The sequence below is a fragment of the Ranitomeya variabilis genome, chromosome 4 (assembly GCF_051348905.1).
Source record: "Ranitomeya variabilis isolate aRanVar5 chromosome 4, aRanVar5.hap1, whole genome shotgun sequence".
Lineage (NCBI taxonomy): Eukaryota > Metazoa > Chordata > Amphibia > Anura > Dendrobatidae > Ranitomeya > Ranitomeya variabilis.
The window spans coordinates 540891674-541174714 of record NC_135235.1 but is presented as its reverse complement, the minus strand read 5'-3'; the positions used below and the strand labels follow the sequence as shown (position 1 = coordinate 541174714).

General features: G+C 47.7%; 1 protein-coding gene across 1 annotated transcript; it reads right to left on the bottom strand.

Moving 5' to 3' along the window:
• Positions 1-60445: 60445 nt before the first annotated feature.
• LOC143765634 (NXPE family member 2-like) lies at positions 60446-253835 on the bottom strand. The gene is made up of 5 exons (XM_077252482.1): positions 253748-253835; positions 252947-253662; positions 174228-174292; positions 136243-136461; positions 60446-61091 (listed from the first exon to the last, which is right to left on the bottom strand). The coding sequence occupies exons 1-5, from the start codon at positions 253808-253810 to the stop codon at positions 60556-60558; spliced, it is 1599 nt and encodes a 532-aa protein (XP_077108597.1). The 5' UTR covers positions 253811-253835; the 3' UTR covers positions 60446-60555.
• Positions 253836-283041: the final 29206 nt, after the last annotated feature.

The following is a 283041-nucleotide window of genomic DNA, read 5'->3' as shown; positions in this document are numbered from 1 at the left end:
GTTTGGCCTGCAGCATCAGGCTTTATCCAGGGGCACCACGAGGAGGAACGGACTCACCCCCATACACTGCTTAGTCTTCTTCTGCTTATAATTTACATAATATTTTTTGCTCTGATATTTTGTGTTATGCTTAATGTCCTTCTGCTCTTTGTTCTGCAGCCTCTTGTTCTTCTGCTTCTCGGTCTTCCAGGTCGTCGTCGTCTCCAGGGTCGTCGTCTCCGGGGTCGTCGTCATCGGGGTCGTCTCCGGGGTCGTCGTCATCGGGGTGGTCTTCAGGGTCATCGTCTCCAGGGTCGTCGTCATCACGGTGGTTGTCGTCTCTGGTGTCGTCGTCATCTTAGGGGTGGTCTTCCGGGTCATCGTGTTTAGTCTCTTGAACTTGGAAATGCAGCAGAAGGTACAAGAAGGCTGAGAGAATGCCGAGAACCAGCTGATGGAACTGGAGCTCAGATGGCTACCCGAAGGTCCAAGAGCCAATGGAACGACCGAGGACCAGCTGACGTTACTGGAACCCGGTTACTAAGCAGGAGGTACCCGTGCTGAAAGCACTACCAAGGACCACCTGACGTTGGTGGAACTCAGATACCCAGAGGGAGGCACCTAAGCCAAAGGCTCTGCCCGGAACCAGCTGACGGTACTGGAACCAGGATGGGGAGCAGAAGGTACAAGAGCAAAAGACACTGCCGAGAACCAGCTGACGGTGCTGGAACCCGGATGGGTAGCCGAAGGTCCAAGAGCCAATGGAACTACCGAGGACCAGCTGACGTTACTGGAACCCGGTTACTAAGCAGGAGGTACCCGTGCCTGAAAGCACTACCAAGGACCACCTGACGTTGGTGGAACTCGGATACCAAAGGGAGGCACCTAAGCCAAAGGCTCTGCCCGGAACCAGCTGACGGTACTGGAACCAGGATGGGGAGCAGAAGGTACAAGAGCAAGTGTCTGCGTGGCTTTTGCAGGACACGATGCCGGCTGCACAGCAGGGGAACAGCTGGCGGTGCTGAACCCCACTGACACATTGGCTGGTGTTTTTCTCTGTGCAGCTAGCACATCTGGGCCCCAACTGGCGGTGTGTTAGAGCCCAGGGACAGCAGGAGAAGGAGGAGGAGCAGGAGCAGGGGGAGGGGAGTGTAGGCCGAAGCTGCACTGGCGGCAGCTTTGGGTGTGTTGTGTCTGCGTGGCGGTCGCAGGACACGTGGCCGGCTACACAGCAGGGGAACAGCTGGCGGTGCTGGACCCACTGACACATTGGCGAGGTGTTTGGCTCTGTGCAGCCAGCACTTCCGGACAGCAACGAGCGGTGTTGTAGCCCGGGCTCTGCAGGGGGAGCAGAGTGTAGGCCGAAGCCTACTTGAACCAATTTCAAAGGTAACCTTTAACCCCCCCTCAGGGGTTAGAAAGTAGAAGAGCCACAGCTTATGCAGCAGTAGTGCTGCGCAAGTCAAAGGTTGCTCTTGTATTTTTTCTCCTTGCACACGCTGAATGGAACACGTATAACATTTAGCCCTTTATACAGTCAAACTGTGTAATGGAGGCGAGAGTTCCCTTTGTAATGAGACGCAGCACAGATGTCAAGAATCCCACCTTGGTGCTGGGTGCAGCCTCCTGAGCGTTGTTATTTGCTGTACAGGAGTCTGCGCTGTCGTGTTATCCCCTGGCCTAGCGCCGTTAGCGCTGCCCATCTTCTGACATCATTTAATGTCGGCCGTTGCGGTTCGCGATGACCATGAATCCCAGCCCCGCAGTGTCTTAACATTGTTAAAACACTGCGGGGCTGGGATTCAGGGCCTGGCGCAGCACATATGTTCGCCTCTCACACGCGGGTCCTTACACCCGCTTCAGACTGTGCGGCGTCATCTGATCCCTTATCGCATGCCACGGCCATGAAGCCGCACAGTCCGAAGAAGCGGAAGGAGAGGAGGGACAGGCGAACTGATGCACTGATCCTGCCCATCAATCACACCCTCGCAGTCCCAATAAATAAGACACCGAGGGGCGTTGTGTGGGTCAGGGCGGCCGCAGAGGCGCAGCCAGCCAAACAATGATGCCAGAAGACGGGCAGCGCTACCAAGGGGGTTGCAGCGTGTCATTACAAAGGAAAGTCACACCCCCGGGACGGTTAAATGGTCACACAGAGGACACATTTCAGACGTGTTTTCAGTTCCACATGTGCGAGGAGAATACGTTTATGAGCCACCTTGCACACATGCAGCATTACCGCTGTACAAGGTGGCTGGATAACGTAAAAACGCCTGGGGGAGGGGGGACAGGTTCCCTTCAATTTCAGTTCTTGTGTCTGCGTGGCTTTTGCAGGACACGTTGCCGGCTGCACAGCAGGGGAACAGCTGGCGGTGCTGGACCCCACTGACACATTGGCTGGTGTTTTTCTCTGTGCAGCTAGCACATCTGGGCAAAAACTGGCGGTGTGTTAGAGCCCAGGGACAGCAGGAGGAGGAGCAGGAGGAGGAGGAGCAGGGGGAGGGGAGTGTAGGCCGAAGCCTGCACAGGCGGCAGCTTTGGGTGTGTTGTGTCTGCGTGGCTTTTGCAGGACACGTTGCCGGCTACACAGCAGGGGAACAGCTGGCGGTGCTGGACCCCACTGACACATTGGCGAGGTGTTTGGCTCTGTGCAGCCAGCACTTCCGGACAGCAACTAGCGTTGTTGGAGCCCGGGCTCTGCAGGTGGAGCAGAGTGTAGGCCGAAGCCTAATTGAACCGATTTCAAAAGTCACCTTTAACCCCCCTCAGGGGTTAGAAAGTAGAAGAGCCACAGCTTATGCAGCAGTAGTGCTGCGCAAGTCAAAGGTTGCTCTTGTAATTTTTCTCCTTGCACACGCTGAATGGAACACGTATAACATTTAGCCCTTTATACAGTCAAACTGTGTAATGGAGGCGAGAGTTCCCTTTGTAATGAGACGCAGCACAGATGTCAAGAATCCCACCTTGGTGCTGGGTGCAGCCTCCTGAGCGTTGTTATTTGCTGTACAGGAGTCTGCGCTGTCGTGTTATCCCTGGCCTAGCGCCGTTAGCGCTGCCCATCTTCTGACATCATTTAATGTCGGCCGTTGCGGTTCGCGATGACCATGAATCCCAGCCCCGCAGTGTCTTAACATTGTTAAAACACTGCGGGGCTGGGATTCAGGGCCTGGCGCAGCACATATGTTCGCCTCTCACACGCGGGTCCTTACACCCGCTTCAGACTGTGCGGCGTCATCTGATCCCTTATCGCATGCCACGGCCATGAAGCCGCACAGTCCGAAGAAGGCGGAAGGAGAGGAGGGACAGGCGAACTGATGCACTGATCCTGCCCATCAATCACACCCTCGCAGTCCCAATAAATAAGACACCGAGGGGCGTTGTGTGGGTCAGGGCGGCCGCAGAGGCGCAGCCAGCCAAACAATGATGCCAGAAGACGGGCAGCGCTACCAAGGGGGTTGCAGCGTGTCATTACAAAGGAAAGTCACACCCCCGGGACGGTTAAATGGTCACACAGAGGACACATTTCAGACGTGTTTTCAGTTCCACATGTGCGAGGAGAATACGTTTATGAGCCACCTTGCACACATGCAGCATTACCGCTGTACAAGGTGGCTGGATAACGTAAAAACGCCTGGGGGAGGGGGGACAGGTTCCCTTCAATTTCAGTTCTTGTGTCTGCGTGGCTTTTGCAGGACACGTTGCCGGCTGCACAGCAGGGGAACAGCTGGCGGTGCTGGACCCCACTGACACATTGGCTGGTGTTTTTCTCTGTGCAGCTAGCACATCTGGGCAAAAACTGGCGGTGTGTTAGGAGCCCAGGGACAGCAGGAGGAGGAGCAGGAGGAGGAGGAGCAGGGGGAGGGGAGTGTAGGCCGAAGCCTGCACAGGCGGCAGCTTTGGGTGTGTTGTGTCTGCGTGGCTTTTGCAGGACACGTTGCCGGCTACACAGCAGGGGAACAGCTGGCGGTGCTGGACCCCACTGACACATTGGCGAGGTGTTTGGCTCTGTGCAGCCAGCACTTCCGGACAGCAACTAGCGTTGTTGGAGCCCGGGCTCTGCAGGTGGAGCAGAGTGTAGGCCGAAGCCTAATTGAACCGATTTCAAAAGTCACCTTTAACCCCCCCTCAGGGGTTAGAAAGTAGAAGAGCCACAGCTTATGCAGCAGTAGTGCTGCGCAAGTCAAAGGTTGCTCTTGTAATTTTTCTCCTTGCACACGCTGAATGGAACACGTATAACATTTAGCCCTTTATACAGTCAAACTGTGTAATGGAGGCGAGAGTTCCCTTTGTAATGAGACGCAGCACAGATGTCAAGAATCCCACCTTGGTGCTGGGTGCAGCCTCCTGAGCGTTGTTATTTGCTGTACAGGAGTCTGCGCTGTCGTGTTATCCCCTGGCCTAGCGCCGTTAGCGCTGCCCATCTTCTGACATCATTTAATGTCGGCCGTTGCGGTTCGCGATGACCATGAATCCCAGCCCCGCAGTGTCTTAACATTGTTAAAACACTGCGGGGCTGGGATTCAGGGCCTGGCGCAGCACATATGTTCGCCTCTCACACGCGGGTCCTTACACCCGCTTCAGACTGTGCGGCGTCATCTGATCCCTTATCGCATGCCACGGCCATGAAGCCGCACAGTCCGAAGAAGGCGGAAGGAGAGGAGGGACAGGCGAACTGATGCACTGATCCTGCCCATCAATCACACCCTCGCAGTCCCAATAAATAAGACACCGAGGGGCGTTGTGTGGGTCAGGGCGGCCGCAGAGGCGCAGCCAGCCAAACAATGATGCCAGAAGACGGGCAGCGCTACCAAGGGGGTTGCAGCGTGTCATTACAAAGGAAAGTCACACCCCCGGGACGGTTAAATGGTCACACAGAGGACACATTTCAGACGTGTTTTCAGTTCCACATGTGCGAGGAGAATACGTTTATGAGCCACCTTGCACACATGCAGCATTACCGCTGTACAAGGTGGCTGGATAACGTAAAAACGCCTGGGGGAGGGGGGACAGGTTCCCTTCAATTTCAGTTCTTGTGTCTGCGTGGCTTTTGCAGGACACGTTGCCGGCTGCACAGCAGGGGAACAGCTGGCGGTGCTGGACCCCACTGACACATTGGCTGGTGTTTTTCTCTGTGCAGCTAGCACATCTGGGCAAAAACTGGCGGTGTGTTAGAGCCCAGGGACAGCAGGAGGAGGAGCAGGAGGAGGAGGAGCAGGGGGAGGGGAGTGTAGGCCGAAGCCTGCACAGGCGGCAGCTTTGGGTGTGTTGTGTCTGCGTGGCTTTTGCAGGACACGTTGCCGGCTACACAGCAGGGGAACAGCCTGGCGGTGCTGGACCCCACTGACACATTGGCGAGGTGTTTGGCTCTGTGCAGCCAGCACTTCCGGACAGCAACTAGCGTTGTTGGAGCCCGGGCTCTGCAGGTGGAGCAGAGTGTAGGCCGAAGCCTAATTGAACCGATTTCAAAAGTCACCTTTAACCCCCCCTCAGGGGTTAGAAAGTAGAAGAGCCACAGCTTATGCAGCAGTAGTGCTGCGCAAGTCAAAGGTTGCTCTTGTAATTTTTCTCCTTGCACACGCTGAATGGAACACGTATAACATTTAGCCTTTATACAGTCAAACTGTGTAATGGAGGCGAGAGTTCCCTTTGTAATGAGACGCAGCACAGATGTCAAGAATCCCACCTTGGTGCTGGGTGCAGCCTCCTGAGCGTTGTTATTTGCTGTACAGGAGTCTGCGCTGTCGTGTTATCCCCTGGCCTAGCGCCGTTAGCGCTGCCCATCTTCTGACATCATTTAATGTCGGCCGTTGCGGTTCGCGATGACCATGAATCCCAGCCCCGCAGTGTCTTAACATTGTTAAAACACTGCGGGGCTGGGATTCAGGGCCTGGCGCAGCACATATGTTCGCCTCTCACACGCGGGTCCTTACACCCGCTTCAGACTGTGCGGCGTCATCTGATCCCTTATCGCATGCCACGGCCATGAAGCCGCCACAGTCCGAAGAAGGCGGAAGGAGAGGAGGGACAGGCGAACTGATGCACTGATCCTGCCCATCAATCACACCCTCGCAGTCCCAATAAATAAGACACCGAGGGGCGTTGTGTGGGTCAGGGCGGCCGCAGAGGCGCAGCCAGCCAAACAATGATGCCAGAAGACGGGCAGCGCTACCAAGGGGGTTGCAGCGTGTCATTACAAAGGAAAGTCACACCCCCCGGGACGGTTAAATGGTCACACAGAGGACACATTTCAGACGTGTTTTCAGTTCCACATGTGCGAGGAGAATACGTTTATGAGCCACCTTGCACACATGCAGCATTACCGCTGTACAAGGTGGCTGGATAACGTAAAAAACGCCTGGGGGAGGGGGGACAGGTTCCCTTCAATTTCAGTTCTTGTGTCTGCGTGGCTTTTGCAGGACACGTTGCCGGCTGCACAGCAGGGGAACAGCTGGCGGTGCTGGACCCCACTGACACATTGGCTGGTGTTTTTCTCTGTGCAGCTAGCACATCTGGGCAAAAACTGGCGGTGTGTTAGAGGCCCAGGGACAGCAGGAGGAGGAGCAGGAGGAGGAGGAGCAGGGGGAGGGGAGTGTAGGCCGAAGCCTGCACAGGCGGCAGCTTTGGGTGTGTTGTGTCTGCGTGGCTTTTGCAGGACACGTTGCCGGCTACACAGCAGGGGAACAGCTGGCGGTGCTGGACCCCACTGACACATTGGCGAGGTGTTTGGCTCTGTGCAGCCAGCACTTCCGGACAGCAACTAGCGTTGTTGGAGCCCGGGCTCTGCAGGTGGAGCAGAGTGTAGGCCGAAGCCTAATTGAACCGATTTCAAAAGTCACCTTTAACCCCCCCTCAGGGGTTAGAAAGTAGAAGAGCCACAGCTTATGCAGCAGTAGTGCTGCGCAAGTCAAAGGTTGCTCTTGTAATTTTTCTCCTTGCACACGCTGAATGGAACACGTATAACATTTAGCCCTTTATACAGTCAAACTGTGTAATGGAGGCGAGAGTTCCCTTTGTAATGAGACGCAGCACAGATGTCAAGAATCCCACCTTGGTGCTGGGTGCAGCCTCCTGAGCGTTGTTATTTGCTGTACAGGAGTCTGCGCTGTCGTGTTATCCCCTGGCCTAGCGCCGTTAGCGCTGCCCATCTTCTGACATCATTTAATGTCGGCCGTTGCGGTTCGCGATGACCATGAATCCCAGCCCCGCAGTGTCTTAACATTGTTAAAACACTGCGGGGCTGGGATTCAGGGCCTGGCGCAGCACATATGTTCGCCTCTCACACGCGGGTCCTTACACCCGCTTCAGACTGTGCGGCGTCATCTGATCCCTTATCGCATGCCACGGCCATGAAGCCGCACAGTCCGAAGAAGGCGGAAGGAGAGGAGGGACAGGCGAACTGATGCACTGATCCTGCCCATCAATCACACCCTCGCAGTCCCAATAAATAAGACACCGAGGGGCGTTGTGTGGGTCAGGGCGGCCGCAGAGGCGCAGCCAGCCAAACAATGATGCCAGAAGACGGGCAGCGCTACCAAGGGGGTTGCAGCGTGTCATTACAAAGGAAAGTCACACCCCCGGGACGGTTAAATGGTCACACAGAGGACACATTTCAGACGTGTTTTCAGTTCCACATGTGCGAGGAGAATACGTTTATGAGCCACCTTGCACACATGCAGCATTACCGCTGTACAAGGTGGCTGGATAACGTAAAAACGCCTGGGGGAGGGGGGACAGGTTCCCTTCAATTTCAGTTCTTGTGTCTGCGTGGCTTTTGCAGGACACGTTGCCGGCTGCACAGCAGGGGAACAGCTGGCGGTGCTGGACCCCACTGACACATTGGCTGGTGTTTTTCTCTGTGCAGCTAGCACATCTGGGCAAAAACTGGCGGTGTGTTAGAGCCCAGGGACAGCAGGAGGAGGAGCAGGAGGGAGGAGGAGCAGGGGGAGGGGAGTGTAGGCCGAAGCCTGCACAGGCGGCAGCTTTGGGTGTGTTGTGTCTGCGTGGCTTTTGCAGGACACGTTGCCGGCTACACAGCAGGGGAACAGCTGGCGGTGCTGGACCCCACTGACACATTGGCGAGGTGTTTGGCTCTGTGCAGCCAGCACTTCCGGACAGCAACTAGCGTTGTTGGAGCCCGGGCTCTGCAGGTGGAGCAGAGTGTAGGCCGAAGCCTAATTGAACCGATTTCAAAAGTCACCTTTAACCCCCCCTCAGGGGTTAGAAAGTAGAAGAGCCACAGCTTATGCAGCAGTAGTGCTGCGCAAGTCAAAGGTTGCTCTTGTAATTTTTCTCCTTGCACACGCTGAATGGAACACGTATAACATTTAGCCCTTTATACAGTCAAACTGTGTAATGGAGGCGAGAGTTCCCTTTGTAATGAGACGCAGCACAGATGTCAAGAATCCCACCTTGGTGCTGGGTGCAGCCTCCTGAGCGTTGTTATTTGCTGTACAGGAGTCTGCGCTGTCGTGTTATCCCCTGGCCTAGCGCCGTTAGCGCTGCCCATCTTCTGACATCATTTAATGTCGGCCGTTGCGGTTCGCGATGACCATGAATCCCAGCCCCGCAGTGTCTTAACATTGTTAAAACACTGCGGGGCTGGGATTCAGGGCCTGGCGCAGCACATATGTTCGCCTCTCACACGCGGGTCCTTACACCCGCTTCAGACTGTGCGGCGTCATCTGATCCCTTATCGCATGCCACGGCCATGAAGCCGCACAGTCCGAAGAAGGCGGAAGGAGAGGAGGGACAGGCGAACTGATGCACTGATCCTGCCCATCAATCACACCCTCGCAGTCCCAATAAATAAGACACCGAGGGGCGTTGTGTGGGTCAGGGCGGCCGCAGAGGCGCAGCCAGCCAAACAATGATGCCAGAAGACGGGCAGCGCTACCAAGGGGGTTGCAGCGTGTCATTACAAAGGAAAGTCACACCCCCGGGACGGTTAAATGGTCACACAGAGGACACATTTCAGACGTGTTTTCAGTTCCACATGTGCGAGGAGAATACGTTTATGAGCCACCTTGCACACATGCAGCATTACCGCTGTACAAGGTGGCTGGATAACGTAAAAACGCCTGGGGGAGGGGGGACAGGTTCCCTTCAATTTCAGTTCTTGTGTCTGCGTGGCTTTTGCAGGACACGTTGCCGGCTGCACAGCAGGGGAACAGCTGGCGGTGCTGGACCCCACTGACACATTGGCTGGTGTTTTTCTCTGTGCAGCTAGCACATCTGGGCAAAAACTGGCGGTGTGTTAGAGCCCAGGGACAGCAGGAGGAGGAGCAGGAGGAGGAGGAGCAGGGGGAGGGGAGTGTAGGCCGAAGCCTGCACAGGCGGCAGCTTTGGGTGTGTTGTGTCTGCGTGGCTTTTGCAGGACACGTTGCCGGCTACACAGCAGGGGAACAGCTGGCGGTGCTGGACCCCACTGACACATTGGCGAGGTGTTTGGCTCTGTGCAGCCAGCACTTCCGGACAGCAACTAGCGTTGTTGGAGCCCGGGCTCTGCAGGTGGAGCAGAGTGTAGGCCGAAGCCTAATTGAACCGATTTCAAAAGTCACCTTTAACCCCCCCTCAGGGGTTAGAAAGTAGAAGAGCCACAGCTTATGCAGCAGTAGTGCTGCGCAAGTCAAAGGTTGCTCTTGTAATTTTTCTCCTTGCACACGCTGAATGGAACACGTATAACATTTAGCCCTTTATACAGTCAAACTGTGTAATGGAGGCGAGAGTTCCCTTTGTAATGAGACGCAGCACAGATGTCAAGAATCCCACCTTGGTGCTGGGTGCAGCCTCCTGAGCGTTGTTATTTGCTGTACAGGAGTCTGCGCTGTCGTGTTATCCCCTGGCCTAGCGCCGTTAGCGCTGCCCATCTTCTGACATCATTTAATGTCGGCCGTTGCGGTTCGCGATGACCATGAATCCCAGCCCCGCAGTGTCTTAACATTGTTAAAACACTGCGGGGCTGGGATTCAGGGCCTGGCGCAGCACATATGTTCGCCTCTCACACGCGGGTCCTTACACCCGCTTCAGACTGTGCGGCGTCATCTGATCCCTTATCGCATGCCACGGCCATGAAGCCGCACAGTCCGAAGAAGGCGGAAGGAGAGGAGGGACAGGCGAACTGATGCACTGATCCTGCCCATCAATCACACCCTCGCAGTCCCAATAAATAAGACACCGAGGGGCGTTGTGTGGGTCAGGGCGGCCGCAGAGGCGCAGCCAGCCAAACAATGATGCCAGAAGACGGGCAGCGCTACCAAGGGGGTTGCAGCGTGTCATTACAAAGGAAAGTCACACCCCCGGGACGGTTAAATGGTCACACAGAGGACACATTTCAGACGTGTTTTCAGTTCCACATGTGCGAGGAGAATACGTTTATGAGCCACCTTGCACACATGCAGCATTACCGCTGTACAAGGTGGCTGGATAACGTAAAAACGCCTGGGGGAGGGGGGACAGGTTCCCTTCAATTTCAGTTCTTGTGTCTGCGTGGCTTTTGCAGGACACGTTGCCGGCTGCACAGCAGGGGAACAGCTGGCGGTGCTGGACCCCACTGACACATTGGCTGGTGTTTTTCTCTGTGCAGCTAGCACATCTGGGCAAAAACTGGCGGTGTGTTAGAGCCCAGGGACAGCAGGAGGAGGAGCAGGAGGAGGAGGAGCAGGGGGAGGGGAGTGTAGGCCGAAGCCTGCACAGGCGGCAGCTTTGGGTGTGTTGTGTCTGCGTGGCTTTTGCAGGACACGTTGCCGGCTACACAGCAGGGGAACAGCTGGCGGTGCTGGACCCCACTGACACATTGGCGAGGTGTTTGGCTCTGTGCAGCCAGCACTTCCGGACAGCAACTAGCGTTGTTGGAGCCCGGGCTCTGCAGGTGGAGCAGAGTGTAGGCCGAAGCCTAATTGAACCGATTTCAAAAGTCACCTTTAACCCCCCCTCAGGGGTTAGAAAGTAGAAGAGCCACAGCTTATGCAGCAGTAGTGCTGCGCAAGTCAAAGGTTGCTCTTGTAATTTTTCTCCTTGCACACGCTGAATGGAACACGTATAACATTTAGCCCTTTATACAGTCAAACTGTGTAATGGAGGCGAGAGTTCCCTTTGTAATGAGACGCAGCACAGATGTCAAGAATCCCACCTTGGTGCTGGGTGCAGCCTCCTGAGCGTTGTTATTTGCTGTACAGGAGTCTGCGCTGTCGTGTTATCCCCTGGCCTAGCGCCGTTAGCGCTGCCCATCTTCTGACATCATTTAATGTCGGCCGTTGCGGTTCGCGATGACCATGAATCCCAGCCCCGCAGTGTCTTAACATTGTTAAAACACTGCGGGGCTGGGATTCAGGGCCTGGCGCAGCACATATGTTCGCCTCTCACACGCGGGTCCTTACACCCGCTTCAGACTGTGCGGCGTCATCTGATCCCTTATCGCATGCCACGGCCATGAAGCCGCACAGTCCGAAGAAGGCGGAAGGAGAGGAGGGACAGGCGAACTGATGCACTGATCCTGCCCATCAATCACACCCTCGCAGTCCCAATAAATAAGACACCGAGGGGCGTTGTGTGGGTCAGGGCGGCCGCAGAGGCGCAGCCAGCCAAACAATGATGCCAGAAGACGGGCAGCGCTACCAAGGGGGTTGCAGCGTGTCATTACAAAGGAAAGTCACACCCCCGGGACGGTTAAATGGTCACACAGAGGACACATTTCAGACGTGTTTTCAGTTCCACATGTGCGAGGAGAATACGTTTATGAGCCACCTTGCACACATGCAGCATTACCGCTGTACAAGGTGGCTGGATAACGTAAAAACGCCTGGGGGAGGGGGGACAGGTTCCCTTCAATTTCAGTTCTTGTGTCTGCGTGGCTTTTGCAGGACACGTTGCCGGCTGCACAGCAGGGGAACAGCTGGCGGTGCTGGACCCCACTGACACATTGGCTGGTGTTTTTCTCTGTGCAGCTAGCACATCTGGGCAAAAACTGGCGGTGTGTTAGAGCCCAGGGACAGCAGGAGGAGGAGCAGGAGGAGGAGGAGCAGGGGGAGGGGAGTGTAGGCCGAAGCCTGCACAGGCGGCAGCTTTGGGTGTGTTGTGTCTGCGTGGCTTTTGCAGGACACGTTGCCGGCTACACAGCAGGGGAACAGCTGGCGGTGCTGGACCCCACTGACACATTGGCGAGGTGTTTGGCTCTGTGCAGCCAGCACTTCCGGACAGCAACTAGCGTTGTTGGAGCCCGGGCTCTGCAGGTGGAGCAGAGTGTAGGCCGAAGCCTAATTGAACCGATTTCAAAAGTCACCTTTAACCCCCCCTCAGGGGTTAGAAAGTAGAAGAGCCACAGCTTATGCAGCAGTAGTGCTGCGCAAGTCAAAGGTTGCTCTTGTAATTTTTCTCCTTGCACACGCTGAATGGAACACGTATAACATTTAGCCCTTTATACAGTCAAACTGTGTAATGGAGGCGAGAGTTCCCTTTGTAATGAGACGCAGCACAGATGTCAAGAATCCCACCTTGGTGCTGGGTGCAGCCTCCTGAGCGTTGTTATTTGCTGTACAGGAGTCTGCGCTGTCGTGTTATCCCCTGGCCTAGCGCCGTTAGCGCTGCCCATCTTCTGACATCATTTAATGTCGGCCGTTGCGGTTCGCGATGACCATGAATCCCAGCCCCGCAGTGTCTTAACATTGTTAAAACACTGCGGGGCTGGGATTCAGGGCCTGGCGCAGCACATATGTTCGCCTCTCACACGCGGGTCCTTACACCCGCTTCAGACTGTGCGGCGTCATCTGATCCCTTATCGCATGCCACGGCCATGAAGCCGCACAGTCCGAAGAAGGCGGAAGGAGAGGAGGGACAGGCGAACTGATGCACTGATCCTGCCCATCAATCACACCCTCGCAGTCCCAATAAATAAGACACCGAGGGGCGTTGTGTGGGTCAGGGCGGCCGCAGAGGCGCAGCCAGCCAAACAATGATGCCAGAAGACGGGCAGCGCTACCAAGGGGGTTGCAGCGTGTCATTACAAAGGAAAGTCACACCCCCGGGACGGTTAAATGGTCACACAGAGGACACATTTCAGACGTGTTTTCAGTTCCACATGTGCGAGGAGAATACGTTTATGAGCCACCTTGCACACATGCAGCATTACCGCTGTACAAGGTGGCTGGATAACGTAAAAACGCCTGGGGGAGGGGGGACAGGTTCCCTTCAATTTCAGTTCTTGTGTCTGCGTGGCTTTTGCAGGACACGTTGCCGGCTGCACAGCAGGGGAACAGCTGGCGGTGCTGGACCCCACTGACACATTGGCTGGTGTTTTTCTCTGTGCAGCTAGCACATCTGGGCAAAAACTGGCGGTGTGTTAGAGCCCAGGGACAGCAGGAGGAGGAGCAGGAGGAGGAGGAGCAGGGGGAGGGGAGTGTAGGCCGAAGCCTGCACAGGCGGCAGCTTTGGGTGTGTTGTGTCTGCGTGGCTTTTGCAGGACACGTTGCCGGCTACACAGCAGGGGAACAGCTGGCGGTGCTGGACCCCACTGACACATTGGCGAGGTGTTTGGCTCTGTGCAGCCAGCACTTCCGGACAGCAACTAGCGTTGTTGGAGCCCGGGCTCTGCAGGTGGAGCAGAGTGTAGGCCGAAGCCTAATTGAACCGATTTCAAAAGTCACCTTTAACCCCCCCTCAGGGGTTAGAAAGTAGAAGAGCCACAGCTTATGCAGCAGTAGTGCTGCGCAAGTCAAAGGTTGCTCTTGTAATTTTTCTCCTTGCACACGCTGAATGGAACACGTATAACATTTAGCCCTTTATACAGTCAAACTGTGTAATGGAGGCGAGAGTTCCCTTTGTAATGAGACGCAGCACAGATGTCAAGAATCCCACCTTGGTGCTGGGTGCAGCCTCCTGAGCGTTGTTATTTGCTGTACAGGAGTCTGCGCTGTCGTGTTATCCCCTGGCCTAGCGCCGTTAGCGCTGCCCATCTTCTGGCATCATGTAATGTCGGCCGGTGCGGTTCGCGATGCCCATGAATCCCAGCCCCGCAGTGTCTTAACATTGTTAAAACACTGCGGGGCTGGGATTCAGGGCCTGGCGCAGCACATATGTTGGCCTCTCACACTCGGGTCCTTACACCCGCTTCAGACTGTGCGGCGTCATCTGATCCCTTATCGCATGCCACGGCCATGAAGCCGCACAGTCCGAAGAAGGCGGAAGGAGAGGAGGGACAGGCGAACTGATGCACTGATCCTGCCCATCAATCACACCCTCGCAGTCCCAATAAATAAGACACCGAGGGGCGTTGTGTGGGTCAGGGCGGCCGCAGAGGCGCAGCCAGCCAAACAATGATGCCAGAAGACGGGCAGCGCTACCAAGGAGCTTGTTGCGTGTGTCAATACAAAGTCAAATCACACCTGAGGGACGTTTTAATGGTCACAGAGGACACATTTTAGACGTGTTCACTTCAACATGGGCAAGGAGAATAAGTTTCTGAGCCACCTTGAACACATGCAGCATTACTGCTGTTCAAGGTAGCTGTAAAACATAGAAACACCTGGGGGAGGGGGGACAGGTTCCCTTCAATTTCAGTTCTTGTGTCTGCGTGGCGGTCGCAGGACACGTTGCCGGCTACACAGCAGGGGAACAGCTGGCGGTGCTGAACCCCACTGACACATTGGCTGGTGTTTTTCTCTGTGCAGCTAGCACATCTGGGCAAAAACTGGCGGTGTTAGAGCCCAGGGTCAGCAGGAGGAGCAGGGGGAGCGGAGTGTAGGCCGAAGCCTGCACTCGAGCAAGTTGAAAGGAAACCTTTAACACCCCCCCCCCCAGGCGTTTGTAGCTGAAAGAGCCATTGTGTACAGCACTAATGCTGGAAAAGGTAAACTTAGCTCTTTTAATTATGGTCCTTGTACATGCGGAACCAAACATTTATGAAATGTGTCTCCTCACAGCGTTAAACCGTCCGGTAGGTGGAACTTTCCTTTGTCGTGTGACGCAGCACAGCCATCATTTTTACCCCCTTGGCGCCGTGCGCCCACTCCTCAGCGTTGTTTGAATCTGTCCCGGAGCCTGCGCTGTTAGGTTAGCCCTTGGCCATGCACACATGTTGCGCTGCCCGTCTTCTGACCTCATTTGGTGTCAGGCTGGCTGCGCCTGTGCGGGTGCGCTGGCCGAGATCCCGCCTCGCAGTGTCGTCTAATGTAATCCCACCGCGGGCCTGTGATCCGTGCCCGTGCGCAGTGCATATCCTGTCCTCTCACTCCCCTCCCTACGGCTTTTTCAGACTGTGCGTTGTCACGGCCGTGGCATGCTATTAGGGACCAGCTGACATCGCACAGTCTGAAGAAGCCGTAGGGAGGGGAGTGAGAGGAGAGGATATGCACTGCGCACGGGCACGGATCACAGGCCCGCGGTGGGATTACATTAGACGACACTGCGAGGCGGGATCTCGACCAGCGCACCCGCACAGGCGCAGCCAGCCTGACACCAAATGAGGTCAGAAGACGGGCAGCGCAACATGTGTGCATGGCCAAGGGCTAACCTAACAGCGCAGGCTCCGGGACAGATTCAAACAACGCTGAGGAGTGGGCGCACGGCGCCAAGGGGGTAAAAATGATGGCTGTGCTGCGTCACACGACAAAGGAAAGTTCCACCTACCGGACGGTTTAACGCTGTGTGGGGACACATTTCATAAGTGTTAGGTTCAGCATGTGCAAGGAGCATCACGAAAAGAGGCACTTTTTCCCTTTGCATTATTACTGCTGCACAAGGTGGCTCCTTCAGTAACAAACGCCTGGGGGGGGGGGGGGTCAGGTTCCCTTACATTTAACTTGTTGTGTCTGCGTGGCGGTCGCAGTACACGTTGCCGTATACACAGCAGGGGAACAGCTGGCGGTGCTGAACCCCACTAACACATTGGCGAGGTGTTTGGCTCTGTGCGTACAGCACTTCTGGACGGCAACTAGCGGTGTTGGAGCCCAGGGACAGGTGGAGGAGGAGGAGGTTGGAGGAGGTTGGAGGAGGTAGGAGGGATTGCCACACACACAGCAGGGGAACAGCTGACGTTACTGAACCCCAATAACAGAGGAGGGACTGTTGACTGTGCGTACAGCACTTCTGGACGGCAACTGGCGGTGTTGGAGCCCAGGGACAGGTGGAGGAGGAGGAGGTAGGAGGAGGTAGGAGGGATTGCCACACACACAGCAGGGGAACAGCTGACGTTACTGAACCCCAATAACAGAGGAGGGACTGTTGACTGTGCGTACAGCACTTCTGGACGGCAACTGGCGGTGTTGGAGCCCAGGGACAGGTGGAGGAGGTAGGAGGAGGTAGGAGGGATTGCCACACACACAGCAGGGGAACAGCTGACGTTACTGAACCCCAATAACAGAGGAGGGACTGTTGACTGTGCGTACAGCACTTCTGGACGGCAACTGGCGGTGTTGGAGCCCAGGGACAGGTGGAGGAGGAGGAGGTAGGAGGAGGTTGGAGGAGGTAGGAGGGATTGCCACACACACAGCAGGGGAACAGCTGACGTTACTGAACCCCAATAACAGAGGAGCGACTGTTGACTGTGCGTACAGCACTTCTGGACGGCAACTAGCGGTGTTGGAGCCCAGGGACAGGTGGAGGAGGAGGAGTTTGGATGAGGTTGGAGGAGGTTGGAGGGATTGCCACACACACAGCAGGGGAACAGCTGACGTTACTGAACCCCAATAACAGAGGAGGGACTGTTGACTGTGCGTACAGCACTTCTGGACGGCAACTGGCGGTGTTGGAGCCCAGGGACAGGTGGAGGAGGTAGGAGGAGGTAGGAGGGATTGCCACACACACAGCAGGGGAACAGCTGACGTTACTGAACCCCAATAACAGAGGAGGGACTGTTGACTGTGCGTACAGCACTTCTGGACGGCAACTGGCGGTGTTGGAGCCCAGGGACAGGTGGAGGAGGAGGAGGTAGGAGGAGGTTGGAGGAGGTAGGAGGGATTGCCACACACACAGCAGGGGAACAGCTGACGTTACTGAACCCCAATAACAGAGGAGCGACTGTTGACTGTGCGTACAGCACTTCTGGACGGCAACTAGCGGTGTTGGAGCCCAGGGACAGGTGGAGGAGGAGGAGGTTGGAGGAGGTTGGAGGAGGTAGGAGGGATTGCCACACACACAGCAGGGGAACAGCTGACGTTACTGAACCCCAATAACAGAGGAGGGACTGTTGACTGTGCGTACAGCACTTCTGGACGGCAACTGGCGGTGTTGGAGCCCAGGGACAGGTGGAGGAGGAAGGAGGAGGTAGGAGGGATTGCCACACACACAGCAGGGGAACAGCTGACGTTACTGAACCCCAATAACAGAGGAGGGACTGTTGACTGTGCGTACAGCACTTCTGGACGGCAACTGGCGGTGTTGGAGCCCAGGGACAGGTGGAGGAGGAGGAGGTAGGAGGAGGTAGGAGGGATTGCCACACACACAGCAGGGGAACAGCTGACGTTACTGAACCCCAATAACAGAGGAGGGACTGTTGACTGTGCGTACAGCACTTCTGGACGGCAACTGGCGGTGTTGGAGCCCAGGGACAGGTGGAGGAGGAGGAGGTAGGAGGAGGTTGGAGGAGGTAGGAGGGATTGCCACACACACAGCAGGGGAACAGCTGACGTTACTGAACCCCAATAACAGAGGAGCGACTGTTGACTGTGCGTACAGCACTTCTGGACGGCAACTAGCGGTGTTGGAGCCCAGGGACAGGTGGAGGAGGAGGAGGTTGGAGGAGGTTGGAGGAGGTAGGAGGGATTGCCACACACACAGCAGGGGAACAGCTGACGTTACTGAACCCCAATAACAGAGGAGGGACTGTTGACTGTGCGTACAGCACTTCTGGACGGCAACTGGCGGTGTTGGAGCCCAGGGACAGGTGGAGGAGGAAGGAGGAGGTAGGAGGGATTGCCACACACACAGCAGGGGAACAGCTGACGTTACTGAACCCCAATAACAGAGGAGGGACTGTTGACTGTGCGTACAGCACTTCTGGACGGCAACTGGCGGTGTTGGAGCCCAGGGACAGGTGGAGGAGGAGGTAGGAGGAGGTTGGAGGAGGTAGGAGGGATTGCCACACACACAGCAGGGGAACAGCTGACGTTACTGAACCCCAATAACAGAGGAGGGACTGTTGACTGTGCGTACAGCACTTCTGGACGGCAACTGGCGGTGTTGGAGCCCAGGGACAGGTGGAGGAGGTAGGAGGAGGTAGGAGGGATTGCCACACACACAGCAGGGGAACAGCTGACGTTACTGAACCCCAATAACAGAGGAGGGACTGTTGACTGTGCGTACAGCACTTCTGGACGGCAACTGGCGGTGTTGGAGCCCAGGGACAGGTGGAGGAGGAGGAGGTAGGAGGAGGTTGGAGGAGGTAGGAGGGATTGCCACACACACAGCAGGGGAACAGCTGACGTTACTGAACCCCAATAACAGAGGAGCGACTGTTGACTGTGCGTACAGCACTTCTGGACGGCAACTAGCGGTGTTGGAGCCCAGGGACAGGTGGAGGAGGAGGAGTTTGGATGAGGTTGGAGGAGGTTGGAGGGATTGCCACACACACAGCAGGGGAACAGCTGACGTTACTGAACCCCAATAACAGAGGAGGGACTGTTGACTGTGCGTACAGCACTTCTGGACGGCAACTGGCGGTGTTGGAGCCCAGGGACAGGTGGAGGAGGTAGGAGGAGGTAGGAGGGATTGCCACACACACAGCAGGGGAACAGCTGACGTTACTGAACCCCAATAACAGAGGAGGGACTGTTGACTGTGCGTACAGCACTTCTGGACGGCAACTGGCGGTGTTGGAGCCCAGGGACAGGTGGAGGAGGAGGAGGTAGGAGGAGGTTGGAGGAGGTAGGAGGGATTGCCACACACACAGCAGGGGAACAGCTGACGTTACTGAACCCCAATAACAGAGGAGCGACTGTTGACTGTGCGTACAGCACTTCTGGACGGCAACTAGCGGTGTTGGAGCCCAGGGACAGGTGGAGGAGGAGGAGGTTGGAGGAGGTTGGAGGAGGTAGGAGGGATTGCCACACACACAGCAGGGGAACAGCTGACGTTACTGAACCCCAATAACAGAGGAGGGACTGTTGACTGTGCGTACAGCACTTCTGGACGGCAACTGGCGGTGTTGGAGCCCAGGGACAGGTGGAGGAGGAAGGAGGAGGTAGGAGGGATTGCCACACACACAGCAGGGGAACAGCTGACGTTACTGAACCCCAATAACAGAGGAGGGACTGTTGACTGTGCGTACAGCACTTCTGGACGGCAACTGGCGGTGTTGGAGCCCAGGGACAGGTGGAGGAGGAGGAGGTAGGAGGAGGTAGGAGGGATTGCCACACACACAGCAGGGGAACAGCTGACGTTACTGAACCCCAATAACAGAGGAGGGACTGTTGACTGTGCGTACAGCACTTCTGGACGGCAACTGGCGGTGTTGGAGCCCAGGGACAGGTGGAGGAGGAGGAGGTAGGAGGAGGTTGGAGGAGGTAGGAGGGATTGCCACACACACAGCAGGGGAACAGCTGACGTTACTGAACCCCAATAACAGAGGAGCGACTGTTGACTGTGCGTACAGCACTTCTGGACGGCAACTAGCGGTGTTGGAGCCCAGGGACAGGTGGAGGAGGAGGAGGTTGGAGGAGGTTGGAGGAGGTAGGAGGGATTGCCACACACACAGCAGGGGAACAGCTGACGTTACTGAACCCCAATAACAGAGGAGGGACTGTTGACTGTGCGTACAGCACTTCTGGACGGCAACTGGCGGTGTTGGAGCCCAGGGACAGGTGGAGGAGGAAGGAGGAGGTAGGAGGGATTGCCACACACACAGCAGGGGAACAGCTGACGTTACTGAACCCCAATAACAGAGGAGGGACTGTTGACTGTGCGTACAGCACTTCTGGACGGCAACTGGCGGTGTTGGAGCCCAGGGACAGGTGGAGGAGGAGGTAGGAGGAGGTTGGAGGAGGTAGGAGGGATTGCCACACACACAGCAGGGGAACAGCTGACGTTACTGAACCCCAATAACAGAGGAGGGACTGTTGACTGTGCGTACAGCACTTCTGGACGGCAACTGGCGGTGTTGGAGCCCAGGGACAGGTGGAGGAGGAGGAGGTAGGAGGAGGTTGGAGGAGGTAGGAGGGATTGCCACACACACAGCAGGGGAACAGCTGACGTTACTGAACCCCAATAACAGAGGAGCGACTGTTGACTGTGCGTACAGCACTTCTGGACGGCAACTAGCGGTGTTGGAGCCCAGGGACAGGTGGAGGAGGAGGAGTTTGGATGAGGTTGGAGGAGGTTGGAGGGATTGCCACACACACAGCAGGGGAACAGCTGACGTTACTGAACCCCAATAACAGAGGAGCGACTGTTGACTGTGCGTACAGCACTACCAGGCAACAACTAGCGGTGTTGGAGCCCAGGGACAGCAGTAGAAGCAGAGGAACACAATGTAGGCCGAAGCCTGATTGGAGAAAGGGAACCTTTAACCCCCCCCCCCAAGGCATTTGTAGCTGAAAGAGCCAGCTTGTGCAGCTCAAAAGATGCAAAAGGAAAAGGTGGCTCTTTTAATTATGCTCCTTGCAAGCACAGAACTAAACACTTATAAAATGTGTCCCCTGAAACCGTGAAACTGTCCCGGAGGTGGGACTTTCCTTCGTAATATGACGCAGCACAGCTGTCATTCCTACCCCCTCGGCGCCGTGCCCCGGCTCCTCATCGTTGTTTGATTCCGTCCCGGAGCCTGCGCTGTTAGGTTATCCCTTGGCCAGGCACACTTAGCGCTGCCCATCTTCTGACATCATTTGGTGTCAGGCTGGCTGCGCTTGTGCGGCCGCGCTGTCCGAGAGCCCGCCTCGCAGTGTGGTCTAATGTAATCCCACCGCGGGCCTGGGATCAGTGGCCATGCGCAGTGCATATCCTCGCCTCTCGCTCCCCTCCCTACGGCTTTTTCAGACTGTGCGCTGCCACGGCCGTGGCATGCTATTACGGATCAGCTGGCACCGCACAGTCTGAAGAAGCCGTAGGGAGTGGAGCGAGAGGCGAGGATATGCACTGCGCATGGCCACTGATCCCAGGCCCGCGGTGGGATTACATTAGACCACACTGCGAGGCGGGCTCTCGGACAGCGCGGCCGCACAGGCGCAGCCAGCCTGACACCAAATGATGTCAGAAGATGGGCAGCGCTAAGTGTGCCTGGCCAAGGGATAACATAACAGCGCAGGCTCCGGGACGGAATCAAACAACGATGAGGAGCCGGGGCACGGCGCCGAGGGGGTAGGAATGACAGCTGTGCTGCGTCATATTACGAAGGAAAGTCCCACCTCCGGGACGGTTTTACGGTATCAGTGGACACATTTTATAAGTGTTAAGTTCTGCGTGTGCAAGGAGCATAATGAAAATAGCTACCTTTTCCTTGTGCAGCATTACTGCTGCACAAGGTGGCTCTTTCAGTAACAAACGCCTTGGGGGGGGGGGGGGACAGGTTCCCTTACATTTCAGTTGTGTCAGCGTGGCGGTCGCAGGACACATTGCCGGCTACACAGCTGGGGATCAGCTGACGTTACTGAAACCCAATAACACTGGGTCGTATGTTTTGACTGTGCAGATGGCACTTCTGAGCCTCAACTGGCGTTGTTGGAGCCCAGGAATGTAAGTTCAGGTGGTTGAAAGATGAACACAACAGGAGACCTGGATAACGTATACAGTGACCTAATTATTTAATCAGGAGGAGGAGTGGCAAATTCCTGCGAGATCCAGGCCTTGTTCATTTTCAGGAAAGTAAGCCGGTCAACGTTATCGGAGGATAGTCGCATGCGACGGTCAGTTAGTACACCACCTGCAGCACTAAAGACACGTTCCGATAATACACTGGCCGCAGGGCAAGACAGCACCTCCAATGCATACTGGCTTAGCTCTGGCCATGTATCCAGCTTTGAGACCCAAAACTTGAAAGGGGAAGAGCCGTCTGGGAGTACAGCAAGAGGGCAAGACATGTAGTCTGTCACCATCTGACGGAACCGTTGCCTCCTGCTGACTGGAGCCGTCTGTGATGGTGTAGACTTTTGTGGGGGGCACACAAAACTGTGCCACAGTTGGGCCATACTGGTCTTGCCTTGGGCAGAGGCACTGCTTCTGCTCCCTCTTTGTGCAGAGCCTCCACCACTGCCTGGACGCACTGAGCTGCTTTGGAATGCACTAGCAGCACTTCTCTCAGTTGGAATGGAGAAGATGATGGAACTGACCAGTGTGTCTTGGTACTCCCGCATTTTTCGCTCCCGGTTCAACGGTGTGATGAGGCTTTCTACGTTGTCCCGGTAGCGAGGATCGAGGAGGGTGAACACCCAGTAATCAGACATGTTGAGAATGTGGTCGATGCGGCGGTCGTTTCTCAGGCACTGCAGCATGTAATCCACCATGTGCTGCAGACTGCCAACTGCCCAAGAAACGCTGTCCCCAGCTGGAGGCGTGATCTCTGCCCGCTCGTCATCACCCCACCCTCGCTGTACACACTGAGTACTGGACAATTGTGTAACTCCCTCCTCTGGACGGATGTCTTCCTCCTCCATTGACTCCTCCTCATCCTCCTCACAAACTGTCCCCTGCCTACGCGTTTGTGAGGAACCACGTGGCGCTGACTGTCCAGAAGATGATGGAAGTGGTGAATCCTCATCCTCCACCTCTTCCACAACATCATCCCTTAGCGCTTGCAGTGATTTTTCAAGCAGGCAGATAAGGGGGACAGTCATGCTGACTAGTGCATCATCTGCACTCGCCATCCGCGTGGAATAATCGAAGGGACGCAAAACCTGGCAGACATCCTTCATAGTGGCCCACTCTGTGGTTGTGAAGTCTGTACGGCGCTGACTGCGACTTTTGTGCGCCTGATACAGCTGGTACTCCATTACAGCTTGCTGCTGCTCACACAACCGCTCCAACATATGTAACGTGGAATTCCACCTGGTAGGTAGGTCACATATGATGCGATGTTCCGGCAGGCGGTGTCGGCGCTGCAGAGCCGCAATGCGCGCTTTTGCCGTGCTGGAACGCCGCAAGTGAGCACACTCTAGGCGGACCTTGTGCAGCAGTGCATCAAGATCCGGATAGTCCCTCAAAAAACTCTGCACGACCAAATTGAGCACATGTGCCAGACATGGGATGTGAGTGAGGTTGCCGAGGCCCAGGGCTGCCACCAGATTTCGGCCATTATCACACACTACCATGCCTGGCTGGAGATTCGCTGGCTCAAACCACACATCGCTCTCCTGCTTGATGGCATTCCAGAGCTCCTGCGCTGTGTGGCTACGATTCCCCAAAAAAATTAATTTCAAGACGGCCTGTTGACGTTTGGCCACGGCTGTGCTCATGTCGGTCGTAACAGGTACACGTTCATCACGGGTCCATGTGGAGGTGGACTGTGACGGCTCCTGCAGCGATGATTCTGAGGAACTGGTGTAAGAGGAGGAGTCAATGCGTACAGAATGGATTCCTGCAATCCTTGGAGTGGGCAGGACACGTCCTGCGCCACTCGCACGGTCTGTACCCGGCTCAACTACATTAACCCAATGGGCAGTGAGGGAAAGGTATCGCCCCTGTCCATGTTGACTGGTCCACGCATCGGTGGTGAGGTGGACCTTGCTACTGACGGCGTTCAGTAGCGCGTGTTTTATGTGTCCCTCCACATGCTTGTGCAGGGCAGGGACGGCTTGCCTGCTGAAGTAAAAGCGGCTGGGCACACTGTACTGTGGGACTGCCAATGACATCAAGTCACGGAAGCTGTCAGTCTCCACCAGCCTGAATGACAGCATTTCCAGTGACAGAAGTTTGGCAATGCCTGCAGTCAGAGCCTGTGCTCGTGGGTGGTTTGACGAGAAAGGCCGCCTTTTCTCCCATGCCTGTACTACCGATGGCTGTAGACTGGGCTGGGAGTGTGTGGTTGACTGGGAAAGTGGTGCTGCGGGTGGAATTACAGCGGGTCTCTGGACAACAGGGCCAGAGGTTCTTCCACGGCGATCCTGGGAGGAAGCCGAACCAGCTGCGTGTGAGCTAGAGGAAGAGGCAACACGAGCTGAAGAGGTGGTAGCTGCCGCTGTTGGTTGGCCTAGCTCTTCAGTGTGTTTGTCTAACTCCGCCGGGTGCCTGTTGCGCACATGTTTCCACATGTTGGAGGTATTGAGGTTGGCGACTTTTTGACCTCTTTTGATTTTTTGATGACACACCTTGCATCTGACATAGCAAATGTCATCTGCAACTGTGTCAAAAAAGGACCAGGCACTGCAAGTCTTGGGAGCCCCCCTTTTGACTTTTGGAAGAGACATGCTCCTTACGGGTGCCAAAGCGGAGGCTGCAGGATCCGCAGTCTTCCCCCTCCCTCTCCCTCTTTGGACCGTACGGGGAATCTCTTCCTCAGAGCTGCTCCCACCACCTTCCTGTCCCTGACGCCAAGATGGGTCAAGGACCTCGTCATCCACACTACCCTCTGCCCCCAACTGCTCCTCCCGGGTAGTCTCAGCAGCAGAGCACGCACCAGTAAGTGGCACCTGAGTGTCATCATCAGCTGATGCGGCCTGCGATGTGGTGAACGGAGCCACTGGCCCACCCGCCTCTTCAGACTCAGAGAGAAAAAGCTGTTGGGCATCACTGCACCCTGCCTCTTCTTCCATTTCTCCAATGCTGCTTGGCTGGCCCCCTGTTTCCAAGCCAAGAGATTCAGAGAACAGAAGTAGAGACGGCTCCTGTCCTGGGCTCTCTGTCTGCCTGGGCAATTTGGCAGGTGGTGAAGAGACAGATGGCTGCTCTCCAGTGCTCTGTGTCTGAGAGGATGTGGCACTAATGGAAGTTGATGCATTAGCTGCCATCCATCCCACAACGGCTTCAATTTGGTCTTCACGCAGCAGCGGTGTACGGCGCTCGGCGACAAAGCTGCGCATGAACGACTGTTCCCTCGTGAAAGTGGGTGCTGATGAGTCACCGGTGCCCGCAGCGGGCACAGAATCCCCACGTCCCCTCCCTGCTCCGCGCCCACGCCCACGTGCCTTACTCACTGCCTTCTTCATCGTGGTTGACTGATAAAGAAAAGCAGAAAAGTACTAACGGCTTTGTGTGCTTATTCCTGAAAAACTCCTCCTAACAGGTATAAGAAACACTAATTAGCTAAAGTGTGGACTAGACTTTAATATGAGTTAATGTGGCCTACACAAATGTAAAGTGGTGTAACTGGTGTGTTTGGTGAACTTTATTATTTATTTCTTTTTTGGGGGCTGAACTGACAACGGATAGAGCTGCAGTCACACGGAGACCGTGCAGACAGACGTTAACGGCGCTGTAAGGCCCAAAAACCCTCCTCTACTTTATCCTATGTAGTGTTTTTCCACAAATTAGCTGGAGACGGGTGGAAAGACACTAATAGGATTTTTTTAAATTAATTAGCAGCAGACTACAGTACTTGAAAAAAAATTAAAATTGATTTGGCGGTATGACGCAGTTAACAACCCTGAGCTGGAGACAACCAAGCTACGGCTGCTCACAGACTACAGGGCGAGCTGCAGTCACACGGAGACCGTGCAGACAGCCGTAAACGGCGCTGCAAGGCCCAAAAACCCTCCTCTACTTTATCCTATGTAGTGTTTTTCCACAAATTAGCTGGAGACGGGTGGAAAGACACTAATAGGATTTTTTTAAATTAATTAGCAGCAGACTACAGTACTTGAAAAAAAATTAAAATTGATTTGGCGGTATGACGCAGTGAACAACCCTGAGCTGGAGACAACCAGGCTATAGCTGCTCACAGACTACAGGGCGAGCTGCAGTCACACGGAGACCGTGCAGACAGCCGTAAACGGCGCTGCAAGGCCCAAAAACCCTCCTCTACTTTATCCTATGTAGTGTTTTTCCACAAATTAGCTGGAGACGGGTGGAAAGACACTAATAGGATTTTTTTAAATTAATTAACAGCAGACTACAGTACTTGAAAAAAAATTAAAATTGATTTGGCGGTATGACGCAGTGAACAACCCTGAGCTGGAGACAACCAAGCTACGGCTGCTCACAGACTACAGGGCGAGCTGCAGTCACACGGAGACCGTGCAGACAGCCGTAAACGGCGCTGCAAGGCCCAAAAACCCTCCTCTACTTTATCCTATGTAGTGTTTTTCCACAAATTAGATGGAGACGGGTGGAAAGACACTAATAGGAATTATTTGAAAAAATGTGCAGCAGCCTGCACTACTTCAAAAAAAAAAAAAAAAAAGGACAGTATGAGGCAATGAACCACCCTCCCTGAACTGAATACAACCAGCTATGGATGGCCTATGTGGCTGCACTCAGACTAGAGAGTGGGCTGCACTCACACACACACACACAGAGAGACCTTGCAGATCGCTGTGAAAACAGCGCTACAAGGCAAAAGCAAGGTGAATAGTAGGTGAACACAGCGGTTGCTAAATTAGCCTTTGGAAAGCACAAAGAAGCAAATCGCTATCTCTAAACTGTCCCTCAGTCAGCAAACAGCGTCCTGTCACTAACTGAATTCACAGCAGAGTGATCGCAAAATGGCGCCAGCGACTTTTAAACTGCATCATGACATCATTTCAGCAGCCAATCACAGCCTTGCCAGTACTTTCATGCCCTCCATGCTAAACAGGATGTGCCCACACTTGGAATCTTTCTCATTGGCTGAATTTCTGAATTTTGAATCATGGAACTTCCGATTCCGGTATCCGATACGCGCCAAGTATCGGAATCCCGGTATCGGAATTCCGATACCGCTAGTATCGGCCGATACCCGATACTTGCGGTATCGGAATGCTCAACACTAGTTATGTGATATGTGTATGTAAATTAACTGTTTGTTTTGCAGAATTGTAAGAACATTGATGGGAACCTGATACCAATGGCAGACCTCTCGGATTTTCAAAGAGGCCAAATTGTTGGTGCTCGTATGGCAGGCGCTAGTGTAACAGAAAGTGCCCGAACGCTTGGCGTGTCAAGAGGTACTGTCTCCAAAGTAATGACTGCGTTTGAAAGAGAAGGAAAAATGTCCGCAGCAAAGCACAGGTCCGGCCGAAAGTCGAAGTTGACTGAGAGAGACCGTCGGACTCTAAAGCGAATTCTGAGAGAGGATCGCAAGACCACAGCTCCAAAAATCACTGCTGAGCTCAATGAAAACCTACAGAACCCAGTTTCCACGAAAACTGTTCATCGGGAGCTGCACAAATCTGGATTCCACGGAAGAGCTGCAATTAGAAAACCAATGCTCTCAATGACAAATGTTTCCAAGCGTTTAGAGTGGTGTAGAAACCTCCAGAATTGGTCCCTAGAGCAGTGGAAACATGTGATATTCTCAGACGAATCATCGTTTATCCTATTTCCAACCTCCAGCTTAGTGTATGTTTGGAGACAGCTGAAAGAAGCACTCCATCCAGACTGCCTTCTACCAACCGTAAAACATGGCGAAGGTTCTGTGATGATCTGGGGTGCTATTTCGTGGAGATCCGCCGGCTCAATGATATCCCTTCATGGAAGAATTAACAGTCGAGATTATTTAGGCATTTTGGGCGACCAAGTGCATCCAGTGGTTCAAGCACTGTTCCCGGAGGGGAATGCCATCTTTCAGGATGATAATGCACCAATTCATACAGCTAGAATCATTGAAGCATGGCACGAGGAACATTCTAATGAAGTTGAGCATCTCATCTGGCCCCGACAATCCCCAGACCTCAACATTATTGAGCATTTATGGTCGATTTTAGAGATTCAAGTTAGACGTCGATTTACGCCGCCATCGTTGCTCAAAGAACTGGAGAGTGTTTTAACTGCAGTGTAAGAGGGTGGTGCTGTTATGGATAATAAGAAACACGCTGTCACTTTAAGAGGCTGCATCCCCTTGTCTTATGTGATGGTATGTTCTGCTGTTCTCCCCTACTCTGGTTGCTGCTATGGACTGGTCGGGGCTGTGTGGAGGAGGTGGAGCTGAGCAATGAGGAAGAAGAAGTTTCGAGAGGGAACTGAGTGAACTGTGAGCTGTTCTGTCTGCAAGGAAGAGTCGTTGGTTGCAAGAAAGATTACACAGCTTGAGACAAACTGCGATTGTTAAATAGACTTTCCCGGTTGCAGCGAAGGGTGGCTGCTCTGTGCTGGTTTGTGGAGCCACGAAGATACGGAGAAGGGGACTTACGGTTTCCAGGAGCAAAGAGAAGGCCACGCTTTACAGAGCCGACAGGAATCCGTGCGCACCACCGTTCTGGACTTTGGGGGCCCCCTGGGACTGGACCTGTGTCCCCAACATCACCGTGAGTCTGTTCCTGTCTGGTGCACCAGTTAGGGCCTAGTGCAGGCTTCAGTAGTTATAACACGGTAGCCGTGTGGCCTGTGTGGTAAAGGCCAGGGAGATTATATGCAGAGTAGCAACGATATATGTTTTTATTGTGTAAAGTTGCTTGTGAGATAGATTCTGAGTTTTGCAATTGCTTAAGCACTGTGCTATTTTACAGACAAATTGACTCATGTGCATTACCTTTTGTTATTGTAAACCCCTGTTTGCATCTTCCTTGTCCTTTCCATTTTCTGTCTCCCAATAAATCTATCCCTTGTGGTTTGCACCTCATCTTGTGTACAGTAGTCTTCCTGCACCGTGGTGGTCCCCCGGCCATCGCTTCAAGTGGCGCTGCGAGCAGGGTACTGTCATCAAGATGGAGGCAGCAGACAACAATGGCGGGAATGTTAACATTATTGGGGATGCTGTGGGCATTGGTGGAACCCCGGCAAGGACACTCCCTATGGGCACCATATTTAGTGTGCTCCCAAAGTTTGACGGCAAGAATATGCCACTGTCCGACTGGGTGTCCCGGCTGCAATGCACCCTGAAGATTTATAACATAAGCCCAGACCTTGAAGTGGACATTGCTTTAACTGCCCTAGAGGGGGAAGCCCGCAGAAACGTCTGCCTACAACCAGAACTCACCCGCAGTACCCTGAAGGAGCTAGTGAAGTTCCTGGAAGAGATCTACGGCGAGACGGCTAGCGCGGGACATCTTCGCGCCAAATTTTTCTCTAGGCTGCAGCGGGAAGAAGAAGGAATCTCTCAGTATGCAACAGCACTGCAAGAAGTGTTCGAAGAGGTGCAGAGAAAGGAGGCGGATGGATTTGGCAGCATGGGCTCTAAAGACCGGATACTCCGGGAGCAATTCATTTTGGGACTACACAGCACATCCTTGAGGCAAGCACTGTCAGAACGGGTCCGGGCAGATCCAGCCCTTACGTTTCGTCAAGTCCTGGCGGAAACAGTGGCCCGAAGTAAAGAAGAAAGCTATGCGTCTGGAGTGATGCGTGTCCAGGGCACCAATTCCAGAGGGGACTCAAACCATCAAGAAGTGCTGGTTCAGGTAGTACAAGACTTGCAGCGGTCCCTTGTTAACGTGCAAGAGAAACTGACCCAGATGGAGCGGAGAGTGGGGGAACTACAAGAGACTGACCCACCATACTCATGCAACCATCCTTCGGCCCGATCGACAAGGGATCAGTGGGAACAAGCCCCCTCCCGTCAGGCACCGGCGGCACAAAGGACAGACTCGAAGTACTCCTCGGCGAGGAGGAGGCATTCAATGCTGGGAGTGTGGAGGACGGGGGCACCTTGCCAGAGATTGTCGGAACTATACTAAAGGCCAGTGGAAGCCGCCATTAAACTACCAACCCCCGCGGTAGTGTGGCACTCTGCGGGGGAGGCGAGAAGAGAGGCCACTCCATATCATAACGAACACTTGATTGCTGGGAGCCCCATCCTACGTGCTGAATTTGAAGGAGTTCTGGTGGATTGCCTGGTAGATACCAGGTCACAAGTGACAACGATGTCAGAAGCGTACTTCAAGCAGCATTTCCAGAACCTGGCTAAGCCAGAGAAAGAGACATTGATTCGCTTGTTTGCTGCCAACCAACAACCGATTCCGGTCACAGGGGTCGTGTGGATGAATATTCGAATTTGTGGACAAGCAGTTGGAAGAAAAGGGATCCTACTAGTCCCTGAACCTGTCAAGAAAGATGTGCCTGTAGTACTGGGAATGAATATCCTACGTGAACTCGATCAGATTATGTTTACCAAACGGGGACCTGGATATTGGAAGAAGGCTACCCCACATAAACCTACTCAAGAAGCCCTTCAACGACTGATCCGCGTCTGTGGGACGCAGAAGAGTGTGCCATCTTATCAGACGGTAGGGGTCATCCAGGCTCCTGGGAAAGAACCTGTAATCCTACCTCCCGAGCAAGAAACTATAGTGTACCTTCCAGTGGGGACTCACCGCAACCTTGATGGGTTGGAAGTGGTTGTTCAGCCTGTGGTAGGTGGAGGAGTGGATCAAGAAGTCATGATAGCTCGTACGATAGCTGTGGTCCAGCGAGGACATGTCCCCATCAGAGCTTTGAATGTGAGCCCCAGGGAGGTCGCCTTGCCACGAGGGACAGATCTGGCCCTGGTGTACCTACATAAGGGTGAAGTGGTGAGCCAGAAGGAGATGTCTTTATCACCGAAAGAAGGCGTGGGGTGGACCCTAGCAGTTGCTGCGGGAGACAAAGAGACACCATCCCCGGAGTGGAGAGGACGGGTCATCCTTGAGCAAATGGAAGTGGATGTGAAGGCTATGGGCCCTGAGCGTGCGCAAGCAATAGAAACTATGCTGTGGAAAAATCAGGCCGCATTCGCCCGTCACGCCGAAGATTTCGGCTGTACTGAAGCCATCACGCATGAGATCCCGACTGGGGAAGCTCGTCCAATTCGAGAACGATATCGGCAGATTCCGCCCAAAATGTACCAAGAGGTGAAAACATTACTGAGGCAGATGCTGGATTCAGGAGTGGTACAGAGTAGTCAGAGCCCTTGGGCAGCCCCGGTGGTGCTCGTCAAGAAAAAGGACGGGACCATCCGGTTCTGTGTAGATTACAGGAAACTCAATGCCTGCACTGTTCGAGACTCGTATCCGTTGCCCCGCATCGAGGAATCCTTGACAGCGTTGGGGAAAGCCAAGTACTTCTCCACCCTGGACCTAGCAAGCGGATATTGGCAAGTAGCCGTGGCAGAGAAAGACAGAGAAAAAACTGCCTTCATCCTCCCTATGGGACTGTTCGAGTTTAACCGGATGCCCTTCGGGCTCTCCAATGCTCCAGGCACCTTTCAACGGCTGATGGAAAAGTGTTTGGGAGATTTAAATTTCGAGGCTACCCTGATCTATCTGGATGACATCATTGTGTTCTCATCCTCTTTCGAAGACCACCTTGCCCGGCTTGGACAGGTACTCGGAAGATTGCGTGCTCATAACCTGAAGTTGAAGCCAAAGAAATGCCACCTCTTCAAGAGGGAGATCGAGTACCTAGGACACATAGTGTCACAAGATGGAGTTCTACCCTCGCCAGAAAAAGTGGCTGCTATCCAGAAGTGGCCAGTCCCTCAAACAGTGAGAGAACTCCAGGCCTTCCTGGGACTCGCGGGGTGCTACCGTCGATTCGTTAAAGACTTCGCGAAGATGGCCGGTCCTCTCAACGAGTTGCTGAGGGGGACCGCTGGAGTGCTGAAGACCCAGCACATCCCCTGGGCACAGGGACAACACGAGGCCTTCCAGGCTATTAAGGATGCCCTTACTTCGGCCCCGATTTTGGCCTACGCAGACTTCGATCAACCGTTCCTGTTGTACACCGATGGTAGCCTACATGGACTCGGTGCAGTACTTTCTCAGATACAGGATGGACATGAGAGAGTTATCGGGTATGCTAGCAGGTCCCTGCGAGACAGCGAAAGAAACCCTCACAATTACAGCTCCTTCCGGTTAGAGCTCCTGGCTCTGGTGTGGGCCATGACAGAAAAATTTGCAGGCTTCCTGACAGGTACAAAAATTCAAGTTCGAACAGACAATAATCCCCTGGCCCACCTTGAGAATGCTAAACTGGGGGCCTTAGAACAACGGTGGATGGCTCGCCTGGCCAAGTTCGACTTTACTATTCGCTATCGCTCTGCTACCGAAAACGCAAATGCGGATTGGCTGTCCAGAGTGCCTGTGGAGACTCCAGTGGGGGATCTTGATGAGCAACTCGAAGAGAAGGAAACCCCAGACTTTAATAAGTTCAAGCTCCCGATGGTCGTGGCCCAGTCAAGAAGGGAGGCCTGCACATTACCTCGGTCCCTGGGAAGAACCAATGAAGAATGGGGACACGTTCAGGATGAAGACGAAGGGCTGAGACAGATGAAAATGTGGGTAATGCAAAAGCAGAAGCCTGGCAAACAAGAGAGAGATGCTTTGGACTCTGAAACGAGGAGTGTGTTGCACCAGTGGGATAGACTGGAAGTGCGAGAGTCAGTACTATATCGTAAGAAGCAACAGCCAAAAGATATGGAAGTAAGGTGGCAAGTGGTCATCCCAGGAAGAATGGCTCAAGAAATAGCTAAAGAAGCCCATGAATTCGGAGCGCACTTTGGCTCCACAAAGACCTACCAATGGTTGCAGCGGCATGTCTATTGTCCTCGGTTGGAGCTTGTGGTGGAAGAGGTTTGCCGGCAGTGTCGAGTATGTGACCTCATTAAGAGTACTGAACAGAGAGCACCCATCCAGACCATACAAACTAAGGAGCCGTTAGAAGTCTTGATGATCGACTGGGACACTCAGCCCGGGGGCTGCAATATTGTTTGGTGATGACCGATCATTTTTCTAAATTTGCAATGGTAACTCCGACTAGAGACCAAACTGCGGAATCGGCGGCGCGAGCCATCTGTCAAGACTTCATCCGGGTGTATGGGTGCCCAAAGCGCATCCACTCCAACAAGGCGCGTGTTTTCAAGGCAAGGTGATGAAAGAATTGTATCGCATGTATGGCATCGAGCGGTCCCGGACCACCCCTTATCATCCTCAAGGCAATGGAGCTTGCGAACGCTTTAACAGAACCTTGCTTCAGATGCTGAGAACATTGGAGGAGGACAAGAAGGTGTGTTGGCCAGACTATCTGCCAGAATTGGTCTGGACCTACAACAATCGGGTCCACTCCACCACGGGTTATACCCCCTATCTACTGTTGTTTGGAAGAGCTGGATGAGAGATCATTGAGCTGAACCTGGAACAGCCAGAGGAGCTGATGGAGCGGAATGTCACCTCATGGGTGAAAGAGCATCGGCAACGTTTGCAAACGATACGGCGGTTGGCGGGTCAGCAACTGCAAGGAAAAGAACATACGGCCCGCAAACCGACTCAAGAGTTACCGCTTCAACCTGGAGACCGGGTATTGGTCAGAGAGAGACGCCCTAAGGGAAAACTAAGTGAGAGATGGGAAGTACAGCCGTACAAGGTTATCGAGCGAGTGTATGTTAACGGCCCTGTCTACAAGGTACAGATTGAAGATGGGGCATCCACCCCTAGAGTACTTCACAGAAATATGCTGCGGCCTTGCCGGTCTGAGGTCTGTTCTATGCCATTGTTGCCTGGAGGTGCCACTCCACTTCTTGAGGCTGCATCCCCTTGTCTTATGTGATGGTATGTTCTGCTGTTCTCCCCTACTCTGGTTGTTGCTATGGACTGGTCGGGGCTGTGTGGAGGAGGTGGAGCTGAGCAATGAGGAAGAAGAAGTTTCGAGAGGGAACTGAGTGAACTGTGAGCTGTTCTGTCTGCAAGGAAGAGTCGTTGGTTGCAAGAAAGATTACACAGTTGAGACAAACTGCGATTGTTAAATAGACTTTCCCGGTTGCAGCGAAGGGTGGCTGCTCTGTGCTGGTTTGTGGAGCCACGAAGATACGAAGAAGGGGACTTACGGTTTCCAGGAGCAAAGAGAAGGCCACGCTTTACAGAGCCGACAGGAATCCGTGCGCACCACCGTTCTGGACTTTGGGGGCCCCCTGGGACTGGACCTGTGTCCCCAACATCACCGTGAGTCTGTTCCTGTCTGGTGCACCAGTTAGGGCCTAGTGCAGGCTTCAGTAGTTATAACACGGTAGCCGTGTGGCCTGTGTAGTAAAGGCCAGGGAGATTATATGCAGAGTAGCAACGATATATGTTTTTATTGTGTAAAGTTGCTTGTGAGATAGATTCTGAGTTTTGCAATTGCTTAAGCACTGTGCTATTTTTAGGCTGGTTTCACACTTGCATTTTTGTAAGCTGCGTTTTAGCGCTAAAAAACGCAAAAAACGCATGCGTTTTCCCCCTATACTTAACATTAAAAACGCATGCGTTTTTTTCGCATGCGTTTTGACGCGTTTTCGGCAACGCATGCGTTTTTTGACGCGTGCGTTCATTTGCAGAAATGCTACCTGTAGTATGTTTTTGCGGCGTTTTTTTGCCGCGAAAAAACGCATGCGTTTTTTCGCGGCAAAAAATGCATTGCTGTCTATGTAAACGCATGCGTTTTTAAGCACATGCGTTTGTTTGCGTTAAAAACGCATGCGTTTTTATAGAAAAACACAAGGAAACACAAAAAAAAGAAAACCCTAACCCTACCCCTAACCTCACCCCTAACCGTTTAATGAACATTTTCTGAGTCATAGTGCCACGTATTTCAGTGCCACGTATTTAAGAGCCACGTACTATAAATACTATAACTACGTGGTTATACGTGGCACTGAAATATCGTGGCACGTAAATATGTGGCACTTAAATGTGTGCCACTGAAATACGTGGCACTGAAATATCGTGGCATTTACATGAAATACGTGGCACTTAAATACGTGGCACTTAAATACGTGGCACTTTAAATACGTGGCACTTATATATGTGGCACTTAAATACGTGGCACTTAAATACGTGGCACTTAAATATCATGGCATCTATGTGAAATACGTGGCACTTAAATACGTGGCACTTATATACGTGGCACTTAAATACGTTGCACTTAAATACGTGGCACTTAAATACGTGGCACTTAAATATCGTGGCATTTATGTGAAATACGTGGCACTTAAATACGTGGCACTTATATACGTGGCACTTAAATATGTGGCACTTAAATACGTGGCACTTAAATATCGTGGCATTTACGTGAAATACGTGGCACTTAAATGCGTGGCACTTATATACGTGGCACTTAAATACGTGGCACTGAAATACGTGGCACTTAAATATCGTGGCATTTACGTGAAATACGTGGCACTTAAATACATGGCACTTATATACGTGGCACTTAAATACGTGGCATGTAAATACGTGGCACTTAAATACGTGGGAATTAGATAAGTGGCACTTACATACGTGGCACTTACATACGTGGCACGTAAATACGTGGCACGTAAATACGTGGCACTTAAATACGTGGCCACTGAAATATCGTGGCACTTATATACGTATATAAACGTATTTCAGTGCCACGTATTTCAGGTTAGGGTTAGGGTTAGGGGTAGGGTTAGGGGTAGGGTTTGGATCCCTTTATCACCTTGATGGTGGGGGGTGGCTTAGGGGTAGGGGTAGGGTTAGGAGTAGGTTTAGGGGTAGGGTTAGGGGTAGGGTTAGGGTTAGGGGTAGGGTTAGGGTTTGGATCCCTTTATCACCTTGATGGTGGGGGGTGGCTTATCAGTGACCTGGTGACCAGGACATTCTAATAAAAAGCTACCCCTAACCCTAACCCTAGGGATCCTAACCCTAACCCTAACCCTAGCTAATTCTATTAATAGTGTGTTTTCTAGTTGATTTTGATGTTTGGCAGCTGTCACACACTTCTCAGCATGCGTTTCAAAAACGCAAACGCGGGAAAAAACACATGTAAACGCGGGAAAACGCCGCGTTTTGCCGCAAATTTTTTTGGGGCGCAAAAACGCATGCGTTAAAAAAACATGCGTTTTTTCACCACATGCATTTTTTAAAAAAACGCTGCAGATCAAAACGCAAGTGTGAAACCAGCCTTACAGACAAATTGACTCATGTGCATTACCTTTTGTTATTGTAAACCCCTGTTTGCACCTTCCTTGTCCTTTCCATTTTCTGTCTCCCAATAAATCTATCCCTTGTGGTTTGCACCTCATCTTGTGTACAGTAGTCTTCCTGCACCGTGGTGGTCCCCCGGCCATCGCTTCAACAGAATGGGCTAAAATTCATTTGGAAACAATTCACACCTTGTATGAATCCATACCTTGGAGAATTGAGGCTGTTATCATCGCAAAAGGTGGACCTACACCATATTAAACTAACTTTTGTTGATGTTTCCAGGTGTTTCCATTATTTGGTCCAACCCCTGTATATGAGGGGCTTCTGCTGGGCTGTATATATATGAGGGGCTGCTGCCACACTGTATATATCAGAGGCTGTTTACCTGTATATATCAGAGGCTGTTGCTGTGCTGGCTGTATATGTATAAGAGGCTTCTGCTGGGCTATACTGTATATGTATGAGAGGCTTCTGCTGGGCTTCATATATATGAGGGGCTTGTGCTGAGCTGTATATATATATACTGTATGAGGGGCTGCTTCTGGGCTGTATATACTAGAAGCTGCTGTTGGGCTGTATATATATGAGGGGCTGCTGCCGGGCTGTATATATCAGAGGCTGTTGCTGTGCTGCCGCGCTCCGTGGTGGAGAATCCTCTTCTTGCGCCGACATCGTGGCTCCACCTCCTTCCTCAAAAGCAGCTGAACAAACTCTCATCTGATCTAACCCGAGGAAGCGATCATATAGCTGAATAGGTAGCGCCTTGAAGCTTCTGTTGGGATCGGAGAAGGCTGCCGCATGCCATAAGCTAAGCATTAGGTACAGAGAGGGTGCTAAGGAAGTCTGGCTAGGCCAGCCAGGTTAGTGGATGCTGACGCAGGTCAGGTGCCATGACTCTGCCGATCTGCGCCAGCCACTGAGATGTAGGACGGTAGCCAGGTCCCTACACTTTCAATAGTTTCTCTTTTCTTAAATGTTCCTTATCATTAGAAATGGTTCACAGCAAAGAGACGTGTATTTTATATGTTTTGAGATATTTATCCCTATATTGGTGGGAGGCCCCCCTTGTTGGGTGGCCCAGGGCCAGGGCCCCTTGGGCCCACCCCTAAATCCAGGCCTGATTGCACCAAGTGGACTGACATGAATCATGGCTCCAACAGGAGTGATGTCAATTGAAACAAAGGAGAGGATTATCAGACTCTTAAAAGAGGATAGATCATCACGCAATGTTGCAAAAGATGTTGGTTGTTCAGTCAGCTCTGTCTAAAATATGGACCAAATACAAACAACATGGGAAGGTTGTTAAAGGCAAACATACTGGTAGACCAAGGAAGACATCAAAGCTTCAAGACTGGAAGCTTAAAGCAATATGTTTCCAAAACAGGAAATGCACAACCAAACAAATGAGGAACGAATGGGTGGAAACTGGAGTCAACGTCTGTGACCGAACTGTAAGAAACTGCCTAAAGGAAATGGGATTTACATACAGAAAAGCTAAATCAAAGCCATCATTAACACCTAAACAGAAAAAAACAAGGTTACAATGGGCTAAGGAAAACCAATCGTGGACTGTGGATGACTGGATGAAAGTCATACTCAGTGATGAATTGCGAATCTGCATTGGGCAAGGTGATGATGCTGGAACTTTTGTTTGGTGCTGTTCCAATGATATTTATAAAGATGACTGCCTGAAGAGAACATGCAAATTTCCACAGTCATTGATGATATGGGGCTGCATGTCAGGTAAAGGCACTGGGGAGATGGCTGTCATTACATCTTCAATAAATGCACAAGTTTATGTTGATATTTTGGACTTTTCTTATCCCATCAATTGAAAGGATGTTTGGGGATGATGAAATCATTTTTCAAAATGATAATGCATCCTGCCATATAGCAAAAACTGTGCAAACATTCCTTGAAAAAAGACACACAGGTTAATGTCATGGCCTGCAAATAGTCCGGATCTCAATCCAATTGAAAATCTTTGGTGGAAGTTGAAGAAAATGGTCCATGACAAGGCTCCAACCTGCAATGCTGATCTGGCAACAGCAATCAGAGAAAGTTGGAGCCAGACTGATGAAGAGTACTGTTTGACATTCATTAAGTCAATACTAGGGTTGAGCGACTTTCATTTTTTAAAGATCGAGTCGGGTTTTGTGAAACCCGACTTTGTCCAGAGTCGAGTCGAGTGCAGTCGGCCGATTATCGCTAAAAGTCGGGGATCGACCGAAACACGAAACCCAATGCAAGTCAATGGGGAAGCATAGTCGGCAGTGAGTGGAGGCCAGGAAAACACCTACAGTGCCCATTTTAATGCCAAAAACATCCATTATTGTTTCTGAAGCTTGTCAATCTTAATTAACTTTATAATAATAGTTGGGCATTGGAAATTGGGGGTCATTTGGCAAAAGTTGTGGGGGGTAGGGCTGGTTCAAGGTTTTAGTGGGCCCAGGAATCGTGGACTACGTGACGGCGGTGGAGCAGGGAGAGGTAAGTATTTCAACGTTGCAAGTGCTGTGATCCTGAGCAAGCAGGGGGGCACACTCGTTCGCATTGGCACTGGCCTCAAAGTACAGCGGTGTGTTTGCACGACGGGGGTGCCTCCCACCAGCAGCGACACTTTTGCGTACTCTGAGGGGCCCTGTGCCAGTGACGTCACCAACGAGTATGCCCCCCCACCTGATGAAGGAACCTGCACTTTCATCTGCACCTTCCTCTTTGTCCCTGTGTAAGGTGGTATAACATGCGGGAAGGGGAACCTTACTTTCAGCAGGGTCAGATTCTGGCTGTGTAGAGTGCAAGGGGAATGTAGTGGTCTAGGTCAAAGTACCAGCAGACTCATCTAGCAGTGGCTGGGCAATGGGCAGGATGAGGAGGAAACAGATATAGGGCCAAAGAATAAAGTAGGCTAAATGCAGTTCAAAATTGGTAACAGGACTAAACAGGCGGCATTGCTTTGTTCAGTGGAGTAGCAAACCCAGGAGCAGCAGACACTGTTTTAAGGGCCCAAACACACTAATAGGCCAAATGCAGTTTAATATCTGATACTTTAGGCCAAAAGCCTAAAGACTGAAGCTCAGCTTTATTCAGTTGAGGGCAAACACCAGGCAGGGGCAGACACCGTTAGTAGGCCGTAACCAAAGTTGAAGGCCAAATGCAGTTTAATATCTGATACTATAGGCCGAAAGCCAGAAGGTGGAAGCTCAGCTTTATTCAGTTGAGGGCAAACACCAGGGAGGGGCAGACACCGTTAGTAGGCCCTAACCACCAATTTTTAAAAACACAGCACTTAATGAGAGCCAGAAGGTTGAAGCTCAGCCTTATTCAGTTGAGGACAAACACCAGGGAGGGGCAGACACCGTTAGTAGGCCGTAACCAAAGTTGAAGGCCAAATGCAGTTTAATATCTGATACTATAGGCCGAAAGCCAGAAGGTGGAAGCTCAGCTTTATTCAGTTGAGGGCAAACACCAGGGAGGGGCAGACACCGTTAGTAGGCCCTAACCACCAATTTTTAAAAACACAGCACTTAATGAGAGCCAGAAGGTTGAAGCTCAGCTTTATTCAGTTGAGGGCAAACACCAGGCAGGGGCAGACACCGTTAGTAGGCCGTAACCAAAGTTGAAGGCCAAATGCAGTTTAATTTCTGATACTATAGGCCGAAAGCCAGAAGGTGGAAGCTCCGATTTAGACAGTAGAGGACAATTTGAATTAGGGACTGCAGACAGACTTAGTAGGCTGTCCCCTGTGGACCATGCATCCACCACATTAACCCATTGCGCCGTAATGGACACGTAATCTTCCGTGGCCATGCCTACAGGTCCATACGTCTGTTGTCAGGTGCACCTTTGTACTCACAGATTGCCAGAGTGCATGGACAATGCGGTCTTTTACATGCTGGTGGAGGGTTGGGATGGCTTTTCTCGCAAAAGAAGTGTCGACTGGTTAGCTTGTAGCGTGGTACAGCGTAGTCCATCATGGCCTTATTAATAGTAAATAAAATATATAACTAGGCTCTATGAACTTTTAAATAGGTTCCAGGGGTACACGGGCAGCATTGGTGTGGTCAGTGGAGGAGTATTGCAAGTAGGGGCCGCAGACAGGCTAACAAATGCCTAAAATAACAAACAATAGGCAGGCATGGCAGTTTTAAATCGGTTACATGGACACACAGGCAGGCAGCATTGTGGTCAGTGGAGGAGTATTGCAAGTAGGGGCCACAGACAGGCTATCAAAGGCCTAAAATAACAAACAATAGGCAGGCATGGCAGTTTTAAATCAGTTACATGGATACACAGGCAGGCACTCCAGGCAGCATTGTGGTCAGTGGAGGAGTATTGAAAGTAGGGGCCGCAGACAGGCTAACAAAGGCCTAAAATAACAAACAATAGGCAGGCATGGCAGTTTTAAATCGGTTACATGGATACACAGGCAGGCACTCCAGGCAGCATTGTGGTCAGTGGAGGAGTATTGCAAGTAGGGGCCGCAGACAGGCTATCAAAGGCCTAAAATAACAAATAATAGGCAGGCATGGCAGTTTTAAATCGGTTACATGGATACACAGGCAGGCAGCATTGTGGTCAGTGGAGGAGTATTGCAAGAAGTGTCTGACACAGTTAGTACTCCCAAAAAATAAATAGATGTTAATGTCTCGCAAAACAACTATAAATAAAAAAAAGGGTGGCATGCTTAGGTACAGGGGTGGGCTCATCTGCAGAGTTTATGACAAAGTAATTTGGCAGTAAATTAGTATTTACTGGTGTCAATATAGGACACTGACCCAGACTACTTTAACTAGCATCATAGATGTCAACAAATTAGTATTGTTTGTCAGTGCCAGGCATTGAATGATGTCAGCGCATAGACTAAACATTGGTGGAGCTGTGCGAGATAATTTTGCACGTGGTAGAGCACAGTTTGAGCTGGGGGGGGGAACTCTCTTGTGGCCGGCGGTACCGCCCCAGGGCCCCTCATGTTACAACGGTGTGTCTGACATTGGGTGCGCACCACCACCGCCAGAGACACTACATTGTACTATGAGAGACCCAGTGGCAGTGCCGTCGACCAAAAGCGAGCACACCCACCTCTTCTGACAAACAGCACTGTAACTAAGGGGTGCTTGCGCCAAGTGTCGAGAGTGAGACAACGGCCCCGTGGGGGGAGTTTTCCCATTGGGGGATGTGTAAACATGTCGTATGCTGGTCAAACAGCTGCTGCAAATTAAGAGATTTGAACACTCAGTAAGACCAGTCCACAAGCAAGACCTTTTTATAGGAAAGCTAGGTGTCAGCCGGGAAAGGTGGGGCAAAATAATTTGAAATCCAGGAGTGGTTCATTTTAATGAAGGTGAGATCATCCACATTTTGGGTAGCCAGACGAGTCCTTTTTTCGGTTAATATTGAACCAGCAGCACTGAATACTCTTTCTGATAGCACACTAGCTGCTGGGCAAGCAAGCTCCTGCAATGCATATTCTGCCAATTCAGGCCAGGTGTCTAATTTGGATGCCCAGTAATCAAATGGGAATGAAGCTTGAGGGAGAACATCGATAAGGGAGGAAAAGTAGTTAGTAACCATACTGGACAAATGTTGTCTCCTGTCACTTTGAATAGATGCTGCAGTACCTGTCCTGTCTGCGGTCATTGCAAAATCACTCCACAACCTGGTCAGAAAACCCCTCTGTCCAACGACACTTCTGATTTGTGCACCTCTAACACCTCTGCCCTGTAGCCCCCTGCAGCTCGTGTGAGAACCATCACCGGCGCTGTGTGCTGGGAATGCCTGAATCAAACGGTCTACAAGAGTAGCTTGTTTGGTTGCTAATATTTGTTCGAGGTTCTCATGTGGCATAATATTTTGCAATTTGCCTTTATAGCGAGGGTCAAGGATGCAGGCCAACCAGTAATCGTCATCGCTCATCATTTTAATAATGCGTGTGTCCTTTTTGAGGATACGTAAGGCATAATCCGCCATGTGGGCCAAAGTTCCAGTTGTCAAATCTGCGGTTGTGCTGGGTTGAGGGGCAGTTACAGGCAAATCTACGTCACTTGTCTCCCTTAAAAAAACAGAACCCGGCCTTGCAACGCCACTAATTTCTGTTGGCCCAGGAGAAGCTTCCTCATTAAAAAAGTACTCATCCCCATCATCCTCCTCGTCCTCCTCCTCCTCTTCGCCCGCTACCGCGTCCTCTACACGGCCCTGACCAGACAATGGCTGACTGTCATCAAGGCTTTCCTCTTCCTCGGCTGCAGACGCCTGCTCCTTTATGTGCGTCAAACTTTGCATCAGCAGACGCATTAGGGGGATGCTCATGCTTATTATGGCGTTGTCTGCACTAACCAGCCGTGTGCATTCCTCAAAACACTGAAGGACTTGACACAGGTCTTGTAGCTTCGACCACTGCACACCTGACAACTCCATGTCTGCCATCCAACTGCCTGCCCGTGTATCCTCCCACAAATACATAACAGCACGCCTCTGTTCGCACACTCTCTGAAGCATGTGCAGTGTGGAGTTCCACCTTGTTGCAACGTCGATGATTAGGCGATGCTGAGGAAGGTTCAAAGAACGCTGATAGTTCTGCATACGGCTGGAGTGTACAGGCGAACGGCGGATATGCGAGCAAAGTCTGCGCACTTTGAGGAGCAGGTCGGGTAACCCCGCATAACTTTTCAGGAAGCACTGCACCACCAGGTTTAAGGTGTGAGCCAGGCAAGGAAGGTGTTTAAGTTGGGAAAGGGCTATGGCAGCCATGAAATTCCTTCCGTTATCACTCACTACCTTGCCTGCCTCAAGATGTACAGTGCCCAGCCATGACTGAGTTTCATTCTGCAAGAACTCGGACAGAACTTCCGCGGTGTGTCTGTTGTCGCCCATACACTTTATTGCCAATACAGCCTGCTGACGCTTGCCACTAGCTGTCCCATAATGGCACACCTGGTGTGCAACAGTGGCAGCTGCGGATGGAGTGGATGTGCGACTGCGGTCTGTGGACGAGCTCTCACTTCTGCAGGAGAAGGAGGAGGAAGAGGAGGAGGGGGGGCGAACGCCTACAGCCAACTCTTTCCTTGACCGTGGGCTAGGCAGAACTGTCCCAATATTGCTGTCCCCTGTGGACCCTGCATCTACCACATTCACCCAGTGTGCCGTGATGGACACGTAACGTCCCTGGCCATGCCTACTGGTCCATGCATCTGTTGTCAGGTGCACCTTTGTAGTCACAGACTGCCTGAGTGCATGGACGATGCGGTCTTTAACATGCTGTTGGAGGGCTGGGATGGCTTTTCTAGAAAAGAAGTGCCGACTGGGTAGCTTGTAGCGTGGTACAGCGTAGTCCATCAGCGCTTTGAAAGCTTCGCTTTCAACTAACCGGTAGGGCATCATCTCTAATGAGATTAGTCTAACAATGTGGGCGTTCAAACCCTGTGTACGCGGATGCGAGGATGAGTACTTCCTTTTCCTAACAAGAGTCTCATGTAGGGTGAGCTGGACTGGAGAGCTGGAGATCGTGGAACTAGCGGTGGTGCCGGTGGACATGGGTGAGTGAGAGAGGGTTGGAGATGGTATTCTTGCCGGTGCCCTACATGCAGTGTTTCCTACTACTAACCTGGTGATTCCCTGACTGCTTTGGCCTGGCGACGAAAGCTGCACAGATACTGCAGGTGGCGCGGGAAATGGTGGGCTTACAGGGAGGGAAGGGATGTAGCGTTGCTGACTAGCTTCATTGGCCGAGGGTGCTGCAACCTTTAGGGACGTTTGGTAGTTAGTCCAGGCTTGCAAATGCATGGTGGATAAATGTCTATGCATGCAACTTGTATTTAGACTTTTAAGATTCTGACCTCTGCTTAAGGTAGTTGAACATTTTTGACAGATGACTTTGCGCTGATCATTTGGATGTTGTTTAAAAAAATGCCAGACTGCACTCTTTCTACTATCGGATACCTTTTCAGGCATTGCAGACTGAGCTTCTTTAACCGGATGGCCACGCTGTCCTCCAACTGGTTTTGTTTTTGCCACGCGTTTTTGGCCAGATACGGGCCCGGTAGATGGAACCTGTTGGGATGTTGATGCCTGCTGCGGCTCCTCCTCCTCCGCTTCAGAACTACTGCCGCCTGCACCCTGTTCCCCCAATGGCTGCCAATTGGGGTCCACAACTGGGTCATCTATGACCTCCTCTTCTATGTCGTGTGCAATTTCGTCTGTGTCACCGTGTAAGCCGGTGGTATAGCCTTCGTGACGGGGCACCATAGTCTCCGCTGGGTTTGATTCTGCCTCAGTACACTGCGAGGGCAATGTTCTGGTCTGAGTCAAAGGAACAGCATAGTAATCTGGCTGTGGCTGTGCATCTGTGCACTCCATGCCCGATTCAACTTCTAATGGGCATGGCCTGTTAACTGTTTCACTGTCTAACCCAGGAACGGTATGTGTAAAGAGCTCCATGGAGTAACCTGTTGTGTCGACTGACGCATCCTTAACTGTTGTTTTTAGTGAAGGACACAAGGAAGCGACTTGTTCCTGACCGCGAGCATCCACTGACGATGCACTGCTCTGACATTTGGCACTTTCCGAGGAGGAGGCGAAAGAGTTAGAGGCAGAGTCAGCAATGAAAGCCAATACTTGTTCCTCCTGCTCCGGCTTCAAAAGTGGTTTTCCTACTCCCAGAAAAGAGAGCGTCTGAGGCCTTGTGTAGCCAGACAACGAACCTGGCTCAACAACTCGAGACTTAGGTGCTGTACTGCTTTTACCACGACCACCTGATGCTCCACCACCACTACCATCATTACCAGCTGACAATGACCGCCCACGGCCACGACCTCTTCCACTAGACTTCCTCATTGTTTGCAAAACGTAACCAAAGTAACGCTATTTGTTACTGTAAAACAACTTATCAGGTGAACTCAAACTTCTGTAGGATTTATATATACCTTTATAGGTGCCTGACACTGAAAGGAAAATCAGGCCCAATGTTACACACTAGGTTTTCTGTGCCCCAATAATTTCAGACAGATGGCACACACAGGACCAGCACTCAAGCAGAAATGCCAATCTTAATCTCCCACTATTTTTTTTTTTTTTCTGGGAGAATTTACCCTAAAAAAAAAAAGAGGCCCAGTATTACACAGTGGTTTTCGGTGGCACACAATGAGAGACAGATGCCACACACAGCAATGGCACGGAGGCAGACTTGCCAATATTTATCTCCCACTAATTTTCTTTTTTTAAAAGGGAGAATTTACCAAAAAAAAAAAAGGCCAAGTATTACACAGTGTTTTCGGTGGCACACAATGAGAGACAGATGCCACACACAGCAATGGCACGGAGGCAGACTTGCCAATATTTATCTCCCACAAATTTTTTTTTTTTAAAAGGGAGAATTTACCCCCCCCCAAAAAAAGGCCAAGTATTACACAGTGTTTTCGGTGCCACACAATGAGAGACAGATGCCACACACAGCAATGGCACGGAGGCAGACTTGCCAATATTTATCTCCCACTAATTTTTTTTTGGGAAAAGGGAGAATGTACCCCAAAAAAAAAAAATGGCCAAGTATTACACAGTGTTTTCGGTGGCACACAATGAGAGACAGATACCACACACAGCAATGGCACGGAGGCAGACTTGCCAATATTTATCTCCCACTAATTTTTTTTTTGGAAAAGGGAGAATGTACCCCCAAAATTTTTTTTTAAAAATGGCCAAGTATTACACAGTGTTTTCGGTGCCACAAAATGAGAGACAGATGCCACACACAGCAATGGCACGGAGGCAGACTTGCCAATATTTATCTCCCACTAATTTTTTTTTTGGAAAAGGGAGAATGTACCCCCCCCCAAAAAAAATGGCCAAGTATTACACAGTGTTTTCGGTGCCACACAATGAGAGACAGATGCCACACACAGCAATGGCACGGAGGCAGACTTGCCAATATTTATCTCCCTGCAGTTATCTCAGAAAAGTATGGCAGGCAGCTATAAAAAGGACTGCTGCACCCAAAAGTGTGGACAAACACACAAGATAGCTGTGCAGAAAGGAAGGAAAAACAGGATTTGTGCTTTGAAAAAAGCAGTTGGTTTGCACAGCGGCGTACACACAAAGCAACGCAGCTATCAGGGAGCCTTCTAGGGTAGCCCAATGAGCTACAGCGCTGAGGAAAAAAAAATGTAGCTTCCACTGTCCCTGCAATCAAAAGGTGGTGTTGGACAGTGGAAATCGCTACAGCACAAGCGGTTTGTAGCTTTATGTACCCTGCCTATCACTATCCCTGCTTCCGAAGAAGCTGCAGCAACCTCTCCCTACGCTCAGATCAGCAGCAGTAAGATGGAGGTCGGCGGGAACGCCTCTTTATAACCCCTGTGACGCCGCAGAAAGCAAGCCAATCACTGCAATGCCCTTCTCTAAGATGGTGGGGACTGAGATCTATGTCATCACGCTGCCCACACTCTGCGTCCACCTTCATTGGCTGAGAAATGGCGCTTTTAGCGTCATTGAAACGCGACTTTGGCGCGAAATTCACGTACCGCATGGCAGACCCCACACAGGGATTGGCTCGGTTTCATGAGACGCCGACTTTGCCAAAAGTCGGCGACTTATGAAAATGAACGATCCGTTTCGCTCAACCCTAGTCAATACCTCAGAGACTGCAATCTGTTATAAAACCCAGAGGTGGTGCAACAAAATACTAGTGATGTGTTGGAGTGTTTTTTGTTTCTTTGTTTTTCATGATTCCATAATTTTTTCCTCAGAATTGAGTAACTCCATAATTTTTCCGCTATGCTTGGTTAAAAAAAGTAAACATTACTGGTTACCACATTTTTTGTTCTTGATTTCTATTAGTGTTTCTTAAAGCCAGAAAGTTGCCATTTGAAATGACTTGTGTGCCATGTCTGTGATCTGCTTCTTTTCTACAAAATTAAACAACTGAATGAACATCCTCCAAGGCCGGTGATTCTATAATTTTTGCCAGAGGTTGTATACACTGGCCCACCTCTATACTATAAACACAGCTCCACTCTACATTCTTTACCACAGTATATATTGTGTAGCTGTGTATACTTCTCCTGTCCTGTATACAAGGTGTAATTCTGAGTATCTGCTCTTAGTGTGTGTGTGTGTGTGTGTGTGTGTGTGTGTATATATCTAATATATAAAGCTGAATGTGTGTGTGTATGTGTGTGTGTATGTCCGGGATTGGCAACTGCACCGTCGCAGCTACAGCCACAAAATTTTGCACAGTCACACGTCTGGACCCAGAGAGCGTCATACGCTATGTTGTGAGGCGAAATTTTAACCTCGCGCGTTCCAATTCACCAAACAATTTTGCCCCTATCTACATAATGGGGAAAAGAGAAAGGAAAAGTGTTGGAGGCAAATTGACAGCCAGGAGGAGATGGCATACAGGTATATACTATATACAGGGGAGATGATATGCAGCTATATATTATATACAGGAGGAGATGACATACAGGTATATACTATATACAGGGGAGATGACATACATGTATATACTATATACAGGAGGAGATGACATGCATCTATATATTATATACAGGAGGAGATGACATACAGGTATATCCTATATACAGGGGAGATGACATACAGTTATATACTATATACAGGGGAGATGACATACAGGTATATACTATATACAGGGGAGATGACTTACAGGTATATCTAATATATAAAGCTGAATGTGTGTGTGTAAGTGTGTATGTGTGTATGTCCGGGATTGGCATCTGCACCGTCGCAGCTACAGCCACAAAATTTTGCACAGTCACACGTCTGGACCCTGAGAGCGTCATAGGCTATGTTGTGAGGCAAAATTTTAACCCTGCGCTTTCCAATTTACCAAACAATTTTGACCCTATCTACATAATGGGAAAAAGTGAAAGGAAAAGTGTTGGAGGCAAATTGACAGCTGCCAGATGTGAACAAGGGGGACTTAAAGAGTGAGAGCGATGGCGCCAAAGAGTATATACCGTACAGTTGCTAAGGTGGGTCCTCGACATGGGATACTCACCACACACGGGGATATGAAAACACACACAAAATGCGCCACACACTACCACGTGCTTGAACACATATCACCCTCAGCACACATTTCACCACACATATACCAACCTCGCCACATAAAAGTCGAAACGCAAAAGTCGCCACTCAAAACTCGCCACACGCAAAACTCGCCACATGAAAAACTAGGCTCACGAAAAACTCGCCACACGCAAAACTTGCACACGCGGAAAAAATGCCACATGCACAAAAGTTGCAACACATGCAAAAGTTGCCTCACACAAAACTTGCACATACTCAAAATGCACCCCACATAAAACTCGCCACGCGCAAAACTCGCCATGCACAAAACTTACTGCACACAACTTGCTACACTAACCTGTCACATGCAACTCGACACACAAAAAGTTGCTACACGCATGTCGCCACACAAAACTCATCTCACAAAAGTTGCTACATGCATGTCGCCACACGCAACTCAACATACACAACTTGGCACATGAAACTCGCCCTAAAACACACACAAGTCTGGTATTATCCTTCAAAGATAAAAATCTGATTAATAAGCAGACAAACTGCAAGAGCAACAAATGTACCATATAGGAAATACGGCAGCTGTCAGTCACAGGACCTGTCTATTATGTGTATGTGTGAGCTAATATATACTGCCAAGGGGGAGTGCTTCCTGTTGGCTGGGGATTTATCAGGCTGCCAATTTAGCTTACAAATATTGAGGTAAAAATACTGAGCAAATAACGTGTGAACGAGGTCTAATACAGGAGATGACACACATATATACTATATACAGGAGGAGATGACACAAAGGTATATACTATATACAGGGGAGATGACACACACATATATACTATATACAGGGGAGATGACACACAGGTATATACTATATACAGGAGGAGATGACATACAGGTATATACTATATACAGGAGGAGTTGACACACACATATATACTATATACAGGGGAGATGACACACAGGTATATACTATATACAGGAGGAGATGACATACAGGTACATACTATATACAGGGGAGATGACAAACAGGTATATACTATATACAGGGGAGATGACACACAAGTATATACTATAAACAGGGGAGATGACACACAGGTATATACTATATACAGGAGGAGATGACACACAGGTATATACTATATACAGGAGGAGATGACATACAGGTACATACTATATACAGGAGGAGATGACATACAGGTACATACTATATACAGGGGAGATGACAAACAGGTATATACTATATACAGGGGAGATGACACACAAGTATATACTATATACAGGGGAGATGACACACAGGTATATACTATATACAGGAGGAGATGACACACAGGTATATACTATATACAGGAGGAGATGACATACAGGTACATACTATATACAGGAGGAGATGACATACAGGTACATACTATATACAGGGGAGATGACACACAGATATATACTATATACAGGAGGAGATGACACAGGTATATACTATATACAGGAGGAGATGACACACAGGTATATACTATATACAGGAGGAGATGACACACAGGTATATACTATATACAGGAGGAGATGACATACAGGTACATACTATATACAGGAAGCAATGACACACAGGTATATACTATATACAGGAGCAGATGACACACAGGTATATACTATATACAGGAGGAGATGACTTACAGGTATATGCTATATACAGGAGGAGATGACACACGTTTATACTTTATATAGGGGAGATGACATCCAGGTATATACTATATAAAAGAGGAGATGACACATAGGTATATAGAGGAGGAGATAACATACAGCAGGTATATACTATATACAGGGGAGATGACATACAGGTATATACTATATACAGGAGATGACATACAGGTATATACTATATATAGGAGGAGATGACATACAGGTATATAGTATATACAGAAGAGATGACATACAGGTATACACTATATACAGGAGGAGATGACACAAGTATATACAATATACAGGAGGAGATGACATACAGCAGCTATATACTATTTACAGGGGAGATGACATACAGGTATATACTATATACAGGAGATGACATACAGGTGTATACTATATATAAGGGAGATGACAAACATGTATATACTGAGGGAAAATGAGAGGTGTGAGGTGAAAATGAGGGGTGTGAGGTAAAAATGAAAAGGTGTGAGTGCAAAATGAGAGGAGTGAGGGAAAATAGTGGAGTGATCGGAAAATGACAGATGTGAGGTCGAAATGACGAGTGTTAGGGGGGAATGAGAGGAGTGAGGGGGGAATGAGAGGAGTGAGGGGGAAAATAAGAGGAGTGAGGGGGAAAATGAGAGGTGTAAGGGAGAAAATGAGAGATGTCAGGGGGAAAATGAGAGGTGTGATGGGAAAATAAGAGAAGTGAGGTGCTATAACTAACCACAGATATTTACTATGCCCAGGCAACGCTGGGCTCTTCAGCTAGTATATATATATATATATATATATATATATATATATATATATATATATATATATATATATATATCAAACCAACAAGTCCTCAATTAGTAAGAATGCCCCAGGCGGGAGGTTGAGGTCCTGATAGCAACACACACAGCGGTCACTGAACTCTTCAGGTAATCATTACTTGCGGCATTCTATTCACCGATTACATCGGCCACATGTATCTTCTAGTTTGTAGGAGACAAGTTGGATTGATGTTTTACTAAGATGCATTTGATTTGGATTAGTTAGTTTGTCTGCAGATTTACATTTAAGAACGCTGTGATAGATGTGTTTTGCATAATTTTTGGCAGTAAACCTATTGTATCTTCTAATTATTTGAGTGATAGCACCACCTAGTCGCCATTTTTTATAGTTGTGGCATCAACTGACAAATATTGCTGTAGTTAACCCCTTATCCCCCAAGGGTGGTTTGCACGTTAATGACCGGGCCAATTTTTACAATTCTAACCACTGTCCCTTTATGAGGTTATAACTCTGGAACGCTTCAACGGATCCTGATGATTCTGACATTGTTTTCTCGAGATATATTGTACTTCATGATAGGCCGGCGTCACACTTGGCGTAAGACAATACGCCACGTATTATACGTCCGTACTACGGCCGTAATACGGAGAAATGTTCCCAAAATATTGATCCGTAGTCAGGGTGTGTCAGCGTATTTTGCGCATGGCATCCTCCGTATGTAATCCGTATGGCATCCGTACTGCGAGATTTTCGCGCAGGCTTGCAAAACCGACATCTAATGGATTTATGTGCTCAAATGTTCGGGAAAACATATATACAGTATATATATATATATATATATATGTCATTGAGACACATATATATATAGTCTGTATTTATATTTACTTCAGCGCGATATCTGTGAAAAGCCGGTAATTCAATTGCCGACTTTTCATTTCTCCTGCACAAACCCGACAGGATATGAGACATGGTTTACATACAGTAAACCATCTCATATCCCCATTTTTTTGCATATTCCACACTACTAATGTTAGTAGTGTGTATGTGCAAAATTTGGGTGCTGTAGCTGCTAAAATAAAGGGTTAAATCGCGGAAAAAATTGGCGTGGGCTCCCGCGCAATTTTCTCCGCCAGAATGGTAAAGCCAGTGACTGAGGGCAGATATTAATAGCCAGGAGAGGGTCCATGGTTATTGGACCCCCCGTGGCTAAAAACATCTGCCCCCAGCCACCCCAGAAAAGGCACATCTGGAAGATGCACCTATTCTGGCACTTGGCCACTCTCTTCCCACTCCCTGTAGCGGTGGGATATGGGGTAATGAAGGGTTAATGCCACCTTGCTATTGTAAGGTGACATTAAGCCAGATTAATAATGGAGAGGCGTCAATTATGACACCTATCCATTATTAATCCAATTGTTTGAAAGGGTTAAAAAACACACACACACATGATTTAAAAGTATTTTAATGAAATAAACACAGCGGTTGTTGTAATAATTTATTGCTCTCTCAATCCATTTCCAGGCCCTCGCTTGGCAAAATAATAAACGCACAAGATACATACCCTCAGCTGAACCGTCACGTCCCACGAAGTAATCCATCTGAAGGGGTTAAAATATTTTACAGGCAGGAGCCCTGCTAATGCAGCGGTGCGCTCGTGCTTGTAATTCCCCGGCGAATGAATGAAATGTAGGTCATTGACCTACATTTCCTTCAGTCGCGGTGATGCGCCCCCTGCTGGATGTCCTCATATGACCTGGAGGGTGGGAAAAAGTTCGTAGGCTGCAGTTCATGAGAACATCCACCAGGGGCGCATCACTGCGACTGAATGTAAGTACAGATCACTCTGCTTTCCTTTCAGCACCCGGGGGATTACAGGCACAAGCGAGTGGTTTATCGCAGCTCATGCCTGTAATATTAGTTAACCCCTTCAGATGGATTACATCGTGGGACGTGATCGGACAGCTGAGGGTATGTATCTTGTGTGTTTATTGTTTTGCCAAGCGAGGGCCTGGAAATGGATTGAGAGAGCAATAAATTATTAAAACAACCTGTGTGTTTATTTCATTAAAATAATTTTTAATAATGTGCGTGTGTGTTTTTTAACCCTTTCAAACAATTGGATTAATAATGGATAGGTGTCATAATTGACGCCTCTCCATTATTAATCTGGCTTAATGTCACCTTACAATAGCAAGGTGGCATTAACCCTTCATTACCCCATATCCCACCGCTACAGGGAGTGGGAAGAGAGTGGCCAAGTGCCAGAATAGGCGCATCTTCCAGATGTGCCTTTTCTGGGGTGGCTGGGGGCAGATGTTTTTAGCCACGGGGGGGCCAATAACCATGGACCCTCTCCTGGCTATTAATATCTGCCCTCAGTCACTGGCTTTACCATTCTGGCGGAGAAAATTGCGCGGGAGCCCACGCCAATTTTTTCCGCCATTTAACCCTTTATTTTAGCAGCTACAGCGCTGAAATTTTGCACATACACACTACTAACATTAGTAGTGTGGAATATGCCAAAAAAAAGGGGATATGAGATGGTTTACTGTATGTAAACCATGTCTCATATCCTGTCGGGTTTGTGCAGGAGAAATGAAAAGCCGGCAATTGAATTACTGACTTTTCACTAACACCGCTGTGTTTTTCTCGCAAGTCACACTGCTGGTCTGTGTGGAATCCGTATTTTTCTCACCCCCATAGACTTTCATTGGCGATTTTTTTGCGCAATACGCTGACAAACGCAGCATGCTGCGATTTTGTACGACCGTAGAACGCCGTATATTACGGATGCGTAATATACGGCTGATAGGAGCAGCCCCATTGAGAATAATTGTGCCGTTTATTTTGCGAGTTTTACGGACGTAATTTCTGCGCTCTTACAACCGTAAAACTCGCCAGTGTGACACCGGCCATAGTGGTAAAATTTATTTGATATTACCTCCGTTTATTTGTGAAAAAAATGGAAATTTGGCGAAAAATTTGAAAATTTTGCAATTTTCCATCTTTGAATTTTTATGCCCTTAATTCACAGAGATACGTCATACAAAATACTTAATAAGTAACATTTTCCACATGTCTACTTTACATCAGCACAATTTTGGGACCAACAATTTTTTTTGTCAGGGAGTTATAAGGGTTAAAAGTTGACCAGCAATTTCACATTTTTACACCATTATTTTAGGGATCACATCACATTTGAAGTCACTTTGAGGGCTCTATATGATAGAAAATACACAAGTGTGACACCATTCTAAAAACTGCACCCCTCAAGGTGCTCAAAACCATATTCAAGAAGTTTATTAACCTTTCAGGTGTTTCACAGGAATTGCTGAAATGTTTAAAAAAAAAATGAACATTTAGCTTTTTTTCACAAAAAATGTACTTCAGCTCCAATTTGTTTTAGTTTACCAAGGGTAACAGGATAAATTGGACCCCAAACATTGTTGTACAATTTGTCCTGAGTACGCTCATACCCCATATGTGGGGGTAAACCACTGTTTGGGTGCATGGCAGACCTCGGAAGGGAAGGAGCGCCATTTGACTTTTCAATGCAAAATTGACTGGAATTGAGATATGACGCCATGTCGCATTTGGAGAGCCCCTGATGTGCCTAAACATTGAAACCCCCCCCACAAGTGACACCATTTTGGAAAGTAGACCCCCCTAAGGAACTTATCTAGATGTGTGGTGAGCACTTTGACCCACCGAGTGCTTCACAGAAGTTTATAATGTAGAGCCGTAAAAGTAAAAAATCATATTTTTTTCACAAAAATGTTTTTTTCGCCCCCAATTTTTTATTTTCCCAAGGGTAACAGAGGAAATTGGACCCAAAAAGTTGTACTGCAATTTGTCCTGAGTACGCTGATACCCTATATGTGGGGGTAAACCACTGTTTGGGCGATGGCAGAGCTCGGAAGTGAAGGAGCGCCATTTGACTTTTCAATTCAAAATTGACTGGAATTGAGTTAGGATACCATGTTGCGTTTGGAGAGCCCCTGATGTACCTAAACATTGAAACCCCCACAAGTGACACAATTTTGGAAAGAAGACCCCCTAAGGAACTTATCTAGATGTGTTGTGAGAACTTTGAACCTCCAAGTGTTTCACTACAGTTCAAAACGCAGAGCCGTGAAAATAAAAATTCTTTTTTTTTCCACAAAATTATTTTTTAACCCCCAGTTTTGTATTTTCTCAAGGGTAACAGGAAAAATTGGACCCCAAAAGTTGTTGTGCAATTGGTCCTGAGTACGCTGATATCCCATATGTGGGGGGAACCACCGTTTGGGCGCATGGCAGAGCTCGGAAGGAAAGGAGCGCCGTTTGGAATGCAGACTTAGATGGATTGGTCTGCAGGCATCACGTTGCATTTGCAGAGCCCCTGATGTACCTAAACAGTAGAAACCCAGTTTAAACAAAAAGAAAGCATGTGGAGGGCACCATCTCCAATTCACTGAAGAAGTATGTAAACATATGTAGGGGAATCAAACTGGCGTCTGTCTAAAATAGGGACTAAGATTAAAGAGAAAAAGAGACAGACTATATTCCAGGGACCATCAACAAATACCACTAAATAACAAATTTTATTAGAGTCACAAAGCACAAACATTAAATCAATTAAAACAACAAAAACAAATACCCCATATAGGAATGAGTACCCCCTGGAATAACACATAAGAAGTATAGTTACTGTATGTTACAATGTCCAGTTATACACAAATGATTGCAGAAAATCTGGTCAAAGGTTGGATATAATAAATTTATAATAAATAATGGTATATACACAGGGACACTACAAACCAACCATGAGCAGGAAGGTATAAATGACAAGGTGTCAACAAAGCTCATATACTAATTACCCGCCATATAGTCCTCTGGGTGACCACACTGCATATTTGTGATTCCAAGACCACACATAAAAAAAAAAAAAAAACCCACAAGTGACCCCATATTAGAACCTAGACCCTCCAAGGAACTTATCTAGATTTGTTGTGAGAACTTTGAACCCCCAAGTGTTTCACTACAGTTTATAAAGCAGAGCTGTGAAAATAAAAAAATCCTTTTTTTTCCACAAAAATTATTTTTTAGCCCCCCGGTTTTGTATTTTTCCAAGAGTAACAGGAAAAATGGGACCCCAAAAGTTGTTCTCCAATTTGTTCTGAGTACGTTGCTACCCCAAATGTTGGGGTACACGCCTGTTTGGGCGCACGGGAGAGCTCGGAAGGGAAGGAGCACTGTTTTATTTTTTTAATGCAGAATTGGCTGATCGGACGCCATGTCGTGTTTGGAGAGCCGCTGATGTGCCTAAACAGTGGAAACCCCCCAATTCTAACTGAAACCCTAACCCAAACACACCCCTAACCCTAATCCCAACCCTAACCATTACCCTAACCACACCCCTAACCCGAACATGCCCCTGACCCTAATCCCAACCACACCCCTAATGCCAACACACCCCTAACTCCAAACACAACCCTAATCCCAACCCTAACCACACCTCTAACTCCAACACACCCCTAATCCCAACCCTAATCCCAACCGTAAATGTAATCCAAACCCTAACTTTAGCCCAAACCCTAACCCTAACTTTAGCCCCAACCCTAACCCTAACTTTAGCCCCAACCCTGACTGTAGCCCCAACCCTAACTGTAGCCCTATCCCTAACTTTAGCCACAACCCTATCCCTAACTTTAGCCCCAACGCTAACCCTAACTGTAGCACGAACCCTTCCTGTAGCCCCAACCCTAACTGTAGCCCTAACCCTAACTTTAGCCCCAACCCTAACCCTAACTTTAGCCCCAACCCTAACCCTAACTTTAGCCCCAATCCTATCCCTAACTTTAGCCCCAACCCTAACTGTAGCCCTATCCCTAACTTAGCCCCAATCCTAACCCAAACCATAACCCTAATGGGAAAGTAGAAATAAATACATTTTTTTAATTTTATTATTTTTCCCTAACTAAGGGGGTGATGAAGGAGGGTTTGATTTACTTTTATAGCGGGTTTGTAAACGGATTTTTATGATCGGCAGCCGTCACACACTAAAAGACGCTAATTATTGCAAAAATTAGTTTTTGCGTTTCCACATTTTGAGAGCTATAATTTTTCCATATTTTGGTCCACAGAGTCATGTGAGGTCTTGTTTTTTGCGGGACGAATTGTCGTTTTTATTGGTACCATTTTTGGGCACGTGACATTTTTTGATCGCTTTTTGTTCCATTTTTTGTGAGACAGAATGACCAAAAACCAGCTATTCATGAATTTCTTTTCGGAAGGGGGGGGGGCGTTTATACCGCTCCACGTTTGGTGAAATTGATAAAGCAGTTTTATTCTTCGGGTCAGTACGATTACAGTGATACCTCATTTAAATCTTTTTTATTGTTTTGGCGCTTTTCTACGATAAAAACTATTTTATATAAAAAATAATTATTTTTGCATCGCTTTATTCTGAGGACTATAACCAGAGGTGTATCTAGGGTTTCTGGCACCCGGGGCAAGAATTCATTTTGGTGCCCCCCCCAGGACATATGCGATTTGCACACTTAGTCATGTACCGACGAGCCTCTCTCCCTAATGCTCTCAATATTCAGTGAAAAACTGAGAGAAGCAGAAGAGAAGCTCGTTGTCACATGACCATAAGTATGAAAATCGTATATGAGTGAAGTGTCCATGTGACGACTACTGGAACCTGCAGAGCTGAATCCTAACATAGCAGGCTTCTGAATTCTCACATCTAATGCACTGCACAATTTTAGGATTCTCCCTTGCCGGTGGACAGTCATGTCAGCACAAGCATGTGTTTTGTACACTTCTGACCACATTCTGGCTAGATGTGCCCGGCCTCACTCAGTTCATTTTCATTGAGTGAGGCCACACATGTCTAGTCAGCACGTGACCACATGTATGTAAATCGCCAGCACGAGAGAATCCTGACAGCGTGCAGTGCGCACTCTGAGAAGTCAGAAGTCTGCAGTCACAAAGAATGACTGCAGACTCATTGCAAACCTGGACATCCCCTTTAATGCTCCTAACATAAATAAAAACATGACAGTTAGTTAGTATCACAAATAACATTTACATCCAGGTACCTTATACAGTAGATGACGTCGTCTCTGGAGCCGATCTCCTTCTTTTCTTCTTGTCCAGACCCCATGATGAGTTTTCTCATCCACAGCTCGTCGCTGCAGACTTCCATCTTCTCCGCTCTTTTGCAGAAAATCTCCATACGATACCCTTAAAGATATAAGTGTCATTATAATGCTCCTGAATAAAAAATTGCCCCTCACTATATTGTCTGCACAAAATATGACCCCCACACTGTCCCTCTTATGGTACATGCTCTTCACACTGACCTCTCCTTTCCATACCGGCCCCCTCTTCACACTGTCCTCTCACACTGTGTCCCCCTATAGGGCCCAGTATTTATACTGTACTCTCATCACACTCCCCTTGGTATTCTGTCCCCTCCTGGCTGTGCCCTTACACTGTCCCTCCGTGCTACGCCCCCACTACTCAGTTTCTATTCTGTGCCCAATCACTTTTCTCCCCCATACAATCTCCTCACACTATTCCCCTCCTTCCTCATACTGTCTCCTCTCACATCCCCCTGTTCAGCATACTGTCTCCTCATATATTTCCCCCTCACTTTCTACACTGCCTGCTCAACTGACACCCCATACTGTGTCTGCACACATCCCATCACCCTCACTCCCCGTACTCTGTCCACATACATTTTTCACATCGCTACTCATACTGTGTCCGCATACATTCCCCCGTTCGCTCCTCTTACTGTCTGCACCAATCCCGTATACTGTTTCCTCAGATATGCCCCCCATTCCCCAGTACTGTTTCCTCATACATGCCCCTTATTCCTCAGTACTGTTTCCTCATACATGCCCCCAATTCCCCCGTACTGTTTCCTCATACATGCCCCCCCATTCCCTGTACTGTTTCCTCATGCCCCCTATTCCCCAGTACTGTTTCCTTATACATGCCCCCCATTCTCCTGTACTATTTCCTCATGTATGCCCATTATTTTCCTCTACCCCACCCCATCATTGCTCTCTTCACCACCTCCATCTTTGCCTTCTCCACCACCACTATCATTGCTTTCTCCCCCACCACCCCATAATTTCCCATTCCACAACCTCCATCATTTCCTCTTTCCCCAGCACTCCCATAATTGCCCATTCCACCACCTCCATCATTTCCTCCTTTGCCTTTTCCACCACATCCATCATTTTCTCTTCCCCCACCATCCCCATCATTGCCCTTTCCACCACCATCACCATACTTGCCCATTCCACCACCTCCATCATTTTCTCCCCCTCCAATATCATCAGTGTGCTTTCCACACCACCATCCTTGTTCATTCTACCACCTCCATCATTGCCCTTTCCACCACCTCCATGATTTCCTCCTCCCACAACATTATTGCATTCTCCCCCCACCACCATCACTGCCCATTCCAATTTCCACCTCCTTCATTGCCTCCCCCCACCCCCATCATTGCCCATTCCACCTCCATCATTGCCCATTCCACCACATCCATCATTTCCTCCTCCCCCTCCATCCCAATTATTGCCTGCTCTGGGCCCTGGCACTTGCGATACTTACCTCTCTCGGTTCCAGCGCTGCAACATCTTCCATCCTCTGACTGTGACGTTCAGGTCAGAGGGCACGATGACGTCACCAGTGCGTGCCCTCTGCCTGAGCAGTCGCAGCACAGAGAGCAGGAAGACGCCGACAGTGAGGAGTCCAGAGTAGAGCAGCGTCAACCAAGGAGAGGTGAGTATTTCATTTTTTTCTTAAATATTTGGAGCATTATATGGGGACCATCAGAAGGGGCCCATATATGGAGCATTATATGGTGCTAATTCTAAATGGAGTATCTTATGGGGCCAATAATATAGGGAGCATCTTATGAAGCCAATTCTATAGGGAGCATTATATGGGGCCAATTTAATATGGAGCATCTTATGGGGCCAATTCAATATGGAGCAGTATATGGGGCCAATTACATATGGAGCAGTATATGGGGCCAATAGTATATGAAGCATCTTATGGGACTAATTATATATGGAGCAATTTATATGGCCAATTATATATGGAGCATTATATGGGGCCCATTATACATGGAGCATCTTATGGGGCCAATTATTTTTGAAGCATTATATGGGACCCATTCTGTAAGGAGTATTATATGGGACACAGTATACTGTATGGGGCCGATCATATACTGTATGGAGCATTATATGAGGCCCATTATATATGGAGCAATAGAGGGGGCCCATCATATAATGTATGGAGAATTATATGTGGCTCACTATACTGTATGGTGCATTATATGGGGTCAATTCCGTATGGAGCAATATATGCGGCTCATTCTGTATGGAGCACTCTGTGGTGCCCATTATACTGCATGGAGCATTATATGAGGCTCATTATTCTGTTTGGAGCAATATATGGGGCTAATTATTCTGTATAGAGGACAATGTGGTTCAAATTATACTGTATGGAGCACTATATGGGGCCACTATACTGTATGGGGCAATATATGGGGCTCATTATTCTGTTTGGAGCAATATATGGGGCTCATTATTCTGTATAGAGGACTATACTGTCTGGTTTCTGAGCTAATGTAGAATGTGCAATTGATATCACTCATGTAATGTAAGAAGTAAGCGAAATCTTTGGCATTGTACTATACCTTTATTTCTCTGCCGTATCGGTGCATTATGAATTGTGGTATGTGTTAAAGGGGCCCACTGGGACTCTTTCGCCCAGGGCCCATGAAAACCTGGAGCCGGCCCTGAGCCCCTGAGCAGTGGGAACTCAACACCTAACACTCATCACTATTTACAACCTCTAGTCATCATTTTGCAGATTGTCCAGTTATAATCTATATATATACAAATCTTTACATGGCAGGCCCTCCTCTAGTAGTTCTAGTAAGAAGAATGTCTGTCTAAAGATTTTTTTTATTATTGTTTATTTTTAGAGCACCATTGATTCCATGGTGCTGTACATAAGAAGGAGTGACATACAAAGGAGAAATATAAATTACAATGAACAAACAGACAGGTACAGAGAGGGGAGGGCTCTGCCCCTGTGGGCTTATTTCTGACAAAATCACAAAAAACAATTTGTCTCTTCTAGATGTTTGCTACATTGGCACAGAATAAAAATAATAATACATACAATAATATTATTAACAAATGTAAGAAAGAAACAGATTGACTTGATTTTTAATGACAATTTCTGGTGGGTGGATATCATATGATCCATAGGCTGTAGTCATGTCCCAAGCATCAATTATACCAATGTTAAGTCCCTTGAAGATATCCTTTACCAAGAGATATTGAATGTATCCATGAAAATCACTAAATCGTTCAACATCATTATTCATTTCTCTGGTGTTTTCTGACTTTACAATTACTTTTGTATCCGGACTTCTTAAAAATAAATGTTCAATGGATTTGCGAATATTAAGAACTCTTCTGATGAACAAGTCAAGAGGAAAAGGTCGGAAATGTTGTCCTACAGAAATTACTATTACAGTGTTGGCACCTCCACCAATTCGGTCAATTTCATTAGTGATATAGGCATGGTCTTTCATTGAAAAGAAGGTCTGAGTAACAAAGGGGTGTCCATGCTTCTTCCACTGGATGGAAATATGATTTGTCAAATCAAATTCTAAATGTGTCTTATGCCCGCCAGTTCCATGATTATTAAAAAACGTCAGTGCTGTAAATGAGAGGGAAAAAAATTACCGTAATTGCTTTTAAAGACAAAACTTATTAAACTAAATTTTTATATTAATTAAATAAAATGTAATGAAATTGTTCACAATATTCTTAACATAGTTAACTGAAATATTATAAATACAAGGTTCTTAAAGGGAACCTGTCACCCCCAAAATCGAAGATGAGCTAAGGCCACCGTCATCAGGGGCTTATCTACAACATTCTGTAATGCTGTAGATAAGCCCCCGATGTATCCTGAATGATGAGAAAAAGAGGTAATATTATACTCACCCAGGGGCGGTCCCGCTGCGGTCCGGGTCCGATGGGCATCGCAAGTCCAGTCCGGGGCCTCCCATCTTCTTACGATGACGTCCTCTTCTTGTCTTCATGTTGCGGCTCCGGCGCAGGCGTACTTTGTCTGTCCTGTTGAGGGCAGAGCAAAGTACTGCAGTGCGCAGGCGCCGGGAAAGGTCAGAGAGGCCTGGCGCCTGCGCACTGAAGTACTTTGCCCTGCCCTCAACAGGGCAGACAAAGTACGCCTGCGCTGGAGCTGCGGCGTGAAGACAAGAAGAGGACGTCATGGTAAGAAGATAGGAGGCCCCGGACTGGACCTGGGACGCCCATCTGACCGGACCGCAGCGGGACCGCCCCTGGGTGAGTATAAACTAACCTCTTTTTCTCATCTTTCAGGATACATCTGGGGCTTATCTACAGCATTATAGAATGCTGTAGATAAGCCCCTGATGACGGTGGGCTTAGCTCATCTTCGATTTTGGGGGTGACAGGTTCCATTTAAAAATAATCCACTGAATAACAGTTATACAACTTACTTTATTAACTTTATTAAATCTCTAACATATTATTCTTGCACCAATATAATCTTTTTTTATTTCACCACTGGAATAGTACTAATGTATGCTCCTCATTTGTAGTTGAATAATTACTAGCTATAATTACTAGCTGCCGTCTTCTGCTGTTCTCGGCACCCCTCCAGTAATCTTTTTCTAGTTGCTCCAGTGTTTGCTGGGTGGATAGGAAACCATAAATCTGTGCAAGCTTAATAAGACTTACATTGAGAGCTTGTGACCATTATCTCTGACTTGAGTCAGTCAGGAGCTGCAGTCAAAAGATGGTGGACCGGGAAAGGAACGGTGGCAGGAAGAGCAGAAGATAGGGGTTGGTAAATATTTTAGCAGCAGTGAACAGATATTAGTGATACTACTCTAGCAGTGACATATTGAAATTACTCTCAAGTGGTGCTTTAAATTCTTTACATACTTTATCAGGTTATATCTAGTGATGAGCGAATACATTTGGCACTATTTCTTACTCTGTGAATAATTTGGTATTTGCCTCGGTATATTTGCGTGACCTGCCCTGCATGTTTGGTGCTTTATTTGCGGCCAATGAAGATTCTGGGCTGGCATATCAATCACAGTAACGCCAGCACCATCTTCAGTGTGGCATTACTGTGATTGGCTGTCCTTCCAGCATCATAGGGACTATTTAAAGGCTGCCGGCGTGTCATGTCGGATGCTGTTCAGACCAGGTCGTTCGACAGACAGCGGTAATTCCGCTTTTGACCACTATTTGCTCATTGGCGTCGGCTAGGTTTCGTCCAGCTGTTCCAGGGTTAATTTACCTGATCCTCGGATTGGAAGCTGGGCCATGCCCATGGCCTTTAAATAGTTCTCCGGATCATTGGGCGTCGCCGATTATAGCTTCTGTCTTGCGTTGTTATCTCGGTCTGGAGTGGAGAGCTGGTTGTTGGAGAATCGTTGCTGGTGGTGTATTTTCCTTTGTCTTATTTACTCCTTCCTATATTTGTGTTTATTTTGCCCTGCACATTTATAGTGTATTCCTGAGTGACTGCGGCGTGGTGTATATTTTCCTTTGTCCTTGTCTGTGCTAACTGTGGGTATTGGTGTATTACATTCACTGCGTGGAGGGCGAAGGTTTTCAGCTTAGGGTTGTAACAGGAGGCAGGGTGAGGTTCGAGGCCTGGACATGCACACCATCAGTGTAAACTTCAGGTAGAGGGTCAGTCAGCATTTCCCTAGTCTGAGGGAAATTGCAGGGGCCCGGGTTATTAGCTCTCACCCACCTAGTCTCCCCGTGACATTATAATCGGCCCAACAACAACAACAAAAAAAAGGGGGGTTCTTTTTTTTTGTGTTTTGTCATGGATCCCATGACTTCCATAATCCGCCAGTTGGAGGTGCTGTCCCTACAGGTCACGGAGTTGAGGGGGGCAGTACAGCAACAGGGACTAGCAGTATCTAATGTGCAAGCTAGAGCGACAGAAAGAGTTGCTGAGCCTAAATTTCCTTTGCCTGAAAAGTTTGCTGGGGAACGCAGTAAATTTGTTTTCGTGAAGCTTGCAAACTATATTTCCATATGCGCCCGATCTCCTCGGGTAATGAGGCTCAGCGTGTGGGCCTGGTGTTGTCATTGTTAAGCGGGGATCCCCAAGCATGGGCGTTTTCTTTGCCATCTGATTCTGCTGCATTTGACTCTGTGGAGAGTTTTTTTTCTTCTCTTGGGAAAATCTATGATGAACCTGACAGAATGGCTCTGGCAGAATCTAAGATACGCTCCATTCGCCAGGGGGAGCGAGTAGCAGAGGATTACTGTTCTGAATTCCGCCGCTGGGCGATAGATACCCAATGGAATGATCCAGCATTGCGGAGTCAGTTTATTCATGGGGTTTTTGGAAGGGTTAAAAAAGCCCTTCTGATGTACGAGACTCCTGCTTCTCTAGATTCCGCTATGAGTCTGGTTGTCCGCATTGATCGCCGTCTGCGTCAGGGGGAGCATGAGACACCGCCTATGGGTGAAGGTTTAGGTTTACGTGAGGTTGCTGCAGGTGAGCCCACGGAGCCTATGCAAATCGCAGGGGTGTCACATGTAAAGCGTCGAGCCCCAGAGATCAGGAAGCAGGGAGCCTGTTTTTACTCTGGTAAAATTGGTCATTTTATTAACATCTGTCCTCTGCTGTCTAACAAAAACGCAACGGCGGAAAACTTCTAAGCTCAGATGGTGTGGAGGAGACCAATCTGAGCTTATGTATATCCTCCATGGTGGTTTCTCAATGCATGCTCCCTGCTAAGGTTTTTATCGCTGGCAGTGAGCTGCCAATTACTGTTTTTGTGGATAGTGGTTCAGCCACAAATCTCATTGATGAGGAGTTTGCGCGCACAGCAGGTTTTAGGATTGAAAAACTGTCTCATCCTATCCGTGTGGTCACCATCAATGCTGCTCCTCTCTCTCAGGGGGAGATTACTGAATTTGTGGCTGAGGTGAAACTCCATATTGGGGTTCTACATTCCGAGCGGGTTACATGTAAGGTGCTCAGGAATCTTCCTGCTCGGGTGGTTTTGGGTTTTCCTTGGTTTTCCATGCACAACCCGGTAATTGACTGGAAAACTCAGGACTAGTGTTGAGCATTCCGATACCGCAAGTATCGGGTATCGGCCGATACTAGCGGTATCGGAATTCCGATACCGGGATTCCGATACTTGGCGCGTATCGGATACCGGAATCGGAAGTTCAATGATTCAAAATTCAGAAATTCAGCCAATGAGAAAGATTCCAAGTGTGGGCACATCCTGTTTAGCATGGAGGGCATGAAACTACTGGCAAGGCTGTGATTGGCTGCTGAAATGATGTCATGATGCAGTTTAAAAGTCGCTGGCGCCATTTTGCGATCACTCTGCTGTGAATTCAGTTAGTGACAGGACGCTGTTTGCTGACTGAGGGACAGTTTAGAGATAGCGATTTGCTTCTTTGTGCTTTCCAAAGGCTAATTTAGCAACCGCTGTGTTCACCTACTATTCACCTTGCTTTTGCCTTGTAGCGCTGTTTTCACAGCGATCTGCAAGGTCTGTGTGTGTGTGTGTGTGTGAGTGCAGCCCACTCTCTAGTCTGAGTGCAGCCACATAGGCCATCCATAGCTGGTTGTATTCAGTTCAGGGAGGGTGGTTCATTGCCTCATACTGTCCTTTTTTTTTTTTTTTTTGAAGTAGTGCAGGCTGCTGCACATTTTTTCCAAAAATTCCTATTAGTGTCTTTCCACCCGTCTCCAGCTAATTTGTGGAAAAACACTACATAGGATAAAGTAGAGGAGGGTTTTTGGGCCTTGCAGCGCCGTTTACGGCTGTCTGCACGGTCTCCGTGTGACTGCAGCTCGCCCTGTAATCTGTGAGCAGCTATAGCCTGGTTGTCTCCAGCTCAGGGTTTTTCACTGCGTCATACCGCCAAATCAATTTTCTTTTTTTTCAAAGTAGTGTAGTCTGCTGCTAATTTATTTTAAAAAATCCTATTAGTGTCTTTCCACCCGTCTCCAGCTAATTTGTGGAAAAACACTACATAGGATAAAGTAGAGGAGGGTTTTTGGGCCTTGCAGCGCCGTTTACGGCTGTCTGCACGGTCTCCGTGTGACTGCAGCTCGCCCTGTAGTCTGTGAGCAGCCGTAGCCTGGTTGTCTGCAGCTCAGGGTTTTTCACTGCGTCATACCGCCAAATCAATTTTCTTTTTTTTCAAAGTAGTGTAGTCTGCTGCTAATTTATTTTAAAAAATCCTATTAGTGTCTTTCCACCCGTCTCCAGCTAATTTGTGGAAAAACACTACATAGGATAAAGTAGAGGAGGGTTTTTGGGCCTTGCAGCGCCGTTTACGGCTGTCTGCACGGTCTCCGTGTGACTGCAGCTCGCCCTGTAGTCTGTGAGCAGCCGTAGCCTGGTTGTCTGCAGCTCAGGGTTTTTCACTGCGTCATACCGCCAAATCAATTTTCTTTTTTTTCAAAGTAGTGTAGTCTGCTGCTAATTTATTTTAAAAAATCCTATTAGTGTCTTTCCACCCGTCTCCAGCTAATTTGTGGAAAAACACTACATAGGATAAAGTAGAGGAGGGTTTTTGGGCCTTGCAGCGCCGTTTACGGCTGTCTGCACGGTCTCCGTGTGATTGCAGCTCTATCCGTTGTCAGTTCAGCCCCAAAAAAATAAATAAATAATAAAGTTCACCAAACACACCAGTTACACCACTTTACATTTGTGTAGGCCACATTAGCTCATATTCAAGTCTAGTCCACACTTTAGAAAATTAGTGTGTCTTATACCTGTTAGGAGGAGTTGCTCAGGAATAAGCACACAAAGCCGTTAGTACTTTTCTGCTTATCTTTATCAGTCAACCAAGATGAAGAAGGCAGTGAGTAAGGCACGTGGGCGTGGGCGTGGGCGCGGAGCAGGGAGGGGACGTGGGGATTCTGTGCCTGCTGCGGGCACCGGTGAGTCATCAGCACCCACTTTCACAAGGGAACAGTCGTTCATGCGCAGCTTTGTCGCCGAGCGCCGTACACCGCTGCTGCGTGAAGACCAAATTGAAGCCGTTGTGGGATGGATGGCAGCTAATGCATCAACTTCCATTAGTGCCACATCCTCTCAGACACAGAGCACTGGAGAGCAGCCATCTGTCTCTTCACCACCTGCAAAATTGCCCAGGCAGACAGAGATCCCAGGACAGGAGCAGTCTCTACTTCTGTTCTCTGAATCATCTCTTGGCTTGGAAACAGGGGGCCAGCCAAGCAGCATTGGAGAAATGGAAGAAGAGGCAGGGTGCAGTGATGCCCAACAGCTTTTTCTGTCTTCCTCTGAAGAGGCGGGTGGGCCAGTGGCTCCGGTCACCACCTCGCAGGCCGCATCAGCTGATGATGACACTCAGGTGCCACTTACTGGTGCGTGCTCTGCTGCTGAGACTACCCAGGAGGAGCAGTTGGGGGCAGAGGGTAGTGTAGATGATGAGGTCCTTGACCCATCTTGGCGTCAGGGACAGGAAGGTGGTGGGAGCAGCTCTGAGGAAGAGATTCCCCGTACGGCCCAAAGAGGGAGAGGGAGGGGGAAGACTGCGGATCCTGCAGCCTCCGCTTTGGCACCCGTAAGGAGCATGTCTCTTCCAAAAGTCAAAAGGGGGGCTCCCAAGACTTGCAGTGCCTGGTCCTTTTTTGACACAGTTGCAGATGACATTTGCTATGTCAGATGCAAGGTGTGTCATCAAAAAATCAAAAGAGGTCAAAAAGTCGCCAACCTCAATACCTCCAACATGTGGAAACATGTGCGCAACAGGCACCCGGCGGAGTTAGACAAACACACTGAAGAGCTAGGCCAACCAACAGCGGCAGCTACCACCTCTTCAGCTCGTGTTGCCTCTTCCTCTAGCTCACACGCAGCTGGTTCGGCTTCCTCCCAGGATCGCCGTGGAAGAACCTCTGGCCCTGTTGTCCAGAGACCCGCTGTAATTCCACCCGCAGCACCACTTTCCCAGTCATCCACACACTCCCAGCCCAGTCTACAGCCATCGGTAGTACAGGCATGGGAGAAAAGGCGGCCTTTCTCGTCAAACCACCCACGAGCACAGGCTCTGACTGCAGGCATTGCCAAACTTCTGTCACTGGAAATGCTGTCATTCAGGCTGGTGGAGACTGACAGCTTCCGTGACTTGATGTCATTGGCAGTCCCACAGTACAATGTGCCTAGCCGCTTTTACTTCAGCAGGCAAGCCGTCCCTGCCCTGCACAAGCATGTGGAGGGACACATAAAACACGCGCTACTGAACGCCGTCAGTAGCAAGGTCCACCTCACCACCGATGCGTGGACCAGTCAACATGGACAGGGGCGATACCTTTCCCTCACTGCCCATTGGGTTAATGTAGTTGAGCCGGGTACAGACCGTGCGAGTGGCGCAGGACGTGTCCTGCCCACTCCAAGGATTGCAGGAATCCATTCTGTACGCATTGACTCCTCCTCTTACACCAGTTCCTCAGAATCATCGCTGCAGGAGCCGTCACAGTCCACCTCCACATGGACCCGTGATGAACGTGTACCTGTTACGACCGACATGAGCACAGCCGTGGCCAAACGTCAACAGGCCGTCTTGAAATTAATTTTTTTGGGGAATCGTAGCCACACAGCGCAGGAGCTCTGGAATGCCATCAAGCAGGAGAGCGATGTGTGGTTTGAGCCAGCGAATCTCCAGCCAGGCATGGTAGTGTGTGATAATGGCCGAAATCTGGTGGCAGCCCTGGGCCTCGGCAACCTCACTCACATCCCATGTCTGGCACATGTGCTCAATTTGGTCGTGCAGAGTTTTTTGAGGGACTATCCGGATCTTGATGCACTGCTGCACAAGGTCCGCCTAGAGTGTGCTCACTTGCGGCGTTCCAGCACGGCAAAAGCGCGCATTGCGGCTCTGCAGCGCCGACACCGCCTGCCGGAACATCGCATCATATGTGACCTACCTACCAGGTGGAATTCCACGTTACATATGTTGGAGCGGTTGTGTGAGCAGCAGCAAGCTGTAATGGAGTACCAGCTGTATCAGGCGCAAAAAAGTCGCAGTCAGCGCCGTACAGACTTCACAACCACAGAGTGGGCCACTATGAAGGATGTCTGCCAGGTTTTGCGTCCCTTTGATTATTCCACGCGGATGGCGAGTGCAGATGATGCACTAGTCAGCATGACTGTCCCCCTTATCTGCCTGCTTGAAAAATCACTGCAAGCGCTAAGGGATGATGTTGTGGAAGAGGTGGAGGATGAGGATTCACCACTTCCATCATCTTCTGGACAGTCAGCGCCACGTGGTTCCTCACAAACGCGTAGGCAGGGGACAGTTTGTGAGGAGGATGAGGAGGAGTCAATGGAGGAGGAAGACATCCGTCCAGAGGAGGGAGTTCCCGAATTGTCCAGTACTCAGTGTGTACAGCGAGGGTGGGGTGATGACGAGCGGGCAGAGATCACGCCTCCAGCTGGGGACAGCGTTTCTTGGGCAGTTGGCAGTCTGCAGCACATGGTGGATTACATGCTGCAGTGCCTGAGAAACGACCGCCGCATCGACCACATTCTCAACATGTCTGATTATTGGGTGTTCACCCTCCTCGATCCTCGCTACCGGGACAACGTAGAAAGCCTCATCACACCGTTGAACCGGGAGCGAAAAATGCGGGAGTACCAAGACACACTGGTCAGTTCCATCATCTTCTCCATTCCAACTGAGAGAAGTGCTGCTAGTGCATTCCAAAGCAGCTCAGTGCGTCCAGGCAGTGGTGGAGGCTCTGCACAAAGAGGGAGCAGAAGCAGTGCCTCTGCCCAAGGCAAGACCAGTATGGCCCAACTGTGGCACAGTTTTCTGTGCCCCCCACAAAAGTCTACACCATCACAGACGGCTCCAGTCAGCAGGAGGCAACGGTTCCGTCAGATGGTGACAGACTACATGTCTTGCCCTCTTGCTGTACTCCCAGACGGCTCTTCCCCTTTCAAGTTTTGGGTCTCAAAGCTGGATACATGGCCAGAGCTAAGCCAGTATGCATTGGAGGTGCTGTCTTGCCCTGCGGCCAGTGTATTATCGGAACGTGTCTTTAGTGCTGCAGGTGGTGTACTAACTGACCGTCGCATGCGACTATCCTCCGATAACGTTGACCGGCTTACTTTCCTGAAAATGAACAAGGCCTGGATCTCGCAGGAATTTGCCACTCCTCCTCCTGATTAAATAATTAGGTCACTGTATACGTTATCCAGGTCTCCTGTTGTGTTCATCTTTCTACCACCTGAACTTAAATTCCTGGGCTCCAACACCGCCAGTTGAGGCTCAGAAGTGCCGTCTGCACAGTCAAAACATACGACCCAGTGTTATTGGGTTTCAGTAACGTCAGCTGATCCCCAGCTGTGTAGCCGGCAATGTGTCATGCGACCGCCACGCTGACACAACAACTGAAATGTAAGGGAATCTGTCCCCCCCCCCCCAAGGCGTTTGTTACTGAAAGAGCCACCTTGTGCAGCAGTAATGCTGCACAAGGAAAAAGGTAGCTATTTTGGTTTTGCTCCTTGCACACGCAAAACTTAACACTTATAAAATGTGTCCACTGATACCGTAAAACCGTCCCGGAGGTGGGACTTTCCTTCGTAATATGACGCAGCACAGCCGTCATTCCTACCCCCCCGGCGCCGCGCCCCGGCTCCTCAGCGTTGTTTGATTCCGTCCCGGAGCCTGCGCTGTTATGTTATCCCGTGGCCAGGCACACTTAGCGCTGCCCGTCTTCTGGCATCATTTGGTGTCAGGCTGGCTGCGCCTGTGCGGCCACGCTGGCCGAGAGCCCGCCTCGCAGTGTCTTCTGATTTAATCCCACTGGGGGCCTGGGATCTATGGACATGCGCAGTGCATATCTGAACCTCCACCTCTCACTCATCTCCCTATGGCTTCTTCAGACTGTTCGGTGTCAGCTGGTCCCTAATAGCATGCCACGGCCGTGACACCGCACAGTCTGAAAAAGAAGCCGTAGGGAGGGGAGTGAGAGGCGAGGATATGCACTGCGCATGGCCATGGATCCCAGGCCCCCAGTGGGATTACATCAGAAGACACTGCGAGGCGGGCTCTCGGCCAGCGCGGCCGCACAGGCGCAGCCAGCCTGACACCAAATGATGTCAGAAGATGGGCAGCGCTAAGTGTGCCTGGCCACGGGATAACATAACAGCGCAGGCTCCGGGACGGAATCAAACAACGCTGAGGAGCCGGGGCACGGCGGCGGGGGGGTAGTAATGATGGCTGTGCTGCGTCATATTACGAAGGAAAGTCCCACCTCCGGGACGGTTTCACGGCTTCAGGGGACACATTTTAAAAGTGTTTAGTTCTGTGTTTGCAAGGAGCATGATGAAAAGAGCCACCTTTTCCTTTTGCATCTTTTGTGCTGCACAAGCTGGCTCTTTCAGCTACAAACGCCTTGGGGGGGGGGTTAAAGGTTCCCTTTCGACTTTCTCAGGCTTCGGCCTACATTGTGTTCCTCTGCTTTTCCACCTGCCCCTGGGCTCCAACACCGCTAGTTGCCGTCCAGAAGTGCTGTACGCACAGTCAACAGTCGCTCCTCTGTTATTGAGGTTCAGTAACGTCAGCTGTTCCCCTGCTGTGTGTGTGGCAATCCCTCCTACCTCCTCCAACCTCCTCCAACCTCCTCCTCCTCCACCTGTCCCTGGGCTCCAACACCGCCAGTTGCCGTCCAGAAGTGCTGTACGCACAGTCAACAGTCCCTCCTCTGTTATTGGGGTTCAGTAACGTCAGCTGTTCCCCTGCTGTGTGTGTGGCAATCCCTCCTACCTCCTCCAACCTCCTCCAACCTCCTCCTCCTCCACCTGTCCCTGGGCTCCAACACCGCCAGTTGCCGTCCAGAAGTGCTGTACACACAGTCAACAGTCCCTCCTCTGTTATTGGGGTTCAGTAACGTCAGCTGTTCCCCTGCTGTGTGTGTGGCAATCCCTCCTACCTCCTCCAACCTCCTCCAACCTCCTCCTCCTCCACCTGTCCCTGGGCTCCAACACCGCCAGTTGCCGTCCAGAAGTGCTGTACGCACAGTCAACAGTCCCTCCTCTGTTATTGGGGTTCAGTAACGTCAGCTGTTCCCCTGCTGTGTGTGTGGCAATCCCTCCAACCTCCTCCAACCTCCTCCTCCTCCACCTGTCCCTGGGCTCCAACACCGCCAGTTGCCGTCCAGAAGTGCTGTACGCACAGTCAACAGTCCCTCCTCTGTTATTGGGGTTCAGTAACGTCAGCTGTTCCCCTGCTGTGTGTGTGGCAATCCCTCCTACCTCCTCCAACCTCCTCCAACCTCCTCCTCCTCCACCTGTCCCTGGGCTCCAACACCGCCAGTTGCCGTCCAGAAGTGCTGTACGCACAGTCAACAGTCCCTCCTCTGTTATTGGGGTTCAGTAACGTCAGCTGTTCCCCTGCTGTGTGTGTGGCAATCCCTCCTACCTCCTCCAACCTCCTCCAACCTCCTCCTCCTCCACCTGTTCCTGGGCTCCAACACCGCCAGTTGCCGTCCAGAAGTGCTGTACGCACAGTCAACAGTCCCTCCTCTGTTATTGGGGTTCAGTAACGTCAGCTGTTCCCCTGCTGTGTGTGTGGCAATCCCTCCAACCTCCTCCAACCTCCTCCTCCTCCACCTGTCCCTGGGCTCCAACACCGCTAGTTGCCGTCCAGAAGTGCTGTACGCACAGTCAACAGTCCCTCCTCTGTTATTGGGGTTCAGTAACGTCAGCTGTTCCCCTGCTGTGTGTGTGGCAATCCCTCCTACCTCCTCCAACCTCCTCCAACCTCCTCCTCCTCCACCTGTCCCTGGGCTCCAACACCGCCAGTTGCCGTCCAGAAGTGCTGTACGCACAGTCAACAGTCCCTCCTCTGTTATTGGGGTTCAGTAACGTCAGCTGTTCCCCTGCTGTGTGTGTGGCAATCCCTCCAACCTCCTCCAACCTCCTCCTCCTCCACCTGTCCCTGGGCTCCAACACCGCCAGTTGCCGTCCAGAAGTGCTGTACGCACAGTCAACAGTCCCTCCTCTGTTATTGGGGTTCAGTAACGTCAGCTGTTCCCCTGCTGTGTGTGTGGCAATCCCTCCTACCTCCTCCAATCTCCTCCAACCTCCTCCTCCTCCACCTGTCCCTGGGCTCCAACACCGCCAGTTGCCGTCCAGAAGTGCTGTACGCACAGTCAACAGTCCCTCCTCTGTTATTGGGGTTCAGTAACGTCAGCTGTTCCCCTGCTGTGTGTGTGGCAATCCCTCCAACCTCCTCCAACCTCCTCCTCCTCCACCTGTCCCTGGGCTCCAACACCGCCAGTTGCCGTCCAGAAGTGCTGTACGCACAGTCAACAGTCCCTCCTCTGTTATTGGGGTTCAGTAACGTCAGCTGTTCCCCTGCTGTGTGTGTGGCAATCCCTCCAACCTCCTCCAACCTCCTCCTCCTCCACCTGTCCCTGGGCTCCAACACCGCCAGTTGCCGTCCAGAAGTGCTGTACGCACAGTCAACAGTCCCTCCTCTGTTATTGGGGTTCAGTAACGTCAGCTGTTCCCCTGCTGTGTGTGTGGCAATCCCTCCTACCTCCTCCAACCTCCTCCAACCTCCTCCTCCTCCACCTGTCCCTGGGCTCCAACACCGCCAGTTGCCGTCCAGAAGTGCTGTACGCACAGTCAACAGTCCCTCCTCTGTTATTGGGGTTCAGTAACGTCAGCTGTTCCCCTGCTGTGTGTGTGGCAATCCCTCCTACCTCCTCCAACCTCCTCCTCCTCCACCTGTCCCTGGGCTCCAACACCGCCAGTTGCCATCCAGAAGTGCTGTACGCACAGTCAACAGTCCCTCCTCTGTTATTGGGGTTCAGTAACGTCAGCTGTTCCCCTGCTGTGTGTGTGGCAATCCCTCCTACCTCCTCCAACCTCCTCCAACCTCCTCCTCCTCCACCTGTCCCTGGGCTCCAACACCGCCAGTTGCCGTCCAGAAGTGCTGTACGCACAGAGCCAAACACCTCGCCAATGTGTTAGTGGGGTTCAGCACCGCCAGCTGTTCCCCTGCTGTGTATACGGCAACGTGTACTGCGACCGCCACGCAGGCACAACAAGTTTAATGTAAGGGAACCTGACCCCCCCCCCCAGGCGTTTGTTACTGAAGGAGCCACCTTGTGCAGCAGTAATGATGCAAAGGGAAAAAGTGCCTCTTTTCGTGATGCTCCTTGCACATGCTGAACCAAACACTTATGAAATGTGTCCCCACACAGCGTTAAACCGTCCGGTAGGTGGAACTTTCCTTTGTCGTGTGACGCAGCACAGCCATCATTTTTACCCCCTTGGCGCCGTGCGCCCCCTCCTCAGCGTTGTTTGAATCTGTCCCGGAGCCTGCGCTGTTAGGTTAGCCCTTGGCCATGCACACATGTTGCGCTGCCCGTCTTCTGACCTCATTTGGTGTCAGGCTGGCTGCGCCTGTGCGGGTGCGCTGGCCGAGATCCCGCCTCGCAGTGTCGTCTAATGTAATCCCACCGCGGGCCTGTGATCCGTGCCCGTGCGCAGTGCATATCCTCTCCTCTCACTCCCCTCCCTACGGCTTCTTCAGACTGTGCGATGTCAGCTGGTCCCTAATAGCATGCCACGGCCGTGACACCGCACAGTCTGAAAAAGAAGCCGTAGGGAGGGGAGTGAGAGGAGAGGATATGCACTGCGCACGGGCACGGATCACAGGCCCGCGGTGGGATTACATTAGACGACACTGCGAGGCGGGATCTCGGCCAGCGCACCCGCACAGGCGCAGCCAGCCTGACACCAAATGAGGTCAGAAGACGGGCAGCGCAACATGTGTGCATGGCCAAGGGCTAACCTAACAGCGCAGGCTCCGGGACAGATTCAAACAACGCTGAGGAGGCGGCGCACGGCGCCAAGGGGGTAAAAATGATGGCTGTGCTGCGTCACACGACAAAGGAAAGTTCCACCTACCGGACGGTTTAACGCTGTGAGGAGACACATTTCATAAATGTTAGGTTCCGCATGTACAAGGACCATAATTAAAAGAGCTAAGTTTACCTTTTCCAGCATTAGTGCTGTACACAATGGCTCTTTCAGCTACAAACGCCTGGGGGGGGGGGGGGGGTTAAAGGTTTCCTTTCAACTTGCTCGAGTGCAGGCTTCGGCCTACACTCCGCTCCCCCTGCTCCTCCTGCTGTCCCTGGGCTCTAACACACCGCCAGTTGGGGCCCAGATGTGCTAGCTGCACAGAGAAAAACACCAGCCAATGTGTCAGTGGGGTCCAGCACCGCCAGCTGTTCCCCTGCTGTGCAGCCGGCAACGTGTCCTGCAAAAGCCACGCAGACACAAGAACTGAAATTGAAGGGAACCTGTCCCCCCTCCCCCAGGCGTTTTTACGTTATCCAGCCACCTTGTACAGCGGTAATGCTGCATGTGTGCAAGGTGGCTCAGAAACGTATTCTCCTCGCACATGTGGAACTGAAAACACGTCTGAAATGTGTCCTCTGTGTGACCATTTAACCGTCCCGGTGGTGTGACTTTCCTTTGTAATGACACGCTGCAACCCCCTTGGTAGCGCTGCCCGTCTTCTGGCATCATTGTTTGGCTGGCTGCGCCTCTGCGGCCGCCCTGACCCACACAACGCCCCTCGGTGTCTTATTTATTGGGACTGCGAGGGTGTGATTCATGGGCAGGATCAGTGCATCAGTTCGCCTGTCCCTCCTCTCCTTCCGCCTTGTTCGGACTGTGCGGCTTCATGGCCGTGGCATGCGATAAGAGATCAGATGACGCCGCACAGTCTGAAGCGGGTGTAAGGACCCGAGTGTGAGAGGCGAACATATGTGCTGCGCCAGGCCCTGAATCCCAGCCCCGCAGTGTTTTAACAATGTTAAGACACTGCGGGGCTGGGATTCCTGGGCATCGCGAACCGCACCGGCCGACATTACATGATGCCAGAAGATGGGCAGCGCTAACGGCGCTAGGCCAGGGGATAACACGACAGCGCAGACTCCTGTACAGCAAATAACAACGCTCGGGAGGCTGCACCCAGCACCAAGGTGGGATTCTTGACACCTGTGCTGCGTCTCATTACAAAGGGAACTCTCGCCTCCATTACACAGTTTGACTGTATAAAGGGCTAAATGTTATACGTGTTCCATTCAGCGTGTGCAAGGAGAAAAATTACAAGAGCAACCTTTGACTTGCGCAGCACTGCTGCTGCATAAGCTGTGGCTCTTCTACTTTGTAACCCCTGAGGGGGGGTTAAAGGTGACTTTTGAAATCGGTTCAATTAGGCTTCGGCCTACACTCTGCTCCACCTGCAGAGCCCGGGCTCCAACAACGCTAGTTGCTGTCCGGAAGTGCTGGCTGCACAGAGCCAAACACCTCGCCAATGTGTCAGTGGGGTCCAGCACCGCCAGCTGTTCCCCTGCTGTGTAGCCGGCAACGTGTCCTGCAAAAGCCACGCAGACACAACACACCCAAAGCTGCCGCCAGTGCAGGCTTCGGCCTACACTCCCCTCCCCCTGCTCCTCCTCCTCCTGCTCCTCCTCCTGCTGTCCCTGGGCTCTAACACACCGCCAGTTGGGGCCCAGATGTGCTAGCTGCACAGAGAAAAACACCAGCCAATGTGTCAGTGGGGTCCAGCACCGCCAGCTGTTCCCCTGCTGTGCAGCCGGCAACGTGTCCTGCAAAAGCCACGCAGACACAAGAACTGAAATTGAAGGGAACCTGTCCCCCCTCCCCCAGGCGTTTTTACGTTATCCAGCCACCTTGTACAGCGGTAATGCTGCATGTGTGCAAGGTGGCTCAGAAACGTATTCTCCTCGCACATGTGGAACTGAAAACACGTCTGAAATGTGTCCTCTGTGTGACCATTTAACCGTCCCGGTGGTGTGACTTTCCTTTGTAATGACACGCTGCAACCCCCTTGGTAGCGCTGCCCGTCTTCTGGCATCATTGTTTGGCTGGCTGCGCCTCTGCGGCCGCCCTGACCCACACAACGCCCCTCGGTGTCTTATTTATTGGGACTGCGAGGGTGTGATTCATGGGCAGGATCAGTGCATCAGTTCGCCTGTCCCTCCTCTCCTTCCGCCTTGTTCGGACTGTGCGGCTTCATGGCCGTGGCATGCGATAAGGGATCAGATGACGCCGCACAGTCTGAAGCGGGTGTAAGGACCCGAGTGTGAGAGGCGAACATATGTGCTGCGCCAGGCCCTGAATCCCAGCCCCGCAGTGTTTTAACAATGTTAAGACACTGCGGGGCTGGGATTCCTGGGCATCGCGAACCGCACCGGCCGACATTACATGATGCCAGAAGATGGGCAGCGCTAACGGCGCTAGGCCAGGGGATAACACGACAGCGCAGACTCCTGTACAGCAAATAACAACGCTCGGGAGGCTGCACCCAGCACCAAGGTGGGATTCTTGACACCTGTGCTGCGTCTCATTACAAAGGGAACTCTCGCCTCCATTACACAGTTTGACTGTATAAAGGGCTAAATGTTATACGTGTTCCATTCAGCGTGTGCAAGGAGAAAAATTACAAGAGCAACCTTTGACTTGCGCAGCACTGCTGCTGCATAAGCTGTGGCTCTTCTACTTTGTAACCCCTGAGGGGGGGTTAAAGGTGACTTTTGAAATCGGTTCAATTAGGCTTCGGCCTACACTCTGCTCCACCTGCAGAGCCCGGGCTCCAACAACGCTAGTTGCTGTCCGGAAGTGCTGGCTGCACAGAGCCAAACACCTCGCCAATGTGTCAGTGGGGTCCAGCACCGCCAGCTGTTCCCCTGCTGTGTAGCCGGCAACGTGTCCTGCAAAAGCCACGCAGACACAACACACCCAAAGCTGCCGCCAGTGCAGGCTTCGGCCTACACTCCCCTCCCCCTGCTCCTCCTCCTCCTGCTCCTCCTCCTGCTGTCCCTGGGCTCTAACACACCGCCAGTTGGGGCCCAGATGTGCTAGCTGCACAGAGAAAAACACCAGCCAATGTGTCAGTGGGGTCCAGCACCGCCAGCTGTTCCCCTGCTGTGCAGCCGGCAACGTGTCCTGCAAAAGCCACGCAGACACAAGAACTGAAATTGAAGGGAACCTGTCCCCCCTCCCCCAGGCGTTTTTACGTTATCCAGCCACCTTGTACAGCGGTAATGCTGCATGTGTGCAAGGTGGCTCAGAAACGTATTCTCCTCGCACATGTGGAACTGAAAACACGTCTGAAATGTGTCCTCTGTGTGACCATTTAACCGTCCCGGTGGTGTGACTTTCCTTTGTAATGACACGCTGCAACCCCCTTGGTAGCGCTGCCCGTCTTCTGGCATCATTGTTTGGCTGGCTGCGCCTCTGCGGCCGCCCTGACCCACACAACGCCCCTCGGTGTCTTATTTATTGGGACTGCGAGGGTGTGATTCATGGGCAGGATCAGTGCATCAGTTCGCCTGTCCCTCCTCTCCTTCCGCCTTGTTCGGACTGTGCGGCTTCATGGCCGTGGCATGCGATAAGGGATCAGATGACGCCGCACAGTCTGAAGCGGGTGTAAGGACCCGAGTGTGAGAGGCGAACATATGTGCTGCGCCAGGCCCTGAATCCCAGCCCCGCAGTGTTTTAACAATGTTAAGACACTGCGGGGCTGGGATTCCTGGGCATCGCGAACCGCACCGGCCGACATTACATGATGCCAGAAGATGGGCAGCGCTAACGGCGCTAGGCCAGGGGATAACACGACAGCGCAGACTCCTGTACAGCAAATAACAACGCTCGGGAGGCTGCACCCAGCACCAAGGTGGGATTCTTGACACCTGTGCTGCGTCTCATTACAAAGGGAACTCTCGCCTCCATTACACAGTTTGACTGTATAAAGGGCTAAATGTTATACGTGTTCCATTCAGCGTGTGCAAGGAGAAAAATTACAAGAGCAACCTTTGACTTGCGCAGCACTGCTGCTGCATAAGCTGTGGCTCTTCTACTTTGTAACCCCTGAGGGGGGGTTAAAGGTGACTTTTGAAATCGGTTCAATTAGGCTTCGGCCTACACTCTGCTCCACCTGCAGAGCCCGGGCTCCAACAACGCTAGTTGCTGTCCGGAAGTGCTGGCTGCACAGAGCCAAACACCTCGCCAATGTGTCAGTGGGGTCCAGCACCGCCAGCTGTTCCCCTGCTGTGTAGCCGGCAACGTGTCCTGCAAAAGCCACGCAGACACAACACACCCAAAGCTGCCGCCAGTGCAGGCTTCGGCCTACACTCCCCTCCCCCTGCTCCTCCTCCTCCTGCTCCTCCTCCTGCTGTCCCTGGGCTCTAACACACCGCCAGTTGGGGCCCAGATGTGCTAGCTGCACAGAGAAAAACACCAGCCAATGTGTCAGTGGGGTCCAGCACCGCCAGCTGTTCCCCTGCTGTGCAGCCGGCAACGTGTCCTGCAAAAGCCACGCAGACACAAGAACTGAAATTGAAGGGAACCTGTCCCCCCTCCCCCAGGCGTTTTTACGTTATCCAGCCACCTTGTACAGCGGTAATGCTGCATGTGTGCAAGGTGGCTCAGAAACGTATTCTCCTCGCACATGTGGAACTGAAAACACGTCTGAAATGTGTCCTCTGTGTGACCATTTAACCGTCCCGGTGGTGTGACTTTCCTTTGTAATGACACGCTGCAACCCCCTTGGTAGCGCTGCCCGTCTTCTGGCATCATTGTTTGGCTGGCTGCGCCTCTGCGGCCGCCCTGACCCACACAACGCCCCTCGGTGTCTTATTTATTGGGACTGCGAGGGTGTGATTCATGGGCAGGATCAGTGCATCAGTTCGCCTGTCCCTCCTCTCCTTCCGCCTTGTTCGGACTGTGCGGCTTCATGGCCGTGGCATGCGATAAGGGATCAGATGACGCCGCACAGTCTGAAGCGGGTGTAAGGACCCGAGTGTGAGAGGCGAACATATGTGCTGCGTCAGGCCCTGAATCCCAGCCCCGCAGTGTTTTAACAATGTTAAGACACTGCGGGGCTGGGATTCCTGGGCATCGCGAACCGCACCGGCCGACATTACATGATGCCAGAAGATGGGCAGCGCTAACGGCGCTAGGCCAGGGGATAACACGACAGCGCAGACTCCTGTACAGCAAATAACAACGCTCGGGAGGCTGCACCCAGCACCAAGGTGGGATTCTTGACACCTGTGCTGCGTCTCATTACAAAGGGAACTCTCGCCTCCATTACACAGTTTGACTGTATAAAGGGCTAAATGTTATACGTGTTCCATTCAGCGTGTGCAAGGAGAAAAATTACAAGAGCAACCTTTGACTTGCGCAGCACTGCTGCTGCATAAGCTGTGGCTCTTCTACTTTGTAACCCCTGAGGGGGGGTTAAAGGTGACTTTTGAAATCGGTTCAATTAGGCTTCGGCCTACACTCTGCTCCACCTGCAGAGCCCGGGCTCCAACAACGCTAGTTGCTGTCCGGAAGTGCTGGCTGCACAGAGCCAAACACCTCGCCAATGTGTCAGTGGGGTCCAGCACCGCCAGCTGTTCCCCTGCTGTGTAGCCGGCAACGTGTCCTGCAAAAGCCACGCAGACACAACACACCCAAAGCTGCCGCCAGTGCAGGCTTCGGCCTACACTCCCCTCCCCCTGCTCCTCCTCCTCCTGCTCCTCCTCCTGCTGTCCCTGGGCTCTAACACACCGCCAGTTGGGGCCCAGATGTGCTAGCTGCACAGAGAAAAACACCAGCCAATGTGTCAGTGGGGTCCAGCACCGCCAGCTGTTCCCCTGCTGTGCAGCCGGCAACGTGTCCTGCAAAAGCCACGCAGACACAAGAACTGAAATTGAAGGGAACCTGTCCCCCCTCCCCCAGGCGTTTTTACGTTATCCAGCCACCTTGTACAGCGGTAATGCTGCATGTGTGCAAGGTGGCTCAGAAACGTATTCTCCTCGCACATGTGGAACTGAAAACACGTCTGAAATGTGTCCTCTGTGTGACCATTTAACCGTCCCGGTGGTGTGACTTTCCTTTGTAATGACACGCTGCAACCCCCTTGGTAGCGCTGCCCGTCTTCTGGCATCATGGTTTGGCTGGCTGCGCCTCTGCGGCCGCCCTGACCCACACAACGCCCCTCGGTGTCTTATTTATTGGGACTGCGAGGGTGTGATTCATGGGCAGGATCAGTGCATCAGTTCGCCTGTCCCTCCTCTCCTTCCGCCTTGTTCGGACTGTGCGGCTTCATGGCCGTGGCATGCGATAAGGGATCAGATGACGCCGCACAGTCTGAAGCGGGTGTAAGGACCCGAGTGTGAGAGGCGAACATATGTGCTGCGCCAGGCCCTGAATCCCAGCCCCGCAGTGTTTTAACAATGTTAAGACACTGCGGGGCTGGGATTCCTGGGCATCGCGAACCGCACCGGCCGACATTACATGATGCCAGAAGATGGGCAGCGCTAACGGCGCTAGGCCAGGGGATAACACGACAGCGCAGACTCCTGTACAGCAAATAACAACGCTCGGGAGGCTGCACCCAGCACCAAGGTGGGATTCTTGACACCTGTGCTGCGTCTCATTACAAAGGGAACTCTCGCCTCCATTACACAGTTTGACTGTATAAAGGGCTAAATGTTATACGTGTTCCATTCAGCGTGTGCAAGGAGAAAAATTACAAGAGCAACCTTTGACTTGCGCAGCACTGCTGCTGCATAAGCTGTGGCTCTTCTACTTTGTAACCCCTGAGGGGGGGTTAAAGGTGACTTTTGAAATCGGTTCAATTAGGCTTCGGCCTACACTCTGCTCCACCTGCAGAGCCCGGGCTCCAACAACGCTAGTTGCTGTCCGGAAGTGCTGGCTGCACAGAGCCAAACACCTCGCCAATGTGTCAGTGGGGTCCAGCACCGCCAGCTGTTCCCCTGCTGTGTAGCCGGCAACGTGTCCTGCAAAAGCCACGCAGACACAACACACCCAAAGCTGCCGCCAGTGCAGGCTTCGGCCTACACTCCCCTCCCCCTGCTCCTCCTCCTCCTGCTCCTCCTCCTGCTGTCCCTGGGCTCTAACACACCGCCAGTTGGGGCCCAGATGTGCTAGCTGCACAGAGAAAAACACCAGCCAATGTGTCAGTGGGGTCCAGCACCGCCAGCTGTTCCCCTGCTGTGCAGCCGGCAACGTGTCCTGCAAAAGCCACGCAGACACAAGAACTGAAATTGAAGGGAACCTGTCCCCCCTCCCCCAGGCGTTTTTACGTTATCCAGCCACCTTGTACAGCGGTAATGCTGCATGTGTGCAAGGTGGCTCAGAAACGTATTCTCCTCGCACATGTGGAACTGAAAACACGTCTGAAATGTGTCCTCTGTGTGACCATTTAACCGTCCCGGTGGTGTGACTTTCCTTTGTAATGACACGCTGCAACCCCCTTGGTAGCGCTGCCCGTCTTCTGGCATCATTGTTTGGCTGGCTGCGCCTCTGCGGCCGCCCTGACCCACACAACGCCCCTCGGTGTCTTATTTATTGGGACTGCGAGGGTGTGATTCATGGGCAGGATCAGTGCATCAGTTCGCCTGTCCCTCCTCTCCTTCCGCCTTGTTCGGACTGTGCGGCTTCATGGCCGTGGCATGCGATAAGGGATCAGATGACGCCGCACAGTCTGAAGCGGGTGTAAGGACCCGAGTGTGAGAGGCGAACATATGTGCTGCGCCAGGCCCTGAATCCCAGCCCCGCAGTGTTTTAACAATGTTAAGACACTGCGGGGCTGGGATTCCTGGGCATCGCGAACCGCACCGGCCGACATTACATGATGCCAGAAGATGGGCAGCGCTAACGGCGCTAGGCCAGGGGATAACACGACAGCGCAGACTCCTGTACAGCAAATAACAACGCTCGGGAGGCTGCACCCAGCACCAAGGTGGGATTCTTGACACCTGTGCTGCGTCTCATTACAAAGGGAACTCTCGCCTCCATTACACAGTTTGACTGTATAAAGGGCTAAATGTTATACGTGTTCCATTCAGCGTGTGCAAGGAGAAAAATTACAAGAGCAACCTTTGACTTGCGCAGCACTGCTGCTGCATAAGCTGTGGCTCTTCTACTTTGTAACCCCTGAGGGGGGGTTAAAGGTGACTTTTGAAATCGGTTCAATTAGGCTTCGGCCTACACTCTGCTCCACCTGCAGAGCCCGGGCTCCAACAACGCTAGTTGCTGTCCGGAAGTGCTGGCTGCACAGAGCCAAACACCTCGCCAATGTGTCAGTGGGGTCCAGCACCGCCAGCTGTTCCCCTGCTGTGTAGCCGGCAACGTGTCCTGCAAAAGCCACGCAGACACAACACACCCAAAGCTGCCGCCAGTGCAGGCTTCGGCCTACACTCCCCTCCCCCTGCTCCTCCTCCTCCTGCTCCTCCTCCTGCTGTCCCTGGGCTCTAACACACCGCCAGTTGGGGCCCAGATGTGCTAGCTGCACAGAGAAAAACACCAGCCAATGTGTCAGTGGGGTCCAGCACCGCCAGCTGTTCCCCTGCTGTGCAGCCGGCAACGTGTCCTGCAAAAGCCACGCAGACACAAGAACTGAAATTGAAGGGAACCTGTCCCCCCTCCCCCAGGCGTTTTTACGTTATCCAGCCACCTTGTACAGCGGTAATGCTGCATGTGTGCAAGGTGGCTCAGAAACGTATTCTCCTCGCACATGTGGAACTGAAAACACGTCTGAAATGTGTCCTCTGTGTGACCATTTAACCGTCCCAGTGGTGTGACTTTCCTTTGTAATGACACGCTGCAACCCCCTTGGTAGCGCTGCCCGTCTTCTGGCATCATTGTTTGGCTGGCTGCGCCTCTGCGGCCGCCCTGACCCACACAACGCCCCTCGGTGTCTTATTTATTGGGACTGCGAGGGTGTGATTCATGGGCAGGATCAGTGCATCAGTTCGCCTGTCCCTCCTCTCCTTCCGCCTTGTTCGGACTGTGCGGCTTCATGGCCGTGGCATGCGATAAGGGATCAGATGACGCCGCACAGTCTGAAGCGGGTGTAAGGACCCGAGTGTGAGAGGCGAACATATGTGCTGCGCCAGGCCCTGAATCCCAGCCCCGCAGTGTTTTAACAATGTTAAGACACTGCGGGGCTGGGATTCCTGGGCATCGCGAACCGCACCGGCCGACATTACATGATGCCAGAAGATGGGCAGCGCTAACGGCGCTAGGCCAGGGGATAACACGACAGCGCAGACTCCTGTACAGCAAATAACAACGCTCGGGAGGCTGCACCCAGCACCAAGGTGGGATTCTTGACACCTGTGCTGCGTCTCATTACAAAGGGAACTCTCGCCTCCATTACACAGTTTGACTGTATAAAGGGCTAAATGTTATACGTGTTCCATTCAGCGTGTGCAAGGAGAAAAATTACAAGAGCAACCTTTGACTTGCGCAGCACTGCTGCTGCATAAGCTGTGGCTCTTCTACTTTGTAACCCCTGAGGGGGGGTTAAAGGTGACTTTTGAAATCGGTTCAATTAGGCTTCGGCCTACACTCTGCTCCACCTGCAGAGCCCGGGCTCCAACAACGCTAGTTGCTGTCCGGAAGTGCTGGCTGCACAGAGCCAAACACCTCGCCAATGTGTCAGTGGGGTCCAGCACCGCCAGCTGTTCCCCTGCTGTGTAGCCGGCAACGTGTCCTGCAAAAGCCACGCAGACACAACACACCCAAAGCTGCCGCCAGTGCAGGCTTCGGCCTACACTCCCCTCCCCCTGCTCCTCCTCCTCCTGCTCCTCCTCCTGCTGTCCCTGGGCTCTAACACACCGCCAGTTGGGGCCCAGATGTGCTAGCTGCACAGAGAAAAACACCAGCCAATGTGTCAGTGGGGTCCAGCACCGCCAGCTGTTCCCCTGCTGTGCAGCCGGCAACGTGTCCTGCAAAAGCCACGCAGACACAAGAACTGAAATTGAAGGGAACCTGTCCCCCCTCCCCCAGGCGTTTTTACGTTATCCAGCCACCTTGTACAGCGGTAATGCTGCATGTGTGCAAGGTGGCTCAGAAACGTATTCTCCTCGCACATGTGGAACTGAAAACACGTCTGAAATGTGTCCTCTGTGTGACCATTTAACCGTCCCGGTGGTGTGACTTTCCTTTGTAATGACACGCTGCAACCCCCTTGGTAGCGCTGCCCGTCTTCTGGCATCATTGTTTGGCTGGCTGCGCCTCTGCGGCCGCCCTGACCCACACAACGCCCCTCGGTGTCTTATTTATTGGGACTGCGAGGGTGTGATTCATGGGCAGGATCAGTGCATCAGTTCGCCTGTCCTTCCTCTCCTTCCGCCTTGTTCGGACTGTGCGGCTTCATGGCCGTGGCATGCGATAAGGGATCAGATGACGCCGCACAGTCTGAAGCGGGTGTAAGGACCCGAGTGTGAGAGGCGAACATATGTGCTGCGCCAGGCCCTGAATCCCAGCCCCGCAGTGTTTTAACAATGTTAAGACACTGCGGGGCTGGGATTCCTGGGCATCGCGAACCGCACCGGCCGACATTACATGATGCCAGAAGATGGGCAGCGCTAACGGCGCTAGGCCAGGGGATAACACGACAGCGCAGACTCCTGTACAGCAAATAACAACGCTCGGGAGGCTGCACCCAGCACCAAGGTGGGATTCTTGACACCTGTGCTGCGTCTCATTACAAAGGGAACTCTCGCCTCCATTACACAGTTTGACTGTATAAAGGGCTAAATGTTATACGTGTTCCATTCAGCGTGTGCAAGGAGAAAAATTACAAGAGCAACCTTTGACTTGCGCAGCACTGCTGCTGCATAAGCTGTGGCTCTTCTACTTTGTAACCCCTGAGGGGGGGTTAAAGGTGACTTTTGAAATCGGTTCAATTAGGCTTCGGCCTACACTCTGCTCCACCTGCAGAGCCCGGGCTCCAACAACGCTAGTTGCTGTCCGGAAGTGCTGGCTGCACAGAGCCAAACACCTCGCCAATGTGTCAGTGGGGTCCAGCACCGCCAGCTGTTCCCCTGCTGTGTAGCCGGCAACGTGTCCTGCAAAAGCCACGCAGACACAACACACCCAAAGCTGCCGCCAGTGCAGGCTTCGGCCTACACTCCCCTCCCCCTGCTCCTCCTCCTCCTGCTCCTCCTCCTGCTGTCCCTGGGCTCTAACACACCGCCAGTTGGGGCCCAGATGTGCTAGCTGCACAGAGAAAAACACCAGCCAATGTGTCAGTGGGGTCCAGCACCGCCAGCTGTTCCCCTGCTGTGCAGCCGGCAACGTGTCCTGCAAAAGCCACGCAGACACAAGAACTGAAATTGAAGGGAACCTGTCCCCCCTCCCCCAGGCGTTTTTACGTTATCCAGCCACCTTGTACAGCGGTAATGCTGCATGTGTGCAAGGTGGCTCAGAAACGTATTCTCCTCGCACATGTGGAACTGAAAACACGTCTGAAATGTGTCCTCTGTGTGACCATTTAACCGTCCCGGTGGTGTGACTTTCCTTTGTAATGACACGCTGCAACCCCCTTGGTAGCGCTGCCCGTCTTCTGGCATCATTGTTTGGCTGGCTGCGCCTCTGCGGCCGCCCTGACCCACACAACGCCCCTCGGTGTCTTATTTATTGGGACTGCGAGGGTGTGATTCATGGGCAGGATCAGTGCATCAGTTCGCCTGTCCCTCCTCTCCTTCCGCCTTGTTCGGACTGTGCGGCTTCATGGCCGTGGCATGCGATAAGGGATCAGATGACGCCGCACAGTCTGAAGCGGGTGTAAGGACCCGAGTGTGAGAGGCGAACATATGTGCTGCGCCAGGCCCTGAATCCCAGCCCCGCAGTGTTTTAACAATGTTAAGACACTGCGGGGCTGGGATTCCTGGGCATCGCGAACCGCACCGGCCGACATTACATGATGCCAGAAGATGGGCAGCGCTAACGGCGCTAGGCCAGGGGATAACACGACAGCGCAGACTCCTGTACAGCAAATAACAACGCTCGGGAGGCTGCACCCAGCACCAAGGTGGGATTCTTGACACCTGTGCTGCGTCTCATTACAAAGGGAACTCTCGCCTCCATTACACAGTTTGACTGTATAAAGGGCTAAATGTTATACGTGTTCCATTCAGCGTGTGCAAGGAGAAAAATTACAAGAGCAACCTTTGACTTGCGCAGCACTGCTGCTGCATAAGCTGTGGCTCTTCTACTTTGTAACCCCTGAGGGGGGGTTAAAGGTGACTTTTGAAATCGGTTCAATTAGGCTTCGGCCTACACTCTGCTCCACCTGCAGAGCCCGGGCTCCAACAACGCTAGTTGCTGTCCGGAAGTGCTGGCTGCACAGAGCCAAACACCTCGCCAATGTGTCAGTGGGGTCCAGCACCGCCAGCTGTTCCCCTGCTGTGTAGCCGGCAACGTGTCCTGCAAAAGCCACGCAGACACAACACACCCAAAGCTGCCGCCAGTGCAGGCTTCGGCCTACACTCCCCTCCCCCTGCTCCTCCTCCTCCTGCTCCTCCTCCTGCTGTCCCTGGGCTCTAACACACCGCCAGTTGGGGCCCAGATGTGCTAGCTGCACAGAGAAAAACACCAGCCAATGTGTCAGTGGGGTCCAGCACCGCCAGCTGTTCCCCTGCTGTGCAGCCGGCAACGTGTCCTGCAAAAGCCACGCAGACACAAGAACTGAAATTGAAGGGAACCTGTCCCCCCTCCCCCAGGCGTTTTTACGTTATCCAGCCACCTTGTACAGCGGTAATGCTGCATGTGTGCAAGGTGGCTCAGAAACGTATTCTCCTCGCACATGTGGAACTGAAAACACGTCTGAAATGTGTCCTCTGTGTGACCATTTAACCGTCCCGGTGGTGTGACTTTCCTTTGTAATGACACGCTGCAACCCCCTTGGTAGCGCTGCCCGTCTTCTGGCATCATTGTTTGGCTGGCTGCGCCTCTGCGGCCGCCCTGACCCACACAACGCCCCTCGGTGTCTTATTTATTGGGACTGCGAGGGTGTGATTCATGGGCAGGATCAGTGCATCAGTTCGCCTGTCCCTCCTCTCCTTCCGCCTTGTTCGGACTGTGCGGCTTCATGGCCGTGGCATGCGATAAGGGATCAGATGACGCCGCACAGTCTGAAGCGGGTGTAAGGACCCGAGTGTGAGAGGCGAACATATGTGCTGCGCCAGGCCCTGAATCCCAGCCCCGCAGTGTTTTAACAATGTTAAGACACTGCGGGGCTGGGATTCCTGGGCATCGCGAACCGCACCGGCCGACATTACATGATGCCAGAAGATGGGCAGCGCTAACGGCGCTAGGCCAGGGGATAACACGACAGCGCAGACTCCTGTACAGCAAATAACAACGCTCGGGAGGCTGCACCCAGCACCAAGGTGGGATTCTTGACACCTGTGCTGCGTCTCATTACAAAGGGAACTCTCGCCTCCATTACACAGTTTGACTGTATAAAGGGCTAAATGTTATACGTGTTCCATTCAGCGTGTGCAAGGAGAAAAATTACAAGAGCAACCTTTGACTTGCGCAGCACTGCTGCTGCATAAGCTGTGGCTCTTCTACTTTGTAACCCCTGAGGGGGGGTTAAAGGTGACTTTTGAAATCGGTTCAATTAGGCTTCGGCCTACACTCTGCTCCACCTGCAGAGCCCGGGCTCCAACAACGCTAGTTGCTGTCCGGAAGTGCTGGCTGCACAGAGCCAAACACCTCGCCAATGTGTCAGTGGGGTCCAGCACCGCCAGCTGTTCCCCTGCTGTGTAGCCGGCAACGTGTCCTGCAAAAGCCACGCAGACACAACACACCCAAAGCTGCCGCCAGTGCAGGCTTCGGCCTACACTCCCCTCCCCCTGCTCCTCCTCCTGCTGTCCCTGGGCTCTAACACACCGCCAGTTGGGGCCCTAGGAAGACAAGCTTGAATAGGTCCCCATCCGGGTTCCAGTACCGTCAGCTGGTTCTCGGCAGTGTCTTTTGCTCTTGTACCTTCTGCTCCCCATCCTGGTTCCAGTACCGTCAGCTGGTTCCGGGCAGAGCCTTTGGCTTAGGTGCCTCCCTCTGGGTATCCGAGTTCCACCAACGTCAGGTGGTCCTTGGTAGTGCTTTCAGGCACGGGTACCTCCTGCTTAGTAACCGGGTTCCAGTAACGTCAGCTGGTCCTCGGTAGTTCCATTGGCTCTTGGACCTTCGGCTACCCATCCGGGTTCCAGTACCGTCAGCTGGTTCTCGGCAGTGTCTTTTGCTCTTGTACCTTCTGCTCCCCATCCTGGTTCCAGTACCGTCAGCTGGTTCCGGGCAGAGCCTTTGGCTTAGGTGCCTCCCTCTGGGTATCCGAGTTCCACCAACGTCAGGTGGTCCTTGGTAGTGCTTTCAGGCACGGGTACCTCCTGCTTAGTAACCGGGTTCCAGTAACGTCAGCTGGTCCTCGGTAGTTCCATTGGCTCTTGGACCTTCGGGTAGCCATCCGAGTTCCAGTTCCATCAGCTGTTTCTCGGCATTTTCTCAGCCTTCTTGTACCTTCTGCTACATTTCCAAGTTCAAGACCCGAAAGACGATGACCCGCAAGACCACCCCTAAGATGATGACGACACCAGAGACGACAACCACCGAGATGACGACGACCCTGGAGACGATGACCCTGAAGACGACCCCGATGACGACGACCCCGATGACGACGACCCCGATGACGACGACCCTGGAGATGACGACCCTGGAGATGACGACGACAACCTGGAAGACCGAGAAGCAGAAGAACAAGAGGCTGCAGAACAAAGAGCAGAAGAACATTAAGCATAAGACTAAATATCAGAGCAAAAGATATTATCTAAATTATAAGCAGAAGAAGACTAAGCAGTGTATGGGGGTGAGTCCGTTCCTCCTCGTGGTGCCCCTGGATAAAGCCTGATGCTGCAGGCCAAACTGAACGCGGACAAATGTAACTGTTTTGTGACAGGCAGAACGGAAGGTGTAATCTTCAAACTTTTATAGATAACAACTACGGGAATGCCTGTCACAAATAAGAATATGATGAAGAAGTTGAATATAAAAAAGATAATAGTTAAATAAAAAGAATATGAACAATGTAAAAAAAAAAAAATATATATACGTAGAAAAGAAGAAGATGAATAAGGTGAAGAAGTTGATGTCACAGAAGCTGATGATGAGGATAATGAAGAAGAAAGTGTGGGAGAAGTAAAAAATAGGGTGAAGGGCGTGGAAGTAGTGAAACATCAATATCTGACAAAATAAATAAAAAATTAACATAGTCAATTTCTTTCTAACGCCGAACGTCATAAAAAAATTAAAAATACTGCTATTCTATTTGATTGGGATAAACCCCTGTGCCTTTAATGTCTCCGCCACCTCCCCCAATACATCCTACATTATTCTTAGTTGTTTTCCTTCATGTAGAATTAACCTACAAGGAAAGAAAGGGTTTATTTTAATTCCGATATTTTCGTCCCATTGACTTGCATTGGGATCGGGTATCGGTATCGGATTGGATTCCGATACTGTGACGGTATCGGCCGATACTTTCCGATACCGATACTTTCCAATATCGGAAAGTATCGCTCAACACTACTCAGGACATAATTCAGTGGAGTGAGTTCTGCCAGGAGAATTGCCTGGCTACATGTGTGGCTGCGGTGACTTCAAGCGTTCCGGAGTCACTTCTGGATTTTGTGGATGTGTTCTCTGAAAAGGGTTGCTCAGAGTTGCCGCCACATCGTCCCTATGACTGTTCTATCAGGTTTAAACCAGGGGCCAAGTTGCCTAAAGCAAGGATGTTTAACATCTCCGGTCCGGAGAGACAAGCGTTAAAAGATTATATTGCTGAAAGCTTGAGCAAACGGCACATCAGGCCGTCATCCTCGCCGGTGGCAGCAGGGTTCTTCTTCGTGAAGAAGAAAGATGGCAGATTACGCCCGTGTTTGGATTTCAGGGAGTTGAACCAGATTACGGTTCGTGATCCATACCCGATGCCACTGATACCAGATTTGTTCAACCAGGTGGCGGGTGCTAAGTGGTTTACCAAGCTTGACCTCAGGGGGGCGTACAACCTCATAAGAGTCCGTCAAGGTGATGAGTGGAAGACGGCTTTTAATACCCCTGAGGGTCATTTTGAAAATTTGGTGATGCCTTTTGGGTTGACTAACGCACCTGCAGTGTTCCAACATTTCATCAATGATGTGTTTTCGCATGTTTTGGGGAAATTCGTTATCGTGTACCTAGATGACATCCTCATATATTCTTGCGACCGTGATGCTCATTTAGATCCTGTCAGGCAGGTGTTACAACTTCTCATAGAGATTAAGCTGTATGCTAAACTTGAGAAATGTGTATTTTCTGTTCAAGAGTTGCCTTTCTTGGGTTATATTGTGTCTGCTTCTGGTTTTAAAATGGACGCCGCTAAGGTGCAAGCGGTGCTGCATTGGGAACGTCCTGATAACCTGAAAGCACTTAAGCGGTTCCTTGGGTTTTCTATCTACTATAGGAAATTTATCAAGGATTTTTCCATCATTGCTAAACCGCTAACTGACATGACTAAAAAGGGTACCAATTTCTCCGTTTGGCCTGAGGCTGCTGTGCGCGCATTTGAATTTCTTAACAAAAGTTTTGTTTCAGCCCCCATTCTTGTGCAGCCAGACGTGTCAAAGCCCTTTGTTGTGGAAGTCGATGCGTCTGAGGTTGGTGTGGGGGCGGTACTATCTCACGGCTCATCTTTGAGTGGTTTGCGTCCGTGCGCCTATTTCTCCAAGAAACTGTCGTCTGCCGAACGTAACTACGATATCGGCAACAGGGAGTTGTTGGCAATCAAGTTGGCCTTTGAGGAATGGCGACACTTCTTGGAGGGGTCGGTACATCAGGTTACTGTTATTACCGATCATAAGAATCTGCTGTATTTGGAGTCAGCCAAGCGTCTGCCCCCCAGGCAGGCTCGCTGGGCATTGTTTTTCACGCGGTTCAATTTTGTTGTCACTTACAGACCGGGGTCTAAAAACACTAAGGCGGATGCTCTGTCCAGGTGTTTTCCGGGGGGTGAACCTCGGGAGGATCCAGTACCCATCCTCCAAAAGGGTGTTGTGGTTTCGGCTCTCACTACCGAGGTTGAGGCTGAGATTGCTGAGTCTCAGGAGGAGGTACCATCTGAGCTTCCCATCAACAAATCTTTTGTACCGCTTCATCTCCACCTAAAGGTTTTGGCGGAGCATCATGATGCTGTCCTGGTTGGCCACCCAGGGGTTAGAGGTACCTTGGAGTTGGTGTCACGTCGGTTTTGGTGGCCCAAGATCCGACAGGATGTGGTCTCATATGTGTCAGCTTGTACCACGTGCACTAGGGCTAAGACGCCCCGCTCCCGTCCTGTTGGCATACTACTTCCTCTTGAAGTACCTAGTAAGCCATGGACGGAAATCTCCATGGATTTCATCACTGATTTGCCCTCATCAGCTGGGAACACGGTCATCTTGGTGATTGTTGATCGGTTTTCAAAAATGTCGCACTTTGTGCCTTTGCCTTCGTTGCCTAACGCTAAGACTCAAAATACCATCCCTTAAATTGGGTCCACGGTTTATTGGTCCATTTAGGGTCACCGCCGTCATTAACCCAGTAGCGTACCGATTGGAGCTCCCTACAGTGTATAAGATACACAACGTGTTCCACAGGTCTCTTCTAAAGAAGGTGGTGGGTTCTGTGGACGCGGCGCCTATGCCACCTCCAGTCTTGGTGGATGGTAATTTGGAGTTTGAAGTCTCCAAGGTGGTTGACTCTCGTGCAGTGCGTCTTACTTTACAGTACTTGGTACACTGGCATGGTTATGGGCCTGAGGAGAGGTCCTGGGTACCAGCCTCGGATATTCATGCGGATCGGCTGGTCAGGGTTTTTCATCGTCGCCTTCCAGACAAGCCGGGTCCTATAAGCCGTGAGGGCCCTGGGGTCCCTCGTAGAAGGCGGGGTACTGTCATATCGGACGCTGTTCAGACCAGGTCGTTCGACAGACAGCGGTAATTCCGCTTTTGACCACTATTTGCGCATTGGCATCGGCTAGGTTTCGTCCAGCTGTTCCAGGGTTAATTTACCTGATCCTCAGATTGGAAGCTGGGCCATGCCCATGGCCTTTAAATAGTTCTCCGGATCATTGGGCGTCGCCGATTATAGCTTCTGTCTTGCGTTGTTATCTCGGTCTGGAGTGGAGAGCTGGTTGTTGGAGAATCGTTGCTGGTGGTGTATTTTCCTTTGTCTTATTTACTCCTTCCTATATTTGTGTTTATTTTGCCCTGCACATTTATAGTGTATTCCTGAGTGACTGCGGCGTGGTGTATATTTTCCCTTATCCTTGTCTGTGCTAACTGTGGGTATTGGTGTATTACATTCACTGGGTGGAGCGCGGAGGTTTTCAGCTTAGGGTTGTAACAGGAGGCAGGGTGAGGTTCGAGGCCTGGACATGCACACCATCAGTGTAAACTTCAGGTAGAGGGTCAGTCAGCATTTCCCTAGTCTGAGGGAAATTGCAGGGGCCCGGGTTATTAGCTCTCACCCACCTAGTCTCCCCGTGACACGGCGCCATCTTGCACACATTGCAGTCTGAGACAGCATAGGGAGAGCATAGTTTGAGCCTAGGGAAAGTGAAAGTAGTGTAGGGAGAGTGATATGAGTTAATATTGAACGTTTATTACTGAGAGATTTAATAACAGGGAGGTAGGGAGGGTGGGTGAAAGGCAGGCACCTGGGTGTTCTGATTATTACAATTACATGCTGCAGCTCTCTGCTATTTTCCACTTAAAAAACCTAATATTTGTCTAGCAGTTGTGCAACTGGCGTAATACGGGTAGAGCTAATCATATGTGACAATTTAGCAGGGGCAATAATCTTCATTACTTCACATTAGCAGTGTAATAGCAAGCCGATTGATAAAAAAAATCTTAGTTTTCTATTGTTCTAAAAAATAGCGTATGTTTATCTACTAGTTGTGCGACTGGTGCAATACGGCTAGAGATAATCGTACCTGACAATTTAGCAGGGGCAATAATCTTCATTACTCCACATTTGCAGTGTTATAGCAAGCCGATTGTTGAAAAATCTTAGTTTTCTATGGTTCTAAAAAATATTGTATCTTTATCTACTAGTTGTGCAACTGGCGCAGTTAGAGATAATCGTACCTGACAATTTAGCAGGGGCAATAATCTTCATTAATCCGCATTTGGAGTGTGTCAGCAAGATGAGCTCCAAAAAATAGCCACACATTGTTAGATACAGTGAATTTGTACATAAGACCTTTGTAAGGGTACTTGTGAAAAATAAAGCCAGTGTTTTTGGTTTCATAAGCATAATGCATTCAAGAAGAAAAAGGGTGACGTTAAGAGATGTGGATGTGGTGATACCCGCCAAGGTCGTGTGACAGGTCTGAAGGTGACTGTAGCTCGTTCTAGCTTCCTATCAACATTTGGTCAGCACGCTATACCACTAACTAACCCAGACAGGATGTTGAGGGTTGGATGGCAGACAATGGCTCCAGTGTTTTGATAAGCAGGACCACGAAGTCTTCCACGCAGTCCAGTCTCAGTAGCCAAGAGGCTGGGCCTCTGAATCCTCAACCTGGTTCTTCTTCCTCCCCCACCATCAAGAGTCCCAGGAGACATATGACCCCAATGCTGGCCACTGTGAAGAACTGTTTATGTTCCCTTGTAATTTGTCAGTCCTCTCAATGTGCACCATTAAAGAGGGTCATGAAGAGGAGGAGTGCAGTGATGCCCAAACATTTGAGAACCCAGCCAGGAGAAAGGCACATTGGTTAAGGTCAACTGATGTCTGAAGAGGTGGAGGATAATCATGAGGCATGGTTGCTATCAGGTCAGCCTCAAATTGCAGCTCGGAAGGAAGATCAGATTGAGGAATGGGAAGCCGCCGTAGTTGATAATGAGGCCACTGATCCAACCTGGCACGGTGGTGCACCAAGCAAGCACAGCAGTGCAGAGAGGGATGGATTAAAACCAAGAAAACAGGCAAGAAGAGGTATTTGCTCAGAGGTAGAACTCAGTTAACTGTTCCGCAGAGCCCCCCCCCCTACTAGGCTAGATAACAGACCAAGGGTGCATTGTTCATCTGAATGGCAGTTTTTTCTGAAAGTCCTTCAGATAAAACAACTATAATTTGCAGCATCTGCCAAACCAAGCCAAGAAGAGGCTAGAACACTGCCTACCTGAGCACCACCAGCATGCAAAAGCACATGGCAGCCAAGCACCCTAGTAAGTGGATGAAATGCCTGGGTACCAAATCTGTGTCTGAGGGTCAAACCACTCACTGCCCCTCCCTCTGTGTTACAGCCATCCCAATCTATTGACCATGAAGTAGACACTCCTCCTGCCCACAATCAGCAGTTGCACACACATAACAGTCAGCAACCACGTCCACTTCATTGTCCCAGCACAGCGTTCAATTGTCACTGCCCCTGACATTTGCTAGAAAGCAGAAATATCCAGCCACCCACCCACAGCCCCAAACGGTAAAAACCCACATTGCGAGATTGCTAGCCTTGGAAATGTTGCTGTTTCGACTTGTATGAACTGAGTCTTTCCGTGTCCTCTTGGCGGTGGCAGCTCCTCAGTACTCGATTCCCAGCCGACACTATTTTTCCTGGTGTGCCTTCCCCACGTTACATAAGCACATGTTGCAAAATATCAGCCGGGCTCTGGCCACGCATTCAGAGGGAAGGTCTACCTAACCACAAACATGTGGACAAGTTCTTGTGAACAGGGAAGATACATTTTCCTGATGGCACACAGGGTAAACCTGGTGGAATCTGGGACAGAGTCAGAGGCTGGGACATCACATATCTTACCCACACCAAGAATAGCGGCCCAACTTCCATCAGGGTTTCAGTCAAGTCATATTCCACTTCCTGTCTCTCCTCCTCCTCATCCGCAGGGGAACTAGCTTCCCCATTGCTCCCCAACTGGGAAATCTTCAGCACTGCCTCGGCGAAGAGTCAGCACTCTCTGCTGAAGCTCATCTATTTAGGTGATAAAGCTCACAACACAGCCGAGCTGTTGAAATGGATAAAAGAACAGACCGATCAGTGGCTCTCCCCGCTGAACCTCCAACCAGGTCTGGTTGTGTGTGATAATGGGAGTAACTTGGTGGCGGCTTTAAAGCTCGGCAAGCTGGTACACATTCTATGCATGGCCTATGTGCTAAACTTTGTTGTACAGTGGTTTATAAAAACATACCTTGACTTGCCTGACCTACTTGTCAAGGTATGCCATGTCAACGCACATTTCCAAAAGTCATCTCATTTCTTTTGTCTTGCTGTACTGCAGCAGCGCTTTAATATGCCTCGTCACCAATTGGTTTGTGACGTGTCCACACATTCGACCTTCCATATGTTGGCAAGGCTTAGTGAGCAACAGAGGGCAGTCTGAATTCCAGCTTCTCAATGCATATCACAGTAACACTCAGCCCCCACACATAACAACTGCCAAGTGGGTGTGGAGTACTGACCTATGTGAGGTTCTTCAAAATATTGAGCACTGCACCAACATGGTGAGCGCTGATGACGCTATTATCAGCGGAACCATCCCACTGCTCTGTCTATTATAATGTTCGCTGCAGAATCTGAAAGAAGAAGCTTTGAATGTCAAACAGGTGGCTATGGAGCAATATTGTACAGTGGTTGATACCACACAGCCCAGCCTCACACAGTATTCTCAGGCCACATTGGGTGATAACGAGGAACAGGAGGAGGAGGAGCAGGATTTTTCCTATGCACTACAGGGGGTGCTCCTAAACCCAGCATCATGCCTGTCCAGCATGGATAATACAAAACCCGGCACTCAACTTAATGGTGTGAAGAAACAACAGATTTATTGTGTCCCAAATCCAACAAAAACGTTTCGGTCTCACAACGGGACCTTCATCAGTAACTGAAACAAGTGTATACATACGATCAAAAATTGGGAGAATACAAAACATATAAATAACAACAAAACCAAAGTATATACAACATATGCAATGCACATGACTATGGCAGTTTGCAGTGGTGAGTGAGGACTATTCGTGTAGAAGAGTGACCTCTATCGTGGCACAGTGGTAGTACAGTGATGGAAAAATACATACCGTAATTAGGGATGATGTTGGGAGAAAGTGCCTATATGACCTGTCTGGGAGTAGACATAGACCGGGGTGAGCGGACATAACTGAGAGTACCCCACAAAGGGATAAGAACATGATTTAGTACCTACCAGGAGAATAAGTCAATATAGTGCAGAATGCCGAATAAAGGGAGAGAGGTTTTAGCCTAAAAAAAGGGGGGAAAAAGGGGAAAAGGGAAACTTATAGCACTGACCCTGGAAAACTATTATGAGATAGAAGAAGGCATGAGTAATTACCTATATGCAGGCTGTCATCGCGGCGTCCACCGCTGTATGTTTGGTGTGAGGGGAGGGCACGGAGGCTCTATTTATAGTAGATACGCCAGGGGGGCGTAAATGGTAAGGGCTAGTGCAGCGCAATACCGCCCTGTGTGCGAGCGAGGATGGGCGGAAGTGACGCACCGGAAGGAGTAGGTCACATGAGTGGTGGCCTGAAATCGCCATCTTGGAGGTGGAAGAGCGGTGATAACTATTGTACTGCGCATGTCAGTAGGCGCAAGTGTGTGAGCTGAATGCATAGACTAAGTGCGCATGGCGGTTGTCATGGATTTTATATCCACTATTGAGAACGGCTCTGGTGCAAATAACTATAGCTATGCTATAGTGTGAGCGGATGTAATGTGCTCAACAAAGGAGGCCCTATATAATATAAAGGGTTATGTGTGCGTTAGCCACAAAGAAACATCTGACCCTACGTGGAGGGAGGATAGTTAGACAACCGCCCTATATGAGTTGATAAGGTGCGCGTAACCACCAAAAAAGCCCCAGACAGGTCAGTGACAATTAGTATGATTGGTGTGGATAATTTTATTATCTTGTTAACTGGGTATAACAGATAGTACTGTGATGCAATACACCAGAATTAAACAGATGGAATTAAATATGACGAGACAGGGGGACGTGACAATCCTGAGCAAGGTGATGGTAAGTGAGTGGAACGGTGCACGTGATCCATAGTGATGGCAAATTCAATAAAGACGACTCTGAAGGGTCAAAAGAGAGCGAATTAATAACAATGCATGACAATCAAGGTATCACTTATACAAATGCCATAAGTTCATAATCGCGGTTCAGGCCTCTGGGAGAGAGGGTTTCCAGAGTATGTATCCAGAAGGCCTCTTTCTTTTTAAGTAGAGTGACCCTGTCACCTCCTCGCCTAGGAAGTGGTACGTGATCTATGACCTGGTATTTTAATTGTGAGACAGAATGTCCCTGTGTGTGGAAATGGTATGGAATAGGAAGGAGTAGGTTACTGCAACGGATAGTGCTCTTGTGCTTCGAGATCCTATCCCTAACTGATTGTGTGGTTTCGCCAATGTAGAGTAGTCCACACGGACATTTGATGAGATATATGAGGTAAGAAGAGTCGCAGGTGAAAAAGTTCTTAATATGGAACATTTTACCAGATCTGGGGTGTTGAAAAGTGTTCCCCTTTTGGGTATTATTGCACTGTGCGCAATGTAGGCATGGATAGGTGCCGGTTTTGGGTCGTGAGAGGAAGGTCTGTCTATGAGGGTGCTTAGATCCAATATCCGCTCTGACCAGGTTGTCTCTCAGATTCGGGGGTCTCCTAAAGCATGGTAAAAAAGGCTCTCTGAATTCTGGTATGTCAGGATGGGCCGTGGACAAAAGATGCCAGTGTCTCCTAATGGTTTTGTGGAGAATGAAAGAGAAGGGGTGGTATGAGTGGACAAAGGGGATTCGTTTGTCTGAAGTCCTCCTAGTTGGTCGGGGAGGGGGGTCCCTAGATTCTGTCAAGAGGGTGGGGGGATAGCCCCTCCTCAAAAATTTAGTGGTCATGTCTTGGAGGCGTTCCTCACAGAGTGTTGCATCTGGGACTATTCGTTTAACTCTTTGATATTGTGACATGGGAATGGAACGTTTGGTAGAGGGTGGGTGAAAGCTCTGGTAGTGTAGCAGGCTGTTCCGATCAGTTGGCTTTGTGTAAAGATCGGTGGTTAGTAGGCCTGATGGATCCTTAACCACCATAGTGTCCAAAAAATTAATGGCGTTATGATCATGGCTCATAGTGAACTTAATGCCTGGCCAGGCGTCGTTGAGGAACAAAAAGAATTCCTGCAAGGACTCCAATGAGCCCCCCCACATGCAAAAAATATCATCTATATAACGTTTCCATAGTGTGACGTTATTGATGAACAATGGATGCTTATAGATGATAGATGTTTCGAAAAGTGCCATATATGTATTAGCGTAAGGGGGCGCTACATTGGAGCCCATTGCTGTGCCCCGTGTCTGTAAATAAAAGGATAACCATAAAAAAATTGCCGTGTGCACTACTGGAAGAGAAGGTGCTAAGGTTAGGTTCCCACACCTTCTTAAACCCTAATAAAAAAGAACCTAGCACTCAACTTGATGCTTTTGAGTGAATTTTATTGTAGTGGTACTCAAAACGTTTCGGTCCTACACCTGGACCTTCGTCAGTAACTACATGTGAGATATAATCAAGTGTGAAAAACAATACAGAAAAGGGTAAACCATAACAATTATACAAAGAAAGTATATACATAAATGCTGAGGAGAGAATATAGCATCGATATCAAAACATGGTCCAATGTATCTAGGACATATACGCTGAAGAGAAACTCCAAAATTCTGGCTGGTGAGCTACACCTTGTTATGACCCCAATGGCGAGGGTCTCAGAGGAACGTGGAAGTCTGCAGAATACAAAAATCCAGCTCATAGGGCAGTGGTAACTGGGTTGACCATATATCTAATCCTAACGCCAACACTAGAAGTAGCCGGGGATCATTCCTACGTTGATTCTAGATGACACGCGCCAGCCGGAGAATCTAGCTACCCCTAGTAGAGGAAAACAAAGACCTTTCTTGCCTCCAGAGAAGGGGACCCCAAAGCTGGATAGAAGCCCCCCACAAATAATGACGGTGAGGTAAGAGGAAATGACAAACACAGAAATGAATCAGGTTTAGCACAGAGAGGCCCGCTTACTGATAGCAGAATAAAGAAAGGAACTTATATGGTCAACAAAAACCCTATCAAAATCCACACTGGAAATTCAAGAACCCCCGAACCGTCTAACGGTCCGGGGGGAGAACACCAGCCCCCTAGAGCTTCCAGCAAAGGTCAGGATATAGATATGGAACAAGCTGGACAAAAATACAAAACCAAAACAAAAAGCAAAAAGCAAAAGGCAGACTTAGCTGATATAACTGGAACCAGGATAAGTAGACAAGAGCACAGCAGACTAGCTCTGATAACTACGTTGCCAGGCATTGAACTGAAGGTCCAGGGAGCTTATATAGCAACACCCCTAACTAACGACCCAGGTGCGGATAAAAGGAATGACAGAAAAACCAGAGTCAAAAAACTAGTAACCACTAGAGGGAGCAAAAAGCAAATTCACAACACACCTATGTTCAGAGGTGGGAACACCCCATAAATAGAAAGGACAGTAAGGGGTGAGATACATACCGTACAGCAGAGTATGAAAGGGGGGGACCAAAGGGTCAATAGACATACAGGAGCGGCGTCTGAAAGTGTGCAAACAAACCCCCAGAGGGTTGTGTGAGATATGCTTTACAATCGGTGGATGTGTAAGTGGACATAATGGGTGACTCATACCTTACACAAGAGCCAAGCAGGAGCGGTACTGTGGGTGTGCAAAAAGACAAGGAGGGGGTTGGTAACCTCCTAAAGGCAACAGGGAAGGGTACAATAGGCGCTGGTATGAGGATTACCTGTGGAGACCGTGGTAGATAGTAGCCGGAGCAGACGCGGATTCCACCGCTGGTCTGCCGGTGAGGAGTGACATCGCCGTTAAGAGGACGTGGGGTGGGACTTGCAGAGCCGAGAAACCAATCGGCGGTAAAGCCGCTGACCGGAAGTGACGTCGCGTGGGAATACCCCCACCGTGCAGTAACACGCCGAGATGGAATGTGTGGTGAGCGGAGGTGACGTCAGGTTGTCAGGGTAACCGGGCGATACACTATCCCAGGATACTGGTAACGAAGCGCTATTGCGCTACATAAATGAACACAGGTGGGGAGAACATAGGTACATTGCAGATGGTGGACCTAGAGCTGAGGTGCCCAGATAGAATATTCTGTAGAGGGTGAACGGACTCCTTGGTGGTGGTGATCCTACGTTCTATATTTTGCCATGTTACACGATGTGAGTAGTGGACTTGGTCCAACGTGACATGCGGAAGTGACACAGATCTCAATACAGGCGATTCTAATGGCAAAAGAGAAAAGGAGAGTTAGCTAACAGTAGATACATATTATAATAGTACATAAACAATAGATCACGAGATCACAGGTACGACCACCCCGTTGGTGATCAACATCTCCGATAGACTATTGGGAATTGCTGAATACAAAATCTTGCAGAAGGGCTTGTCCTTTTGCCCCTCTTACCAATGCCACACTTTTGACTTGGAGATGGACCTTCAGAGGTTCTTTAGATCCCTAAGATTGAAAGCCTTCTTCTCCACCTCCCCTGAATCACCCTCCATTCAGCCTCCTGCAGCCCCACCTGACAATCCTCTCTCATCACGAAGCCTAGGCCTTTATACTAAAAGCCATTTCAGACCATTACAGAATATTCTATCTGGGCACCTCAGCTCTAGGTCCACCCATCTGCAATGTACCTATGTTCTCCCCACCTGTGTTCATTTATGTAGCGCAATAGCGCTTCGTTACCAGTATCCTGGGATAGTGTATCGCCCGGTTACCCTGACAACCTGACGTCACCTCCGCTCACCACACATTCCATCTCGGCGTGTTACTGCACGGTGGGGGTATTCCCGCGCGACGTCATTTCCGGTCAGCGGCTTTACCGCCGATTGGTTTCTCGGCTCTGCAAGTCCCACCCCACGTCCTCTTAACGGCGATGTCACTCCTCACCGGCAGACCAGCGGTGGAATCCGCGTCTGCTCCGGCTACTATCTACCACGGTCTCCACAGGTAATCCTCATACCAGCGCCTATTGTACCCTTCCCTGTTGCCTTTAGGAGGTTACCAACCCCCTCCTTGTCTTTTTGCACACCCACAGTACCGCTCCTGCTTGGCTCTTGTGTAAGGTATGAGTCACCCATTATGTCCCCTTACACATCCACCGATTGTAAAGCATATCTCACACAACCCTCTGGGGGTTTGTTTGCACACTTTCAGACGCCGCTCCTGTATGTCTATTGACCCTTTGGTCCCCCCCTTTCATACTCTGCTGTACGGTATGTATCTCACCCCTTACTGTCCTTTCTATTTATGGGGTGTTCCCACCTCTGAACATAGGTGTAGCTCACCAGCCAGAATTTTGGAGTTTCTCTTCAGCGTATATGTCCTAGATACATTGGACCATGTTTTGATATCGATGCTATATTCTCTCCTCAGCATTTATGTATATACTTTCTTTGTATAATTGTTATGGTTTACCCTTTTCTGTATTGTTTTTCACACTTGATTATATCTCACATGTAGTTACTGACGAAGGTCCAGGTGTAGGACCGAAACGTTGTAAATAAAAGGAGTCCTGGAAAAGAAAATAGTTATTGTACAGTACCGTGGACAATAAGTCAATACAAAGATTAATTTGTTCGGTATCAAGTCCTGCGGCAGTGAGAGACTGATGTACTGCATTGATCCCATTCAGATGTGGGATGGATGTGTATAGGTCTTTAACATCAAGGGTAACCAGTAGAGTGTTGGGGGATACCCTGTGTAAATTCCTGATACAATGTAGAAAATCCCCCGTGTCCAAAATGAAGGATGCTGATTTTTGGGTAATTGGTGTAAGTATCTTTTCGAGCCTCTCTCCCTTTATTGGGCATTCTGCACTATATTGACTTATTCTCCTGGTAGGTACTAAATCATGTTCTTATCCCTTTGTGGGGTACTCTCAGTTATGTCCGCTCACCCCGGTCTATGTCTACTCCCAGACAGGTCATATAGGCACTTTCTCCCAACATCATCCCTAATTACGGTATGTATTTTTCCATCACTGTACTACCACTGTGCCACGATAGAGGTCACTCTTCTACACGAATAGTCCTCACTGACCACTGCAAACTGCCATAGTCATGTGCATTGCATATGTTGTATATACTTTGGTTTTGTTGTTATTTATATGTTTTGTATTCTCCCAATTTTTGATCGTATGTATACACTTGTTTCAGTTACTGATGAAGGTCCCGTTGTGAGACCGAAACGTTTTTGTTGGATTTGGGACACAATAAATCTGTTGTTTCTTCACACCATTAAGTTGAGTGCCGGGTTTTGTATTATTGATTGATTATGGTTTGGGAACCTACCCGTGCACCAAATTCGGTTGTGCACACGGTAATCTAACCATGTCCAGCATGGATGGCCTGAAGAGAAGAAGGGGGATATGTGTCGTGTGGATGATAGGATAGTTAGTGTTGTTCATGGTGATGACACTGAAAGTTTGACTCTTTGTAGTCTGCCACACATGGCAGAGTTCATGTCCAGATGCCTTTCCCAAGACCCTCATGTGAAAGACATTTTGTTACCCATGAAATACTTGCTCTACACCTTTCTTGGCCCATGCTACAAGGAGAAATTAGCTTGTCTAATATCGGAAGCAGACGTGCCATTTTCAGTGCATGCATGCCAGAGGGCTGAAGTGGAAGACTTGCTCAAAAGATTACCCACAGACAACACTTGTGGTACAAGCTCTTTTTACCCACAAGGAGTACAGGAGAGGGCCACAAACATCAGGTGCATGGACCGTCCTGTTGTGAATTAGACTTTTTTGGCTCCCTCTTGTGGTCACTAGTGATATGACTCTGGGATTGTCTTTCCTCAGTTTGGCACCCACCTGGGTCGTTAGTCCAGGGGTGTTGCTATATGAACTTCCTGAATTCTCAGTCTGGTGCCTGGCATCGTTGTAATCAGTCCTTTCTGTTTGCTCCTGTCTGCTGGCCCTGGTTCTTGCAAAATTAAGCTAAGTCCTGCTTCCTTGTTTTTTGGTTATTTGTATTGCTCTTATTTTTTGTCCAGCTTGTACTAAATGTGATTTCTGATTTTGCTGGAAGCTCTAGGGGGCTGGTATTCTCCCCCCGGGCTGTTAGACGGTTCGGGGGTTCTTGAATATCCAGCGTGGATATTTTTGATAGGGTTTTTGCTGACCGTATGTCATCTTACTATATTCTGCTATTAGTCAGTGGGCCTCTCTTTGCTAAATACCCAGTTCATTCTTACGTTTGTCTTTTCTTCTTACCTCACCGTTATTATTTGTTGGGGGCTTGTATCCAACTTTTGGGGTCTTTTCTCTGGAGGCAAGAAAGGTCTATCTTTTCCCTTCTAGGGTTAGTTAGTTCTCCGGCTGGCGCGAGACGTCTAGAACCAACGTAGGCACGTTCCCCGGCTGCTGCTATTTGTGGTGCTAGGATTAGATATACGGTCAGCCCAGTTACCACTGCCCTATGAGCTGGTTTTTTGTGTTTGCAGACTTGGTATTTATTTCTGAGACCCTCTGCCATTGGGGTCATAACACCGTCCCATGTGCAAGGGCTATCTGTGGGTGTAACTATGACAAGGAGGGAGAAGTTGGCCAAGATGGTGAAGGACTACTTAAGTGACCATACCAGCACCCTTCCAGATTCTTCAGTGTCCTTTAACCATTGGTTGTCCAAGCTGGACATTTGGCCAGACCTCTCATTGTATGCCTTGGAGGTGCTGCCATGATCTGCCACATCTGTGTTGTCTGAGCAGGTTTTTAGTTTGGCAGGTGCAATCATAACGGATAGGCGCACATGCCTGTCAACGGAAAATGCAGACAGGGTCACTCTTATAAAATTGAACAAGGGATGGATTTCCTCTGACTTTGTGAGACCTATGGATAACAGCAACGTTATGTAAATGTAGACTAAATATTTTTTTGGGAAGTTGTCTTATCGTCTATACAGTGGCGTATCTAGGGGGGCGCCATGGGGCCGCCTGATGCGCGGTCCAAGGAGAAGGCTCCCCATCAGTGGCATTCTGCCGCCCCCACACAGAAATTCTGCTGTTCTCTGAGCCGGCTGTCAAACTGACAGCCGGCTCAGAGAAAGTGCTGCGCGTCGGTTCCCAGGGATTTGTACTAGCGTCTTCAGATGCAAGTACACTTCCCTGACCGCCCCCGACACTTCCTGATAACGCCAGCAGCGTGATCAGGTCACATAATCATGCTGCTGACGTCACTCGCCGGGTCTTCAGAAGCGATAACACAGGGCACCCGGCACAGCGCTGCGGTTGGTGTTAAGTGCTCCAGACGGGGTAATGGAGCTGAAGACATCGAAGATTTTAGTGGTGGAAATTTAAGGACAGTATGGGGGGAGAAATGTGAGGACACTGCATGGGGGGATTAAATCTGAGGACAGTATGGGGGGATTAAATCTGAGGACACTGCATGGGGGGGATTAAATCTGAGGACAGTATGGGGGGATTAAATCTGAGGACAGTATGGGGGGATTAAATCTGAGGACAGTATGGGGGGATTAAATCTGAGGACACTGCATAAGGGGAGAAATCTGAGGACACTGCATGGGGGGGACAAATCTGAGGACACTGCATGGGGGGAGAAATCTGAGGACACTGCATGGGGGGGGAAAATCTGAGGACACTGCATGGGAGGAGAAATCTGAGGACACTGCATGGGGGGAGAAATCTGAGGACACTGCATGGGGGGAGAAATCTGAGGACAGTATGGGGGGATTAAAACTGAGGACAGTATGGGGGATTAAATCTGAGGACTGTATGGGGGAATTAAATCTGAGGACAGTATGGGGGGATTAAATCTGAGGACAGTATGGGGGGATTAAATCTGAGGACACTGCATAAGGGGAGAAATCTGAGGACACTGTATGGGTGGAGAAATCTGAGGACACTGCATGGGGGAGAAATCTGAGGACACTGCATGGGGGGAGAAATCTGAGGACACTGCATGGGGGAGAAATCTGAGGACACTGCATGGGAGGAGAAATCTGAGGACACTGCATGGGGGGAGAAATCTGAGGACACTGCATGGGGGGAGAAATCTGAGGACAGTATGGGGGGATTAAATCTGAGGACAGTATGGGGGATTAAATCTGAGGACTGTATGGGGGAATTAAATCTGAGGACAGTATGGGGGGGATTAAATCTGAGGACACTGCATGGGGGGAGAAATCTGAGGACAGTGCATGGGGGGAGAAATCTGAGGACACTGCATGGGGGGAGAAATCTGAGGACACTGCATGGGGGAGAAATCTGAGGACACTGCATGGGGAGACAAATCTGAGGACACTACATGGGGGAGAAATCTGAGGACACTGCATGGGGGGAGAAATCTGAGGACACTGCATGAAGGGACAAATCTGAGGACACTGCATTGGGGGAGAAATCTGAGGACACTGCATGGGAGGAGAAATCTGAGGACACTGCATGGGGGGAGAAATCTGAGGACACTGCTCATATATAGCTTTGTCGCCATAAAGGACCCCCTTCTTGCACAGGGGCCCCAAGCTGTCAAGTGGGGATGGGGGGATTTCTTGTGTGTGGGGAGAATTGGAGTGGAGATCGGGTTATCAATGGTGTGTGGGGAGATTTGTAGTGGGGATGGGGGGATTTAATGTTGTATAATTATTTTCTTTGTTTCTGACATTTTCTAAGTTCGTGCTAGGTTGTAACCCTAGTAACTTTAATGTAGGTGCAGCAAGGTCTTATTACACTCAGTCTTTGGCTTTTTAATTGCTTTTATGCCTGACTTTTTTGTCTTTATGTTACCAATAATCAAGAAGTATAATTTCAAGAAGTGACATGTCAAGCATGCGGAGATGAAAAGACTTAGGCTATGTGCACATGATGCGTTTTTTATGCGTTTTCACAGCGTTTTTTTCACTCGGAAATGGTCCAAAAATGCAATGGAATCCTTATACAAGGTAAGTTAATGACAATCTTGAAGTGTTGTGCACATGATCAGTAAATTTCCATGCATATTTGCAGTGAGTTTTTATCTGCAGCAAGTCAATTCTTTTTGAGTTTCTGCAGCGTTTCCACATCCATTGGCTTCAATTGAGTCAATCAAGTCTGCAGCAAAAATGCAGGTATAAAAATGTTTGCGTATTTGCAGAGTTTTTGTATTGCATTTTATCGTCTTTCTATGGTGTTTCCCACACTGTCATCTGTGTGACCGCATTGGAAACACTGGCGTGGTGGTTCTTATCGGCGGTAACGCTACCGCCAGTAAGACTGTTGATCAGAGAGCTGAGGGGTCATGCTGTCAGATGTCAGCGTGATCCCGCAGCTGTAACTATCTCTCACGGTAATGCTACAGCTGGTACTGTCGGTCCCAGCTCTGTGGGATCATGCTGTCAGATGTCAGCGTGATCCTGCAGCTGACTGTGGCCCACAGCGGTGACCTGCGGTAAAAGGCTGGCATGGGCTGATGAGACTGCTGCTCCCATCGGGATATGTCTGCTGTCACTGATAAAAGTGATAGCAGGTGCCGCTGATGGGAGAAGTAGTATAAACTGCCGGCACCTGTGCTCCCAGTTAAAAAGTAAAATAAAATAAAATTACATACTGTAACAAAACACTCCGGGATCGCCTTTGCTGGGGTCAAAGGTCACGTGGTTTGTGCATTGAACTCTGAGGCGACAGCAGGTTTCCAAGTTGACTGACCTCAGGTCAGGTTTATTAAAGTGAAAGCAAATACAGAAAACAAAACATAAAAATAAATCCTAGCCTGTCCGGCGCTAACTAAACAAATACGTTGCTATCTAACAACTGGGGGGGCTTCTCCCTCCCAGCTAACATTACACAGATCATGAGCACAGCTCTCACTCACGTTTGTCTCACACAGACAGGCATTCTGTGTGCCCCAGGCTGACGCTGAAAACCCCCAGCTGGTCATCCTTTATTCCTACACTTATTAACCCCTGAGTATCCTGAAAATACTGAGCGGCCTAATTCACATAGGACAAGTACCTGGGCGAGATATACCTGCCCCCGACTACCAGACCGACATGACTCTTACATATCCTCCCCCCCTGCTCAGACCACTCAGGTCGAGCAAGAATACTCTCGAAACAATGTACTCGGGACAGGGCATCAGCGTTCCCCATCTGCACCCCGGGGCGGTGCTCCACCGTGAAAGAGTAAGCCTGCAGGGCAAGGAACCACCGGGTTACCCGACTATTACGGTCCTTGTGGAGGTGCATCCACTTGAGAGGGGCATGGTCCGTGACCAGCCTAAACTTCCTACCTGCCAGGTAATATTTGAGGGAGTCGAGAGCCCATTTGATGGCTAGGCACTCTTTTTCAACCACGGCATACCTCTGCTCATGTACATTCAGTTTCCGACTGAGGTAGAGGACCGGGTGTTCGACTCCGTCCCTTACCTGGGAAAGTACAGCTCCGACACCAGTATCAGAAGCATCAGTTTGCACCACAAACTCGCTGCTGAAATCAGGAGTCACTAGTACGGGCTGAGAGCACAAAGCCCGTTTCAGACTGTGGAAGGCCTCTTCAGCCGCTGAGGTCCATTTTACCATGACGGAATCCCTCCCTTTGGTAAGATCCGTCAAGGGGGTAGCCATGGCCGCAAAGTTGGGTATGAACTGGCGATAATAGCCGGCAATGCCCAGGAAAGCTTGAACTTGTTTCTTGTTCACTGGTTGCGGCCAGTCCTGAATTGCCTGTATTTTGTCGATGTGGGGTTTAACCACTCCTCTGCCAATCACGTAGCCCAAGTATCGGGCTTCTTCAAGGCCGATGTGACATTTCTTGGGATTCGCCGTTAAGCCTGCGTCTCTCAGGTCATCAATCACCGCCTGTACCTTCCGGAGGTGAGCTTCCCAGTCCATGCTGTAAATTATGATGTCGTCTAGGTAGGCAGAAGCGTACTGCCTGTGGGGCCTCAAGACTCAGTCCATCAATCTCTGGAACGTTGCTGGGGCTCCGTGAAGTCCAAACGGCATGTAGATATACTGGAACAGCCCTTCCGGTGTAGCAAATGCCATCTTCTCTCTGGCCGCCTCGGCCAGAGGGATCTGCCAGTACCCCTTTGTTAGGTCCAGGGTCGTAATGTATCGGGCTTTACCAAGCCGGTCGATCAACTCATCGACCCGGGGCATAGGGTACGCATCAAATTTAGAAACTGCATTCAGTTTCCTAAAGTCATTGCAAAACCGTATAGAGCCATCCGGCTTAGGTATCAACACGATTGGACTGGACCAGGTGCTGTGCTAATGACTCCTAAGTCCAACATTGCCTTCACCTCCCGGGAGACGGCTTCACGGCGTGCTTCCGGAATCCGGTATGGCTTCACATGAACTGTGACACCAGGCTCTGTGACAATCTCATGTTTCACTAGCCTAGTCTGGCCAGGTTTTTCCGAGAAAAACTGTTGGTTCTGTAACAAAAACTGCTTAACCTCAGATTTTTGTCGTTCAGAGAGAGTCTCGGCAATCTGCACCTCCGGTACGGTCGGTGAGCAAACCGGACGGGGCAGATCCGCTGTTAGGGCAGCGCGGTCTTTCCAGGGTTTTATCAGATTCACATGATAAATCTGTTCTGGTTTTCTCTTACCAGGCTGGTGCACTTTATAGTTCACTTCACCAACTCGTTCCACGACCTCAAAGGGGCCCTGCCATTTCGCCAGAAATTTACTATCCACCGTAGGAATTAGGATCAACACCCTATCCCCGGGTGCAAACGTACGGACCTTGGCGCCTCTATCATAACTTTGCCTCTGGGCTCCCTGGGCCTGTAACATATGTTCCCTAACAAGGGGCATGACAGCAGCAATACGGTCCTGCATTTGCGTTACATGGTCTATCACCGTTTTAAAGGGAGTGACTTGACCTTCCCAGGTTTCTTTTGCGACGTCCAACAGTCCACGGGGACGACAGGCGTATAATAGCTCGAAAGGCGAGAATCCTGTGGAAGACTGGGGAACTTCCCTAATGGCAAACAGCAAATAGGGTAACAAGTAATCCCAGTTCTTCCCATCTTTGTCTATCGCCTTCCGGAGCATCTGTTTTAAGGTTTTATTGAACCGCTCAACCAGGCCATCTGTTTGAGGGTGATAGACAGACGTACGCAACTGGTCTATTTGCAAGAGTCTGCAGAGCTCCTTCATCACCCTTGACATAAAGGGAGTCCCCTGGTCGGTGAGTATCTGTTTTGGAATTCCCACCCGACTAAACACTTGTACCAACTCTTTGGCGATCGTTTTGGTAGCAGTGTTACGCAAAGGGATGGCTTCTGGGTAACGAGTGGCATAGTCCATGATGACGAGGATATGTTGGTGCCCACGTGCGGACCGGGGAAGGGGCCCAACCACATCCATCCCAATTCTCTCAAAAGGGACTCCAATGATAGGGAGGGGTACCAAAGGGCTACAGAACCGAGGTTTAGGTGCCGAGATTTGGCACTCTGGACAGGACTCACAATAGTTACGCACATCATTGTGTATTCCAGGCCACACAAAACAATGCAATATCCTTTCTGTGGTTTTTTGTACCCCCAGATGTCCCCCCATTATATGTCCGTGGGCCAGGTCCAGTACCTTCCGCCGATAAGGTTTGGGTACCACTAACTGTTGCACAGTGTCTTCCCCTTTTTTTTCTACCTGGTAGAGTAAATCATTTTCAAGAACCATGTACGGGTACGCTAGCCTAGTGTCAGGTTCCACGGGTACGCTATCTACCACTTTTACATTTTTCCTAGCCTGAGTCAGGGTAGGATCTTTCATTTGTTCGCTGTGGAAGTCATCCATCTGAACTCCCAAATCTGGCAGGCAGGGTGCTGGATGGCCGTCTGCCTCCGCCCCTCGCTGAGTTTCTTCAGTTTCTTCAGTTTCCTCCGTTTCCCCCGCCATAACGGAGAAGGGGTACTGAGGGTTGGGTTCAATAACCTCCCCAGCAACATCTTCCTGTGGGGTCTCGTCTAGGAACTCGGGACCTCCAGATGGCATGGGGGAAGGTTCACAGCTACCGTGAAGGAGCAACTGATTCTCCCATAACTGCCAGAAATGGGGGAAATCCCTACCCAGGATTATATCATGTAACAATGCGGGAACGAGTCCCACTTTGTGTTGCACAGACCCATAGGGAGTGGAAATCGGTATGACCGCTGTTAGGTACGAGCAGGTGTCACCATGCACACACGTTACAGAGAATTTGTCAGACGAACCAGACGGAGGTGCCACCAGACTAGCTTTCACCAGAGTCACCACACTTCCAGAGTCTAGTAACGCCACAACACTTTTCCCATCAACAGATAATTCACACAGGTGTTTTGCTATATCATTTTGACCCGTATTTGCAGCGCCCCAGAGTCCTGGTCGTTGCAGTACTGTGGCTCCGCCACTATGGGGAGCTATGGTACGTTCGGTGGCACTGAAGGAGTTCATCTGATCAGGTATCACAGACACCAATACATTTCACAGTCGGGCCTCCGGGGGGAGCTAAGGGTTCTATTCACTAGGCCACTCCCCACCATAGTGGGTAAACTGGGGGTCAGGCAGGAAGTTAGATCAGAAAGCTGACTGGGTTGGAACCAGGCAACACCTTGTGGCAGAGGGTGTTGCAGGGGAAGATACAGTAGGGTCTCTGTCAGGGGTGGGATCCTGACAGAGGCTTGTGTCATGAATCCCAATGGCTAGGGATAGCACAGGACAAGCAAAGTACAAATATATTACGGACGAGCTCTAGGGTGATGGAACCTGGGCTGACCGCTGCCCTATGCCTGACAAACGCAACTAGAGATAGCCAGGGAGCGTGCCTACGTTGGTTCTAGACGCCACGCACCAGCCTAAGAGCTAACTAGCACTGCAGAGAAAATAAAGACCTCACTTGCCTCCAGCGGAATGAACCCCAAAAGATATAGTTTCCCCCCACATGTATTGACGGTGAAATGAGAGGAAGGCACACACATAGAGATGATATATATAGTTTTAGCAAATTGAGGCCCGCTGTAAACTAGAAAGCAGAACGATACAAAAGGGGACTGAGCGGTCAGCAAAAAACCCTAATCAAAAAAACCATCCTGAGATTACAAGAACCCATGTGCCAACTCATGGCACATGGGGAGAACCTCAGTCCACTAGAGCTACCAGCTAGCATAGAGACATAATAAGCAAGCTGGACAAAAAAACCAAACAACTAAAAATCAGCACTTAGCTTATCCTGAAAGATCTGGGAGCAGGTAGGCAGGAACCAAACAGAGCACATCTGAATACATTGATAGCCGGCAAGGGAAATGACAGAAAGGCCAGGTAAAATAGGAAACACCCAGCCACTGATGGACAGGTGGAAACCAAAGGCCGCAACCCACCAAAGTCACCCAGTACCAGCAGTAACCACCAGAGGGAGCCCACAAACAGAATCCACAACAGTACCCCCCCCTTGAGGAGGGGTCACTGAACCCTCACGAGAACCCCCAGGGCGATCAGGGTGAGCTCTATGGAAGGCGCGGACCAAATCAGTCGCATGAACATCGGAGGCGACCACCCAGGAATTATCCTTCTGACCATAACCCTTCCACTTAACCAAATACTGGAGTTTGCATCTGGAAACACGAGAATCCAAGATCTTCTCAACAACATACTCCAATTCTCCCTCCACCAGCACCGGAGCAGGAGGCTCAACCGAAGGAACAACGGGCACCTCATACCTCCGCAACAACGACCGATGGAACACATTATGAATAGCAAACGATGCTGGGAGATCCAAACGAAAAGATACAGGGTTAAGAATCTCTGAGATCCTATAAGGACCGATGAACCGAGGCTTGAACTTAGGAGAAGAGACCTTCATAGGGACAAAACGAGAAGACAACCACACCAAATCCCCAACAAGAAGTCGGGGACCCACGCGGCGACGGCGATTAGCAAACTGCTGAGTCTTCTCCTGAGATAACTTCAAATTGTCCACCACCTGATTCCAAATCTGATGTAGCCTGTCCACCACCACGTCCACTCCAGGACAATCCAAAGGCTCCACCTGACCAGAGGAAAAACGAGGATGAAACCCTGAATTACAAAAAAAAGGAGAGACCAACGTGGCCGAACTAGCCCGATTATTAAGAGCAAATTCGGCCAGTGGCAAAAAAGCAACCCAGTCATCTTGATCAGCAGAAACAAAACACCTCAAATAAGTTTCCAAGGTCTGATTAGTTCGCTCCGTCTGGCCATTCGTCTGAGGATGGAATGCAGACGAGAAAGGCAAATCAATGCCCATCTTGGCACAAAACGTCCGCCAAAATCTAGACACAAACTGGGATCCCCTGTCAGAAACGATATTCTCCGGAATCCCATGCAAACGAACCACGTTCTGAAAAAATAAAGGGACCAACTCAGAGGAGGAAGGCAACTTAGGCAAGGGCACCAAATGAACCATCTTAGAAAAGCGGTCACACACAACCCAGATAACGGACATTTTCTGTGAAACCGGGAGATCAGAAATAAAATCCATGGAAATGTGCGTCCAAGGCCTCTTCGGGATGGGCAAGGATAACAACAACCCACTGGCCCGAGAACAGCAAGGCTTAGCTCGAGCACACACTTCACAAGACTGCACAAAGGTACGCACATCCCTAGACAAGGAAGGCCACCAAAAAGACCTGGCCACCAAGTCTCTAGTACCAAATATTCCAGGATGACCAGCCAACACAGAAGAATGGACCTCGGAGATGACTCTACTGGTCCAATCATCCAGAACAAACAGTCTTTCTGGTGGACAACGATCCGGTTTATCCACCTGAAACTCCTGCAATGCACGTCGCAAGTCTGGGGATACGGCGGACAATATTACCCCATCCCTAAGGATACCAGTAGGCCCAGAGTCTCCAGGACAGTCAGGCACAAAACTCCTGGAAAGAGCATCTGCCTTCACATTCTTTGAACCTGGCAGGTATGAAACCACGAAATTGAAACGGGAAAAAAACAACGACCAACGAGCCTGTCTAGGATTCAAACGCCTGGCAGACTCAAGGTAAATGAGATTCTTGTGATCAGTCAAGACCACCACACGATGTTTAGCACCCTCAAGCCAATGACGCCACTCCTCAAATGCCCACTTCATGGCCAAAAGCTCCCGATTACCCACATCATAATTGCGCTCGGCGGGCGAGAATTTTCTAGAGAAGAATGCACATGGCTTCATCACCGAGCCATTAGAACTTCTCTGTGACAAAACCGCCCCCGCTCCAATCTCGGAAGCATCAACCTCAACCTGAAAAGGAAGTGAAACATCTGGTTGACACAACACAGGAGCAGAAGAAAACCGGCGCTTAAGTTCCTGAAAGGCCTCCACGGCCGCAGGAGACCAATCAGCAACATCAGCACCCTTTTTAGTCAAATCAGTCAAAGGTTTAACAATACTGGAAAAATTAGCAATGAACCGACGATAAAAATTAGCAAACCCCAAGAACTTCTGAAGGCTCTTAACAGATGTAGGTTGTGTCCAGTCACAAATCGCCTGAACCTTGACGGGATCCATCTCAATAGTAGAAGGAGAAAAAATGTACCCCAAAAAAGAAATCTTCTGGACTCCGAAGAGACACTTTGAGCCCTTCACAAACAGAGAATTGGCCCGCAGAACCTGAAACACCTTCCTGACCTGTAGAACATGAGACTCCCAGTCATCAGAAAACACCAAAATATCATCCAAATACACAATCATAAACTTATCCAGATATTCACGGAAAATATTGTGCATAAAGGACTGAAAGACTGACGGAGCATTGGAGAGTCCAAAAGGCATTACCAAATACTCAAAATGGCCCTCAGGCGTATTAAATGCGGTTTTCCACTCATCACCCTGTTTTATCCGCACCAGATTATACGCACCGCGAAGATCTATCTTAGTGAACCACCTAGCCCCCTTAATGCGAGCAAACAAATCAGTCAATAATGGCAATGGATACTGATACTTGACTGTAATCTTATTCAGAAGGCGATAATCTATACAAGGCCTCAGGGAACCATCTTTTTTTGCCACAAAAAAAAAACCTGCTCCCAGAGGGGACGAAGATGGACGAATATGTCCCTTTTCCAAGGACTCCTTAATATAATTCCGCATAGCAGTATGCTCTGGCAGTGACAGATTAAATAAACGACCCTTAGGGAACTTACTGCCAGGAATCAATTCTATAGCACAGTCACAATCTCTATGCGGAGGGAGCGAATTGAGCTTAGGCTCCTCAAAAACATCCCTATAGTCAGACAAAAACGCAGGGATCTCAGAAGGAGTAGATGAAGCGATTGAAATCGGAGGTGCATCATCATGAACCCCCTGACATCCCCAGCTTAACACAGACATTGTTTTCCAGTCCAGGACAGGATTATGAGTTTGTAACCATGGCAGACCAAGCACTAGTACATCATGTAAATTATAAAGTACAAGGAAGCGAATCACCTCCTGATGAACGGGAGTCATGCGCATGGTCACTTGTGTCCAATACTGCGGTTTATTCATAGCCAATGGTGTAGAGTCAATTCCCTTCAGAGGAATAGGAACTTCCAGAGGTTCCAGACTAAAACCGCAGCGTTTAGCAAATGACCAATCCATAAGACTCAGGGCAGCGCCCGAATCCACATAGGCATCGACGGAAATGGAAGACAGTGAAAAAATCAGAGTCACAGACAAAATGAACTTAGGCTGCAGAGTACCAATGGCAAAAGATTTATCAACCCTTTTTGTGCGTTTAGAGCATGCTGATATAACATGAGCTGAATCACCACAATAGAAACACAATCCATTTTTCCGCCTATAATTTTGCCGTTCACTTCTGGACTGAATTCTATCACATTGCATAGTCTCAGGTGCCTGTTCAGAAGACACCGCCAACTGGTGCACGGGTTTGCGCTCCCGTAAACGCCGATCAATCTGAATGGCCATAGCCATAGACTCATTCAGAACTGTAGGCGTAGGGAACCCCACCATAATATCCTTAATGGCCTCAGAAAGACCATTTCTGAAGTTTGCAGCCAGGGCGCACTCATTCCACTGAGTAAGCACCGACCATTTCCGAAACTTCTGACAATATATCTCCGCTTCATCATGCCCCTGAGAGAGGGCTAATAAAGCCTTTTCAGCCTGAATCTCCAGGTTAGGTTCCTCATAGAGCAATCCCAATGCCAGAAAAAACGCATCCACACTGAGCAATGCAGGATCCCCTGGTGCCAATGCAAATGCCCAATTCTGAGGGTCGCCCCGCAGGAAAGATATTACAATCTTGACCTGTTGAGCAGGGTCTCCAGAGGAGCGAGATTTTAAAGAAAGAAACAATTTACAATTGTTCCTGAAATTCAGGAAGGTAGATCTATCTCCAGAAAAGAACTCTGGAATAGGAATTCTAGGTTCAGACATGGGGGTGTGAACAACAAAATCCTGTATGTTTTGAACTTTTGCCGCGAGATTACTCAGGCTGGAAGCCAAACTCTGGACATCCATGTTAAACAGCTAAAATCAGAGCCATTCAAGGGTTAAGAGGAGGTAAGAAGCAGCTAGACAGCAATTAAGGGCTAGGCAGCAAAACTCTGAAGGAAAAAAAAAAAAAAAAAATTTCCCTTAAACACTTCTCTTTCTCCTGCTTCAGCCCAAACAATTAACACTTTGTGGGCCGGCTATACTGTCATGAATCCCAATGGCTAGGGATAGCACAGGACAAGCAAAGTACAAATATATTACGGACGAGCTCTAGGGTGATGGAACCTGGGCTGACCGCTGCCCTACGCCTGACAAACGCAACTAGAGATAGCCAGGGAGCGTGCCTACGTTGGTTCTAGACGCCACGCACCAGCCTAAGCTAACTAGCACTGCAGAGAAAATAAAGACCTCACTTGCCTCCAGCAGAATGAACCCCAAAAGATATAGTTGCCCCCCACATGTATTGACGGTGAAATGAGAGGAAGGCACACACATAGAGATGATATATATAGTTTTAGCAAATTGAGGCCCGCTGTAAACTAGAAAGCAGAACGATACAAAAGGGGACTGAGCGGTCAGCAAAAAACCCTAATCAAAAAAACCATCCTGAGATTACAAGAACCCATGTGCCAACTCATGGCACATGGGGAGAACCTCAGTCCACTAGAGCTACCAGCTAGCATAGAGACATAATAAGCAAGCTGGACAAAAAAACCAAACAACTGAAAATCAGCACTTAGCTTATCCTGAAAGATCTGGGAGCAGGTAGGCAGGAACCAAACAGAGCACATCTGAATACATTGATAGCCGGCAAGGGAAATGACAGAAAGGCCAGGTAAAATAGGAAACACCCAGCCACTGATGGACAGGTGGAAACCAAAGGCCGCAACCCACCAAAGTCACCCAGTACCAGCAGTAACCACCAGAGGGAGCCCACAAACAGAATCCACAACAGGCTTGGCAACTTGAGCGAACGTAACGGGACCGTGCCTGCTCAGGATAGCGGCGGTGCCCAAGGAAGGATTAGAAGCGGGATAGATTGTGCTGAGTGAGAAACGAGATCAAGCAAAAGGAGAAACACCAGTAGGAGTCGTGCTGTAAGACCGAGGCAACATCCTACTGAGGCGCACTACCGGTGGCCGGAACGCCGAGGTAGTATTACAACATCCAGCTTCAAGCAATACTCTAAACAGTGGCAGGACAGTCAGTCTAAGGCGGGCTGTCTCACTTAAATCACCTATGCAGTCTTGGGGGGCAACTTGTGGAGAGGGGCGACTCTAGGGTCCCGGAATAGCTCCGAGCCTACCCGTCAAACGGGTGCCGTCCCAACCAGAACATCAGGGAGGGACGGAGGATTAGCAGAACATCATCTAATCGAGTTGTGAGGGAACTTAAGAAACAGACACAACAGTTGTGGGGACTTTCCGTAAGCACAGCAGGGAAGGACCACAACACATAGCGCTAGAAGGAAGGCACAGATTTCCACCTGCTAAGAGAACTCTGGAGGTGCCATTGGACCGGCCGGACTTGCGCAGCCTGGTGATCCGGATTCCGGACTGAGGACTCAGAGATCTTCAGTAAAGAGGTAAAGAGACTGCAAACCTGGTGTCCTCGTTATTTACTGCACTGCACCACCAACATCACCTATCCACATCTCTACACTGTGCGCCCCTCGGCAGGGTCACGGACCGGGGCCTAGCCACCGTGACAACCCCAGAGCAGAGACTCAGAGGCCCGGTACCGGGTACCCCTCGGCCCTGCGGCAGTGGGGGCGCTGCATATTCACATTCACCAGCCGTGTAACCAAAGACATGCGTTTCTTAGAGTCTATAACATCGCACTGCATGGGTTCAGTGGTAACAGGACAGTTCGCAGAAACATGGCCCTTCTCACGGCAACGGAAACACCTAACAGGCCCCCTACTGAGACCACCGTCCAATACTCTCGGTCTCGGAGTGCGAGCAGTCCCGGGTTCCTCCCCCACAGTTTTTGGCGATTTTCCTTCACCCGTAGTCGCTGGAACAGTTTTCCCGGTTCCACGAGGAGAAGGCACAGACCGGGTGCTAGCGGTTTCGTCGGGAAGTCCTCCTGCCACGGAATAACGCTCGACCAACTCCACAAGTTGATCCGCTGTCGTGGGATTTCCTTGGCTTACCCACCTTTTCAGCGCTGGAGGTAGCACTCTCAGATACTTGTCCAGGACAACCCGCTGAATTATTTCTGGGGTTGTCAGTACCTCGGGTTGCAGCCATTTCTTTGTCAAGTAGATCAGGTCGAACATCTGAGACCGCGGCGGTTTATCTGGCTGGTATGTCCAATGGTGTACCCTCTGCGCACGGACAGCCGTCGTCACACCTAGCCGGGCCAGGATCTCAACTTTCAGCTTCTCAAAGTCCTGAGCGACTTCCGGGTCTAAGTCATGGTAAGCTTTTTGGGCCTCGCCGGAGAGAAACGGAGCTATCAAATCGGCCCATCGTGCCTTCGGCCACTTCTCCCTCAACGCCGTCCGCTCAAACGTTGTCAGGTACGCCTCGACGTCATCTTCTGCAGTCAACTTTTGCCAGTATCGACTCACATGGATCCTTCTGGACTCTGCTTCTGGGTCCACCTCCGGCATGCTCACCAGGCGCTGCGCCACCTGTTGGAGAAGGTGGCGGTCTGCAGCCGTCATGTCCACTAACTCCTTCAGCTGTGCGGCCATCAAGCGATTAGCTTCATGCTGTTATGGCGGAAAAATGGATTGTGTTTTTATTGTGGTGATTCAGCTCATGTTATATCAGCATGCTCTGAACGCACAAAAAAGGTTGATAAATCTTTTGCCATTAGTACTCTGCAGTCTAAGTTCATTTTGTCTGTAACTCTGATTTGTTCACTGTCTTCCATTTCCGTCGATGCCTATGTGGATTCGGGCGCTGCCCTGAGTCTTATGGATTGGTCATTTGCCAAACGCTGCGGTTTTAGTCTGGAGCCTCTGGAAGTTCCTATTCCTTTGAAGGGAATTGACTCTACACCATTGGCTATGAATAAACCGCAGTACTGGACACAAGTGACCATGCGCATGACTCCCGTTCATCAGGAGGTGATTCGCTTCCTTGTACTGTATAATTTACATGATGTACTAGTGCTTGGTCTGCCATGGTTACAAACTCATAATCCTGTCCTGGATTGGAAAACAATGTCTGTGTTAAGCTGGGGATGTCAGGGGGTTCATGATGATGCACCTCTGATTTCAATCGCTTCATCTACTCCTTCTGAGGTCCCTGCGTTTTTGTCTGACTATCGGGACGTTTTTGAGGAGCCTAAGCTAAATTCGCTCCCTCCTCATAGGGATTGTGACTGTGCTATAGAATTAATTCCTGGCAGTAAGTTCCCTAAGGGTCGTTTATTTAATCTGTCAGTGCCAGAGCATACTGCTATGCGGAATTATATTAAGGAGTCCTTGGAAAAGGGACATATTCGTCCATCTTCGTCCCCTCTGGGAGCAGGTTTTTTTTTCGTGGCAAAAAAAGATGGTTCCCTGAGGCCTTGTATAGATTATCGCCTTCTGAATAAGATTACAGTCAAATATCAGTATCCATTGCCATTATTGACTGATTTGTTTGCTCGCATTAAGGGGGCTAGGTGGTTCACTAAGATAGATCTTCGCGGTGCGTATAATCTTGTGCGGATAAAACAGGGTGATGAGTGGAAAACCGCATTTAGTACGCCTGAGGGCCATTTTGAGTATTTGGTAATGCCTTTTGGACTTTCTAATGCTCCTTCAGTCTTTCAGTCCTTTATGCACAATATTTTCCGTGAATATCTGGATAAGTTTATGATTGTGTATTTGGATGATATTTTGGTGTTTTCTGATGACTGGGAGTCTCATGTTCTACAGGTCAGGAAGGTGTTTCAAGTCCTGTGGGCCAATTCTCTGTTTGTGAAGGGCTCAAAATGTCTCTTCGGAGTCCAGAAAATTTCTTTTTTGGGGTACATTTTTTCTCCTTCTACTATTGAGATGGATCCCGTCAAGGTTCAGGCGATTTGTGACTGGACACAACCTACATCTGTTAAGAGTCTTCAGAAGTTCTTGGGTTTTGCTAATTTTTATCGTCGGTTCATTACTAATTTTTCCAGTGTTGTTAAACCTTTGACTGATTTGACTAAAAAGGGTGCTGATGTTGCTAATTGGTCTCCTACGGCTGTGGAGGCCTTTCAGGAACTTAAGCGCTGGTTTTCTTCTGCTCCTGTGTTATGTCAACCAGATGTTTCACTTCCTTTTCAGGTTGAGGTTGATGCTTCCGAGATTGGAGCAGGGGCGGTTTTGTCACAGAGAAGTTCCAATGGCTCGGTGATGAAGCCATGTGCGTTCTTTTCTAGAAAATTCTCGCCCGCCGAGCGCAATTATGATGTGGGTAATCGGGAGCTTTTGGCCATGAAGTGGGCATTTGAGGAGTGGCGTCATTGGCTTGAGGGTGCTAGACATCGTGTGGTGGTCTTGACTGATCACAAAAATCTGATTTACCTTGAGTCTGCCAGGCGTCTGAATCCTAGACAGGCTCGTTGGTCGTTGTTTTTTTCTCGTTTCAATTTTGTGGTTTCATACCTGCCAGGTTCAAAGAATGTGAAGGCAGATGCTCTTTCCAGGAGTTTTGTGCCTGACTCTCCTGGAGACTCTGGGCCTACTGGTATCCTTAGGGATGGGGTAATATTGTCCGCCGTCTCCCCAGACTTGCAACGTGCATTGCAGGAGTTTCAGGTGGATAAACCTGATCGTTGTCCACCAGAAAGACTGTTTTTTCCGGATGATTGGACCAGTAGAGTCATCTCCGAGGTCCATTCTTCTGTGTTGGCTGGTCATCCTGGAATATTTGGTACTAGAGACTTGGTGGCCAGGTCTTTTTGGTGGCCTTCCTTGTCAAGGGATGTGTGCACCTTTGTGCAGTCTTGTGAAGTGTGTGCTCGGGCTAAGCCTTGCTGTTCTCGGGCCAGTGGGTTGTTGTTATCCTTGCCTATCCCGAAGAGGCCTTGGACGCACATTTCCATGGATTTTATTTCAGATCTCCTTGTCTCACAGAAAATGTCCGTTATCTGGGTTGTGTGTGACCGCTTTTCTAAGATGGTTCATTTGGTACCCTTGCCTAAGTTGCCTTCCTCCTCTGAGTTGGTCCCTTTATTTTTTCAGAACGTGGTTCGTTTGCATGGGATTCCGGAGAATATCATTTCTGACAGGGGATCCCAGTTTGTGTCTAGATTTTGGCGGACGTTTTGTGCTAAGATGGGCATTGATTTGTCTTTCTTGTCTGCATTCCATCCTCAGACGAATGGCCAGATGGAGCGAACTAATCAGACCTTGGAAACTTATTTAAGGTGTTTTGTTTCTGCTGATCAAGATGACTGGGTTGCCTTTTTGCCACTGGCCGAATTTGCCCTTAATAATCGGGCTAGTTCTGCTACTTTGGTCTCTCCTTTCTTTTGTAATTCGGGGTTTCATCCTCGTTTTTCCTCTGGTCAGGTGGAGCCTTCGGATTGTCCTGGAGTGGACGTGGTGGTGGACAGGCTACATCAGATTTGGAATCAGGTGGTGGACAATTTGAAGTTGTCTCAGGAGAAGACTCAGCAGTTTGCTAATCGCCGTCGCCGCGTGGGTCCCCGACTTCTTGTTGGGGACTTGGTGTGGTTGTCTTCTCGTTTTGTCCCTATGAAGGTCTCTTCTCCTAAGTTCAAGCCTCGGTTCATCGGTCCTTATAAGATCTTGGAGATTCTTAACCCTGTGTCTTTTCGTTTGGATCTCCCAGCATCGTTTGCTATTCATAATGTGTTCCATCGGTCGTTATTGCGGAGGTATGAGGTGCCCGTTGTTCCTTCGGTTGAGCCTCCTGCTCCGGTGCTGGTGGAGGGAGAATTGGAGTATGTTGTTGAGAAGATCTTGGATTCTCGTGTTTCCAGACGTAAACTCCAGTATTTGGTTAAGTGGAAGGGTTATGGTCAGGAGGATAATTCCTGGGTGGTCGCCTCTGATGTTCATGCGACTGATATGGTCCGCGCCTTCCATAGAGCTCATCCTGATCGCCCTGGGGGTTCTCGTGAGGGTTCGGTGACCCCTCCTCAAGGGGGGGGTACTGTTGTGGATTCTGTTTTTGGGCTCCCTCTGGTGGTTACGGCTGGTACTGGGTGACTTTGGTGGGTTGCGGTCTCTGGTTTCTACCTGTCCATCAGAGGCTGGGTGTTTCCTATTTAACCTGGCTTTCCTGTCATTCCCTTGCCGGCTATCAATGTACTCAGATGTGCTCAGTTTGGTTCCTGACTACCTGCTCCCAGATCTCTCAGGATAAGCTAAGTTTTGTTTTTCAGTTGTTTGGTTTTTTGTCCAGCTTGCTAATTATGACTCTATGCTAGCTGGTAGCTCTAGTGGGCTGAGGTTCTCCCCATGTGCCATGAGTTGGCACATGGGTTCTTGTAATCTCAGGATGGTTTTTGATTAGGGTTTTTTGCTGACCGCTCAGACCCCTTTTGTATCATTCTGCTTTCTAGTTATAGCGGGCCTCATTTTGCTAAATCTATTTTCATCTCTATGTGCGTGCCTTCCTCTCATTTCACCGTCAATACATGTGGGGGGCAACTATACCTTTTGGGGTTCATTCCTCTGGAGGCAAGCTAGGTCTTTATTTCCTCTGCAGTGCTAGTTAGCTCTTAGGCTGGCGAGAGGCGTCTGGAATCAACGTAGGCACGCTCCCTGGCTATTTCTAGTTGTGTTTGTCAGGAGTAGGGCAGCGGTCAGCCCAGGTTCCATCACCCTAGAGCTCGTCCGTTATTTATGTTATTTTGCTTGTCCAGTGCGATCCCCAGCCATTGGGATCCATGACAGAGATCCCCCTTCCCTGAGTATTTTATTGCTGTTGGCTCCTGGGCTTCTGCCTGTTTGCTTCTGGACTCCCTGCTGCTGCTCGTTACTCGATATTCTACCTATGTTTAGCTTCCTTCAGTCCTCTGTGTAACTCCTTGATCCTGACTGGGGTCACCTATTGTTCGGACTTCTAGTGTGGAGCTACTCACCTCTGGATCTACTGGGGTCAGTTATAAATCCTGACTTAATTATCTCTTCTCGGACTGTCTCTGTTGGGCTGCATTGTTGGACTTGAGCTGGACTTTTCAGCCTAAAGGTACATTTAGATACTTTTTCCTGTTTAGCTCCACCGGTGTATTACTGGATTTTCACTTATAACTGCTGTGCGCGCTTGTGATCATATTATTACTGGACTTCCACATTTAAGTGCTGTGTGCATTCTCACTCATATTATTGCTGGACTTCCATGTTTAAATGCTGTTGTGACCTCCTGTGTCATATTACTGCTGGACTGGTTCGTATTAGCGGTCGCGCCCAGCTATTCAGTTTCCATATTGTGCTGTGTACTTCATTACAATTGCAGGAAGATCTCTGTTAGTTTTTGTTCCACTTCTTACTTTGTTAAATTCACTTGTTTGCCTCAGCTTTGGTCTCTGATTCGTTTTATCCCACTCTATCAGATTCCACAGTACCCACATAATTGTTAAAGGATACTCAGGACGATTAAGGAATCTGCTGGGATAATGTCGACTGAGACTCAGTTGTTCTCTATGATCAACTCTTTACAAGGGGACCTAGAGGCTCTGCAAAACAAGGTTGCTAACTGGGAGGCCCATTTTGGGCAGACACTTCAGGATTTAAGTAATCAAATAACAGCACAGGTGCCTCCACCTCCGGTTTAATGGAGACTGCTGAAAATGTTGTGGGTTTATAAATCAATGCATTTTGTATTTTGATGTACACGCTGGTTACTTCCATACAGATCAATCTAAAGTCTTATGTATAAACATGTTACTTACCTCCTGATCTCTCGCGTGGGCGAATTCGCTAATTGTTACCTGCTGTAGAAGGGGGTCAAAGGTAATGGGACCTAGTCTCCTTTCATGCCTATGGATAAATGGTATATGTTCGTTAGTGTGGCTATAGAAAAAATAAAAAAAATAATGAGGGGTAAAAGGAAAAATAAAAAAATAAAAAAATATATACAAAAAATAAAAAATGAAAAACGAAAAATAAAAAATTAATAAAGAATGAATAAAGAGACAAATGAAACAAAACATTGAAAAAAATGAAAAGAAAAAGGGAAAAAAATGAAAAAAAATGGAAAAAAGGGGAAAGAATGTAAGTCTATTGAACTTAATAGGCTCCAAGGAAAGTATGCAAGTAAAAAAAGAGAAAAAAAAACTGTTTTGTTTCATTTGTCTCTTTATTCATTCTTTATTCATTTTTTATTTTTCATTTTTTATTTTTTGTATATATTTTTTAATTTTTTATTTTTCCTTTTACCCCTGATTAAGTTTTTTTTATTTTTTTCTATAGCCACACTAACGGACATATACCATTTATCCATAGGCATGAAAGGAGACTAGGTCCCATTACCTTTGACCCCCTTCTACAGCAGGTAACACTAGTTCTGTCGTGTTCTCGATGCTTTCCTGATATCAGGGGTCCACTGTTGCAACTTTTCCAATTTTCTGCTATTGTTTGCAGCTCATAATTACACATTATTGTATATTAATGTGCGGACATTCCAATTATTGTGGTTTACGCGTGGCATGGGATTAAATTTGGAGTCAGTACCGTAACTGACATATTCTTTAGTGTATAAGGTTATTTTCTTGGCGACAGGTACCTTCCTTAGTCATAACCACTGGCTGTACATAAATCGGTCTCCATTAACGATGTGTAATTAGCTCCATATGATTCATTCCTTCTTCTGTTAGTTGGTATGTTTTTTAACCCGTTGTAAACATATTTTAATTATTTGTACATATCTCCACACAGATTCAGCTTGAGAAAGGCATGTTCATGCCGAAACGTTGCGAATGTTAATTTGTCTTTCAAACGGGTCATCCTGTATTTTTCCTTTGCTGTATGGTGGTGGTATTTGCTTCATTGGTCTACATTGGACAATAAATTTTCATTTGAGTGCCCAAGCTTTTTTGTTTTTTATTGCTAACTAATACCTTGGAGCACCACCTCGTACGCACAGTGAGCAACCCCTATATTCTCTAAAGTTCTGGACTGTGGCCTGTCACCCACAAGTAAACCAGGTAAAGACTTATCACTTGTCTCCTCCATTTATTCACTGGCTACACCATCTACGCCACACACTATAGGACCCCTGGGGACCCCACTTCATCTGTAGGAAGTGTAACATCTGGGCTGCCGCAACAGCACCCAGGGGACCCCTTTAATGCAGCGTCGGTCCCCCCTATTGACCGAACCCCACAGGTGGTGTCACGACAAGCTTTGAACATTTAACCCTTCTTTAACGTTGATGCCCAGGGCCACGGACCGGGTCGCAACCACCGTGACATCACCCTTTGCAACCGAACCCGGTACTGAGTACCCCACTGCCCTGTGGGTGCTTCACTATCCTTTATGTTAATTTTTTCTCCACATTTACCTTTCATTTTAGGAATTCCCTGGCTGCATTCTCTGAATCCAATTATCAACTGGCAGACCAAGGAGATCACTTTTCCACCATGGGAGACACCAGTAACAAGTCAGGCAAGTTCTTGGTGATACAGAATGTACCACTGAGGTATCTTTGTTACCATCCATTTATAATGAATTCTCTGATATTTGTGAAAAGAAAATGGCAGATCGGCTTCCTCCTCATAGACCTTATGATTGCCCTATTGAACTACTTCCGGTCGCAGCTATTCCATTCAAAAATGTCTACTCACTGGCAGCTCCGGAGTTGCAAGCCTTGAAGGAATACATTGATGAGAATCTGGCTAAGCTGGATCTTCATGGAGTTTATATAAGCTGGATCTTCGTGGAGCTTATAATCTGATTCGGATCCTCTCTGGGGATGAATGGAAGACTGCATTTAGATGTCGTTATGGTCACTTTGAATACCTTGTGATGCATTTTTAGAGATCTGTTAGACAATTTTGTCGCAATCTATCTGGACGATATTTTGATTTTTTCTGATTCATTGCAGGAACATCAGGAGCATGCTAAAACTGTCTTGAGACGCCAGAAAGAGAATCATCGCTACATCAAGCCTAAGAAATGTGACTTCCATCACACAGAGATTCAATTCCTGGGGTATGTCATCTCGCCCCAGGGGCTTAACATGGAGGCAAGTAAGATCCAGGCTATTCTTGATTGGCCCGCACCTAAAAATGTCAAGGAGGTACAACGTTTCATCGGATTCGCAAACTTTTATAGACTGTTTATTTGTAATTTTTCAACCCATTACGCAACTAACCAAGAAGGAAAAGCCTTTCTTGTGGTCTACACAGGCTCAAGAGGCTTTTAATTGTCTTAAGACCAGGGGTGGGATTCAGCCGGTACGACCCGGTACGGGGCAGCCGTTTACTAAAATTTCTATCTGCCAGCGTTCCGGTAATCAGGGCCGCGGGAGGATGAGGGGGGGCGGCGCCTGAGCAAGGTGTGTTTTTTTTTTGTTTTGTTTTTTAATAATGCGGGGTAGCGCGGCGCCAGGCGCGGGGTGGCAAAGGGGCATGTGCCCCCCCGGGCCGGTCACTTAGCAGCGATTCGGGCTGCTGGTGGCCGGCGCTGTTCTCTATGTCCGGCCAGCTGCATCATCCCAGTGGAGCAGACACGCCTCCTGCTCCCTGTGTGCGGCCTCCTGAAGAGGGAACATGGCTGCATCTACCTGCAGGAGAGGAGCTGGTGGATGACTCAGACATCAGGGGGAGCTTCAGCTCTGTGTGCGGTGAGGAGATGGACGCTGCTGCTCACCTCCCGATAAGTCCAGGGCCGTGTGTGTCCCTGTATTGTATTAGCGGCCGCTCTGCTGATGCTCACAGATTTATTGCAGGAGTCTGAACTTTCAGGGTCACCCTGTCAGTGCCAGGTCATCGGCTCCAGGAAAGTTCAGTCTCCTGCAATAAATCTCCCTATACTGATAGTGAGCAGAGACTGCAGAATCCAGCACTGGAGTGATCACGCCTGAACCTGGTGACTGGACATCACATGCTGTATACATGGCCCTGTATATATACAGTGCATGTATGTCCTGGGCCAGGTGCAGGATTGATCCATCCAGTGTATATAATGTTGTGTATCTGTGCCCATAGTATACAACTATCAAGGGCCTGGAGCACTCTGAGCTACAAAATGGGTCGCCCGCCCCTCAAATCCTCTGCACAGGCCCTTGTGCGCACTCTCGGTGCCCACGCTGACCAAGGCCGTGGCAGCCCTCATTCGTGCTTGCGTATGTAGCTGCGGCCTTTGTCAGTGAGGGAAAACAGGAAAGCGCACGCACCTGGACCTGTGCAGAAGATTGAAAAGGCCGCCACTGCGTGCACAGACGCCCGAGCCTCACTGTGTCTGACCCTGGCCAGAACCAGTGTAAGAGAACAGCGCTCTCCTCACCAATCCCCGGCCGGCATCCGATCCATTATATAGGTGATACTGCAGCTGATGTGTATATACGTTATATAAGTGATACTGCTGTATATATATACTGGAACTATACACTGCAATCATAGTATCACCTATATATTGTATATGCAGCATTTGCAGTTTGACCTGTCTAATGTATATTGACTGTTGTATATACAGTATATAAGTGATACTGCCATTATATACCGCAGTAGCAGTATCACCTATATAATGTATGTACAGCAGTCTATATACATTATATAGGTGAAACTGCGACTATGGTATGTACGTTATATAGGTTATACCACTGTAATATACTGCGACCGCTGTGTATAGCCCATATAGGCCAGCCGCAGTGTGTGTGTGTGTATGCATATATACACACAGACACACACACACACACACTCTCTGTAGCTGCCCTATATGGGCTATACACAGCGGTCGCAGTATATTAGTGGTATAACCTATATAACGTACATACCATAGTCGCAGTTTCACCTATGTAATGTGTGTGTGAGTGTGTGTCTATGTGTGTGTGTGTATATTATACCCATACATACACAGACACACACCACTCTGATTAATCGTGAAAAAAGTGCGGACTCTTTATTGGCCCAAATGGCAATGTTTCGGATCAATAACAGAGCATTTCTCTGATATGGAACTGAAATGTTGCCACATGGGCCAATAAAGCGTCCACTGCTTTAAGGGATTGTCTCCCACTAGGACAACCTCTTCTTAAACTAAAGCCTATACTCACCTCCTTTGCCAGCGCCGTTCCCACAGTGGCTGTGATGTGTTGTGACACGTGATGCCCGGCACCAATCAGCGCTGGTGTCACTGTCTCTGCCTTCAGACAAACTGAACATGAAGAGGAAGTCCAGGATGAGCTGCTTGATCCTGGACGCTGGCACGGGAGGCAAGTGTAGGCTTTATAATTTTATCAGGGCCAAACATTTAGGGGTTGTCCTAGTAGCGGACAACCCCTTAAAGATTTGGTGCTGCTCAGTTATGATATATATATATTGCCTGCGTGGTGTAAATCTGAAAATCTAAGTATCTGTATATATACACTGCACAGTACCACTCCTCCTGTCCTGTAAATATACACTACACAGTACCACTCCTCCTGTCCTGTACATATACACTGCACAGTACCACTCCTCCTGTATATGTACACTGTACAATACTCCTCCTCCTGTCCTGTATATATACACTGCATAGTACCACTCCTCCTGTCCTGTATATATACACTGCACAGTACCACTCCTCCTGTATATATACACTGCACAGTACCACTCCTCCTGTCCTGTATATATACACTGCATAGTACCACTCCTCCTGTATATATACACTGCACAGTACCACTCCTCCTGTCCTGTATATATACACTGCACAGTACCACTCCTCCTGTATATATACACTGCACAGTACCACTCCTCCTGTCCTGTATATATACACTGCATAGTACCACTCCTCCTGTCCTGTGTATATACACTGCACAGTACCACTCCTCCTGTCCTGTATATATACACTGCACAGTACTGCTTCTCCTGTCCTGTATATATACACTGCACAGTACCACTCCTCCTGTCCTGTATATATACACTGCACAGTACCACTCCTCCTGCCCTGTATATATACACTGCACAGTACTGCTTCTCCTGTCCTGTATATATACACTGCACAGTACCACTCCTCCTGTCCTGTATATATACACTGCACAGTACCACTCCTCCTGTCCTGTGTATATACACTGCACAGTACCACTCCTCCTGTCCTGTATATATACACTACACAGTACCGCTCCTCCTGTCCTGTATATATACACTGCACAGTACCACTCCTCCTGTCCTGTATATATACACTGCACACTACCACTCCTCCTGTCCTGTATATATACACTGCACAGTACCGCTCCTCCGTTCCTGTGTATATATACACTGCACAGTACCACTCCTCCTGTCCTGTATATATACACTGCACAGTACCACTCCTCCTGTCCTGTGTATATACACTACACAGTACCGCTCCTCCGTTCCTGTGTATATATACACTGCACAGTACCACTCCTCCTGTATATATACACTGTACAATACTCCTCCTCCTGTCCTGTATATATACACTGCACAGTACCACTCCTCCTGTCCTGTATATATACACTGCACAGTACTGCTTCTCCTGTCCTGTATATATACACTGCACAGTACCACTCCTCCTGTCCTGTATATATACACTGCACAGTACCACTCCTCCTGTCCTGTGTATATACACTACACAGTACCGCTCCTCCGTTCCTGTGTATATATACACTGCACAGTACCACTCCTCCTGTATATGTACACTGCACAGTACCACTCCTCCTGTATATATACCCTGCACAGTACCATTCCTCCTGTATATATATACACCGCACAGTACCACTCCTCCTGTCCTGTATATATACACTGCACAGTACCACTCCTCCTGTCCTGTATATATACACTGCACAGTACCACTCCTCCTGTCCTGTATATATACACTGCACAGTACCACTCCTCCTGTCCTGTGTATATATACTACACAGTACCGCTCCTCCGTTCCTGTGTATATATACACTGCACAGTACCACTCCTCCTGTATATGTACACTGCACAGTACCACTCCTCCTGTATATGTACACTGCACAGTACCTCTCCCCTGTATATATACACTGCACAGTACCATTCCTCCTGTCCTGTATATATACACTGCACAGTACCACTCCTCCTGTCCTGTATATATACACTGCACAGTACCACTCCTCCTGTCCTGTATATATACACTGCACAGTACCACTCCTCCTGTCCTGTATATATACACTGCACAGTACCACTCCTCCTGTCCTGTTCTTGGAGAGGCGACATTGATCTTTGAGAGGGTTAATATTGGTTTATATTGGAAAACCCATTTAAATGGATTATGCCAAGTAATCCCCATTCCCGAGAGCTTTGTAGTCGCTGGAGTCTGACCGCTGGGACCCCCATGATCTCGAGAACAGGCGCTCTATAGAGCTTGTACACGGACAATTGTCCTGTGCAGTACATTTGCTTTAGTCGTTTGTTTCTTTGAATGACTTTAATACCGTATGTCACAACGTATTCTTGTCATTAAGGGAGACAAACTGCTTCAAAAAATATGAATCGTGCCACTGGGCGTGGCTTATTAGTATGGGCGGGGTTATTGAAAATGGGCGTGGCCAAAATTCCGGCCGCCGCGACTTAGAGGACCTGTTGTTAAAAATTTGAATCCCACCCCTGCTTAAGACCCATTTCAATGGTGCACCTGTATTAATTCACCCTAACCCAGCACATCCTTTCATCGTGGAAGTGGACGCTTCAGATTGTGCTCTTGCAAAGAACCGGAGAGAAGGGTCTGTTACATACATGTGCTTTTTTCTCTCATAGACTTTCTGCTGCAGAGAAGAATTATGATGTGGGAGATAAAGAGCTTCTAGCCATTATTGCTGCATATAAGGAATGGAGGCACCTTCTGCAGGGGGCAGCACAAGAAGTTATTGTGCTCATGAATCATCGCAATCTGGAATGTCTTAGATCTGCTAGATGTCTTTCTCCACGTCAGGCTCATTGGAGTCTATTTTTGAATAAATGTAACTTTGTCATTTCGTACCACCAAGGTTCACGTAATGGAAAAGTGGATGCTTTGTCACGAATCCATGCATGGATTCCGTACCTGGGGCCCTGTCCAAGACCATTTTGTTGGATGCCAACTTTGTCAGAGTGGTCCAGAATAAGGACTTATGGAAGACTATTAAGGAGGCATATGATGCAGACCCATTTCTTGCTTACCCGACTGATGATGTGGACTTAGTTCTCCAGAACGGTATGTGGGTCTGGGATCAACAGTTATACGTTCCAGAGGTCGTGAAGCTGCAGGTCCCCAAGTTTGTCCATGACTCCAAGTTGGCTTTCATCGGAGGGTACAGAAGACACAGGAGTTCCTGAGCCATTTCTTTTGGTGAGCTACCTGTCTGAAGGACGTGAAGAGCTACGTTCTCTCTTCTGAGGTATGTGCACCCTCTAAGACTCCTCATGTATAATCTACTGGATTGCTGCAGCCACTACCCGTCCCCTCTCGCCCTTGGGGTATATTTCTATGGACTTTATAGTGGAATTGTCCACCTCTGGGGGAAAGAATTCTATCCTGGTGGTAATAGATCGCCTTACTAAAGCTGCCCACTTCATTCCTTGTACTGGTCTTCCCTCAGCCAAGGAGACGGTAGATCTGGTCATTCAGAATGAACGGCTGCATGGAGTTCCGGATGAAATCATCTCCGATCGGGGTGTGCAGTTTACATCTAGATTCTGACAGGGATTCTGTTCTGCGCTTGGTGTTAATGTTTGTCTATTTTTTGCGTATCATCCTCAGACTAATGAGCAGACAGAATGGACTAATCAGACTCTGGAATAGTATCTTTGTTTCTATATCAGTCATTCACAGGACGAGTTGGAGTTGCTTCCTCGAGCAGAGTTTTGTTACAATACCTCACAGAGTGCATCTACTAAGGTAACACCCTTCTTTGCCAACCTGGGTTATCATCCTTGTATTCTTCCCAGATCCCTGATCGATGCACCAGTGCCTGCAGTACATGAGAGGTTGGCGGCGATGAAACAGAATCTGGAAATTCTGAAGGAATCGCTATCTACTGCACAGGAGAGATTTAAAAAAACTTCGATAGGTTTCAGAGCCCTGCACTGATGTTCAAGATTGAGGACTCTGGATGGTCATCCACGAAAAATTTTAAATTTAATGTTCCGTCACAGAAGCTGGGACTAAAGTTCATTGGCCCATTCAAGATCTCGGGGATCATGAGTTCCGTTTGCCTGTCGTCTGAAGTTACCAAGGATCATGAAGGTACATCCGGTGTTCCATGTCTCCCTATTAAAACCAGTGTCTCTGTATTATTTTCAGGATCGTATTGCGCCTCTTCCTCAGCCTTTGTTGGTGAAGGGACCTCATTAACTGGCAGAGATATTCGTCTGAGGAGAATTCTTGGGAGCCTGTAAGTAATATCTGTGCTCCTCAAAAGATTGCTTTGTTCCATCAGAAATATCCTGGGAAACCTGGTCCTGGATCGTCCTGAGGCCGCTACTAAGGTGGGAGTAATGTAAGGGTTCTGGATGTTCCTTGGAGCGTGTTTTGCCCTTGTTCAAGATGGAGTCTGGTACTTCGCCCTGCCCTTAAACTTCCTGTCTGTCCTACTATTTTAATCCAGGTCAGGAGATCCTCCTTGCATGAGTATTTTGTGGCTGTTGGCTCCTGGGCTTCTGCCTGTTTGCTTCTGAACTCCCTGCTGCTGCTCGTTACTCGGTGCTCTACCTCTCCACGTTCAGCTGCCTTCAGTCCTCTGTGCAGCTCCTTGATCCTGACTGAGGTCACCTATTGTTTGGACTTCTAGTGAGGAGCTACTCGCCTCTGGATCTACTAGGGTCAGTATTAAATCTTGACTTCATTATCTCTTCTCGGACTGTGTCTGTTGGGCTGTGGTGTTGGACTTGAGCGGGACTTTTCAGCCTAGAGGTACATTTAGAAACTTTCTCCTGTTTACGCTCCACCGGTGTATTACTGGACTTCCACAAATAAGTGTCGTGCGCGCTTGTGATCATATTACTACTGGACTTCCTCGTTTAAGTGCTGTGTGCATTCTCACTCATATTGTTGCTGGACTTCCACGTTTAAGTGCTGTTGTACACTCCTGCGTCATTTATTTCTGCTGGACTGGTTCGTATTAGTGGTCGCGCCCCGCTATTCAGTTTGCTGAACATTTCTATATTGTGCTGTGTACTTTGTTACATTTGCAGTAAGATGTCTGTTCATTTTTGTTCCACTTCTTACTTTGTTAAATACACTTGTTTGCCTTAGCTTTGGTCCCAGATTCGTTTTATCCCACGCCATCAGATTCCATAGTACCCACATGATTGTTACAGAGACGTTGGCTTAGGTGGATTAGGCGTTCGGAAAGTATGGTTTAATTAAGATTATTAAAGGAGTATCTGTCATTATTTTAAATAAAGGTCTTTATTCTGGGTGTTTGTGTTTTTATAATTGTATATATGTAGGCTGAACTGGATGGACAAATGTCTTTTTGGCCTTGCTAACTATGTTAACAACTATGTTATACAATGTGACTATGGGGTTACTAATGGATAGGTGTCTTATAGATGTATCTTCATTAATAACCTGTGGGCTTGATGTCACCCGAAAATACCAAGGTGACATCAACCCCACAAATATGAACCCCACTTGCCATCGCTACAGGGCAAGTGGGAAGAGCTAGGCTAAGGGCCAGATTTGGCTCATCTTATGGATGTGCCTTTTCTGGGGTGGCTGAGAGCTGATGTTTTTAGTCTGGGAGGGCCAGGGGGGCCAATATCCATAGCTCCTTCCTAGGCTATTAATATGAGCCCACAGCTGTCTGCAGAGCCTTTGCTGGTTGTTAATTATAGGGGTACCCCACATCATTTTTTGGGGGGTCCCTCATTTTAATAGCCAGTAAAGGCTAAGTATACAGCTGTGAGGTAATATTAAAAGCCTGGGAAGCTCCATGGGTATTATCCCCTTCCTGGGCTATAAACATCTGCACCCAGACGTTGGCTTTCCCTCTGCTGGTTATTAAAATTAAGCAGGAGCCCACACAATTTTTTTTCTCTTTTTTTTTTCTTTAAAATTAACAGTTGCTGTCTGGTTTCAGCCTATGTACATTTGTTCTGTTGACGCTCTTACATAGGCTGATGACAATATGTGTGTAGGTGTTGTGAATTCCGTTCTCGGGCTCCCTCCTGTGGTCATGAGTGGTACTGTGTGAGTTTGTTCTTGGGCTCCCTCTGGTGGCCTTTAGCGATATGGCTGGGCTCAGCTGTTTCATCTCCTGCTAGGCTGGGCCTATTTAACTCACCTGGACCTTTACTTGTCGCCTGCTGTCGGTGTATTCAGTCCTGATCCTGTGCTCTCCTGAATATTCCTTGTGACCAGTCTCCTGCTATGAGAAGCTAAGTTTGCTTGTTCAGTTTCTCATTATTTCCTTGAAAACGTTTCTCATTATATGATGAGTTCAGCCCAGCTTGCTTTCATGTGATTTTTTTGCTTGCTGGTTATTTCTGGGGTGCAGAGTGCGCCCCTCACATCGTGAGTCGGTGTGGGGGTTCTTGTATTCTCTGCGTGGTTTACTTTTGATAGTTTTTGTACTGACCGCACAGACACCTATCTTTATCTGCCTATCTAGTATTAGTGGGCCTCATTTGCTAAACCTGTTTCATCTCTACGTTTGTGTTTTCCCCTTAACTCACCATTATTATTTGTGGGGGGCTATCTAAAACTTTGGGGATATTTCTCTGAGGCAAGTGAGGTCTTTGCTTTCTCTCTAGGGGTAGTCAGTTTCTCAGGCTGTGACGAGGCGTCTAGGTTTTCAGGTAACGCTCCACAGCTGCCTTTAGTGTGTTTGGATAGGATCAGGATTGCGGTCAGTATAGCTTCCACATCCCCAGAACTTGTCCTATATATTCAGGGTATATGTGTCAGGTCAGTTTGAGATCCTACCACCAGGATCATAACAGTAGGTTTGTGTGTGTTTGTGTTTACTTATTGGCTTAGCAATGAGGGTGTCGGGCTGACACCTTTTCATTACTAAAGGTACCGTTACACTAAACAACGCTCCAGCAATATAGACAACGATCCGACCTAAACTAGATCGCTGGAGCGTCGCTGTTAGGTCGCTGTAGAGACGTCAAACACAGCAACTCCAGAACGATGCAGGAGCGATCCAGTGACGTAACGGCGACTCACTTATCGTTCACGCTCCATGTAAAAACATTGCTGACATCGTTGCTTTTGCTGTCAAACATGACGATACACGCCGATCTAGCGACCAAATAAAGTTCCAGACATCTAGCTCCGACCAGCGATATAACAGCAGGATCCAGATCGCTGCTGCGTGTCAAACTCAACGAGATCGCTATCCAGGACGCTGCAACGTCACGGATCGTTGTCGTTCTCGTTGGAAAGTTGTTTAGTGTGAAGGTACCTTTAACCTAGAGTGTCAATGACAGCTGTTGCCCTAATCCCATTACCCTGATGCCACACTTCATCAGCAAGAAAAAGGTGGTGTTGAGCCAAGAAATTATATCCCAAACCTTTTTTTTTAAATATCTTTATTTAGCTCAAAAAAGCCTTAATTGCTGTACAAAAATGCATGCAAAATGCATACAAAACTGTGGCAAAAACACACCAAAGCGTGGCAAAAATGCTCTTTTTTTGCCGCAGCGTTTTTCCTGCTAAAAAGAGATGCAGAAACCTTGCAGAAATTTCTGCAAGCAAATACTCAACGTGCACACATAGCCTTAAAGCCGCCATACTCCTCTGGGAAATATGCATATTGTGTCTTCAGAGACAATTGTTATCAATATTAAAATAAATGCATTTTTGTGGTTAACCCTATACAATTGCATAATTCTATTTTCTTTCTTCGCTTCTAGTGATCAGCAGTTTATCGTACAGTATATTTCAAGCTGAAACCTAGTCACTTGTCAAGATGAGTTGAAGAAACTTGAAGAAAAACCATGTGTCAGAGGAATAGTATTGTAGGCAAACATACCTGTTCTGCTCATTCTGCTGCAGAGCTTCATGCTTTGTCAGTCTCTGTGTCCAGCTTTATTCAGCTGAGGAGAAGTGTTTTTTTTTTATCTTCTGCTACAGTCCACCACTTTGGCTGAGTTATTTCTTCAGTGTTACTCATTTTAACAGGTGACTAGTGCAAGTCACAGCTTGAAATATGTGACAGCAGCCATTTTTGTCACATTCTCAGAAATATAGTTGATTGGTCATATAAAGGATATTCTTAAATGCTCCTCTAGCTACCTAAGTTTTTTTTATCTAGAGACATATATATGAAGGATAAGTAGGAAAAGAAAGAATAAAGTAAGACCATACATACTTTTTATGACTTTAGGGAAGTACTCGATCCACTGAAGAAGAGTTGAATCTCCCATTAGATATATCATTTTGTTGGCCAGACATGATTCAATATGAGCAACGGGTTCATAGATTGTTAAATTACAATAGATGGGAAACCATTGTTTTCTCAGGAAATATCCACTAGGAAAAGGGGGAACCATCCCAGTTTGACATTTTGTTAACACTTTCCTTGAGCGGTCTGAAAAATATATTTAACAGAAATAATATTCAGAATTGTTTCCTAAAAGTACATACGCAGAGATGAAAATGTATACACTTTAACTTTAATGAGGAGGTTGCAATTAAGCTTCAACAATTACACTATTGATGCCTGTAATTTAATTTTTACTCTTATTAAAATCAGTCCCATGTATGTATAAGCATGAGACTGATCACAAAGAAGGTAATCTGAGCAGTGCTAAAGAGGTGTACAAGAAATGGCTCTCCTCCAAGGCAGGAGTCTCTCAGAGCGCAAGTCTGAGGCACTAAATGCTGGTATTCCCGAGATTTATTAGCATCAGTACCACAGAGAGCCAGTGATCTGCTCAGGATGTGCTGGAAGGTCAGAAGCTCTATGTAGCACTGCTGCTAATAAATCTCAGCACACTCAATGCTGCACTCTATGAGCTATGAGCGCCACTACTGTGCAGATTCATCTACTGTCTTTGAAGAAGCACTCAACTCTTTATCAGTTGTGACTGTGCTGCTTCTCTCTGTGCCTTTCTTCATTGTCCATAGATTATACGTTATCTAATGGTTCATTTGGACGGGCTGATTTTGACCTAAGAGGGTGCAGGTTGTTTTTATACTGGTTGATCAGAATTGGATGCTTACATGAGCCAACAAGAAATAATGTAAACAGAATGATTGCTCTGTTAACAAATGAAGTGCCGTACTTGTTAATAGCAGCACACCCTCTGTGGAGACCAGTAATTGCTCGGTTTTCACACAAGTCTTATTCCTATCCGTGGATGCAACTCCTGTTGTTGACTTCCAAACTGGCAAAATGGCACATCCTCAAATTATTAAAAATCCATTACCTCTTTAATGACTAGAAATAGAAAAAATATACATTTCTTATGGATAATCAATAAAGAATAACAGATTTTTGATGAGATTTGTAGATGTGGCATTTGCCTTCAATCCTTCAAAACATTTGCTGATAAGAATGAATTTATCAAATTTTCTGCGAATGCTGTGGGCTGGCCAATGCAAGGAAGAATCCTGAAAGGGGAAAATCAGCTTCTAGAAAGTTATACAGAGCCTTATAAAAGTATTCAAACTCTGTGAGCTTTTCCACAATTTTTCATGTTACACTTACGAACTTAAAATTATTTTATTGTGATTTTATGTGCTATATCAAGGCAAGGTAGCAATATATATAAAACCGTATTTTTTGGACTATAAGGTGCACCGGACCAAAGAAATGCACCCCAAATTTTGGGGTGGAAAATAGCAGAAAAAAGATTTTTATAACATGGGGGTCCGTCTCATTGTCCAAATTTAAGGTATCTTACCTGAGTTCCAGCAGTGGTAGAGCGGGGTCACAGGAGGCATGGTCCCTTCCTCAGGAAGCCAGTGGCGCAGGAAGTAATGCTGCAGTCCCGGGATGCGATGCTGCTGATCCGGTGTCGGCGGTGAGGCAGAGAGCATGGAGCAGGGTCCCTTCCTCAGGATGCCGGCGGCAGAAATGTGGTGATGCCGCGGCCCGGTGTCCATGGTGAGCAGAGCTGAGTGCATCACCGGTTTCTCGGCAGCCATCTTCCTGAGGCCGCGCGTGTGCAGATTGAGATCTTGGTGGCCCTTGGCTTCAGGAAAATGGCCGCTGAGATCTTAATCCGCGCATGCACATCCTCCAGCAACCATTTTCCTGAAGCCGAGGGCCGTCCAGATCTCAATCTGCGCACGCACCCCCTCTGGCGGCCCACGGGAAACCAATGATGCACTCCACACCGCCCACCACCTACACCGGGCCTTAGCATCGTCACACCTCTGCTGCCGCCGCTTCCGCTGCTACACCTTCCGTAACCCCTGGTAAGCCTGCGTTCAGACTATAAGACGCACTCCCCATTTTCCTCCCAAATGTTTTTTGGGAAAAAGTGCATCTTATAGTCCTAAAAATACGGTAAATCAAAAAATTGTGATGTACATTTACATTCAGTCTCCCTGTATCAAACATTGTAGGACCACCTTTTGCTTCAAATACTGCTGCAAGTCTTTTGAGGTTTGTCTGTACCAGCTTTGCACATCTAGAGGCTGAAATTTGTGCAGATTCTTCTTGACAAACTAGCTCAGTGAGATTGGATGGAGTTTTCCCCCAAGATTGCGCTATATTTAGCTCCATCCATCTTCCCATCAACTGATCAGCTTCCCTGTCCCTGCTGAAGAAAACATCCCTACAGCATGATACTGCCACCACCATGTTTGATGATGGGAATGGTGCTTTCAGGATGATGTGCAGTGTTAGATTTCCACCACACAGTGTTGTGTATTTATCTTAAAAAGTTTTATTTTAGTTTCATCTGACCAGAGAACTGTCTTCTACACAGCTATGTCCACTACATGGCTTTTTGCAAACTTCAAACGGGACATCTTATGGCTTGCTTTAAAAAATGAGTTTCTTCTTGCTACTCTTCCATAAAAGATTTGCGGAGTATATGACTAATAGTTGTCCTGTGAACAGATTTTCTTCCTGAGCTGTGGATCACTGCAGCTACTCCAGAGTGACCATGGGCCTCTTGGCTACTTCACTAATTAGAACTCTCCTTGCTTTGAATGTCAGTTTAGGTTGGCGGCCATGTCTTGGTAGATTTTCAGTTGTGCCGTACTTCCATTTTTGGATGATGAATTGAACAGTGCTCCGTGAGATGTTCAGAGCTTGGACTATTATTTTAGAACCTAACCTTGCTTTAAGTTTTTCCACATCTTTATCCCTGACCTGCTTGGTGTGTTCCTTGGTTTTCATGATACTGTTTGATACCTAATGTTGTCAAACAAGACAAAATAGCTGTAGTTATGCTGAGAATAAATTACAAGTCAACTCAATTTAATTATGTGACTTCTGAAGGCGATTGGTCACTCAGAGTTTTTTTTAGGGTTATCATACTACAGGGGGCAAAATACAAATGCAAATCACAATATTCCGATTTATATTTTTAAAATATTTAGATACCAATTATGTGTATGTCTGATTTTTTTATTGCTTTGTTTTGAATGGAGCGAAACTGGGGAGATTTGAAGTTTTATTTTTTCTTTATATTTTTAAAAACATTTTTTTAACTTTTGGTATGCTTCAATAGTCTCTATGGGAAACTAGGAGCTGCCATAACCTGATCGGCTCTGCTACATACAGGCGATGATCAGATCCCATGCTAACAAAAAATGTACCTACTGATCCAGTGGTAGTCTATAGACGTACCGGTAATAAGAATCTGAAAAATATGATAGCACCTAGTCAGATTAGGAAAAATAATAATTATCGTGGTGAAGAATGTAGAGATAGAGGTAATTTATTGACCAATAGTGGAATTTTTATATGTGTCATTTCAAAATGTAAGAATTGTAAATGAATAAAGACAGGAAAAAAAACAATTTACATCAACAATAACAGGAGAGAGTTTTGTGATAAAAAGTTCTTTAAACTGTTATAGCTCATATGTCATAGCTCATATGTGATTTATGTCCTAAAGTGTCAGTGCAAGTTGCAGTATGTGGGACGGACCACAATGCCAATACATAATAATAATAATTTTTATTTATATAGCGCCAACATATTCCGCAGCGCTTTACAACTTATAGAGGGGACTTGTACAGACAATAGACATTACAGCATAACAGAAATCACAGTTCAAAATAGATACCAGGAGGAATGAGGGCCCTGCTCGCAAGCTTACAAACTATGAGGAAAAGGGGAGACACGAGAGGTGGATGGTAACAATTGCTTTAGTTATTTGGACCAGCCATAGTGTAAGGCTCGGGTGTTCATGTAAAGCTGCATGAACCAGTTAACTGCCTAAGTATGTAGCAGTACAGACACAGAGTGCTATTAACTGCATAAAGTGTATGAGAACACGATGCAAGGAACCTGATTATGTGTTTTGTTTTTTTTCTATTTTTAATAGGCCACACAGGGATAGTTAGGTTAATGCGTTGAGGCGGTAGGCCAGTCTGAACAAATGCGTTTTTAGGGCACGCTTAAAACTGTGGGGATTAATCGTATTAACCTAGGTAGTGCATTCCAAAGAATCGGCGCAGCACGTGTAAAGTCTTGGAGACGGGAGTGGGAGGTTCTGATTATTGAGGATGCTAACCTGAGGTCATTAGCGAAGCGGAGGGCACGGGTAGGGTGGTGGACTGAGACCAGAGAGGAGATGTAGGGTAGTGCTGAGCCATGGAGTGCTTTGTGGATGAGGATAGTAGTTTTGTACTGGATTCTGAAGTGGATGGGTAGCCAGTGTAATGACTGGCACAAGGTAGAGGCATCGGTGTAACGGTTGGTGAGGAATATGATCCTGGCAGCAGCATTCAGGACAGATTGGAGTGGGGAGAGTTTGGTAAGAGGGAGGCCGATTAGTAGAGAGTTACAATAGTCCAGACGGGAATGAATAAGAGAAACAGTAAGAGTTTTTGCAGAGGCGAAAGTAAGAAAAGGGCGAATTCTAGAAATGTTTTTGAGATGTAAATAAGAAGAGCAAGCCAGTGATCGGATGTGGGGGGTGAATGAAAGCTCGGAATCAAGGATAACCCCAAGGCAGCGGGCATGTTGCTTTGGAGTAATAGTGGAACCACACACGGAGATGGCAATGTCAGGCAAAGGTAGGTTAGTAGAGGGAGAGAACACGAGGAGTTCAGTTTTTGACAGGTTCAGTTTCAGATAGAGGGAGGACATGATGTTAGAGACAGCGGTAAGACAATCACTGGTGTTTTCTAAGAAGGTCGGAGTGAAAGCAGGAGAAGAGGTGTATAATTGGGTGTCGTCATCATAGAGATGGTACTGGAAACCAAATCTACTGATTGTTTGTCCAATAGGGGCAGTATACAAAGAGAAGAGGAGGGGGCCTAGGACTGATCCTTGAGGAACCCCAACAGTAAGGGGAAGGTGAGAGGAGGAGGAACCAGCAAAACATACAGTGAAGGATCGGTCAGAGAGATAGGAGGAGAACCAAGAGAGAACGGTGTCCTTGATGCCGATGGAGCGGAGCATAGTGAGGAGGAGCTGATGATCCACAGTGTCGAATGCTGCGGAAAGATCCAATAGAATTAGCATGGAGTAGTGACCATTAGATTTAGCTGTTAGTGGGTCATTAGAGACTTTAGTGAGGGCAGTTTCAGTAGAGTGTAAAGAGCGGAAGCCAGATTGAAGAGGGTCAAGAAGAGAGTTATCTGAGAGATAGCGGGTAAGACGGGAGTGGACCAGGCGTTCCAGGAGTTTAGAGATGAAGGGAAGATTAGAGACAGGTCTATAATTAGCGGCACAGTTTTGGTCGAGGGAGGGTTTTTTAAGTAATGGATGTATGATGGCATGCTTAAATGAGGAGGGAAAAATACCGGAAGTGAGGGAAAGGTTGAATATTTTTGTTATGTGAGAGGTGACAGCCGGGGAAAGGGACTGGAGGAGATGTGACGGAATGGGGTCACTGGTGCAAGTGGTCGGGCGAGAAGATGCAAGGAGCCCGCTTACTTCTTCTTCAGTAACTGGTTCAAAGTCAGAGAGTGAACTAGATGCAGTGGGGGAGGGAGGACAGTGCCTGGTATGAAATCTTAGGATTTACAAACATAGGTTAACCCTTTAATCCCATTGGACGTACTATCCCGTCGAGGTGACCTGGGACTTAATTCCCAGTGATGGGATAGTACGTCCAGCGTTATCAGCCAATCGCAGCCGGGTGTCAGCTGACTATCGCAGCTGACATCCGCCACTATGTGCCAGGAGTGGTCATGGATCGTTCCTGGCACATTAACCCCCGGAACACTGCGATCAAAGATGATCGCAGCGTTCCGGCTGCATAGGGAAGCATCGCGCAGGGAAGGGGCTCCCTGCGTTCTTCCCTGAGACCCTCGGAGCTACGCGATGTGATCGCTTTGCTCCGAGGGTCTCCTACCTCCTCCCTGCAGGCAAAGATCCAAAATGGCTGCAGGGAGGTGGCTTTCCAGAGCATTCTCAGAGCAGGCGCCGGGAAGCCTCCTTGCAGTGCCTGTCAGATCGCTGATCTGACACAGTGCATTTCAAATTGTCAGATCAGCGATCTGTCACTATACTGTGATGTCCGCCCCTGGGGCAATGTAAAAAAGTAAAAAAAATAATATTTACATGTGTAAAAAAAAAATAAATTCCTAAATAAAGAAAAAAAATATTGTTCCAATAAATACATTTCTTTATATAAATAAAAAAATAATAAAAGTACACATATTTAGTATCGCCGCGTCCGTAACAACTGTCCCACTAGTTAACCCCTTCAGTGAACACCGTAAAAAAAGATGCAAAAAACAACGCTTTATTATCATACCGCCAAACAAAAAGTGGAATAACACACTATCAAAAAGACGGATATAAATAACCATGGTACCGCTGAAAACGTCATCTTGTCCCACAAAAAAAGAGTTTCCATACAGTGTCATCAACGAAAAAAATAAAAAAGTTATAGTCCTCAGAATAAAGCGATGCAAAAATAATAATTTTTTATATAAAATCGTTTTTATCGTATAAAAGCGCCAAAACATAAAAAATTATATAAATAAGGTATTGCTGTAATCGTTCTGACATGAAGAATAAAACTGCTTTACCAATATTATCAAACGTGGAACGATATAAGCACCCCCAAAAGAAATTCATGAATAGCTTGTTTTTATTCATTCTACCTCACAAAAATCAGAATAAAAAGCGATCAAAAAATGTTATGTGCCCGAAAAGAGTACCAATAAAAACATCAACTCGTCCCGCAAAAAACAAGACCTCACATGGCTCTGTGGACCAAAATATGGAAAAATTATAGCTCTCAAAATGTGGAGACACTAAAACTGTTTTTTGCAATAAAAAGCGTCTTTTAGTGTGTGACCGCTGCCAATCATAAAAATCCACAAAAAAAACTATAAAAGTAAATCAAATCCCCCTTCATCACCCCTTTAGTTAGGGTAAAATAATAAAATTAAAAAAAATGTATTTATTTCCATTTTTCCGTTAAGGTTTAAGGTTGAGGCTAAAGGTAGGGTTAGGGTTGGGGTCAAAGTTAGGGTTAGGGCTACAGTTAGGGTTGGGGCTAAAGTTAGGCTAAGGGTTGGGGCTAAAGTTAGGGTTAGGGTTGGGGCTAAAGTTAGGGTTGGGGCTAAAGTTAGGGTTAGGGTTGGGGTTAAAGTTAGGGTTAGGGTTGGGGCTAAAATTAGAGTTAGGGCTGGGGCTAAAGTTAGGGTTGCGGCTAAAGTTAGGGTTAGGGTTGGGGCTAAAGTTAGGGTTTGGATTACATTTACGGTTGGGATTAGGGTGGGGATTAGGGTTAGGGGTGTGGTTAGGGTTATGGTTGGGAATAGGGTTAGGGGTGTGTTTGGGTTAGGGTTTCAGTTAGAATTGCGGGGTTTCCACTGTTTAGGCAGATCAGGGGCTCTCCAAACGCGACATGGCGTCCGATCTCAATTCCAGCCAATTCTGCTTTGAAAAAGTAAAACAGTGCTCTTTCCCTTCCGAGCTCTCCCGTGCGCCCAAACTGGGGTTTACCCCAACATATAGGGTATCAATGTACTCAGGACAAATTGGACAACAACGTTTGGGGTCCAATTTCTCTTGTTACCTTTGGGAAAATACAAAACCGGAGGCTAAAATATATTTTTTGTGAAAAAAAAAGGATTTTTTATTTTCACAGTTCTGTGCTTTAAACTGTAGTGAAACACTTGGGGGTTCAAAGTTCTCACACACATCTAGATAAGTTCCTTGCAGGGTCTAGTTTACAATATGGGGGTCACTTGTGGGGGGTTTCTACTGTTTAAGCACATCAGGGGCTCTCCAAATGTGACATGGTGTCCTATCTCAATTCCAGTCAATTTTGCATTGAAAAGTCAAACGGCGTTCCATCCCTTCCGAGCTCTGCCATGCGCCCAAACAGTGGTTTACCACCACATATGGGATATCAGCATACTCAGGACAAATTTTCCAACAACTTTTGTCATCCAATTTCTTCTGTTACTCTTGGGAAAATAAAAAATTGGGGGCGAAAAGATCATTTTTGTGAAAAAATATATTTTTTTACGGCTCTACATTATAAACTTCTGTGAAACACTTAGTTGGTCAAAGTGCTCACCACACATCTAGATAAGTTCCTTAGGGGTCTACTTTCCAACATGGTGTCACTTGTGGGGGGTTTCAATGTTTAGACACCTCAGGGGCTCTCCAAACGCGACATGGCGTCTGATCTCAATTCCAGCCAATTCTGCGTTGAAAAAGTAAAACAGTGCTCCTTCCCTTCCGAGCTCCCCCATGCGCCCAAACAGTGGTTTATCCCCACATATGGGGTATCAGCATACTCAGGACAAATTGAACAACAACTTCTGAGGTCCAGTTTCTTCTGTTACCCTTGGGAAAATAAAAAATTGGGGGCAAAAATATAATTTTTGTGAAAAAATATCATTTTTTTTATTTTTTGGCTCTACATTATAAACTTCTGGGAAGCAATTGGTGGGTCAAAGTGCTCACCACACATCTAGATAAGTTCCTTAGGGGGTCTACTTTCCAAAATGGTGTCACTTGTGAGGGGTTTCAATGTTTAGGCACATCAGGGGCTCTCCAAACGCGACATTGCGTCCTATGTCAATTCCAGTCAATTTTGTATTGAAAAGTCAAATGGCGCTCTTCCCTTCCGAGCTCTGCCATGCGCCCAAACGGTGGCTTACCCCCATATATGGGGTATCATCGTACTCAGGACTAATTTTACAACAACTATTGTGGTCCAATTTCTCCTGTTACCATTGGTAAAATAAAACAAATTGGAGCTGAAGTTAATTTTTTGTGAAAAAAGTTAAATGTTCATTTTTTTTTAAACATTCCAAAAATTCCCGTGAAACACCTGAAGGGTTAATAAACTTCTTGAATGTGGTTTTGAGCACCGTGAGATGTCCAGTTTTTAGAATGGTGTCACACTTGGGTATTTTCTATCATATAGACCCCTCAAAGTGACTTCAAATGTTATGTGGTCCCTAAAAAAAAATGGTGTTGTAAAAGTGAGAAATTCCTGGTCAACTTTTAACCCTTATAACTCCCTAATAAAAAAAAAATTTGGTTCCAAAATTGTGCTGATGTAAAGTAGACATGTGAGAAATGTTACTTATTAAATATTTTGTGAGTCATATCTCTGTGATTTAAGGGCATAAAAATTCAAAGTTGGAAAATTGTGAAATTTTCAAAATTTTCGCCAAATTTCAGGTTTTTTTCACAAATAAATGTAGGTAATATTAAAGAGATTTTACCACTTTCTTGAAGTACAATATGTCATGAGAAAACGCTGTCAGAATCATCAGGATCATTTGAAGTTCCAGAGTTATAATCTCATAAAGGAACAGTGGTCAGAATTGTAAAAATTGGCCCTATCAATAACGTGCAAACAACCCTTGGGGGTTAAAGGGTTAGACATTAAAAATGGAACTATGGATCATAGCCTATAGAAATATTTTTTCATGTACATGGAAATATTCCCACTAGCTTAGAGCTTACCATAAAATATCAAATATCTATCAGCTTTACAGATAGATATCAAAAGGTGATAAGCAGAGAAAGTTATTGAATTTTTAAATTATCTACATTAGTTCCTGAGGGGTTAAATGAATGCATAGAGCATTTAGGCTAATAGGTAATGCACCGGTCCGTTAGTTTATAGGTTAATATGCACTGTATCGATAATGGCCGGGACATGATTGCTGTGGAGCTATAGGGCAGCAGAAATGGGGTTAAATGATTAATGAATTTGAATAACTTTACCTAGTTGAAGGTTTTTTTTAAGAATACTAGTTAATTTGAATGCCTATTTTATGTGTACCTGATGAAAAGAGCGGTTCACTCAAGAAGAGCTTTATTTTAGTAAAAACATTACTTTTTAAATAAATAACTGGAGTGATAGCGCAATTGGATTGTCATTCTTTTTTAATTTTTCGTTTGGACTGTTCTATCATATTCACACACAGCTCTGCAGTAAGATCAGAGCTAACGTGGTACAGCAGAGCTAACACAGACAAAAAAAGTGGTTTGTCTCATTACAAGCATTTTTAGCAGCACTTGTTCTCTATATGAAAGAAAATAAAGGAGTAAAAGATACCGACTATAAGCTAAAATGTGTCTATACAAATGCACAGAACATGGGAAACAATCAAAGAGAATTGGAGCTGCTAAAACAATAAAAGAGATATGATGTCCTAGCTGAAACTGGGTGGGTTGATATGCATGATTGAAATACAGACCTTGAAGGTTACAATTTATTTATAAGAAACTAGATGGTGGCCCGATTCTAATGCATTGGGTATTCTAGAATATGTATGTAGTTCACTTATGAAGTTTTCAGAATAATGCAATTTATACACAGGATTTGGCAGGCCGGGCGTGACCAATTAGCAAAGCATGGTTCAAATTCTGTGCCAATTTGTGGCCGGACTGCGCCTGCCGCTGATTGTTCGCGGCCAGCCTGGTGTGACCAAACAATGAAGCCAGGGCCTGCTCCAGGTTTTTGAGGGCCCCAGGCGAAAGAGTCTCGCCCACGTAGCATATAGCACAGCCACGTAGCATATAACACAACCACGTAGCATATAACACAGCCCACATAGCATATAACACAGCCACGCAGTATATAGCACAGCCACGTAGTATATAGCACAGCCCACGTATTATATATCACAGCCCACGTAGTATATAGCACAGCCCACGCAGTATATAGCACAGCCCACGCAGTGTATAGCTCAGCCCACGCAGTGTATAGCACAGCCCACGCAGTGTATAACACAGCCCACGAAGTATATAACACAGCCCACGCAGTGTATAACACATCCCACACAGTAGATAGCACAGCTCACGCAGTGTATAACACAGCCCACATAGTATATATAGCACAGCCCACAAAGTATATAACAGCCCACATAGTATATAACACAGGCCATGGAATATATATCACAGCCCACATAGTATATAACACAGCCACATAGTATATAGCACAGCCACGTAGTATATTGCCCAGCCACATATATTACACAGCTACATAGTATATAGCACAGCCCACATAGTAGATAATACAGCCACATAGTATATAGCACAGCCCACGTAGTATATAGCACAGCTCACGCAGTATATAACACAGCCACGTAGTATATTGCACAGCCACCTAGTATATAGCACAGTCCACGTAGTATATAGCACACAATATATAGCAAAGCTCACGCAGTATATAACACAGCCACTTAGTATAATGCCCAGCCATGTAATATATTGCACAGCAATGTAGTAAATAGCACAGTCCACATAATATATAGCACAGCCCATGTAGTATATAGCACAGTCCACGCAGTATATTGCCCAGCCACATAGTATATTACCCAGCCACGTAATATATTGCACAGCCATGTAGTATATAGCACAGCCCACATAGTATATAGCACAGAGACATAGTATATAACACAGCCCAAGCAGTATATAACACAGCCACGTAGTATATAGCACAGCCACGTAATATATTGCACAGCCACGTAGTATATTGCACAGCCACATAGTATATAGCACAGCCCACGCAGTATATAACACAGCCACGTAGTATATAGCACAGCCACATAGTATTTTGCCCAGCCACGTATATTGCATAGCTACGTAGTATATAGCACAGCCCACGTAGTATATAACACAGCCACGTAGTATATAGCACAGCCCACGTAGTATATAGCACAGGTCACGCAGTATATAAGACAGCCACGTAGCATATAACACAGCCCATGTAGTATATAACACAGCCCATGCAGTATATAACACAGCCCATGCAGTATATAACACAGCCCACATACTGTAGTATCTAGCACAGCCCACGTAGTATATTGCAATGTGGGCACCATATACCTGTTAAAAAAAAGAATTAAAATAAAAAATAGTTATATACTCACCTTCTGGCGCCCCCCGGACCCAGGCGAGGCGTTTAGCGATGCTCCTCGCGACGCTCTGATCCCAAGAATGCATTGCGGTTTCTCGAGATGATGACGTGCGGTCTCGCGAGACAGCTACGTCATCATCTCGCGAAACTGCAATGCATGGCCCAGAGCGTCGCGAGGAGCGGGAAAGGCGCAGGTAGGGGAGTATATAATGATTTTTTATTTTTTTAATTATTTTAACATTAGATCTTTTTACTATTGATGCTGCATAGGCAGCATCAATAGTAAAAAATTGGTCACACAGGGTTAATAGCAGCGTTAACGGACTGCGTTACACCGCTGCATTATGCGGTGTAATGCAGCTGTCAGGACTCTGAACATTTTTTACCTTTTGTGCATTACTGCCCTTTTCCAACATGGCGTCTTTGGTCTCATGTGCACTTGTCTTCCTGCTATAAAACTCCACCCCAGCCTTCAGTCTGTGCTAGATTATTCTGCTTTGCATCCAGCTCCTGATTACTCCCTGGCCTTGCACCTGCACCTGCTCCTGTGAACCTGTGTTGGAGATCCTGCCACTCCGCTCCGAGTTCCTGCTGCATACATCAGTGTTCAGTAATCCTCCTTCATCTGCTGCTCTTGTTACTTCCATCTGCATTTGCTGGACATGTAAGCTGTTTCTGCTCTGCAAAACCTGAGACTATTAACCAGGTCTCTGCTGTGAATTCTGTTCTTGGACTCCCTCCTGTGGTCATGAATGGTACTTCAGTGAGTTCTGTCCTTGGACTCCCTCTGGTGGCTTTGAGTGGTACTGCTGATCCTTGAGGTTGGCTTTCCCAGCTGCCCTCGTTTATCGCTAGGCTGGCTTCTCTATTTAACTCCACTCAGATCGTTACCTCATGCCTGCTGTCAATGTCTCTGTACTGGTTCAGATCTCTCTTGGATTTCTCTGATGACCTGACTGTTCCAACAGAAGCTAAGTCCCTGCTAGCTTATTTATTGTTTATTGCGTTCTGAATATATTTCTTAGTACATGCTAAGTTCTGTCCAGCTTGCTATCATGATATCTCCTTGCTAGCTGGAAGCTCTGGGGGCACAGGGTTGCACCTCCACACCGTGAGTCGGTGTGAAGGGCTTTTTGCACACTCTGCGTGGTTTTTGTAGTTTTTTGTGCTGACCGCATAGATCCCTATACTATCCTCTGTCTATTTAGTGAAGACTGGCCTCCTTTGCTAATACCTGTTTCATTCCTGTGTTTGTGACTTTCCTCTTAACTCACCGTCAATATTTGTGGGGGCTGCCTTTTCCTTTGGGGAATTTCTCTGAGGCAATGTAAGGCTTTATTTCCTATCTTTAGGGGTAGTTAGCTCTTAGGCTGTGAAGAGGCGTCTAGGGAGAGTTAGGTACGCTCCACGGCTATTTCTAGTGTTTGTGTGATAGGATTAGGGTTGCGGTCAGCAGAGCTCCCACTCCCCAGAGCTTGTCCCGATTTCCAGTTTAACCATCAGGTCATTCTGGGTGCACCTAACCACCAGGCCCATAACAGTACAGCAGGCCATAAAGTGTTAATGCATCTCAAAAGAGGGAAAAGAGAAGTTCTGAGACCATTTTTTTTTCTCTGCAGTGTGTTTTGTCTTTCTTCTCCCCTTAACCTCTGGGTGGTTCAGGACACAGGTGTAGATATGGATATTCAAGGTCTGTCCTCTTGTGTCGATCAACTCACTGCAAGGGTACAAAGCATTCAAGATTATGTAGTTCAGAATCCGATGTTAGAGCCTAGAATTCCAATTCCTGATTTGTTTTCTGGGGATAGATCTAAGTTTCTGAATTTCAAAAATAATTGTAGACTGTTTCTTGCTCTGAAACCCCGCTCCTCTTGTGACCCCATTCAGCAAGTAAAAATCATTATTTCTTTGTTACGTGGCGACCCTCAAGACTTGGCATTCTCCCTTGCGCCAGGAGATCCTGCACTGCTTAATGTAGATGCATTTTTTCTGGCGCTTGGATTGCTTTATGACGAACCTAATTCTGTGGATCAGGCAGAGAAAATCTTGCTGGCTTTGTGTCAGGGTCAGGATGAAGCGGAGGTATATTGCCAGAAGTTTAGAAAGTGGTCTGTGCTTACTCAATGGAATGAGTGTGCCCTGGCAGCAATTTTCAGAAAGGGTCTTTCTGAAGCCCTTAAGGATGTTATGGTGGGGTTCCCCACGCCTGCTGGTCTGAATGAATCAATGTCCTTGGCCATTCAGATCGATCGGCGCTTGCGTGAGCGCAAAATTGTGCACCATTTGGCGGTTTCCTCTGAGCAGAGGCCTGAGCCTATGCAATGTGACAGGACTTTGACCAGAGCTGAACGGCAAGAACACAGACGTCAGAATGGGCTGTGTTTTTACTGTGGTGACTCCACTCATGCTATCTCTGATTGTCCTAAGCGCACTAAGCGGTTCGCTAGGTCGGTCACCATTGGTACAGTACAGCCTAAATTTCTTTTGTCCGTTACTCTGATTTGCTCTTTGTCGTCCTACTCTGTTATGGCATTTGTGGATTTGGGCGCTGCCCTGAATTTGATGGACTTGGAGTTTGCCAGGCGCTGTGGTTTTCTCTTGGAGCCCTTGCAGTATCCTATTCCATTAAGGGGAATTGATGCTACACCTTTGGCCAAGAATAAATCTCAGTACTGGACTCAGTTGACCATGTGCATGGCTCCTGCGTACCAGGAGGATATTCGCTTTTTGGTGTTGCATAATTTGCATGATGTGGTCGTGTTGGGTTTGCCATGGCTGCAGGTTCATAATCCAGTATTGGATTGGAAATCAATGTCTTTGTCTAGTTGGGGTTGCTGTTATGGTTCTCAATGGCAAGAGAACATAGCCCAGCAAACATACGAACTAGCTCTTGGAAGGATGGAAACTAAACTGACCATGAACTAAACCTGCCGCACAACTAACAGTAGCCGGGTAGCGTAGCCTGCGTTTTATCCCTAGACGCCCAGCGCCAGCCGGAGGACTAACTAATCCTGGCAGAGGAAAATATAGTCCTGGCTCACCTCTAGAGAAATTTCCCCGAAAGGCAGACAGAGGCCCCCACAAATATTGGCGGTGATTTTAGATGAAATGACAAACGTAGTATGAAAATAGGTTTAGCAAAATTGAGGTCCGCTTACTAGATAGCAGGAAGACAGAAAGGGCACTTTCATGGTCAGCTGAAAACCCTATCAAAATACCATCCTGAAATTACTTTAAGACTCTAGTATTAACTCATAACATCAGAGTGGCAATTTCAGATCACAAGAGCTTTCCAGACACAGAAACGAAACTACAGCTGTGAACTGGAACAAAATGCAAAAACAAACAAGGACTAAGTCCAACTTAGCTGGGAGTTGTCTAGCAGCAGGAACATGCACAGAAAGGCTTCTGATTACAATGTTGACCGGCATGGAAGTGACAGAGGAGCAAGGCTAAATAGCGACTCCCACATCCTGATGGAAACAGGTGAACAGAGGGGATGATGCACACCAGTTCAATTCCACCAGTGGCCACCGGGGGAGCCCAAAATCCAATTTCACAACAGGTTGCCAAGGGGTACATGGTGACGTTCCATTGTTGTCAATTTCTTCTTCCACTCCTGCTGAAGTCCCTGAGTTTCTGTCGGATTACCGGGAGGTATTTGATGAGCCCAAATCCAGTGCCCTACCTCCTCATAGGGATTGTGATTGTGCTATCAATTTGATTCCTGGTAGTAAGTTTCCTAAGGGCCGACTTTTCAATTTATCTGTGCCAGAACACGCCGCTATGCGAAGTTATATAAAGGAGTCCTTGAAGAAAGGGCATATTCGCCCGTCGTCGTCACCGTTGGGAGCAGGGTTCTTTTTTGTGGCCAAGAAGGATGGTTCTCTGAGACCCTGTATAGATTACAGCCTTCTTAATAAAATCACGGTCAAATTTCAGTACCCTTTGCCTCTACTGTCTGATTTGTTTGCTCGGATTAAGGGGGCTAGTTGGTTCACCAAGATAGATCTTCGAGGGCCGTATAACCTTGTGCGTATTAAACAGGGCGATGAATGGAAAACAGCATTTAATACGCCCGAGGGCCATTTTGAGTACTTGGTGATGCCATTCGGACTTTCTAATGCTCCATCTGTGTTTCAGTCCTTTATGCATGACATCTTCCGAAGATATCTGGATAGATTCATGATTGTATATCTGTATGATATTTTGGTCTTTTCGGATGATTGGGAGTCTCATGTGAAGCAGGTCAGAATGGTATTCCAGGTCCTTCGTGCTAATTCCTTGTTTGTGAAGGGGTCTAAATGTCTCTTCGGAGTTCAGAAGGTTTCCTTTTTGGGCTTAATTTTTTCCCCTTCTACTATCGAGATGGATCCTGTTAAAGTTCAGGCCATTTATGATTGGACTCACCCTACATCTGTGAAGAGCCTTCAGAAATTCCTGGGTTTTGCTTATTTTTACCGTCGCTTCATCGCTAATTTTTCTAGTGTTGTTAAACCGTTGACTGATTTGACCAAGAAAGGTGCTGATGTCGTGAATTGGTCCTCTACGGCCGTTGAGGCTTTTCAGGAGTTGAAATGTCGTTTCTCTTCGGCCCCTGTGTTGTCAGCCAGATGTTTCGCTCCCTTTTCAGGTCGAGGTTGATGCTTCTGAGATTGGAGCAGGGGCTGTTTTGTCTCAAAGAAGTTCTGATGGGTCTGTGATGAAGCCATGTGCCTTCCTTTCTAGAAAGTTTTCGCCTGCTGAGCGTAATTATGATGTTGGCAATCGGGAATTGTTGGCTATGAAGTGGGCATTCGAGGAGTGGCGTCATTGGCTTGAGGGAGCCAAACATCGCGTGGTGGTCTTAACGGATCACAAGAATCTGACTTATCTCGAGTCTGCCAAGCGGTTAAATCCTAGACAGGCTCGATGGTCGCTGTTTTTCTCCCATTTCGATTTTGTGGTTTCATACCTTCCGGGTTCTAAGTATGTGAAGGCTGATGCCCTTTCAAGGAGTTTTGTGCCTGATTCTCCGGGAATCACTGAGCCGGCTGGTATTCTCAAAGAGGGGGTGATTCTGTCTGCCATCTCCCCTGATTTGCGGCGGGTGCTGCAGGAGTTTCAGGCTGATAGACCTGACCGTTGTCCAGCGGAGAAATTGTTTGTCCCTGATAGATGGACTAGCAGAGTTATCTCTGAGGTTCATTGTTCGCTGTTGGCTGGTCATCCTGGAATTTTTGGTACCAGAGATTTGGTGGCTAGATCCTTTTGGTGGCCTTCCTTGTCACGGGATGTGCGTTCTTTCGTTCAGTCCTGTGGGACTTGTGCTCGGGCTAAGCCCTGTTGTTCTCGTACCAGTGGGTTGCTTTTGCCCTTGCCGGTCCCAAAAAGGCCCTGGACGCATGTTTCCATGGATTTTATTTCAGATCTTCCTGTCTCTCAAAGGATGTCTGTCATCTGGGTGGTTTGTGATCGCTTCTCTAAGATGGTCCATTTGGTACCCTTGCCTAAATTGCCTTCCTCCTCTGATTTGGTTCCATTATTTTTCCAGCATGTGGTTAGTTTGCATGGCATTCCGGAGAATATTGTGTCGGACAGAGGTTCCCAGTTTGTTTCGAGGTTTTGGCGGTCCTTTTGTGCTAAGATGGGCATTGATTTGTCTTTTTCTTCGGCTTTCCATCCTCAGACAAATGGCCAAACCGAACGAACCAATCAGACCTTGGAAACCTATCTGAGATGCTTTGTTTCTGCTGATCAGGATGATTGGGTGACCTTCTTGCCATTGGCTGAGTTCGCCCTGAATAATCGGGCCAGTTCGGCTACTTTGGTTTCGCCTTTTTTTTGCAATTCTGGTTTTCATCCTTGTTTTTCTTCGGGGCAGGTTGAGCCTTCAGACTGTCCTGGCGTGGATTCTGTGGTGGACAGGTTGCAGCAAATTTGGACTCACGTAGTGGACAATTTGACATTGTCCTAGGAGAAAGCTCAACGTTTCGCTAACCGCCGTCGCTGTGTTGGTCCCCGACTTCGTGTTGGGGATTTGGTTTGTTTGTCATCTCGTTATGTTCCTATGAAGGTTTCTTCTCCTAAGTTTAAGCCTCGTTTCATTGGTCCTTATAAGATTTCTGAAATTCTCAATCCTGTGTCGTTTCGTTTGGCCCTTCCAGCTTCTTTTGCCATCCATAATGTGTTCCATAAGTCGTTGTTGCGTAGAAATGTGGCGCCTATGGTTCCCTCCGTTGACCCTCCTGCTCCGGTGTTGGTCGAGGGGGAGTTGGAGTATGTGGTAGAGAAGATTTTGGATTCTCGTGTTTCGAGATGGAAACTTCAGTACCTGGTCAAATGGAAGGGCTATGGTCAGGAGGATAATTCCTGGGTTGTTGCCTCCGATGTCCATGCTGCCGATTTAGTTCGTGCCTTTCATTTGGCTCGTCCTGATCGGCCTGGGGGCCCTGGTGAGGGTTCGGTGACCCCTCCTCAAGGGGGGGTACTGTTGTGAATTCCGTTCTTGGACTCCCTCCTGTGGTCATGAATGGTACTTCAGTGAGTTCTGTCCTTGGACTCCCTCTGGTGGCTTTGAGTAGTACTGCTGATCCTTGAGGGTGGCTTTCCCAGCTGCCCTCGTTTATCGCTAGGCTGGCTTCTCTATTTAACTCCACTCAGATCGTTACCTCATGCCTGCTGTCAATGTCTCTGTACTGGTTCAGATCTCTCTTGGATTTCTCTGATGACCTGACTGTTCCAACAGAAGCTAAGTCCCTGCTAGCTTATTTATTGTTTATTGCGTTCTGAATATATTTCTTAGTACATGCTAAGTTCTGTCCAGCTTGCTATCATGATATCTCCTTGCTAGCTGGAAGCTCTGGGGGCGCAGGGTTGCACCTCCACACCGTGAGTCGGTGTGGAGGGCTTTTTGCACACTCTGCGTAGTTTTTGTAGTTTTTTGTGCTGACCGCATAGATCCCTATACTATCCTCTGTCTATTTAGTGAAGACTGGCCTCCTTTGCTAATACCTGTTTCATTCCTGTGTTTGTGACTTTCCTCTTAACTCACCGTCAATATTTGTGGGGGCTGCCTTTTCCTTTGGGGAATTTCTCTGAGGCAAGGTAAGGCTTTATTTCCTATCTTTAGGGGTAGTTAGCTCTTAGGATGTGAAGAGGCGTCTAGGGAGAGTTAGGTACACTCCTGTTATGACCCCAATGGCGAGGGTCTCAGAGGAACGTGGTAGTCTGCAGAGTACAAAAATCCAGCTCATAGGGCAGTGGTAACTGGGTTGACCATATATCTACTCCTAACGCCAACACTAGAAGTAGCCGGGGATCATTCCTACGTTGATTCTAGATGACACGCGCCAGCCGGAGAATCTAGCTACCCCTAGTAGAGGAAAACAAAGACCTTTCTTGCCTCCAGAGAAGGGAACCCCAAAGCTGGATAGAAGCCCCCCACAAATAATGACGGTTAGGTAAGAGGAAATGACAAACACAGAAATGAACCAGGTTTAGCACAGAGAGGCCCGCTTACTGATAGCAGAATAAAGAAAGGTAACTTATATGGTCAACAAAAACCCTATCAAAATCCACACTGGAAATTCAAGAACCCCCGAACCGTCTAACGGTCCGGGGGGAGAACACCAGCCCCCCTAGAGCTTCCAGCAAAGGTCAGGATATAGATTTGGAACAAGCTGGACAAAAATACAAAACCAAAACAAATAGCAAAAAGCAAAAGGCAGACTTAGCTGATATAACTGGAACCAGGATCAGTAGACAAGAGCACAGCAGACTAGCTCTGATAACTACGTTGCCAGGCATAGAACTGAAGGTCCAGGGAGCTTATATAGCAACACCCCTAACTAACGACCCAGGTGCGGATAAAAGGAATGACAGAAAAACCAGAGTCAAAAAACTAGCAACCACTAGAGGGAGCAAAAAGCAAATTCACAACAGTACCCCCCCCTTAGTGAGGGGTCACCGAACCCTCACCACGACCACCAGGGCGATCAGGATGAGCGGCATGAAAGGCACGAACTAAATCGGCCGCATGAACATCAGAGGCGACCACCCAGGAATTATCCTCCTGACCATAGCCCTTCCACTTGACCAGGTACTGAAGCCTCCGCCTGGAGAGGCGAGAATCCAAGATCTTCTCCACCACGTACTCCAACTCGCCCTCAACCAACACCGGAGCAGGAGGCTCAATAGAAGGAACTACAGGCACAATGTACCGCCGCAACAAGGACCTATGAAATACATTGTGAATAGCAAACGACACAGGAAGATCCAGACGAAAAGATACAGGATTAAGGATTTCCAATATCTTGTAAGGCCCAATAAAACGAGGTTTAAATTTGGGAGAGGAGACCTTCATAGGAACAAAGCGGGAAGAAAGCCATACCAAATCCCCAACGCGTAGTCGGGGACCCACACCGCGGCGGCGGTTGGCAAAGCGCTGAGCCTTCTCCTGTGACAACTTCAAGTTGTCCACCACATGATTCCAGATCTGCTGCAACCTATCCACCACAGAATCCACCCCAGGACAGTCAGAAGGCTCCACATGACCCGAAGAAAAGCGAGGATGGAAACCAGAGTTGCAGAAAAAAGGCGAAACCAAGGTGGCGGAACTAGCCCGATTATTAAGGGCAAACTCAGCCAACGGCAAGAATGTCACCCAATCGTCCTGATCAGCAGAGACAAAACACCTCAAATAAGCCTCCAAAGTCTGATTGGTTCGCTCCGTCTGTCCATTAGTCTGAGGATGGAAAGCAGACGAAAACGACAAATCAATGCCCATCCTACTACAAAAGGATCGCCAGAACCTGGAAACGAACTGGGATCCTCTGTCTGACACAATATTCTCAGGGATGCCGTGCAAACGAACCACGTTCTGGAAAAACACAGGAACCAGATCGGAAGAGGAAGGCAGCTTAGGCAAAGGAACCAAATGGACCATCTTGGAGAAGCGATCACATATCACCCAGATAACGGACATGCCCTGAGATAGCGGAAGATCAGAAATGAAATCCATGGAGATATGTGTCCAAGGTCTCTTCGGGACAGGCAAGGGCAAGAGCAAACCGCTGGCACGAGAACAGCAAGGCTTAGCTCGAGCACAAGTCCCACAGGACTGCACAAATGACCGCACATCCCTTGACAAGGAAGGCCACCAAAAGGACCTGGCCACCAGATCTCTGGTGCCAAAAATTCCCGGGTGACCTGCCAACACCGAGGAATGAACCTCGGAAATGACTCTGCTGGTCCACTTATCCGGGACAAACAGTCTGTCAGGTGGACAAGACTCAGGCCTATCAGCCTGAAATCTCTGCAACACACGTCGCAGATCCGGAGAAATAGCTGACAAGATAACTCCATCTTTAAGAATACCAACAGGATCAGCGACTCCAGGAGCATCAGGCACAAAGCTCCTAGAAAGAGCATCGGCCTTCACATTCTTTGAACCTGGTAAATACGAGACAACAAAATCAAAGCGGGAGAAAAACAATGACCAGCGGGCCTGTCTCGGATTAAGGCGTTTAGCAGACTCGAGATACATCAGATTTTTGTGATCAGTCAAGACCACCACACGATGCTTAGCACCCTCGAGCCAATGACGCCACTCCTCAAATGCCCATTTCATGGCCAACAACTCCCGATTACCCACATCATAATTTCGCTCGGCAGGCGAAAACTTCCTAGAGAAAAAGGCACAAGGTTTCATAACAGAGCAACCAGGGCCTCTCTGCGACAAAACGGCCCCTGCCCCAATCTCCGAAGCATCCACCTCAACCTGAAAGGGAAGTGAGACGTCAGGCTGGCACAAAACAGGCGCCGAAGTAAACCGGCGTTTCAACTCCTGGAAAGCCTCCACGGCAGCAGGAGCCCAGTTAGTTACATCGGAGCCCTTCTTGGTCATATCCGTCAAAGGTTTCACAATGCTAGAAAAATTAGCGATAAAACGACGGTAGAAGTTAGCGAAGCCCAAGAACTTCTGAAGACTCTTAACTGACGAGGGCTGAGTCCAATCAAGAATAGCTCGGACCTTGACTGGGTCCATCTCCACAGCGGAAGGGGAAAAAATGAACCCCAAAAAGGGAACCTTCTGTACACCAAAGAGACACTTTGAGCCCTTGACAAACAAAGAATTTTCACGCAAAATTTTAAAGACCAACCTGACCTGCTCCACATGCGAATCCCAATTATCAGAAAAAACCAAAATATCATCCAGATAAACAATCAAAAATTTATCCAGATACTTCCGGAAAATGTCATGCATAAAGGACTGAAAAACTGAAGGCGCATTGGAGAGCCCAAAAGGCATCACCAAGTACTCAAAATGACCTTCGGGCGTATTGAATGCGGTTTTCCATTCATCACCTTGCTTAATGCGCACAAGGTTGTACGCACCACGAAGGTCTATCTTGGTGAACCACTTGGCACCCTTAATCCGGGCAAACAAGTCAGACAACAGCGGTAAAGGATACTGAAATTTGACAGTGATCTTATTTAAAAGCCGATAATCAATACAAGGTCTCAAAGATCCGTCCTTTTTTGCCACAAAAAAGAATCCCGCACCAAGAGGGGAAGAAGACGGACGAATATGTCCTTTCTCCAGAGACTCCTTGATATATGAACGCATAGCGGTATGTTCAGGTACCGACAGATTAAACAGTCTTCCCTTAGGAAACTTACTGCCTGGGATCAAATCTATAGCACAGTCACAGTCCCTATGAGGAGGCAGTGCACTGGACTCAGACTCACTGAAGACATCCTGATAATCAGACAAATACTCCGGAACTTCCGAAGGCGTAGAAGAAGCAATAGACACAGGCAGGGAATCCCCATGAATACCACGACAGCCCCAACTTGAGACTGACATAGCCTTCCAGTCCAGGACTGGATTATGGGTCTGTAACCATGGCAGCCCTAAAACAACCAAATCATGCATTTTATGTAAAACCAGGAAACGTATCACCTCGCGGTGTTCCGGAGTCATGCACATGGTAACCTGTGTCCAATACTGCGGTTTATTTGCTGCCAATGGTGTAGCATCAATACCCCTAAGAGGAATAGGATTTTCTAATGGTTCAAGAGTAAAACCACAGCGCTTAGCAAATGAGAGATCCATGAGACTCAGGGCAGCACCTGAATCTACAAACGCCATGACAGGATAAGATGACAGTGAGCAAATCAAAGTTACAGACAGAATAAATTTAGGTTGCAAATTACCAACGGTGACAGGACTAACAACCTTAGCTATACGTTTAGAGCATGCTGAGATAACATGTGTAGAATCACCACAGTAGTAGCACAAGCCATTCCGGCGTCTATGAATTTTCCGCTCATTTCTAGTCAGGATTCTATCACATTGCATTAAATCAGGTGTCTGTTCAGACAACACCATGAGGGAATTTGCGGTTTTTCTATCACATTGCACCGAATTAGGTGTCTGTTCAGACAACACCATGAGGGAATTTGCGGTTTTGCGCTCCCGCAACCGCCGGTCAATTTGAATAGCCAGTGCCATAGTATCATTCAGACCTGTGGGAATGGGAAAACCCACCATAACATTCTTAATGGCTTCAGAAAGGCCATTTCTAAAATTAGCGGCCAGTGCACACTCGTTCCAATGTGTCAGAACGGACCATTTCCGAAATTTTTGGCAATACACTTCAGCCTCGTCCTGCCCCTGAGACATAGCCAGCAAGGCTTTTTCTGCCTGAATCTCAAGATTGGGTTCCTCATAAAGTAAACCGAGCGCCAGAAAAAACGCATCAAGATCAGCCAATGCCGGATCTCCTGGCGCCAGCGAAAAAGCCCAATCCTGAGGGTCGCCCCGTAAGAATGAAATAACAATTTTTACTTGCTGAGCAGAATCTCCAGATGAACAGGGTCTCAGGGACAAAAACAATTTACAATTATTCACGAAATTCCTAAACTTAAACCTGTCTCCGGAAAACAGTTCAGGAATCGGTATTTTAGGTTCTGACCTAGGATTTCTGATAACATAGTCTTGTATGCCCTGCACACGAGTAGCCAGCTGGTCCACACTTGTAATCAAGGTCTGGACATTCATGTCTGCAGCAAGCATAGCCACTCTGAGGTAAAGGGGAAGAAGAAAAAAAAAACTCAGAATCTTCTTTCTTATAATCCCTCTTCTGCAATGCATTAAACATTTAATACTGGCCTGGCAAACTGTTATGACCCCAATGGCGAGGGTCTCAGAGGAACGTGGTAGTCTGCAGAGTACAAAAATCCAGCTCATAGGGCAGTGGTAACTGGGTTGACCATATATCTACTCCTAACGCCAACACTAGAAGTAGCCGGGGATCATTCCTACGTTGATTCTAGATGACACGCGCCAGCCGGAGAATCTAGCTACCCCTAGTAGAGGAAAACAAAGACCTTTCTTGCCTCCAGAGAAGGGAACCCCAAAGCTGGATAGAAGCCCCCCACAAATAATGACGGTTAGGTAAGAGGAAATGACAAACACAGAAATGAACCAGGTTTAGCACAGAGAGGCCCGCTTACTGATAGCAGAATAAAGAAAGGTAACTTATATGGTCAACAAAAACCCTATCAAAATCCACACTGGAAATTCAAGAACCCCCGAACCGTCTAACGGTCCGGGGGGAGAACACCAGCCCCCCTAGAGCTTCCAGCAAAGGTCAGGATATAGATTTGGAACAAGCTGGACAAAAATACAAAACCAAAACAAATAGCAAAAAGCAAAAGGCAGACTTAGCTGATATAACTGGAACCAGGATCAGTAGACAAGAGCACAGCAGACTAGCTCTGATAACTACGTTGCCAGGCATAGAACTGAAGGTCCAGGGAGCTTATATAGCAACACCCCTAACTAACGACCCAGGTGCGGATAAAAGGAATGACAGAAAAACCAGAGTCAAAAAACTAGCAACCACTAGAGGGAGCAAAAAGCAAATTCACAACACACTCCACGGCTATTTCTAGTGTTTGTGTGATAGGATTAGGGTTGCGGTCAGCAGAGCTCCCACTCCCCAGAGCTTGTCCCGATTTCCAGTTTAACCATCAGGTCATTCTGGGTGCACCTAACCACCAGGCCCATAACAGGCCTCCCTGGTTGAGCTAAGATATGATTTGAACTGCCTAATAGCATATCTATCTGTGTCTGGACTAAGTCAAGGATCTATTCGTGTCAAGTTTCCTCAAGAATAACTGTGCTTCATAGACTTTCTGTTTGTTTGCATCTACCTCTGAAGTTTCCTATTGACTGCTAAGCTGCGTTTATTATTTGCACCAAATGTTGTGGACTTGAGTTTCTCTCTCCACCTGCTTGAATCACCGTGTGATAATATAAACTTTACCACTTATAAAACTGTATCCTGTTGTCTTGTTCCACGCAAAGAGTCTCCTGAATTATCCCCTATAATTATTACAGCAGCCATTAACCCTGTGTGAAGGCTGACTGGAGGGGAGTATGGAGGGGGCACTAACGGAGAGTAGGAAGAGGCGAATTCATGGCTGGACTGTGCCCGTCGCTGATCAGCGACGCGGGAATTCCGTTACAGACAGACAAACAGATGGAAGTGACCCTTAGATGATTATATAGAAAGATAGGCAAAACAAGAGGAGAGGAGATATTGCATTGTGTGTTATGAAAGAGTATATCTCCACAGAGATCCAAACTTCAGAGAATGGTAGCTTTGTAGAAACTGGGGAAGAATATAAGGAGAGAAGAACAGAAAGGACACGATTTTAGGTACTTACTATAAGGACACCTGGACAGACTGAAGATATGGGCAAGCTCTTTTTACATCAAATATCTTTGTTCTCAAAAAAAGTATGACATAGTGATCATGGGAGATTTTTACTTTCCAGATATTTATCAGAAATCTCTCAAGAAAAAGTAATGGGTACAGAAAATTCTTATCTTCTTTTTTTGACAATTTTATTGTTTCAAAAGATAGAAGTGAGAACAAAAGGATTTGCCATCTGCTTGAAGTAGAGTAAAGGTGGCTGGGAATTTAGGAGGAAGCGATCATGCTATCCTCAAATGTTGGACTACAAGAGGAGGAAGACAAGAGAGGACTCAGACTTTAAGGTTGGACTTCATAAAGGCAGATTTTAATGAACTCAGTAAGAGGGTAGGAAAGGTCCAAGAGTGGATGTTCTAATGGACAGAAATGTCCAAGAAGGGTGGGAAATTTTGCTTAATGAAATTCACACTGCACAACAATCCCAGAAAGAAGGAAGAATTGGAAGCATTTAAAGAGATGACGAAGGGTGAACACAGAACTTAAACAATTGCTGAAAAGGAAAAATAAATGCATATCAAATGGAAAGAAGAATATAATGCTCTTTGCAACGAATGAGTGCAAGCATTAGAAGAGCTATAGCCAGTAATGAAGTGAGGCTTGCTAGGGATACCAAAAGCAATAAAAAAGGATTTGGGGGGTGTCAAAAGCAAAAGACAGAGATACTATCGAATTTTTACAGGCTGAAAAAGGGTCAAATGATTAAAAATGATGTTAAGAAAACTGAACTTTTAAATTCCTATCTGGCATCAGTTTTCTCTAAGAAAGCAAATGTAAAATCAACTGATCTTCACTGTGCTATTCAAAGGAATAAAAGAATCAAAAGCAATAAAATAAGAAACCTTATCTATAAACAGAGAGATGGTGAGTGCACACTTAGCTAATTTAAATTCATTTAAATCTGGTCCAGATGAATGACATCTTAGGGTACTGAGGGACGTAGAGGAAATTGCAGAACCACTAGCCAGAATCGTTGAAAATTCCTGGAGAACAGAAGTCCTAGAAGATTCGAGAAGAGTAGTGATGAGCGAACGTGCTCGCCACTACTCGTTACTCGCCCGAGTATCAGTGTACACAGTGTACTCGGAGAACACCGAGCATTTCTGGGATGATTCGGCAGTAACTAGTGTCTCCACCCAGCATTTTTTGTGGAATTTAGAGGCCCAATCACAGTGCAGGGATTGTCCGCCAGGCCATGAAATGCCGCAGCCATCTTCGTTGTGGTCGTGCAGTGATTGGCTTTCCCACACAACATCATCCCGAGTATAAGAGACCTGGCGCCGCCCTGCTCGTCGCATTCAGCTCCGGATTCAGCGAGAGAAGGGAGAGCTGCTGCCGAGATAGGGTCAGAATTGTGGTTTTAATAGTTAGTGTAGGTCTGCAACTGTTAAATCCACAACTCCTGAGAAACCAACAGTCCTTTTTAGGGTTAATTTGTGGGTCCCGAGATTGCAGCACTAGGTAGGTAGGGCACAGCATATTCATATCAGTGCAAGGCCTGCAGGCACTGTATGTGCGTAAATAGCTCCCACTGCATCCCTCCCAAAGCTCCATATCTGTTTGCTGCTGCTGCTTGTTTACTATATACCTAGTTGCAGTTTTAATTTTTTTTTCTTTTTTCAAAAAATTCACCCCCCCCAAAAAAAAAATTGTGCAGTCTGTTTTATGTCAGACTGAGGGCTGGTGCATCTGTTTAAAAATCATAGTTTGTCAGGCACACGTAGCATAGTTGCGAGTGCTAGCCTTGTTCTACTGTTTGTTTTTTTTATAAAAATTCACCCAAAAGCCAAAAAAAAATTAATACAGTGTGTTATGTCAGGCTGAGGGCTGGTGTTTCATTTTTGGAAAAATCGTATTTCCGCAGGTATACGTAGCATAGTTCTGTGTGCTAGCCTTGGTCAAATTTTGTTTGGTTACATTCAACAAAAAGCAAAAAACACATTACAGTAATACAGTCTGCTAAGTCAGACTGGGTCCTGGTGTATCTGTTTTTGTAAAATCAAATTTCCGCAGTAGCATAGTTCTGTTTGGTAGCCTTGTGCCACTTTTTTTTTTGTTTTAAATTCACCAAAAAACAAAAAAGGCCTCATATATCTGTGTGCTCCAAGTTTGGGCATTTTAGGCCGGTTTTCCACTGTTTTGGTATCTGTTACTCTACTTATACACAGCACTATTTTGCATAAAAAAAATACAGGCCACATATTTGGCAGTGTGGTATATCCGTGACAGGCCTCATATATCTGCGTGCTCCAAGTTTGGGCATTTCAGGCCGGTTTTCCACTGTTTTTGCTGTTACTCTACTTACATATAGCACAATTTTTTGCAAAAAAGTAAAAAATACAGGCCACATATGGAACAGTGTGGTATTTCAGGCCACATATGGAACAGTGTGATATTTCAGCCATTACAACTTGAAATACTTTTCTTTCAAGTTGTTATGGCTGCTTCATGACTGTCTTAAATGCCTCAACTACTACTACCACCATCATCATCTTCTGCCTAGAGGCAGTCACTGCACACATAGAAAGTCTGAGGAGCAGAGTTTGAACACTTGGGTGGTGTTGTACTCTGTCTCTGTATTATGAAGGCGTGTTCTCCCACCAATAAAAGCGATACTGCCATAAAGCGAGGAGCCATGTGCCCAATGACTGCCAGAGAGCGAGGCATCGTGCGCTCCATGAACGTGAGTACAGCGCACATGCGCAGCAGAGACAGTTCATGCTCTGTGTTCAGCTTTGCTAAACAATAATTAAAGGGCACAGAGGACGTTGGTACAGTCAGCAAGGTACTCCCTCTGCATTTTCCCAAACTTTGCATTCTTTGTGGGAGTCCACAATGCCTCAGGGCCAGGGCGATGGGAGGGTCTGAGAAAACTCTCCCCGAACTTTGCCAGTGTTTCACTGCCTCTGCTGGATTGGAGCTGTGTCTCTGTCACCAGTACTCCTTACTTGGCCAATGAACTGTGACCTCTTCTGCCAGCGTTTTCAGATGGGGATTTTTTAAATAATTCAGCAAGAAAGGCCCCATGGTCCTCCAACATTGCAGTACACCTGTCTGCCTCTGGAATAAGAGATATAAAGTTCTCCTTGTAGCGTGGGTCTAGAAGTGTCAACAACAATTAGTATTGCCTGTCACCCAAAATTTTGAGAACACGAGGGTGACGGCAAAGGCAGCATAACATAAACTCAGCAATGCATGTAAGACTGCAAACAGTCGATACTTCCGTGTCCTCACCAAGAGGACAACTGACCATGGTCTCCCCCTCCTCCTTGTCCTCAGGCCTCCATGACTTTCGACAAACCTCAGTAATGTCATTGTAAATACATCATTGTAAATACATGCCCCTGTAGTTTTTATCTCCCCCACCTCATTGTAGATTGTAAGTTGTCACGAGCAGGATGGTTTTTTTCGCTTTAATTATTGTTATCGTTATTAGTTAGTGTAGATTGTAAGCTGCCACGAGCAGGGTAGTTTTATTTCTTGTTTAATTACTGTATTATTGTTATCGTTGTTACATAGGACTGCTGTTTGAAACTGTAAATATGTTGACGCTATATAAATAACTATAAATATTAATGTTAGAACACAGAGAAGCAGGATAGAGATGTTAATTATGGTGTCATTGCCACTCACTATCTTGGTGAATTCCTCAAGGTTTTGGAGGATGGTACATATGTCTGACATCCATGTCCACCATTGAGATCTTATGTGCGAAGTCAGAACTGAATACCGATGGCCTTGTTGATGCTGGTAGTCAACAACTGCCCTCTTCTGCTCACAAATCTTTTCCAAAATATGCAGTGTAGAGTTCCAATGTATGGGGAGGAAATCACACACCAGTCGGTGAGACAGAAGCTGCAAGTGCTGCAGAAGCACGTCAAGGGCAGATAAAGCTCTAGCTGACTTTCCCAAATGTGTATGCAGAGCCTCCTACTATTCCTAGCAGATCTGGCAACTCTGTGTCGCTTTTCAGAAAATGTTGAACAATGAGATTAAGCACATGGGCCAGGCATGGCACGTGTGTGAGCTCGCCTCGACACAGAACAGCCACCAGGTTCCAGCCATTGTCACACACGACCATGGCTGGCTGTAGGTTCAGTGGTGTCAGCCACAGATCTGCCTGCTCTTTCAGAGCTGTCCACAAATCTTCATCATTGTGCGGCTTGTCACATCAGGATATTAGCTTCAGCACAGCCTGTTGCCGTTTGGCTGAGGCAGTGCTGCAGTGCTTCCAGCTTGTGACTGATGTGCTACTTGCGGAGATGGAGGCTGAAGAGGAGGAGGTGCAGGAGCTGAAGATTGTGGGGGCAACCCAGATTGACGTAGGGCCCGCAGTACTCGGGGTTGGTCAGATTTGCACCATCCCAAGGTCGGACTGGGTCCCGGCTTCCACTATGTTAACCCAGTGTGCTGTTAGTGTGATGTACCATCCCTGACCACAAGCACTTATCCACATGTCTGTGGTTAGGTTGACTTTACCAATAGCAGCATATTGGAGAGCATGGGTAATGTTTTGGGACACGTGCCTGTGTACTGCCGGGACACCAAACCGGTACAAAAAGTCCTGCATGTTTGGGGCCTTGGGGTGATCCTCCACTCTGGCCTCTCTTTCACTATACATATCCAAGCCCTTTCCTCCTCCTGCCCACTACAACTCAAAAACAGTTCTAGAATCCGTACATTCCAAGAAACTGCAAAAATGTTTGTGCACGATCTCATGATCTCCCGCCTCCACTATTGCAACCTTCTACTGTCTGGCCTCCCCTCTAGCACTCTTGCACCACTCCAATCTTTCCTAAAGTCTGATGCCCGAGTAATCCAACTGTCCCTCTGTTATTCCCCTGCCTCTCCTCTCTGCTAGGCCCTTCACTGCCTTCGAATTGCCCAGAAGCTACAGTTCAAAACCCTAACTATGACATGCAAAGCCTTCCACAACCTGTCTCCATACATGAGAAACATGGTCTCCAAATGTCCAACTGGGTCATGGCTTCCTCTATGCTAACCCAGCATGCCGTCAGCAAGATGTACCATCCCTGCCCAAAAGCACTTGTCCACGTGTCCGTGGTTAGGTGCGCTTTTCCTGTAAAAGCATTGTTGAGGGCCCGGGTAATGTTGTGGGACATGTCCTTGCTTGTGTAATGTCATGACTGCACACTGGGCAAAATTGTGGTGAGAAATGTGTGAATTTTGTACTGTGGCATTGGCTGCGTATTTCCGCCTGCGTTCCAAGGACTGGTGTATGGACAACTGAACAGTGCACTGGGACAAGGACGTGGACGTGCTTGTTGATGGTGCTAGTTGAGTTTGTGTGCAACTGCAGATGCAGGGCATGAGGCATCTTTGCATACTCCATGGACAGGGGATTGGCTTGCACGCACAACATCGGAAGAAGCAGTGGTATCATCCGCAGAAATTGTTCATGGAGCCTTGTGTTCAACCAACAAAGTCGGGTGCTGTGCTGCCATGTGCCTGATCATACTTGTGGTGGTTAGGATGGGAGTTTTGCTACTCCTGCTGATGCAGGCATGGCCAGTGATGCAAATGGCCTTATTGGGGTTATCGGCACAGTCTTTAAAAAACAACCAGGGTGTTACGGGGACATTCAGTGTCTCCCTATCCCACACCACCTCCTCACCTCGACCTCGGTTTTTCGGTATTCCCCAAGGCTCAGTTCTAGGACCCCTACGCTTCTCCATCCACACCTTTGGCCTGGGACAGCTGATGTTATGGCATGGTTTGCATATCATCAGTACGCCGATGACACGCAGATTTCCCTATCTGTACCTGACATCACCTCCTTACTAACCAAAGTCACACCTCTTTCCGCTAATTCATCCTTCTTTTCTGCTCGCTTTCAAAAAGTGGACATGGACAAAACAGAATACATCATCTTTCAACCATCTCAGGCTAAATAGACATGAGAGCTGTATATGCATCATTCGGTACCACTTTAGTAAGAGGGAAAGTTTGTCCAAGAGAAAATGATTTTCCAGACATTCACGGCCTTTTTTGCACATTCTTTGCAGCTGTGATCTTCATCTTTTTGGTATGGATGTGGTAAATTTCAAAGTGGTCATCAATACCATCATCGTCCATATCTCGTAAAGAGGAAATCTGGTGTTTCCCAGGGTCGTGGTTATCTACATTTAGTGGCATTCCTTTAACAGTGTTCGCTACACTAGAAGAAATAATTGTTGACTGTGACATTTGGATATTATTGGTAATATGTATGAGTGAAGCTTGTGCCACGGGTGTGTTTATAGTTACGGACGGTACACTGCTCTTTAAACTTAGTTTTTCACAAGCATCCATCATTTTGTTTGGCTTTCCTACAACACTGATCTGCTTTCTCTAATTCAGCATCTTCCAAACATGTTGCACTTTGCCCTTTAGACAGACACGTTCATCTTTGGCAACATATTTTTGACAGGCATTTTTTAGGCCGAGTAAAACACGCGCCGCGTCTGTTACACAGATCTTCTGACGGGCATGAAACACATTCTGGTAATTGGTGGTGACTAATCATTGTAGGCTGTATCCTGGATCTCATACATCCCATAGCCACCACTGTTATTAATCATGTACATTCCCATTCCTGTCATCACCATGCCCATTTTCCTGATCATTTCATCCGATTCGTCCCCCATATTTTTTAGTAAAAACCTGCACCTTCCCAGGAGCAACTGTGTAGGAAACCTCTTTATAGTTTTGCAAGGTGTTTTTGATGCCCATTAACAAATTTAAAAAAAAAATTAACTCCTGACCATGGGGAAATGTTTGACAGCCCATGCACTTAAGGTACCTTCACACTGAACAACTTAACGACGATAACGATAGCGATCCGTGATGTTGCAGCGTCCTGGATAGCGATATCGTTGTGTTTGACACGCAGCAGCGATCAGGATCCTGCTGTGACATCGTTGGTCGGAGCTAGAAGGCCAGCACCTTATTTCGTCGCTGGATCACCCGCTGACATCGCTGGATCGGTGTGTGTGATGCTGATTCAGCGATGTCTTCACTGGTAACCAGGGTAAACATCGGGTTACTAAGCGCAGGGCCGCGCTTAGTAACCCGATATTTACCCTGGTTACCATTGTAAATGTAAAAAAACCCAAACACTACATACTTACATTCCGGTGTCTGTCGGGTCCCCCGGCGTCCGCTTCCCTGCACTGTGTCAGCGCCGGCCGGCCGTAAAGCAGAGCACAGCGGTGACATCACCGCTCTGCTTTAGGGCTGGCGCTTACACAGTGCAGGGAAGCGGACGCCGGGGAACGCGACAGACACCAGAATGTAAGTATGTAGTGTTTTTTTTTTTTTTACATTTACACTGGTAACCAGGGTAAACATCTGGTTACTAAGCGCGGCCCTGCGCTTAGTAACCCGATGTTTACCCTGGTTACCCGGGGACTTCGGCATCGTTGGTCGCTGGAGAGCTGTCTGTGTGACAGCTCTCCAGCGACCACACAACGACGAAACAGCGACGCTGCAGCGATCGGCATTGTTGTCTATATCGCTGCTGCGTCGCTTAATGTGACGGTACCTTTAGTGTATGGGCATTACAAGTGTAAGAGACCCATGTCATGGTCCAGTCCGGAGTTTATTTTCTTCTTTCCTCTCTAGGGACTGATCATGCAAGGGTTAATCTCCTCGGCCTCGTTCTGGAGCTAGCTGGGCTATTTCAGTCTGTCACAGCCTGCTGACCAGTGTTAGTGATAGCTCAAGCTTCCAGTTTAGAGCCTCTGACCCTTGTACCTTGGTGACCCTCCTGCCTTTGACTTGTATTCACGTGTATGACCATGGCTTGTCTCTGACCCCGTCTCTTGGTATCCGTCTCTGCTGCTATGTTCTCTGTCTGGCTTTTTTATCCTCTGGCTTGTACCCCGACCACGTCTTCCGTCTCATGTTTTTGGACCCCACGCTCATGTTTGGCTCTTTGACCCTCGGCTAAGTATTTTGACTATGTGTATGGCTGTCCTTCTTGTACTTCTGTTCCTGATCGTTTCTGACTCGGTTTGTCTGACTACTCTCTCATTACCTGTGACACCTGTGTTGTTGCTCTGTGTTGCTACGCTTAGTGTTTAACCTCTCTTCCGTCACCAGCTCCCCCTGGTGGAGGTTTCACTATAACCCGCTCCTTTAAATTAGAAATAGGCTTCAATGAAGCCTTCCTCCACCTCTCATGATTCTCCACCACTAGATCACCAGGGTTCATGTGTTCTGTGCTGCTACAGACAGTCAATTTTTTGGCAAGGGGGTCTATGATCCCCATTAAATATTTTTTAAAAATTAACCCCCCCATGAGCAAATGCTTGTCAGGCCATGCACTCCATTTCAAGTCTCAGAGACCCACACCCTTACATTGGGCCTACTTCTTAACTGTGTCTCCTGCAATGTCTCTTCTTTTACTGCCACTAGATGACCAGGGTGCACTATTTTATTTATTAAAAAAAGGACCCCCGTTGGGGAATTATTTGTCAGCTCATATCCTCCAATACAAGTCTCAGAGACCCACACCTCTACATTGGGCCTACTTCTTAACTCTGCAATGTCTTTTCCTTATCTCCGACTACATGACCTGGGTGAAAGTGTTCTGTACTGATATAGGCTGGTGAATGTTGGGCAAGAGGGGCTGTGATGGCAATAGTATATTTTTAAAAAAGGTACCCCCATTGGGGAATTGTTTGTCAGCTCATGCACTCCATTACAAGTCTCAGAGACCCACACCCCTACATTTGGACTACTTCTTAACTTGGTTTCCTGCAATATCTCTTCCTTATCTCTGATGACATCACCTGGGTGAACATGTTCTGTACTGTAATAGGCCACAGAAATTAGAGCAAGGGGGGCTGTGATGGCAATAGTATATTTTTAAAAAAGGTACTCCCCATTGGTGAAACCACATCCTTGTTGGCAAAGACTTCATAACATTTGTGTACCTTAAAGAGCTCACTTGAAAAGCTCCTTTCTGTGTTGCCTGGTTGCTCACATTGAACACAATACACTTCATATAACTTTGATAAAGCAATGTTGTTAGCTTGGCTCAGTAGTTCATTACAAATATTTCTTTGTCCAATATATTAGTTTCTCTCCTTGAGAACCATAACTTTGGCTGCATCAAATGTACAAATGCCGAATATACAAATGGCGATTTGGAATCCAGATTAAAATACTGTATACCGAATGCATTCAGACAATTACATAGCTGCATTTCTTGAAAAACATTTACAGATGTGACAGACAATGCTCATAGTGACGCAATTTTGAGAAATGTTTGTTTATTCACTTCACAAACAGTTCTAAGCCACTATATGTTTGCTGTTTGTAAAACATTAAGGTTTACTGAAACTCTGCCTGTGGTGGTTTGATCTAAATCCTTGTGGCTTTTATATTCTAGGGGTTTATGGCCCCTTGTCTCATGACTCCATGATATCTCAGTTTCATACAACCTTGAAAGCTGGCCATGTGAAGGGCTGGGTGAAACTAGAGTTACTACATAGTGTAAATCACTATATAAGACCAGAGTAACATGACTAAGACAGATGCCAAAACAGGGGAACCTGTACATGTACAGTGTGCTCATACCTGCATAATTGGGGATGCCCATGCAGTGTAGGTAATCTCCCAGGGGTTGTGTCTTGGTGTTGCTTCTCTGATATTCCAGAAGGATGATGTTTAAAAGCCTCTTGTTGATGATGTAAGTATACTCTATATGTCTATGACTATGGCTGCACGACCGTTGAAACACATATGATTTTAAATGCACTTTAAGCCTGTGACTGTCACTGGTATGAATCACCCGTATTTGTGTTTCAATGTAAAGATGGATTTTGGACTTATGTGCTTTTAATGAAAATGGAATAGAAGTTATTTTAATGGATATCACCCACGCTGGACTTCTGCTTCACCTTCCTTTAAACTGCTCTAGTATTTTGGTGAAAATATACTTTATATAAGATGCAGCCGTTGACCTTACATGGAGTGGTGATTCGTCCAACGCCTTCCAGCTACAGATGATTAATGAAATGATGAAAAACATCAACTATGAAAAACTATATAGCGATGTAAACGCGTTTCCCGTTCTAATCAAAAGTTTCATCACCAGTGAATACAAAATGTAGTAAGAATGTCACTCAAAATAATATACTAGATGCTTCACATAAGAGAGCAAAATGATATGTGTGAAATTAAGGGCTATGCAATTGTACAAATTTTTTGCACTTGAAAAAGACGTTAGTCCACAGGAGACATGAGTCGTGGCAATAAAAACCATTCAACTCATCTTGGTCTTCATTACAATAGTGTAGCGTAATATTGTTTTATCCTCCAAACTGGTCAACTTTCCAGGTGAAGATCATCCCCCAGCCATGAGGCAGCAGCTGATATTTTCTGGTGTTCATAGGAATGGTACCTGCACATAAACCACTCAGGTGAGGATCTTCCTTTAACTATTCTATACCGTATCACTTGATGGTCTTGTGTGCTTTTGTTCCCATACAGATTTTCTACCAAGTGTGAAATGATGGTAGTGATATACTACACAGTCGCATAGTGTAAAATAATGTAATAGGCATCATGATGCCCCACTTTGTCAATGGCTCAAAATGATGCCAATAATGTAAAAAACACATTGACATCAATATATAATTTTTCATAATGGATGTTGTTTGATCATTTGGCATCCATATGGAACGCCTGCCAGGGCCGTGGGGATACTCGGTACCCGGTCCGATACTTAAAGGGATGTGTCACGGCAGCGACCCGGTCCGTTGTCCTGGGCACCCATGTAAAAGGGAAATTTATTAAAGTTTGTGTTCGTAACGCCACCTGTGGTATTCGGTCAGTGGGGACCGACGCTGCTTAAACGGGTCCTCTGGGGTGATGTTATGGCAGCAAGATGGTATAACTTCCCACAGGCGAAGTAGGTCCCCAGGGCTCCCGGTGTATAGGTGAAGATGGTGAGAGGTGTAGTGAAGAATGAGAACACAGGATTGCAGTCTTTTTACCTGGTTTACTGTAGGCTTCAGGCAACCACAGTCCAGGGCACCAGATAATAGGTACAGGCAGGGTCCTGCCAGCTTGGAAGCAAATCCAGAGTCCCCTTTACTAGGTGGATATGATAGCCTTCCTCAAAGCGCGGTGGTGTTGTAGTCCCTTACTGCCTATGACTTCTGATAAGGTCTTCACAGTTCCTCTCTCTGTACCCCATATAGGTTTGGACACAAACCCGTATGACAGGTGACTCAAGCCTTTTTACAGGGTCTCTATCATGACCCGGGTCCTGTATGTCACTGTGCCTCCTGGGTGTAAAGGCGGACAGGTAACTTAATGTCCAGCTGTACTGCCGGTTTCTGCTATGCCCCTTAGAGTCCGTCACAGTCTCCGTCTTCCGGCTACCGGAATCTGCGCTAGCCAGGGAGGTAGCCAAATCACTGCTCTGCTCCCTTAGTGTCACTCTCCTGTGCCTTTTCGCTCTTGCACACTTTCCACAAGTTGTTCTTTCCTTCTAAGTTTCCTCTCTCCAGGAGCTGTAGTCCCTCTGACTACACGGCCCCTTCAGACCCCTCTATGTCCGTCTGCCTTCGTCTCTGTCCTCTGGCAGAATGCTCAAAACTCTCTTTCCCTCCAGACCAGAATGTATTTATAGGGGAGTTCACCCTTAATCCGGGTTCAGAGATCCCTCTTCTGGCCTGGAGTATGAACGTGTTGTGTGTATGTGATTACCTGGTCCAAAGTATCCTTCATCGCTTCCAAGCATGACATCACTCTCCCCGGGAGGAAAACAATGCCACTGTGACGATCAGGACCTTGGGCGTCACACATACATGGTGTTTTTTCACACTTTACACTCATCATTACTGTATGCAATACTATTTCTTCACATAATCTGGTCTTTTGTGTAAGCTATTGTTGGTGTTAATATTTTGGCTATACTATATTAAATCCTTTAGTTTAACAGAATATCAGGTCATCTATTTCAGTATTTAATTTATCTGTTTCAAACCTATGAGATATATAAAAGACTCAGGTGATAGATAGGGGAAGACTACCTGAACCTCTTCAAGCTTAAGAATTATAAAAAAAAAATGGAAACCACTTACTTGAACACTTTAGAACTTCAACACTTTGAAATAGTTTGTTAATTTCTGCTCCAAAATTGGAATTTCTTTAATGAAAAAAAAGTAGCAAAGAATTAAAAGGGAATCTGCCAGAAACAACCCCCCAATAAAACCGATATATGGAAATATACATAAACTTGAATATGACTTGAATTTCCTGAAATCCGCTGTTCTCTGCAAATTCGAACATTATACTATCGGTTTCGAGAGGATCGGCAACAAAATAAAAAAAATGGTGAGAGCAAGTTTTCAGATGCTGCACACTCCCACTTCATTGCTACAATAGTCTAATACTAGGAACATTCACACGCCTCCTGAATACAGTTGAATACAGCACCCACTTGCTATTGGGACATGATTTCATTGATAGTTTTGGTCTCATCCTATTTGACATGTGGGCTTTAATTATAGTTTTTTAAACTTTTTAAATCATGCAACTTAAACTATTTAATAGCGTTCACGTACTAAAATGTTGTGTGTCGAGTTCCTGCCACTGAACAGGGGGAATCTCAAACCATATCCACTGCGATCTCCCATTCTCCTCCAGCTGCAGTGGAATCTGCTCAGCAGAAACGTCGATCCCAGCGTCTGGCTCAAGCTGATACTGTGTGCTTAGACACTGCTACCTTTCCAGGCTCTGCCTTTGTAGCCAGCACTGTTCAGCAGCGAGCAGGCATTTCAGGGACTAAGTCCTGCTTTTCCCACACTGAGCATGCCCACGGGACGACCTCCCATTGGAGGTCGGGGGTCACATGCTCAGGTCCTGTTGCAGCTCCTATTGGACCATCAGGAAGGTCCCAGAGCGCTACAGCTATAAAAGGTTTGCATGGTCGCTTGGCCATGCGCTAGTATAAACTTATGTGTGTGTGGATGTATGTCTGTTGATGGATGAACGCTCCGAATCATTCCCATCCCTAGTGTTGTTGCCTGCTCGTGAATGGTAGAGCTACCTAGCGCCCGACAGTGCTATCATGCGCAATTGCACAAGTTGCTGAATCCAGTTAGCAGCGACCGCCAGAGCGGCGCAGTGCGCAGATAGTGCGCTTTCCTGGTTCTAGTTAGGGTGGTTAGTGGCGTCAGCCAGAGCAGCGCTGCACACACTCCTGTGCGGTAAATATTTACTTTAGTTGTTTCTCTGGCACCGCAGTAGCGGTGTCGAGCACAAGAGATCTAGAGGGACTCTTACCCTGAGTCTTGGGGCAGAGTTTTGTGTTGCCTTGCTTGCCCTCTCTGTGCGGTATCGCGGCCCTGTGATGCAATAGGGTTCGCTTCCTTCATGCTGGGTGAAGCTAACCCGTGTGTGTACTCACATTATACCACCATATAGTCCGTCATTACCAAGCAGCAGGTGTCTTAGCTGCACAGTGGACCCCGGACTGTGAACGCACCTTATATCATCTCTAATTATTATTTGGCGCGTTCCGCCAGTCCTAACATTACACTAGCACCAGGGTCTGGCTTGTAATGGCAGACGAACAGCATCTTCACCGGTACATCCAACAGCTGGAGGGTAGGTTAGCGGCTCTTGAGTGTACAACCTCGGCTGTGGATGTTACCGCAGTCGCTGTTCAGGCTAGCGTAGCTGCAGCCAGTTTGTCGACTGCCACCCCTGCTCCGACCTTATCCGTCTCCCACTACATGATACGTTTACTGGTAACAGTGTCGGGGATTCGAGAGTCAGTGTGCCACACACCTTGAGCACCTGGCTGCACATTTTCCCATGGAGTGGGCGAAGGTGGGATTTATTGTATCCCTGTTGTCGGACAGGGCATTGGAGTGGGCAACGCCGATGTGGGAGTGTGACGATCATGTGGTGCAGAGTGCTCCAAGGTTTCTGGACTCTCTGAGACAGGTCTGTTTTGGACCTCATGTCACCCATGATTCGGCACTCCAACTGCCGGCTTTGACACACGGTTCTTCCGTGGTCAGTCATTTTTCCTTTAACTTCTGGACTTTGGCATCTAACCTGGAGTGGATGGATAAAGTCCTTATCCCTGTGCCCTGGAAAGGACTGGATGACCATGTGAAGGACACCTTGGCCACTAGGGAGATTCCCGCCATACTGGAAGAGCTGATAGGCATATCCACTTACATTGACCTCCGTTTTCACGAGCGGGGGTTTGAGCGAGCCCAGTGTAGGCAGAGGTTTCGGCTGGTACCTACCTTCGCCAAGTCTCTGGAGTCCCCTGTTCAGGCGTCCGAGCCCTATGAGGCCATGGAGGTTTCTCGAGCGGGTCCTAAGTCTTGGGCCGCTCGAATACGCATCATCTGTAATGTCTGCCAGCAATCAGGACATTATACCAAGAAATGTCCACAGCGGCAGGGGAAACGACCGCGTCTAGTAACTGTAGTAGGAGGTACACTAGACACAGCGGCGTTTCCTCCACATTGCCGTTCAAGGGGACAATTACCTTTGGCCCTTCCATTTTTACGGTCGAGCATTGTGTGGATTCCGGGGCAGAGGGAAATTTCATGTCCTCAGCCTTCGCCCAACTGCACGCAATTCCCCTGGTTATGCTAGCCAAACCAGTGACCGTAAGAGTGGTGAATGGGTCGACACTGCCCTCACAAATTACACACCAGACTATCCCATTTACATTATCCATGTCTCCATCCCATCAGTAGATCATTTCCCTTCTTGTCATTCCTGAGGGAATAGACGAGATTCTGCTAGGGATACCTTGGTTGCGTTACCAATCTCCACCTATAGAGTGGTCCTCTGAGAGAATTCTGGGATGGAGGAAATCTTGTGAGGGCAGATGTCTGAGGGAGTGCGTTCAGGTTGCCACAACAGAGGTACCCGCAAATCTAACCTCTCTCCCCAAACACTATCGGTCTTATGCGGACGCATTCTCCAAGAGGGCTGCAGAGACTCTTCCGCCTCACCGCCCCTATGACTGTCCTATTTATCTCTTGCCTGGGTCAGAGCCTCCCCGGGGACGGGTTTATCCCCTTTTTCTCCCGGAGACGGAGGCAATGTCACTATACATCCAGGAAAATCAGGCAATAGGATTCATTAGGAAGTCAGTGTCACCTGCGGGGGTGGGGTTCTTCTTTGTGCAAAAGAAGAACGGAGAATTGTGTCCACGTACAGTATTGACTACCGGGGTCTTAACGCCATCACCGTTAAGAATAAGTACCCTCTGCCTTTGATATCTGAGCTCTTCGATAGACTACGAAGGGTGAGGGTATTTACGAAGTTAGATCTGTGGGGTGCTGTTGTGAACTCTGTTTTTGGGCTCCCTCTTGTGGTCACAAGTGGTACTGTGTGAGTGCTGTCTTTGGGCTCCCTCTGGTGGCTCTTTGTGTCTTTCTGCAGGTCTGAGGCAGATCAGCTGTCTCGTTATCTGTTAGCTGGTTTCCTACTTAGCTCACCTGGACTTTCAGTGTTTGCCTGCTGTCTATGTATTCAGTGCTATCTTGATCTCTCCTGAATTCCTTCGCTATCAGTCTCTTCAAGAGAAGCTAAGTTTTCTGTTTGGTTATTTTTTGCTCATTAGTGTTCAATATGTTTCTTGATTATTTACTTGTCCTTGTCCAGCTTGCTAATATGTGATTTCCTTGCTTGCTGGTAGCTCTAGGGGGCTGAGTTTCTCCCCTCACACCGTTAGTTGGTGTGGGGGTTCTTGTATTCTCAGCGTGGATATTTTGTATAGGGTTTTTTACTGACCGCACAGTTCCCTGCCTGTCTTCTGCTATCTAGTATTAGTGGGCCTCATTTGCTGAATCTGTTTTCATTTCTACGTTTTGTATTTTCCCCTTACCTCACCGTTAATATTTGTTGGGGGCTTACTATATCTTTGGGGTCATTTCTCTGAGGCAAGTGAGGTCTTACTTTCTCTATAGGGGTAGCAAGTTTCTCAGGCTGTGTCGAGACATCCAGGAATTTAGGCACGTTCACCGGCTACCTTCAGTGTGTTTGGTTAGGATCAGGTTTTGCGGTCAGTCCAGTTACCACCTCCCTAGAGCTCGTTCTATGTTCAGTAACTTAGCTAGTTCATTCTGTGATCCTCAGCCACTAAGGATCATAACAGGGTGCTTACAACCTGATTCACATCCGTGAGGGGGACGAATGGAAGACAGCTTTTAATACCAGGGATGGGCACTAAGAGTATCTGGTGATGCCCTTTGGGCTCTGTAATGCCGCAGCCATCTTCCAAGACTTTGTGAATGACATCTTCTGGGATATGCTCTCCACCTCGAAGGTAGTCTATGTGGATGATATTCTCATCTACTGTCCAGATATAGATTCCCACCGGAGAGATGTTTGCAGAGTCTTTGACCTTCTGCGGGCAAACTCCCTCTATGCCAAGTCAGAGAAGTGTCTGTTTGAGCAGGAGTCCTTGCCTTTCCTGGGCTATATCACCTCAGCCCGGGGATTAGCTATGGATCCTGCCAAGCTACAAGCAGTGATGGATTGGCAGGAATCTCATTCTCTCAAAGCGGTGCAGCGCTTTATGGGGTTCATTAATTATTATCGCCAGTTCATTTCCCACTTCTCCATTTTGGAAGCTGCCTTGGAAGCCCTCAGAGGAGGTCTCCAAGGCCTTCTTATCTGTTAAGTCCCATTTTGCTAGCGCTCCCATTCTGCATCGTCCAGATGTAGATAAGCCCTTCATTATTGAGGTGAATGCCTCATCTGTCGGTGCTGGTAGCGGTCCTCTTCCGAAAGGACGCTCAAGGTCGGAAGCATCCTTGCTTCTTTTTCTCCAAGACCTTCACATCGGCAGAGAGGAATTATTCCATCGGAGACAGGGAGTTGCTAGCAATGAAGTTGGCTTTTTCAGAGTGGAGACACCTCCTCGAGGGAGCTCGCTTTCCCTTCCAAGTTTACACTGACCACAAGAATTTGGTGTATTTGCAAACAGCCCACCGGCTAAATTCTCGCCAGACTAGATGGTCCCTGTTCTTCTCTCAGGTTCCACTTCAACCTTCATTTCCTATCCGGGGAGAACATTCACGTCGACGCTCTCTCCCGCTCCGTGGTGTCATCAGAGGAGGAGGAGCCTCGGCTAATTGTCCCCTCCGAAAGTCTGAGGACTGTGGCTCCGGTGTCGCTAGAGTCTGTGCCCCCCGGGCAAGACTTTCATGCCATCTAATTTGCAACCGGAGGTTCTCTCTTGGGCTCACTCGTCCAGGGTGGGTAAACATTCCGGGATCAAGGGGATATCAGAGCTTCTGGCAAGGACGTACTGGTGGCCGCATATGGCCAGTGGCGTCGAAGACTATATTCGGACGTGCGTCTCCTGCGCCAAGAATAGGTCTTCTCAACAATGGCCTGCTGGGCTACTTTACCCCCTACCGGTGGCTGATAGGCTCTGGGAGATGGTCAGGATGGACTGTGTGGTTGGCTTACCCAAATCCCATAGCTGCATCGTTATTTGGGTAGTTAACGATCATTTCTCTAAAATGGTGCATTTGGTGCCTCTCCCACGGTTACCTTCTGCACAGGCCTTTGTGGCGTTGTTTGTCAAACATGTCTTCCGCTTACACGGTATGCCTGATAAGATTGTCAGTGACCGGGGTCTACAGTTTGTGTCTCGGTTCTGGAGAGAGCTTTGTCGCCTAATTAGTATTGAGCTGAATCTCTCTTCAGAGTACCATCCTGAGACGAATGGGTTGGTAGATAGGGCCAACCAGACCCTGGTCACATTCCTACGATATTTTGTCTTGGCCAGGCAGGATGACTGGGCATCCCTGCTACCGTGGGCGGAGTTTGCCTTGAACAACGCCATAGCTGACTCCACTGGGCAGATTCCATACATCCTTAATTACAGCCAGCATCTGCGGGTTCTTGTGCCCATGCCCGTGTTTTCTGCTGACTCTAGGGTGGCAGACTGGGCAGTGAAAGCATGGGACATCTGGGACCGCACACAGAATGCCCCCCGGGCCACCAAGGACAGAATGAGGGTCTTTGCTGATGCACATCGGCGCCCCACTCCAACCTTTGCTCCTGGTGTGGCTCTCCACCCACAATATTAGGCTGCGAGTTGAGTCCACTTAGTTTGCGCCTCGCTACTTAGGCCCCTTCAAGGTTCTGAACAGGTTAATGCTGTGTTCTACCGTCTGGCTCTTCCTCCACGCCTGGGTATCACCGACACTTTTCATGAGTCCCTCTTAAAGCCCATTTACATGTCCCGGTTTTCCGAGTCATCTGCTGGGACATCGGGTTCGTCCATGGACAAGTACGAGGTGTATTCCATCTTAGGGTGCAAGGTGGTATGTGGCAAAAAGTACTATCTGGTGGACTGGAAGGGTCACGGCCCAGAGGACAGACCCTGGGAACCTGTGGAGCACATTCGGGCTCTGCTGCTCATTGTAGCCTTTGAATGTAGAGAGGCCCAAGGAGGGGGGCATGTTAGATGTCAAGTTCCCACTGCTGCACAGGGGGAATCTTGAACCATGTCCACTGCGGTCTCCCATTCTCCTCCAGCCGCAGTGGAACCTGCTCAGCAGAGACATTGATCCCAGCGTCTGGCTCAAGCTGGTACTGTGCGCTTAGATACTGTGCGCTTAGATACTGCTACCTTTCCAGGCTCTGCCGTTGTAGCCAGCACTGTTCAGCAGTGAGCAGGCGTTTCAGGGACTAAGTCCTGCTTTTCCCACATGGAGCATGCTCACGGGACGACCTCCCATTGGAGGTCGGGGGTCATATGCTCAGGTCCTGTTGCGGCTCCTATTGGACCATCAGGAAGGACCTGGAGCGCTACTGCTATAAAAGGTTCGCATGGCTGCTCGGCCATGCGCTAGTGTAAATTTATTAACTTGTGTGTGTGTGTGGATGTATGCCTGTTGACGGATGAACGCTCCGAATCATTCCCATCCCTAGTGTTGTTTCCTGCTCGCGAATGGTACAGCTAACTAGCGCCCAACAGTGCTATCCTGCACAATTGCACAAGTTGCTGAATCCAGTTAGCAGCGACCGCCAGAGCGGCGCCGTGCGCAGATAGTACGGTTTCCTGGCCCTAGTTAGGGTGGTTAGTGGCGTCCGCCAGAGCGGCGCTGCACGCACTCCTGTGTGGTAAATATTTACTTTAGTTGTTTCCCTGGCACCACAGTAGCGGTGTTGAGCACAAGAGATCTAGAGGGACAGAGTTCTCTGTCGCCTTGCTTGCGCTCTCTGGGCGGTATCGCGGCCCTGTGACGCAACAGGGTTCGCTTCCTTCATACCGGGTGAAGCTAACCCTTGTGTGTACTCACATAATACCACCATATAGTCTGTCATTGCCAATCAGCAGGTGTCTTAGCTGCATGGTGGACCCCGGACTGTGAACACACCTTATATCATCTCTAATTATTATTTGGTGAATTCTGCCAGTCCTACCATTTGTGCTCTTGGTTTTATATAATTTTTTGAGCTCTCTGCATTGCTGCAACAATCTAATACTAGATGCGTACACACATTACCTGAATACAGCATTTGCACGCACTTGCTTGTGGTAAATATCTGCCTATATTTTCTGGTCCCATCTTATTTTGTAAAGGGATGTGGTTTGTTATTTCTTCATCTTTAACGTAAAAGGTCTAATTTTATTTTTGGAATACCTGGTTTAATTGTCTACTCTAGATACCATACATCGCACACCCATACTTCCATTGTTGTGACATATTTGCTACTGGTCGCAAGCATAATTGTAGCAGTTTTCCCAACCTAACATTGTAGATTTCATTAAATTACTTTTCATTTTGGTGGACATGGACAATCATTATTTGAAAAAAAGTTTTTAAAAAATATTTTAAAGAAACAAGACATTAAGGTTTTGCAACTGTTTGACTAATCAAATTTAACAATCACAGGTGCCACAACAATACTGCTGGCTGTTGCCAAAAATTACTTTCAGTGTGTAGTTATGTAGCAACCTCCTTAATTAGAGTTTTTATTTTGTCAAGGTTGGGAGAACTTTCAACCAGAAATTGGTTAAGTGTGTATCAAGAGCCCTGCTGCAGACTTACAGTAGGAGTCGGTGCATGTGTTACAGAAGGATAGAGAGAGTAAGGAGCGCTGCGGTGAGCTTACCTGCCAGAGTGCAGGACCTGAAACATGTGACCTCTGGGGGGTGGACGGAGGCGGAGCCAGATGCCGAGTGGTGCTGGTGACTGGCGGAGCCGTTGAGTAGTCTGAATGTGCTGAAGTCAACCCGGGAGGTCAATGTAGTGCCAAAAGGGTGAGACGTTAGCGTGGTCGGGACGTAGCCAAGAGGTCGGGGAGTCAAAGATAGCGGTGCAGTACAAACGGGGCAAACAGGAGGGAAGTTAGAGTACAAAGCCGAAGGTCAGAGCCAGAAAGAGACAATTAGCACAGAGTCACCAGGCAAAGCAGAGAACAGACAGAGTCATACACAAGAAAGAAACCGGACAACAGTATGCAAGCATACCAGGGGTCAGACACACAGCCAAGACAGATGTATCACTGACAAGGATCTCCAGATGAAGGCAGGTAAATATAGCCCTCCCCAAACCAGAAGGAGGCTATACAATTAACCCAGAGAGGACAGGGAAGGAACCCTGTCCAGAGGGCCGTATTTGCCACTAGGCACTTGAGGGCATGTGCCTAGGGCGCCAGGATGCGGGGGGCGCACATGAGCTGTTTTTTTTTTTCTTTTTTTTTAATAAAAGTCCGGGGTCAAGTGCTTGCCCCCCTCCTCCCTCCCTCCTTCCCGCCCCCTCTCTGAAGACATCATACTCACCTTCCTTCAGCGGTGACTGCAACTCCATCTCAGCACTGGCAGCGCATCCTGTCTTCAGCGGTCACGTGGTACCCCTCATTAAGGTGATGAATATGCGCATATTCATCACCTTAATGAGCGGCACCACGTGACGCTCATACAGGAAAGAAGACGCTGCAGAGATGCCGGGAAGTTCTGCACCACGCGGTGATAGGTGAGTATGACAGGGGAGAAGGATGGGGGAGCCAAGCATGCAGGGGAGGAGGGGGGGAGCCATGCACGCAGGGTGAGAGGATAGAGGAGCCATGCATGCAGGGGAGGAGGATGGGGGAGCCATGCACGCAGGGTGGGAGGATAGGGGAGCCATGCACGCAGGGTGAGAAGGTTGGGGGAGCCATGCACGTAGGGTGAGAGGATAGAGGAGCCATGCACCCAGGGGAGAAGGATGGGGGAGCCATGCACGCAGGGTGAGAGGATAGAGGAGCCATGCACGCAAGGGAGAAGAAGGATGGGGGAGCCATGCACGCAGGGTGAGAGGATAGAGGAGCCATGCACGCAGGGGAGGAGGATGGGGGAGCCATGCACCCAGGAGAGGATGGGGAAGCCATGCACGCAGGGTGAGAGGATAGAGGAGCCATGCACGCAAGGTGAGAGGATAGAGGAGCCATGCACGCAGGGGAGGAGGATGGGGGAGCCATGCACGCAGGGTGGGAGGATAGGGGAGCCATGCACACAGGTGAAAGGATAGGGGAGCCATACATGCAGGGTGAGAGGATAGAGCCATGCATGCAGGGGAGAAGGACGGTGGAGCCATGCACGCAGGGTGAGAGGATAGTGGAGCTATGCACGCAGGGGAGGAGGATGGGGGAGTCATGCACGCAGGGTGGGAGACTGTTGTGAACTCTGTGTTCAGGCTCCCTCTTGTGGTCACTGGTGGTATGGTGTGACTTTTGCTTTGGGCTCCCCCTGGTGGCTTTGTCTGTTATCCTGCTGGTCTCTGGCTATCAGCTGGTTCGTTATCCTCTGGGAGGTTCCTATATAGCTCTGTTTTACGTCCACTTGTTGCCGGCTGTCGATGTAATCAGTGCTACTCAGATTCCTTCTGACTACCTTGCTCCCAGTCCATCCAGGACAAGCTAAGTTTTGTTTGCTCATTTTTTGATCAGCAGTGTTTATCATGTTTTCTGTTCCAGCTTGCTAAAATGTAATTCCCTCGCTTGCTTGTTGCTCTAGTGGGCTGAGTTTCTCCCCACACACCGTTAGTTGGTGTGTGGGTTCTTGAAATCTCAGGATGGATATTTTGTAAGGGTTTTTTATTGATCGCATAGACCCCTGCTCTATTTTTTGCTTTCTAGTACTAGTGGGCCTCTTTTGCTGAATCTGATTTCATCCCTATGTATGTGCCTTCTTCTTACTTCACCGTTAATATTTGTTGGGGGCTTCTATATCTTTGGGGATTATTTCTCTGGAGGCAAGCGAGGTCCTTCTTTCTCTTTAGGGGTAGCTAGTTCCTCAGGCTGGCTCGAGACATCTAGGAATTATTTAGGCACGTTCACCGGCTACCTCTAGTTGTGTTGGATAGGTTCAGATTTGCGATCAGTCCAGTTACCATCTCCCTAGAGCTCGTCCTTAGTTTAATCACTTGCTGGTCTATTTGTGATCCTCAGCCACTAGGGATCATAACAGTACAGTCAGCCAACAAAGTGTTAATTGCATGGCAGAAGCAGGAGAAAAGAAGCCTTGAGAATTTTTTTTTGTTCTTGTTGTTGCCGTATGTCTAGCTGCTGTGCTAGCTTCTCTCCTCCTCTTAATCTTGGTGTGGCTCTGAGTTCAGCTGCTGACATGGATGTCCAGAGCTTGGCTTCCAGTCTGGATCATCTTGCTGCTAGAGTTCAAAGTATTCAGGATTTTGTTGTTCACAGTCCTATGTCTGAGCCTAGGATACCTATTCCGGAGTTGTTTTCTGGAGATAGATCTAGGTTCCTGAATTTTAAGAACAATTGTAAGTTGTTTCTTTCTTTGAAACCTCGTTCCTCTGGTGATGCCGTTCAGCAAGTTAAGATTATCATTTCCTTTTTGCGTGGGGACCCTCAAGATTGGGCCTTCGCATTGGCGCCAGGGGATCCTGCATTGCTTAGTGTGGATGCGTTTTTTCTGGCCCTTGGATTGCTCTATGAGGAACCTAATCTTGAGAACCAGGCTGAAAAAGCGTTATTGGCCCTCTCGCAGGGGCAAGATGAAGCAGAGGTGTACTGCCAGAAATTTCGGAAATGGTCGGTGCTTACTCAGTGGAATGAGTGTGCCCTGGCTGCAAATTTCAGAGAAGGTCTTTCTGAAGCCATTAAGAATGTCATGGTGGGGTTCCCTACGCCTGCAGGTCTGAATGAGTCAATGACTCTGGCCATTCAGATTGATCGGCGGTTGCGGGAGCGCAAACCTGTGCACCATTTGGCGGTGTCTTCTGAACAGACACCTGAATCTATGCAATGTGACAGAATTCTGACCAGAAGTGAACGGCAAAATTATAGATGGCAAAATGGGTTGTGCTTTTACTGTGGTGACTCAGCTCATGTTATCTCAGCATGCTCTAAGCGCAAAAAAAAGGTTGATAAATCTGTCACCATTGGTACTTTACAGCCTAAGTTCATTTTGTCTGTTACCCTGATTTGTTTCCTGTCATCTTACACGGTTAATGCCTTTGTAGATTCAGGTGTTGCCCTGAGTCTGATGGATTGGTCATTTGCCAGGCGCTGTGGTTTTGATTTGGAGCCTTTAAAATTCCCTATTCCACTAAGGGGAATTGACTCTACGCCATTGGCTACGAATAGACCTCAGTACTGGACACAAGTGACCATGTGCATGACTCCTGTTCATCAGGAGGTGATTCGCTTTCTTGTATTGCATAATTTGCATGATGTTGTCGTGTTGGGTCTACCATGGTTGCAGACTCATAATCCAGTCCTGGATTGGAAAGCTATGTCTGTGTCAAGTTGGGGTTGTCAGGGAATTCATGGTGACGCTCCTGTGGTGTCAATTGCTTCGTCCACTCCTTCTGAAGTCCCTACGTTTTTGTCAGACTACCAGGATGTATTTGAGGAGCCCAAACTCAATTCTCTACCTCCTCATAGGGACTGTGATTGTGCTATAAATTTGATTCCTGGTAGTAAGTTTCCTAAGGGACGACTTTTCAATTTATCTGTGCCGGAGCATGCTGCCATGCGGAGTTATATAAAGGAGTCTTTGGAGAAGGGACATATTCGCCCGTCCTCTTCCCCTCTTGGTGCCGGATTCTTTTTTGTGGCTAAGAAGGATGGTTCCCTGAGACCTTGTATTGATTATCGCCTTTTGAATAAAATCACGGTCAAATTTCAGTATCCTTTGCCATTGTTAACTGATTTGTTTGCTCGCATTAGGGGGTCTAGTTGGTTCACCAAGATAGATCTTCGTGGTGCGTATAACCTTGTGCGTATAAAACAGGGTGATGAATGGAAAACTGCATTTAATATGCCTGAAGGCCATTTTGAGTACCTGGTGATGCCTTTTGGACTTTCTAATGCTCCTTCAGTCTTTCAGTCCTTTATGCACGACATCTTCCATGAATATCTGGATAAGTTTATGATTGTGTATCTGGATGATATTCTGTTTTTTTCGGATGATTGGGAGTCTCATGTTAGGCAGGTCAGGATGGTCTTTCAGGTCCTGCGTGACAATGCTTTATTTGTGAAGGGCTCAAAATGTCTTTTTGGAGTCCAGAAGATTTCTTTTTTGGGTTTCATTTTTTCTCCTTCTACTATTGAGATGGACCCAGTCAAGGTTCAGGCTATTCATGACTGGACGCAGCCTACATCTGTTAAGAGTCTTCAGAAGTTCTTGGGTTTTGCTAATTTTTACCGTCGCTTCATAGCTAATTTTTCTGGTGTTGTTAAGCCTTTGACGGATTTGACCAAGAAAGGTTCTGATGTTACTAATTGGTCCTCTGCGGCTGTGGAGGCCTTTCGGGAGCTGAAGCGCCGGTTTTCTTCAGCTCCGGTCTTATGTCAGCCAGATGTCTCACTTCCCTTCCAGGTGGAGGTTGATGCTTCCGAGATTGGAGCGGGGGCTGTTTTGTCGCAGAGAAGCTCCGATGACTCTGTGATGAAGCCATGTGCTTTCTTTTCAAGAAAGTTTTCGCCTGCCGAGCGGAATTATGATGTCGGTAATCCGGAGTTGTTGGCTATGAAGTGGGCATTTGAGGAGTGGCGACATTGGCTCGAGGGAGCTAATCATCGTGTGGTGGTCTTGACTGATCACAAGAATTTGATTTATCTCGAGTCGGCCAAGCGGCTGAATCCCAGACAGGCTCGTTGGTCGTTGTTTTTCTCTCGTTTTGATTTCGTGGTTTCATACCTGCCTGGTTCGAAGAATGTGAAGGCTGATGCTCTTTCTAGGAGTTTTGTGCCTGACTCTCCTGGAGATTCTGAGCCGGCTGGTATTCTTAGAGAAGGGGTGATTTTGTCTGCCATCTCCCCAGATTTGCGACGTGTGCTGCAAGAGTTTCAGGCGGATAGACCTGATCGCTGTCCAACGGAGAGACTGTTTGTCCCGGATAGATGGACCAACAGTCATCTCCGAGGTTCATTCTTCGGTGTTGGCGGGCCATCCTGGAATATTTGGTACCAGAGACTTGGTGGCCAGGTCTTTTTGGTGGCCTTCCTTGTCGCGGGATATGCGTTCCTTTGTGCAGTCTTGTGGAATTTGTGCTCGGGCTAAGCCTTGCTGTTCTCGAGCCAGTGGTTTGCTGTTACCTTTGCCTGTCCCGAAGAGGCCTTGGACGCACATTGCCATGGATTTTATTTCAGATCTCCCTGTCTCTCAGAGAATGTCTGTCATCTGGGTGGTGTGTGATCGTTTTTCTAAGATGGTCCATTTGGTGCCCTTGCCTAAGTTGCCTTCCTCCTCCGAGTTGGTTCCACTGTTTTTTCAAAATGTGGTTCGTTTGCACGGGATTCCTGAGAACATTGTTTCTGACAGAGGATCCCAGTTTGTGTCTAGATTTTGGCGGACCTTTTGTGCTAAATTGGGCATTGATTTGTCTTTTTCGTCAGCCTTCCATCCTCAGACGAATTGCCAAACCGAGCGAACTAATCAGACCTTGGAGACTTATTTAAGATGTTTTGTTTCTGCTGATCAGGACGACTGGGTTACTTTTTTGCCGTTGGCCGAGTTTGCCCTTAACAATCGGGCTAGTTCTGCTACTTTGGTTTCTCCTTTCTTTTGTAATTCGGGGTTTCATCCTCGTTTTTCCTCGGGTCAGGTGGAGCCTTCTGACTGTCCTGGAGTGGATGTTGTGGTTGATAGGTTGTATCAGATTTGGAATCATGTGGTGGACAATTTGAAGCTGTCTCAGGAGAAAGCTCAGCTCTTTGCCAACTGCCGTCGCTGTGTGGGTCCCCAACTTCGCGTTGGGGACTTGGTGTGGTTGTCTTCTCGCTTCGTTCCTATGAAGGTCTCCTCTCCTAAGTTCAAGCCTCGGTTTATCGGTCCTTATAAGATTCTGGAAGTCCTTGGCCCTGTGTCATTTCGTCTGGACCTCCCAGCATCATTTGCTATTCATAATGTGTTCCATCGCTCGTTGTTGCGGAGGTATGTGGTGCCTGTGGTTCCTCCGGTTGAGCCTCCTGCCCCGGTGCTGGTTGAGGGAGAATTGGAATACGTGGTGGAGAAGATCTTGGATTCTCGTATTTCTAGACGGAGGCTCCAGTATTTGGTTAAATGGAAGGGCTATGGTCAGGAGGATAATTATTGGGTTGTCGCCTCTGATGTTCATGCAGCCGATTTGGTTTGTGCCTTCCATGTGGCTCATCCTGATCGCCCTGGTGGTTTTCATGAGGGTTCGGTGACCCCTCCTCAAGGGGGGGTACTGTTGTGAACTCTGTGTTCAGGCTCCCTCTTGTGGTCACTGGTGGTATGGTGTGACTTTTGCTTTGGGCTCCCCCTGGTGGCTTTGTCTGTTATCCTGCTGGTCTCTGGCTATCAGCTGGTTCGTTATCCTCTGGGAGGTTCCTATATAGCTCTGTTTTACGTCCACTTGTTGCCGGCTGTCGATGTAATCAGTGCTACTCAGATTCCTTCTGACTACCTTGCTCCCAGTCCATCCAGGACAAGCTAAGTTTTGTTTGCTCATTTTTTGATCAGCAGTGTTTATCATGTTTTCTGTTCCAGCTTGCTAAAATGTAATTCCCTCGCTTGCTTGTTGCTCTAGTGGGCTGAGTTTCTCCCCACACACCGTTAGTTGGTGTGTGGGTTCTTGAAATCTCAGGATGGATATTTTGTAAGGGTTTTTTATTGATCGCATAGACCCCTGCTCTACTTTTTGCTTTCTAGTACTAGTGGGCCTCTTTTGCTGAATCTGATTTCATCCCTATGTATGTGCCTTCTTCTTACTTCACCGTTAATATTTGTTGGGGGCTTCTATATCTTTGGGGATTATTTCTCTGGAGGCAAGCGAGGTCCTTCTTTCTCTTTAGGGGTAGCTAGTTCCTCAGGCTGGCTCGAGACATCTAGGAATTATTTAGGCACGTTCACCGGCTACCTCTAGTTGTGTTGGATAGGTTCAGATTTGCGATCAGTCCAGTTACCATCTCCCTAGAGCTCGTCCTTAGTTTAATCACTTGCTGGTCTATTTGTGATCCTCAGCCACTAGGGATCATAACAGGAGACTAGGGGAGCCATGCATGCAGGGGAGAAGCATGGGGGAGCCATGTACACAAGGTGGGAGGATAGGGGAGCCATGCACGCAGGGGAGGAGGATGGGGGAGCTGTTATGATTTTCCCAATGGCAGGGAAATCAAAATAACAACAGACTAGCTCTCGGGTGATGGGAACTAAAGTGACCGTGACCTGAACCTGACACGACACTGGAAGTAGCCGGGGAGTGTTTCCTACGATGCCCTAGATACCACGCGCCAGCCGGAGATCTAACTACCCCTATCAGAGGAATATACAGGCCTGCCTTACCTCCAGAGATGAACCCCAAAAGGAGATAGCAGCCCCCCACAGATATTGACGGTGAGTCAAGAGGAAAAGACATACGTAGGATGAACAGCAGATTTAGCACAGTGAGGTCCGCTTTCTAGATAGCAGAAGTACAGGAAAGAGTCACTTCACGGTCAACTTCAAAACACTACTCAAAAACACCATCCTGAAATTACTTTAAAACTCCAGTGACAACTCATGCCACTGGAGTGGCAATTTCAGTCCACGAGAGCTTCCAGCTACAGAGAGTCACATTGCAAATAGCTGGACAAAAATAGCATAAACTAGAAACAAAATTCAACTTAGCTGAACAGGATCATGAGGCAGGAGAATGCAACAGAATGCTACTGATACATTGTTGGCCGGCATCGGACCAGCAGCCAAGCAGCCTTAAATAGGAAACTCCCCTAATGGGTGTCAACAGGTGATCAAGGATAGAAGAAGGCAAATAAGTGGCACTACCATAAAACACCACCGGGGGAGCCCACAAACAGAATTCACAACAGGGAGCCATGCACGCAGGGTGAGAGGATAGAGGAGCCATGCACGCAGGGTGAGAGGATAGAGGAGCCATGCACGCAGGGTGGGAGGATAGTGGAGCCATGCATTCTGGGGAGGAGGATGGGGGAGCCATGCACGCAGGGTGAGAGGATAGAGGAGCCATGCACGCAGGGGAGGAGGATGGGGGAGCCATGCATGCAGGGTGGGAGGATAGGGGAGCCATGCACGCTGGGGAGAAGGATGGGGGACCCATGCACGCAGGGTGAGAGGATAGAGGAGCCATGCACGCAGGGGAGAAGAAGGATGGGGGAGCCATGCATGCAGGGTGAGAGGATAGAGGAGCCATGCACGCATGGGAGGAGGATGGGGGAGCCATGCACCCAGGGGAGGAGGATGGGGAAGCCATGCATGCAGGGTGAGAGGATAGGGGAGCCATACATACAGGGTGAGAGGATAGAGCCATGCATGCAGGGGAGGACGGGGGAGCCATGCACACAGGGTGAGAGGATAGTGGAGCCATGCACGCAGGGAAGGAGGATGGGGGAGCCATGCACGCAGGGTGGGAGGATAGGGGAGCCATGCATGCAGGGGAGAAGCATGGGGGAGCCATGTACACAAGTTGGGAGGATAGGGGAGCCATGCACGCAGGGGAGGAGGATGGGGGAGCCATGCACGCAGGGTGAGAGGATAGAGGAGCCATGCATGCAGGGTGGGAGGATAGAGGAGCCATGCATGCAGGGGAGGAGGATGGGGGAGCTATGCATGCAGGGTGAGAGTATGGGGGAGCCATGCACGCAGGGTGGGAGGATGGGGGAGCCATGCACGCAGGGTGGGAAGATGGGGGAGCCATGCACGCAGGATGGGAAGATGAGGGAGCCATGCACACAGGGTGGGAGGATGGAGTATAAATATGGAGTATAAATACTGGGCGCTATAGGGGGGACACAGTGTAAGAGGACAGTGTGAAGAGGGGGCCGGTATAGAAAGGAAAGGTCAGTGTGAAGAGTATGTACCATAAGAGGGACAGTGTGGGGGTCATATTTTGTGCAGACAATATAGTGTGGGGCAATTTTTTATTCAGGAGCATTATAATGACACTTGTATCTTTAAGGGCGTCATGTGGAGATTTTCTGCAAAAGAGCGGAGAAGATGGAAGTCTGCAGAGACGGCTGTGGATGAGAAAACTCATCATTAGTGTTGAGCATTCCGATACGGCAAATATCGGGTATCGGCCGATATTCGCTGTATCGGAATTCCGATACCGAGTTCCGATATTTTTGCGATATCGGATACCGGAATTGGAAGTTCCCACAGTGCAAAAATGCAGTATAATTGAGTGTGGGCGGTGCGTGGGCAGAGACTGCATGTCTCTGTGCGGGCGGGGTCTGTGCGGGACCGTGGGTGGTCTGTGCGTGCCTGCCGGTGGTCTGTACGGCCTTCCGGGGGGTCTGTGCGGCCTCTTGTGGCTCTGTGCGGTATGCCGGGACTCTGTGCGGGGCTCTGTGAGCGTGCCGGGGCTCTGTATGGGCTGCCGGGGGTCTGTGCGTGTGTGCAGGCATCGTCCGATGCCTGAAACAGTGACTGACACATTAGCCAATGATGGGACAGTAGTAGTCCCATCATCCGGCTAATGTGTTGAATGTAAAAAAAAAAATACTACATACATGCTACATACATACTACATACATGCTACATACATACTACATTCATACTACATGCTACATACATGCTACATACATGCTACATAATTACCAAACAGACAAACAATACACAGGGTTATATTAAATCCACCCTGTGTCCATCAGGAGATAAATCCACCTTAACGGTCCCGTACAACAAAGCGTATATGACCTATAATAATTTGCACGTCAGACCTCAAAATACAAAAAATTAGCAAATTTTATTAAGAATAATACAAAACAACAATCACAGCAATGATGGAAATAGGTATCAATACAAAGTTCACCCCAGGCCAGAGGCAAGCTTATTACGACAAATAAATCCACCGCCACATTATCTAGACCTCTTGTGGATCAACAGTTTTTCTCACCATAGGCGTAGCTATAATATATTCCACAGATATGTCATGGCAAATGCGGCATCATAAGAATACCAGTACTGGTGATTACATTACCTCTGGTCTGATGGTGCCACAACCCCTTCGCGGCCGAAAAGCCGGGTTAATAACGGAGAGGCGTCAATAAGACGCCTATCCATCATTAATCCAATAGTAATAAAAGGTTAATAAAACACACACACATTAGGAAAAAAGTATTTTAATATTCTTCATTTAAGCATACTTACCATACTTCAGCGCCTGCAAAAAACATAAAATAATAAACCGTATACTACCTGTCCGCCGTAGTCCAATTAATAAGGAGTGTCCCACGACGATCTCCCCTATAGAACAGTGACATCAGGTGATGTCACTGCTCTATAGGACCCTCAGTGACACACTGACAGGAGACAATGGCTCCTGCAGTGTATCACTGAGGTTACCTGAGTTCAAAGTCTCACTTTATGGCAATTGCTGAATGGGAACATTTCTCACACAGCAATGGCATAAAGTGAAACTAGGGATTATTTTTTTTACAGTGGCGGAGGAACACAGTGCGGAAGGATACCTTCCTCTCGTCATTGTGTTCCTGGAGCCCCTGGAGAGCAGTCGCACCAGCTGATGCTGCCGTTCTCCACGGGAGATCATCGTGGGACACTCGTGGATTTCTGCGGACAGGGAGTATATATTTTTTGTTATTTTAATCTTTTTTACAGATGACACTGGCATCGGGGAACAAAGTGACAAGTAATGGTGAGTATGTAATCTATGTTTAATGTACTGTATGTCTGTATGTATGCATTGTATGTAATGTATGAATGTATTGTATGTAGTATGTAATGTATGTAGTATGCATGTAGTATGTATGTAATTTATGTATGTTGTATGCAGTATGTATGTAGTATGTATGTAGCATGTATGTAGCATGTATGTAGCATGTAGTATGTATGTAATGTATGTAGTATGTATGTAGTATGTTTGTAATGTATGTAGTATGTATGTAGTATGTATGTAGCATGTATGTAGCATGTAGTATGTATGTAGTATGTATGTAGCATGTTGTATGTATGTAGCATGTATGTAGCATGTATGTAGCATGTATGTAGCATGTAGTATGTATGCAGCATGTATGTAGCATGTAGTATGCATATAGTATGCTGTATGTAGCATGTATGTAACATGTATGTAGCATGTATGTAGTATGTATGTAGCATGTAGTATGTATGTAGTATGTATGTAGCATGTAGTATGTATGTAGTATGTATGTAGTATGTTGTATGTAGCATGTATGTAGCATGTATGTAGTATGTATGTAGCATGTATGTAGTATGTATCTAGCATGTATGTAGTATGTATGTAGTATGTATGTACTATGTATGTAGCATGTATGTAGCATGTAGTATGTATGTAGTATGTATGTAGCATGTAGTATGTATGTAGCATGTATGTAGCATGTATGTAGCATGTAGTATGTATGCAGCATGTATGTAGCATGTAGTATGCATATAGTATGCTGTATGTAGCATGTATGTAACATGTATGTAGCATGTATGTAGTATGTATGTAGCATGTAGTATGTATGTAGTATGTATGTAGCATGTAGTATGTATGTAGTATGTATGTAGTATGTTGTATGTAGCATGTATGTAGCATGTATGTAGTATGTATGTAGCATGTATGTAGTATGTATCTAGCATGTATGTAGTATGTATGTAGCATGTATGTAGTATGTATGTAGTATGTCGACCGGGAGCTCATACAGAGCCCTGGGAGGCCCGCAGAGACCACCGGCAGCACATACAGAGCCCCGGGAGGCACGCACACACCACCGGCAGCACATACAGAGCCCCAGGAGGCCCGCATAGACCACCGGCAGCACATACAGAGGCCTGCACAGACCACCGGCAGCACATACAGAGGCCCGCACAGACCCCGCCGGCACACACAGACACGCACAGTGTCCACCCACGCACCTCCCACACTCTTCCCCCCTCTGGAACAGGATGTAGAATCACAGAAAGGGCTTATTTACATTCCGATATTTCTGTCCCATTGACTTGTATTGGTATCGGGTATCGGCGATATCCGATATTTTTTGGATCCAATCCGATACCGATACTTTTGAATATCGGAAGGTATCGCTCAACACTACTCATCATTAGTGTTGAGCATTCCGATACTGCAAATATCAGGTATCGGCCGATATTTGCTGTATCGGAATTCCGATACCGAGTTCCGATATTTTTGCGATTTCGGAAATCGGAAGTGTTCCCAGTCATCTTCGGCGTGTGCGGTGCGTATGGTTCCCAGGGTCTGAAGGAGAGGAAACTCTCCTTCAGGCACTGGGATCCATATTCGTGTAAAAAATAAAGAATAAAAATAAAAAATATGGATATACTCACCCCTCCGACGAACCCTGGCTGTCACCGCTGCGTCTGCCTCTGTTCCTAAGAATGCAGAGGGTGAAGGACCTTCGATGACGTCGCGGTCTTGTGATTGGTCCGTGACCGCTCACCTGACCGCAACGTCATCGAAGGTCCTTCACGCTCTGCATTCTTAGGAACGGAGGCAGACGCTTGCAGCGGTGACATCCAGGGTTTTCGGAGGGGTGAGTATATCCATTTTTTACTTTTATTCTTTATTTTTTACATGAATATGGATCCCAGGGCCTGAAGGAGAGTTTCCTCTCCTTCAGACCCTGGGAACCATCCAGGACAGCTTCCGATACTTGTGTCCCATTGACTTGCATTGGTATCGGGTATCGGTATCGGCGATATCCGATATTTTTTGGATATCGGCCGATCCCAACCGATACCTTTGAGTATCGGAAAGTATCGCTCAACACTACTCATCATGGGATCTGGACAAGATGAAGAAAAGAAGAACGGCTCCAGAGGCAATGTCATCTATAAGGTACCTGGATGTAAATGTTATTTGTGATACTAACTAACTCTCATGTTTTTATTTATGTTAGGAGCATTAAAGGGGATGTCCAGGTTTGTAATGAGTCTGCAGTCATTCTTTGTGACTGCAGACTTCTGAATTCTCACAGTGCGCACTGCACGCTGCCAGAATTCTCTCATGCTGGGGATTTACATTAATGCGGTCACATGCTGACTAGACATGTGTGGCCTCCGTCAATGAAAATGAACTATGCGAGGCCAGGCACGTCTAGTCGGAATGTGGTCAGAAGTATATGTAGCGCCCCCACTGTCACAGGGCCGAGGGGTACCCGGTACCGGGCCTCTGAATCTCTGTTCTGGGGTTGTCACGGTGGCTAGACCCGGTCTGTGACCCTGCTGAGGGGCGTACAATGAAGGTGGAGGGAATGGTGATGTTTGTGATGGGGGTGCGGTGCAGGTCGCAGTAAATAACGAGGACACCAGGTTGCAGTCTCTTTACCTCTTTACTGAAGGCTTCAGGATCCTCAATCCGGAATACGGTTAACCGGGCTGCGCAAGCCTGGCCGGTCCGATGGCACATCCAGAGCTCCCTTTGCAGGTGGAAATCTGTGCCTACCTTCTAGCGCTTGTGTGTTGTAGTCCTTCCCTGCTAAGCACCACGGGATAGTCCTCACAACTGTTGTGTCTGTTTCTCATGTTCCCTCACAACTCGATTCTGATGTTCTTTCACGTCCCCCAGATCTTATGGTTAGGACGCACCCGTATGACGGGGAGGCTCGGAGCTCTTCCGGGACTCTAGCGTTGCCCCACTCCTGTTGTTACCCCCCTGTGTGTTCCTAGGTCAATTGGGTGAGACAGCCCGCCTATAACTGACTGTCCTGCCGTAGGTTTGAAGTTTGGCCTGGAGCTCTATACTTCCTCGGCGTTCCGGCCACCGGTGATGCGCCTCAATAGGATGTTGCCTCGTCTTACAGCACGACTCCTACTGGTATTCTCCTTGTTGCGTTGATCTCGTTTCTCACTCAGCACAATGAACCTCGCTTCTTATCCTTTCTTGGGGTACCGCCGCTATATCGTGCAGGCGCGGTCCCGTAACGTTCTTCTCTGTTTGCTATGCCTCTGCAGGATCCCACCCCTGACAGGGACCCCTCTGAATCTTCCCCCTACAACACCCTCTGCCACAAGGTGTTGCCTGGTTCCAACCCAGTCAGCTTCTCTCTAACTTTCTGCCTAACCCCCAGTTTTACCAGATTGTGAGGAGTGGCCTAATACATAGAACCCTTAGCTCCCCCTGGAGGCCAGACTGTGAAGTGTATTGGTGACTGTGATACCTGGTCAGAAGAACTCCTTCAGTGCCATCAGACGTACCATAGCCCCCCTTAGCGGCGGAGCTCCAGTACTGCAACGACCAGGACTCTGGGGCGCTGCACTCCCCCCCGGTTAAATCCAGTACTCCTGGACTGGTAAGAAAACAACAATACATGTCAGCAAAAAGACATACAATTGTGAAAATGCAAGTACAAGTAAACTTTTTAACAGAGCTTCCCTTTATGGGAGGTGAGGACACTTGAATGTTACAAACATGGTTAAATACTTTAAATAACTTGCTATAAATAACTTTTCTTACCCAACTGGGTATTCTACTAAGTGCAAAATTTTTGAACAATAATTTAACTTTGCCTTTAAGGACGTACTCGCTGAATCCACTAAAGACCTTCTTATAAAATATTATAAGGTTAATCAACTTTTATGCATTCTCCTTCTTTACATCTGCAGGACCGCCTGTCCTATCTGCTCCAGGCCTACTGCCTCTCCTTTCTGTTACAGGACCGCCCCTTTCTGCCCGGGCCTACTGCCTTTCTACTACTATACACAGTATAGAACATATCATCCATCTTTCAGTTCAGGATTACAGAGCCATCTCTGTATGGCTCCTAGGAGGACTGTTATGACCCCAATGGCAGAGGGTCTCAGGAATAATAGCTAAGTCTGTAAACACAGAAAACCAGCTCATAGGGCAGTGGTAACTGGGCTGACCATATATCTAATCCTAGCACCACAAATACCAGCAGCCGGGGAACGTTCCTACGATGATCCTAGACGTCTCGCGCCAGCCGGAGAACTAACTAACCCTAGAAGGGAAAAGAAAGACCTTTCTTGCCTCCAGAGGAAATACCCCAAAAGTTGGATAGAAGCCCCCCACAAATAATAACGGTGAGGTAAGAGGAAAAGACAAACATAAGAATGAGCTAGGTATTTAGCAAAGAGAGGCCCACTAGCTAATAGCAGAATATAGAAAGATAACTTATATGGTCAGCAAAAAATCCTATCAAAAATATCCACACTGGAAATTCAAGAACCCCCGAACCGTCTAACGGCCCGGGGGGAGAACACCAGCCACCTAGAGCTTCCAGCAAGGACAGGAATCACATTTAGTACAAGCTGGACAAAAATGAGAGCAAGCAAATAACCCAAAAAACAAAGAAGCAGGACTTAGCTTAATTTTGCACGAACCAGGACCAGCAGATAGGAGCAAACAGAATGTGTCTGATTAACAACGATGCCAGGCACTGGACTAAGGTTCCAGGAGGTTTATATAGCAACACCCCTGAAGTAACGACCCAGCTGGGTGCAAACTGAGGGAAGAAAATCCCAGAGTCATATCACTAGTAACCACAAGAGGGAGCCAAAAAGTCTAATTCACAACAGAGGACTCACTGACTAACCCCGTATGGGTTCACTTTCTGTCCTCATTCTTCTATCAACATTATTAAACATTTCTTACAATTAACTAGCTTTCTACATATAACTTTTACATATCAGCATTATTACTTCTTCTTTTAAAGCATCATCATTCCTTAAGTGCTATCGATGAACATCCCCTTTAAGAGGGGACCAAGTCTCTATGAGGTAGTGCAACTTCTCAAGCTGCAAGTCCGTATGCAGCAAGGACTCCGGTACTGCTTCCAGGAACATTTTCTTCGCAAAGAGTCCTTTCTTTTATAAAACCAGTAGAGAGCACCTTTAAGAAGGTGCAAACTATTTACAACATCAGTTTTTGAATCATTCACCGTCCATGATTCGGCAGTCTCTTGATAACTGAGGCAAAAAGTAGAAACAACCAAAAAGCAATAGGGATCCCGGGTCAACAAAGGGATCCCTTTAAGAGTTAACCCTGGACGGGTTTTAGCAGCATAACAGCAGAAAACAATGAACTATTTACAATCAATAAAGCATTTTTGCTTACTCAGTTTTCTGGCGGTGCAGGGGGCAGTCTCCTTCCAGGCCTCACCCGGCCAATGGGTCGCGTTGGTGTAGCAAGGGCCGGTCCTGGCTCCAGCAATGACAGGATCCCTCGCCGGGATGCCCTCCTTACTCGTGGGCAAGCACGACCCAGGGGCACACGGTGAGCCCGGACTTCTGGAGATTCCACGGAGACAGGTTCCATCACCTTCTCTGCAGGAGGCTCGTCCTCAGATATCCCAGTAGCAGCCTGGAGTGCGACACACCGCTGGACGCCCCGAGCCATCCAGCCCGTTTCGCCAGTTTCCCTCCTCCACCGGGTATAGGTCACGGCGTCGCCAGGTTCCAGGTCGCAATCGTACCTTCCCCCACAGGGCTCCACTTCTTCTCAGTCAACACGGACCTGTAGCGGCTCCCCGATCTCCTGGATAACTCCCCTTCCTGTTGTGAAATTGGATTTTGGGCTCCCCCGGTGGCCACTGGTGGAATTGAACTGGTGTGCATCATCCTCTCTGTTCACCTGTTTCCATCAGGATGTGGGAGTCGCTATTTAGCCTTGCTCCTCTGTCACTTCCATGCCGGTCAACATTGTAATCAGAAGCCTTTCTGTGCATGTTCCTGCTGCTAGACAACTCCCAGCTAAGTTGGACTTTAGTCCTTGTTTGTTTTTGCATTTTGTTCCAGTTCACAGCTGTAGTTTCGTTTCTGTGTCTGGAAAGCTCTTGTGATCTGAAATTGCCACTCTGATGTTATGAGTTAATACTAGAGTCTTAAAGTAATTTCAGGATGGTGTTTTGATAGGGTTTTCAGCTGACCATGAAAGTGCCCTTTCTGTCTTCCTGCTATCTAGTAAGCGGACCTCAATTTTGCTAAACCTATTTTTATACTACGTTTGTCATTTCATCTAAAATCACCGCCAATATTTGTGGGGGCCTCTGTCTGCCTTTCGGGGAAATTTCTCTAGAGGTGAGCCAGGACTATATTTTCCTCTGCCAGGATTAGTTAGTCCTCCGGCCGGCGCTGGGCGTCTAGGGATAAAACGCAGGCTACGCTACCCGGCTACTGTTAGTTGTGCGGCAGGTTTAGTTCATGGTAAGTTTAGTTCCATCCTTCCAAGAGCTAGTTCTAATGTTTGCTGGGCTATGTTCTCTTGCCATTGAGAACCATAACAGTTTGACTGGACCAAAAAGGGTTAAATTAATTGACAGAGAAAGGAGAGAAAAGAGAAGTCTGCAGAAGATTTTTTTTCAGTTCTGAGTGTGCTTGTAATTGAATCTCTTGCAAGTCTGCCTATATTGCAGCCTTTCTCTCTCTCTCTCCTTCTAATCCTGGAATGGCTCTGTGTTCACCTGTTTAAAATGGATATTCAGAGTTTAGCTGCAGGTTTGAATAATCTCACCACGAAAGTTCAAAATTTACAAGATTTTGTTGTTCATGTTCCTATATCTGAACCTAGAATTCCTTTGCCTGAATTTTTCTCGGGGAATAGATCTTGCTTTCAAAATTTCAAAAATAATTGCAAGTTGTTTTTGTCCCTGAAATCTCGCTCTGCTGGAGATCCTGCTCAGCAGGTCAGGATTGTGATTTCCTTGCTCCGGGGCGACCCTCAGGATTGGGCTTTTGCATTGGCTCCAGGGGATCCTGCGTTGCTCAATGTGGATGCGTTTTTTCTGGCCTTGGGGTTGCTTTATGAGGAACCTCAGTTAGAACTTCAGGCGGAAAAGGCCTTGATGTCCCTATCTCAGGGGCAAGACGAAGCTGAAATATACTGCCAGAAATTCCGTAAATGGGCTGTGCTTACTCAGTGGAATGAGTGCGCCCTGGCGGCGAATTTCAGAGAGGGTCTCTCTGATGCCATTAAGGATGTTATGGTGGGGTTCCCTGTGCCTGCGGGTCTGAATGAGTCCATGACAATGGCTATCCAGATCGATAGGCGTCTGCGGGAGCGCAAACCTGTGCACCATTTGGCGGTGTCTACTGAGAAGACGCCAGAGAATATGCAATGTGATAGAATTCTGTCCAGAAGTGAACGGCAGAATTTTAGACGAAAAAATGGGTTGTGCTTCTATTGCGGTGATTCAACTCATGTTATATCAGCATGCTCTAAGCGTACTAAGAAGCTTGATAAGTCTGTTTCAATTGGCACTTTACAGTCTAAGTTTATTCTATCTGTGACCCTGATTTGTTCTTTATCATCTATTACCGCGGATGCCTATGTCGACTCTGGCGCCACTTTGAGTCTTATGGATTGGTCCTTTGCCAAACGCTGTGGGTATGATTTGGAGCCTCTTGAAACTCCTATACCCCTGAAGGGGATTGACTCCACCCCATTGGCTAGCAATAAACCACAATACTGGACACAAGTAACTATGCGGATTAATCCGGATCACCAGGAGATTATTCGCTTTCTTGTGCTGTATAACCTACATGATGTGTTGGTGCTTGGATTGCCATGGCTGCAATCTCATAACCCAGTCCTTGACTGGAAAGCTATGTCTGTGTTAAGCTGGGGATGTAAGGGGACGCATGGGGACGTACCTGTGGTTTCCATTTCATCATCTATTCCCTCTGAGATTCCTGAATTCTTGACTGAATATCGTGACGTTTTTGAAGAACCTAAGCTTGGTTCATTACCTCCGCACCGGGAGTGCGATTGTGCCATAGATTTGATTCCGGGTAGTAAATACCCTAAGGGTCGTTTATTTAATCTGTCTGTGCCTGAACATGCTGCTATGCGAGAATATATAAAGGAGTCCTTGGAAAAGGGACATATTCGTCCTTCGTCATCTCCCTTAGGAGCCGGTTTTTTCTTTGTGGCTAAGAAAGATGGCTCTTTGAGGCCGTGCATTGATTATCGGCTTTTGAATAAAATCACGGTTAAATATCAATATCCGTTGCCACTGCTGACTGATTTGTTTGCTCGCATAGAGGGGGCCAAGTGGTTCTCTAAGATAGATCTCCGTGGGGCGTATAATTTGGTGCGAATTAAGCAGGGGGATGAGTGGAAAACCGCATTTAATACGCCCGAGGGCCACTTTGAGTATTTGGTGATGCCTTTTGGTCTTTCAAATGCCCCTTCAGTCTTTCAGTCCTTTATGCATGACATTTTCCGTGATTATTTGGATAAATTTATGATTGTGTATCTGGATGATATTTTGATTTTTTCGGATGACTGGGACTCTCATGTCCAGCAGGTCAGGAGGGTTTTTCAGGTTTTGCGGTCTAATTCCTTGTGTGTGAAGGGTTCTAAGTGCGTTTTTGGGGTTCAAAAGATTTCCTTTTTGGGATATATTTTTTCCCCCTCTTCCATCGAGATGGATCCTGTCAAGGTTCAGGCTATTTGTGATTGGACGCAACCCTCTTCTCTTAAGAGTCTTCAGAAATTTTTGGGCTTTGCTAACTTTTATCGTCGATTTATTGCTGGTTTTTCTGATGTTGTTAAACCATTGACTGATTTGACTAAGAAGGGTGCTGATGTTGCTGATTGGTCCCCTGCTGCTGTGGAGGCCTTTCGGGAGCTTAAGCGCCGCTTTTCTTCCGCCCCTGTGTTGCGTCAGCCTGATGTTGCTCTTCCTTTTCAGGTTGAGGTCGACGCTTCTGAAATCGGAGCTGGGGCGGTTTTGTCGCAGAGAAGTTCCGATTGCTCCATGATGAGACCTTGTGCTTTTTTCTCGCGTAAATTTTCGCCCGCCGAGCGGAATTATGATGTTGGGAATCGGGAGCTTTTGGCCATGAAGTGGGCTTTTGAGGAGTGGCGTCATTGGCTTGAGGGGGCTAGACATCAGGTGGTGGTATTGACTGACCACAAAAATCTAATTTATCTTGAGTCCGCCAGACGCCTGAATCCTAGACAGGCGCGCTGGTCGTTGTTTTTCTCTCGGTTTAATTTTGTGGTGTCCTACCTGCCGGGTTCTAAGAATGTTAAGGCGGATGCCCTTTCTAGGAGTTTTGAGCCTGACTCCCCTGGTAATTCTGAACCTACAGGTATCCTTAAGGATGGAGTGATATTGTCTGCCGTTTCTCCAGACCTGCGGCGGGCCTTGCAGGAGTTTCAGGCGGATAGACCTGATCGTTGCCCACCTGGTAGACTGTTTGTTCCTGATGATTGGACCAGTAAAGTCATTTCTGAGGTTCATTCTTCTGCGTTGGCAGGTCATCCTGGAATCTTTGGTACCAGGGATTTGGTGGCAAGGTCCTTCTGGTGGCCTTCCCTGTCTCGAGATGTGCGAGGCTTCGTGCAGTCTTGTGATGTTTGTGCTCGGGCCAAGCCTTGTTGTTCTCGGGCTAGTGGATTGTTGTTGCCCTTGCCTATCCCGAAGAGGCCCTGGACGCACATCTCGATGGATTTTATTTCGGATCTTCCTGTTTCTCAGAAGATGTCTGTCATCTGGGTGGTGTGTGATCGTTTCTCTAAGATGGTCCATTTGGTTCCCCTGCCTAAGTTGCCTTCTTCTTCCGAGTTGGTTCCTCTGTTTTTTCAAAATGTGGTCCGTTTGCATGGTATTCCGGAGAATATCGTTTCTGACAGAGGTACCCAATTCGTGTCTAGATTTTGGCGAGCATTCTGTGCTAGGATGGGCATAGATTTGTCTTTCTCGTCTGCTTTCCATCCTCAGACTAATGGCCAGACCGAGCGGACGAATCAGACCTTGGAGACATATTTGAGGTGTTTTGTGTCTGCAGATCAGGATGATTGGGTTGCTTTTTTGCCTTTAGCGGAGTTTGCCCTCAATAATCGGGCCAGCTCTGCCACCTTGGTGTCTCCCTTTTTCTGTAATTCGGGGTTTCATCCTCGATTTTCTTCTGGTCAGGTGGAATCTTCGGATTGTCCTGGAGTGGATGCTGTGGTGGAGAGGTTGCATCAGATTTGGGGGCAGGTAGTGGACAATTTGAAGTTGTCCCAGGAGAAGACTCAGCTTTTTGCCAACCGCCGGCGTCGGGTTGGTCCTCGGCTTTGTGTTGGGGACTTGGTGTGGTTGTCTTCTCGTTTTGTCCCTATGAGGGTTTCTTCTCCCAAGTTTAAGCCTCGGTTCATCGGCCCGTACAAGATATTGGAGATTCTTAACCCTGTGTCCTTCCGTTTGGACCTCCCTGCATCTTTTTCTATTCATAATGTTTTTCATCGGTCATTATTGCGCAGGTATGAGGTACCGGTTGTGCCTTCCGTTGAGCCTCCTGCTCCGGTGTTGGTTGAGGGCGAGTTGGAGTACGTTGTGGAAAAAATCTTGGACTCCCGTGTTTCCAGACGGAAACTCCAGTATCTGGTCAAATGGAAGGGATACGGTCAGGAGGATAATTCTTGGGTGACTGCCTCTGATGTTCATGCCTCCGATTTGGTCCGTGCCTTTCATAGGGCTCATCCTGATCGCCCTGGTGGTTCTGGTGAGGGTTCGGTGCCCCCTCCTTGAGGGGGGGGTACTGTTGTGAAATTGGATTTTGGGCTCCCCCGGTGGCCACTGGTGGAATTGAACTGGTGTGCATCATCCTCTCTGTTCACCTGTTTCCATCAGGATGTGGGAGTCGCTATTTAGCCTTGCTCCTCTGTCACTTCCATGCCGGTCAACATTGTAATCAGAAGCCTTTCTGTGCATGTTCCTGCTGCTAGACAACTCCCAGCTAAGTTGGACTTTAGTCCTTGTTTGTTTTTGCATTTTGTTCCAGTTCACAGCTGTAGTTTCGTTTCTGTGTCTGGAAAGCTCTTGTGATCTGAAATTGCCACTCTGATGTTATGAGTTAATACTAGAGTCTTAAAGTAATTTCAGGATGGTGTTTTGATAGGGTTTTCAGCTGACCATGAAAGTGCCCTTTCTGTCTTCCTGCTATCTAGTAAGCGGACCTCAATTTTGCTAAACCTATTTTTATACTACGTTTGTCATTTCATCTAAAATCACCGCCAATATTTGTGGGGGCCTCTGTCTGCCTTTCGGGGAAATTTCTCTAGAGGTGAGCCAGGACTATATTTTCCTCTGCCAGGATTAGTTAGTCCTCCGGCCGGCGCTGGGCGTCTAGGGATAAAACGCAGGCTACGCTACCCGGCTACTGTTAGTTGTGCGGCAGGTTTAGTTCATGGTCAGTTTAGTTCCATCCTTCCAAGAGCTAGTTCTAATGTTTGCTGGGCTATGTTCTCTTGCCATTGAGAACCATAACACCTTCCCTTCTGGGAGTTGAAGGACACCACAACACCCCAGTGTGACGGCGGGGTCTCTTCGACGCTGGTCAGATCGACCTGGGCTGCAGGCTGGGGTCTGTTCCGCCATGCTGTCACCAGGCATCGCAAGTGTTCTGCCTCCGGCAGGATCCTCAAGCCCTGTGCCTGCAGCTCACACTCCGCCGCGGTCGGGATGAAAGAAGCGGGGGACACCGGAGACAGGCGGACCTCCGTAGGTTGGCCCAGCCGAGCGATCACACGGGCGTCGGCTTCCAGGCGGTAGGCTATCTGCCGAGCCTCGGCTGCAGCCACACACTCCTCGGATGGCGGCCAGGGGGGTCGGCCCATGGGTAACTCCGCAAGGGTCAGTTCCCTCAACAATGGCGTATCCGGGGCTGTGTCGGGTTGTGCAGCCTCTCGCTGAGTCGGGTCATTCCCACGCGGTGCTCCCGGCGTCGATATCTTTGCTTCCTCTCCAGTGTCTTCTTCCCGCGGTCTTTTTCGTGGGCGGCCCCGTCTCCATGGTCTCCACCCTCCAAAAAGGATGAGAAGGCGGACCTCGGCTGTTGACGGACACGTCCTCAGGATGGAAAATTATTTAGACTGGGCGGCCATTGTCTTTCGCGCTCTTCAGCTGGTTTACGCCTACTCCACGCCCCTCTTCTTCTCCTGCGCTCTCCTCAGCGCTGTAATGGCGGCGGATTTTGGCGGTAACCTGATTCTTCAGGCTTAAGTAGATCCTGTTCGTGACGCCAAGTTGTAGCGCCCCCACTGTCGCAGGGCCGAGGGGTACCCGGTACCGGGCCTCTGAGTCTCTGTTCTGGGGTTGCCACGGTGGCTAGACCCGGTCCGTGACCCTGCTGAGGGGCGTACAATGAAGGTGGAGGGAATGGTGATGTTTGTGATGGGGGTGCGGTGCAGGTCGCAGTAAATAACGAGGACACCAGGTTGCAGTCTCTTTACCTCTTTACTGAAGGCTTCAGGATCCTCAATCCGGAATATGGTTAACCGGGCTGCGCAAGCCTGGCCGGTCTGATGGCACAGCCAGAGCTCCCTTTGCAGGTGGAAATCTGTGCCTACCTTCTAGCGCTTGTGTGTTGTAGTCCTTCCCTGCTAAGCACCACGGGATAGTCCTCACAACTGTTGTGTCTGTTTCTCGTGTTCCCTCACAACTCGATTCTGATGTTCTTTCACATTCCCCAGATCTTATGGTTAGGATGCACCCGTATGACGGGGAGGCTCGGAGCTCTTCCGGGACTCTAGCGTCACCCCACTCCTGTTGTTACCCCCCTGTGTGTTCCTAGGTCAATTGGGTGAGACAGCCCGCCTATAACTGACTGTCCTGCCGTAGGTTTGAAGTTTGGCCTGGAGCTCTATACTTCCTCGGCGTTCCGGCCACCGGTGATGCGCCTCAATAGGATGTTGCCTCGTCTTACAGCACGACTCCTACTGGTATTCTCCTTGTTGCGTTGATCTTGTTTCTCACTCAGCACAATGAACCTCGCTTCTTATCCTTTCTTGGGGTACCGCCGCTATATCGTGCAGGCGCGGTCCCGTAACGTTCTTCTGTTTGCTAGGCCTCTGCCAGGATCCCACCCCTGACAGGGACCCCTCTGAATCTTCCCCCTACAACACCCTCTGCCACAAGGTGTTGCCTGGTTCCAACCCAGTCAGCTTCTCTCTAACTTTCTGCCTAACCCCCAGTTTTACCAGATTGTGAGGAGTGGCCTAATACATAGAACCCTTAGCTCCCCCTGGAGGCCAGACTGTGAAGTGTATTGGTGACTGTGATACCTGGTCAGAAGAACTCCTTCAGTGCCATCAGACGTACCATAGCCCCCCTTAGCGGCGGAGCTCCAGTACTGCAACGACCAGGACTCTGGGGCGCTGCATATACAAATCGCATGCTTGTGCTGACATGACCGTCCACCGGCAAGGGAGAATCCTAAAAGTGTGCAGTGCATGAGTTGTGTGAATTCAGAAGCTGCGATGTCAGGATTCAGCTCTGCAGGTTCCAGTAGTGGACAGATGGACACTTCACTCATATGCGACTTTCATACTCATTGTCCTGTGACGAGCTTCTCTTTTGCTTCTCTCAGTTTTTCACTGAACATTGAGAGCATTAGGGAGAGGAGCTCGTGGGTACATGACTGAGTGTGCAAATCGCATATGTCCTTGGCGGAGGGGGGGGCACCGAAATGAATTCTTGCCCCTGGTGCCAGAAACCCTAGATATACCTCTGCCGGTATGCTACTGCGAGCGGCGATTACCGGGTCCGGTGGAGGAAGGTCTGTGCACAGTGCAGCACAGGCATTGAGGCAGGGACTGAGGGTGTGCACTGAGAGAATGGAGACCCGGAGACTGCCCGTCCCAGTCTACGCCGTAGCCTGGAGCCCTCATTATCATAGGAATATGTAAGTTAATAAATTGTTTTTCTAAAGCTTTACAGTGTAGTTTTAGGTCAGAGGGATGGTTGGGATGAGCTAGCAAGGTGCAGGGACAGGTAGTGATGACTACTTGCGGACATGTGCGGCAATTGCAGTTTTGCACTTGTGGTGATACAAAAAACACTGCTAGCAGTGTTTTTTCCATTGCTGCAAGTACCGCATTTGCCAGATCGCAGCAAATCCACAAGTGTCGCACATGTCTGCAAGTCCCATAGGGAAGCAATGAAGCCGAACGCAGTGTTGCTGTAAGTGATCCGTTACACGGCAGATGCGAAAAAACTGCCGGATCTGCTGCAAAAGGCTACTTTCACATCAGTGATTTATGGCAAAGTCACTGCCGATAGTGTCATACTCACCAATGGGGGAGGCAGAACTAAAAGTGCCTAGGGCAGCAGAAACTCTAAATATGGCCCTGCCTGTCCACAACCATGACTGTGTGTTAACAAAGTTTTTAAGCAAATTAAATGTAACATTTTGATTCAAGATACTGCATGCTAAACCCAAACATGGCAAAGGCAACAGAAGTGGCAGGGTGATTGAAATAAAAAACTTATGTAATGGATAAGAATGTGGTTGCCTCTAGCATCAGCATTAACTCCACTGGTAATGCTGGCAGCAACTGTTTTTGGAGTAGTAATACCAAACGCAAGTCACATTTAGGGTTTATACCCATTTGCGAGAAAAAAAACGGTCCGATTTCTGGACCAATAAAACGGACAAGTGCTATGTGTGTGTCATGCAAGTGTCATGTATAACGCGATTTTTAAACCCAACATCCGTATGACATCAGTATGCTATCCGTGTACAATGCGATTTTAACATGAGCTTTTACATACAGCAGTTCTCTATCATTTACACATTGTTTTAAAACAAAATATTCTTCAAAACACACAAATATATATATATATATATATATATATATATATATATATATATATATATATATACACTCACCGGCCACTTTATTAGGTACACCTGTCCATCTTCTTGTTAACACTTAATTTCTAATCAGCCAATCACATGGCCGCAACTCAGTGCATTTAGGCATGTAGACATGGTCAAGACAATCTCCTGCAGTTCAAACCGAGCATCAGTATGGGGAAGAAAGGTGATTTGAGTGCCTTTGAACGTGGCATGGTTGTTGGTGCCAGAAGGGCTGGTCTGAGTATTTCAGAAACTGCTGATCTACTGGGATTTTCACGCACAACCATCTCTAGGGTTTACAGAGAATGGTCCGAAAAAGAAAAAAAATCCAGTGAGCGGCAGTTCTGTGGGCGGAAATGTCTTGTTGATGCCAGAGGTCAGAGGTGAATGGGCAGACTGGTTCGAGCTGATAGAAAGGCAACAGTGACTCAAATCGCCACCCGTTACAACCAAGGTAGGCCTAAGAGCATCTCTGAACGCACATTGCGTCGAACTTTGAGGCAGATGGGCTACAGCAGCAGAAGACCACACCGGGTACCACTCCTTTCAGCTAAGAACAGGAAACTGAGGCTACAATTTGTACAAGCTCATCGAAATTGGACAGTAGAAGATTGGAAAAACGTTGCTTGGTCTGATGAGTCTCGATTTCTGCTGCGACATTCGGATGGTAGGGTCAGAATTTGGCGTAAACAACATGAAAGCATGGATCCATCCTGCCTTGTATGGAGCATCTTTGGGATGTGCAGCCGACAAATCTGCGGCAACTGTGTGATGCCATCATGTCAATATGGACCAAAATCTCTGAGGAATGCTTCCAGCACCTTGTTGAATCTATGCCACGAGGCAGTTCTGAAGGCAAAAGGGGGTCCAACCCATTACTAGCATGGTGTACCTAATAAAGTGGCCGGTGAGTGTATATACACTGCTCAAAAAAATCAAGGGAACACTAAAATCACACATCCTAGATATCACTGAATGAAATATTCCAGTTGTAAATCTTTATTCATTATATAGCGGAATGTGTTGAGAACAGTAAAACCTAAAAATGATCAATGTAAATCACAACTAATATCACATGGAGGTCTGGAGTTGGAATGATTCTCAAAATCAAAGTGGAAAATCAAATTGCAGGCCGATCCAACTTCAGTGGAAATGCCTCAAGACATGAAAATGATGCTCAGTAGTGTGTGGCCTCCACGTGCCTGTATGACCTCTCTACAATGCCTGGGCATGCTCCTGATGAGGCGGCGGATGGTCTCCTGAGGGATCTCCTCCCAGAACTGGACTAAAGCATCCGCTAACTCTTGGACAGTCTGTGGTGCAGCATGACATTGGTGGATGGAGCGAGACATGATGTCTCAGATGTGTTCAATCGGATTCAGGTCTGTGGAACAGGTGGGCTAGTCCATAGCTTCAATGCCTTCATCTTGCAGGAACTGCTGACACACTCCAGCCACATGAGGTCTGGCATTGTCCTGCCTTAGGAGGAACCCAGGGTCAACCGCACCAGCATATGGTCTCACAAGGGGTCTGAGGATCTCATCTCGGTACCTAATGGCAGTCAAGCTACATCTGGTGAGCACATGGAGGGCTGTGCAGCCCTCCAAAGAAATGCCACCCCACACCATTACTGGCCCACTGCCAAACCAGTCATGCTGAAGGATGTTGCAGGCAGTAGATCGCTCTCCACTGCGTCTCCAGACTCTGTCACGTCTGTCACGTGCTCAGTGTGAACCTGTTTTAATCTGTGAAGAGCTCAGGGCGCCAGTGGAGAATTTGCCGATCCTGGTGTTCTATGGCAAATGCCAAGCATCCTGCACAGTGTTGGACTGTGAGCACAACCCCATCTGTGGACGTTGGGCACTCAGACCATCCTCATGGAGTTGGTTTCTAACCGTTTGTGCAGACACATGCACATTTTTGGCCTGCTGGAGGTCATTTTACAGGGCTCTGGCAGTGCTCCTCCTCTTCCTCCTTGAACAAAGGCTGAGGTAGTGGTCCTGCTGCTGGGTTGTTGACCTCCTACAGCCCCCTCCACGTTTCCTGGTGTACTGGCCTGTCTCCTGGTAGCACCTCCAGCCTCTGTACACTACACTGACAGACACAGCAAACCTTCTTGCCACAGTTCGCATTGATGTGCATCCTGGATGAGCTACACTACCTGAGCCACTTGTGTGGGTTGTAGAGTCCGTCTGATGCTACCACGAGTGTGAAAGCACAACCAACTTTCAAAAGTGACCAAAACATCAACCAGAAAGCATTGGTACTGACATGTGGACTGTGGTCTCCACCTGCAGAACCACTCCTTTATTCAGTGTGTCTTGATAATTGCCAATAAATTCCATCTGTTGTCTATTCCATTTGCACAACAGCATGTGAAATTGATTGTTAAACAGTGTTGCTTCCTAAGTGAACAGTTTTATTTCACAGAAGTTTGATTTACTTGGAGTTATATTCTGTTGTTTAAGTGTTCCCTTTATTTTTTTGTGAAGTGTATATACTGTATATATATATATATATATATATATATAAAGCAGGCAGCACTCCAAAGTGCGAACTCCACTCCATAAGACTCACTATCTGATTATGAGTTGACGCGCACGGACATGTGCACATACACTTTTCCAGAAGCCGATGTGACATGCAGAAGTAGTGCTGAAGGTGGGGGTACGTGGGGTACTCAGCACCGGGTCCGGTGTTCATAGAGGGATGTCACGGTGGCTGCGACCCGGTCCGTGGCCCTGGGCGCCAATGTAAAAGAGGAAAGGTCTTTAAAGGGATAAAGTTTATGTTCGTGATGCCACCTGTGGTATTCGGTCAGTGGGGACCGACGCTGCTTTAAGGGGTCCACTGGGGTGATGTTATGGCAGCTAGATGGTATATCTTCCCACAGGTGAAGTATATCCCCAGGGCTCCTGGTGTGTAGATGGTGGTATGGTGAGAGGTGCAGAGTAGAATGAGGACACAGGATTGTAGACTCTTTACCTTGTTTACTGTTGGTTTCAGCAGCCACAGTCCAGGACACCAGACCACAGGGCAGGCAGAGAAGTTCGGGCAGTCTAGAGACAAGCAAGTTCCCCTGGGTAAGTCAGGTGGGAGCCTACCACTCTGTGCTTTCTGTCTCTAAGTCCCTGCTGCCACTAAGTGTCTCAACAAGGTCTTTAATTGTTCTGCTGTCCTAGGACAGATACCTGTATTTCAGGCAACTCAAGCCATAGGTTCTGGGGTCCGCTCTAGGTGACTCCGCACTCCTAAGTGCTGCTGTGCCACAGGTAATTGTGTGCAGAGTTTTGGTAATACAATGCCCTCCGGTTCTGCTCTGTGTTGTAGAGTCCATGTGAGCCTCGGGCTCCCATTTCCTGGCTCCTTGGGCTTAAGCCCTTCAGAGGCCTGCTCATTTCCTCTTGGAGCTCTCACTTCCCTCTGTGCTCCACTCCTGTCTGTCCTTGCACACAGACTCCTACTACAAACTGAACTGACTCCGCCTCCAAACCAGGATCTTTATTGAGGGAAGCTGCCTTAAAACAGGGTTTTGAGCTCCTCCTCCTGGCCTGGAATTGGAAGGTGTTGTGTGTGTGTGTAAACCTACCAAAGGAAATCCCACTTGTCTCCGGACATTGCACTACCCCCCCTCCAGAGGAAGTCAGCACTACCGTGGTGTCTGAACTCCTGGGGTGCCACATTCCCCCCCCAATAAATCCAGTACTCCCAGACTGGGAAAAGAATAACAAAATACATGTTAAATAATGCAAACAATTTGACAAACATTTGAACAACAATAAACTTTAGCTTCCCTTTGATCGTTGCAAAAACAAGTCTATAAATGTACATCTGGTATTGTCTTTGGTCAGATGAAACAAACAAGGTTCTACCCATGCCGCAAGTGAGCAGAACCAGTGTGCACCATGAGGGTTTTGGGTAAGCATTGTCCATTACTGCAATGTCCATTTTAAACCTGTAACTAAGATAAGCAAACAATTCAACAAATAACAGTAATTATTGACATTTTTAGTCCTTGTACCTGGCTGGGATTTGACCTTTGGTACTATGAGTAGACCTGCGTAATTCCTGGTCTGCTATTTCTGTTGTACTGTACCCACCAGTGTATGTACTATGTGTAGGTATATTAGGTAATTGTCTGCGTGGTCTCAGATTCACCATAGGTCTGACAGCTTCACCAATAGCAGAGGGTGGATTTTCTGGTTCCACTGCTGGGGTGATATTGGCTGCTTGAGCCTGATAGTACGCAGTCTCTTCAGGTTCTGGATGGTTCAGAGTCACTTCTGTTTTTTACAGCTGGGGAAACGTTAGGACAGGTATCACTATGGCCTGATGTACTTGAGTCCAAGACTGGGGGAAATCTCCAAGAACAGTACAAATCTTCTTTTCCTCTGCTTCCATGGGTGGAGATGTTCATAGGTCTGTTTCTCTGTTCCTCAATTTACCAGGGCATATTTTGAGATTGTCTCTGGATACTGCAGTTGAAGTTTCTCCTCCATCTTTACTGATAAGGCAGACTTTTGTGTTGTCAAACTTTGAAGTTAGGATTGTGTAAGGTTCTGCTTCCCACTGGTCACCAAGTTTGTGGAATTTCCTTTTTCATTTGAGCACTTGTTCACCTGGTGACAAGGGAATTGCAGGGGCACATTGGTTATAGTCTCTTTCTTGCTTTTGTCTCGCTTGTGATAGACTTTTCTCTACGCACTCTTGCACTTGGCGGTACCTTTCTTTTCTCTCAGTTTCCCAATCTGTATCTGGTGCGGTATCTTCTGGGGTTAAGACTCCCATGTCTAGATCAACTAGTAGTCCAATATAGAAAAATCAGCCGCACTCTTATGGTATATCTTTTCAAAAATGTGATGTATTTATTCACATGTGTTGAGACAAAAATTTATATATATATATACACGCACACAGCAGGGAGTATAAACGGAGTAGTAACGTTTCGACCCTGCCTCGGGTCTTTCTCAAACTGCGTTTTCTAGATAGTGTGCAAAATAAGAAGTGTGGTCCCTTTAAGGGCTCCTATTGTTGTGGTGTCAGGACGTCATGCTTCTGTGGGTGTGTGTCCTTAAAGAGACCACACTTCTTATTTTGCACACTATCTAGAAAATGCAGTTTGAGAAAGACCCGAGGCAGGGTCGAAACGTTACTACTCCGTTTATACTCCCTGATGTGTGTGTGTGTGTATATATATATATAAATTTTTGTCTCAACACATGTGAATAAATACATCATATTTTTGCAAAGATATACCATAAGAGTGCGGCTGATTTTTCTATATTGGACTTATTGTTGGGTTTTTCCCAAGTACAGCCAGCACCAACTTAAGATAGCTGAGTGTGCTCCTTTTTTCTTAATAGATCAACTAGTAGTTGACTGGGTCTTCCTCTCATCAAGTACGCAGGAGTACAGTTGGTGGAATTCACTGGGACATGGTTGTATAAATCTACCAAGTCTGGCAACTTTTCTGGCCATGAGTTCCTTTCATATTAAGGCAATGTCTTCAATAGATCAATCACCACTTGATTCATTTTCTCACACATTCCATTTGTTTGCGGGTGATATGGGGTTGTTCTGATTTTTTTTTACATCTGTACAGGTTGCAGAATTCTCGAAATACCTCCGCTTCAAAGGCTGGTCCTTGATCAGTAAGTACTCTTTCAGGATAACCATGAGGTCTACAGAAGTACTGTTGTAAAGCTCTGGCTACGGTCTTGCTGTCACATCCTTGACAGTGACAACTACCAGAAATCCGAAGTAGTGATCTACGATAGTCAAAGCGTAGACATAACCTGACCGGCTTGGAGTTAATTTCACATGGTCTAAGGCCACCAGTTCAAGTGGCTTCGTGGTGACGATGGGCTGTAAGGAAGCCCTTTGGCTGTCATGGTCCTTTCTGTGCAGGTTACACAGGCCACACTCACGGCACCACTTTTCGATGGCTTTCCTCATGCCAACCCAGTAGAATCTTCCATGTAACAAGACCTCCAACTTATTCCATCCAAAGTGTCCTGCTCCGTCGTGGTACTCTTCTAGAACCATGGGCGCATCTCGTCTTGGGACCACTATCTGCCAGACTAGTTTGTGCATGCGTGAATCGATGTTTCTTCTGCACAGTTTATCATCGTAGATGAATAGCTTGCCTTTTTCCTTCCAGAGTTGTTGTGTTTCTTGCGCATCATCTGGGCTAGGGTGCGAATCTGCCTGAGTTATCAGTTCTTTCACTGGATTGCAGGATCGCTATCCTGCGTTTCTGCTCATCCATGGTGGGGCAATGGATTCAGCGTGGTTTTGTGTTTGTTTTTCTGCTGGTTCCTCACATAATGAGAGTATTGAGTTGCTCCAGAGCGATGGAATGCTGGCAGTTCGACCTCTTCAAGTTCCTCTGAATCCTCTCCCACATCTGGTAGGTTGGGAATTCTGAATAACGCATCCGCGTTAGCATTCTTGTGCCCTGCACGGTATCTGATAGTGAAGTCGTAATTGGACAACCGAGCCATCCATCGCTGCTCCAAGGCACCGAGTTTTGCAGTCTCTAGGTGAGTCAGCGGATTGTTGTCCATGTAGACTGTGAATCTTGCAGAGGCTAGGTAATGCTTGAACCTCTCTGTCAATGCCCAGACGATGGCAAGGAATTCCAGCTTAAAGGAGCTATAATTTTCAGGGTTCCTTTCGGTGGGGCGCAGTTTCCTGCTGGCGTATGCAATTACCCTCTCTTTGCCTTTTTGTACTTGGGACAGTACTACTCCTAATTAGTGTTGAGCATTCCGATACTGCAAATATCAGGTATCGGCCGATATTCGCTGTATCGGAATTCCGATACCGAGTTCCGATATTTTTGTGATATCGGAAATCGGAATTTCATATAACTTCCCAGTCATCTTTGGCGTGTGCGGTGCGTATGGTTCCCAGGGTCTGGAGGAGAGGAGACTCTCCTTCAGGCCATGGGATCCATATTAATGTAAAAAATAAAGAATAAAAAATATTTATATACTCACCCCTCCGACGGCCCCTGGCTCTCAGCGGTGCAACCGGCAGCCTCCGTTCCTAAGAATGCAGTGAGTGTAGGACCTGCGATGATGTCGCGGTCTTGTGACTGGTCGCGTGACCACTCATGTGACCATGACGTCATCGCAGGTCCTTCACTCACTGTATTCTTAGGAACAGAGGCAGACGCTTGCACCGCTGAGGTCCAGGGTCCGTCGGAGGGGTGAGTATATCCATTTTTTTTTATTCTTTATTTTTTACATGAATATGAATCCCAGGGCCTGAAGGAGAGTTTCCTCTCCTTCAGACCCTGGGAACCATCCAGGATCGCTTCCGATATTTGTGTCCCATTAACTTGTATTGGTATCGGGTATCGGTATTGGCGATATCTGATATTTTTTGGATATCGGCCGATCCAATCCGATACCGATACTTTTGAATATCGGATGGTATCGCTCAACACTACTCCTAATCCAACATTGCTGGCTTCCGTGTACAGCACAAACGGTTGATCGTATTCTGGATAGGCCAGTACCTCTTCTCCCATGAGAGCCAACTTCAACTGGGTGAAGGATTCTTCCAGTCGGTGGTTCCAGTCAAACGGGGTATTTCTACCCTTGATTTTCTTAGATTGGCCCACTAACGGGTCTTGCAGTATTGCAGCTATTTTGGTGAAGTCTTTTACAAATCTTCTGTAATAGCCTACCAACCCGAGGAACTGTCGGACTTCATGAAGGTTACTGTGGGTTTTGGCCAGTTCTTGATGATGGTGACCTTGTCTGGGTCTGGGGCCACTCCTTCTGAGCTCACCACATGGCCCAGGTACTGCACTTTGGATTTCAACAGATGGCATTTTGAGGGTTTTACTTTCAAGCCAAAGTTGTACAAGGCTTCAAACACTTCGGCCAGGTGTTTCAGGTGATCTTCATACGTCTTGGAGAAGACAATGACGTCGTCCAAGTACAACAAGAGTTTCTAAATTCTTGTGTCTGAGACAGCACTCCTTGTAGAACAACTTGGCACACACGTGATAAGATGCAAGTGTAATTTTTAATAAGAGAGTACATACACAGTGACGTTTCGGTCATAGACCTTCTGTGTGGACACACTCAGGACAAGCGGTGGATGCCGCGTCCGGTACAGGAAATCACTAGTGCCTCACAAGCACACAGACTGAACCTATCAATACCGGATAACCAAAGGGGTAATTCACCCAAAAATCGGTTTACCAGTTATCTCTTAGAGAGAGGTACATTGAAGAAGGTCTATGACCGAAACGTCACTGTGTATGTACTCTCTTATTAAAAATTACACTTGCATCTTATCACGTGTGTGCCAAGTTGTTCTACAAGGATATACGGTTTGGGCACCTACTTGCGCACCACCCCCAATAGTAGTGCCTACGGCTATCTATCATAAGACAGCACTCCATCATCCTCTGAAATGTTCCTGGGGCGTTGCACAGTGCAAATGGCATGTAATTGAACTCGGAGAGACCCATCGGTGTCGTGAAGGCCGCTTTCTCCTTGTCCGCCTCTGCTACGGGAACCTGCCAGTACCCACTGGTGCGATCCAAGGTAGAGAAGTAGTTATCAGATTTTAAAGCAACTAATGACTCATCTATTCTGGGCAGTGGGTATGCATCCTTGTGTGTAATATGATTTATCTGCCTATAGTCTACACACATTCTCATGGTGCCGTCTTTCTTTTTGACGAGAACTAGTGGAGCTGCCCAGTGGCTACAACTATCTCTGATTACTCCAGCCTCCTTCATCTCCCGCAACATACTTTTGGCACACTGATAATGAGCTAGAGGTGCAGGCCGGTACCTCTCCTTAATGGGTGGATGATCACCCGTGGGGATGTGGTGTTGTACCCCTTTTACCTGCCCAAAGTCTAGTGGGTGTTTACTGAAGCCTCGTTCATACTCTTGGACCACCCTGTAAGCCGCTTGTTTCTGGTGTGAAGGTGTAGAATCAGTGCCCACGTGTAATTTTTGACACCAATCTTCCATTTGACCAGCAGAGCCATTGTCCTCCACCTGGGTGGACGGAACCAAGGGTTCTGTTGCCTGTATCACATTGTTATTAACAGTAAACAGTTTGGCAATTGTGGCATATCTGGTTAGGTGAACTTCTCTCCACAGTTGAGAATGCATACTGGTACACTCCCTTTGCGGACTTCAACCACCCCTCTGGCTGTCAGGATTGTCGGCCTACTGTCGGAATACACAGGTTCTACTAGAGCCTGGTAGTCTTTACCTCTAATACCTATTGCTGCCCAACACCATATTAACATTTCACTTCTGGGGGGTATTGCATTGGGGATAGGATCACTCACGGTGACTCTGCCAATTTCTCCACCAGACAGTTCTACCTGTTGTCTTTGTACCAGAGCCCTGATTTCCTTCTGCAAGACTCTCTGTTCACTGGAACCAGCTGTTTCCGCCACCTGCTGTAACAAGACAATAACCTCGGACAGACAATTTTCAATAACATTAGTATCAATGGTCATCATAGGGTTACATTCATGTCGATCAATATCAACAATCACGATCCCTTGGGCTTTTAATTCTACCCATCCCACTTTTATGGTGACCTCTTTGTACCCCACTTGTGGCAACTCCTGACTGTTACTGGATACTATCGTGAAATCTTCATCGGGGCCACGAGTAATGTCTGTGTCAGCCCAATAGCGCTTATAAAGTATGTACGGCATGGTTGTAACCTGTGAACCAGTGTCCAACAAAGCATTCATGAGGATGCTGTTGATTACAATGGGGACAACGGGTCGTCCTCCAACGTATTTGGCTCGCCAATTGATTGGGCCTGGTTGTCCTACTCCTGGGGATTGTCCCTCTGCCCCAAGGGTTGCTCGTTTAAATGACAGTTCCTAGCAATGCGTCCTGCTTGGTCACAGCGGCGGCAGATGGGTCTTCCATCCTGGTGATAGCGATCAATCGTCGTCTCTTCCTCTGGTCGGCGGGATCCTCTTCTGTCGTCGCCAAGGAACATCATCCGGTCTGGAAGCCAGCTTGATCTTCTCCTTGGGGGCCATCCTGTAGCATGGTCTGGGCTAATGCGACAAAGTTCTTGGTCAGCTCCTGCACCTGGAGGCGTTGTCCTGCGGGAGAATCATCATCGAGGACCTGTGCATCAGCCTCAGCAGGGACCTGAGGATATGATGCCACCTCCTGGTGGTACATGAGGGCTGGGTGCTTAGGAGGTACTGCACGGCTGGGTGGGGGTTCGTACAACACCCAGATGGTGCTGTCCTTAAATTGTGCAAAGTCTAGGTCAGGGTTTTGCAAAGCCAGAATACGTAATTGAGTCCTGTGGGTGTGAGATAGAAGCCCCTCAATGAACTGCTCCTTCAAAAGTTTATCTGCATCCTGAATGCTGTTAGGATCCACTTGATTAACAGCCGGAGTGCCTCCTGCAAATTAAGAGCATAGTCCTGTATACTGTCTTGGGCTTTTTGCTCACATCCAAAGAACTTCATTTTTATCTCTGCACAGCGGTGCGGGTGTCAAAGGTAACTTTGAGCTTAGCAAAGATCTGCTGTACAGTTTCTTTATCCACATCCGGCCAGGATTTTACCTCCCTCAGAACCGCTCCAGACAGTTGGCCAGTTAGAATATTAATCTTCTGATGCTCTGTCAGGGGATACACTTCAAACAGGCTACAGAGTCTTTCTTTAAAGTCGGTTAACGTATGTGACTCTCCAGAGTATTGTGAGAGCCATGCTGCTCCAGGTATGTAAGGCATGCAGAGGGGCATGATGGCCGCTGTAGCTATGGTGGTGTCTGACCGGCTTACTGGAACTGCGGGTTCTGCGAGACCTGTCGGCGGTACAGGGCCTGAGGCTGCGCCCGCCGTGGGGCCAGGGGGTGCTATGAAGTCCAAGGCTGCGACCGCCGCCAACTCCCCTCCTGGGTTAGACATGGCTCTTTCCCCTCGCTTACCTGGTAGAAGTCGGTGTCTCCTCTCCAGAAGCTGCGGTGGTCCCTCCGGTGCTCCGCTCGGCACTTTGCAGTGTCTTTTCTTATGGCTTTGCTGTACGACGTCTTCACTTCCGGCGTTCCAGGCAGCAGCGCAGCACCCGTTTTCATGCTTCGTGCTCTTTCCGGCTGGCTCCGCCCACGAATGTCTGTCTCCTCCTCCCCTCGCGCTCCACGCGGCACGGCAATAGCGGATTTTAGCGGCAAAGTGTAACATTCTCACAATAAAGCACGGCTCAGGCACAGTTCTGGCACAGTCTATTAGGCGCACATGACCCGATTTGCTGGGTCAGTATATCCTGTTCATGACACCAAGAAGAATTGCCAGCCAGGTTACTCGGCACCGGGTCCGGTATTCACAGGGGGATGTCACGGTGGCTGTGACCTGGTCTGTGGCCCTGGGCCCCATGTAAAAGGTCTTTAAAGGGATAAAGTTTATGATCATGATGCCACCTGTGGTATTCCATCAGTGGGGACCGACGCTGCTTTAACCCCTTCCTGACCTGTGACACAGCGTATGCGTCATGAAAGTCGGTGCCAATCCGACCTGTGACGCATATGCTGTGTCACAGAATGATCGCATCCCTGCAGGTCGGGTGAAAGGGTTAACTGTAATTTCACCCGACCTACAGGGATAGGGGGAGTGGTACTTCAGCATAGGGGGGTGGCTTCGCCCCCCATGGCTACGATTGCTCTGATTGGAAGTTGAAAGTGAAACAGCCAATCAGAGCAATTTGTAATATTTCACCTAGGAAACCAATATCATCGGCCATGGCTGGAAACCCTGATCTGCCCCGCTACCGATCTCCTCACCAGTCCTCCGTCCTGTCCTGTAATGTGCTCCACTCCCCTCCATCCTCCTGTCTGCTGCCCCCGTCCTCCTGTCTGCTCCCCCCGCAGTCCGATCTCACCCCCCACTGTCCGATCCCACCCCCGCATATTACCGACCTCCGGTGTCTCTCCCGGTGTCCGTCCTTCGTCTCCAGGGGCGCCGCCATCTTCCAAAATGGTGGGAGCATGCGCAGTGCGCCCGACGAATCTGCCGGCCGGCAGATTCGTTCCAGGTACATTTTGATCCTGTGATAGGTTCTATCACAGCGATCAAAATAATCAAAATAGTAAATGAACCCCCCCTTTATCACCCCCCATAGGTAGAGACAATAATAAAATAAAGAAAATATATTTACTTTATTTTTCCACTAGGGTTAGGGTTAGAACTAGGGTTAGGGCTAGTGTTAGGGCTAGGGTTAGGATTGGGGTTAGAATTAGGGTTAGAAATAGGGTTAGGGTTAGAATTAGGGTTAGGATTAGAACTAGGTTTAGGGTTAGAACGAGGGTTAGGGTTAGAACTAGGGTTAGGGTTAGAACTAGGGTTAGGGTGAGAACTAGGGTTAGAACTAGGGTTAGAACTAGGGTTAGGGTTAGAATTAGGGTTAGAATTAGGCTATGTGCACACGATGCGGATTTGGCTGCGGATCCGCAGCGGATTGGCCGCTGCAGATTCGTAACAGTTTTCCATCAGGTTTACAGTACCATGTAAACCTATGGAAAACCAAATCCGCTGTGCCCATGGTGCGGAAAATACTGCGCGGAAACGCTGCGTTGTATTTTCCGCAGCATGTCAATTCTTTGTACGCATTCCACAGCGTTTTACACCTGTTCCTCAATAGGAATCCGCAGGCGAAATCCACACAAAAAACACTGGAAATCCGCGGTAAATCCGCAGGTAAAATACAGTGCCTTTTACCTGCGGATTTTTCAAAAATGGTGAGGAAAAATCTCACACGAATCCGCAACATGGGCACATAGCCTTATGATTAGGATTGGAATTAGAGTTAGGGTTGAAATTAGGGTTAGGGTTGGAAATAGGGCTAAGATTAGGCTTGTGGTTAGGGTTATGGTTAGGATTAGGGTTATGGGTGTGTTGGGGCTAGGGTTATGGTTAGGGTTGGGATTGGGGTTAGAGTTGGGATTAGAGTTAGGGGTGTATTGGGGTTAGAGTTGTGGTTAGGGGTGTGTTGGGGTTAGGGTTGTGATTAGGGTTGTCTGGAGTTGGGATTAGGGTTAGGGGTGTGTTGGGGTTAGTGCTGGAGTTCGAGTTGAGGGGTTTCCACTGTTTAGGCACATAAGGTGTCTCCAAACGCAACATGGCGCCACCATTGATTCCAGACAATCTTGCGTTCAAAAAGTCAAATGGTGCTCCTTCCTTCCGAGCCCCGACATGCACCCAGACAGTGGTTTACCCAAACAAATGGGGTATCAGCGTACTTAGGAAAAAATGCATAACAAATTTGGGGGTCTAATTTCTCCCGTTACCCTTGGGAAAATAACAAAATGGGGGCTAAATATTATTTTTGTGGGAAAAAATTATTTTTTATTTTCACGGCTCTGCGTTATAAAATTCTGTGAAACACTTAGGGGTTCAAAGTGCTCACCACACATCTAGATTCCCCAAGTTCCTTGGGGGGGTCAAGTTTCCAAAATGGGGTCACTTTTGGGGGGTTTACAATGCTTAGGCACATCAGGGTCTCTGCAAATGCAATGTGACGCCCGCAGACCATTCCATCAAAGTCTGCATTTCAAAAGGTCACTACTTCCCTTCCGAGCCCTGCCGTGTGCCCAAACAGTGGTTTACCCCCACATATAGGGTATCAGCGTACTCAGGACAAACTGGGCAACAACTATTGGGGTCAAATTTCTCCTGTTACCCTTGGAAAAATAAAAAATTGCTTGCTAAAACATAATTTTTGAGAAAAGAAAAATTATTTTTTATTTTCACGGCTCTGCGTTGTAAACTTCTGTGAAGCACTTGGGGGTTCAAAGTGCTCACCACATATCTAGATAAGTTCCTTGGGGTTCTAGTTTCCAAAATGGGGTCACTTTTGGGGGGTTTCCACTGTTTAGGCACATCAGGGTCTCTGCAAATGCAACGTGACGCCCGCAGACCATTCCATCAAAGTCTGCATTTCAAAACGTTACTACTTCCCTTCCGAGCCCTGCCGTGTGCCCAAACAGTGGTTTACCCCCACATATGGGGTATCAGCGTACTCAGGACAAACTAGGCAACAACTATTGGGGTCCAATTTCTCCTGTTACCTTTGTGAAAATAAAAAATTGCTTGCTAAAACATAATTTTTGAGGAAAGAAAAAAGTTTTTTTCACGGCTCTGCATTGTAAACTTCTGTGAAGCACTTGGGGGTTCAAAGTGCTCACCACATATCTAGATAAGTTCCTTGGGGGGGGTCTAGTTTCCAAAATGGGGTCACTTGTGGGGGAGCTCCATGTTTAGGCACACAGGGGCTCTCCAAACGCGATATGGTGTCTGCTAACGATTGGAGCTAATTTTTCATTCAAAAAGTCAAATGGCGCTCCTTCCCTTCCTAGCCCTGCCGTGTGCCCAAACAGTGGTTTACCCCCACATGTGAGGTATCAGTATACTCAGGAGAAATTTCCCATTAAATTTTAGGATCCATTTTATCCTATTGCCCAAGTGGAAATGAACAAATCGAGGCTAAAATAAATTTTTTGTGAAAAAAAATACTTTTAATTTTTACGGATCAATTTGTGAAGCACATGGGGGTTCAAAGTGCTCACTATGCATCTAGATAAACTCATTGGGGAGTCTAGTTTCCAAAATGGGTTCACTTTTGGGGGAGCTCCAATGTTTAGGCACACAGGGGCTCTCCAAACGCGACATGGTGTCCGCAAAAGATTGGAGCTAATTTTTCATTGAAAAAGTCAAATGGCACTTCTTCCCTTCCGAGCCCTGTTATTGCTCCCAAACAGTGGTTCCCCCCCACTTATGGGGTATCGGCGTACTCAGGACAAATTGTACAATAACTTTTGGGGTCCAGTTTCTCCTTTTACCCTTGGGAATATAAAAGAATTGTTGCTAAAAGATAATTTTTGTGACTAAAAAGTTAAATGTTCATTTTTTCCTTCCATGTTGCTTCTGCTGCTGTGAAGCACCTGAAGGGTTAACCCATTATTTACCAATGTCCTTTTTTTGGGGCGCCTAATCTTTAGCTTCTAGCAACAAAGATTTTATAATTTTTATAATTAGGTCCAATTTTTTGTGTTGTGTTTGTAAAATGAATGTTTTCAAAATAGGAAATCATGTCATTGTCATTTTTAATTGAATATCGGGACGCCCTTTTCTGAAAAATCCGTACTTGAAAATGTTTTGAAAATTATGCTTCTGATTCATTAGGACCCAAATCATTAAAAATCTGTCATTAAAAAAAAATAAAAATGAAAATGGCTAATTTGGCAAGCAATGGGTTAATAAACTTCTTGAATGTGGTTTTGAGCACCTTGACGGGTGCAGATTTTAGAATGGTGCCTCTTTTGGGTATTTTCAGCCATATAGACCCCTCAAACTGACTTCAAATGTGAGGTGGTCCATAAAAAAATGGTTTTGTAAATTTCGTTGTAAAAATGAGAAATCGCTGGTCAAATTTTAACCCTTATAACTTCCTAGCAAAAAAAAATTTGTTTCCAGAATTGTGCTGATGTAAAGTAGACATGTGGGTAATGTTATTTATTAACTATTTTGTGTCACATAACTCTCTCGTTGAACAGAATAAAAATTCAAAATTTGAAAACTGCAAAATTTTCAAAATTTTAGCCAAATTTCCATTTTTTCACAAATAAACGCAAAAATTATCAACCTAAATTTACCACTAGCATGAAGCCCAATATGTTACGAAAAAAAACATCTCATAACCGCTAGGATCCGTTCAAGCGTTCCTGAGTTATTACCTCATAAAGAGACACTGGTCAGAATTGCAAAGAAAGGCCAGGTCATTAAGGTCAAAATAGGCTAGGTCATGAAGGGGTTAAGGGGTCCATTGGGGTGATGCTATGGCAGCTAGATGGTATATCTTCCCACAAGTGAAGTATATCCCCAGGGCTCCCGGTGTGTAGATGGTGGTATGGTGAGAGGTGCAGAGAAGAATGAGGACACAGGATTGCAGTCTCTTTACCTTGTTTACTGCTGATTTCAGCAGCCACAGTCCAGGACACCAGACCACAGGGCAGGCAGAGAAGTCTGGGCAGTCCAGAGACAACCAAGTTCCCCTGGGTAAGTCAGGTGGGAGCCTACCACTGCGCTTTCTGTCTCTACGTCCCTGCTACCACTTAGTGTCTCAACAAGGTCTTTAATCCTAGGACAGGTGCCTGTATTGCATGCAACTTGAGCCGTAGTTTCTAGGGTCCATTCTTGGTGACTCCAGGCTCCTAATTGCTGCTGTGCCACAGGTAATTGTGGGCAGAGTTTTGGTAATACAATGCCCTCCGGTTCTGCTCCGTGTTGTAGAGTCCAAGTGAGCCTTGGGCTCTCGGCTCCTTGCACTTAAACCCTTCAGAGGCCTGCTCATAACCTCTTGGGGCTCTCACTTCCCTCTGTGCTCCACTCCTGTCTGTCCTTGCACACAGACTCCTACTACAAACTGAACTGACTCCACCTCCAAACCAGGATCTTTATTGAGGGAAGCTGCCCTAAAACTGGGTTTTGAGCTCCCCGTCCTGACCTGGAATTGGAAGGTGTTGTGTGTGTGTAAACCTACCAAAGGAAATCCCACTTGTCTCCGGACATAGCACTACCCCCCGAGAGGAAGGCAGCACTAATGTGGTACCCGAACTCCTAGGGTGCCACAAATGCTGTTGCTTTAAAGGCATCCAGCAACTAGAGGGGTTAACACAGTCACAGGAGACAGGGAGTAGTTGGAGCCCCAGGGGTATTGTGGGGAACTTGTTAACTATTGGGGCAGCAGCCAAAGGGATGAGTGGTGTCTGATCTGTCTCTCACAAAAGTTCAGGCAAGTGAACCATAGGGACACAGGATTCCATTAAAAAGTGAAGCTGGGCTAACCCCTGTACTGCTTGTTGAGAAAGTCTATCAGGAGCAGGAAGACAAGGAATGGAAGGAATTGTGTCCCAGGGATCATCTCCCTCAGCAACCCCTCCCCTCCTCCATCTCACTGTGTTGGAAGGAATGCTGTGTACTACTGTGCCTTTGTAAAGAGTCTTGATCTGTTCTGAACTGTGCTATCAAAAGAGACTGTTATTCAATGTGCCTTTAAGAAGCAGCTGTAATGACTTGTGCTTAAGAGTCTTGAATTGGACTGGACATGCTGTGATATTAAACTACACTGTTCATCTGTTCAAGAGGACGCTATCAGTTGTGTCTGTGTGAGAAGGTGGATCCATCTTGTGCCTGAGGAAGCTGCAGTGCATGGTCGCCCTGAGTAACGTTTCAGAGTTTCAAAGAGTTCATCAGACCTCTCCCGCCCCTTTGTTAACCTAGCGGCATACACGTAACACCGACTTTGGTGTTCTATGTAAATTTAAATGTATGATAAAATCGTTATGGGTGAGTTAATCTTCTGATTTATGCCGCACATGTGCTTATGTTATTTCAATTAATGCACTTTGTACTTTATACTACTATGACTATTGCTACCATAAGCTAACGGGCTTTTAAGTATTTTCACATCATGTATATATTATGTACTTTATCACTATCACATGTCATTGAACTTCACACAGCTGCTTTTCATTGTATTTTATTAATGAGCTTGTAATTATCATATGATGTAATGTTGCTATATATGTTTCTGGCTTGTATCCACCCATTGCTTGGTAAAGATTGTTCACAACTGAAGCGTTGCCACTAGTGTTGAGCGATACCTTCCGATATTTGAAAGTATCGGTATCAGATTGGATCGGCCGATATCCAAAAAATATCAGATATCGCCAATACCCGATACCAATACAAGTCAATGGGACACAAATATCGGAACGTAATAGGGAGCGATCCTGGATGGTCACGTCACGGTCACGTGAGCGGTCACATGAGCGGTCACGCGACCAATCACAAGACCGCGACGTCATCGCAGGTCCTACACTCACTGCATTCTTAGGAACGGAGGCTGCCGGTTGCACCGCTGAGAGCCAGGGGCCGTCGGTGGGTGAGTATATCAATATTTTTTATTTTTATTTTTTATTTTTTACATGAATATGGATCTTGATTCCAATTTCCGATAACGCAAAAATATCGGAACTCGGTATCGGAATTCCGATACAGCGAATATCGGCCGATACCCGATATTTGCAGTATCGGAATGCTCAACACTAGTTGCCACACCAGATGAGCTAACAAAGTCCACTTCTTTTCACTTAATTTTTGGAGTGCTGCTTGCTTTTCTTATTCAATTATATGACAACGGGATGATTGTTTGGGACACCTTGCACCCATTTTTGTTTCTACGGTGCTGTTCAATTTTTTTTTTATTATATACACTGACTAGCTAAAGGATAACAATGTTTTGAACTTTTGACTTTCAGCCTCCATGTCTCATCATCCACTACTGATTTGAACGTGAGACTACTGTCATGTTATAGACAATTATTGTATCTTGGCTATCTCATACATAAACTTGAATTGCAAATTTTTAGCATATGATTAGTTATGCAGATTCTTGTCATGTCACTGCATTATTACTGTTTTGCTCCTTACAATTTGCTCCTTACAATCTAAATTTAAAATTTGTATTACTTTGTTAGCATTTTGTAAATCCACCGTTGGCTTCCATCGCTGCCTGAATTCTTCTGGGCATGCTCTCGATCAGATTTAAAGGGAACCTGTCACCCCCCCCCAGTCGTTTCAAACTAAAAGAGCCACCTTGTGTAGCAGTAATGCTGCATTCTGACAAGGTGGCTCTTTTAGTTCTGGGTGCTGTAACTTGAGAAATAATCAGTTTTATAATTTGTCTGAAATACCTGCTCCTCAGTCAAGTGGGCCGGCATTTCCCCCCTGCTTCAGACAGCACACTGCTGTCACTCACATCTTCTTTGCCGCCTCCTCCTCACCGCTGTTTTCAAAAGTAGCCGGCGCCTGCGCTCTTATCCCCTGCCTGGTGCAGGCGCAGTGAGCGCTGGCCATCTTTCCTCATATGCAGTCCAGCTGACTGTGCCTGCGCGGCCGCCCTGCTTGTGAATCCCAGCCCCGCAATGTGAATAAATCATAAGTCACTGATTACTTCTCAAGTTACAGCACCCAGAACTAAAAGAGCCACCTTGTCAGAATGCAGCATTACTTCTGCACAAGGTGGCTCTTTTAGTTTGAAACAACTGGGGGGGGGGTGACAGGTTCCCTTTAAGCATGTCTAAATCAAAATCTGATCCTAGGTCTTTTTTACCGGTTCCCAAAATTGGTGTAGACTAGTGTGTACTCACTTGAGTTTGTTTACAGTTTTTACTTCAACTCTACCCACACGTGTTCAATTGGATTCAGGTGCAAGGACTTTGGAGGCCAATATAGAACCTCTACTTCATTGTCATTGAACCATTTCTTCGCTATTCTTGACGTATGCTTCTGGTTGTTGTTCTGCTGAAACAATGTCACCTTTTTCATACCCAGAGTACTCCAGTGTATGAAGTAACTCATCTTGTAGGATACAAAAGACAAAAAACTGACTGGCACATCCAGACTAGTGTGAATAGGTGCATACCAGGAGGAGCTACCTCCATATACAATACACAAAAAAGGTTGCACTCTATCATGCTAAAGCATGTCAATTTGGAATATGTGAAATTTGAATAGCAATATGGCTTTTGTGAATTAGGAAAAAATATGAGACGCTTAGCATAAAATTTGGCCAAATATTTTGTGCCCATCAACCTTTGTCTTTTGTATGTTAGGCTACTGACCAAGCACTCCGCCCTCCACCAGGTGGTGATGGTGTCCACATTCACCCAGGAATTCAGTCATCAGCCTTAGAGAGGTATTCACACAGGCCAGGGACCCATCAGACTGAGACCACCTTCACGTTGGTTGATGGACACATAATATTTGGCCAAATTTTATGCTAAGCGTCTCATATTTTTTCCTAATTCTCCAAAGCCATATTGCTATTCAAATTTCACATATTCCAAATTGACATGCTTTAGCATGATAGAGTGCAACCTTTTTTGTGTATCATCTTGTAGGATAGTCACATGTAGCTTAGCATCGAGACCACCATCGATCATGGGAAAGTATCCAACACCTTTGGCAGTGAAACAATCCAATATCATTGTAACGCTTGCACCCAGACTGATTGGCGCGGGCGTGCGGGGGTGTGGCCCCTCTGGACCACAAACCAGTCTTCCCTGGAAGGGGCATAACTAAGTAACTTCCTAGGTGTTCGCTGGAGCCTCTGATTGTGAGGTCAGACTTGTGCAATAGGTAGCTACCAGGTACCACTCCAGGGTGGAGTCTGACTGTGGATGCTGCTCCCACTGGGGAACGAGACACAGGCAGGCAGGCATGGCTGTGACACTGGCTGATGGATGGGTACGGCAGAGGCCCTGACGGGCAGTATGGCTTGACGGAGATACAGGCAGGCAGACGGGCACGGCTGGCACTCTGGCAGACAGGCGCGTCTATAGAGACAGGTAAGATCCTGTTCAGACTGCAGGGCATATGGAAACAGGTAGGGACCTGTTCGGACTGGTGAATATAAAGAGACAGGTAAAGACCTGTACGGCAAGTTGCAGAACAGAGATAGAGCAAGGCTGCAAGAGCGGATGCTAAGCAGAACCACAGGAGGTGGAGTTAGGAGCAGGAGGCAGAGCCAAGAACAGAAACGCAGGAAATAGCAGAGAAGACTGAGCTAAGAGCAGAGAAGAGGAAGGCGGAGCTAAGAGCGGAGATGCTGGAGGCGGAGCCAAGAGCGGAGACGCTGGAGGCAGAGCCAAGAGCAGGAAGGCACAGAGCCACAGGTTGTGGTGAGCAAAGCAAAGAGGCACAGAGCCACAGGTAGTAGCGAGCAAAGCAGAGAAGCACAGAACCACAGACAGTGGCAAGCAGAGTAGAGAGATAGCGCAGAGATACACACAGCAGAGTGGAAATGGCAACAACCAAAGCAGGAACAGGAACAGGCATAAACCAGAGTTCAGACAGGAACGGACATTGACCAGAGTTCAGACACAGAAGTAACAGAACACAGATTCAGACAAGGGTATGACTCCCCACTGGGAGGAGAACACAGACCAAGGTACTACACCCCACTGGGTGGCGGGCACAGAGACTGAACCAGACACCTCAGCAGCAAAGTACTGACTGAGGAAGTAAGTTTGCTCCGGCGTCCTCCAATGGGTGAGGACGCCTAAAGAATCAGAGGCCTCTAGGCTATTGGCCAGAGACACCTTAGGGAGGTGCACACAGACTGAATAAGAAACAGGAGTTGCTGGCACCGCCCCCCTATGCACACAGACAGAAAGTGTAGACAGAGCAAGGGGCCATGAAGAACACGGCATGGAGCCGGCAGCAGACAGATCTCACAGCATGGCACTGAGTGAGTGAGTTGATGTAACAGGCAGGTGGGGTATGGAAGGCCACGCAGTGATGCCGGCAGGGTTGTTACAATCATCAGGCCTCCTCCACCAAACTTGACAGTTCCTTCAATTTCTCAATAGTTTATCTCCTTTTCCCCTTGTTTCTTCCAGACCCATTTACACCCATCTGAGCCTAGTCTATTGACTTTTGTCTTGTCGCACAAAATCACCAGTTTCCAATCTTCTACTGTTCACTTTTCAAATTTTTATGCAAACTCGAGCCGACGCTTCTTATGACAATATTGATATCGAGGCTTTGAATTGTCACCTTTTTTCAGGCCACCATTCCAGACTTGTGCATCGCATGGCTATTGCATGGATGTCTCTGTGCTCACTATTACCAAGCATACGAGTCACCTCCAATGATAGACCCTGTCATGAGCCGACCTGTTAACTGGGATATTATGCCTGGACATCCACCTCTTGGCTTTTGAATGGATAGACAGACTTCATTTTGTATCCTTCCAACTGTCATGGCTAGGGTTGAGCGAAACGGATCGTTCATTTTCATAAGTCGCCGACTTTTGGCAAAGTCGGCATCTCATGAAACCTAGCCGATCCCTGTGTGGGGTCTGCCATGCGGTACGCGACTTTCGCGCCAAAGTCGCGTTTCAATGACGCTAAAAGCGCCATTTCTCAGCCAATGAAGGTGGACGCAGATTGTGGGCATCGTGATGACATAGATCTCAGTCCCCACCATCTTAGAGAAGGGCATTGCAGTGATTGGCTTGCTTTCTGCCACGTCACAGGGGCTATAAAGGGGCGTTCCCGCCGACCGCCATCTTACTGCTGCTGATCTGAGCGTAGGGAGAGGTTGCTGCCGCTTCTTCAGAAGCAGGGATAGTGATAGGCAGGGTACATAAAGCCACAAACCGCTTGTGCTGTAGCGATTTCCACTGTCCAACACCACCTTTTGTTTGCAGGGACAGTGGAAGCTACATTTTTTTTCCTCAGCGCTGAGCTCATTGGGCTGCTCTAGAAGGCTCCCTGATAGCTGCGTTGCTTTGTGTGTACGTCGCTGTGCAAACCAACTGCTTTTTTCAAAGCACAAATCCTGTTGTTCCTTCCTTTCTGCACAGCTATCTTGTGTGTTTGTCCCCACTTTTGTGTGCAGCAGTCCTTTTTATAGCTGCCTGCCATACTTTCCTGAGATTACTGCAGGGAGATAAAGATTAGCAAGTCTGCCTCTGTGCCATTGCTGTGTGTGGCATCTGTCTCTCATTGTGTGCCACCGAAAACCACTGTGTAATACTTGGCCATTTTTTTTTTTTTTTACAAATTCTCCCTTTTCCAAAAAAAATAATTAGTGGGAGATAAATATTGGCAAGTCTGCCTCTGTGCCATTGCTGTGTGTGGCATCTGTCTCTCATTGTGTGCCACCGAAAACCACTGTGTAATACTTGGCCATTTTTTTTTTTTGGGTAAATTCTCCCTTTTCAAAAAAAAATAATTAGTGGGAGATAAATATTGGCAAGTCTGCCTCTGTGCCATTGCTGTGTGTGGCATCTGTCTCTCATTGTGTGCCACTGAAAACCACTGTGTAATACTTGGCCAATTTTTTTTTTTGGTTAAATTCTCACTTTTAAAAAAAAAATAATTAGTGGGAGATAAATATTGGCAAGTCTGCCTCTGTGCCATTGCTGTGTGTGGCATCTGTCTCTCATTGTGTGCCACCGAAAACCACTGTGTAATACTTGGCCATTTTTTTTTGGGGGGGGGTAAATTCTCCCTTTTCCAAAAAAAATAATTAGTGGGAGATAAATATTGGCAAGTCTGCCTCTGTGCCATTGCTGTGTGTGGCTCGGTCTTTCATTGTGTGCCACCGAAAACCACTGTGTAATACTTGGCCATTTTTTTGGGGGGTAAATTCTCCCTTTTCAAAAAAAAATTATTAGTGGGAGATAAATATTGGCAAGTCTGCCTCTGTGCCATTGCTGTGTGTGGCATCTGTCTCTCACTGTGTGCCACCGAAAACCACTGTGTAATACTTGGCCATTTTTTTTTGGGGGGGGGTAAATTCTCCCTTTTCAAAAAAAAAATAATTAGTGGGAGATAAATATTGGCAAGTCTGCCTCTGTGCCATTGCTGTGTGTGGCATCTGTCTCTCATTGTGTGCCACCGAAAACCACTGTGTAATACTTGGCCATTTTTATTTTTTTTTTACAAATTCTCCCTTTTCAAAAAAAAATAATTAGTGGGAGATAAATATTGGCAAGTCTGCCTCTGTGCCATTGCTGTGTGTGGCATGTCTCTCATTGTGTGCCACCGAAAACCACTGTGTAATACTTGGCCAATTTATTTTTTTTGGTTAAATTCTCCCTTTTAAAAAAAAATAATTAGTGGGAGATAAATATTGGCAAGTCTGCCTCTGTGCCATTGCTGTGTGTGGCATCTGTCTCTCATTGTGTGCCACCGAAAACCACTGTGTAATACTTGGCCATTTTTTTTTTTTTTACAAATTCTCCCTTTTCAAAAAAAAAATAATTAGTGGGAGATAAATATTGGCAAGTCTGCCTCTGTGCCATTGCTGTGTGTGGCATCTGTCTCTCATTGTGTGCCACCGAAAACCACTGTGTAATACTTGGCCAATTTTTTTTTTTGTTACATTCTCCCTTTTAAAAAAAAATAATTAGTGGGAGATAAATATTGGCAAGTCTGCCTCTGTGCCATTGCTGTGTGTGGCATCTGTCTCTCATTGTGTGCCACCGAAAACCACTGTGTAATACTTGGCCATTTTTTTTTTTTTACAAATTCTCCCTTTTCAAAAAAAAATAATTAGTGGGAGATAAATATTGGCAAGTCTGCCTCTGTGCCATTGCTGTGTGTGGCATCTGTCTCTCATTGTGTGCCACCAAAAACCACTGTGTAATACTTGGCCAATTTTTTTTGGGGGGGTTAAATTCTCCCTTTAAAAAAAATAATAATTAGTGGGAGATAAATATTGGCAAGTCTGCCTCTGTGCCATTGCTGTGTGTGGCATCTGTCTCTCATTGTGTGCCACCGAAAACCACTGTGTAATACTTGGCCATTTTTTTTGGGGGGGTAAATTCTCCCTTTTCCAAAAAAATAATTAGTGGGAGATAAATATTGGCAAGTCTGCCTCTGTGCCATTGCTGTGTGTGGCATCTGTCTCTCATTGTGTGCCACCGAAAACCACTGTGTAATACTTGGCCAATTTTTTTTTTTGTGTTAAATTCTCCCTTTAAAAAAAATAATAATTAGTGGGAGATAAATATTGGCAAGTCTGCCTCTGTGCCATTGCTGTGTGTGGCATCTGTCTCTCATTGTGTGCCACCGAAAACCACTGAACCACTGTGTAATATTTGGCCATTTTTTTTGGGGGGGGGGTAAATTCTCCCTTTTCAAAAAAAATAATTAGTGGGAGATAAATATTGGCAAGTCTGCCTCTGTGCCATTGCTGTGTGTGGCATCTGTCTCTCATTGTGTGCCACCAAAAACCAGTGTGTAATATTGGGCCATTTTTTATTTTGGGTAAATTCTCCCTGTAAAAAAAAAAATTAATAGTGGGAGATAAAGATTGGCATTTCTGCTTGAATGCCGGTCCTGTGTGTGCCATCTGTCTCAAATTATTAGGGTACAGAAAACCTAGTGTGTAACATTGGGCCTGATTTTCCTTTCAGTGTCAGGCACCTATAAAGGTATATATAAATCCTACAGAAGTTTGAGTTCACCTTATAAGTTGTTTTACAGTAACAAATACCGTTACTTTGGTTACGTTTTGCAAACAATGAGGAAGTATAGTGGAAGAGGTCGTGGCCATGGGCGGTCATTGTCAGCTGGTAATGATGGTAGTGGTGGTGGAGCATCAGGTGGTCGTGGTAAAAGCAGTACAGCACCTAAGTCTCGAGTTGTTGAGCCAGGTTCGTCATCTGGCTACACAAGGCCTCGAACGCTCTCTTTTCTGGGAGTAGGAAAACCACTTTTGAAGCCGGAGCAGGAGGAACAAGTCTTGGCTTTCATTGCTGACTCTGCCTCTAGCTCTTTCGCCTCCTCCTCGGAAAGTGCCAAATGTCAGAGCAGTGCATCGTCAGTGGATGCTCACGGTCAGGAACAAGTCGCTTCCTTGTGTCCTTCACCCAGAACAACAGTGAAGGATGCATCAGTCGACACAACAGGTTGCTCCATGGAGCTCTTTACACATACCGTTCCTGGGTTAGACAGTGAAACAGTTAACAGGCCATGCCCATTAGAAGTTGAATCGGACATGGAGTGCACAGATGCACAGCCACAGCCATATTACTATGCTGTTCCTTTGACTCAGACCAGAACATTGCCCTCGCAGTGTGCTGAGGCAGAATCAAACCCAGCGGAGACTATGGTGCCCTGTCACGAACGCTATACCACCGGCTTACACAGTGACACAGACGAAGTTGCACACGACATAGAAGAGGAGGTCATAGATGACCCAGTTGTTGACCCCGATTGGCAGCCATTGGGGGAACAGGGTGCAGGCGGCAGTAGTTCTGAAGCGGAGGAGGAGGAGCCGCAGCAGGCATCAACATCACAACAGGTTCCATCTACCGGGCCAGTATCTGGCCAAAAACGCGTGGCAAAACCAAAACCTGTTGGAGGACAGTGTGCCCATCTGGTTAAAGAAGCTCAGTCTGCAATGCCTGAAAAGGTATCCGATAGTAGAAAGAGTGCAGTCTGGCATTTTTTTAAACAACATCCAAATGATCAGCGCAAAGTCATCTGTCAAAAATGTTCAACTACCTTAAGCAGAGGTCAGAATCTTAAAAGTCTAAATACAAGTTGCATGCATAGACATTTATCCACCATGCATTTGCAAGCCTGGACTAACTACCAAACATCCCTAAAGGTTGCAGCACCCTCGGCCAATGAAGCTAGTCAGCAACGCTACATCCCTTCCCTCACTGAAAACCCACCATTTTCCGCACCACCTGCAGTATGTGTGCAGCTTTCGTCGCCAGGCCAAAGCAGTCAGGGAATCACCAGGTTTGCAGTAGGAAACACTACATGTAGGGCACCGGCAAGAATAACATCTCCAACCCTCTGTCACTCACCCATGTCCACCGGCACCACCGCTAGTTCCACGATCTCCAGCTCTCCAGTCCAGCTCACCCTACATGAGACTCTTGTTAGGAAAAGGAAGTACTCATCCACGCATCCGCATACACAGGGTTTGAACGCCCACATTGCTAGACTAATCTCATTAGAGATGATGCCCTACCGGTTAGTTGAAAGCGAAGCTTTCAAAGCGCTGATGGACTACGCTGTACCACGCTACGAGCTACCCAGTCAGCACTTCTTTTCTAGAAAAGCCATCCCAGCCCTCCAACAGCATGTTAAAGACCGCATCGTCCATGCACTCAGGCAGTCTGTGACTGCAAAGGTGCACCTGACAACAGATGCATGGACCAGTAGGCATGGCCAGGGACGTTACGTGTCCATCACGGCACACTGGGTGAATGTGGTGGATGCAGGGTCCACAGGGGACAGCAATATTGGGACAGTTCTGCCTAGCCCACGGTCAAGGAAAGAGTTGGCTGTAGGCGTTCGCCCCCCCTCCTCCTCTTCCTCCTGCAGAAGCGAGAGCTCGTCCACAGACCGCAGTCGCACATCCACTCCATCCGCAGCTGCCACTGTTGCACACCAGGTGTGCCCATTATGGGACAGCGAGTGGCAAGCGTCAGCGGGCTGTATTGGCAATGAAGTGTTTGGGCGACAACAGACACACCGCGGAAGTTCTGTCCGAGTTCTTGCAGAAAGAAACCCAGTCATGGCTGGGCACTGTACATCTTGAGGCAGGCAAGGTAGTGAGTGATAACGGAAGGAATTTCATGGCTGCCATAGCTCTTTTCCAACTGAAACACATTCCTTGCCTGGCTCACACCTTAAACCTGGTGGTGCAGTGCTTCCTGAAAAGTTATCCGGGGTTACCTGACCTGCTCCTCAAAGTGCACAGACTTTGCTCGCATATCCGCCGTTCGCCAGTACACTCCAGCCGTATGCAGAACTATCAGCGTTCTTTGAACCTTCCTCAGCATCGCCTAATCATCGACGTTGCAACAAGGTGGAACTCCACACTGCACATGCTTCAGAGAGTGTGCGAACAGAGGCGTGCTGTTATGTATTTGTGGGAGGATACACGGGCAGGCAGTTGGATGGCAGACATGGAGTTGTCAGGTGTGCAGTGTTCGAAGCTACAAGACCTGTGTCAAGTCCTTCAGTGTTTTGAGGAATGCACACGGCTGGTTAGTGCAGACAACGCCATAATAAGCATGAGCATCCCCCTAATGCGTCTGCTGATGCAAAGTTTGATGCACATAAAGGAGCAGGCGTCTGCAGCCGAGGAAGAGGAAAGCCTTGATGACAGTCAGCCATTGTCTGGTCAGGGCCGTGTAGAGGACGCGGTAGCGGGCGAAGAGGAGGAGGAGGACGAGGAGGATGATGGGGATGAGTACTTTTTTAATGAGGAAGCTTCTCCTGGGCCAACAGAAATTAGTGGCGTTGCAAGGCCGGGTTCTGTTTTTTTAAGGGAGACAAGTGACGTAGATTTGCCTGTAACTGCCCCTGAAACCAGCACAACCGCAGATTTGACAACTGGAACTTTGGCCCACATGGCAGATTATGCCTTACGTATCCTCAAAAAGGACACACGCATTATTAAAATGATGAGCGATGACGATTACTGGTTGGCCTGCATCCTTGACCCTCACTATAAAGGCAAATTGCTAAATATTATGCCACATGAGAACCTCGAACAAATATTAGCAGCCAAACAAGCTACTCTTGTAGACCGTTTGATTCAGGCATTCCCAGCACACAGCGCCGGTGATGGTTCTCACACAAGCTGCAGGGGGCTACAGGGCAGAGGTGTTAGAGGTGCACAGATCAGAAGTGGCGTTGGACAGAGGGGTTTTCTGACCAGGTTGTGGAGTGATTTCGCAATGACCGCAGACAGGACAGGTACTGCAGCATCTATTCAAAGTGACAGGAGGCAACATTTGTCCAGTATGGTTACTAACTATTTTTCATCCCTTATCGATGTTCTCCCTCAAGCGTCATTCCCATTTGATTACTGGGCATCCAAATTAGACACCTGGCCTGAATTGGCAGAATATGCATTGCAGGAGCTTGCTTGCCCAGCAGCTAGTGTGCTATCAGAAAGAGTATTCAGTGCTGCTGGTTCAATATTAACCGAAAAAAGGACTCGTCTTGCTACCCAAAATGTGGATGATCTCACCTTCATTAAAATGAACCACTCATGGATTTCAAATTATTTTGCCCCACCTTTCCCGGCTGACACCTAACTTTCCTATAAAAAGGTCTTGCTTGTGGACTGGTCTTACTGAGTGTTCCAATCTCTTAATTTGCAGCAGCTGTTTGTCCAGCATACGACATGTTTACACCTCCCCCAATTGGAAAACTCCCCCCACGGGGCCGTTGTCTCGCCACTTGTCGCAAGCACCCGTTACAGTGCTGTTTGTCTGAAGAGGTGGGTGTGCCCGCTTTTGGTCGACGGCACTGCCACTGGGTCCCTCATAGTACAATGTAGTGTCTCTGGCGGTGGTGGTGCGCACCCAACGTCAGACACACCGTTGTAACATGAGGGGCCCTGGGACGGTACCGCCGGCCACAAAAGAGTTCCCCCACCCCCCCAGTTCAAACTGTGCTCTACCATGTGCAAAATTATCTCGCACAGCTCCACCAATGTTTAGTCTATGCGCTGACATCATTCAATGCCTGGCACTGACAATACCAATTTGTTGACATCTATGATGCTAGTTAAAGTAGTCTGGGTCAGTGTCCTATATTGACACCAGTAAATACTAAGTTACTGCCAAATTACTTTGTCAGAAACTCAGCAGATGAGCCCACCCCTGTACCTAAGTATGCCACCTTTTTTTTGTTGTTGTTGTTGTTTTGCGAGACATTAACATCTATTTATTTTTTGTGAGTACTAACTGTGTCAGACACTCCTTGCAATCGTCCTCCGCTGACCACACCAATGCTGCCTGTATACCCCAGCGAGATAACTCTAAGTGCCTTGAGCCTATTTTTATTTATTTTAGGCCTACTAAGCCTGTCTGCGGTCCCTCCTTGCAATCGTCCTCCGCTGACCACACCAATGCTGCCTGTGTACCCATGTAACCTATTTAAAACTGCATAGAGCCTGCTTTTTTATTTTAGGCCTAGTAAGTCTGTCTGCGGTCCCTCCTTGCAATCGTCCTCCGCTGACCACACCAATGCTGCCTGTGTACCCATGTAACCTATTTAAAACTGCATAGAGCCTGCTTTTTTATTTTAGGCCTAGTAAGTCTGTCTGCGGTCCCTCCTTGCAATCCTCCTCCGCTGACCACAATGCTGCCTGTGTATCCATGTAGCCTATTTAAAAATGCCATGAGCCTATTTTTTGTTATGTTAGGCCTTCGTTAGCCTGTCTGCGGTCACTCCTTGCAATACTCCTCCGCTGACCACAATGCTGCCTGTGTATCCATGTAGCCTATTTAAAAATGCCATGATCCTATTTTTTGTTATCTTAGGCCTTCGTAAGCCTGTCTGCGGTCACTTTTTGCAATCCTCCTCCACTGACCACAATGCTGCCTGTGTATCCATGTTACCGATTTAAAACCGCCATGAGCCTATTTTTTGTTCTGTTAGACCTTTGTTAGCCTGCCTGCGGTCCCTCCTTGCAATACTCCTCCACTGACCACAATGCTGCCTGTGTATCCATGTAACCTATTTAAAAATGCCATGATCCTATTTTTTGTTATTTTAGGCCTTCGTTAGCCTGTCTGCGGTCCCTCCTTGCAATACTCCTCCACATACCACAATGCTGCCTGTGTATCCATGTAACCTATTTAAAAATGCCATGATCCTATTTTTTGTTATTTTAGGCCTTCGTTAGCCTGTCTGCGGTCACTCCTTGCAATACTCCTCCGCTGACCACAATGCTGCCTGTGTATCCATGTAGCCTATTTAAAAATGCCATGATCCTATTTTTTGTTATTTTAGTCCTTCGTAAGCCTGTCTGCGGTCACTCCTTGCAATCCTCCTCCGCTGACCACAATGCTGCCTGTGTATCCATGTTACCGATTTAAAACTGCCATGAGCCTATTTTTTGTTCTGTTAGGCCTTCGTTAGCCTGTCTGCGGTCCCTCCTTGCAATACTCCTCCACAGACCACAATGCTGCCTGTGTATCCATGTAACCTATTTAAAAATGCCATGATCCTATTTTTTGTTATTTTAGGCCTTCGTTAGCCTGTCTGCGGTCCCTCCTTGCAATACTCCTCCACTGACCACAATGCTGCCTGTGTATCCATGTAACCTATTTAAAAATGCCATGATCCTATTTTTTGTTATTTTAGGCCTTCTTTAGCCTGTCTGTGGTCACTCCTTGCAATACTCCTCCGCTGACCACAATGCTGCCCGTGTACCCCTGGAACCTATTTAAAAGTTCATAGAGCCTATTTATATATTTTATTTAATATAAATAAAGCCATGATGGACTACGCTGTACCACGCTACGAGCTACCCAGTCGGCACTTCTTTTCTAGAAAAGCCATCCCAACCCTCCACCAGCATGTAAAAGACCGCATTGTCCATGCACTCTGGCAATCTGTGAGTACAAAGGTGCACCTGACAACAGACGCATGGACCTGTAGGCATGGCCACGGAAGGTTACGTGTCCATTACGGCGCAATGGGTTAATGTGGTGGATGCATGGTCCACAGGGGACAGCCTACTAAGTCTGTCTGCAGTCCCTAATTCAAATTGTCCTCCACTGTCTAAATCTGAGCTTCAACCTTCAGGCTCTCATTAAGTGCTTTTTTAACCAAAAATTGGTGGTTGGGGCCTACTAACGGTGTCTGCCCCTCCCTGGTGTTTTTCCTCAACTGAATAAAGCTGAGCATCAACCTTCTGGCTCTCATTAAGTGCTGTTTTTTAAAAAATTGGTGGTTAGGGCCTACCAACGGTGTCTGCCCCTCCCTGGTGTTTTTCCTCAACTGAATAAAGCTGAGCTTCAACCTTCTGGCTTTCGGCCTATAGTATCAGATATTAAACTGCATTTGGCCTTCAACTTTGGTTACGGCCTACTAACGGTGTCTGCCCCTCCCTGGTGTTTTTCCTCAACTGAATAAAGCTGAGCTTCAACCTTCTGGCTCTCATTAAGTGCTGTTTTTAAAAAAATTGGTGGTTAGGACCTCTCCTCAGGCCCATAACCATGCCAGTGTACCAAGTACTGTAAAGTGCGACGCACTACACGAGAGTCAACCACCTTGGAGACTTCAAACTTCAAATTACCATCCACCAAGACTGGAGGTGGCATAGGCGCCGCGTCCACAGAACCCACCACCTTCTTTAGAAGAGACCTGTGGAACGTTGGGTATCTTATACACCGTAGGGAGATCCAATCGGTACGCTACTGGGTTAATGACGGCGGTGACCCTAAATGGACCAATAAACCGTGGACCCAATTTAAGGGATGGTATTTTGAGTCTTATGTTTTTTGTGGATAACCACACCCAGTCATCCACACTCAGGTCCGGACCTGGCACACGCTTACTGTCAGCCACACATTTGTACCTAGCACCCACACTCAACAGGCGCTGTTTAACTCTCCTCCAGACTGATGACAATTGTGCTCCTAACTGGTCCTCTGTTGTGAACTCTGTTTTTGGGCTCCCTCTTGTGGTCACAAGTGGTACTGTGAGTGCTGTCTTTGGGCTCCCTCTGGTGGCTCTTTGTGTCTTTCTGCAGGTCTGAGGCGGATCAGCTGTCTCGTTATCTGTTAGCTGGTTTCCTATTTAGCTCACCTGGACTTTCAGTGTTTGCCTGCTGTCTATGTATTCAGTGCTATCTTGATCTCTCCTGAATTCCTTCGCTATCAGTCTCTTCAAGAGAAGCTAAGTTTTCTGTTTGGTTATTTTTTGCTCATTAGTGTTCAATATTTTTCTTGGTTATTTACTTGTCCTTGTCCAGCTTGCTAATATGTGATTTCCTTGCTTGCTGGTAGCTCTAGGGGGCTGAGTTTCTCCCCTCACACCGTTAGTTGGTGTGGGGGTTCTTGTATTCTCAGCGTGGATATTTTGTATAGGGTTTTTTACTGACCGCACAGTTCCCTGCCTGTCTTCTGCTATCTAGTATTAGTGGGCCTCATTTGCTGAATCTGTTTTCATTTCTACGTTTTGTATTTTCCCCTTACCTCACCGTTAATATTTGTTGGGGGCTTACTATATCTTTGGGGTAATTTCTCTGAGGCAAGTGAGGTCTTACTTTCTCTATAGGGGTAGCAAGTTTCTCAGGCTGCATCGAGACATCCAGGAATTTAGGCACGTTCACCGGCTACCTTCAGTGTGTTTGGTTAGGATCAGGTTTTGCGGTCAGTCCAGTTACCACCTCCCTAGAGCTCGTTCTATGTTCAGTAACTTAGCTAGTTCATTCTGTGATCCTCAGCCACTAAGGATCATAACAGTACAGCAGGCCGTAAAGTGTTTAATGCATCGCAGAAGTGGGATAAGAGAAGTCCTGAGTACAAATTTTTTTTTTCCTCTCCCTTTGCTGCAGTCTGTCCAGCTTCTCTCATCCCCTTAATCTCTGGGTGGCTTTGAGTTCAGCTGCAGACATGGATATTCAGAGTCAGACTTCTAGTGTGGATCATCTTGCTGCAAGGGTGCAAAGCATTCAGGATTTTGTTGTTCACAGTCCTATGTCTGAGCCAAAAGTACGTATTCCTGAGTTGTTTTCTGGAGCTAGATCTAGGTTTCTGAATTTTAAGAATAATTGTAAATTATTTCTTTCTTTGAGACCTCGTTCCTCTGGTGATTCCGCTCAGCAAGTTAGAATTGTTATCTCCCTGTTACGTGGCGACCCTCAAGATTGGGCTTTCTCCCAGGCGCCAGGAGATCCTGCATTGCTGAATGTGGATGCGTTTTTTCTGGCGCTTGGTTTGCTTTATGAGGAACCTAATCTTGAGAACCAGGCAGAAAAGGCCTTGCTGGCTCTCTCTCAGGGCCAGGATGAAGCTGAGGTGTATTGTCAAAAATTTCGGAAATGGTCGGTGCTTACTCAATGGAATGAGTGTGCCCTGGCTGCAAATTTCAGAGAAGGTCTTTCTGAAGCCATTAAAAATGTTATGGTGGGGTTCCCCACGCCTGCAAGTCTGAATGACTCAATGGCTTTGGCCATTCAGATTGATCGGCGTTTGCGGGAGCGCAAATCTGCACACCATCTGGCGGTGTTTTCTGAACAGAGACCTGAGTCTATGCAATGTGACCGAATTCTGACCAGAATTGAGCAGCAAAATCATAGATGTCAAAATGGGTTGTGCTTTTACTGTGGTGATTCAACTCATGTTATCTCAGCATGCTCTAAGCGCGCAAAAAAAATCGCTAAATCTGTCACCGTTGGTACTATACAGCCTAAATTCATTTTGTCTGTTACTTTAATTTGTTTTTTGTCATCCTACTCGGTTATGGCTTTTGTGGATTCAGGTGCTGCCCTGAACCTGATGGATTTGTCGTTTGCCAGGCGCTGTGGTTTTGTTCTGGAGCCTTTAGAATGCCCTATTCCACTGAGGGGAATTGATGCTACACCATTGGCTGAGAATAAGCCTCAGTATTGGACTCAAGTGACCATGTGCATGACTCCTGTACATCAGGAGGTGATTCGCTTTCTTGTGCTGCATAATTTGCATGATGTTGTCGTTTTGGGTCTACCAGGGCTGCAGGCCCATAATCCAGTTCTGGATTGGAAAGCTATGTCTGTTTCAAGTTGGGGTTGCCAGGGGATTCATGGCGATGCTCCTTTGGTGTCAATTGCTTCTTCCACTCCTTCTGAGGTCCCTGAGTTTTTGTCGGACTACCAGGATGTATTTGATGAGCCCAGACCCGGTGCCCTGCCTCCTCACAGGGATTGTGATTGTGCTATAAATTTGATTCCTGGTAGTAAGTTCCCTAAGGGACGACTTTTTAATTTGTCTGTACCAGAACATGCCGCAATGCGGAGTTATATAAAGGAGTCTTTAGGGAAGGGACATATTCGCCCGTCCTCCTCCCTTCTTGGTGCAGGATTCTTTTTTGTGGCCAAAAAGGATGGTTCTCTGAGACCTTGTATAGATTATCGTCTTCTAAATAAAATCACGGTCAAATTTCAGTGTCCTTTGCCATTATTATCTGATCTGTTTGCTCGGATTAAGGGGTCCAGTTGGTTCACCAAGATAGATCTTCGTGGTGCGTATAACCTTGTGCGTATTAAGCAGGGGGATGAATGGAAAACAGCATTTAATACGCCCGAAGGCCATTTTGAGTACTTGGTGATGCCTTTAGGACTCTCTAATGCTCCTTCTGTGTTCCAGTCCTTCATGCATGACATCTTCCGAGAATATCTGGATAAATTTATGATTGTGTATCTGGATGACATTTTGGTCTTTTCTGAGGACTGGGAGTCCCATGTGAAGAAGGTCAGGATGGTGTTTCAGGTCATGCGTGCTAATGCCTTATTTGTGAAGGGCTCAAAATGTCTCTTCGGAGTACAGAAGGTTTCCTTTTTGGGTTTTATTTTTTCTCCTTCTACTATTGAGATGGACCCAGTCAAGGTCCAGGCTATTCATGACTGGACTCAGCCTACATCTGTTAAGAGTCTTCAGAAGTTCTTGGGTTTTGCTAATTTTTACCGTCGCTTCATTGCTAATTTTTCTGGCGTGGTTAAACCCTTGACGGATTTGACCAAGAAGGGTTCTGATGTGACTAATTGGTCTCCTGCAGCCATGGAAGCCTTTCGGGAGCTGAAGCGCCGGTTTTCTTCGGCTCCAGTTTTGTGTCAGCCTGATGTCTCTCTTCCTTTTCAGGTCAAGGTTGATGCTTCTGAGATTGGAGCAGGGGCTGTTTTGTCGCAGAGAAGCTCTGATTGCTCTGTGATGAAACCTTGTGCTTTCTTTTCAAGAAAGTTTTCGCCTGCCGAGCGGAATTATGATGTTGGTAATCGGGAATTGTTGGCTATGAAGTGGGCATTTGAGGAGTGGCGACATTTGCTCGAGGGAGCTAAGCATCGTGTGGTGGTCTTGACTGATCACAAAAATCTGATTTATCTCGAGTCTGCCAAGCGGCTGAATCCTAGACAGGCTCGTTGGTCGTTGTTTTTCTCCCGTTTCGATTTTGTGGTCTCGTACCTGCCTGGTTCAAAGAACGTGAAGGCTGATGCTCTTTCTAGGAGTTTTGTGCCTGACTCTCCGGGAGTTTCAGAGCCGGCTGGTATCCTCAGAGAGGGAGTGATTTTGTCTGCCATTTCCCCAGATTTGCGACGAGTGCTGCAGAAATTTCAGGTGGATAGACCTGACCGTTGCCCACCAGAGAGACTGTTTGTCCCAGATAGATGGACCAGCAGAGTTATTTCCGAGGTTCATTCTTCGGTGTTGGCAGGCCATCCTGGGATTTTTGGTACCAGAGATTTGGTGGCTAGGTCCTTCTGGTGGCCTTCCTTGTCGCGGGATGTGCGTTCCTTTGTGCAGTCCTGTGGGATTTGTGCTCGGGCTAAGCCTTGCTGTTCTCATGCCAGCGGTTTGCTTTTGCCTTTGCCTGTCCCGAAGAGGCCTTGGACGCACATTTCCATGGATTTTATTTCGGATCTTACAGTCTCTCAGAGAATGTCTGTCATCTGGGTGGTGTGTGATCGTTTTTCCAAAATGGTCTATTTGGTGCCCTTGCCTAAGATGCCTTCCTCCTCCGATTTGGTTCCTCTATTTTTTCAGAATGTGGTTCGCTTGCACGGCATCCCTGAAAATATTGTGTCTGACAGAGGATCCCAGTTTGTGTCCAGATTTTGGCGGATCTTTTGTGCTAAGATGGGCATTGATTTGTCTTTTTCGTCGGCCTTCCATCCTCAGATGAATGGCCAAACCGAGCGAACTAATCAGACCTTGGAAACTTATTTAAGATGTTTTGTTTCTGCTGATCAGGATGATTGGGTGACTTTTTTGCCATTGGCCGAGTTTGCCCTTAATAATCGGGCTAGTTCTGCTACTTTGTTTTCGCCTTTTTTCTGCAATTCTGGTTTCCATCCTCGTTTTTCCTCGGGTCAGGTTGAGCCTTCTGACTGTCCTGGGGTGGATTCGGTGGTGGATAGGTTGCAGCAGATTTGGAACCATGTGGTGGACAATTTGAAGTTGTCACAGGAGAAGGCTCAGCGCTTTGCCAACCGCCGTCGCGGTGTGGGTCCCCGAATTCGTGTTGGGGATTTGGTATGGCTGTCTTCTCGGTATGTTCCTATGAAGGTCTCCTCTCCTAAGTTCAAGCCTCGCTTCATCGGTCCTTATAAGATTTTGGAAATCCTTAACCCGGTGTCATTTCGTTTGGACCTCCCAGCGTCGTTTGCCATTCTTAACGTGTTCCATAGGTCTTTGTTGTGGAGGTATGTGGTGCCTGTGGTTCCTTCTGTTGAGCCCCCTGCCCCGGTGCTGGTTGAGGGTGAATTGGAGTACGTGGTGGAGAAGATCTTGGATTCTCGTATTTCTAGACGGAGGCTTCAGTATTTGGTTAAGTGGAAGGGCTATGGTCAGGAGGATAATTCCTGGGTTGTCGCCTCTGATGTTCATGCGGCCGATTTGGTTCATGCCTTCCATGTGGCTCATCCTGATCGCCCTGGGGGTTTTGATGAGGGTTCGGTGACCCCTCCTCAAGGGGGGGGTACTGTTGTGAACTCTGTTTTTGGGCTCCCTCTTGTGGTCACAAGTGGTACTGTGTGAGTGCTGTCTTTGGGCTCCCTCTGGTGGCTCTTTGTGTCTTTCTGCAGGTCTGAGGCGGATCAGCTGTCTCGTTATCTGTTAGCTGGTTTCCTATTTAGCACACCTGGACTTTCAGTGTTTGCCTGCTGTCTATGTATTCAGTGCTATCTTGATCTCTCCTGAATTCCTTCGCTATCAGTCTCTTCAAGAGAAGCTAAGTTTTCTGTTTGGTTATTTTTTGCTCATTAGTGTTCAATATTTTTCTTGGTTATTTACTTGTCCTTGTCCAACTTGCTAATATGTGATTTCCTTGCTTGCTGGTAGCTCTAGGGGGCTGAGTTTCTCCCCTCACACCGTTAGTTGGTGTGGGGGTTCTTGTATTCTCAGCGTGGATATTTTGTATAGGGTTTTTTACTGACCGCACAGTTCCCTGCCTGTCTTCTGCTATCTAGTATCAGTGGGCCTCATTTGCTGAATCTGTTTTCATTTCTACGTTTTGTATTTTCCCCTTACCTCACCGTTAATATTTGTTGGGGGCTTACTATATCTTTGGGGTCATTTCTCTGAGGCAAGTGAGGTCTTACTTTCTCTATAGGGGTAGCAAGTTTCTCAGGCTGCGTCGAGACGTCCAGGAATTTAGGCACGTTCACCGGCTACCTTCAGTGTGTTTGGTTAGGATCAGGTTTTGCGGTCAGTCCAGTTACCACCTCCCTAGAGCTCGTTCTATGTTCAGTAACTTAGCTAGTTCATTCCGTGATCCTCAGCCACTAAGGATCATAACAGTCCTCCTCCGGAACGCCGGAAGAGCCCCTCTGACTCAAAGTACAAAATTGAGGATGTAGCCCGTAAACACAAAAAAACGGAGACTCCCCAGATGACTCCTGGCGGTGATTATTGATGGCAAACTCAGCCAAAGGAAGAAAGGTAGACCACTCCTCCTGGTTATCAGAGACAAAGCAGCGTAGGTACTGTTCTAAATTTTGGTTCATACGCTCAGTCTGACCATTTGACTGAGGATGAAACGCCGAAGAATGAGACAACTTGATCCCCAGCCGTGAGCAAAATGCTTTCCAAAATCTTGCCACAAACTGAGACCCCCTATCAGACACGATGTCAGACGGAACCCCATGAAGTCTGACCACCTCTTGCACAAATACCTGAGCCAGAGTCTTAGCGTTAGGCAATGAAGGCAAAGACACAAAGTTCGACATTTTAGAAAACCGATCAACAATCACCAAGATGACCGTGTTCCCAGCTGATGAGGGCAAATCAGTGATGAAATCCATGGAGATTTCCGTCCATGGTTTACTAGGTACCTCAAGAGGAAGTAGTGTGCCAACAGGACGGGAGCGGGGCGTCTTAGCCCTAGCGCACGTGGTACAAGCTGACACGTATGAGACCACGTCCTGTCAGATCTTGGGCCACCAAAACCGACGTGACACCAACTCCAAGGTACCTCTAAGCCCTGGGTGGCCAGCCAGGACAGCATCATGATGCTCCGCCAAAACCTTTAAGCGGAGATGAAGCGGTACAAAAGATTTGTTGATGGGAAGCTCAGGTGGTACCTCCTCCTGAGCCTCGGTAATCTCAGCCTCAACCTCGGTAGTGAGAGCCAAAACCACAACACCCTTTAGGAGGATGGGTACTGGATCCTACCGAGGATCTCCCCCCGGAAAACACCTGGACAGGGCATCCGCCTTAGTGTTTTTAGACCCCGGTCTGTAAGTGACAACAAAATTGAACCGCGTGAAAAACAATGCCCAGCGAGCCTGCCTGGGGGACAGACGCTTGGCTGACTCCAAATACAGCAGATTCTTATGATCGGTAATACAGTTACCTGATGTACCGACCCCTCCAAGAAGTGTCGCCATTCCTCAAAGGCAAACTTAATTGCCAACAACTCCCTGTTGCCGATATCGTAGTTACGTTCGGCGGACGACAGTTTCTTGGAGAAATAGACGCACGGATGCAAACCACTCAAAGATGAGCCTTGAGATAGTACTGCCCCCACACCAACCTCAGACGCATCTACTTCCACAACAAAGGGTTTTGATACGTCTGGCTTCACAAGAATGGGGGCTGAAACAAAAAACTGTTCTTAAGAAATTCAAATGCGCGCACAGCAGCCTCAGGCCAAACGGAGAAATTGGTACCCTTTTTAGTCATGTCAGTTAGCGGTTTAGCAATGATGGAAAAATCCTTGATAAATTTCCTGTAGTAGTTAGAAAACCCAAGGAACCGCTGAAGTGCTTTCAGGTTATCAGGACGTTCCCAATGCAGCACCGCTTGCACCTTAGCGGCGTCCATTTTAAAACCAGAAGCAGACACAATATAACCCAAGAAAGGCAACTCTTGAACAGAAAATACACATTTCTCAAGTTTAGCATACAGCTTATTCTCTCTGAGAAACTGTAACACCTGCCTGACATGATCTATATGAGCATCACAGTCGCAAGAATATATGAGAATGTCATCTAGGTACACGATAACGAATTTCCCCAAAACATGCGAGAACACATCATTGATGAAATGTTGGAACACTGCAGGTGCGTTAGTCAACCCAAATGGCATCACCAAATTTTCAAAATGACCCTCAGGGGTATTAAAAGCCGTCTTCCACTCATCACCTTGACGGACTCTTATGAGGTTGTACGTCCCCCTGAGGTCAAGCTTGGTAAACCACTTAGCACCTGCCACCTGGTTGAATAAATCTGGTATCAGTGGCATAGGGTATGGATCACGAACCGTAATCTGGTTCAACTCCCTGAAATCCAAACACGGGCGTAATCTGCCATCTTTCTTCTTCACGAAGAAGAACCCTGCTGCCACCGGCGAGGATGACGGCCTGATGTGCCCTTTGCTCAAGCTTTCAGCAATGTAATCTTTTAACGCTTGTCTCTCCGGACCGGAGATGTTAAACATCCTTGCTTTAGGCAATTTGGCCCCAGGTTTAAACCTGATAGAACAGTCATAGGGACGATGTGGCGGCAACTCTGAAAAACCCTTCTCAGAGAACACATCCACAAAATCCAGAAGTGACTCCGGAACGCTTGAAGTCACCGCAACCACACATGTGGCCAGGCAATTTTCCTGGCAGAACTCGCTCCACTGAATTATGTCCTGAGTTTTCCAGTCAATTACCGGGTTGTGCATAGACAACCAAGGAAAACCCAAAACCACCTGAGCAGGAAGATTCCTGAGCACCTTACATGTAACCCGCTCAGAATGTAAAACCCCAATGTGGAGTTTCACCTCAGCCACAAATTCAGTAATCTCCCCCTGAGAGAGAGGAGCAGCATTGATGGTGACCACGCGGATAGGATGAGACAGTTTTTCAATCCTAAAACCTGCTGTGCGCGCAAACTCCTCATCAATGAGATTTGTGGCTGAACCACTATCCACAAAAACAGTAATTGGCAGCTCACTGCCAGCGATAAAAACCTTAGCAGGGAGCATGCATTGAGAAACCACCATGGAGGATATACTTAAGCTCAGATTGGTCTCCTCCACACCCTCTGAGCTTAGAAGTTTTCCACCGTTGCGTTTTTCTTAGACAGCAGAGGACAGATGTTAATAAGATGACCAGTTTTACCACAGTAAAAACAGGCTCCCTGCTTCCTGAGGTCAGGGGCTCGACGCTTCACATGTGACACCCCTGCGATTTGCATAGGCTCCGTGGGCTCACCTGCAGCAACCTCACGTGAACCTAAACCCTCTCCCATAGACGGATCTCATGCTCCCCCTGACGCAAACGGCGATCAATGCGGACAACCAGACTCATAGCGGAATCTAGAGAAGCAGGAGTCTCGTACATCAGAAGGGATTTTTTAACCCTTCCAGAAATCCCATGTATAAACTGACTCCGCAATGCTGGATCGTTCCATTGTGTATCGATCGCCCAGCGACGAAATTCAGAACAGTAATCCTCTGCAACTCACTCCCCCTGGCGAATAGTGCGTATCTTAGATTCTGCTAGAGCCATTCTGTCAGGTTCATCGTAGATTTTTCCAAGAGAGGAAAAAAACTCTCCACAGAGTCAAATGCAGCAGAATCAGATGGCAAAGAAAACGCCCATGCTTGGGGATCCCCGCTTAACAATGACAACACCAGGCCCACACGCTGAGCCTCATTACCCGAGGAGATCGGGCGCATACGGAAATATAGTTTGCAAGCTTCACGAAAAGAAGCTTTCCTCGCCGTCTGCTTCCCGCACTGACTGTGAGCGCCGGCCGTAAAGTGAAAGCAGAGCACAGCAGTGACGTCACCGCTCTGCTGTGCCTTACGGCTGGCACTCACAGTCAGTGCGGGAAGCAGACGGCGAGGGACGTGTGACAGACAGCAGAAGGTGAGTATGTAGTGTTTGTTTTTTTACATTTACAATGGTAACCAGGGAAAAACATCGGGTTACTAAGCGCGGCCCTGCGCTTAGTAACCCGATATTTACCCTGGTTACCACTGTAAAACATCGCTGGCATCGTTGTTTTGGCTGTCAAACACGACGATACACGCCGATCTGACGACCAAATAAAGTTCTGAACTTTTTTCCCTGGTTTTTCCATGTTTACCCTGGTTACCCGGGGACCTTGGCATCGTTGATCGCTGGAGAGCTGTCTTTGTGACAGCTCCCCAGCGACCAAACGGCGACGCTGCAGTGATCGGCATCGTTGTCGATATCGCTGCAGCGTCGTTTAGTGTGAAGGTACCTTTAGAGTTAAATTCCTGACTTGGGCGGTTCCAAAATTTCCCCCAGACACCTCCTTGCTTAGAGACATTGGCCTCTGTGGTTGCTGCCTAATCCTCATTGCCAACAAGCACACAAAATGGTAACCTGTCATCTGCAGCCTGCAACGAGGATTCTTTGGAAGCAACCTGGCTGTTGCCCTGACAACCAAACGTCCTCCCTTTCCCCCACAAGAACCAAAATAATGCAAAGTCCTGGCCTATTATAATAGGGTGCAATAGGTCATTGACCATGCCGACCTCATGGGACTCAGTGCCACAGTTTGTGTTTATGACAACTTGGGCCACAGGGTAGTCCTTAGTGTCGACATGGATACAGCAGATGCCCAGTCTCTTTCCAAGACTCAGCCGATGGGGAATTGTGGCCCTCACTAGGGTTGCCAAACTCAACGAGTCCAGCAGACCAGTCATTTGCACCCTGTTTACTGTCATGGGGCCCTCACCTGGTTGAAGGATAGTAATGCAGGATATGCAAAATATGAGCAACGCAGTCCTATGCTGCAGTCCATTGTCTCTTTGGTCAGGGGGCAATGGGCGGCTATGTGATCTGGGGTATCATAACATAATCATAACACCTTCAACAAATTATACTATTGGATGGGGTCTTTGACTCAAATAACTCCTGGGCTCATGTAAGTCCCCCTCTCTTTTGGTGTCCACTCCCCTTTGTGAACCCGGTATGGTGATGCTCCGACCTCTTGCTTCTCCAAGGAATTCTCCACAGCCTGGTACGTCTATACCAGGCTCACTAGGTCATCGCCATTACAGGGATCTTGCTGGGCAACCCAGGATTTCACCGGCCTTGGTAGAGAGTGTGTTAACTTGTCCATGACAACATTCTCCACCATCTGTGCTGGGGAGGAGGATTCAGGTTGCAACCATTTTTGGACCAGGTGTAGGAGGTCAAACATTTGGGACCGGGAGGGTTGTCACTGCGATAGGCCCACTGGTGCACCCTTTGCACCCAAACAGCCAGAGTCACTCCTAAGCATGCCAAGATCTCAGCCTTTAACTTGGCATACTCATTTACATCCTGCAACACCAGGTCTTAATGTGCCTTTTGCGGTTCACCTGGCGAAATATAGCGAAAGAACCTCCGCCCACTACTCCAGAGGCAATTTCTCCCACTCCTCCACCCTTTCAAACACCACCAGAAACACCTCGACGTCATCACCAGGGGTCATCTTTTGCAATGCTCTTCTTACTGTCTTCCACATGTGAGAGTCATCACCGGGGTTTGGGGTTGGGGTGGTTGCCCTGCCACAATTTGCCTCGGTTGGGAGTTCCATTTGCTGTCGGTGCTGCTGCTGCATCTGCTGTTTCCACTGCTGCTGCTGCTGATGTTGCTGCTGCTATATCTGTTGCTGCTGGAGATTAGCCTGCATAAGTTGCTTTATCAATTTCTCCATGTTGTCAGATTTCGCTCTTGCAGCCACTTTTACCCAGGACATACAATATCTGTGAGGTAGTCACACTGCCCTGTGGGATTCGTGCCCATGCTTCTAGCGCCAATTATAGATATCTGTACTCACTTAGCTGCTCTTGAGGTAGGCACAGCAAGCAGTATTGCTGCAATTGTAAGGGGTTACAAGGACTATGCTATGTTGCACCCCTAACCCCTTAAACATGTATTCATTTGCAATGTATTAATGTATGCTGCTGTATGTATATATGTTTATATATGTATCTTCTTGCTGTACAATGCATATTATAAGGACAGTGCAGTTAGTGCTAAAGCCACTAGATGAGGGTACAGAGTCCTTAGTCTAGTCACCCTGTAAATAGTTAACCATAGGATGGGTTTGCGCAGAATAAGTCAGGAAGGTCTTGCTGTATTAGTCAGTCAGGGGGTCAGACCCCTTGGTGCTCAGATGGGCTACATGCCCGAGCTGCCAGATAACTCCATAACGTTTAAGCATGTGCTCTGTCATCTAGGGTACACAGAGAAGATCACAGTACAGCAGAGCCTATAGTAGACGAAGGAAGGAAGAAGAGGAAGATAAAGAGGTCACCTTAAAAGTGTACGGGCAGGTCGCTCCAGAATGTGGCGGATAGCTTCGTGGGCTGAATATCTGATGTCTGGGCAAAAAGGGCAGACAGATGCTTCACCCTAGTGATGCTTTACAGGGAGGACACTGAGGGGCCGTCTAAGATGCCCCCACCCGAGGAAACACTTAGTGATGCAGGAAACAGTGAAGGGAAAGATGAAGTGATATGCTGTATCAACTGTGATGGTAATGCTGGAAACTACTTGGATGTGCTGTGTCCAGAAGTAAATAAAATTGTTGAGTTAAGAGTTTCCCTGGACTGTGTCTCCATTCCCTGGGATCCAGAAGCAGCAGCATGCCAGTGCAGCAAAGGGGACACTGACAGCACAGTGAGTACCGACCGTATTATGCAGATTAAGAAGCACCTTTTTCATGTAGAGGGAGGCCAGGGTATACAATACCCGAAAAGCTCAGCCATGACTACTGCCCTAGCCGCCCTTTACACAATGTCCAGGCAAGTGTATTTAAAGTTGCAGGAGTCACACACCTCTGCTAATCCTCCTCCTGCTCTTGCCTGTTCGCAGCCAGTGTGGCACTGTGTCCTGAGTGCCAGTGTTCAGTGTCAGGATGTAGCAAACACCGAAGCTGCAACAGTTGATATACATATAGTCCTAACATTGCACAGCAACACCTGTGAGGACACAGTTGGTGCGTTGACCTCTGTTGTCCTCACTCACTAGCCATGATATTTATGTAAGTAAGCACAATGAAGACTCAAGGGTACCCCTCTTTGAATTGACTCAAAGTCACAACTTCTCTAAAACCCTCCTTGCTTATGTTATAGCAATGAAGTCACATTGCCTGCTGCTGTATATTTAATTCTGTTTGGTGGAGCTTATCAACTTCACTTGTTCTAATATAACCACTTCAAATCGAGCAATTCATCTAATAAATAAGCAAAATATATTTTAATGCAATTGAAATCAGACTTTACCTTGTAAAGAGATTCTTCTGAATTTTGGTAAGATTGGTATAAGGACTGTTTCCACTTTTCAAATATATGAAAGCCTCACAAGCTACACCAGGAGGTCTAATGCAGTAGAAGAACTCTCCATATCTTTTATCCACGTAGTTGCATTTCTCTTCTTTTGTTTCTAAGGAAAAGCCACATTTTGTCTCAACCTCTTGACTTTTGTTAAGGAATTTCCCGGTATATTTGATATATTTGTATCCATGATTCCTTGACTTCCATAAAGCAGAGACTCCTTCACTGGGATGCATTAAGAGAACAGAGATCTTCACTTCACCTTCCCAAAATAGAGTAAAATACACATTATAGGTCCCATTGTTAAAATCTTTAATCTCCCCAGAGGCTCCAGCTTCAAGTTTTAGTGAATAAATATGAGCTCGTAAGAAATCTCCTCCATTGTTTTTCTTTTCACCCAAGTAGTTATACATCTCCAGCCGAACTGTTATGGTGTCTCCAACACAGTAAGTAGGTTTCTCATCTACAATGGTTGCCTTGCTATTTTTTGCACTGGTTGTTACATTTAAATATGTAAAATCCACATTTGGAACAGTTCGATTTATGAGACTCATTAGCTCACTTATTTGCACCTCTATACTCTTTGGTTCACTTGACTGGGTTGTTTTTTGTGCCTGTTTCCACATAGAGATATACTGGCTGTGAAGGTTTGTAAAGTCCTTCTGCTGATGAAAAATTAGTAATATTTGCTATGTTACACAAGTTAAGATCTTGTGAAAAGCATGATTACTAATCTCATGAAAAACCTACCTTAAGATGAATGATGAAGCTAAGCAAGGTGATGAAAAGTATTGCAAAACTGAAAATTATCATAAACCGAATTGTGTTAGACTTAGACATTCTGTTGATTCACCTGAAAAAATAAATAAAAGAGATAACATCAATTGGTACATCATCCAAAGGGTGAAATATCTGTTTTCCTGAAACCTCATATAACTGTGGAATAGACAGTTTGAAAACCAAGCAGCATGATGAAGATCATGTCAAAGACATGAATGTCACTTCTACCTGTACCCTCATTGCTCCCTAAATGGGTTGTCCCATGAACAAAGTACATTTAAATCAATAGATCTTAGAATAAGTTCCACAGTTGTATGTGTTAAAAAAAAAATGTTCCTGTGCTGAGATAATCTTATAAATGTGCCCCTGCTATGTACTATACAAGAAAAAGATATGCATAACAATGGGATCAACCTTGACTAATAATCTTTATTAAGTACATCAATACAAAAAGGCACAGGAAGACACACAATTTAAAAACACTTAAAAGCCCATATGGCAAGAAAAAAAACAGATCAAACATGGTCCAACCCAGGCGATAAGTAGGCGTAAAGACAATCATATTAACATTTTATGACATCCGCATGACCTGAATAATGGGTACAGATATAAAATATGTTGATATCAATGATCAGGTATAATGTATCACTTCCAAACACCAGTAGCTAGATAATAAATAAAGTTCCAATGTGCTGCCAGCTAGACCTGTGAATACATAATAACAATAAAGCCTGTAGAAAAAATAAGCATATACATCACAGTCACTATTCAATATTGTATGAATAGAAACAACATATCCATGAAGCCACTAAATGCCAAAGAGATCCTCAGCCTCCCCATGGATTGCATTTAGCACTTTATCATCACAGTACCTCATGACCACCTGGATTCTCTGGGCTATTTCCTCCCAGATAAAAAACCTCCTTTTTTTGAGTAACAGGATCGGATCTCTTTGGCATTTTGTGGCTTCATGGATATGTTGTTTCTATCCATACAATATTGAATAGTGACTGTGATGTGTATGCTTATTTTTTCTACAGGCTTTATTGTTATTAGCTATTCACAGGTCTAGCTGGCAGCACATTGGAACTTTATTTATTAACAAAGACCAATATAAAAGACAAGACAACAATAGGAGAACAATAACTAATTAGATCAAATAGGAAATAATGAATAAATGAAAAAAATAAAAACAAATATAACACAACACACATCTTTACAGCATAAGCACTGTTCACAATGATGATCTTGTATGTGGGCATATCTTTGTCAATTAAGTCCAAAAAAACTCAATTGGAGCAAGGACTCAGTCTTTTCCCACATTCCTTGTGCTTCCATCTACTGTCCTATCCATAAACCACATGGTAATCAGCATTGACACTCATCAGGTATCAGACCACACACAGATGGAGAAATACACATATACATGATAGCTACATGTCATGTCGGACGCTATTCACACTAGGGCGTCTGACAGACAGTGGTAATTCCACATTCGTCCACTATACGCTCAGTGGCGCCTGCTAGACTTTATCCAGGCTGTCCGGGGTTAATCTAGCTGGTAATCGGGTTGGAGGCTGGGTCACGCCCGTGGCCTTTAAATAGTCATTCTGGACTTTGGGCGTTGCCGATTATAGCTTGTGTCTTGTGCCTGGTGATCTCGGTCTGGAGTGGTGGTCTAGGAGAAGAAATATCGTATCTGGTGGTGTATTATCCTTTGTCATATTTCTTCTTCCTATATTTGTATTTGTTTTGCCCTGTGCACATTATAATGTTTTCCTGTGAGTCTGCGGCGTGGTGCGTTTTTAGTTTTCACTGTCTGTGCTTTCTGTAGGGGTTGGTGTGTGGTCTAATCACTGGGTGGCGGGTGGAGGTTTCAGCATAGGACTAAAACAGGAGTCAGGGTCAGGCCTGGCGGCCCAGACAAGCACATTATCAGTGTAAATTCTGGGAGAGGGACAGACAGGGTTTTCCCTAGTCTGAGGGATATCGCAGGGGCCCGGGTAATCAGCTGTAGTCTACCCAGTACCCGCAAGACATTATAATCGGCCCAAATAAATTTTGGATGCCATGGATCCCATGATTTCCATAACCCGCCAGTTGGAGGCGCTGTTCTTACAGGTCACTGAGTTGAAGGGGGCAGTTCAGCAACAGGGTCTTGTAGTATCTAATGTGCCAGCTAAAAATGCAGGTAGAGTTGCAGAGCCAAAGATTCCTTTACCTGAGAGGTTTGCTGGGGAACGCAGTAAATTTGTTGTTTTTCATGAGGCTTGCAAATTATATTTTCGTATGCGCCTGGTTTCCTCAGGTAATGAGGCTCAGCGTGTGGGCCTGGTATTGTCATTACTGAACGGAGACTCCCAAGCATGGGCATTTTCATTACCATCTGATTCAGCTGCATTTAACTCAGTGGAGATTTTTTTTTCTGCTCTTGGGCTCATATATGATGATCCTGACAGATTGGCTCTAGCAGAATCTAAAATATGTGCTCTCTGCCAGGGGGAGCGAATGGCGGAGGATTACTGTTCTGAATTTCGCCGCTGGGCGGTGGACACTAGTGTTGAGCATTCCGATACCGCAAGTATTGGGTATCGGCCGATACTTGCGGTATCGGAATACCGAGTTCCGATACTTTTGTGATATCGGAAATCGGATCCATATTAGTGTAAAAAACAAAGAACTAAAATAAAAAATATGGATACACTCACCTCTCCGGCGGCCCCTGGACCTTACCGCTGTAACCGGCAGCCTCCGTTCCTAAGAATGAGCGCGTGAAGGGCCTGCGATGACGTCGCGGCTTGTGATTGGTCGGTGAGCGGTCACGTGAGGGGAGTATATCAATATTTTTATTTTATTTTAATTCTTTATTTTTTACATTAATATGGATCCCAGGGCCTGAAGGAGAGTTTCCTCTCCTTCAGACCCTGGGATCCATCCAGGATACCTTCCGATACTTGAGTCCCATTGACTTGTATTGGTATCGGTATCGGCGATATCCGATATTTTTCAGGTATCGGCTGATACTATCCGATACCGATACTTTCAAGTATCGGAAGGTATCGCTCAACACTAGTGGACACGCAATGGAATGACCCGGCGCTGCGGAGTCAGTTTGTACATGGGGTTTCGAGAAGGGTTAAACAAGCCCTCCTGATGTATGAGACTCCTGCTTCTCTAGAGTCTGCTAGGAGTCTTGTTGTCCGCATTGATCGCCGTTTGCATCAGGGGGTGCAAGAGATGCCGATTATGGGGGAGGGCATAGGTGCACGTGAGGTTGCTGCAGGTGAGTCAACGGAGCCTATGCAAATCGCAGGGGTGTCACATCATCGAGCCCCCTCACTCAGGAAGCAGGGAGCCTGTTTTTGCTGTGGTAAAAAGGGCATTATGTTAATGCTTGTCCTCTGTTTTTTAAGAAAAGCGCAACGGTGGAAAACTACTAAGCTCAGAGGGTGTGGAGGAGGCCAATCTGAGCTTATGCATATCCTCCATGGTGGTCTCTCAATGTATGCTTCCTGCCAGAGTTAAGGTCGCTGGCAGAGAGCTGCCAATCACTGTTTTTGTGGATAGTGGGTCGGCCACTAATCTCATTGATGAGGAGTTTGCGCGCACGGCCGGGTTCACGGTCGAAAAACTGCCTCATCCTATCCGGGTGGTCACCATCAATGCTACTCCACTCCCACAGGGGGAGATTACTGAGTTTGTGGCTGAGGTTAAACTCCACATTGGGGTCCTACATTCTGAGCAAGTTACATGTAGGGTGCTCAGTAATCTTCCTGCACAAATGGTTCTGGGTTTTCCACGGTTGTCTATGCACAACCTGGTGATTGACTGGAAAACTCAGGACATAATTCAGTGGAGCGGATTCTGCCAGGAGAATTGCCTGGCCACATGTGTGTCCACTGTGACTCCTAGCATTCCTGAGTCACTGCTGGATTTCGCAGATGTGTTCTCTGAGAAGGGTTGCTCAGAATTGCCACAACATCGACCCTATGACTGTACTATTAGGTTTAAACCAGGGGCCAAATTGCCAAAAGCTAGGATGTTTAACATCTCTGGTTCCGAGAGGCAAGCTTTAAAAGACTACATTGCTGAGAGTTTGAGCAAAGGGCACATCAGGCCTTCGTCCTCACCGGTGGCAGCGGGGTTCTTCTTCGTTAAGAAAGATGGCGGACTACGCCCGTGTCTGGATTTCAGGGAGTTAAACCAGATTACGGTTCATGATCCATACCCTATGCCACTGATACCTGATTTGTTCAACCAGGTGGCTGGTGCTAAGTGGTTTTCCAAGCTTGACCTCAGGGGGCGTACAACCTCATAAGAGTCCATCAAGGTGATGAGTGGAAGACGGCTTTTAATACTCCTGAGGGTCATTTTGAAAATTTGGTGATGCCATTTGGGTTGACAAAAGCGCCTGCTGTTTTTCAACATTTCATAAATGATGTGTTCTCGCATGTACTGGGGAAATTCGTTATTGTGTACCTAGATGACATTCTCATTTATTCATGCGACCGTGATACTCATGTAGAGCATGTGAGGCAGGTGTTACAGCTACTCAGAGAAAATAAGCTCTATGCAAAACTGGAGAAATGTGTTTTTTCGGTTCAGGAGTTGCCTTTCTTGGGTTATATTGTGTCTGCTTCAGGGTTTAAAATGGACGCCGCTAAGGTGCAAGCGGTGCTGCATTGGGAATGGCCTGATAACCTGAAAGCACTCCAGCGGTTCCTTGAATTTTCTAATTATTATAGAAAATTTATCAAAGATTATTCTACCATTGCTAAACCGCTTACTTACATGACGAAAAAGGGTACCAATTTCTCCGCCTGGCCTGAAGCTGCTGTGCGCGCATTCGAATTTCTGAAGAACAGTTTTGCTTCGGCCCCCATTCTGGTGCAACCGGACGTATCACAACCGTTTACCGTGGAAGTGCTGTCACAAGGCTCATCCTTGGGCGAGTTCCGTCCATGCGCCTACTTTTCCAAGAAACTGTCGCCTGCCGAACGTAACTACGATATCGGCAACAGGGAGTTGTTGGCTATCAAGTTGGCTTTTGAGGAATGGCGACACTTCTTGGAGGGGTCGGTCCACCAGGTTACAGTTATCACCGACCATAAAAATCTGCTTTATTTAGAGTCAGCCAAGCATCTGTCCCCCAGGCTGGCTCGCTGGGCATTGTTTTTCACGCGATTCAACTTTTTTGTTACGTACCGACCGGGGTCTAAGAACACTAAGGCAGATGCTTTATCCAGGTGTTTTCCGGGGGGGAGAACCTCGGGAAGATCCGGTACCCATCCTCCAAAAGGGTGTAGTGGTCTCGGCTCTCACGACAGAGGTTGAGGCTGAGATTGCCGAGGCTCAGGAGGAAGTACCACCAGAGCTTCCCATTAACAAATCATTTGTACCGCTCCATCTTTGCCTAAAGGTGTTGGGTGAGCATCATGATACTGTTCTGGCTGGCCATCCAGGGGTTAGGGGTACCATGTGTGCTAGGGCTAAGACGCCTCGCTCCCGTCCTACTGGCTCGTTACATCCTCTAGGGGTACCCAGTAGGCCATGGACGGAGATCTCCATGGATTTTATTACTGACCTACCCTCCTGAGCTGGGAACACGGTCACCTTGGTGGTTGTTGATCGGTTCTCAAAGATGTCGCACTTTGTGTCCTTGCCTTCATTGCCTAATGTGAAGACTGGCTCAGGTTTTTGTGCAGGAGGTGGTCAGACTTCACGGGGTCCCGTCTGACATAGTGTCGGATAGGGGTATTCAGTTTGTGGCAAAGTTTTGGAAAGCATTTTGCTCAGGGCTGGGGATCAAGTTGTCGCATTCTTCGGCGTTTCATCCTGTCAAATGGTCAGACCGAGCATATGAACCTGAATTTGGAGCAGTATTTACGCTGCTTTGTTTCTGACAATCAGGAGGAGTGGTCGACGTTCCTTCCTTTGGCTGAGTTTGCCATTAATAATCACCGCCAGGAATCGTCTGGGGAGTCCCGGTTCTTTTGTGTTTACGGGCACCATCCTAAATTTTGTACTCTGCGTCAGGGTGGCTCTGCTGGCGTTCTGGAGGACCAGCTAGGAGCACAACTGTCATCCGTTTGGAGGAGAGTGAAACAGCGCTTGCTGAGCGTGGGTGCAAGGTACAAACGAGTGGCTGACAGTAGACGTGTGCCAGGTCCGGACCTGAGTGTGGGTGATTGGGTGTGGTTGTCCACAAAAAACATAAAACTCAAAGTACCATCCCTGAAATTGGGTCCAAGGTTTATTGGTCCATTTAGGGTCGCCGCCATCATTAACCCGGTAGCCTACCGATTGGAGCTTCCTACGGTTTATAAGATACACAACGTGTTTCACAGATCTCTTTTAAAGAAGGTGGTGGGTTCTGTGGACGCGGCGTCGATGCCACCTCCAGTCTTGGTAGAAGGCAATTTGGAGTTTGAAGTCTCCAAGGTGGTTGACTCTCGTATAGTGCGCCGCACATTACAGTACCTGGTACACTGGCGTGGTTATGGGCCGGAGGAGAGGTCTTGGGTACCAGCTTCGGACATACATGCGGACCGGCTGGTTAGTGTGTTTCACCGCCGCCATCCAGACAAGCCAGGGCCTTTAAGTCGTGAGGGCCCTGGGGTCCCTCGTAGAAAGCGGGGTACTGTCATGTAAGACGCTATTCACACTAGGGCATCCGACAGACAGCGGTAATTCCACATTAGTCCACTATATGCTCAGTGGCGCCGGCTAGACTTTATCCAGGCTGTCCGGGGTTAATCTAGGTGGTAGTCGGGTTGGAGGCTGGGTCACGCCCATGGCCTTTAAATAGTCATTCTGGACTTTGGGCGTTGCCGATTATAGCTTGTGTCTTGTGTCTTGTGCCTGGTGATCTCGGTCTGGAGTGGTGGTCTAGGAGAAGAAATATCGTATCTGGTGGTGTATTATCCTTTGTCATATTTCTCCTTCCTATATTTGTATTTGTTTTGCCCTGTGCACATTATAGTGTTTTCCTGTGAGTCTGCGGCGTGGTGCATTTTTAGTTTTCCCTGTCTGTGCTTTCTGTAGGGGTTGGTGTGTGGTCTAATCACTGGGTGGTGGGTGGAGGTTTCAGCATAGGACTGAAACAGGAGTCAGCGTCAGGCCTGGCAGCCCAGACAAGCACACCATCAGTGTAAATTCTGGGAGAGGGACAGACAGGGTTTTCCCTAGTCTGAGGGATATCGCAGGGGCCCGGGTAATCAGCTGTAGTCTACCCAGTACCCGCATGACACTACAATACAGAACAAAGTTAAAAACAACATTAAGATTATGCATATACAAGGTAACAATTGCAATATATAAGGAGTGGCCAAGATCAAGATAAAATACAGAGGGAACATTGATCACAAGAATGGGGCGAAGCTAATATTCTCATTGGGTCTTGATGGATGGACCGTGTGAAGTGTCTAAATCCATCTGGACTCCAACTGGGCAAGTCTCTTAGAGACACCTCCACCGCGGATACCCACATGAATCTTGTCGATGCCACGGATTCTGAGGAGGCTACCGTCACAGCTATGATATTCCTTAAAATGGTGGGGGAGAGTATTTAACATGGATGTGTCTATTGCAGCTGCAATACCATTTACATGTTTTCTAATACATATCTTGAATTGTCGTGTGGTCAAACCCACGTATGTTTTGTTACATGGACACACAGCATAATAGATCACATTTTTATCCGTACATGTGATCGGCTTCTTAATTTCAAATTGTCATGATCCACTCGCATTCATAAATGTATTGCAGCGGTCAATGTTAGGACATGCCACACAACGACCACATGAAACGCAACCATGTGCCCCCACCATTGCATCCAAAAAAGTAGTTAGGGGTTCATCTACATAATGACTGTGGACCAAATGGTCCCGCAGATTTTTTGATCGCCTTGCTGTGATGGCAGCCCTCTCTGGAAGGAATCTTGAGATTATGGGGTCAGCCTTCAGAATATGCCAGGGTCTGTCCAATGCCCTTCTCATATGTGGAAAATGAGAATGGAATTTCGTCACAAAACAAACAATATCCTGGTCTTTGTTTGCTCTTGCCCCATACAGTAATGTATGTCTTGATGAGTACCTCGCCTTATTGTACGCTTTATTTATTTTGCGATTACTGTATCCCCGCTCAACCAATCAACCCCTTAAATCTTTCGCTTGTCTCATAAAATCATCGTTGGTTGAGCAGAGTCTTCGGAGGCGCAGAAATTGTCCAGTGGGGATGGATTGAATCTTATGTCCGAGATCCTCAGCCTCCCCATGGACTACATTTAGCACTTTATCATCACATTGCCTCATAACCACCTGGATTCTCTGGGCTATTTCCTTCCAGTTAAGAAACCTCCTTTTTTTCGGGTAATAGGATCGGATCTCTTTGGCATTTAGTGGCTTCATGGATATGTTGTTTCTATCCATACAATATTGAATAGTGACTGTGATGTATATGCTTATTTTTTCTACAGGCTTTACTGTTATTAGGTATTCACAGGTCTAGCTGGCAGCACATTGGAATTTTTTTTATTATCAAGCTACTGGTGTTTGAAAGTGGTACATTATACCTGATCAGTGAGGTCAACATATTTTATATCTGTACCAATTATTCAGGTCATGTGGATGTCATAAAATTTTAATATGATTGTCTTTACGCCAACTTATCGCCTGGGGAGGACCATGTTTGGTCTGTTTTTTCTTGCCATATGGGCTTTTAAATGTTTTTAAATTGTGTGTCTTCCTGGGCCTTTTTGTATTGATGTACTTAACCCCTTTCTGACATGTGATGCACTATCCAGTCGAGGTGGGGTGGGCATGTATGCCCACCGATGGGATAGTACATCATATCGATCGGCCGCGCTCACGGGGGGAGCACGGCCGATCGTGGCCAGGTGTCAGCTGACTAATGAAAAAGAGAAAAAAGACACTGCTACAAGATGCACACCACCAATTATATATATAACACACAACACTTTATTGGCATGATAAAAACAATTAAAAACATACGCCACTGTGAAACACCTGGATACATAATATAAATATATATATCAATAATTGATTATACAGCCTATCAATATACCAGTATAAGGAAACAGTAACAATGGTATCATACCAACCTGCCTACCGGCTCATGGGGTAACTATATGCCTGTGTGCAGCATGGTAGCTATCTAACCCCAAAATGGGATGAATGCATAGCCACAGGGCTACCCATGTAATGATAGAAAGAGAGATCCCCAAATATCAATGTGGAGCCTAAGGGCTAGTATATTCGGTCTGATACAAACCGGCCTATAGATGGACAGGCTGAAGTATCCAAGAGGCCCAGTGGACAGTGGCCCCACGCGTATCGCCTCCCAAATGAGGCTTCGTCAGGGGAAGTAAGCAATAGCCAACACACAAGTGAATATATAGAGCTAATAAGTATTTTAATCGCCTACCGGTGTGCATGCATGTGTCACCATAACCACAGAATCGGCATGAAACTCCGAATCCGGAAGTGACGTACTGTAAGAGCTGTGAGGAAGCCCGTGCCCATATAAGGGATCCACAGCCGCACAACAAAGTGCGCCTGCGCAGATGGATCCAACAGAGCACCGTTCATAATTGAACTGCGCCTGCGTGAGTATCCATGTTCATGTAAAACATGACCCGACATACGGGGTGCGCCTGCGCAGATGAATCCAACGGAGTGCCATTCATAATTGGACTGCGCCTGCGTGAGTATCTCCGCTCATATACAATGAGCAGACACACAGATCGGCGCGCATGCGCAGAAAAGTCTAGCAGCTGCAAAGCCCAAAATAGAGCCATACACGCAAGAATAGTCAAAGGGGTCGGTTCTAGTATAAACAACCAACCCTTGGCTGGAAAACAATAAGGGAGGTAGGAGGCCAGGTGTCCAAAGCCAGCGCGCGTCCGCGACTTGGCAAAAAGGGGGAAGGGGGCTGGGTTATTCATCCATACCCACCTGACCCAAAACCAGACTTAACCCCCCACTGCATGTGTGTGAAAACGAGAACCACATACAGGTGCCATCAGGGGACAAAAATGGCATGCAGATGTAATGGCCTAAACCAGTAATGAACTAATTTGAAAAGGAGCATATATGTCTTGAACAATCTCACACAGCATATGTACATGCATCAAAGACCAGTTCACACCAGCTCACATGTATCCCCGGGGGTAAAACAGCCAAACATGCTCTCCTGGACCGTTCATCCTGTTAATATTATGGACAGGTAGTATGATATAAAAAACGTTTATTAATTATAATATATTATACGTGTGGATAGACAATAACATGCAATTATATACTTGTATAAGTGATATTCCCCACATCTGCATGGTTTTTTTTTAATGCTTATAAAAAGGGGGGGGAGGAAAAACCTCCAGGCGTTTAGAAAACAGGCCGATGAATGATCCGCACTTAGGATGGATAGTGTAAACATATAGATATCACTATCTTGATCAGACGGTCCTTTTATAAGGACCAAAAATAAGATCTATCTAAAGTGCTAAATGACTGTATAATGGAGTAAGAACCCCACTTAGTTCTCAATATAAATGCCCTAGATACAAAACCTAACGGAACCCAAAACCCATACCAAGCTGCCCCCATGAGCCAATCATAAATACTAGACTACCCCCATGAGCCAAGGACAGTAGATCCCAGGCAGTCTTCAAACTGACATAGTAACATCAGCGGCTGAGACCCATATTGAGCATGGCACTGGTGACGATCCATGGATGGTCTCAACCCCAAAATCTTATCTCCAATAGGATAAAATCCAGATAAGGTTCCATAGTGCATGCTCCATATACATCCAAAGTAGTGCGTGTTAATATCAGCACTCCAACTACGCAGGAAGGGCATATATACAGATGATCCAAAAATAGTCCATAATGCGTGCTCCATGTATGTCCAGAATCCTGTATGTTGTCCATAAACATCCATACTCTGCAAGCGGGATATATATACCGATGATCCGTGAGCAAGAATATATGTTAACCAAGGAATCCGGTGAATAATAGCTCCTCGTTCAGACCTGCGGGGGTAACAGATCCCAAGTTAAAAATCCACCGTGACTCTACTTGAAGCAGCCGTTTCCTAGGGGAGCCCCCCCTCTCAGAAATGAGGATCTTCTCCAGTCCAGCCACCCGTATGTTAGTGGTACTACCCGAATGACATGTGAGAAAGTGGGTCGCTACCGGGGTCAAAGTCCTCCCTTTCTCAACATCATTTCTGGCCAAATTAATTGTAGAAAAATGCTTTTGGACCCTCCGTCGTAATTCTTGGGAGGTCTGGCCCACATAAACCATCTGACATGGGCAAATAAGTGCATAAATGACATATCTGGTCCTACAATTAATATATCCCCCCAGTTTGTATGTTTGGCCATCAATGGGATTTTGAAAGGACTCTCTGACTGGACCCATGTGAGGACAGATATTACAGTCCCCACATGGGAACGACCCCCTAAGTCTGACCCCACGATTAAGTCTGGTTGTCTGTCGTTTGTAATGACTCTTGACCAGGAGGTCCCTGAAATTGGGTGCTCTCCTGGCCACAAGCATGGGTCGTTCACCCACAATATTGGACGTGTTCAGGTCCGTAGTGAGGATACCCCAATGTTTTCGTAAGATACATCCTAATTGTGACCAATGAGTATTATAATTGGTTATAAACTTGGGAGTATTATCCAGTACCTTGCGTTCCGTATTCAACAGAGACTCCTGTGTCTGGGTCCTCGCCCTCTGGAATGCCCGGGATATACATTTCTGGGGGTAATTTCTTTCCTTAAAACGGGAAGTCAATGCCAAAGCCTCGGACTTGAAATCCTCCTCGCGTGTGCAATTCCTTCGTGATCTCAGAAATTGTCCAATAGGGACTCCGTACTTAGTGTGTTGAGGGTGGAAGCTCCTGAAATCCAGAAGGCTGTTGGTCGCTGTTGGTTTGCGATACAGCTTGGTGATGATAGCACCATCTTCCATCATAACCTCTAGATCCAAAAACGTGACTGAGGAGGAAGATATGGAGTATGTCAAGAAGATGTTGAGTAAATTATTATTCAACAGTTCTATAAATCCCCTACACTCAGCCTCCGTCCCGGACCACACAAAGAAAACGTCATCAATAAAGCGTGTCCAATGACGCACCTTATCCTTAAAAATATCAAGCACATATACCCTGGTGGCCTCCCACCATCCTAAAAATAGGTTGGCAAGAGCTGGGGCACATCTAGCCCCCATGGCCACACCGGAGGTCTGGAGATAGTATGTCCTATCAAATGTAAAATAATTGTGCTTGAGCACAAACTCCATAAGGTCCACAATTAAAGAGTCGTGCATTCTGTCAGAATGCCCTGACTGATCCAAAAAGTAGAGGACTGCCCTGACCGCATCATCATGACCAATGTTCGAGTAGAGAGCCTCTACGTCAGACGTGACCAATAACGTGTCCGATGGTAACACAATACCCTGGCATCTCCTGATGAAATGGGAAGAGTCCAATATAAAAGAGGGTAGTGTCTTAACAACGGGCTGCAAAAAGTGGTCGACATAAATGCAAATCTTTTCGCATAAACTTCCAATACTGGGCACAATTGGACGGCCGAGAGGTTTACAAAGATCCTTGTGCACCTTGGGGAGCATATAGAAGGTAGCTATTATTGGATCTTCCACCCACATGAAGTTAAATTCATGGCCATTAACCCTTTCATGACCCATCCTATTTTGACCTTAATGACCTGGCCATTTTTTGCAATTCTGACCAGTGTCCCTTTATGAGGTAATAACTCAGGAACGCTTCAACGGATCCTAGTGATTCTGAGATTATTTTTTCGTGACATATTGGGCTTCATGTTAGTGGTAAATTTAGGTTGATAATTTCTGCGTTTATTTGTGAAAAAAATGGAAATTTGGCGAAAATTTTGAAAATTTCGCAATTTTCAAATTTTGAATTTTTATTCTGTTAAATCAGAGAGTTATGTGGCACAAAATAGTTAATAAATAACATTTCCCACATGTCTACTTTACATCAGCACAATTTTGGAAACAACATTTTTTTTTGCTAGGAAGTTATAAAGGTTAAAATTTTACCAGTGATTTCTCATTTTTACAACAAAATTTACAAAATCATTTTTTTTAGGGACCACCTCACATTTGAAGTCAGTTTGAGGGGTCTATATGGCTGAAAATACCCAAAAGTGACACCATTCTAAAAACTACACCCCTCAATGTGCTTAAAAACACATTCAAGAAGTTTGTTAACCCTTCAGATGTTTCACAGCAGCAGAAGCAACATGGAAGGAAAATATGAACATTTAACTTTTTAGTCACAAAAATGATCTTTTAGCAACAATTTTGTTATTTTCCCAAGGGTAAAAGGAGAAACTGGACCATGAACGTTGTTGTCCAATTTGTCCTGAGTACGCTGATACCTCATATGTGGGGGTAAACCACTGTTTGGGCGCACGGCAGAGCTCGGAAGGGAAGGAGCGCCATTTGACTTTTTGAATGAAAATTTGGCTCCAATCTTCAGCGGATAGCATGTCACGTTTGGAGAGCCCCTGTGTGCCTAAACATTGGAGCTCCCCCACAAGTCACCCCAATTTGGAAACTAGACACCCGAATGAACTTATCTAGATGCATAGTGAGCACTTTAAAACCCCAAGTGCTTCACAAATTGATCCGTAAAAATGAAAACGTACTTTTTTTTCACAAAAAAATTCTTTTAGCCTCAATTTCTTCATTTTTGAATGGGCAACAGGATAAAATGGATCCTAAAATTTGTTGGGAAATTTCTCCTGAGTACACCGATACCTCATATGTGGGGGTAAACCACTGTTTGGGCATATGGTAAGGCTCGGAAGGGAAGGAGCGCCATTTGACTTTTTGAATGAAAAATGATCTCCATCGTTAGAGGACACCATGTCGCGTTTGGAGAGCCCCTGTGTGCCTAAACATTGGAGCTCCTCCACAAGTGACCCCCTTTTGGAAACTAGACCTCCCAAGGAACTAATCTAGATGTGTGGTGAGCACTTTGAACCCCAAAGTGCTTCACAGAAGTTTATAACGCAGAGCCATGAAAATAAAAAATAATTTTTCTTTTCTCAAAAATGATTTTTTAGCCCTGAATTTTTTATTTTCCCAAGGGTAACAGGAGAAATTTGACCCCAAAAGTTATTGTACAGTTTCTCCTGAGTACGCTAATACCCCATATGTGGGGGTAAACCACTGTTTGGGTACATGCCGGGGCTCGGAAGTGAAGTAGTGACATTTTGAAATGCAGACTTTGATGGAATGCTCTGCGGGCGTCACGTTGCGTTTGCAGAGCCCCTGATGTCCATAAACAGTAAACCCCCCCACAAGTGACCCCATTTTTGAAACTAGACCCCCAAAGGAACTTATCTAGATGTGTGGTGAGCACTTTGAACCCCAAAGTGCTTCACAGAAGTTTACAACGCAGAGCTGTGAAAATAAAAAATCATTTTTCTTTCCTCAAAAATGATGTTTTAGCAAGCAATTATTTATTTTCACAAGGCTAAAAGGAGAAATTGGACCCCAATAGTTGTTACCCAGTTTGTCTCGAGTTTGCTGGTATCCCATATGTGGGGGTAAACCACTATTTGGGCACACGCCGGGGCTCGGAAGGGAAGTAGTGACGTTTTGAAATGCAGACTTTGATGGAATGGTCTGCGGGCGTCACGTTACATTTGCAGAGACCCTGATGTGTCTAAACAGTAGAAACCCCCCACAAGTGACCCTATTTTGGAAACTAGACCCCCAAAGGAACTTATCTAGATGTGTGGTGAGCACTTTGAACCCCCAAGTGCTTCACAGAAGTTTACAACACAGAGCCGTGAAAATAAAAAATCATTTTTATTTCCTCAAAAATGATGTTTTAGCAAGCAATTTTTTATTTTCACAAGGGTAACAGATGAAATTGGACCCCAATAGTTGTTGCCCAGTTTGTCCCGAGTATGCTGGTACTCCGTACGTGGGTGTAAACCACTGTTTGGTTGCACGTTGGGGCTCGGAAGGGAGGGTGCACCATTTGACTTTTGGAACGCAAGATTGGCTGGAATCAATGGTGGCGCCATGTTGCGTTTGGAGACCCCTGATGTGCCTAAACAGTGGAAACCTCTAAATTCTAACTCCAACACTAACCCCAACACACCCCTAACCCTAATCCCAACTCTAGCCATAACCCTAACCCCAACACACCCCTAACCCAACACACCCCTAACCCTAATCCCAACCCTAATTTCAACCCTAACCACAACCCTAACCCTAACACACCCCTAACCATAACCCTAACCACAAGCTTAATCTTAAACTTATTTCCAACCCTAGCCCTAATTCCATCCCTAACCCTAAGGCTATGTGCCCACGTTGTGGATTTGTGTGAGATTTTTCCGCACCATTTTTGAAAAATCCGCAGGTAAAAGGCACTGCATTTTACCTGCAGATTTAACACAGATTTCCAGTGGTTTTTGTGCGGATTTCACATGCGGATTCCTATTGAGGAACAGGTGTAAAACGCTGCGGAATCCGCACAAAGAATTGATATGCTGCGTAAAATACAACGCAGCGTTTCTGCACGGTATTTTCCGCACCATGGGCACAGCGGATTTGGTTTTCCAAAGATTTACATGGAACTGTAAACCTGTTGGAAAACTGTTACGAATCCGCAGCAGCCAATCAGCTGCGGAGCCGCAGCCAAATCCACACCGTGTGCACATAGCCTAATTCTAAGACTATGTGCACACGCTGTGGAAAATGCTGCGGATTCGCAGCGTTTCCGCAGCTGTGGGTCCGCAGCAGTTTCCCTTGAGATTATAGTTCAATGTAAACCTATGGGAAACAAAAAACGCTGTGCACAAGCTGCGGAAAAAACTGCGCAGAAACAAAGCGGTTTACATTCCGCAGCATGTCACATCTTTCTGCGGATTCCGCAGCGATTTTACAACTGCTCCAATAGAAAACCGCAGTTGTAAAACCGCAGTGAAATCCGCAGAAAAACCACGTTGAATCCGCGATAAGTCCGCAGCGGTTTTACGCTGCGAATTTATCAAATGTGCTGTGGAAAAGTCCACAGAGGACCAGAATACCCTAACCCTAAGGAATAATCCACAGAGGACCAGAAAACCCTAACCCTAACCCTAACCCTGGTTCTGAACCTAGTGGGGGAAAAAAAATAAAAAAAATATTTTCTTTATTTTATTGTTGTCCCTAGCTATAAGGGTGATAAAGGGGGGGGTCATTTACATTTTTTTTTTATTTTGATCACTGTGATAGGTTTTCACAGTGATTAAAATGTACATTGAACGAATCTGCCGGCCGGCAGATTCGGCGGGCGTACTGCGCATGCGCCCGCCATTTTGGAAGATGGCGGCGCCCAGGGAGGAGACGGACCGACCCCGGGAGGCTCGGTAAGTATGAGGGGGTAAGGGGGGGAGCTCGGGGGGTGGATCGGAGCACAGGATGGGGGGATCGGAGGACGGGGGAGCGGACAGGAGCACGGGGGAGCGGACAGGGGGACGGAGGGGGGCACCGGACAGAACAGAGGACTGGGGAGGAGATCGGGGGCGGTGGGGGGGGGGCAGAACATGATTTCCATCCATGGCAGATGCTATTGCAGCATCGGCCATGGCTGGATTGCAATATTTCACCATTTTCATAGGTGAAATATTGCAAATTGCTCTGATTGGCTGTTGCACTTTCAACAGCCAATCAGAGCGATCGTAGCCACGTGGGGGCAAAGCCACCCCCCCTGGGCTGAAGTACAACTCCCGCTCTCCTTGCAGATCGGGTGAAATAGGAGTTAACCCTTTCACCCGATCTGCAGGGACGCGATCATTCTGTGACACAGCATATGCGTCACAGGTCGGATTGGCACCGACTTTCATGATGCATACGCTGTGTCACAGGTCGGGAAGGGGTTAATGATCCCCGAGTCCCGAGCTTTTTCCAAAAGACCTCTCAATTTGACTGAAAAAACTCCTGTTGGATCAGATGGTAATTTTCTATAGAAACGGGTGTTGTTCAACTGACGGTGGGCCTCTTCCAGATAGAGGGCATGTGGCCACAAGACCACATTACCCCCTTTATCAGCCTCCTTAATTAAGAAGGCAGGGTTAGATTTCAAATTAATAATGGCCCGTTGTTCTTCTTTCCCAAGATTATTTAATATGCCAGTAAAGGGACGCAATTGGAGGATATCCTTCTTAACCAACTCAAAAAATACTCTTATGGCAGGTACCAACGAGAAGGGGGGGGCCACCATAGACTTGTTTTTATGGGGAAAACGATCCTTACCACTATCGATGGTGTCCTCTTGTAGTAAATGTAGTAGATCTTGTAGTACTTGTTTGTCCGTCTGATCCAATCCATCCCTGTCTTGTGGTCTGTTGTGCAAAACTTGCAAAACCAAACATCTACAAAATAAATACAGGTCTTTAACCAATGTGAATTTGTCCACATTTTGTACAGGGGAGAACGTCAAACCCCTTTCTAACACCGAAACCTCCACCGAGGTAAGGCGGTATTCAGATAGGTTAATGATCTGCAATTTACCTGATGGTCCATGTTGAACAGGTGGCAGGGTCTCTGTTGTGAACTCCATTTTCGGGCTCCCTCTTGTGGTCACAGATGGTATTGTGTGACTTTGGTTTTTTGGCTCCCCCTGGTGGTTTGGTTTATTATCCTGCGGGTCTGGCTGCATCAGCTGCCTCGTTATTCACCAGGGAGGCTCCTATTTAGCTCTGCTTCACTTCCACTTGTGTTATGGTTCTCAATGGCAAGAGAACATAGCCCAGCAAACATAAGTACTAGCTCTTGGAAGGATGGAAACTAAACTGACCATGAACTAAACCTGCCGCACAACTAACAGTAGCCGGGTAGCGTTGCCTACGTTTTTTATCCCTAGACGCCCAGCGCCGGCCGGAGGACTAACTAATCCTGGCAGAGGAAAATATAGTCCTGGCTCACCTCTAGAGAAATTTCCCCGATAGGCAGACAGAGGCCCCCACATATATTGGCGGTGATTTTAGATGAAATGACAAACGTAGTATGAAAATAGGTTTAGCAAAATTGAGGTCCGCTTACTAGATAGCAGGAAGACAGAAAGGGCACTTTCATGGTCAGCTGAAAACCCTATCAAAACGCCATCCTGAAATTACTTTAAGACTCTAGTATTAACTCATAACATCAGAGTGGCAATTTCAGATCACAAGAGCTTTCCAGACACAGAAACGAAACTACAGCTGTGAACTGGAACAAAATGCAAAAACAAACGAGGACTAAAGTCCAACTTAGCTGGGAGTTGTCTAGCAGCAGGAACATGCACAGAAAGGCTTCTGATTACAATGTTGACCGGCATGGAAGTGACAGAGGAGCAAGGTTAAATAGCGACTCCCACATCCTGATGGAAACAGGTGAACAGAGGGGATGATGCACACCAGTTCAATTCCACCAGTGGCCACCGGGGGAGCCCAAAATCCAATTTCACAACAGTACCCCCCCCTCAAGGAGGGGGCACCGAACCCTCACCAGAACCACCAGGGCGATCAGGATGAGCCCTATGAAAGGCACGGACCAGATCGGAGGCATGAACATCAGAGGCAGTCACCCAAGAATTATCCTCCTGACCGTATCCCTTCCATTTGACCAGATACTGGAGTTTCCGTCTGGAAACCCGGGAGTCCAAGATTTTTTCCACAACGTACTCCAACTCGCCCTCAACCAACACCAGAGCAGGAGGCTCAACGGAAGGCACAACCGGTACCTCATACCTGCGCAACAATGACCGATGAAAAACATTATGAATAGAAAAAGATGCAGGGAGGTCCAAACGGAAGGACACAGGGTTAAGAATCTCCAATATCTTGTACGGGCCGATGAACCGAGGCTTAAACTTAGGAGAAGAAACCCTCATAGGGACAAAACGAGAAGACAACCACACCAAGTCCCCAACACAAAGCCGAGGAACAACCCGACCTTTTTTTTGGCAAAAAGCTGAGTCTTCTCCTGGGACAACTTCAAATTGTCCACTACCTGCCCCCAAATCTGATGCAACCTCTCCACCACAGCATCCACTCCAGGACAATCCGAAGATTCCACCTGACCAGAAGAAAATCGAGGATGAAACCCCGAATTACAGAAAAAAGGAGACACCAAGGTGGCAGAGCTGGCCCGATTATTGAGGGCAAACTCCGCTAAAGGCAAAAAAGCAACCCAATCATCCTGATCTGCAGACACAAAACACCTCAAATATGTCTCCAAGGTCTGATTCGTCCGCTCGGTCTGGCCATTAGTCTGAGGATGGAAAGCAGACGAGAAAGACAAATCTATGCCCATCCTAGCACAGAATGCTCGCCAAAATCTAGACACGAATTGGGTTCCTCTGTCAGAAACGATATTCTCCGGAATACCATGCAAACGGACCACATTTTGAAAAAACAGAGGAACCAACTCGGAAGAAGAAGGCAACTTAGGCAGGGGAACCAAATGGACCATCTTAGAGAAACGGTCACACACCACCCAGATGACAGACATCTTCTGAGAAACAGGAAGATCCGAAATAAAATCCATCGAGATGTGCGTCCAGGGCCTCTTCGGGATAGGCAAGGGCAACAACAATCCACTAGCCCGAGAACAACAAGGCTTGGCCCGAGCACAAACGTCACAAGACTGCACAAAGCCTCGCACATCTCGAGACAGGGAAGGCCACCAGAAGGACCTTGCCACCAAATCCCTGGTACCAAAGATTCCAGGATGACCTATCAACGCAGAAGAATGAACCTCAGAAATGACTTTACTGGTCCAATCATCAGGAACAAACAGTCTACCAGGTGGGCAACGATCAGGTCTATCCGCCTGAAACTCCTGCAAGGCCCGCCGCAGGTCTGGAGAAACGGCAGACAATATCACTCCATCCTTAAGGATACCTGTAGGTTCAGAGTTACCAGGGGAGTCAGGCTCAAAACTCCTAGAAAGGGCATCCGCCTTAACATTCTTAGAACCCGGCAGGTAGGACACCACAAAATTAAACCGAGAGAAAAACAACGACCAGCGCGCCTGTCTAGGATTCAGGCGTCTGGCGGACTCAAGATAAATTAGATTTTTGTGGTCAGTCAATACCACCACCTGATGTCTAGCCCCCTCAAGCCAATGACGCCACTCCTCAAAAGCCCACTTCATGGCCAAAAGCTCCCGATTCCCAACATCATAATTCCGCTCGGCGGGCGAAAATTTACGTGAGAAAAAGGCACAAGGTCTCATCACGGAACAATCGGAACTTCTCTGCGACAAAACCGCCACAGCTCCGATTTCAGAAGCGTCGACCTCAACCTGAAAAGGAAGAGCAACATCAGGCTGACGCAACACAGGGGCGGAAGAAAAGCGGCGCTTAAGCTCCCGAAAGGCCTCCACAGCAGCAGGGGACCAATCAGCAACATCAGCACCCTTCTTAGTCAAATCAGTCAATGGTTTAACAACATCAGAAAAACCAGCAATAAATCGACGATAAAAGTTAGCAAAGCCCAAAAATTTCTGAAGACTCTTAAGAGAAGAAGGTTGCGTCCAATCACAAATAGCCTGAACCTTGACAGGATCCATCTCGATGGAAGAGGGGGAAAAAATATATCCCAAAAAGGAAATCTTTTGAACCCCAAAAACGCACTTAGAACCCTTCACACACAAGGAATTAGACCGCAAAACGTGAAAAACCCTCCTGACCTGCTGGACATGAGAGTCCCAGTCATCCGAAAAAATCAAAATATCATCCAGATACACAATCATAAATTTATCCAAATAATCACGGAAAACGTCATGCATAAAGGACTGAAAGACTGAAGGGGCATTTGAAAGACCAAAAGGCATCACCAAATACTCAAAGTGGCCCTCGGGCGTATTAAATGCGGTCTTCCACTCATCCCCCTGCTTAATTCGCACCAAATTATACGCCCCACGGAGATCTATCTTAGAGAACCACTTGGCCCCCTTTATGCGAGCAAACAAATCAGTCAGCAGTGGCAACGGATATTGATATTTAACCGTGATTTTATTCAAAAGCCGATAATCAATACACGGCCTCAAAGAGCCATCTTTCTTAGCCACAAAGAAAAAACCGGCTCCTAAGGGAGATGACGAAGGACGAATATGTCCCTTTTCCAAGGACTCCTTTATATATTCTCGCATAGCAGCATGTTCAGGCACAGACAGATTAAATAAACGACCCTTAGGGTATTTACTACCCGGAATCAAATCTATGGCACAATCGCACTCCCGGTGCGGAGGTAATGAACCAAGCTTAGGTTCTTCAAAAACGTCACGATATTCAGTCAAGAATTCAGGAATCTCAGAGGGAATAGATGATGAAATGGAAACCACAGGTACGTCCCCATGCGTCCCCTTACATCCCCAGCTTAACACAGACATAGCTTTCCAGTCAAGGACTGGGTTATGAGATTGCAGCCATGGCAATCCAAGCACCAACACATCATGTAGGTTATACAGCACAAGAAAGCGAATAATCTCCTGATGATCCGGATTAATCCGCATAGTTACTTGTGTCCAGTATTGTGGTTTATTGCTAGCCAATGGGGTGGAGTCAATCCCCTTCAGGGGTATAGGAGTTTCAAGAGGCTCCAAATCATACCCACAGCGTTTGGCAAAGGACCAATCCATAAGACTCAAAGCGGCGCCAGAGTCGACATAGGCATCCGCGGTAATAGATGATAAAGAACAAATCAGGGTCACAGATAGAATAAACTTAGACTGTAAAGTGCCAATTGAAACAGACTTATCAAGCTTCTTAGTACGCTTAGAGCATGCTGATATAACATGAGTTGAATCACCGCAATAGAAGCACAACCCATTTTTTCGTCTTAAATTCTGCCGTTCACTTCTGGACAGAATTCTATCACATTGCATATTCTCTGGCGTCTTCTCAGTAGACACCGCCAAATGGTGCACAGGTTTGCGCTCCCGCAGACGCCTATCGATCTGGATAGCCATTGTCATGGACTCATTCAGACCCGCAGGCACAGGGAACCCCACCATAACATCCTTAATGGCATCAGAGAGACCCTCTCTGAAATTCGCCGCCAGGGCGCACTCATTCCACTGAGTAAGCACAGCCCATTTACGGAATTTCTGGCAGTATATTTCAGCTTCGTCTTGCCCCTGAGATAGGGACATCAAGGCCTTTTCCGCCTGAAGCTCTAACTGAGGTTCCTCATAAAGCAACCCCAAGGCCAGAAAAAACGCATCCACATTGAGCAACGCAGGATCCCCTGGAGCCAATGCAAAAGCCCAATCCTGAGGGTCGCCCCGGAGCAAGGAAATCACAATCCTGACCTGCTGAGCAGGATCTCCAGCAGAGCGAGATTTCAGGGACAAAAACAACTTGCAATTATTTTTGAAATTTTGAAAGCAAGATCTATTCCCCGAGAAAAATTCAGGCAAAGGAATTCTAGGTTCAGATATAGGAACATGAACAACAAAATCTTGTAAATTTTGAACTTTCGTGGTGAGATTATTCAAACCTGCAGCTAAACTCTGAATATCCATTTTAAACAGGTGAACACAGAGCCATTCCAGGATTAGAAGGAGAGAGAGAGAGAGAAAGGCTGCAATATAGGCAGACTTGCAAGAGATTCAATTACAAGCACACTCAGAACTGAAGGGAAGGGAAAAAAAAAAAAAAAAAAATCTTCAGCAGACTTCTCTTTTCTCTCCTTTCTCTGTCAATTAATTTAACCCTTTGGTGGGCCGGTCAAACTGTTATGGTTCTCAATGGCAAGAGAACATAGCCCAGCAAACATAAGTACTAGCTCTTGGAAGGATGGAAACTAAACTGACCATGAACTAAACCTGCCGCACAACTAACAGTAGCCGGGTAGCGTTGCCTACGTTTTTTATCCCTAGACGCCCAGCGCCGGCCGGAGGACTAACTAATCCTGGCAGAGGAAAATATAGTCCTGGCTCACCTCTAGAGAAATTTCCCCGATAGGCAGACAGAGGCCCCCACATATATTGGCGGTGATTTTAGATGAAATGACAAACGTAGTATGAAAATAGGTTTAGCAAAATTGAGGTCCGCTTACTAGATAGCAGGAAGACAGAAAGGGCACTTTCATGGTCAGCTGAAAACCCTATCAAAACGCCATCCTGAAATTACTTTAAGACTCTAGTATTAACTCATAACATCAGAGTGGCAATTTCAGATCACAAGAGCTTTCCAGACACAGAAACGAAACTACAGCTGTGAACTGGAACAAAATGCAAAAACAAACGAGGACTAAAGTCCAACTTAGCTGGGAGTTGTCTAGCAGCAGGAACATGCACAGAAAGGCTTCTGATTACAATGTTGACCGGCATGGAAGTGACAGAGGAGCAAGGTTAAATAGCGACTCCCACATCCTGATGGAAACAGGTGAACAGAGGGGATGATGCACACCAGTTCAATTCCACCAGTGGCCACCGGGGGAGCCCAAAATCCAATTTCACAACACACTTGTTGCCGGCTGTCTATGTATTCAGTGCTATTCTGATTACTCCTGATGATCTCGTTTTCTGCCTCTTCAGGATAAGCTAAGTTCTGTTTGCATATTTTTGGCTCATCTGCCTGCAATATGATTTCTGTGTATGATGAGTCTAGTCCAGCTTGCTAATATGTGATTTCTTTTTGCTGGTAAGCTCTGGGGTACGGAGTTGCTTCCCCCGCACCGTTAGTTGGTGCGGGGGCTCGAGCAATCTCTGTGTGGATATTTTGAATAGGGTTTTTTATTGACCGCACAGTTCCCTTCCTATTTTCTGCTATCTAGTATTAGCGGGCCTCATTTGCTAAATCTGATTTCATCTCTGCGTTTGTGCTTTCCCCTTAACTCACCGTTAATATTTGTGGGGGGCTATTCTATATTTTTGGGGTCATTCCACTGAGGCAAGAGAGGACTTTCTTTCCCTCCAGGAATAGTCAGTTTCTCAGGCCGTGAAGAGACGTCTAGGATTTTTAGGTAACGCTCCACGGCTGCCTATAGTTGTTTGCGGATAGGGTCAGGTTGCGGTCAATCTAGTTACCACTTCCCCAGAGCTAGTAGTCTGTTCAGTTACTTAGCTAGTCCGACCTGCGATCCTTGCCACTAGGATCATAACAGTACAGCCGGCCCAGTAAAGTGTTAATTGCATGGCAGAAGCAGGAGAAAAGAAGCTTGGAGATATTTTTTTTTTTTTTTTGCTGCCGTGTGTCTAGCTGCTGTGTGTCTGGCTTCTCTCCTCCTCTTAATCTTGGTGTGGCTCTGAGTTCAGCTGCTGATATGGATATCCAGAGTTTAGCCTCCAGTGTAGATCATCTTGCTGCAAGGGTACAAAGTATTCAGGATTTTGTTGTGCACAGTCCTATGTCAGAGCCTAGAATACCTATTCCGGAGTTGTTTTCTGGAGATAGATCTAGGTTCCTGAATTTTAAGAACAATTGCAAGTTGTTTCTTTCTTTGAAACCTCGTTCCTCTGGGGATTCTGTTCAGCAAGTTAAGATTATTATTTCTTTCTTGCGTGGCGATCCTCAAGATTGGGCTTTCGCATTGGCTCAAGGGGATCCTGCATTGCTCAGTGTGGATGCGTTTTTTCTGGCCCTTGGATTGCTCTATGAGGAACCTAATCTTGAGAACCAGGCTGAAAAAGCATTGTTGGCCCTCTCTCAGGGGCAAGATGATGCAGAGGTGTACTGCCAGAAATTTCGGAAATGGTCGGTGCTTACTCAATGGAATGAGTGTGCCCTGGCTGCAAATTTCAGAAAAGGTCTTTCTGAAGCCATTAAGAATGTCATGGTGGGGTTCCCTATGCCTGCAGCTCTGAATGAGTCAATGACTCTGGCCATTCAGATTGATCGGCGTTTGCGGGAGCGCAAACCTGCACACCATTTGGCGGTGTCTTCTGAACAGACACCTGAGTCTATGCAATGTGATAGAATTCTGACCAGAAGTGAACGGCAAAATTATAGACGGCAAAATGGGTTGTGCTTTTACTGTGGTGACTCAGCTCATGTTATCTCAGCATGCTCTAAGCGCACAAAAAAGATTGATAAATCTGTCAACATCGGTACTTTACAGCCTAAGTTTATTTTGTCTGTTACCCTGATTTGTTCCCTGTCATCTTACCCGGTTATGGCTTTTGTGGATTCAGGTGCTGCCCTGAGTCTGATGGATTTGTCATTTGCCAGGCGCTGTGGTTTTGTTTTGGAGCCTTTAAAATTCCCTATTCCACTAAGGGGAATTGATGCTACACCATTGGCTACGAATAAACCTCAGTACTGGACACAAGTGACCATGTGCATGACTCCTGTTCATCAGGAGGTGATTCGCTTTCTTGTATTGCATAATTTGCATGATGTTGTCGTGTTGGGCCTGCCATGGTTGCAGACTCATAATCCAGTCCTGGATTGGAAAGCAATGTCTGTGTCAAGTTGGGGTTGTCAGGGAATTCATGGCGACGCTCCTGTGGTGTCAATTGCTTCATCCACTCCTTCTGAGGTCCCTGCGTTTTTGTCAGATTACCAGGATGTATTTGAGGAGCCCAAACTCAGTTCTCTACCTCCTCATAGGGATTGTGATTGTGCTATAAATTTGATTCCTGGTAGTAAGTTTCCTAAGGGACGACTTTTCAATTTGTCAGTGCCGGAGCATGCTGCTATGCGGAGTTATATAAAGGAGTCTTTGGAGAAAGGACTTATTCGCCCCTCCTCCTCCCCTCTTGGTGCGGGGTTCTTTTTTGTGGCTAAGAAGGATGGTTCCTTGAGACCTTGTATTGATCATCGCCTTTTAAACAAAATCACGGTCAAATTTCAGTATCCTTTGCCATTGTTATCTGATCTGTTTGCTCGCATTAGGGGGTCTAGTTTGTTCACCAAGACAGATCTTCGTGGTGCGTATAACCTTGTGCGTATTAAGCAGGGTGATGAATGGAAAACTGCATTTAATACGCCCGAAGGCCATTTTGAGTACTTGGTGATGCCTTTTGGACTTTCTAACGCTCCTTCTGTCTTTCAGTCCTTTATGCACGACATCTTCCGCGAATATCTGGATAAATTTATGATTGTGTATCTGGATGATATTGTTTTTTTCGGATGATTGGGAGTCCCATGTTAAGCAGGTCAGGATGGTGTTTCAGGTCCTGCGTGCCAATGCTTTATTTGTGAAGGGCTCAAAATGTCTTTTTGGAGTCCAGAAGGTCTCTTTTTTGGGTTTCATTTTTTCTCCTTCTGCTATTGAGATGGACCCAGTCAAGGTTCAGGCTATTCATGACTGGACTCAGCCTACATCTGTTAAGAGTCTTCAGAAGTTCTTGGGTTTTGCTAATTTTTACCGTCGCTTCATCGCTAATTTTTCTGGTGTTGTTAAGCCATTGACGGATTTGACCAAGAAGGGTTCTGATGTTACTAATTGGTCTCCTGCGGCTGCGGAGGCCTTTCGGGAGCTGAAGCGCTGGTTTTCTTCGGCTCCGGTCTTATGTCAGCCAGACGTCTCCCTTCCTTTCCAGGTTGAGGTTGATGCTTCCGAGATTGGAGCGGGGGCTGTTTTGTCGCAGAGAAGCTCTGATGGCTCTGTGATGAAGCCATGTGCTTTCTTTTCAAGAAAGTTTTCGCCTGCCGAGCGCAATTATGATGTTGGTAATCGGGAGTTGTTGGCTATGAAGTGGGCATTTAAGGAGTGGCGACATTGGCTCGAGGGAGCTAAGCATCGTGTGGTGGTCTTGACTGATCACAAGAATTTGATTTATCTCGAGTCGGCCAAGCGGCTGAATCATAGACAGGCTCGTTGGTCGTTGTTTTTCTCTCGTTTTGATTTCGTGGTCTCATACCTGCCTGGTTCGAAGAATGTGAAGGCTGATGCTCTTTCTAGGAGTTTTGTGCCTGACTCTCCTGGTGATTCAGAGCCAGCTGGTATCCTCAGAGAAGGGGTGATTTTGTCTGCCATCTCCCCAGATTTGCGACGAGTGCTGCAGGAGTTTCAGGCGGATAGACCTGACCGTTGTCCACCGGAGAGACTGTTTGTCCCGGATAGATGGACCAGCAGAGTTATTTCCGAGGTTCATTCTTCGGTGTTGGCAGGCCATCCTGGGATTTTTGGTACCAGAGATTTGGTGGCTAGGTCCTTCTGGTGGCCTTCCTTGTCGCGGGATGTGCGTTCTTTTGTGCAGTCTTGTGGAATTTGTGCTCGGGCTAAGCCTTGCTGTTCTCGTGCCAGTGGCTTGTTGTTGCCTTTGCCTGTCCCGAAGAGGCCTTGGACGCACATTTCCATGGATTTTGTTTCGGATCTCCCTGTCTCTCAGAGAATGTCGGTCATTTGGGTGGTGTGTGATCGTTTTTCTAAAATGGTCCATTTGGTGCCCTTGCCTAAGTTGCCTTCCTCCTCCGAGTTGGTTCCTCTGTTTTTTCAAAATGTGGTTCATTTGCATGGGATCCCTGAAAATATTGTTTCCGACAGAGGATCCCAGTTTGTGTCTAGATTTTGGCGGACCTTTTGTGCTAAGATGGGCATTAATTTGTCTTTTTCGTCGGCCTTCCATCCTCAGACGAATGGCCAAACCGAGCGCACTAATCAGACTTTGGAAACCTATTTAAGATTTTTTGTTTCTGCTGATCAGGACGACTGGGTGACTTTTTTGCCATTGGCCGAGTTTGCCCTTAATAATCGGGCTAGTTCTGCTACTTTGGTTTCGCCTTTTTTTTGTAATTCAGAGTTTAATCCTCGTTTTTCCTCGGGTCAGGTGGAGCCTTCTGACTGTCCTGGAGTGGATGTTGTGGTGGATAGGTTGCATCAGATTTGGAATCATGTGGTGGACAATTTGAAGCTGTCACAAGAGAAGGCTCAGCGCTTTGCCAACCGCCGTCGCTGTGTGGGTCCCCGACTTCGCGTTGGGGATTTGGTGTGGTTGTCTTCTCGCTTTGTTCCTATGAAGGTCTCCTCTCCTAAGTTTAAGCCTCGGTTTATCGGTCCTTATAAGATTTTGGAAGTCCTTAACCCTGTGTCATTTCGTTTGGACCTCCCAGCATCGTTTGCTATTCATAATGTGTTCCATCGGTCGTTGTTGCGGAGGTATGTGGTGCCTGTGGTTCCTTCGGTTGAGCCTCCTGCCCCTGTGCTGGTTGAGGGAGAATTGGAATACGTGGTGGAGAAGATCTTGGATTCTCGTATTTCTAGATGGAGGCTTCAGTATTTGGTTAAGTGGAAAGGCTATGGTCAGGAGGATAATTCCTGGGTTGTCGCCTCTGATGTTCATGCGGCTGATTTGGTTCGTGCCTTCCATGTGGCTCACCCTGATCGCCCTGGGGGTTTTGATGAGGGTTCGGTGACCCCTCCTCAAGGGGGGGGTACTGTTGTGAACTCCGTTTTCGGGCTCCCTCTTGTGGTCACAGATGGTATTGTGTGACTTTGGTTTTTTGGCTCCCCCTGGTGGTTTGGTTTATTATCCTGCGGGTCTGGCTGGATCAGCTCCCTCGTTATTCACCAGGGAGGCTCCTATTTAGCTCTGCTTCACTTCCACTTGTTGCCGGCTGTCAATGTATTCAGTGCTATTCTGATTACTCCTGATTATCTCGTTTTCTGCCTCTTCAGGATAAGCTAAGTTCTGTTTGAATATTTTTTGCTCATCTGCCTGCAATATGATTTCTGTGTATGATGAGTCTAGTCCAGCTTGCTAATATGTGATTTCTTTTTGCTGGTAAGCTCTGGGGTACGGAGTTGCTTCCCCCGCACCATTAGTTGGTGCGGGGGCTCGAGCAATCTCTGCGTGGATATTTTGAATAGGGTTTTTTATTGACCGCACAGTTCCCTTCCTATTTTCTGCTATCTAGTATTAGCGGGCCTCATTTGCTAAATCTGATTTCATCTCTGCGTTTGTGCTTTCCCCTTAACTCACCGTTAATATTTGTGGGGGGCTATTCTATATCTTTGGGGTCATTCCACTGAGGCAAGAGAGGACTTTCTTTCCCTCCAGGAATAGTCAGTTTCTCAGGCCGTGAAGAGACATCTAGGATTTTTAGGTAACGTTCCACGGCTGCCTATAGTTGTTTGCGGATAGGATCAGGTTGCGGTCAATCTAGTTACCACTTCCCCAGAGCTAGTAGTCTGTTCAGTTACTTAGCTAGTCCGACCTGCGATCCTTGCCACTAGGATCATAACAGGTCTCGGACTCAATCGGTAATTCTACTTGTGGAAGAATTTGTGTCGTTTCGGTGTTCTGCGGCCCCCAA

Coding starts and splice junctions, on each gene's coding strand:
- LOC143765634 (XM_077252482.1), bottom strand. CDS start 253,810: ATGATAATTTTCAGTTTTGCAATACTTTTCATCACCTTGCTTAGCTTC. Junction 253,663..253,747: donor GCTTCATCATTCATCTTAAG/GTAGGTTTTTCA, acceptor ATTTTTCATCAG/CAGAAGGACTTTACAAACCT. Junction 61,092..136,242: donor CTTCCCTAAAGTCATAAAAA/GTATGTATGGTC, acceptor TCTCATTTACAG/CACTGACGTTTTTTAATAAT.